Here is a 264,324-nt window from a genome sequence, read left to right as displayed (position 1 = left end):
GCAGGATGGGCATTTTATGAATGATATCCCTGTTATGAATCCAGGTCCACTGACGGAACCCACACTGGATGGAGAAATAGACTTGTTGAAGGAAGATCGCAGCTCTGGGAAGATTGAAGCCAATCTGGAGGTAAATTAATTTTCATACAACATCGTAACAAAGACGGGAATGGCTGTTGCCTAATAAACTGGTTGAGTTTATTTAATTACAGGCAATTCTCGCATTACAGGGTTTAGCTAGAAAGCAGTCCGTATCGCAATTTTCTATAATGCAAAGCAACAGCATTTGCTTCCCTTCAAACAATGCTATTTTGTAATCAAATTGAGTTTATTTATTTACCTTTTTCATATAAATTCTGTAAGAGTTAATTTTTATTCCATATCTCAGATATTTGGTAGTGATTTGTGTATTCCTTAAGAGCATATTTCCATTAGCTGAACTGGCATAATGCAAGGCTGCCTATATGTCTAAAATGTGACTTTTCATATCGTGTCAAGTTTTAAATTTCCATACAAGATAGCCTCTCAGCACTGGTGAATGAAATTCTGTTATCCTACAATAGAAGTACACATTCACGTGCAATTTAATATTAATTCAGATTCAGATTCAGATTCAATTTTAATTGTCATTGTCAGTGTACAGTACAGAGACAACGAAATGCATTTAGCATCTCCCTTGAAGAGCGACATAGCAAACGATTTGAATTTAAAAAAAAAAATAAGTGTCCGGGGGGGGGGGGGCGGTGATTGGCAGTCACCGAGGTACGTTGTTTAGTAGAGTGACAGCCGCCGGAAAGAAGCTGTTCCTCGACCTGCTGGTTCGGCAACGGAGAGACCTGTAGCGCCTCCCGGATGGTAGGAGGGTAAACAGTCCATGGTTGGGGTGAGAGCAGTCCTTGGCGATGCTGAGCGCCCTCCGCAGGCAGCGCTTGCTTTGGACAGACTCAATGGAGGGGAGCGTGGAACCGGTGGTGCGTTGGGCAATTTTCACCACCCTCTGCAATGCCTTCCGGTCGGAGACAGAGCAGTTGCCATACCATACTGTGATGCAGTTGGTAAGGATGCTCTCGATGGTGCAGCGGTAGAAGTTCACCAGGATCTGAGGAGACAGATGGACCTTCTTCAGTCTCCTCAGGAAGAAGAGACGCTGATGAGCCTTCTTGATCAGAGTAGAGGTATTGTGGGTCCAAGAGAGGTCATCGGAGATGTTGACTCCCAGGAACCTGAAGCTAGAAACACGTTCCACCTCCGTCCCGTTAATGTGGATGGGGGTGTGCGTGCCGCCTCTGGACTTCCTGAAGTCTACAATGAGCTCCTTGGTCTTCTTGGAGTTAAGGGCCAGGTTGTTGTCAGCGCACCTTGCTGCTAAGTGCTGGACCTCCTCCCTGTAGGCCAGCTCATCGTTGTTGCTGATGAGGCCAATCACCGTTGTATCATCTGCATACTTGATGATGGTGTTAGTACCATGTACAGGTGTGCAGTCATAGGTGAAGAGGGAGTAGAGGAGGGGGCTCAGCACACAGCCCTGAGGAACGCCGGTGTTCAGGGTGAGGGTTGAAGAGGTGTGCTTGTCTAACCTCACAGACTGGGGTCTGTTGGTTAGAAAGTCCAGTATCCAGTTGCAGAGGGAGGGGTCGATGCCCAGGTTACCGAGTTTGGTGATCAGTTTTGATGGAATAATGGTGTTGAATGCTGAGCTGTAATCGATGAACAGCATTCTTACATAAGTGTCTCTGTTGTCAAGGTGGGAGAGGGCGGAGTGAAGTGCCGTTGAGATGGCATCCTCCGTACTCCTGTTCTTGCGGTAGGCAAACTGATAGGGATCCAGTGTGGGGGGTAGGCAGCTTTTGAGGTGTGCCAGGACCAGCCTCTCGAAGCACTTGGTGATGATGGGGGTAAGTGCAACTGGGCGGAAGTCGTTGAGGCTTGCCGCAGTGGAGTGTTTTGGCACTGGCACGATGGAGGTGGCTTTAAGGCAAGTGGGGACAACTGCTTGGGCAAGTGACAGGTTGAAGATGTCAGTCCAGACGTCTGTCATCTGCGCAGCACAGGCACTGAGCACGCGCCCGGGGATGCCGTCAGGGCCAGCAGCCTTACGTGCATTAGTCCTACTCAGTGCCACGTACACGTCGTAGGGGGTGAGTGTGAGGGGTTGGTGATCGGCAGGTAGCACAGCCTTGGTGGCTGTCTCTAGATTGTCCCTGTCGAAGCGGCCATAGAAGTGATTAAGCTCCTCAAGGAAGGAGGCGTCGCTGGATGTGGGGGTGATGTTGGAGGGTCTGTAGTCCGTGATGGCCTGGATGCCTTGCCACATGCGTCGGGGGTCGGAGTTGTTGTTGAAGTGCTCCTCAATCCTGAGCTTATGGCAGTGCTTGGCCTTCCTGATGCCCCTCTTCAGGTTAGCCCTGGATGAACTGTAGGCTCGAGCATCGCCTGACCTGAAAGCGGTGTCCCGTGCTTTCAGCAGTAGCCTGACCTCGCTGTTCATCCATGGCTTCTGATTCGGGTATATGGTCACCTGTTTGAGGGAGGTGACACTATTGATGGTGGAGTTTATAAAGTCCAGAACAGAGGATGTATAGGAATCAATGTCCGTGTGAGAGTCAAGGGTGGCCTGGGCTGCAAACGCCTTCCAGTCAGTGTTTCCAAAACACTGCTGAAGTGTGAAGTCCGCTTCCTCTGACCAGACTTTAACTGTCCTTACAGTTGGTTTAACCCGTCTGATGAGTGGGGAGTACTTAGGGAGCAGGAACAATGAGACGTGATCAGACTGACCAAGGTGGGGGAGGGGGATGGCTTTGTAAGCTTCAGCCATGTTGGTGTAGACTTTGTCCAGTGTCTTGTCTACTCTAGTGGGGAAGGATACATGTTGGTGGAATTTGGGGAGTACAGTCTTCAGGTTGGAGTGATTGAAGTCACCCGCAACAATGAAGGCTGCCTCGGGGTTGTGCGTCTGTTGTTTGCTAATGGCAGTATGCAGCTCTTTCATTGCAAGCTTGGCATTAGCATCAGGAGGGATATAGGCTGCAGTCACAACAGTGGAGGTGAACTCTCTGGGCAGATAGAACGGTCTGCATCTAACCAAGAGGAATTCAAGGTTAGCTGAGCAGTGACTCTCGATGATGGTGGAGTCCGTGCACCATGCTTTGTTTACATAAATGCACAGACCCCCCCATCTGGTCTTACCATTAACATTTCTTTGATATAAATTGGTTATTGGCCTGTTGGCCTTCACTACAAGAGGAGTAACAAAATAGGAGCAAAGAGTTCTACAGTTCCACAGGGCCCTAGTGATACCACACCTGGAGTATTGTGTGCAGTTTTGGTCCCCAAACTTGAGGAAGGACATTCTTGCTATTGAGGGAGTGCAGCGTAGGTTCACAGGGTTAATTTCCGGGATGGCGGGACTGTCATACGTTGAAAGAATAGAGCAACTGGGATTTACACTGGAATTTGGAAGGATGAGAGGGTATCTTATTGAAACATATAAGATTATTAATGGATAGGGCACGCTAGAGGCAGGAAACATGTTCCCGATGTTGGGGGAGTCCAGAACCAGGGGCCAGAGTTTAAGAATAAGGGGTATGCCATTTAGAACGGAGATGAGGAAAAACTTTTTCACTCAGAGAGTTGTGAATCTGTGGAATTCTCTGCCTCAGAAGGCAGTGGAGGCCAATTCTCTGGATGCTTTCAAGAGAGATTTAGATAGAGCTCTTAAAGATAGCGGAGTCAAGGGATATGGGGAGAAGGTAGGAACGGGGTACTGATTGTGGATGATCAGCCATGATTACAGTGAGTGGCAGTGCTGGCTCGAAGGGCCGAATGGCCTACTCCTACACCTATTGTCTATTGTCTATCGTTTGTTTCAATACTTAAAATAAAGGAAAACTACAAATGTATTTTCGGGGGGGAGGGGGGGGGCTGCAAGAGAGGTAGGGGTAGGACAAGCTCTGCCAATTGATAGGTGGATAGAGGTGAGAATTTTAATTTTGGATTGGCAGGTGGTTGGACAAAGGCCAAAGATGAAGAGGATGATCAGTGGATGATTGTGGATGATCAGCCATGAACACATTGAATGGCGGTGCTGGCTTGAAAGGTTATCCCTGCACTTATTGTCTATTATCCACAGTCTAAAAGGCAACTAACCTACAAACAACCCCCTCCACCTTTCCCTCCTTTTTTTGCCCTTCCACCTGTGTTCCTTCCTCTGGCTGCACATTTTGCACCTCTTCTATCCTTATCTCACACAGTTTGTCTTTTCACCACTGGCCCAGCTTTCTCTCCCCCCCCTCTACAATCAGTCTGAAGAAAGGTCCCGACCAGGAACATCGCCCATCCATGTTGTCCAGAGATGCTGCCTGACCCCCTGAGTTACTCCAGCCCTTTGAGTTTTTTTGTAAGCCATTATTTGCAGTTCCTTGTTTCTACAATTATCAGGTCAGTTGCTTTTCTTTGCATTGTAAGTGTTTACACAAAGTGCTGTAAGAACTCAGTTGGTCAGGCAGCATCTGTGAAAGGATATAGACAGGTGGTCGAGGACGTTTCAGTTCGAGACCCTTTTTTTCAGACAGGAAGAAGCATTTGAAGAAATGTCCCAACCCAAAACGGCAATCTGTCTATTCCCTCCCCAGATGCTGTTTGACCTGATGAATTCGTCCAGCACTTTTTTTGCCGATAGTATACTACGTCCTTACAATTCTATGTAAGAACTCAGTTGGTCAGGCAGCATCTGTGGAGGGATATAGACACATGATGTTTTGGCACCCATTGCTACTCTCCAGTGATGCTGCCTGTCCCGCTGAGTTACTCCAGCATTAAATACAACTAGTTCTTCATATTGCAGTATTGGTGTATAATTAATGAATGGTATGTGACTGATTTCAATGTTTATTCTTGCAGCTGGTGCCTAACGCAGGGGAGACGGACAGATCAAAGCGAGCGCCCAGGAGATGTGTGCGTCACTTGGAGTCTTGCTTTGGCCATCCACTGCCTTGCTGCGACCCATGTGCCATTTGTTACTGCAGGTTTTTTAATGCAATTTGCTACTGTAGGAAAATTGGTCATGACTGTCATCTGGGCAAGAACTAGTTTTGTAGTTGCACTATCTGCTGATTTAAGTTCTGCTTAAGAAGCATGTATACGGATTGATAATGTAGTGCTTTCCATGTGTAACTTGTAATTTTGCTGTTGAAATAAACTTTTAGACCTACTTGTGAAAAACAAACATGGAATGGTGTTCCAGCTATTTATTTGTTGCAGGTTTCCCCAAAAGTTGAATTGACAATATAGAATATTGTCATTTATTCAGTTTAGTTTAGTTTAGTTTAGAGATACAGTGTGGCAACAAAGCCTTTGGCCCTCCGAGTCCGCGCCAAACAGCGATCCCAATACACATACACTCCTACACACCAGGGGCCATTTACAATCTTTACCAAAGCCAATTAACCTACAAACCTGTACATCTTTGGAGAGTGACAGGAAACCAGAACACCTGGAGAAAACCCACATGGTTACCGGGAAAATGTACCAAAAATACAAACAGCACCCGTGGTGGGGATCGAACCTAGGTCTCTGGCAACTCTGCCACTACGCCACCATGTCAAGCTTGTACTTTGTAATTTGTAATTAAGGAGTTACAAAATTCCTTTAGCTTGCTCCAAGTTATCATAGGCTTTATTATATTGTAGACTACAAATATATAATAAATAGAAATTGTCTTTCCTAGCTCTTTGAACAGTGACTTTAATCCACGTTTTCCTGAACAGATTCAATGAAAATAACGTAATATCAAGTCTGCAATTTTTAAATACTGTTTATCCTCCCTTATTAATTATCCTAGATGGCACATTGGTGCAGCAGTAGAGGTGTTACCTTACAGCACCGGAGACCAGTGTTCTATCCTGACTACGGGGGCTGTCTGTGTGTAATTTGTACATTTTCCCCGTGACCGCATGGGTTTTCTGCAGGTGCTCTGGTTTCCTCCCACATCCCAAAGATGTGCAAGTTTGTAGGTTAATTAGCTTCTGTAAATTGCCCCGTGTGTAGGATAACATACTAGTGAGATAACATAGAACTAGTGTACGGGTGATCAATGGTTGGTGTGGACTCGGTGGGCTGCAGTGCCTGTTTCTATGCTGTATCTCTAAGCTAAACTAAATTAATTGAAAGCAATTACTTGGAGGGCACTCATATTGTTGAATAATGCCTTTTTCCAAAGACACTAGTTAAATCTCAGTCTCTTCCCCATTTAGGACCTGTGGTTGTCTCATGAGTTTAGCATCATCAGTGTTCCCTTAACAAAACACCACGTAATTTATGTAGGAAGGAACTGCAGATGCTGGTTAAAACCAAAGATTGACACAAATGCTGGAGTAACTCAGCGGGACAAGCAGCATCTCTGCCGAGAAGGAATGGGTGACGTTTCAGGTTCAGATTCAGATTCAACTTTATTGTCATTGTGCAGTGTACAGTACAGAGACAACGAAATGCAGTTAGCATCTCCCTAGAAGAGTGACATAAATATGAGCAATAAATAAATCTATTTACGTGCATACAGTCATAGTATTTTTTTCCTGGTGGGAGGAGTGTCCGGGGGGGGGGGGGATTGGCAATCACCGTGAGGGCAATCACCGAGGTACAGTGTTGAGTAGTGTAACAGTCAGGGAAGAAGCTGTTCCTGGACCTGCTGGTCCGGCAACGGAGAGACCTGTAGCGCCTCCCGGATGGTAGGAGGGTAAACAGTCTGTGGTTGGGGTGAGAGCAGTCCTTGGCGATGCTGAACGCCCTCCGCAGACAACGCTTGCTTTGGACAGACTCAATGGAGGGGAGCGAGGAACCGGTGATGCGTTGGGCAATTTTCACCACCCTCTGCAGTGCTTTCCGGTCGGAGACAGAGCAGTTGCCATACCATACTGTGATACAGTTGGTAAGGATGCTCTCGATGGTACAGCGGTAGAAGTTCACCAGAATCTGAGGAGACAGATGGACCTTCTTTAGTGTCCTCAGGAAGAAGAGACGCTGGTGAGCCTTCTTGACCAGTGTTGAGGTATTGTGGGTCCAAGAGAGGTCATCGGAGATGTTGACCCCCAGGAACCTGAAACTGGAAACACATTCCACCTCCATCCCGTTAATGTGGATGGGGGTGTGCGTGCCACCCCTAGACTTCCTGAAGTCTACAATGAGCTCCTTGGTCTTCTTGGAGTTAAGGGCCAGGTTGTTGTCAGCGCACCATGCTGCTCGGAGCTGGACCTCCTCCCTATAGGCCGACTCATCGTTGTTGCTGATGAGGCCAATCACCGTTGTATCATCTGCATACTTGATGATGGTGTTAGTACCATGTACAGGTGTGCAGTCGTAGGTGAAGAGGGAGTAGAGGAGGGGGCTCAACACACAGCCCTGTGGAACGCCGGTGTTCAGGGTGAGGGTTGTAGAGGTGTGCTTGTCTAACCTCACAGACTGGGGTCTGTTGGTTAGAAAGTCCAGTATCCAGTTGCAGAGGGAGGGGTCGATGCCCAGGTCACCGAGTTTGGTGATCAGTTTAGAGGGTATAATGGTGTTGAATGCTGAGCTGTAATCGATGAACAGCATTCTTACGTAAGTGTCTCTGTTGTCGAGGTGGGAGAGGGCGGAGTGAAGTGCCATTGAGATGGCATCCTCCGTACTCCTGTTCTTGCGGTAGGCAAACTGATAGGGATCCAATGTGGGGGGTAGGCAGCCTTTGAGGTGTGCCAGGACCAGCCTCTCGAAGCACTTGGTGATGATGGGAGTAAGTGCAACTGGGCGGAAGTCGTTGAGGCTTGCCGCAGTGGAGTGTTTTGGCACCGGCACGATGGAGGTGGTTTTAAGGCACGTGGGGACAACTGCTTGGGCAAGTGACAGGTTGAAGATGTCAGTCCAGACGTCTGTCAGCTGCGCAGCACAGGCCCTGAGGACGCGCCCGGGGATGCCGTCAGGACCAGGCTTTACGTGCATTAGTCCTACTCAGTGCCACGTACACATCGTAGGGGGTGAGCGTGAGGGGCTGGTGATCGGCAGGGAGCACCGTCTTGATGGCTGTCTCTAGATTGTCCCTGTCAAAGCGGCCATAGAAGTGGTTAAGCTCCTCAAGGAAGGAGGCGTCGCTGGATGCGGGGGTGGTGTTGGTGGGTCTATGGCCTGGATGCCTTGCCACATGCGTCGGGGGTCGGAGTTGTTGTTGAAATGCTCCTCAATCCTGAGCTTATGGCAGTGCTTGGCCTTCTTGCTGCCCCTCTTCAGGTTAGCCCTTCTTCAGTTTATGATCAATTTTTAAGTTACAATTGTGTTGTGGGAACATGATGGTATTAGTAACTTTCAAATCTTTGTAAATCATCAAAAGCTTGAAGCATTATTTTCATATCTCCAAAGATAGACACCAAATGCTGGAGCAACCCAGCGGAACAGGTAGCATCTCTGGGTAGAAGGAATGGGTGACGTTTTGTGTCGTGACCTTTCTTCATATTGCCTTTGAAGGAGGTCATTTTGCCCATTGTCAAATGCAGCTCTCTCCCATCAGATTAATCCAATTAATGATTAAATGATTCAATCATACTTTATTGTCACATGGGCCTACAGTAGGTACCGTGAAAAGCTTTGAAAACCCAATAAAATCGTCCAGTAGACCTAGGCAGTTCACAGGGTCTAAAGCACTCTGAAATAAGATAAAAATTGCCGTCTTCTGGATTGATCTGATTTCCAACAGCATAAGATACAGCAGTTATGTGACTAAACTGTAGATCCCGACCAGGCACAGAAGTGTTTAAGAAAGAACTGCAGATGCTGGAAAAATCGAAGGTAGACATAAATGCTGGAGAAACTCAGCGGGTGAGGCAGCATCTATGGAGCGATGGAATTGGTGACGTTTCGGGTCGAGACCCTTCTTCAGACTTTGGCATGGAAGTAATTGGAGGTGGCATGTGGAGAGTGAGTACCGGTGTTGAGGAAGTTACTTAAAGGAAGATGATGGTATTGTCTGATGGTTCAGCCCAGAGTCACCAAGTCATTGTGTCACACAGCACAGAAACAGGCCCTTCGTCCCAACCCATCCATGGTGACGAAGATGCCCCATCTACACTAATCCCATTTGCCCACTCGGGCTGCCTTCTCTGGCAGCTCATTCCACATACCCACCACCCTCCTATTAAAATAGTTACCCCTCTGGATCCTATTAGATCTATCCCCTCTCTCCTTAAACCTATGTTCTCTGGTTCTTGAGTCCCCTACCTTGGGCAAAAGACTTGGTACATGCAGCTTATCCATTCCCCACACGATGAAACAATTTTTAACAAAGTTGGTCTTATCATTGGCACCCTCGCGGTCGGCTGCAGGAGGCACCACTGGAACACGAAGGCTGAATGGTGGCCGGGCATGGAAAGGGATGACGGTTCGCTGGACGACCTGGATCGGGCGCCGCTCCAGGAGACCAAGCGCATGGACCAGACGCGGCCTGCAGCGACACAGACCAGTGGAGCAGCGGTGGAGGATACCTACAGCTTTGTTTGGCCAGGCCGACCCTGCAACATCACCAAGACAAAGGGCCCTTATGGCCAGCTGCAGTTAAAGCAACTTGGACTTTGAAAATGTCACCAAAACCTAGCCGCTATTGTATATGGTCTCAGTGGACTATTTCTATACACTTTGTACTTAATCAAGAATTGTGCTTATGTATAGGAATAATTTATCAAACTGTATACAAAACTAGAAAGTCGCTGTACGTCTGAACATGCGTTAATAAAAAACTATTGAAACATTGAGCAACCAGTCTCAGTCATGCATGAGAATTTGTGTAAGTGATATTGTCATCAATAAACTTTCTTGCAGTTGTGAGAATGAACTTTAGCCTACGACCAGAGGCACAGAAGTAATTGGAGGTGGGATGTTTAGAGTGAGAACTAGTGTAGAGGAAGTTTAGACTTTAGACTTTAGAGATATAGTGCGGGCCACCGCCGACCAGCGATCACCCTGTACACCAGCACTATCCTACACACTAGGGACAAGTTTTAATTTTACCAAACTCTATTAACCTACCAACCTGTACGTGTTTGGAGCGTGAGAGGAAAGCGGAGCACCTGGAGAAAACCCAGGCGGTCACAAAGAGAACGTACAAACTTTGTACAGACAGCACCCGTAGTCAGGATCGAACCCGGGTCTCTGGCGCTACCGCTGCACCACCGTGCCATCCCAACTTAAGCAACTTAAAGGAAGGTTACTTAAACGGGAGACAATGTTATTGTCTGGCAGCTCAGCCCATGGTCATAGAGTCGTACAGCATGGAAACAGGCCCTTCGACCCAACACGGCCATGCTGACCAAGTGAGTGTTTGTGTGCCGTGCACGCAGAGGACCAGCGACAAATCTGCAGGAGAATGCAACCTGCTTTTGCTGAAATCTATTCGCACAGCACTCTAAACAATGGTGCTCTACAGTAGAATTTCTAGCCTGTTATAGTGAAAGCTTCCAGCAGATGGTGCAGGGAAACCTATTCACGGAAACTTACTGAAGACCCATTTCTCGTGGCAGAGTACAATAACTAGAACAATTAAAAGGGAGTTGAGCAACAAATGACTGAATGAGAGGTGGGTCTGGAATGTATTCCCCAAAGCCTCGCCACATTTTAACAAAAGCCTGAATGAGTACTTGAAATCCAAAACCAGTATGGTTATTGTACTGCGCATTAATAGAAGCTGATTACATTTCCAGGGCGGCTGCTTCCAGTTAACTGTGGTGCCTCTATCCTGCAGGTATCATGTGTAACACCGTGCTGCTGTGCTGCTGGGCTCTACAAATGGTTCTCACCTCCGGTATCTCCAGAGCTGAATTGGATTCCAACACTGTTAGCAAGGAGGCCACATACACCGACCTTGCCTTCCTGAGCAGGGGCAAAGCCCTGCTTTCTGCCACAGGTGTGTATGAACCATCTCTGTTTAACTCATCACTCTCTGCACTGTTCTTGGTGTGAAGCTCTCCGAATGAGTGATTATCTGCTGTTTAAACCACAACTGACTGTTGTAGACACAAAATGCTGGAGTAACTCTGTGGGACAGGCAGTATCTCTAGAGAGAAGGAATGGGTGACGTTTCAGGTCGAGACTGAAGAAGGGTCTCGACCTGAGACATTACCAACTGAGTTATTCCAGCTTTTTGTGTCTATCTTCGTTATAAACCAGCATCTGCAGTTGCTTCCTACCCTGACTGTTGTATTTTATCCATCCCAAGGACCCAGCATATGGAATATTGGGAGGTGAGCATGTACAAATCCAACAAATATATTTCTCGGCATCGACATTGTGGGCCGAAGCGCCTGTTTCCATTCTGTATCTCTAAACTAAACTAATCTAAAGCAATAGTGCTTCAGAATTCTTGAAGTCCAAAGCATTGATGTTCCTAAATGCAGAGTGTAAATAGTGTAGTCCTATCTGAAATTCTGCGGCTGATGCCAACTGGAGCGGAACCTAGTCCATGCCTTGTCCATTCCTTCACCTCTTATGCACCTTGGACACACCTGAACCCCAGCAGAGGGCAGCTTATTCCTGGTACGTGAATACGTTTACTATCTGATATTGACAGAACAGACTGAAGAAAGGTCCCGATCCGAAACACCACCTATCCATTTTCTCCAGAGATGCTGCCTGACCCATTGAGTTACTCCAGCATTTTGTGTCTATCTTTGGTATAAATCAGCATCTGTACTTCCTTTTTATTAGATTTATCCACTTCATGGGTGATAGGAAATGCTGGAAATAAGAACAATTGTAGGTTTGTAATATGAATAACCCAGGAACATACATACTGGGGAAGTGTAATGAGAAAAAGAGGCCAATATAGTGAAGGTAACATATATCATATCAGGAGAGACAATAGATAGATTTAGGAGGCGTTTAGACTATAAGGCATAGCTAGTTGAAGTAAAGGAAGTGCCTTTAAAAGATAGGAACCATCTAAACTAAAGAAGGATATGTGCTTTTTGCTAATGATAGGAGTGTGAAAGTAACAATTTAGATAATGAAAAACACATTTTGATATGCTATGAAAATGGGCCCCGCCCCTCTTGCTCCTCAGTAGTTGAGCACCTAGAAACATGAACTGAATACAAAGACACAAGTGACTGCAGAGGAGATCAGTGGATGTTGTCGGTGAGGTTGAAGGAGGTGAACTGAACACAGATGCCGGAATATCTTGGTTTCCGTCGGGGGGCCACTACTCCGTGTGTGTGGGGCATGAAGCAGGCTAGCTGAATCTTGAGCCAATGTAAAACATTGCAGGAAGCACAACACAAGCATTGTGGAAGAAAGAACTGCAGATGCTGGTTTAAATCGAAGATAAACGCAAAATGCTGGAGTAACTCAGCAGGACAGGCAGCATCTCTGCATGGGTGACGTCACCCATTCCTTCTCTCCAGAGATGCTGCCTGTCCCGCTGAGTTACTCCAGCATTTTGTGACAACACAAGTATTGTTGGGTATAAGCCACTTGCATTGAACATCCCCCGATCTTCATGGACGTTTAATTCATCCAGTGCAGATGGTAGTGATGGTATAAACATATAAAAAAACTTTACGCAATGTTTTTTTTAATGACGTTTCCAATGAAAATTTCAGTTGCCTGAGAATGTGCCATTCATGTGGGAAATTGTTACCTTAGCAAATAAAAAAGTTGAATTTTTATTCACCAGGACGTTCCGTGCAATGGTGCGGCTGGTAGAGCTGTTACATCACAGCGCCAGAGACCCAGGTTTGATCCTAACCGCTAGTGCTTTTTGTGTGGAATTTGTACGTTATCCCTGTGATTACATGGGTTTCCTCTGGGTGCTCCAGTTTCCACCCACATCCCAAAGCCATGCAGGGTTGTGGGTTGATTGGCATCTGAACTTTGTCACTACTGCGAAGGGAGTTGATATGGAAGTGGGAAAACATAGAACTTGTGAGAATGGATGTTCGATTGGTCAGTGTGGACTCAGGGCCCTATCCATGCTGTATTTCTAAACTAAAGTTTATTTTCTTCAAGGCCTGCTGAGGGCACATCTGTGCAAACACATCTCTGAAGCTAAAAAATGGCATTTTCCAAAGATCAAAACAGTGGCACAAGATATTATCTCCAAGAAACATCATGACCCTTTTCGGGCTTTGTGAAGAAAAACAATCATTATTATATGCAGGCACCTCTTATTTTACTTGAAAAGCAGTGTATAATACAAAAATGGATAAATTAAACTTACACGACTATGTTGCCAGGTGTAAATTGGAGCCCGTTATTCCAAAAATACAAGCGTGTAAATCAAGTTTTGGTATTAAATGAACAAGCGCGTTATTCCCAATATATTTGAAAACCTATTAAAGGAAAAGCAAAATTATCAAGAATTAATCTCTTATTTCCTGGATGAGAAAAGATATAATAAGCATCTCAAAGGGTCAACATGAATTTTAAGCAACACTTTGCAAGAAAAATGCTACTTGTTTTATGTATCATTCATTGTTATTCATGACATTCAGTTGCCCTGTCTCGGATGCAGAAGGGACTGGATAAGTGGGATAAGATGGAATCAAGGTATTTGGAGATGAGGCCTGTGGGAGATGTGGAATTCATTACCACAGATGGTCGTGGAGGCCAAGTCAATGGATATATTTAAGGCAGAGATTGACAGATTCTTGACTAGTACGGGAGTCAGGGGTTATGGGGGGGAAGGCAGGAGAATTGGGTTGAGAGCAAAAGATAGATCAGCCGTGAATGAATGGCGGAGTAGACAGTCCTGCTTACGGATTTTGGGAAGGAGATAGAAGAGGCAGTATGGGGCAGGGGAACGAGACGTTTGGAGGCTGTATCAGGAAGCAACTTGCATTAGCCATTCAGATGATCACAGAACACCAAAAATGCTAGAATCCTGAGTACTGAGAAATTATACACAAAATCAGCAGGCGTGCAAACAGCACTTGGCTAAATCACAGTGGTGCAGCGATTCGGCACAGTGGTGCAGTTGAGGCCAGTTCATTGGCTATATTTAAGCGGGAGTTAGATGTGGCCCTTGTAGCTAAAGGGATCAGGGGGTACGGAGAGAAGGCAGGTACAGGATACAGAGTTGGATGATCAGCCATGATCATATTGAATGGCGGTGCAGGCTCGAAGGGCCGAATGGCCTACTCCTGCACCTATTTTCTATGTTTCTATGATAGAATTGCTGCATTACAACGCCAGAGAGCCGGGTTCAATCCTGGTTACGGGTGCTGTCCATACGGAGTTTTTATGTTCTCTCTGTGACAGCGAAGGTTTCATTTTCCTCACACACTCCAAAGACGTGCAGATTTGTAGGGTAATTGACTTCAGTAAAATTATCCCTAGCATGTAGTATAGTGCCAGTATGCCAGGATCACTGGTCGGTGCGGACTCGGTGGGCCGAAGGTCCTGGTTCTGCACTGTATCTCTAAATTAAAATAAATTCAAGTTTTCAGGACATTTGCCAACTTTCATCGGATTTGTCATAACCTTGTATTTTTTGTATTTTATCTGTTTACTTTGGAAAGAAATAAGCAGCATGTGCACTCATTAATTTGCTTTGATGGTGATTTTTAACTTTATAAAGAACACACATTGTTATCTAGTTGTGACTTTGCAAGTGTAAGGTTCATGGCAACCAGACTATATAAAACCAATCACCAATCTCGTGAAACACATTGTAATTTAAGCCATGGCATTCATCTGGCTTCTCTCCTGCTTCGCATTTGTTGGAGTCGCTCACGGTAGTACTGTTTGAAATCAAGTCCTCGTCTTAATCATTGGAATGGAGTATGTTGTGTGGAAAAACAGACATTGTTCATAATATTTAATTGCTTCTTTCTATCGAGGCGCAGGTTGTGGAGCTCCAGTCATCGCCCCTGTTGTCACAGGCTATACTCGAATTGTCAATGGTGAAGAGGCCATTCCAGGATCCTGGCCCTGGCAGGTTTCCTTGCAGGTTAGCTAATGTGATGGAGCTGGTTAGAAAAAGTAAATGAATTTAGACCTGTTGAAATTGCTACAATTAACCCCATCTGCACAATGCTCGTCCCTTTTTCTACTGCATCTTGTAGATTAAATGTAGATTCAGTGTTAAATTATTCATAGCATCTTTTGAAATTCAAAGCATTTCTTTGAGGAATGCATAAGAATGTATTCATTTTCCACTCTTTATTTGGAAGTCCTCTGTTGGTGATCTAATGTCACCTTTGCTGATTTCCTTGCCTCATTAATTGAGTCCTGGTTCCTCTTGTCCATTTTGTAATAGGGCGTCATCGCTTCCATCTATTCCACTCAAAACTACTTCCAGTATGAGGACATTAGGGCGCTTCAATGGTAAAACTCAGTGACCATTTTTCTTTGTGTAACAGAGTGGCACTGGATGGCATTTCTGCGGTGGCTCCTTGATCAATGAAAACTGGGTCGTCACTGCCGCGCATTGTGGTGTGAGGTAAGTCATCTGCAGAAAGAGAGAGAAATGCGTTGGTGGATCATTGCTCTATTCCTGAGGAATGGCGCAGCTTTGGCTGATATTATTTTTCAAAATGAATTCCGAGGCAGGGAAAACTTTCTCGGGACTGCCCAGTGGTGCAGCTGGTAGAGCCACTGCCTCACAGCACCAGAGAATGGGGTTCAATCCTGATTTCAGATGCTATCTGTGTGGAGTTTGCACATTCATGCTGTGATTGCATAGGTTTCCTCTGGTGCTCCGGTTTCCTCCCCACATCCTAAGACGCGCAGGTTTGTAGATTAATTGGCCTCTGTAAAGTTGCCCTGTGTGTGTCAGGAGTGGATGTGAAAAGGGAATAACATAGAACTACTGTGAACGGATGATCGATGGTTGGCGTGGACTCAGTGGATTAAAGGTGTAGGAAGGACTGCAGATGCTTGTTCACACTGAAGACAGACATAAAATGCTGGAGTAACTCAGCGGGTCAGGCAGCAACTCTGGAGAAAAGGAATAGGTGACGTTATGGGTCAAGACCCCTTCTTCAATCTAGCTTCAGTGGGTTAAAGGGCCTGTTTCCATGCTGTAAACTCTAAATTAAAGCTTACAGTTGTAGGGAAGAACATTAATCTAATGAAGACAGGATCCTCACAGGGATAACCTTTGGGAAAAATACGACAGGAAAATGACTGACTGAAAAGTACTTGATTTTAATTCCTTTCAGAAAGTGAAGCTTGGAAATGCTGAGATTTTGCAACAAGCGAACTCACTGTCATTTTTGTTTTTGTTTTTGCCGTGTGCAGTACTGAAGATTTTGTTATTGTGGGTGCCCATAACAAAAGCACAAAGGCAGAAGTGAACCAGATGTCCATGTCCATTGCCAAGGTACGTATCCTTCTGTAAACCAGGGTTACGTTGGAGTGTAGCTCACATTTAGATTACAATGTTGTTAGGATTCAAACAATGCACAGAGTTGCACGCCACACAAATAGAACACAGCATTCCACGTATCAGGTGTCCAAAAGTGAAAGGTGTTCCAATCTCCAATACCAATATATATCTAAACATGATAACCATCACACAAATTAGTATTGGTATTGGTTTATCATTGTCACATGTACAGAGATACAGTTAAAAGCTTTGTTTGCATGCCACGTGGTCAAATCACACAATCTACGAGTAGAATCAAATCATACTACAAGTTGTGCAACGAGAATGGAGATTTATAAGAGAGCAACAATTGAGGTGAATGATAGTACATCCTCAGCTGGGACCCGCATGCAAAGAGTCACCATGCTCCACTACCCTGGATGCCTTGGATAAATGCATTGGTGGGGACTGCAGCTTTTGTAATAGTGTCACTACTTTAAAAAAATACCATTAGTAATAATACATCACAATAGCAATAGACATTGATAGCATGCAGAAGCAAAAAATATTTCATGTTTAGATGAAGATAATAAAAGTAAAAAGTAGAGGCAAGCACAGATATTTTACACATCACATCCATTAGTTCATGGGTTGTAGGAGAAGAATTAGCCATTTGACCCATCAAGTCTACTCTGCCATTGAATCATGGCAGATCTATCTTTCCCTCTCAACCCCATTTTACTGCCATAACCCCTGACACCCTTACTAATCATGAATCCATCAATCTCCACCTTAAAAATATCCATTGACTTGACCTCCACTGCCTTCTGTGGCAATGAATTCCACAGATTTACCACCCTCTGACTGAAGAAATCCCTCCTCGTCTTTCTAAAGATCTTTTATTCTGAGGCTAGGGCCTCTGGTCCTCGACTCTTCCACGAGTGGAAGTATCTTCTCCACGTCCACTGCATCCAGGCCTATCTATCGCTCAGCCATGAAGGTCCTGATTTCAATCCAGTCTGAAAAAGGGTCACAACCTAAAATGTCACCTATCCATGGTCTCCAGTGGATGTTGCTCTGACCCACTGAGTCACTTCAGCACTTTGTGTCCTTTTTTTTCAATCCAGCCCTGTTTAATTTGCATCTGTAATGTCCCCCCATCCTGGCACGCAGACTTTCCAGCAATAAGCATTACTTGCAGAGAATGAAAAGACAAGCTCAAGCACATATATAAATATGAACTAAACAGAATTCGACCTTTCACATTAAAATGTGTGACCTCTCTGGAAGTGTCAATGCTGACATACCATTTGGATCAACGCTCACAGCCAGGACAAAATAAAGTAAGTCTCAAGACTGTTAAATATTCAGAGCTGAGAAGCAACTAAATAAACAGCTAGAAGCAACTACATTTTTAAAAACCTTATCTCACTAACATCATGTGAGAAATAACTGGCTCATTTAAGCTTGGCCTCAAGGGCCATTTTAGTTCAAATTTACAGAGAAAATAAGAGAGAATACAATAACAATCCCGATTAATTATCTCAAAATATCATACAATTTATCAAATTCGGAAAGAAAAACTGAAGGTGATTTGTGGAACACTAGCACCAGTGCTGAACAGAATAGTACCATACTGAACTATGGTATGCATTGATCTGTTTCCAATTTTAGTTTACAAGTTTATTTATTTTCTACTCATTTATTTAAGAAAGACCTGTAGATGCTGGAAAAATCTAAGATAGGCAAAATTGCTGGAGAAACTCAGCAGGTGAGGCAGCATCTATAGAGCGAAGGAATAGGTGACATTTCGGGTCGAGACCCTTCTTCAGACTGAAGAAGGTCTCATAAGTCTGTAAACACAATGCATATAGATACAAGAACGTGCCAAGCTAAAGTGTGGGTAATGGGCACACCATCATCCTTGTTCCTTTTGTTGCAGGTCATTACGCATCCAAAGTGGAACAGATTCACCATTAATTATGACGTAGCTGTGGTAAAGCTGGCATCTCCTGCTCGTTTCAACAGTCAAGTATCCCCCGTCTGCCTCGCTGCGGCATCAGATAACTACCCCGATGGAATGATGTGCGTCACAACAGGATGGGGAAGAAGCAAAGCTTACCGTACGTTAGTTGAAACCTTCTGAAATTACAGTGATTTTTTAAAATTTGCTGAAGTTGTGCATGTCTCCGCACACTGACCTTGACGGGGAACAGTGCAGGGGGGTGGAAAGATTCCCTTGAAATTGTCAAGAATGTTTAATTGTCTTGTGTACCATGAACAGAACAATGACATTCCTACTTACAGCAGTATTTCAGACCTGTAAACACAAAAAAAAACATATAATTAATTCAAATTAATAATCCCAAAGTAGTGGCAAAAAAAGCCCAAAGTTGCAATGTATAAAACTTAAACATTTCTGGACTGATATTTTTGAAATAACTTCAGAAGTTATTAATACAAAACTGGACCCAGACACAAAATTAATAATACTTGGAATATCAGAACAAAGTTTAACACTCACAACAAACCAAAGAAATTTCCTCGACTACAGTATAATAATCGGGAAAAAATTAATATTAAAATTTTGGAAAGGCCCTACAACCCCCACAATTAAAATGTGGATTACGGAAATGTCGGAGACCCTATACTTACAAAGAATTAGACTTGTCTTAATGGACAAACAAGATCTTTTCGATAAAATCTGGGCTCCATTCATTAACTATCTGAAGGGATAGATTGGCACAGCACGAGGACCCAACTGAAACTTGAACTCAGGATCAGATGAAAAGCTATACTTTATAATCTATGAACCTATCTCCATTGACGTATTACAGGTAATCCATTCCACCTCCTTTGTTTTTCTGTGTTTTTTATTTTTTTATTTGTAACTTTCTACCCTCTCTTTCTCTCTATTTCTATATCAAAAAAGAAGAAAAAAAAAGCCCAAAGTCCTAAGTGCAAACAAAGACAGTTTATAATTTGGTTTAGTTTAGTTTAGTTTAGAGATACAGTGTGGAAACAAGCCCTTCGGCCCACCAATTCTACCCCGACCAGCGATCCCCGTACACTAGCACTATCCTACTAACTAGCAAACCTACACGTCTTTGGTGTGTGGGTGGAAACCAGAGTACGTGGGAAAAACCCACAAAGTCACAGGGAGAACATACGGACTCTGTGCAGACAGCACCCGTAGTCAGGATCGAACCCGTGTCTCAGGGCTGTGAGGCCGCAAAATTACCGCTGCGCCTCCGTGCCGCTCCTGAAATTAGTTGGTGTTAGTGTTTTGCAGTGTTCAAAAATCTGATGGTCGATGGGAAGCTGCTCTTTCTGAATCTGGTGTTCACAGTTTTCAAACTCCTTTCCCTTCTTTCAGATGGTAGGAGTGAAATGAGAGTGTAGCCAGAATGGTGTGGGGCTTTGGTCATGCTGGCTGCCTTTATGAGGCAGTGCCTCCTATAGATCCCTCTGATGGTGGGGAAGGCAGCGCCCGTAATGGACTGGGTAGTGTTCATTACTTTTTTGTAACCTCCTTTGTTCCTTGACGTTCGAGGTGCTGAACCAGACCGTGATGCAACTATATGCTTTCAACCGTACACCCGTGGAAGTGAGCAATGATATCAACGCTGTAACGATCATTGCCCTGGTCATGGAGGAAGGTGATCCTACACATCACAGCGATTGTGTGGGCTTTGACAAGTTAGAGGGGACACAAAATGCTGGAGTAACTCAGCAGTTCAGACAACCTTCTACAGAGATGCTGCGTGACCTATTGAGGTACTCCAGCACTTTGTGTCCTTTTTAGTAAACCAGCATCTGCAGTTCCTTGTTTCTAAAATAAATGAGGACGATCCATCTGCAATCCTGATACAATCAGCCGACTCAATTTCACTGGAATTTAGATGAGAGGGGATCTTATAGAAACTTATAAAAGGACTGGACAAGTTAGATGCAGGAAACATGTTTCCAATGTTGGGGGAGTCCAGAGCCAGGGGCCACAGTCTAAGAATAAAGGGGGAGGCTATTTAAAACTGAGATGAGAAAAAACGTTTTCACCGAGAGTTGTGAATTTGTGGAATTCTCTGCCACAGAACGCATTAGAGGGCAATTCACTGGATGAATTTAAAAGATAGTCAGATAGAGCTCTAGGGGCTAGCGGAATCAAGAGATATGGGGAGAAGGCAGGCACGGGTTACTGATTATGGATGATCAGCCATGATCACAATGAATGGCGGTGCAGGCTCAAAGGGCCAAATGGCCTCCTCCTGCACCTATTTTCTATGTTTCTATGTTTCAAGTGTAGTTGTAGTTTAATTGGCTTCTGTAAATTGTAAATTACACCTAGAGTGTAGGATAGTGCTAGTGTATGGGGTGATCGCTGGTCGGTGCAGACACTGTGGGCCGAAGGGTCTATTTCCATGCAGTGTCTCTAAAGTCTAAAGCCCAGAATCCTGCTGCCAGAAGTCTGTGGGACAGGGTTCAAATCTTACAACTCCACAACAGCACAAGGTAACTGCTGTTAAACCATCACTTTTGTCCAGTGACAAACTATCACTTTTATGATACTCTACTTGAACATTAGCAAAGCTGGATTTTCAAAAAAATGAACTTATAGAAATATGTTAATGAATCAATTTGTGTTGTAAAAACATTGTTTCTACTGGTTTGCAAAGAACAATTTTGTTTTCTTTATCTTTTGCATCACAGGAGACTTTAAACCTGACTGAACCATTTACAATGAGCGGACTTGAGTAACTGCAGATGCTGGTTTACAAAAAAAGACACAAAGTGCTGGAATAACTCAGCAGGACTGGCAGCTTCCTGGAGAACATGGATAGGTGATGTTTTAGGTTGGGACACGTCTTCAGGCTGATCAGTCTGAAGAAGGGTCCCAATCTGGAATGTCATCTGTCCATGTTCTCCAGGAATGCTGCCTGACCCACTGAGTTACTCCAGCACTTAATTCTTATAATGAGGAGACATTCTGGGTATGGAGATAAACAACAACTGCATTTTATTAGAAAAATTATCATATCTTGTTTTGTGAGATTTATTTAGTAAGGTTTATATTAGAGATAGGGCGTGGAAACAGACCCTTGTAACCACCGAGTCCACGCTAACCAGCGATCATCTGTACACCAGTTCCATCCTACACGCTTGGGACAATTTACAGAAACCAATTAACATACAAACCTTCACGTCTTTAGCATGTGGGAAGAAACCGGAGCACCTGGAGAAAACCCACGCAGTCACAGGGAGAATGTACAAACTCCGTATAGACAAAAACCGTAGTCAGGATCGAACCCATGTCTCTGGCGCTGTAAGGTAGCAGCTCTACTGCTGCACCACTGAGCCACCCCAGATGAAGTCTGAAGATGAAATATGTTATTTTATTTTCATTGTAACGTGACCGTTAAAGCATTTATTATGGTTTCAATATTGAAGTTATGAAGACAGTTGATACACGTGCCATCTAATGTTCCTGCAGCTATTGAACGGCCTGACAGACTGCAGCAAGCGGCACTTCCTCTGCTCAGCAATGCTAACTGCAAGCACTACTGGAATAATAAAATCACGGACCTGATGATCTGCGCTGGTGCAGCTGGTGCTTCTTCTTGCATGGTATGAGGTTCTTCCAAGGTCCCTAAACCTTCATAATTTTATAAGTTCTAAGAGTGGAATTAGGCCATTCGGACCTTCAAGTTTACTCTACCATCCAATCATGGCTGATCTATCCCTCTCAACCCCATTCTCCTGCCTTCTCCCCATAACCCTGATATCCGCTAATCAAGAATCTGTCAATCTCCACCTTTAAAATGTCCATTGATGGCTTCCACAGCCTTCTGTGGCAAAGAATTTCACAGATTCACCACCCGCTAGGGTTGTCTACTGTCCCGGATTTGCCAGGACATCCCGCATAATGATCTAAATTGGTTTGTCGTATACTGAAGATACATCCTTTTATTCTGAGACTATGGCTTCTGGTCTTAGACTCTCCCACTCATGAAAATATCCTAAACATCCACATTCACTTTATCCAGGCCTTTCCCTATTCGGTACGTTTCAAGAAGGACCCCCTCATCCTTCTTAACTCAAGCGAGTACAGGTCCAATCCCGTCAAACACTCATTATATGTTAACCCAATCATTCCTGGGATCATTCTCGTAAATCCCCTCTGGATCCTCTCTAATGCCAGCACATCCTTCTTCAGCTATGGGACCCAAAACTGCTCACAATACTGCTCAAATGCGGCCTGACCAGCACCTTATAAAGCCTCAGCATTATGTCCCTTCATTCAATTGTTAAAAAGGAATGAAACTAAGTCAGGGGTTGTGATCTGTGTACAGGGTGACTCTGGCGGTCCGCTCGTCTGTCAGAAGGACAATGTCTGGAACTTGGTCGGCATCGTTTCCTGGGGCAGCGGGTTCTGCTCTACCAAGAGTCCCGGGGTCTACGCCCGTGTGACGGAGCTCCGAAGCTGGATCGATGAGACCGTCGCTGCTAATTAAATGCAAATCCCGAATATGAACCACAAAGATAAATAAATGAATAAATTCAATCTGCATTTTAAACCTGTGTTATTCTTCGCTTTTTTAAAGGTCTCTCTTTCATAACTTGGGTACCTTTGACCAAGCCCAGCAGATTGCCTCCATTCCTCAATGCACATACCACAGCAGTCAGAGAAATAGCATGGAATTAGGCCCTTCGGCCAATAGAGTTCGTGCTGACCGCCTAGCTCTTTATTTCCCACTAATCCTATCCTAATCTATATTAGTTTCAGTTTAGTGTCAGTTTAGTTTATTGTCACATGTACCAAGGTACAGTAAAAAGCTTTTTTGTCGCGTGCCAACCAGTCAGTAGAAAGACAATACATGATTATTTAAAAAATATATATTATTATTGCTTTCTTATTCCCATCATCGTTATCCCCCACTACCAGATTCTGCCAGCCATCTTCACCTGCATCCACGGTGAGAACATACAGCTGAGGTAGACGTTCAAGAAGGAACTGCAGATGCTGGAAAATCGAAGGTACACAAAAATGCTGGAGAAACTCAGCGGGTGCAGCAGCATCTATGGAGTGAAGGAAATAGGCAACGTTTCGGGCCGAAAACCTTCTTCAGTCTAAAGAAGGGTTTCAGCCCAAAACGTTGCCTATTTCCTTTGCTCCATAGATGCTGCTGCACCCGCTGAGTTTCTCCAGCATTTTTGTGTACCAGCTGAGCAAGACATTTGGTTGGGCTGTTCTTGGACGATTTAGGTCACAGATTAAACTATTTAAACGGCCATTTATCTCACAGTGGTACGACATTGCTCACAATTCAGGTTCCCTGTATTAACGATCACATTGGCCACTCTTCATGGGCTGTAAACTGGGGTGGGAGATTGCAACCTTCACGTGGTCCACCCTGTTTCGACTAATGCAATCAACTTGACGTGCGCAAACAAATAGATCAAATAGAACAAGTTGTCCTACAACTTTAGGTTGACATGCCATACGCAAGAAGAAGATGGGCTGTAAACTAATTTAAGATGCCCAAAGGCTATGCAAGTTCCTCAGTGAATGCGAGTTCTTATTTTCTCTGAGATCTCAGTTTGAAATCAGTTCTAGTCTCAGGAGAAACATCTATTCTGACTGGGTGCATCCAAATAGAAAGATAACTTGGTTAAAACAAGGTTAATGATCTTACCAGAAACAAAAGTGCAGCTCAGCGGCGCAGCGGTAGAGTTGCTGCCATACAACACCCGTGCCCCGGGTTCGATTCTGACTACGGGTGCTGTCTGTACGGAGTTTGTACATTCTCCTGTGACTGCGTGGGTTTTCTCTGGGTGCTCCGGTTTCCGCCCACACTCCAAAAACACACAAGTTTTGTAGGTTAATTGTCATTGGTAACATTGCAAATTGTCCCTAGTGTATAGGATTGTGTTGGTGTTCAGTGTGGTCAGTGTCGGCGTGGACTCGGTGGGCTGAGGAGCTTGTTTTAATTTTGCATCTCTAAAGTCTAAAGTAAAGTCTAAAATGTAATTAGGTTGTACTTTGTATTGATATTGGCTTCACAAATAGTCAGTTCTTTGGAAACTCAGACCAATAAAGTTTTTAGAAGTAGTCTTATGCCTACACTCAGACCTGCATTGATACTGATTGTCAATGAAGTTTTGTACTTACAGAAAAAAAGTAATTCACGAAAAATATAAAATCTTTTCACACCTTAATAGCTTAATAAGTAATGAGCCTCATGTCATTTTCCATCATAGATAATTAGTTAATATTTCACTCAACAAAAGGGGAGATAACCTTGTGTCCAACTGTTTATCTCAGGATACTTCTCACCTATTCCATCGTGTGACTCAGTGCCATTGATTTACTGATATCTTCACACCAAAGGTGAACTTGTGCCAGTGAGCTCCATTACATATCATATTTGGAAATGATCAGTGAGTACATTTTATACTTCTGCCGTGCTATGGAAAGTTGTAGTGTGACCCTTCATGGGCACGTCACATTTTTGAGCATCTTTAATGTAGTACATGGAACATAGAACAATACAGAAGAGAGACACAAAGTGCTGGAGCAACTCAGTGGGTCAGGCAGCATCTCTGGAGAAAAAGAATAGGTGACCTTTCGGGTCGGAAGCCTACTTCAGGGATGCTGCCTGGCCCGCTGAGTTGCTCCAGCCGTTTGTGTCTATCTTCGGTATAAACCGAAGCATCTGCAGTTCCTTCCTACACATGGAACAGTACAGCACAAAAACAACCCTTCAGTCCCTTATGTCTCATTCTCTCATCAACTAGCCCACAAATCAAACAATAGTGCTGATCAAAAAATGTCTGGAAAATAGCACATTTTAACCTGATGATATTTTCATCGATCACCTTGTATTGTCTTGCTGAACTTGAAAATCTTTGCAAGGGCTGGGCTATAAGAGACTTAATTTATGCATTGAAGTTCTACACTCTACCACATTACACACAATAGTCTTCAGTACCACTGGCCACAGTAAGATCACCTTTCCTGATTCCTGGGATGGCAGGACTTTCATATGAAGAAAGACTGGATAGACTCGGCTTGTACTCGCTATAATTTAGAAGATTGAGGGGGCATCTTATAGAAACTAACAAAATTCTTAAGGGATTCTTAAGGGTCTGAAGAAGGGTTTCGGCCCGAAACGTTGCCTATTTCCTTCGCTCCATAGATGCTGCTGCACCCGCTGAGTTTCTGCAGCTTTTTTGTGTACCTTCGATTTTCCAGCATCTGCAGTTCCTTCTTGAACAAAATTCTTAAGGGGTTGGACAGGCTAGATGCAGGAAGATTATACCCGATGTTGGGGAAGTCCAGAACAAGGGGTCACAGTTTAAGGATAAGGGGGAAGTCTTTTAGGACTGAGATGAGAAAATCATTTTTTTACACAGAGAGTGGTGAATCTGTGGAATCTTTGCCACAGAAGGTAGCTGAGGCCAGTTCATTGGTTATATTTAAGAGGGAGTTAGATGTAGCCCTTGTGGCTAAAGGGATCAGGGGGTATGGAGAGAAGGCAGGTACAGGATACTGAGTTGGATGATCAGCCATGATCATATTGAATAACAACACACAAAAGTTAGTAATAAAGCAATAACGTCGTTATTTCAGGCTCTTTAATTCCCTCCTTTTATCAATACGTGATAACATTCACAGTCCTCAATAACAATACACAATGGTCGCAAGCATCTAACAATAAAAATCGGAGCGATGATTAATGAAAAGATAGAGCAATAATGTAACATAGTACCCCAGAGTCCACCAAACCAACTAAATGGCCACCAGCTCTCGCCCCCTTCATTGTACCCATGCATGTCACTGCCAACCTTATGGATCTTCTTGATTTCTTGGGAAATATGGGTAGCAAGGTCGGCGATAGTCGAGGTCTCATCGGGGATATAGGTGCACCACTCTTGTTTTTTTAAGGCACAGGTGCCTCCTTTTCCTGCCAATATAAAGTCTAATGCCATACGATTTTGTAAGGCCATAGGGATAGCAACCATCTCGCCTGCAAGAGATGTTATGGCCATATTTGCATCCGTTAGGGCATTGGCGGTTGCAATCGCGAATGTTTCCATGGCGGAGACCATATTGATCAATTCCCGAATGGCTCGAGCAGTCCCCAGTCCCCTGAAGGCAATCATCCAGAATCGTTCTGATTTGGATATGCCCCATTTCACACTCAAGGGAAGGGGTAACTCGGTTAGTTGTTGCACTATACGCGTGGGAAACGACATAAATCAGATAGCAGCATCCTTTCCCGTTGTCATTCTTCCCCATCATCCTATCCCAAATGCTGCCGTTTCCCGGCAGCATCCGTGGCAGCCAAAGGTAAGCCCATAACCCACATACAAAATGTGTTCCATTTACTGGTCGTGGTGGTCCCAGAGAAAAGATTGTGATGCAAGAGCTGTTTCCCAAATATACTCCTTTCCCAGGGTTGTTACAATGACAAGTGGCAATTACTGGTCATTGGGGATTGCTTACAAGTCTCAGCCGGGGAATTCTCCAAATTCTGGTCTCATCTATTTTCCAACCTAGTTTAAATGGGGGAGTGTACCATCCTTTAAAATGCTTATATATATATAGGTTAGTCCTTGAGTTTTATTAAATGGAATGGCAATCATAACTCATAGGCAAAAAGATATAGTCCATGTGTCAGACTTCGACATCCCCCGACACGTGAGCTTCGACCGCCCCAACGCAGGGGCTTTGACCGACGGCTGCAGGAGCTTCGATCGCCCCGATGGATGATTCGACTGCCCCGACCGCGGGAGAATAAAAAGGAAGAAGATTGGACTTTGTTTGCCTTCCATGTGGGGAATCCGCTGCGGTGGATGTTTATGTTAATTTTATGTAGTTGTGTGCCTTGTTGCTTTTTTTTTCGTATGGCTGTATGGTAATTCGCATATCACTGTACCTTAATTGGTACATGTGACAATAAAAGACCTTTGACCTTTTACCTCGAAGATAGACACAAAATGCTGGAGTAACTCAGTGGGACAGGCAGCATCTCTGGAGAGATGGAATGGGTGATGTTTTGGGTGAAGAAGAATCTCGCCATAAAACGTCACCCATTCCTTCTCTCCAAAGATAATAGACAGACAATAGACAATAGACAATAGGTGCAAGAGCAGGCCATTCGGCCCTTAGAGCCAGCACCGCCATTCAATGTGATCATGGCTAATCATCCCCAATCAGTGCCCCGTTCCTGTCTTCTCCCCATATCCCCTGACTCCGCTATCTTTAAGAGGCCTATCTAGCTCTCTCTTGAAAGTATCCAGAGAACCGGCATCCACCGCCCCCCTGAGGCAGAGAATCCCACAGACTGACCATAATGCCTGTCCCGCTAAATTACTCCAACATTTTGTGTCTATATTCAGTAACCTGAGATTAGATAAGAAGGGCGGAGAGGAGGAGAAAGAGGAAGGGACAGAGGGAGAAGTGGGTAACCTGAAATTTGAGAATCCAATGTTAATGCTATGGGGTTATAGACTACCCCAGGTGGAATATGATGAGCTGTTCCGCTAGTTTGTGTTTGGCCTCATCTTACCAATGGATTCGGCCAATCAGATAATATTACCTCTACTTCACCAAATCTTCCCTCGAGAGAGGTGAAGGTCCAGATTAGAGTTCCTTCATACAGATGCAAAATCCGATCCAAAATTTCCTTGAGAGTTTCCTTCAAATCCCACATGTCATCCATTGGTTTTATCAATCAGAATGTGAAAATTGGCAGCTGAAATAATACTGATGTGTTTGGCCTTCAGGGTAATTTATTCTCAATTGTTTCCTTTACATTGGCCAGTAAACATATAAACATAAAAAATAGGTGCAGGAGTAGGCCATTCGGCCCTTTTATTCAGCACTGCCATTCAATATGATCATGGCAGATCATCTAAAATCAGTACCCCCTACCTGCGTTTACCCCATATCCCGTGATTTGTTTAGCCCTAGGAGCTAAATCTAACTTTCGAATACATCCAGTGAACTGGCCTCCACTGCCTTCTGTGGCAGAGAATTCCACAGATTCACAACTCTCTGGGTGAAAAGGTTTTTCCTCATCGCAGTCCTAAATGGCCTACCCTTTATTCTTAAACTATGACCCCCTGGTTCTGCAATCCCCCAACATCAGGAACATTTTGTCTGCATCTAGCCTGTCCAATCCGTTATATTGTATATGTTTCTATAAGATTATCTCTCATCCTTCTAAATTCCAGTGAATACAAGCACAGTCGACCCATTCTTTCATCATATGTCAGTCCCATCATCCCGGGAATGAACCTGGTGAACCTGGTGAACCTACGCTGTACTCCCTCAATAGCAATAATATCCTTCCTCAAATTAGGAGACCACAATTGCACACACTACTCCAGGTGCGCTCTCACCGGGACCCAGTACAACTGCAGTAGGACCTCCTTGTTCCTAAACTCAAATCCTCTCACAATGAAGGCCAACATGCCATTAGCTTTCTTCACTGCCTGCTGTACCTGCATGCTTACTTTCAGTGACTGATGTACAAGCAAAGTCGACTGTTCCCAAAAATAAGAATTACAAACATCTTTTAAGCACAGATGCATCAGCATAGATGCATTGCTTTATGTCCTGTTAAATGCTTTGCAATACAGCAAGATTTTGGGACAGTATCCTAGCTTATGGGTGGGGGCAAGGTGGCCACTCTGACCCTAGGTGGGGCAAGTAGAGCTTAATGGAGCAAATCAGCTACGGAAATGGACACAGAAAAGGCAGATAGAGTTTAATCCGAGCAAGTGTTTCACTTTGGGAGGTCGAACGTAAAATAAAAATATACAATTAATGGCAAGACCCTCAACAACATTGATGTTCGGCGGGACCTTCTGCTCGAGGTCCGCAACTCCCTGAAAGTGACAACACAAGTAGAATGGTAAAGACTGTATGGTATGCTTGCCTTCATTGGTCAGGGCATTGAATCTAATAGTCAGGAAGTAATGATATAGCCTTATAAGACTTTGGTTAGACCACATTTGGAGTATTGTGTGCAGTTCTGGTCCCCCCCCCCCCCCCCCCCCCCCCCCCCATTACAGGAAGGATGTGGAAGCTTTGGAAAGAGTGCAGAGGAGGTTTACTAGAAATACGCCAGGATTAAGAGAAATTAACTACATGATAATCATCGAAACATATAAACATAGAAAATAGGTGCAGGAGTAGGCCATTCGGCCCTTCAAACCTGCACCGCCATTCAATATGATCATGGCTGATCATCCAACTCAGTATCCCATACCTGCCTTCTCTCCATACCCCCTGATCCCTTTAGCCACAAGGGCCACATCTAACTCCCTCCTAAATATAGCCAATGAACTGGTCTCAACTACCTTCTGTGGCAGAGAATTCCACAGATTCACCACTCTCTGTGTAAAAAAATGATTTTCTCATCTCGGTCCTAAAAGACTTCCCTCTTATCCTTAAACTGTGACCCCTTGTTCTGCACTTCCCCAACATCAGGAATAATCTTCCTGCATCTAGCCTGTCCAACCCCTTAAGAATTTTGTAAGTTTCTATAAGAACCCCCCTCAATCTTCTAAATTCTAGTGAGTGCAAGCCGAGTCTATCCAACCTTTCTTCATATGAAAGTCCTGCCATCCCAGGAATCAGTCTGGTGAACCTTCTCTGTACTCCCTCTATGGCAAGAATGTCTTTCCTCAGATTTGGAGACCAAAACTGTATACAATACTCCAGCTGTGGTCTCACCAAGACCCTGTACAACTGCAGTAGAACCTCCCTGCTCGTAAACTCAAATCCTTTTGCTATGAATGCTAACATACCATTCGCTTTCTTCACTGCCTGCTGCGCCTGCATGCCTACTTTCAATGACTGGTGTACCATGACACCCAGGTCTCGTTGCATCTCCCCTTTTCCTAATCGGCCACCATTCAGATAATAGTCTACTTTCCTGTTTTTGCCACCAAAGTGGATAACCTCACATTTATCCACATTATACTGCATCTGCCATGCATTTGCCCACTCACCCAACCTATCCAAGTCACCTTGCAGCCTCCTAGCACCAACATAAGAAATTAACTACATGGTATCCAGAGGATGGATAGATTTGGATTGTTTTCCCTGGAAAGCTAGAAGTTGTGGGGAGACCTGATGGAAGTGTATAAAATGATGAGACTCATAAATGGGGTAGACAGTCAGAACCCTTTTCCCAGGATGAAAATATCAAATACTAGAAGGCATATCTTTAAAGTGAAAGGTAGAAATATTTAAAGGAGGTGTTCGAGGCAACTTATTTTACACAGAGGGTGGTGAGCGCCTGGAATAGAATGCCAGTGGTGATGGAGGAGGCAGATACAAAAGTGCCATTTAGGAGACAGTTCGTTTGGCGCATGGATATGCAAAGAATGGAGAGATATGGATTATGTACAGGTGTAAAGAAATTGGTCTTGACATTATATTCAGCATAGATGTTGTGGCCCTAGGGTTCCTATGCTGTATTCTATCTTCTATAGGTACACAAAAATGCTGGAGAAACTCAGCGGGTGCAGCAGTATCTATGGAGCGAAGGAAATAGGCAACGTTTCGGGCCAAAGCCCTTCTTAAAATGTATCTCTTTATTCACGATTGAAAATACAGTCAAATTAGTGATTTGTCCCACAGGTGGGTGGTCGGTGGGTTCTAGCTGTTTGACATTTATTTTTCTTACTCAACATAAAATTGATTGTGAATTTATTGAATGGTGGATTAGACTCAAAGGGTCACATGGCATTATTTTTTCTAATGTCTCAAGCATTTTTCAGATCTAAATGAAAACCCCAGAAAAATGAAAGACATTTTATAAATATCTAACTTCTATCAACAATCTGAGTCAAACTCTTTTTAAAGGTTTTCTTGAGAAAAATATCCCGTCAGTCTTTCCTCCATCCTTTTCGCGACTATATGCAATCTGAAAACAATATTTATTTTCTCCTTCACTTAGCAAATTAAGATTTTCCTAAATTGAAATTTTTGAATGTCCTCAATTCATATTAAAAATGATCATTTGAAGTAAACCAGTTCTGAAGAACGGTTTCGGCCCGAAACGTTGCCTATTTCCTTCGCTCCATAGATGCTGCTGCACCCGCTGAGTTTCTCCAGCTTATTTGTGTACCTGATGAATTTATCTATTGGCCAGTTTGATGGAAACTTGTTAAGGCCATGAGATTACGAACACATTAAGATATCCGTTATCTTTCAAATACCCTTGACTTCAAATCAATCATCTATATTCCATACCTGAAACAGCATGAAAGTACCCACAGTTATTTTATTTAAAGATATTTATACTGATCTGTTTTTACACATTGTAATTAATTAGTTTATTTTGGTAATAAATCCTTCCACATGCAGATTGTGTGCAATGACAGACTTTTATCTGTGAGATATGTCACATCCCAGTTTGACTATATAAAGGCTCCAGTACAACTCTCAGACACCAGCAATAGCCATGACTTTCCTTTGGGTTCTCTCTTGCCTTGCCTTCATCGGCACCGCTTCTGTTCAGAGTAAGTGATGATAGGCATGACATTTTTTAAGCTTTGACTGTATTCATGTGAGTATGTGTGATACTAACGCTTCTTTGTTGGTTGCCAGGTTGTGGTGTCCCGGCCATCTCTCCTGTCATCTCAGGCTATGCGAGGATTGTGAATGGTGAGGATGCCGTTCCCGGATCATGGCCCTGGCAGGTTTCGATGCAGGTAGGTTGAAGCAAAGTCTCCATGTAATTCCAAGCACAGTAGTGCAGTGGTAGAGTTGCTGCCTTACAGCACCTGAGACGCGGGTGTGATCCTATCTACGGGTGCTGTCTGTACAGAGAGTGTATGTTTTCCCCGTGATCGCGTTGGTTTTCTCCAGCTGCACCACTCTGCAGCCCTCTATTATCTTTCATTTTCACATTAAAACCTACTGCTGTGCCATAATTTCTGCCTTTCTCTGTGCGAATGCAGGTATACAGAGATAAATGCGTTCATGCAGTATCATCTTGGTAATGTTAATGAAAAAGCTCACTATTTCTGTCTGCACCACAGGGTTGTTTCTGCTGTAGACCATCCAGCCTGTGATATGGGCTCTTTCTCACTCCATTGGCAGTGTCTGACCTGTTGACCATGTAACAAGGCTCCACTCTTTGCAGGTTTTTCTTTCCACTCTTAATATTCTTTCTCTCTAACCACTCTCTTTTCATAACTCTATGTTCCTGTGCTCAGGTTCCCATGGTCTAACTGCTTCCATTAAACTATTGACCAGATGATTTCATTCAAAGCTTATTCCTGACACGGCAGCACAACGGTTCAGCGGTAGAGTTGTTGCCTTACAGCGCCAGAGACCCAGGTTCGATCCTGACTACGGGTGCTGTCTGTTTGTAGTTTGTACGTTCTCTTCGTAACCGCGTGGGTTTTCTCTGGGTGTTCCAGTGTCCGCCCACACTCCAAAGGTATGCAGGTTGGGAGGTTAATTGGCTTCTGTATATTGGCTCGAGTGTGTCGGGTAGAACTAGTGTGCTGATGACCGCTGGTCGACATGGACTCGGTGGGCTGAAGGGCCTGTTTCCATGCTGCATCTCTAAACTAAACTCTGGCCACAGTCAATCAGAGACTTCCCTTTGCCCTATCCACCACACCCCACCCTCTGTTCAACTTAAAATTAACTTGTTTCCTCTCCTTCATAGTCTGAGGGGTGTGATCTGAAAGGTGAATGTACGTATAATTTATGCGTAATTTATGTGTATTTTCTGAGTCTTCTATGTAATTTATGGGGGGGTTTGTGTGTTGCCTGTGTTGCCCGTGTTGCTGCTGCAAGCAAGATTTTCATTCTACCTGTTCCTGTGCCTATGACAATATACTTGCTTTTGACTTGACTTAACTGTTATTTATCCACAATGCTGTCTGACCTGCTGAGTACTGCCAACACTTTCTGTTGTGATTTCAATAACAGCGATTTGAACGTTGTGTTTTGTGGACTTAATTATAGTTTCCCTTTCATTACTAGCAAAAAAATGGCTTTCACTTCTGTGGCGGCTCCCTGATCAACGAAAACTGGGTTATAACTGCAGCCCACTGCAGTGTGAGGTAAGGCAACTGAGTGAACATCTTAAAAGCACCTCATTACAGCACAAGCAGTCACCATGCTTATTGTATGCAGTTCTGGTCACCCCATTACAGGAAGGTTGTGAAGGTTTTTTGAAGGCTTTGGAATGGGTGCAGAGGTTTACCAGAAACCAGGCTTGTTTTGCCAAACCAGGGGTCACAGTTTAAGAATCCAGAACCAGGGGTCACAGTTTAAGAATAAGGGGTAAGCCATTTAGGACTGAGATGAGGAAAAACTTTTTCACTCAGAGAGTTGTGAATCTGTGGAATTCTGTGCGACTGAAGGCAGTGGAGGCCAATTCACTGGATGTTTTCAAGAGAGAGTTAGATTTAGCTCTTAGGGCTAAGGGAATCAAGGGAAATGGGGAAAAAGCCAGAACGGGTGCTGATTTTGAATGATCAGCCATAATCATATTGAATGGCGGTGCTGGCTTGAAGGGCCAAATGGCCTAGTCCTGCACCTATTTTCAATGTTTCTATGTTATTTGGGTATAGCTATAAGTAGGGCGGCGCAGCAGTAGAGTAGCTTCCTTACAGCGCCAAGGACCCAGGTTCAATCCTGACTACAGGTGCTGTCCATAGGGAGTTTGTATGTTTTTCCTGTGACCGCGTTGTTTTCTCCAGGTGCTCCGGTTTCCTCCCACACTCTAAAGACATGTAGGTTTGTAGGTTAATTGGCTTCGGTAAAATTATAACAATTAGTGTGTAGTATAGTGTTAGAGTTCAGGGTGATGACTGGTCCACGTGGACTCGGTGGTCCGAAGGGACACTTTCTGCGCATGATCTCTAAAGTCTAAAGTCTGGAGGTTAGACAAACTTGGATTGTTTTCTCTGATTATTGTGAGACTGAAGGGCAAGGAACTAATCGAGCCTGTATGCAGTATAACTATGTTATCTCAGTTCTAGACAGGGTGCACACACCAGTCAGGGCAATTGTCCCAGGGGGAATCTACAAAATATGCACCTCGGATGTGCACAAGCTTTCAGATGATTCCATGTTTAAAGCTAGGGTGCAAGAATCCTCTGATCTTTAAATTTCAGTGTGAATAGAGTTTAAACTCGATCACCAATAGGGGTCTAGAGGAGGCAGATATGATGAAAAAAAGTGCTCCAGAGTTTTGTTACATATCCACCCTGATATGGTGGGTATGCAATGTATATATGCATCACGTGACCTTGGCTGAAATAAAAGTTTTAATAATAACTGGGCCATGTTCGGACATGGACATTGTGGGCCGAAGGTGCCATTCATCCGAGACTGTATTGTTCTCTCAACCCCATCTCCTGCCTATCCCCGACTGTGCTTTCCCTTGCTGCATTGTTTGGTGATTGAAAGTCGTTGGAGACATACACCAAAGGTACCTGTTCAAATGCCGAAGTAGAGTTTCTTAGGAGAATGGGCCTAGGGTCAAGATACAGGGGGCATCTTTATTCAAGGTTTTACAAACATAGATATGATTTGGGAGACTCATTCGAACCAATAGAGCTTCTAGCCATTCAATATGATCTGATCATCCAACTTAGTATCCCCGTACCTGCCTTCTCTCCATACCCTCTGATCCCCTTGCCACAAGGCCACATTAACTCCCTCTTAAATATAGCCAATGAACTGGCCTCAACTACCCTCTGTGGCAGAGAGTTCCAGAGATTCACCACTCTCTGTGTGAAAAAAGTTCTCATCATCTCGGTTTTAAAGGATTTCCCCCTTATCCTTAAGCTGTGACTCCTTGTCCTGGACTTCCCCAACATCGGGAACAATCTTCCTGCATCTAGCCTGTCCAACCCCTTAAGAATTTTGTAAGTTTCTATAAGATCCCCTCTCGATCTCCTAAATTCTAGAGAGTATAAACCAAGTCTATCCAGTCTTTCTTCATAAGACAGTCCTGACATCCCAGGAATCAGTCTGGTGAACCTTCTCTGCACTCCCTCTATGCATTGTCTTCCTCAGATTTGGGGGGGAAAACTGGAGCACCCAGACGAAACCACACTTGGAACCAGAAAAGGATTAATGACTCTGAAAATGAAATTATCTTGGTCTTATCAAACATAAGGTTTAGCACTACATGCTACCAATCCCGTCTGTGGAGACATAGGTATAGTTGTCTCGTTGTAGGACAGTTTTTTAAAAATTCTGGATTTTAAACCATGCATTGTGTTTTTGTATATAATTTATGATGCTCACAAGTAATTTACTAAGCTTTTATATGTATTTATGGTGTTTTCATATGCAATGTATTCTATGTAATGTCGTCTTTTATCTGAACCTTGGGTCTGAAATAAAAGTTTAATAATAATAATAATAATAATATTATAAAGGACACAGGTTCATAGGAGTAGAATTAGGCCATTCAGCTCATTGAGTCTACCCCCTCATTCCATTATAGCTGATCTATCAACCCCATTCTCCTGCCTTCTCCCCGTAACCTTTGACACCCTTACTAATCAAGACATAGGGAAAGGAAGGCTCAAAATACACAAAACCTGGTAAAGTCTAAGAGTCAGGTGCAACGAATAGCTACGTAAGACGGGATATGATCAGGGAAAGGTCAAAAGCAGGAAAATAGAGCATCATTAGGAGAATGGGCCTAAGTCAAGATACAGGGCGTCAACAAAGGAAGGTCAAAGTTCATAATGCAGGAGGCCCCTGAATATAAAGCACTTCTTAAATTACAAACAGTGGCAAGGAGCAAAAATGGCAAGAGTTGTTCGGGAAACGTTCAAGCAGTCAGGTAATGTTGGAAAAGTCTGAAGGAAGAATTAATCATAACCTTGTGTCTCACAGGCTATTACTCATCCCAAGTGGAGCCCCAGCACCATCAATAACGACATCACCCTGGTCAAGCTATCTTCACCTGTTACATTCAGTGCCAAAGTCTCCCCCGTCTGCCTTGCTTCAGCTCAAAAGACCTTCGCTCCTGGCAAGATGTGCGTCACCACAGGATGGGGTCTGACTCGTCCCTCTGGTACGGTACCCACCCTGCTTTGGGGAGAGCGATAGTTGTGTGGACTGATGGAGCTCCATCTCCACTCAGACAATGAGCATACTTGTCCTTGCTTATGTGACATACGTGTCAATGTGCCTGTGATGCATGAAATTTAACTTCCTTCAACTTGGATGACACAGTGGAGCGACTGTTAGAGCCACTGCCTCACAGCGCCTGAGACCCGGGTTTGATCTGGACCTCAGGCACTGTCTGTATGGAGTTTCCTCTGGGTGCTCCAGCTTCCTCGCATGTCCCAAAGAATTGCGGGTTTGTAGATTAATTGGCCTCTGTAAATTGCTCCTAATGTATAAGGTGTAATGTAAAAGTTGGATAACATAGAACTGGTGTGAATGGGTAGACACAGATCGCTGGAGTAACTCAACGGGTCAGACAGCATTTCTGGAGAAAAATTATGGGTGACGTTTTTGGTCGGGACCTTCTTCAGACTGTTCAGATTAGTGTGAACGGGTGATAGATGGTCGGCATGGACAGTGGGCTGAAGGGTCTGTTTCCATGCTGTACCTCTAAACTGAACTAAAATAAGATCAATTTGGTATGCATTCAAATTGCAGCAAACCCCCCCATACTTTCCCAAGAATATGTACCCAAAATAATATTTTACTGGGACGGAAAAACTAACAGTACAATTTTTTTCTCCTTACACCCCACTGCAGCTTTTAGAACACCTTGCATCCTGCAACAGACATCTCTCCCTCTCCTGAGCAACGTCCAATGTCAAAATTTCTGGGGCAACCAGATCTCTGAAGTGATGGTTTGTGCTGGTGCTTCAGGTGCATCTTCCTGCATGGTAGGTCAACACTCCCTCTAGGAAAACCTCCTTCAACTCGGGCGGCACAATGGTCCAGCTGGTAGATTTTCTGCTTCACAGACTCAGAGACCCGGGTTTGATCCTGACCTCGGGTGCTGTCTGGGTGGAGTTTGCTCGTTCTGCCTGTGACCGTGGGTTTCCTCCCACATTCCAAAGACGCACAGGTTCATAGGTTAATTGTAAATTGCTCGTAGTATCATAGAGTCATACTTTGTGGAAGCAGGCCTTTCAGCCCATCTTGCCCATTTCGACCAAGATGCCCCATCTACACGTCCCACCTGCCTATGTTTTGCCCATATATCTCTCTAAAACTAGCCTATCTATGTACCTGTCCAAATGTTTTTAAAATGTAATAGTACCTGCCTCAACTATCTCCTCTGGCAGCTTGCTCCATATATCCACCACCCTTTAGGTGAAATAAGTTGCCACTCAAGTTCCTATTAAATATTTTCCTCCTCGCTTTAAACCTATGTCCTCCGGTTCTTGATTCCCTTACTTTGGGTAAAAGACTGTGCACTTAGCTTATGTATTCCTCTCATGATCTTATACATCTCCATAAAATCACCCCTCATCCTCCTGTACTCGAAGGAATAAAGTCCTAGCCTGCTCAACCTCTCCCTATAGTTCAGGCCTTTGAGTCCTGGCAACATGCTCATAAATCTTCCCTGCACCCTTTCCAGCTTGACATCTTTCCTACAACAGGGTGACCAAAACTGAATACAATTCTCTAAATGTGGCCTCACCAAATGTGTAAGGAACTGGGATAAGATTCAGGAACTTTTTCTTCCCAACTGCTGGTTCTCTCATCGGCTAGAGCTCGGTTCTGACCTCCCATCTACCTCAGTGGAGACCTTTGAACTATCTTTAATCAGATGTTATCGGACATTAGTGTTCTATCATTGCACTAAATGTTGTTACAAAATGTGGTGCCCTTTATCCATGCACTGTGGACCTTGATTGTACTGATGTATAGTCTTTTTTTTTTTTTTTTTTAACTTGATAGCACGCAAGGAAAAGCTTTTCACCGTACCGCAGTACACATGACAATAGTAAACAAAACTAGCGTTAACGAGCGATCGATGGTCGACGAAGGATCTGTTTCCTTGTTGTATCATTTAATCAATCTATAAAATGTCACCCAGCACAACCACTAAATCTGATTCTTTTTGTTTCAGGGTGACTCAGGTGGACCTCTTGTCTGCCAGGAGGGAGGATCCTGGTATCTGACAGGAATCGTGTCCTGGGGTAGTGGCAGATGCTCCACAAGCATTCCCGGAGTTTACGCCCGTGTGACTGAACTCCGCAGTTGGATCGATGAGACACTCGCCAGAAACTAACAAGGAATCTATGCTATTGTAAACTCTAAATAAAAATCAATGTTCTGCTACTCTTGGTTTGTCTGGCTTTGTCTTTGCGTTCTTCTCAGGTAGCGATTATTAAGAATAACTTTGAACAGAAAATGTACCAATATGAAGCATGAATGGTGCAGCTGTATTAGTGTCACTGAGGTACAGTGAAAAGCTGCGTTTTGCATGCAATTCAATCAAATTACATAATGCTCAATCAGGCACAATTCATGTACAATAGTTAGAGCAAAGTGGAACATGCAGAGTGCAGAATATAGTTCTCAGCATTGTAGCGTACCATTTCAATAGACAGATTCCAATGTCTGCAAAGGGGTAGAGGGGAATTGGACAGAGGGATTATAGATCAGCTACAGAAATGGATGGAGATAATTGCAGGGAGTTTGCCCAGTGGGAAGTACTGTGAATGCTCATTACTGAGTGTGTGTGTGTGTAGGATGTGTGGTGATTGCTGGTCAGCATGGGTATAGTGGGCCGAAGGGCCTGTTTCTCTAAGGGTCTGTATCTCTAAAATTAAACAAAGATAATTACTTGAAGTGCCTGGACACAGAAGGCTACAGATCAAGTGTGGGTGGTAAATGGGATTAATATAGGCAAGAACTCGATGGTCAGCATGGATATAGTGGGGCAAGGGGCCTGCTTCTGTGCTGGCCTTTCAGACAGTAACATATCCTAGTCATGCACAGCATTGCGCTGCCAGATTTTGCAGTGATGGTCACTGAATAGGTTATCGTGTGCCTCTCAGTAATGTGCATTCACAGTGCTTCCCACTGGGCATTGATTTAGTGAATTATCTACCTAACCGACGGCCTTCTGCCGACACACTTCCCAACAAGCAAACCCAGCCTAGCCACGAGTCCACCCATGGTTTAATGGAATAAAATATGTTTTATATCTCGATCTCAAACCTAACTGCAAGTGTTAAATAAGTGAAAAGCTGTTTTGATCTAGCAACACCAAACTAATGGTTGATTTCAAAAATGTATGCACTAGACCAGGTGCATAGAAAACATAGAAAATAGGTGCAGGAGTAGGCCATTCGGCCCTTCGAGCCTGTACCGCCATTCAATATGATCATGGCTGATCATCCAACTCAGTATCCTGTACCTGCCTTCTCTCCATACCCCCTGATCCCTTTAGGATCAGGGGGTGCTGAACCCCCTCCTCTACTCCCTCTTCACCTATGACTGCACACCTGTACATGGTACTAACACCATCATCAAGTATGCAGATGATACAACGGTGATTGGCCACATCAGCAACAACGATGAGTTGGCCTACAGGGAGCAGGTCCAGCACTTAGCAGCATGGTGCGCTGACAACAACCTGGCCCTTAACTCCAAGAAGACCAAGGAGCTCATTGTAGACTTCAGGAAGTCCAGAGGTGGCACGCACACCCCCATCCACATTAACGGGACGGAGGTGGAACGTGTTTAAAGGCTTCAGGTTCCTGGGAGTCAACATCTCCGATGACCTCTCTTGGACCCACAATACCTCTACTCTGATCAAGAAGGCTCATCAGCGTCTCTTCTTCCTGAGGAGACTGAAGAAGGTCCATCTGTCGTCAGATCCTGGTGAACTTCTACCGCTGCACCATCGAGAGCATCCTTACCAACTGTATCACAGTATGGTATGGCAACTGCTCTTTCTCCGACCGGAAGGCATTGCAGAGGGTGGTGAAAATTGCCCAACGCATCACCGCTTCCCCGCTCCCCTCCATTGAGTCTGTCACAAACGTATGAGGAGGGCGCTCAGCATCGCAAGGACTGCTCTCACCCCAACCATGGACTGTTTACCCTCCGACCCTCCTACCATACTTTTGCATGCCACACTTTTCAGTTTTTTATTTGTAAAAAAATTTGAAAACCATGTATCATTTTCCTTCCACTTCACAATTATGCGCCACTTTGTGTTGGTCTATCACATAAAATCCCAATAAAATGCATTTACGTTTGTGGTTGTAACGTGACAAAATGTGGAAAGGTTCAAGGGGTATGAATAATTTTGCAAGCCACTGTAACTCCCTCTTAAATGTAACTGGCCAATGACCTGATCTCAACTACCTTCTGTGGCAGAGAATTCCAGAGATTCACCACTCTGTGTGAAAAATGTTTTCCTCATCTCGGTCCTAAAAGATTTCCCCCTTATCCTTAAACTGTGACCCTTTGTTCTGGACTTCCCCAACATCGGGAACAATCTTCCTGCATCTAGTCTGTCCAACCCCTTAAGAATTTTTTAAGTCTCTATAAGATCCCCCCTCAATCTTCTAAATTCTAACAAGTACAAGCAGAGTCTATCCAGTCTTTCTTCATAAGGGTCTCATCAGTGACAATGATGAGTCGGCGTACAGGATGGAGGTGGAGCTGCTCACAGGATGGTGCAAATCCCACAACCTCATTCTCAACGTGGGAAAAACTAAGGAGATGGTGGTTGACTTCAGGAGGGCGGGAAAACAACACCATACACCTCTGCACATCGATGGAGCTGATGTGGAAAGGGTCAGCAGCGTGAAGTTCCTAGGACTCCACCTGTCAGATGACCTGATGTCCACAACCAACACCACAGCACTGGTCAAGAGAGCCCAGCAGCGACTACACCCTCTCCGAAGACTACGTAAAGCAGGTCTCCCCACTACACATCTACGAACTTTTTATAGGGGGACAGTCGAGAGCACATTAACCAACGGCATCACTTCCTGGTTCGGGAGCTGCAAGGCGTACGAACGGCACCAACTTGACAGGATTGTGAAGACCGCCAGCAGGATTATTGGTGCTCCACTCCCTTTCTTGCTGGACATATACAGGAAGAGATGTATCAACAGAGCCATCTCCATCATCAAAGACCCCTACCACCCATCGCATCACATATTCTCCATCCTGCCATCTGGGAAGAGGTACAGGAGCATTAGCTGCAAAACCAGCAGGATGCTCCTCAGCTTCTTCCCGCAGGCTATAAGACTGATAAACGGACTTAGCCCCCTGCCAAAGTATCGCGCACCAACCATCAACCTGGACACACTGCAGCAGCTGTCGATCGGAACGCATGTTGATGTTTAGTAGAGAGTAGTGTTTAATTTAATTTGTTCATGATATATGTATTTTTATTTCTATTTACTTGTTGTTATTTGTACTGCACACTGAATGGACACTGGTTGAGCAACGTTTTTTTGTTTCCTCTGGGTATGTGAGTACTCAGGAAATAACAATAAAGATATACTGATACTGATATGAAAGTCCTGACATCCCAGGAATCAGTCTGGTGAACCTCCTCTGTACTCCCTCTATGGCAAGAATGTCTTTCCTCAGATTGAAGACCAAAACTGTACACAATACTCCAGGTGCAACCCACACATGAAGCAGGGTTGTAAATGATTCAAACCCTTTAAGAAAGTTAAGAACTAGTTGTCATAAAAGTGTAGACTGTAGATACTTTAGGGCATTAGCAGGTAAATCTCCACATCCCTCGTCAGGTCATGATGTTCATTCAAATAATCACCATGCCAGGAGAAAGTACATAGTTAGAGCTGTGTTAATAATGATCAAATATTTACCACAGTTACTGCACATTGGGAAATTACCCAACAGTCTTGTATCCTCTGATCCCCGTATCCACTGCAAAAGAATTGTAAATATGCATTTTGTATTAAGGAAGAAAACAATATTCCAGTTACTTATTCATGGAAAAATAATGAGATCATTAAACAGAAATTCCATAACTGCAGTCAGCACCCAGCTGCAAATAATTACACTTACGATAGACACAAAATGCTGGAGTAACTCAGCGGGTCAGCCAGGAAGCATCTCTGAAGAAGAATAATAGGTGATGTTTTGAGTTGAGACCTTTCTTCAGACGAAAGAGAAAGGGAATCTAGAGGGATGAAAAGGTACAGAACAAATGAGAGCTAGTACCGATGGCCAAGGAGACCACAATGGTCCTTTCCTGGCTGTGGAAGATGTGATAACGAAGGGACATGAACAGTGAAACTAGTAGGATGACTAGGGTTGGAGAAGGACAGAAAGAGATGGAATGCCCAATTGAAATTAGAGAAATCAAAATTCATACCACAGTGTTAATCTGCCTAAGCGAAATATGAGGTGCTGTTCCTCCAATTCGCATGTGGCCTCACTCTGGCAGTGGAGGAAGCCGAGGTCAGAAAGGTCAATATGGGAATGTGAAGGGGAGCTAAATTTTTTGCCAACCAGGGGATAGTGTAGGCTGCTTGGTTTTAAAGGATAGTGATCAGTGTTATGCGGAGGTTGCAGGTAGTGGAAGGTAAGACCTTTTTTTCACCCAGTTTTATTCCACCAGGGAGGTCTTACCTTCCACTACCTACAACCTCCGGCAACCACCTTCAACTAGCATCGCAACCTATTTTTAGTCGCGGCCGGTTTTTAATTTTTTGAAATAATCGCCGGAACATAGAAGAAGTGGAAACCACTTTCGACCATTAGGGAGACTGACAAAAACCTCCGGGAACCGCACGGAAACCTTGGGTGGGGCGCAAAGTCTCCAGAGGTTTCCTAAGTTGGACAGGGGCATTAGGCACACATTCTCAGTGTAGGTTCCTTATTTTGCAACACTGAGCGGAAAATAATGCAGTAAAGTTGTGACCACTGCCCAGTCCACCATCGGCTCTGACCTCCCCACCATCGAAGGGATCTATCGCAGTCGCTGCCTCAAAAAGGCTACCAACATCATCAAAGACCCACGCCATCTTGGCCACACACGCATCTCTCCGTTGCCATCGGGAAGAAGGTACAGGAGCTTGAAATCTGGAACATCCAGGTTCAAGAACAGCTTCTTCCCCATAGCCATCAGGCTATTAAACAAACCATCAAACAAACTGAACAATAACAGCCTATTGCACTTTATCTGTTTATTTATTGTGTACATATATGGTCTATGGTATATAGACACACTGAACGTTTATCTCCTGTTCTGTATTATGTTTACATATTCTGTTGTGCTGCAGCAAGCAAGAATTCCATAGTCCTCTGGGACATATGACAATAAACTTTCTTGACTCTTGACAATTCATAAGAACGCTTCTGGTAATGAGACATTGAAGTACATCAGAGTCGCAAAAAGTATCATATAAATGCAGGTGGATCATTTCAGTTTAGTTTAGTTCATTGTCACATGCACCGAGGTACAGTGAAAAGCTTTTTTTGCGTGCTAACCAGTCAGCAGAAAGACAATACATGATTACAATTAATCCATTTACAGTGTATGGATACATGATAAGAGATCAGCTCCTGAGATATTTGTACAAATTCCATCAAGTTATCTCAGTAAGTTTTCCTGGAATGCCTCTTAATCTATGGGCAGGGAGTAAGAACTCAACCATTTCCCATCTAAATGTACATTCCGTGAACATATTCATTTGAATCAGGGCACAAAGTGCTGGAGTAACTCAGTGAATCAGGCAGCATCTCTGAAGAACATGAACTGATGACATTTCAGGTCATGACCCTTCTTCAGACCAGTCAGGCACCATCTCTGGAGGAGATGGATAGGTGATGTTTCGGGTTGGGACCGTTCTTCAGATCTACATGGATAGATGACGTTTCAGGTCAGGACCCTTCTTCACACCCTGATCCAAAACGTCAACTATCTTAGCATTGCCTCCACATTTGAAGGATCTCTACATTCATATAACAGGATTAAATAAAAATGAAAACTATGCTTTTATTTAAGGTCAGGCATAAAGAGCAGATTGCCAATTGGGGCAATTCCTTTTGCCTTCATGCTTTTCCGTTTTCAAATATATATGTCTAATTATTTGAAATTTAGCACCAAAAGTCTTCCCAATCCAGTATCAGGCATCATTTTTCAGCTAGCAACCTATGACCCAGCTAGCAACCTATGACCCACTACTTCCGTCTCCTGTTTCATTTGCCAATTATTTCAAGATTCCATCTTTTATTGATCAATCTGTCTTCCATTATTTTACGATAAAGCATCGATCACCTGTTCACACTAGTTCGACGTAATCCACTACCTCATCCACTCCCCACACACAAGACGCAACACCACTGTCAAATGTTGCCTCAATTCCCTACTTTCTCATCTTTCTTGGCCTCTTCCCATAACCCGTCACTTATCTCTGTTTTATTGATTTCACAAGAACTTCAGTTTGTTGTCTTGTGTTCTGCTGTTTTGATGGTACATGCAGCTGATAGTGTACAGCTGTGATTTCTCTTTGTCAACTCCAGAAGTGAGTTGATGGGTTTCCTCAATGGGAACACTACCTTTTCTAGGAAAGGGGAGAGTAGATGCATGTATGGCAGGGAGTGCAGCTGCATCAAAGGTGCTCTGTATTGGCCCCGACTGCACATTAATGAGTGCAAATTCCTCCAGCCATCACCAAGGACACAAGCGTGTCACGCTGATCGTTCAAGCCTGGAGTCCGGCACTCAACAAAGCTGCCTTTGGGAGACAACACTTAACTTTTATTTCATCATAAATACAAATGCTAAAGCCTCTTAACTCACAAACATTTCCAGTGTTTTATTTAACAGTCTTTTCATTCTATGTGCGTTGGTGATACAAAATGAAGTTTCCAAATGCAGTCTTTCTTTCCAATGATCTAATGCAATATATATTTTAACTGGGTCATATACTACAGGACAATTTACACTGACAAGAGTTATGTTAAAGGAAATGAAATGATGCTAGCTATATATAGCTTTCAGTACACTAGAAAATTATATACGCATTACGCCCAGACATTTGGAGTGTTTAAAGCTGCAAAATGTTTAGAGTTGTGGGTGACATGCAATGGGTGTAAGCATCAGGAGCACATGGTGAAAATCTGCCTGGAGTGTACAGAGCAGCTATACCAAACATTAGTCAGTGCACAGCACTGGTGTAATGTTGTATTGCGAGTTCAATGCTCGAGCTGATGTCTTCACCTCACAGATCGTGGTGAATTTCGAGAGGAATAGGAAATTATTGGGCGGCACTGTGTTGCAGTGTGGAAACAGGACCTTCGGCCCACCGTGTCCGCGTTGACCAGCGATCACCACATAATAACACTATCCGACACACACTAGAGACAATTTACGCATATACCAAGCCAATTAACTACAAACCTGTATACATTTGAAGGAAACCGAAGATCTCAGAGAAAACCCACACGGTCACAGGGAGAAGGCACACCCTGTACAGACAGTACCCACAGTCGGGATCGAATCTGGGTCTCTGGTTCTGCAAGGCAGCAACTCTACAGCTGCGCCACCTTCTGAAAAACATCAGCTCAACCTCTTAAATTAAACTTAATGTATAGAAGTTAGCTCCTTCTATACATTTTTTTATTTGTATAGTTCAATCATTTAGCATAAGAATAACAAAAATCACTAAGCCCATAACAGATCCCAACTCTCTCACTGTGGCATCCACTCATTAACATTTTATTCCATGTCTTCATCATATTCCAAATAAAAGTTGAATTTAATCGACTAATCTTCTGGAATTTTTTGAGGATGTAACTAGGAAAATGGACAAGAGAGAGTCAGTGGATGTAGTGTACTTGGACTTTCAGAAAGGATTTGATAAGGTCCCACATAGGGGATTAGTGGGCAAAATTAGGGCACATGGTATTGGGGATAGAGTGCTGACATGGATAGAAAATTGGTTGGCAGACTGAAAACAAAGAGTAGGGATTAACAGGTCCCTTTCAGAATGGCAGGCAGTGACTAGTGGGGTGCCGCAAGGCTCGGTGCTGGGACCGCAGCTATTTACAATATACATCAATGATTTGGATGAAGGGATTCAAAGTAACATTAGCAAATTTGCAGATAACACAAAGCTGGGTGGCAATGTGAACTATGAGGAGGATGCTATGAGAATGCAGGATGACTTGGACAGGCTGGGGGAGTGGGCAGATGCATGGCAGATTAAGTTTAATGTGGATAAATGTGAGGTTATCCACTTTGGTAGCAAAATCATGAAGGCAGATTACTATCTAAATGGCGTCAAGTTGGGAAAAGGGGAAGTACAACGGGATCTGGGGTCCTTGTTCATCAGTCTATGAAAGTAAGTATGCAGGTACAGCAGGCAGTGACAAAAGTGAATGGCATGTTGGCCTTTATAACATGAGTCGTCGAGTATAGGATCAAAGAGGTCCTTCTGCAGTTGTACAGAGCCCTAGTAAGACCACACCTGGAGTATTGTATGCAGTTTTGGTCCCCTAATTTGAGGAAGGACATTCTTGTTATTGAGGGAGTGCAGCGTAGGTTTACAAGGTTAATTCCTGGGATGGCGGGACTGTCATATGCTGAGAGAATGGAGCGACTGGGCTTGTATACTCTGGAAGGATGAGAGGGGATCTTATTGAAACATATAAGATTGTTAAAGGTTTGGACACGCTAGAGGCAGGAAACATGTTCCCGATGTTGGGGGAGTCCAGAACCAGGGGCCACAGTTTAAGAATAAGGGGTAAGCCATTTAGAACGGAGATGAGGAAACACTTTTTCTCACAGAGAGTTGTGAGTCTGTGGAATCTCTGCGTCAGAGGGCGGTAGAGGCCAGTTCTCCAGATACTTTCAAGAGAGAGCTAGATAGGGCTCTTAAAGATAGCATAGTCAGGGGATATGGGGAGAAGGCACGAATGGGATACTGATTGGGGATGATCAGCCATGATCACATTGAATGGCGGTGCTGGCTCAAAGGGCCGAATGGCCTACTCCTGCACCTATTGTCTATAATTGAGATTGAACGTAACAGAGGATCAGTAAAATGAAGAAGTTAAAAGTTACATGCAACTTTGATCTATTGCAACGATTATGATATGATGACATGATCTCAGAACAAATACTTTCAGGGTCTTGGTGATTATTTTAATGTAGAGGTGCATCTGGTAGAGCTTCCGTCTTACAGATCCAGTGATTCTGTGTGATTGTAATTCTGCAGCAAATGAAACAATCTACCTGCAAGCAGCAAGACCAAGTGAACAGATAAGTGGCAAGTAACATCCGTTCCAAACGTTACCTAGCAATGAGCATCTCCAACAACAGAGTCTAACCACCCATGTTTTACATTCAATCATATTACCGTTGCCCATTTTTCCATCATCAATATCCTGAGGGGGTGGAATCATCATAGAACAGAAACTTTAACTGTTGCAGTTACATAAGTAGCAATAGCTATAAGAGCAGGTTAGGAGGCTGGGTTTCTCAATACCCCATGGCTATTCCAATACCAAAGCGCAGATCATGAGCACAATGGAAGATATCACTTGCCTGTTTCTATATGGAGAGAAGGCAGGTACGGGATACTGAGTTGGATGATCAGCCATGATCATATTGAATGGCGGTGCAGGCTCGAAGGGCCGAATGGCCTACTCCTGCACCTAATTTCTATGTTTCTATGAATGTATACAAAAGAATCTCCCAGGAAGCTTCGCACCATCCAGGACAAAGCAGCCTACATTATTGGCACCCCAAATCATTCTCTTCAGCACCAGCTTTGAACGGCTGATATATACACACATTGCAAATTCAGTTCTCAAACCTGTGATCTCCATCTTCACAACAGTAGATGCCTGGGAATAACACCACTTGGATATGCCCATCTGAGGTACCCACCATCCAGACTTGGAAACATTTTGTTCATCCCTTAATCGCTGGATCTAAATCCTGGAACTCTGCCCAACATCACCGTGGGAGAACTTTTACCAGAAGATTACAACAATTTAAGGCAGTTCACTGTTACTTTTGAAGTCAATTAGTGATGGCCAATAGCGTGGGTGTTAGAAACATAGAAATTAGGTGCAGGAGTAGACCATTCGGCCCTTCGAGCCTGCACCGCCATTCAATATGATCATGGCTGATCATCCAACTCAGTATCCTGTACCTGCCTTCTCTCCATACCCCCTGATCCCTTTAGCCACAAGGGCCACATTTAACTCCCTCTTAAATATAGCCAATGAGCTGGCCTCAACTACCTTCTGTGGCAGAGAATTCCAGAGATTCACCACTCTCAGTGTGAAAAATGTTTTTCTCATCTCGGTCCTAAAAGATTTCCTCCTTATCCTTAAACTGTGACCCCTTGTTCTGGACTTCCCCAACATTGGGAACAATCTTCCTGCATCTAGCCTGTCCAACCCCTTAAGAATTTTGAAAGTTTCTATAAGATCCCCCCTCAATCTTCTAAATTCTAGCGAGAACAATCTTCTAAATTCTAGCAAGTGTTGCCAGCAATCTATAAAAATCAGGTAAGCTTTCGGCTGAACCTTCAATGTCATTGGCTTAAAACAATGACCTTTTTTTTCCTCTTCACTGTAGCTAACATGCAGAATATTTCTAGTATTTTCTTGTTTTAATTTAACGAAACTTTTCTAGAACCTATTGGCACATCTTTGTAAATGGAAAATATTAATAAGATATTTTTTCATTTCTCTGGACAACAGCCAAAACTGCAGTTAACAAATACATACAAAATGGTTGCAAATAGAATTTGTGTAATAGAAATTGTTAAAATCAATGTGTTGGGGTCTAATACCAGGAACTCAGCATGTTTGTCTAACTCTTGCTCTAGATGCTGAAATAAATATTTAAATGTTTCCAGACAGCCATGCTGAGACATAGCAAATTAATTAAATATGAAGATTTAAAGAACTAACACTCAAGAACAAGATAGGAAAGTGGATGAGTAGTATTATCTTTTTAATGGACAAATAAGAGGAGATACAAATTTTATTACACAGTAAATCCATGGATAAAAGGATAGAGTGGATGAAAACTATTGTAATACATTGGAGGTATTTACCAATACACAGAAATTGACTGAATACATAAAATAAATAATTTCTTCAAAATCTTTAACTTTGAGTTACATTATTAATGCTCAGCAATCTACAAATGAAAATAAACTGACATTTTATATATAAAAAATAACGGAGAAACCACAAAAAGGAATAAAACTGAACAGTGGTTTAAAAATATCAAATTTAAGAAAATTGAGAACCAGCACGAAATTGAATTTGGCAAAATGCAGGGGGAAGTCGGCCCAGAGTGTACTACATTGCTATGTCTTAACGTTTTGTTCCAATGGTTGGTTGAGCAGCCCTTTTTTATATATATAAACAGTAATTAAAAAAAGATGGATCACTCTAAATTATCATTTTGTACAGAGTATTCCACCCAAAGTAAAGTTCCTCAAGAGGCAGTAAGACTTATGCAACAACATTGCAACAATAATTGACACTTCAAGAGTGTTTCTGTGCCATTCATGTAAATTAACCTGTTACACTACCCTGTGTTAGTACAGCACTGAGCAGGTCTTGCAGAACTTTTAAACTGCTGACCTCCAACCCTCACTCCCGTTTGCGCAAAGAGAAAAATCTGTCTACAGTACTTACCTTACTTTTCACAAGCTTATTTAAGTAATATTTTAAGTTCTGGAACATTACAGAATACAAACAGCGCAAAGATTTCATTTTAATAACGATTTGGATTAACTAGTGCAAATACAATGCTCCAGTGCAGAATGTCCAAACCTTGAGCTTATGTCACTTTTGGGTCAGAAAGTTAGACCAATTTACAACAATTGCACATGCTGTTATGGTGCATTTCTGAAGCCAATTCTGAAGCCAAGTTCTATCACTCACAGCAGGTCCAAGGTTACCTCTCCTGGGCCTTTGCTAGAATCCATGTTGGTGTTGCATTTAACTTGCTAGTGTTACTGATTATTCATTCTTCCTTCTCTAGCTGTCAAGCTCCTTAGCTTTCCAAACTCACAGGTTATCCACCTAACCATATCTCCCAATTATGTTCAACCATCTCCCACACAATCAGGTACGCATCTACAACTCACCTCACCTAAAACATCTCCACTGTCCCCCCCCCAAAACAAAAATAAGGGTTCTGCCTATGTTCGATCTTCTACATGAATTCATATTTCTAACCATTTCACTTACAAACATAACCATGTAACCAGTTGTTGGTTTTCTCCTTCTGACTTTTTCCTCACAAATTCCCTGCGATGTCCCTTGCAATGCTACCAATATACCCGGCCACCACCCCCACTGATCCTCTCTGCAACACCTATGAAGCCCCCAACATGACAGCTCTTTTGTACGTAGGAAGGAACAGCAGGTGGTGGTTTTCACTGAGGATAGTCATAAAACCCTGAAGCGACTCAGCAGGTCAGTCAACATCTCTGGAGAAAAGGAATAGGAGACGTTTTGGGTCTCAACCCAATGACACCTATTTCTTTTTTCCAGTGATGCTGCTTGACCCGCTGAGTTACTCCAGCATTTTGTGTCTACGATAGCTGTTTCATGATTCCCTTTCCCCCTCACACAAATACCGTCTGGTGCTATGTTGTGATGGGAGATCACATATAGGCATTTTCTACTTCTTGTGCAAACAACTTGTGGTTCTTAAGTTGAAAAAAATGCCTCCTTTTAAATAAACCAAACCAGAATTTGCCATAGGCCAAAGGTTTGGATGCCCCTCCTCTAGTGTTCTTTCATATTAGGAGAATCGACAGCAATAAATTCTCAGAATTATTCATCTGCAAATATAATTGAAATTTACACAAAATTAACCAGATTTGGTGAAAGCCCAAACTTTCATTTCACATTAATTTTTAAAACAGTTCAAGTAAGCCACATTGTTGCATGCAAAGCATCACCAGGGTTTGAGGCACGAGAAATTTTCATCACATTCTACTTAACCCATACAATAATTATATTCTTCCAAATATGGACGTCTGAACAATGCATTCTCAGCCTTGCCGCATAGGAAATACTGATGTTGCAGGTTCAGACAACATTGTATTGTTTCATGAGATTCTCCTTACAGTGCACTAATTACCTATAGCTAAATAAGCCTTGAAGCATCAACTATATTACTATTCTGAGCATGAAAAATGTCTAAAAGTAAATAAAATAAAACATACATAGAATTAATGTATTGGTACCGGATCTCTTACCTCAATTGCACAATATACAATATTGATATGACATTATAATGAAATATAAATTTTGAATAGGTCCAGTTATGAATCAATTTGACAAATACTGGCTCTGTGCAGTTTGATTTGCATTTTAATTCTAAACATGTAGCTACTTGTTCTGAATTATCACTTAAATGAATCATTTTTGTATATTGTTAAAATTTCACATAGTTTTTCAGTTATTTTAAACCACAATTCCAGTTTAGGTTATTTAGCAGGTTTGTAAGATTAAAGATCAACAAGCCAAATTATGAGAAACATGATTCTATACAAACTTAACAGTAAATCAAAAGCTTAAAATAATTTGCAATTAATATGAGATATTAATTTAATCATGGGTATTTAATATATACTAGACGATCTTTAAAAAACATTCATGGAAATTCTGCAACTTTAAATTCTCTTTCATTTCAAGAAAATTTAACTTTTTTTTTTAAATGGCCTACAGGGCATAGAATCTTATATATATTTTATATAACAGAGACATTATACTAAATCACTAATATTCTAAACGTTTCAGATCTAGAACTACAAGATTTCAATAAAGAAAAAAGTAGCAATTTCAAGTTATTTATTCAACAATATAATAAACCCATAATCTTTTGGAATACAACCATGAAGTTTAATAAGTGATACAATGTACTATTGGCTCTTAAGTCACTGTCATATTACCTGTGGTTAATTAGACTGAATTAAGATTTTCTTTTTTCCATACATGAAATTAATATTTTCTTGTTATGTGAACCTAGAAATCCAGAGGCCAAATATCAAATAATTCCAGTCTGAGGGCTTTGTAATAAATTCAAGCATATCATGGAGCCAGGAGTTAATGTACATCTCCCCTCAAAATGTTAGGCACAACTTGCTTAGAGCTGTGTGAAAAGGTCATTAACAAAAAGGTCATCTCGGACTGCCTGGAAAACACGTCAGCTTTTCTCTCCTTAAAAATACAACTCCAGCAGGAAGAATTATACTTCTCCCAATAAATTTCATAACACATGACAGACAAAATTAATTCCTAGAAATAAATGTTCCAAAATTAATGTACTGCACTGAATATGCATTGGATGGCACAAGGTTATATCTTTCCTCTTAGACGTTGCTAAGCTTATACCACATCTCCTATTTTTTAAAATTTCTTTATCTCTTTTATTTCCAGAAAGTCACGTTTCATTATTTCCTCATTGGCTAAAATTTAGATTTCAATATACATCAATAGTAGCAATGAAACACCAAAGTTCATTTGAAAAAGTGACAAGAAACTGGTTTATCCTAATTAGCACAGTTTAGATAGCATAGTACAATTAATATAAAAAGTGTTCACAGCCATTCAATTTAGTATTGCCATTGTATAACCTGACTCCACATGTACGCAATTGTGTCTTCTGCCATTAGCCAAATTTATTTCAATTATCTTAAGCAGCATTTTTATTGTGATTTACTGGTCATTAAACTGAACTGAGAAACCGACTGTAAAATGACCCCGTCATAATCAGACCTGCATGTTCCTAATTGCACACCATATACTACTCATCCATATACAAAGCCATACTGTGTATTGTGCAGTCTAACCTCTTTGGTAACTGACCATTAAGAAATATTGAAGGTGAATCTGTTATAAAACTTGTTTTACTGCAGTGAATTCACTTTGGAAAACAGAGCAGGAAGCAAGATAATCAAATTTAAGCCTTGTGCTCTCTAGCAAGGAGCTGGGTTTTATATATGAAATCCTATCAAACTTATCTCAACTAATCCCAACAATTATTCAAGCAGTCAAACAAGATTGCTAACATCACAGATAATGCTAATTGCTAATTTCACAGATTTTTTTAGTATGTACTGAAAACTGGTTTCCCATGGTAAGAAAAAGCAAGTCAATAAATGTTAAGATGATACATGATATCCACACAGGTCCATTAATCTCCAAGATCAGCAATGCAAATGGATTTATTTCTGTCATGCTACTACTAATTTATTTAAAATTGTCAAGAACACATGGTAGTTGACAAGAATGAGTATTATTATTTATGAAAATATTTCAGTAGACACTAACAATGATGTACAGTGCTCTCCATAATGTTTGGGACAAAGACCCGTCATTTATTTATTTGTCTCTGTAATCCACAGAGATTAGTAATAGAAAAAAAAATGACATGTGGTTAAAGTGTACGTTGTCAGATTTTATTAAAGGGTATTTTTATACATTTAGTCCCCCCATTTCAGGACCACATTCACAGGGACACATGGCCTCACAGGTGTTTGTAATTGCTCAGGTGTGTTTAATTGCCTCCTTAATGCAGGTACAAGAGAGCTCTCAGCACTAAGTCTTTCCTCCAGTCTTTCCATCACTTTTGGAATTTTTATTGCTGTTTATCAACATGAGGACCAAAGTTATGCCAATGATAGTCAAATATGCCATTATGAGACTGAGAAACAAGAATAAAACTGTTAGAGACATCAGCCAAATCAACTGTTTGGAACATCATTAAGAAGAAAGAGAGCACTGGTGAACTTACTAATCACAAAGACTGGCAGGCCAAGGAACACCTCCACAACTGATGACAGAAGAATTCTCTCTATAATAAAGAACAATCCTCAAACACCTGTCCGACAGATCAAAAACACTCTTCAGGAATCAGGTGTGGATTTGTCAATGACCACTGTCCGCAGATGAGTTCATGAACAGAAATACAGAGGCTACACTGCAAGATGCAAACCACTGGTTAGCCGCAAAAATAGAATGGCCAGGTTACAGTTTGCCAAAAAGTACTTAAAAGAACAACCACAGTTCTGGAAAAAGGTCGTGAACAGATGAGATAAAGATTAACTTATATTAGAGTGATGGCAAGAACAAAGTATGGAGGAGCGAAGGAACTGCCCAAGATCCAAAGCATACCACCTCATCTGGTGGTGGAGGTGTTATGGCCTGGGCAGGTATGGCTGCTGAAGGTAATGGCTCACTTATCTTCATTGATGATACAACTGCTGATGGTACATATAGTAGCATAATGAATTCTGAAGTGTATAGACACATCTTATCTGCTCAAGTTCAAATGTCTCAAAACTCATTGGCCGGCGGTTCATTCTACAGCAAGACTATGATCCCAAACATACTGATGAAGCAAAAGGAGTTTTTCAAAGCAAAAAAAAAAAAAAAATTCTTGAGTGGCCAAGTCAATCACTCGATCTGAACCCAACTAGCCCCCAAAACAAGCATAAGCTAAAGATGGCTGCAATACAGGCCTCGCAGAGCATCACCAGAGAAGCCACACAGCAACTAATGATGTCCATGAATCACAGACTTTAAGCAGTCATTGCATGCAAAGGATATACAACAAAATTCTAAACATGACTAATTTCATTTACATTACATTGTTGTGTCCCAAACATTATGGTGCCCTGAAATGAGGGGACTATGTATAAACACTGCTGTAATTACTACATGGTGAAACCAAAATTAATAAAAATGGCCTTTATTAAAATCTGACAATATGCACTTTAGCCACATGTGATATTTTCTATTACAAATCTCAAATTGTGTAGTACAAAGACAAATAAATAAATGATGGGTCTTTGTCCCAAACATCATGGAGCTGTTAATGGTGGCAGATTATTTGGATATAATACCTGCTCTCACTTACCCCACTACATCAGGGATTAAGCAACCATCTACCTTGCCACAACTTACTTTACTAGAGTAACACGTCTTCTAGTAAAATCAATAAATGTCCCTTTAAAATGTTTTTTTTTTTAAAGTGTCTTGCTTTATAAAACCATTATAGCAGATTCATTAAATGCCAAAGGACACTAACAAACATAGATATAACCAAAAATATGAGCACACAATTTGCTTAACCAGAAAAATATCAAAAAGGACTCCATATGGCAAATTTACTACAAAGGGATTCAAGGTATTCAAACAGCATCAGCAACGAGTGCCATTTAGGGGGGAAAAATGCAAGCTGCAAGGTTTTAATGAAGAAAAACAAGCCTTTATGATTAGTTATTTTCAACAACATGCATTTGTATTGTGCCTCCAACATAAGAGCAATTACTCACAGCATTTCAGTGTGCTCAGACAAGAACAGATACTAAACAAAAAATGTGATTAAAATGTGGGTTGGAAAGAAGAGTAAAGCATAAAACTTATACTAGACCATTTGCCCAAACAAGCAATTCCAACACTTTGAAAGCTATCCAATCCTCCCACACTCCTGCTCTTTCCTCAAAAATTCACAAACATTTCCATTCAGTATGTATCCATTTTCCACCTGGAAGATACAATTTATTTTTAACACTGCATTCCACAACACACTGTGTAATCATCAGAAACAGTGTTAGAGGCAGACTCTACAGGTTTAGAGGGATTTGAGTATATGAAAATAGTCAATCGAAGACACTGCTGCCAATGAAAATTAGAGAAATTGTATACTGAAAATCCAAGGCAGCTCAATGGCGCAGCAGTTGAGCTCCTGCCTTACAGTGCCAGATACCCGGGATTGATCTTGGCCACAGGTGCTGTCTGTATGGAATTTGTGCATTCTCCCTTTAACCATATGGGTTTTCTCCAGGTGCAGCAGTTTCCTCCAACACTCCAAAAGGCGTACAGGTTTGTAGGTTAATTGGCTTTGGTAAAATTATGAATTGTTTCTAGTGTGTAGGATAGTGTTAGTGTGCACGGGGTGATCACTGGTCGTTGCGGACTCAGTGGGCCGAAGGGTCTTTTTCCGCAGTGTATCTCTAAAGTCAAGTCAAAATTAATCAGGAAATCCTAAAAATGCAGTCAGTCAGGCAGCACCTACACAAATAGAAACAATGTTTCAAGTCAAAGCCCCTTTATCTTTCCACAGATGTTGCCAGATCTTCCAGCATTTTTGTTTTATTTCACATAGCTGCTGATAGGGATGAATGAATGAGACTTGTTCATAATGTTCCAGAGTCAGAGGGGAAAAAAATCAAAAGGAACCAAGGGGGTCTGTAGGTCCAAAGAATGTAGAGATGTGATAAAGAGCTAAGGAAATTGTACAAACACATTTTTACTCTGGAGGCTTGAGGACCAAGAGCCAATGTGGTGAGCAAGCTCAGCAAAAAAAGACGATTAGCAATTGGAATAAATGGTCTCGACCCAAAACGTCACCTATTCCTTTTCTCCAGAGTTGCTGCCTGAACCGCTAAGTTACTCCAGCTTTGTCTGTCTTCAATTTAAACCAGCATCTGCAGTTCCTCCCTACACAAGATTATTAATTACAGGTTTACACTACTGAACTATAGCAGAGACAAGCACCTCAGCAAAAATTTGCACAGTGCAAACTAATATACCATGATACAGGACAACTTATCTTAAAATCAACCATTTTCTCATTAAAAAAAAGACACAATGTGCTGGACTAACTCAGCGGGTCAGGCAGCATCTCAGGGGAACATGGATAGGTAATGTTTTGGGTCAGGACCCTCATCCCTCACCTTAGTCAGTCTATGGACAAGAGCCCCAACCCAAAACTTCAGCCACGTTCTCCAGAGAAACGGCATGATCTGCACAGTTACTCCAGCACTTTGTGTCTTTTTTTTGTAAACCAGCATCTGCTGTTACTTGCATCTCCATTTTGCTCACACACTCAACTACATCTATAACTCCATCACAATGTTGGTATTACTGCCATTGGAGAGGCAAGAACTATTCCATTTCAGTAACGCTAGATTGAAAAAATACATTGGGCCGACTGTGTTCACAAACCATGGGTTGATTCACAGCAATTGCAGATTGACAACATGTGTTTACCCGTTTACCCATTCACCCAAACTGCAAACGGTGTGACGGTCCAGAGGAAGAAATTAATTTCAGTATTAAAGTCAGAACTGAAAATATAGAAGAAAGAACATGGGTTTGGTCCTCCTGTAATTAATGTTTGCATATATTTGCCACAAGAACATATCACCATAAAGTTCAGATGTGGCTTCTGTTCATTAACACAGCAATACTTTCCTCTTCCATTCTCAGCCATGTTCCTCTCACCATGTATTCTATTAACTAGATTGGGGTCCTTCAGTCATAGAATAATTTCACTTCTAATTCCCGCTGTTTCCAGCACACAAATTCCAGATTACTAAATAAATCTATAATTTAAAAACTGCTGTCCACATCTAGATTAACTGAAATGCTCATAAATTTAAAGTGTGCAGCAGCTGTGATTTTTGAATTCTGCACAATAATGACTCATTTAAATACTTTCTGAAATATACAGAGAAATAATAAGAAGGCTGCAAGCGCTTACCAAACAGAGGAAGATATTAAAAAACTTACAGGAGCAGACATAAACATGGAAACCTAGACATTACTATTATTGAATCCCTTCTCCAGTATAATCCATGAACTGATGAGTAATAAGTATTTCTCATGAAAACCCCCCACAAACGTTACACATTGTTTCCTCGAGGAAGAAGTGAATTTTAAATCACGTTGTGCTGAACCACTACTCTGGCCTCAAAATTGCTGTGTTAACATTTCCTCAAATATACATTTCAAAATTCCATACTGTTCAAAACAATGATCATTTAATTGTATCTTTTAAATCTTGTTATTTCAACTTCTACCTTGATCTCAAATACATGCAAAAACCTATGTGCTCTGTAAAAGATAAAATCTGAATTAAAAAAAACCTCATATTCACTGCCTTTGAGATTGCCTGCTCAGTCTGCCAGATGAACATCACTGTTGCAAGGTGCCAGAATACTCTGAACATTAACCAATTCTGAAAAATGAATTCATATCAGAGGTCACTAGACCTTTACTTGAGATCAGTGATGGACACTAGGCCCCAGCTTGTAATGGCAAAATCTGAGTGCATCGGAACAATGCTCAGCCCTAAAAAACAGAAGGGAAGTGGTATTTTCACTATTTATTGCAAATAAAGATGTTCAGTAGTATGAGAGTTGATACTGGGGGAAAGCACTTGTGAATACGACGTTTGTGCCTGTTTCTTGCGCACCTAATTCAAACATTTCAGCAAGAAACTAGGTTTCCATTTGCCGAATCATTATATTCACTTTACTACATTTCAATTCATTTAAGGTATAAAAGGCTTGCTATTGTAAATGAAACAATTTTACCAGATTACATTATTAAAAAATATTGTAAATATAATTTTAATTACAAAAGCGATATTAAAAATTGACTTAATTGGAAATTATGAAATATAACAAGAACAAAGAGGTTTGATATTTCCAGCACTTCAGACAAATTTGAGATATGCAATCTAATTTTACCCTGTAAAATGGCCAGTACATTTAATTACATACATGCTAATTTAGTTGGAAAATAGTCTTATTGGCTCAATTATCATTCACCACATTTGAACAACACTCAGCATATAACCATTTCTCATGAATTAGCAGTGAATTTTGGAAAAGAGATCTGACAGATCTTGTTAAATTGCAAAAGTGGTTTGTCCAATCTCTCCAAGTTAACAAGTCACTGAATCCAAAATAGTCAATGTGCTGCTGAAAGTTACATGAATAGAAAGTGCACAGTGAAAGGCAACATTATGTGAAAAAGCTCCAAGTCTCTTTTCATCCCTCACACTGCTGCTGGTACCGTAAATTTAGCTCTCGCAGTTCCCGCTCTCGTACTTTCCGCGACTTGTTAGATTTTGTGGACCTGCTAGACCTTGTGGACTGGGCGGACTTGGTGCTTTGGCATCGAGATGAAGCTCTCTTCAATAGGTTCTGAGAGATGGAGCGATGCAGATTTTTCATTGACGAGGAGGCTGCCATGCTTACTATCCAAGGATGTTTCAAGGCTTGGCCCACAATCAGTCTCTCATTCGGATCCACAGTGAGAAGTCGATCAATAAAATCCTTGGCTAGGTTCGAAACACTGGGCCATGGCTAAAAAAAGAAACAAAATGAATAAGCACCAAATATTTGTAAATGCACAATAAGTATTGAGATTGCCAACCATATTCCAAAATCTAAAAAAAATCTTTAAGTAGCAATAGCATTTTTATAAAATGAAAACAAACCGATCAAGATGAAAGCAAAATAAAGGGGTAAGGTGGGCAACGAAGAAACAAAATGAAGTGAAAAGTGAGGTGACTCCCAGGTTTCTACTTTTCCACATGGGACAGAACCTTCTAGGAAATGCAGCATTTCAAGGACATTCAGAAGCATTCAATACCTTTGACAAGTTTGAGAGTTGGCCATACCTCGAGACATGGGTGCAAGAGATGGTTTATTTTTAAACAAGCAGTCACCATTTTGGATTAGGATGGTTTCAGATAGCAAGTCAACAATGGCAGATTGAAAAATCCAATTATATAATTACCACATAGGTCAGTAGCTATTATGACCAGCTTGTTAAAATGCTTAACTTTTTCCACCCAAAGTATTTCAGTTTTTTCTCTTTTGCAATAAGATTGCTCAATTAAAAAGGGGGAGGGGATAAACAGCTCCTAACAAAGCAACATCAATAACTACAAAAATCTAATAGACTCTGCAGTCTCCTGCAAGAGACATCCACGTATGGATTTGCAGGAAGGACAATCCATGCACACATTTAAGGGGCAGAAAGTTGTTAGGCAGTAACTTGGTGATGCATTAATAACTCAGTCACACTTCGTTGGAGATGGTGAAACACTGCAGGGGAGCAAAGAATAACTGACAACAGCAATTTGTCTCTTTACAGTGCAAGCCGATCACCGCACTGTTGTTTGCACTTATGGACCTGGCTACCAATGCAAACCAGCCCAAATGTGTTAGGCTTTATGCATATTCTGATAAAATATTCAAATTTAGACTGGAATGGGCCCAACTCACCTAATTCATGTCAGGATTATTTGTTTAGTAAGAAAGTAAAAGTCAAGAAGAGTGTTTTGGGTATATTTACAGGTTGATTCATCCACAGATACATTAATAATATTAGAAACATATAAAAATAGGCGCAGGAGTAGACCATTCGGCCCTTTGAGCCAGCACCACCATTCAATATGATCATGGTTGATCATCGAAAATCAGTTCCCCGTTCCTGCTTTTTCCCCATATCCCTCAATTCCTTTAGCCCCAAGAGCTAAATCTAACTATTGATATTGAGATTGTTATATTTATAACAAATGTTGGGAATGTATTAAATTGAATACTTGGGACTCAGGCCGGATGCAGATTGGCTGCGCTGGTGTCAAGTGTACATCAAGGCTTACATTTTATCCCACGCAGAACTCCATCGCAAATGCCAGGCCAAAGGTTAAAACAAACAACATATCATTCATTTTGAAGTTCATACTCAAATTTCCACTCTCAATATTTAAAGCAGCTTAAATGTCAGATATCAATAAAGCATTTTGCTAGTTGTGGCAACAAGGACCCAGGTTAAAGTGAAGTCAGTGGCATCAAGAAAATATTTTTGGTTAACTGTTATTGCCTATTATTGATACTCAGAAGTTATCTGTAGCACATTAACATTGCTCAGCTAGTGTTAGATACTTTTAGCATAGATCAAGGATTGAATTTGGGAACCCATTTTATTTAGAGTACACAATACTCTTCCATGTTGAAGCAAATATATAAGAGGAACAGAAAAAAATACAAAAACTGATTTACAACTCCAACATAAAATTTTATTTTCATTAAACTCAACTTGACTTGTCCCAGACTGAAAGTTGCTTTTATCAAAATTAAAATTACTACACACCTAGAGATTACACACAATAATTTTGAATCCACCTTGCTCCTGTCAAACTAAACCAGAATATAAATGTTGAGCATATTTATAGGGAATCCTTCAGTTTGCAAACTGTGCCAGAGACACTCTAACATTTATGTGCGTTTAGTTACAAAACAATAGTATTTGCACTTAACTGTGTGCAAAACATTTTACAAAAGTCAGAGTTTACAACTCTGATTCTGCATCTACACCCCCACCCACCCCCACCACCCACCCCCACCCCCAATAGTGTTTGCACTTAACTGTGTGCAAAAACATTTTACAAAAGTCATTTTACAACTCTGATTCTGCATCTACAGCCCCCACCCGCAGCCACTCCGACTTTTGTAAAATGGTTTGCACACAGGAGAAAATGCTTCAGTGACGCAGAGGGGAAGTATAAAGATACTTAGCAGCTTAAATACGGCCAACTAATCATGAAAGATGAAGTAAAAAATGTTATAATGTTGAACAATTAAAAACCCTTTCTTAAAAAAAAAGTAAATGACAGTGCATGCCTGATCTGTTTGCTATTTAAATGTGAATCATCTAGTTGTGACGAGAGGTGCACATTTACAACATTAGTACCTATTCTGTGAACAAGAAATGAGCATTAAATAAGTCACATTTAGATACACAAAGTACACAAGCCAAACATTTGTGCTAGAAAAAAGTCAGCATTTGCATCATCACTACATACATAAGACAACAATTTCTGAGAAGTGCAAATGGGACTGTCAGTGATATCCATTTCCACCTGAAGAGCTATGAAAATCCTCAGATTCAAAGTTGAAGTCTAATTCTACGGACCACTCCTGCTGTTAACAAACAATCCTCCAAACTGTTAAGAGTTGTTGAATATCAATTTTTCTAACATAGTACTAGGTCTTAATGACTGATCATATCTCTGGCTCGAGAAACCAATTCTATATGTGAACTAATTATGAAAGAACAATTTTAAATTCCACATACATTAAAATAATCACAAAAATCAAATCAAGTTTAAAATTTCCTGCTCAAATCTTTGTTATTCACCTTATAAGATGTTTAAAAAGTTAATTTGATTTTTTTTTGCGTTTTGGCTGTGAATTTGAAAGTGTCATTGGCTGATCATTTTGTTTGTTAACAATACTAATTCTGGGTGCCAAACATTCCCAGCTGCTCGTACAATGAAAATAATTGCAAGCCAAAAAAGTCCTATAAAACAAAGAGCTGGAAGAACTAGCTGGTTAGACAGCATCTGTCAAGGGAATGGAAGGATGACATTTCGGGTCTAACTGAGAATCAGAATTCATAGCGAGTCTGAAGAAGGGTAAAGACCTAAAACATTACAACCCAAAACGTCATCTGCCAATTCCTTTCACAAACCCGCTGAGTTCCACTAGCACTGATTTTTTGCTCAAGATTATATTCTGTCTTCGTGAGTACCTTTGAGAGCTAGCAGTTCTAACTGCAAAACCAAGTCATTAGCTGTAAACAGCCATTTAGAAACCATGACGGCCAGCTAGCAAATTTCATCAGCTAGTCATTTAATGACCAGGCTTGAGAACAATAACCTCAGCCTACTCTCCAAGTAATTTGCCACACTACTTGGCAGGGAACTTGTAAGCAGTTAATGATATAATGGCAGCTGCTCTTTTCCCAAGTTTGCAGCATTTATAGGATCTTAACAATTGTTTTGCCTAGTTTTGAAATTTGAGATTGCTAAACATTTTTATGCTTAATTCGATTTAAGTGATTAAAGGTGCCATGTACACAGCTGATGTTTCACTTGCTTTACAAAATGCAAACAATTATCCCACAAATGTCCCATTAAAAAAAAAACTATTATACAACAAATGTTTCCAGCATTTCTCAATGTTTGTAGAAATGTTGGTTCTCAATATTTTAGAAAATATCATAGTAGCACATTGTGGATTTCAGCAGTAAAAAAAACAAGGCTAGATTAACCATGGATATTACTTTTTTTTAAATACAATGTTTGCTGAGTTTCAAATTTAACCACTTTTTGAATACTGTTAGTTTAAGTTTCAGAAGAGTGAAAGACATGTTCATCTTGGCTCATTCTACCTCAGAGTCAGGTTACGAGCTCAAGCCCCTTGATGAGAAAAATACTTCTAGTAATTACAATCAGTAGGGATGTGGTGACACTTGCTGCTGGTGTCAAATAAAGCATGTCTGTGGCATGAACATCTGTACTAACAGCTATTGTCAAGTAACTGCATATGTTATGCATGAAATAATAGCTGAAACATGCACACAGCAAAGTAGAAGCTTTTTATTAATCACATAATTGAAGAATCCATTGCATCTTAAAACATTGAATTACAATCAGCATACAATGAGGGGGAGATGCATGGGAGGGGCCGGGCAGGAGAACGCAAAGCAAAAGTCAACCCACTGCAAACAGAGGTCACTACCAAGGTTCTTCTCCTTACATGTTCAGCCTACAAACTGGTTAAAGTTTTTATTTAGCATCTGCTTAATTGTATATCCCGTACTAATTTATGATCCTTTCAACCCTACATTTTTTACGCTATTCCTTTATGCTGGTTTCTATGACAACCTTCAGTGTTCCAAATTTGTAAAATTTGCTTCAACCTCTATTAAACCATAAACAAAATTAACACTACAAAATGGATGTCAATTGGAAACTACTTTGGCATTAAATGGTATTCATCTGAAATTCTAGGATTATGCATTAAACAAATGAAAGAGCTTTTAAATAATCAAATTGAAAAACCCAAATTAGTCAAGAAGGTAGTGACATTAATCTCCGCTTGTACTAACCATATAATTATTTATTAACAGAATATTAAAGGATACTAAAACTACGGGAACAGGAGTTCCTAGGAATTCACCAGAGCATTTAAAGGATTTGTCAAAACAAAGTCATGCACGGGCAAACTCGTATCTTTTCCAAGTCAATAATAGAAATATTAAAAAGTAAATTGAATTGAAACAATTTCTTAATAAAGAAAATTACTTTCTTAGAAGCTTAGAGATTCAGCTTGTCAGCAAATATTCTACAAACTACCACATGTGCACAGTAGAAGGTATCCTGACTGGTTGCACCATTGACTGGTACGGCAATTCCCATGTACGGGAACGCAGAAAGCCCGCAGAGAGCAGTGGACTCAGCTTGATCGAACATGGGCACATCCACCCCACCATTGAAAGCATTTTCACAAGGCGCTGCCTCAAAAAGGCCATATCTATCATCAAGGATCCTCACCATCTGGATCACGTCCTCTTCTCACTACTGCCATTAGCCAAGAAGTACAGAAGCCTGAAGTCCCACACCTCCAAATATCAGATTTTTGTACCAACCTGCACAACCCTCATCCTACCTCTGCAACAACACTGCAGACCACCTCTTGAACTATCATAAACTTGTTTTCTAAATGTGTATTTTTAGCACACTTTATTTTCACTGACGTAGAATTGATGTGTAATTTATGTATAATTTGGTTTCTGGAAGATCTGTAGGTGGATTAAGTGTGAAAACTATCAAAACTCCATTCTGACAGCTCTCTGTTATGCAAAACAGTCTCCGTTTGGCTTGTCTGCCAAAACTGCAACTCCTAAAAATACACTGAATGAACCACATCTTCCTGTGGATCAGCTGTGAAATGACTGTCGTCTAAATGCTACAAGGATATATCTGAAAAAAAAATCCTTCTGATAAGGGAATAGGATGGTATTAGAGCAATTGAGTCTTACAACACTGAAACAGATCCCTCAGCCCAACATGCCGACAAGAGGTCGTTAGCCCCATTTACCTGTGTTTGGCTCATATCCCTCCAAACCTTTCCTATTCATGTACCTGTCCAAAAATTGTTTAAATATTACTGTACTTGCCTTAACTACCTACTCTGGCGGTTCATTCCATATATCCACCTGTGTAAAATGTTGCCCCTCAGGTTCCTTTTAAATCTTTCCTCTCCCCTTCTTTACACACTATCTACCTGTGACACCACTTTCAGGAAACTATGTACTTGTGTTCCTTTATCCCTCTCATCTACAACAATCCGCAGGCCCCTACTGTTTACTGTGAAGGTCCTGCCCTGATTTGACTACCCAAATGCTACACCTCACACTTATCTGAACTGAACTCCATTAACCATTCTTCGGTCCACTTGCCCCTGGTTATCAAGACCCCGATGTAATTCTTCATAACCATCTTCATCATCTACAAATCCACCTATTTTACCATTATCTGCAAACTTACATCTTACTTTGACCATTTTCATCCAAACCATTGATATGACAAACAGCAATGGACCAAGCATAGATCACTGAGAAACACCACTAGTCCCAGGCCTCCAATCTGAAAAAACAAACTTCTACTATTATCATCTGCTTCCCACCATGAAGCCTATTTGTACCTAGTTAGCTAACTCTCCCTGATTTCTATGTATTGTGGTAATATTAGGATAGATGGATATAAATTTGCTTTATCCTCTTGTAATGCTTAATTCCAACTAATTGATCTAGCTGCTGTTGCCTAGAACCCATCATTCCTCTACACAAAATCTCTATAATTACTGTCAACTTTGAGGAGGCTGGTGCCTAAGATTGTTTAGTGTTCAGTTTTTCCATGATCACATAGCATCCAAAGCAAAGGCCTCTCAATCTTTATAAATTGGCAAAAGATCATATTGTTCACATCTGAAACTCACGGGAACTAGAGGCTATCATCTCCATGACTCACTTGGCAGCAATCTGCATCTGATTACATTTCATTCAAGCATGGCAACAACATAATCCAGGATGGAATTTCAATACTTTACTTGAGAGAGTATTAAACACTGTGGCACTAATTAACAAAAATAAGTTTCACTCAGCCAATGTGGGGGGTTGTGGGGGAAGGGGGGTCGTCGTGGGGAAAGGGGGGGGGGGGGGGAGGTGGGGGGGGGAAGGGGGAAGGTGGTCGCAAGCAGACGCAGCTCGCACTCTGCTCACCCCGCACCTTCAGCTTTCGGCCTCACACAGCAACTCCCGGTCCCACTCCAACTTCACTCAGAGGCTTCCGGTTCAACTTAACAGCTCCCGGCCCGTCGTGCTGGTCGCTGCAGAAGCAACCCGCACACCGTTCACGGACTCAGCCCCGCCTCCATGTTTTTATTCTCCGCAGGTGCTGGAAGGGGCGTTACCTTCATGGTGACTGACAGGCGAGAAGAACCATCTGCTGATCTCACGATTTTTTAAACCTTCATAACTTTTCTAATATTTCACCAATTGGAACAAAACTTGGTGCGCTTGGAGCGGTAAGGTGGCGAAAAGATCCTAGCGCTATAGGGTACCATTTTTGCACAAATTTAAAAAAAAAACACAAATCAGAAGAGGACAAAATAGTTTTAGTAATAGTTTAGATACTCGAGAAGCTTTTCATGTATGAACTCTCAACATATTATATGGAAAGTTTAATTTTTATATAGATGATGTATATGGATGTAATACATTTATCAGCAGGTCAAGGCAAAGACATTATTTGCACAGGAAAAGTTCATATGATTTGACAACTTCAATACATTCTCTACAACTCCACAACCATGGAACTACATTTGAAACACAATCGCTTTTGCTGGTAAATACAGCACCAAGAACCCAGAAATAACAATGAGGAACTCTATGTTCACTCTGCCTTCATTTCATGAAAATGGAGATGGAAAATGAAAGGTTGAAAGCAAGTAGGAAAGGTAGACATAAAATGCTGGAGTAACTCAGTGGGCCAGACAGCATCTCTGGAGAGAAGGGATGGGTGACGTTTCAGGTCAAGACCCTTTTTCAGAATCGTCAAGTAAGTAACCGAGCAAGTAGGAAATGAAGGATCAGGTTTTCGCAAGAAAAGTTAGGGGATGAAGAATCAAGAAAAAACTACTTTAGTTCCCCAGAAATATAAAAAAGGTTACCCAAATACTCAACGTAGAAATATTTGGACCAGACCATTATATATAAACAATATTTACTTAGCATCTATTCCAAACAATGCAGTTTTCATTGGACCAATGCTATAAAAACTCGAGATCCTATGTCTGACTCACTGCAACAAATGTGATCACTCTAGCACCTGAAGAATGCTTCGTGCTCTGGTTGGCAGGGCTACTGAAAGAACCAGATGCCAAGGGAAGCATAATGCTGCATCATTCATCTTGGAGACAAATCTTGAAATGGTTATGAGGCAAAAGTAGGAAAATGGAGCCATGGCCCAGACTAGATGAGCCAAGATTTTAATGATGACTAGCATAGCAAAGATTTTACGGGAGAGTTAAATTAATAGATCAGCTGAAACATCAACAAAATGAACAAAAAGGTACTGGCATATTATGAAGTGTGATCATTGTATTAAGAAATAATTCACCCTCTTATTTACCCCTAAAGTGAGGCCAAGCTACCATTACAGTTCAGGAAGTTTTTCAACATTCAACACTTGAGATGAGAACATTTACATCGAAGGGGGTTAAACAAACAAAAATAAATCATGCAGTATTGGATATGCACACAACTACAGACTTTGTCCAAGTACGTACTAGTGGTTTAAAGGATTTTAAATATCCAACCATAACATTGGAGATATAGACAATAGACAATAGGTGCAGGAGTAGGCCATTCGGCCCTTCGAGCCAGCACCACCATTCAATGTGATCATGCCTGATCGTCCCCAATCAGTACCCCGTTCCAGCCTTCTCCCCATATCCCCTGACTGCTATTTTTAAGAGCCCTACCTAGCTCTCTCTTGAAAGCATCCAGAGAACCTGCCTCCACCACCCTCTGAGGCAGAGAATTCCACAGGCAGATATATTTGTGTTGAATCAATTCCATCCCCTTTGCAACACATAGTTCACTACTCCAAAAATAATTTGATGAAATCACAGATAAGTAAGTGAGTTAAAGGACATACTAATTATGACGTCAATAAACTTATTATTTCTATTGATCACTGATTCTTTTCTGTTATGTCCCAGACATTAAACGTGATCTCAGCCTTTCTCAATTTTATTTGAACTTGCAAAGCAATGCCTGAAATGGTAAAATGGCCCACGGAGCTCGACAAAAACGTCAACAAGGTCTGACATTGAGCCGCTCCTAAAGGTAGCGCGACAGTGAAACAGATGTTTAGAGAGGAAATTCCAAAGGTTAAAATCTGAGCAGTTAAAGGATAGTTGCCAATAGTGAAACAATTAAAATCAGGAACTGCAAGCAGCCATAATTGGTCCTGAACTATATAAGTAATCTGTTGCAAAACAATCAGGGACTTCAAAAGACAATTCCAGAGCAACCTATAATCCAAGAATAATCACACAGACACCTGTAAATTGTAGCATGGTGGACAGGATAGAAGCCATCCCCCAGCCCTCGGGCTCCTCCTCCTCCTTTTTCCTTCATTCTCCCCGCCACCCCCTATCAGTCTGAAGAAGGGTTTTGGCCTGAAACATTACCTATTTCATTTCACTCCATAGATGCTGCTGCACCCGCTGAGTTTCTCCAGCATTTTTGTGTACCTAGGATAGAAGCCAAGTTTGGCAGAATTGCTGGCAACAACACATCACTCCCAGCGAGCTCAATGCACTCTGTGCTTGTTTTCAACAGAAAGTCAGCTCACCATGGCAGCCTTGAGTGCACCTGCACCCACACTCACTGCAGATGTTAGATCTGCCGTCCTGAGAGTGAATGGAGTCCCTGGCCGTGCTGTCTGAACTACATGGACCAGTTGTCAGGATATTTACAGACATCTTTAACCTCTCTCTACTCCACTCTGATTCACAACTTCCTTAAAACAACCACAATCATTCTCACTGCCAAATAAAAACCAAGGTAGCATGCCTTAACGACTACATTCTCTGATATCCACCATCGTGAAGTATGTCGAGAGGGTGGTCATGGTGCCTTCCTCATTGCCATGATCCAGTGCAATTCACTTACCGCCGCAACAGGTCTACAGCAGACACCACTTCCAGGTTCCACATTCATCCCTGGAACATCTGAATAACAAGGATACCTCCAACACTCATATTTAATTATACCACCGCCTTCACCACCATAATTCCAATCAAAGTCTTAGAACTACGTCTCAAAACCCCTCTCAACTGGATTCTTGGTGTTTTGATCCGTAGACTGCAACGCCTCTACTTCCTTAGAAGGCAAAAGAGGAGTTTGGCATGTCCCCAACCAACTCACCCACTTGCACCATGGAAAGCATTTTATCGGGATGCATCACAGCCTGATTTGGGAACAGCTCCACCCAAAACCGCAAGACATTGCAGAGAGTTGTGGACATAGCCTAGATTATCACGTAAACCAACCCCCCTTCCATCGAAGGTAGACACCAAATGCTGGAGTAATTCAGCGGGACAGGCAGCATCTCTGCAGAGAAGCAATGGATGACATTTCGGGTTGAGACTCATCTTCAGACCCCCTTCCATCGACTCCATCTATACCAGGGCTCGAAATTAACGGTTGCCCGGTTGCCAATGGCCACCTAAAGTCCTGCCAGGCAACCTAAAAGCCATGTAATTTTGCCCGGCTTGGCCCCCCTCTCTATCTCTCTCGTGGTCACTCTCCGTCTCCGCCCGCCATCCGTGTCTGGGCCGCCGAGTCTCCGCTCTCTGGCCGCTCCTCATCCGTCGGCACGGCCGGCCGCCTTGCACATGCGCACCGCCACTGCCAGCACATCCTCGGCTGCCCTGCACATGCTCAGTGCCACATCCTCCCCCTGCACATGCGCACAACCACGGCCAGCACATCATCTGCTGCCCTGCACATGCGCAGTGCCACATCCTCCCCCTGCACATGCGCACTGCCAAGGCCAGCGCATCCTCCCCCTGGACATGCGCACAACCACGGCCAGCACATCATCGGCTGCCCTGCACATGCGCAGTGCCACAGCTACTGGTTGGTGCCGGGCACTTTCTTACCTCCCTTTGCATTGTAGGAGATCTGTCCGCCATTGCTGTCCGGTCGCCGCCCCCCCCCGCGACCGCTGAAACCCGACGCAGAATCACTCCGTGTAGCTGGAGTAACTCCCTGGAGTAATTCTTGCTTCTTGGTTTCCTGGTCCTCCAAAAATATTCCAAATGGAATTTAAACTGGAGGTGGCGGAGGGTGGACTTAAGCAAAAATGTGTTCTTGGGCAAAAAAGAGCTACCTTATATTTCCCACCACTGGCTTCCAAACCAGAGCATCGGCGGTGTCCTCATTCTTTAGGGAACGGGGGTTCCACTCTTCCACTACAGATGAGGCTCTCACCACGGTCTCTTCTATACCCCGTAACTCTGCTCACACTGCCCATCCCCCCACTCGTAACAAGGGCAGAGTCCCACTTGTCCTCACCTCCCACCCATCACACACAACAGATAATTCTCCGACATTTTCGCCACCTCCAACGGGATCCCACCACTGGCCACATCTTCCCATCTCCTCCCCTTTTGGCTTTCCGCAGAGACCGTTCCCTCCGTAACTCCCTGGTCAATTTGTCCCTTCCCACCCAAACCAACCCTCTCCTGGCACTTTCCCTTCCCTTGAAATGCTACACTTGTCGCTTTACCTCCCCCCTTGACTCCATCCAAGGACCCAAGCAGTCTTTCCAGGTGCGTCAGAGGTTCACCTGCACCTCCTCCAACCTCATCTATTGCATCCACTGCTCTAGGTATCAGCTCTACATCGGTGAGACCAAGCGTAGGCTTGGCGATCGCTTTGACCAACATCTCTGCTCAGTTCGCAATAACCAACGTGATCTCCCGGTGGCTCAGCACTTCAACTCCCCCTCCCATTCCGTATCCCACCTTGCTGCCCAGGACCCCTCCATGGTCAGAGCGAGGCTCACCGTAAATTGGAGGAGCAGCATCTCATATTTCGCTTGGGTAGTTTACACCCCAGCGGTATGAACATTGACTTCTCCAATTTCAGGTAGTTTCCCCTCCCCTTTCCAGCTCTCCCACAGCCCACTGTCTCCGCCTCTTCCTTTCTTCTTCCCACCCCCCCCCATCCCCACATCAGTCTGAAGAAGGGTCTTAACCCGAAACGTCGCATATTTCCTTCGCTCCATAGATGCTGCCTCACCCGCTGAGTCTCTCCAGCATTTTTGTCTACCTTAAATTTAGTTGCATCTGGTTGGGTAACTATGGTAGGGTGAAGACTATTCCATGCTTTAATTTTGTGGGGGAACTCCATGGAGCAGCCAGCATCTCTGAATAGAATAAATTGGGTGATGTTTCGGGTAGAGACCCTTCTTTAGACTCCCTCTGGTTTTAGTTTAATTTAAAGATACACCGCGGAAACAGGCCCTTCGGCCCACCGAGTCCTCGCCGACCACCGATCACCAGTACACTCGTTCTAAACCACACATTAGCGAAGTCAAGAGTGTTTTATTCTCATGTCCCAGTTAGAGCAATGAAATCCTTACTTGCAGCAGCACAACAGAATATGTAAATCAAAACAATGTATAATTATATATAACTGTGTGTGTGTGTGTGTGTGTGTGTGTGTGTGTGTATATTATATGCACACGCGCACACACTGGGCAAAGTAAAAATATTCCATTTTGGGTTGGGTCTGAAAAAGGTTCCTGCACACCTTTGGAATGTGGAAGGAAACAAGAGCACCCGGAGAAAACCCATGCAATCGAAGGGAAAAGGAGCAAACTCCATACTGACAGCACCCATATTCAGGATCAATTCCGGGTTTCTGGCACTTTTAGGCAGCAACTTTATGTCCAATGTACTGCCCCATAGTCTTGAACTGAATTAAAACATATAGTAGCTGTAAAGGGGGACATAGCGTGACTTAGATTTAAGACTGAAAATGGCTAGTTTATTTTTGTTAGTAACCAAAGTTATCAACGTATAATTTTTTGTGTGTTGGGAAACAAAATATAGTGGCACAGCTGGTAGACTTGCTGCCTCAAACGCCAGAGATCTGTTCGATCCTGTCCTCGGGCACTGTCTGTGTTGAATTTGCACATTCTCCCTGCAAGCGTGTGGGTTTCCTCACACATCCCAAAGACACATTGGCTTTGTAGGTTAACTTGTCTCTGTAAAATTGCCCCTAATGTGTAAGGAGTGGGTGAGGAAAGTGGGATAACAGAACTTGTGTGAATGGGTGGTAGACAAAAAAGCTGTAGAAAATCAGCGGGTGAGGTAGCATCCATGGAACGAAGGAATAGGCGACGTTTCAGGTCGAGACCCTTCTTCAGACTGATGTTGGGGGGGGGGGGGCCGGGAAGGGGTGCAAGGAAAAGGCGGAGACAGTGGGCTGTGGGAGAGCTGGGAATGGGAGGGTGAGGAGGGAGAAAGCTAGGACTGCCTGAACTTGGAGGATCCAATGTTCATACCGCTGGGGTGTAAACTATCCAAGTGAAATATGAGGTGCTGTTCCTCCAATTTGCGGTGGGCCTCACTCTGGCCATGGAGGAGGTCAGGACAGAAAGGTCGGATTTGGAATGGGAGGGGGAGTTGAAGTGTTGAGCCACCGGGAGATCAGGTTGGTTATTGCAAACTGAGTGGAGGTGTTGTGCAAAGCGATCGCCAAGCCTGCGCTTGGTCTCACTGAGGTTGATCATACATTGAATAATCCAACCACATTTCTGTTTGGAAGTGGAAAGAAATAATAGAAATTGCACTCATTGCAATGTGTAAAAAAGAGTTGAAATACTGTATTGTAATTTTGCTGCATGCCATTGTGGTATATATCATGTCTTGATTGGTGAATATGTTTAGTTTGTGACTTTATTTGAAGCAGAAATAATATGTGAATGTTTCATTCAGCATAATTCCAACTGGTAACTACTCACTTCGTCCGAGCACATTATCGAACGCATCATGCAAGCCGTCTTAAATGACCACCTAAACTGTCATTTGGCAACCAAAAAAGCTGCCTAGGTTGCCCGGCTGGCATCAGTGAAAAAAAGTTAATTGAGAGCCCTGTACACATTACGCTGCCTTAGCAAGGCCACCAGCATAATTAGATTAGATTAGATTCCTTTATTGTCATTCAGACCTTTCGGTCTGAACGAAATTATGTTGCCTGCAGTCATACACAGAACCAGTAAAAACAAAACATACAATAAACACAAATTAAACATCCACCACAGTGTGTTCTCCAAGCCCATCCTCACTGTGATGGAGGCAAAGTCTTAGTCTCCGTCTCTTCCCTCCTTGTTCTCCCTCTGCGCTGAGGCGATCGATCCAGGCCGGAGATGCCGCCCTCCAGCCCAGCGAACCTCCGTGGTGATGTCGCCGCCGCCGAAAGCCGGAACGCCGTCTCCGCTCCAAGACGGCCCGCCACAGCATCAGCTCCGGGCAGCCGCCCCAGCTCCAGGCCGCCGCATCAGCTCCAGGTCCCGCAGTCTCCGCTCCAGGCCGCCGCCCCAGCTCCAGCTCCAGGCCGCCGCCCCAGCTCCGGGTCCGGGTCCCGCAGTCTCAGCTTCCGAGCCCCGCTGCATCAGCTCTAGGCCGCCGCCGAAAACCAGAACGCCGCACCAGCAAATCGGGCCACCGCTGCCTCAGCCCCGAAGACGGCCAGCCTCTCGTTGGTGAGTCCTGGCTGGCTCTGCCTCCGGAGCCTCGGGGTCAGTCGCAGGCTGGAGGCCGCCAGCTCCGCCATTAGGCCTCAGCGCAGACGGAGGCAGAGAAGGGGGATACGACACGAAAAAGTCGCATTCCCCCAAAGGAAGAGACAGAGAAGATGTTTCACCCCTCTAACACAACCCAACAAACTAAAACTTAACCAAAACAAGACAAAAAAAACAACAGAAAAAAGTAAAGACAGACGGACTGCAGGCGAGCCGCAGCTGTTAACAGCGCCGCCACTTCCAGAGAAGATGAATTACGGACCAGTCTCACCCCGTACAATGACAAATGAATGTCAGCTTAAAAATTAAAAATAAATCAAGAAAATGCAAGATGCTTGATGAGATGAAGACTCTTCGTCAGAACTCAAGAAGAGAGAAAACAAGTCAGTTTTAATCCACAGAGAGGGTAGGGAATGAATGGACAGGACGAAGAATACATCTTTGATAGGGTGAAGGTAGACGAAAAATGCTGGAGAAACTCAGTGGGTGAGGCAACATCTATGGACAGAAGGAATTGGCGACGTTTCAGATCAAGACACTTCTTCAGACTGATAGGGTGAAGACAGGACTGCTGCCGAGATATACAAGACAATATACAGATTGATGGAAAAAAGAGGGGCAAGGGAGAGCAATAAGGAACATAAAAGCCGAGATTCGCTAGAGGAGATTTTGGGTGGTCAATTAATCCACCAGTCCACATGTTTTTTGAATATGCAAGGAAACCAAGCACTTGGGAGAAACCTATGCAGCCAGAGAAATATAAACACTACAAAGATAACACCAGAGGTCAGGTTTGAAGCCAGGACTACCTAAGCTATGTGGCATCAGCTTTACCCACGACACTACTGTGCTACCCAAATGCAATAACTTTAAATTATTTTTGAACCCCAAATTGAACTCCATCTTTCCAGGCACAAATGGCGGCGCTGTAACGGCCTTTTCCCTTTCAGGTCTCCGTTGTCGTTGGGGCCTGGCACCGACTGGGGCTCCAGTCGCAGAGCCTGCGGACTTACCAGGCTGGCCTCGGAGCATGGAGAGCTGTAGTGGCGCGCGGCTGCGACCAGATTTCGGAGCTTCGGAGGCTCCAGCTGCAGGCCCGGTGGACGGTAACATCGGGAGCTCGCGGTCCCTGGTCGGAGACCACTCTTCGGAGCTCCCGCGGCGGCAGCTTCTCCTGCCCGAGTGGCGGGGCTGAAAACGGCCTGGAGCGGGGCCTGACATCCACCGGTGCGGCTTTATCGGCCGCGGGACTTGCCATCGCCCGCCGGGGGCTCCAACGGTAAGACCCGGAACAGAGCCTTGCATCGCCGGCGCGGCCTTAACGGCCGCGGGACTTACCCTCGCCCGCCGGAGCTATGACATCGGGTGTGGATGGAGAGCACGGGAGAGACAAGACTTTGCCTTCCATCACAGTGAGGAGAAGATTCACTGTGATGGATGTCTGCGTGAATTGAGTTGCTCAAGAAGGAACTGCAGATGCTGGAAAATCAAAGGTAGACAAAATTGCTGGAGAAACTCAGTGGGTGCGGCAGCATCTATGGAGCGAAGGAAAAAGGCAACGTTTCGGGCCGAAACCCTTCTTCAGACTGCTTGTGTGTCTTGTGGAATTGTTTATTTTTGTTGTACGGCTGCAGAAACTGAATAAAATCACTGAATATGGTATATTACTTTTGTAGTACATGTAGTTCTGCTATACGCAATAGTTGTGTTCCGAAGAAACCTTGTGTTACAGAACATCACATTTTATCTAGTTTCAGACTTGCAAGATAAAGTTATTTTTCCAGCAGGATTTTTCAAAAATAAGCATTTTCCGTAGCAATAAGTTTACTTTTGTTTCTGCAAGCTATGGATACCTAAAGGCTGTGTGTTACATTGTTTAATAGAGTATTGTTGCACAAGTATCAATAGAAACCAAATGCTTGTCAATTATAATGACCACCCACAGTTCAACTAGCAGCTGCGTTCTGGAGACATTAGTATCTGATTACTGTAGGGAAACTGCCTTATACTGTTCAAATCCACTGCAGCTTTTTCTTTTCTGCTTGTCAATATTTTAACGTAACGTTTAAATAATTCTCTAGTTCGCAATCAAAATTGCATTGTAACCAATTTGGCCTAGGTAATGCAACGGCAGCCCCTAATTCATCAATCACATTATATTCAATTTGTTTTATGATAACATGGATCGATGATAGGTATGCACAATATAACATAGGGAAATAAAAATCAATAATTATTTCTACTCGCCTCTGAAAAATGATCTTGCATTAATATAATTACAACCAAAAAAATAGGTCAACGTGGAGAAATATAGATACCCACATATCTTGTTCATAATCCTTTAGTCAAAAAATCCATTAGTACCAATTTGAGATAAAGATTAGTTTAATGACTTTCACACAATTCATTCAACCAAATCCAAAATTAAATGAAAATTCTTCCTAATGTTATTTTCCCCTTTCATGCAGTATTAATTAGACAAAGAGAAGAAATCTGATTATATATCTCCCATAACGTAGGTTGTAGAAGACAAGATCTTTCTCAATGGGTTACAAACGTGTTATTTAACATGGCATGCTAAACTACTGAAAAATAGCCAGACATTAACAATACAATAATAGAAAACAAATCCATTCACTTTATCTAAAAGATAATTACCACACCAGTGTGAAAAAAATTGTTTAGAATTTACTGCGCGATGAAACTAATGAACCAAACTATTTTGTGACAGGGTTAACGTACATCAATGAACAAACATTAGTGGATATCAATAATTAGCCCGACAAACAGAATTATCTACCTTCTCTTCAAGGGACACAAAACTATTCTGATATTCAACCAAAGCAACACTCAATGAATGGTGAAAGATCCCAGTGATTCATGGCAAATATCAAAACAGGTTTACTAAAAAAAAACAGCTAATTACACCTTCTGCTTTTTCTACATTTGATGGCATTATTTTTCTGTAATACACGAGTTGAAGAGAACAAGATGTGTAAAGGAAATTCCTTTAAGAACTATTGCACTAATCTCCGAGGCATGCATTGTTCTAGGATACAAATAGTCTATTGGCGATAGTATTAAAAAGAGCTGAATGTGATACACCGTCCCAACCAAGTAGTGCACCCAACATTCTTGGCATTCTCATCAAAACAATGAAGTGATGGAAGTCATTGAAATATCAGTGGTTAGAATACCACATTCTACTAACAATGCCCAACACAGATTTAAGCAATTTTGTTTTGTCAGAACATGACCAAAAATTAAATAGCAGGTAATAGATTCAGTGTGGCAGTTGGTTGGGAGCTTGGATTTTAAACTCTTTCTCCTGGAGGACAAAAGAATATTAAAAGCTTTCACAGTTGAAAAATCTTAGAAATAAGAAATTATATCACATATAGTAATAACATAACTGGAGGTCTTGTTGCTATTAAAAAAGAAATGTTGAACACGTAGGCAAAACAACATCCACACTCGAATGTTGAGAGTAGAAGAAAATTTCTCCCACTGAATGAAGTATAGCCTTCAGTGGATGATGTGATTGATCACAGAGAAGTCTTCAAAGTGTAATTAATCACACACATAGTTTGGCACCAATGACAATAGGATGATCATGCTGCTTCATGGAAACGTAGTCAGATTTGGCCAATTGAGCAACTGGACATAACACTTGGAGGTGGAACATGAGAAGAAAATGGAGTTTGAAGATAAATCACATGGACAACATTCAGCCCTGGACCACATTAACAATACAAACACTAACAACATTTAAAATACATTTGGAGAGCTACATGGATAGCAAGGCCTTATAGGGATAAGGGGCTAAACAAAGACATGTGGGAACTAGTGTGAATGGAGCATCTTGGTTGGTATAGATAAGTTTCCATGCTGTATGACTCTATGATTATAGCTTAACCTTCAACACCATAATAACAAATAATCTCCTCCCAAAATACTACACTTTTGTCTTGGGGCCACCAAATGCAAATCGCTCCTGGATAACAGGCAGGCTGATCTTGGTTAATTAGAATTGGTCATAAAATTTCCTCCACACGAACCCTTCAACACTGGTGCTGCTCAGGTCATGTGCTCAGTTCACTGCTCCAACCCCTGTACACCCATGACTGCATGGCCCAATGCAGCAAGCTGGATCAACAATGAGAGGGAACATGGAATTACATTGGGAACTTTCTGTCATGGTGTCAGGATAACAATCTTGACCTTAACGCCAGCACAAAAAAAATGTCGATCTAATGATTCCAGGGATGGAGCTGAACACAACATTGCACTCATTGACAAAGCTGTTGTCAACGGCTTCAAGTTCCTTCACAAGGGTGCAGTGATCAAGAAAGCACATCAGAATGTTTACTTTCTTAGGCATCCAAGATGATTTGGCATATCCACTTGAACTTCTAAAGATGAGTTATGCAAAGTATTCTTACATGATGAACCACAGCCTGATATAGCAATTGTTCTGCTTGAGTGTCTGAACCTGCATTGCTTCCGATTGCACCACAATCTTTGCACCATTCTGCTGATTTTGCATTTCTCACTGTATTTATTATTGGACCCAAAATAATCATGTATATTGCATAAGAAAGAACAGCAGATGCTGGTTTAAATCGAAGAGACACAAAATGCTGGAGTAAGACAGGCAGCATCTCTGAAGAGAAGGAATGGGTGACTTTTCAGGCCGAGTCCCTTCGTCAGACTGATGTCAGGGGAGTTGGCAGTACAGAGATAAAATGTGGTCGGAGACAGTAAGACTGATAGGATAACTGGGAAGGGGGAGTGGATGGAGAGAGAGGGAAAGCAAGGGCTACTTGAAGTTAGAGAAGTTAATGTTCATACCGCTGAAGTGTAAGCTACCCAAGCAAAATATGAAGTGTTGTTCTTTCAATTTGCGCTGGGCGTCATTCTGGCAATGAAGGAGGCCCAGAACAGGAAGGTCAGTGTGGGAATGGGGGGGGGGGGGGGGGGGGGGGGGGGGGGGGGGGGGGAGGGCAGTTAACGTGTTGAGAGCAACCGGGAGATCAGGTACGTTTAGGTGGACTGAGCGGAGGTGTTCAGCGAAACGATCACCGAGTCTGCGCTTGGTCTCGCCGATATAAAGGAGACAACACCTGGAACAGTGGATACACCTCCTCCAACCTCATCTACTGTAAGTGAACCTCTGCCTCACCCGAAAAGACTGTCGGGGTCCTTGGACGGAGTCGAGGGGGTAGGTAATAGGGACAGGTGTTGCATCTCCAGCGGTTGCGGGGGAAAGTACCTGGGGAGGGGGTGGGAAGGGACAAGTTGATCAGGGAGTTGCAGAGGGAACGGTCTCTGCAAAAAGCAGAAAGGGATGGAGATGGGAAGATGTGGCTAGTCGTGGGATCCCGTTGGAGATGGCGAAAATGTTAGAGGATTATGTGCTGTACGCGACGGTTGTTGGGGTGGAAGGTGAGGACAAGGGGGACTATGTCCTTATTACGAATGAGGGGGGGAGGGGGAGCAAGAGCGGAGCTGCGGGATATCGAGGAGACACTAGTGAAAGCCTCATCTATAAAGGAAGAGGGGAACCCCCGTTCCCTAAAGAATGAGGACATCTCTGATGACCTGGTATGGAACACCTCATGGGCAAAACTACACCCAATGCCCACATGTCAACAGTATGGGCGCAGAAGCGGCGTAGACAGAGGAATTGGGGATAGAGTCTTTACAGGAAACCGGGTGGGAAAAGTGTAGTCTAGATAGCTATAGAAGTCAGTGGGCTGTAATAGATGTCAGTCAATAATCTGTCTCCTGTGATGGAGACAATCATGTATACTGTATACTTTATGACCTTCATGCAAACAAGGAATTTCACTGGACCTAGTAACAATAAACTAATTTGAATATGAAATGGGTTTGTCACATTGTTTTTTTATAAATACGTGGATTGGTGAGTGAGAGGACTATCAGTGAATGGTCAAGAAACTTATCTGAGTGTATCAGGGATTAAAGCTTGATCACACCGAGATGATATGTCAGGGAACAAGGGTGGAGCAGAAAGCAAAATGCTCTGACATGATGAGGAGCAGGTATGGAATTTGAGTACCAAAATGGTGGGAATGGGAAAGGGAAACAGCGACTAGCTTTTGGAAAAAACCCCAAATTGTTTTGAACTTATTGCCAAAAATAAACAAGTTCTTCCAATCTGTTACAGAAAAAGGTATACTGGTGTCCAGTGTTACGGAAAAATAATTTAAGATGAAATAGAAAACAGATTTCACAGAACACAGAAAATACAAGTGGAGCTATGCGAGGACAGGCTTCTTAGATATGGACTACTATGAATTACTTACCAGTTAAATTGATTTGTCTATCCAAGAGTGGGAAAAGATAGGTACAGTATAGCAGGAAAATTGGGAATAGAAGTGCAGGTTTTGATTTGGACAGGGTCAATGAAAACGTCAATCATTGAGCTTTTGAATATTTTTAAGTATTTGCCAATTATCAGAAAGGTTAGCTTTTTTCATTTTAAAACACAACTCAAGCCAACAAATAGAAAGTGACACAAAGATTTTATACGTGGAATTCACATTGCTGTAACTGCGTTTGCTCCCATGCACTGTAAATAATCAAAGAAACGCTCATGCAGTCGCACATCCAAATAATGTAATTATTTAATTCCAGAAATTGTTCATGCAAAATGACTTTAACTTTAATCACTCACCTCTCCCGAGTAACTATATTTTCCCTTCAGTATTTGCCTGTATAATCGAGCACGATTATCATCTTCAAAGGGCATGGTTCCACTTAATAAAATATAAGAAACTACACCCAATGCCCACATGTCAACAGAATTTGTGTAAGGCTTCCTCCCAAGGATTTCAGGAGCAATATATTCTGGGGTGCCACAGGTCGTCTTCATGAGACAGTCGTCACCTTTCTTTCGAGTGCTTGCTAATCCAAAATCTGTGATCATAATTTTAGAATCAGCACCTGGGTGATAATACAGCAAGTTTTCAGGTTTCAGGTCTCTATGTGTGATGCCTAGAATGTGCAAATATTTAACGCCATCAAGAACCATTTGCAACACTTTTGTGGCATCACGTTCAGTAAAGGAACCTTTGGCTATGATCCTGTCAAAGAGTTCACCTCCAGTAGCAAGCTCCATTACCATATACACTCGCTCTTGAGTCTCAAATACTTCAATAAGTTGTATAACATTTGTGTGCTTCACTCTCCGGAGGACATTGAGCTCAGACTCGCAGACTTCCCTGCCTTCCTTGTACTTTGTCTCAATTAGTTTTATTGCATAAGGTTGTTTGGTGCTTTTGTGCTCCACTCTGACAACCCGGCTGAAACTTCCTCTCCCAATCAAGGCCTTGATGTCATACTTTGCAGTCACTCTGGGGTCAAATTTGGCACGATATTTTGCCACTTTATTCCTACGAGGATCATTTTGCTGGTCCCAATGCCCACTCTGTTGGTGGGCATTAGTCTGATGAGGTGGAGGTGCATCATTCTTGTTCCGATTCTTGGCGGTATTGTCTTTAATAAAGTGCTTGTATTTATCTCCATTTTGGCCAGTGTATGGCTCCACAGTTTTGACGAGATCCAAATGGAAGTTCTTAGTTGGCTCGGGAAGCACTTTGCTTATCCCGCAGCCCATTGCTGTTACTGAGCCAGGAAATCATTTCATCTCTTCATTCTCATCCGGCTCCTTGTCTACTTGCACCTTGACCTTTCCTCTGTAACAAAACAGTACACATTTCACAACACTTCCAATAATGTACTTGCAAATGAATTATCTGAAGAATACAAACTTCTTCCAGGCGAACGTTACAAATAAATGGATTTCATAATATGACTGTCCTTAAAAATGTATCTACACAGCATAAAGAGCTTAGAAAAGTACAGCACAGAAACGGATACCACGGCTCACAATGCCTGTGCTGAACATGATGCCAAGATAAACTAACCTCATCTCTCTACACATAAACCTCGTCTGCTTCCATTCCCTGCATATCCATGTGTCTATCTAAAAGTCTAAATGCCACTATCATATCTGCCTTCACTCCCTTCCCTTTCCCTCCCTGCCACATTCCTGCACTCTATATAAAAAAATCTTGTTCCACACAACAGCTTTAAACTACACCCCTCTCACCTTAAAGCTATACCCTGTAGTCGTTGACATTTCCATCCTGGGAAAGTGGTTGTCTGTCTGTCTACCCTATCTACGCCTCTCATAATTTTATATACTCTTATTAGGTCTTCCCTTAGCCTCCATGCTCCAGAGAAAACAATTCCAAGCTTGCCGAACCCCATTTTATAGCTAATACCCTCTAATCCAGGCAGCATTCTGGTAAACCTCTACCACAACCTCAATACTAGAGGGCATAGTTTTAAGGTGAGAGGGGCAAAGTTAAAGGTGATATGCAGGGGCAGGTTTTTTTCTCCAGAGGGTGGAAGGTGACTGGAACACAGTGCCAGCGTGCTAGCAGAGACAGACACAATAATGGCATTTAAAAGACTTTTACATCGGCACATGGATATGCCGGGGATATGGGAATATATCACTTATGTGCAGGCCGGTGAGTGAACATCATGGCATCATGTTTGGACAGACATTGTGGGCCGAAGGGCCTGATCCTGTGTTGTACTATTCTATGCACCCTCTTCAAAAGCCTTCCTTCCTGGTCTTCTTCTTCTTCGAGTCCGTTGCAATCTCAGATGTCGTTCTGCCAGTGTTTGGCGCAGTATCTGGTAATGGTGCGACAGGACTGCACACAAAAAACTCCAAATTCTGCCTAACCAAGTCTTATAGAGGGGATAGACACAAAATTCTGGAGTAACTCAGCGGGGCAGGCAGCATCTCTGGAGAGAAGGACAACGACTCCTCTTCAGACTGAGAAGCTTAACTCAGTGAGACAGGCAGCATCTCTGCATATAAGAAATCGATCAAAAAGTTCTCATTCCCAGCCTACTGCAGAGGGTTCAGGAGCCGGACACCCGCCCTGTGAAGCCTCTCCCTGTACTAGCTGCCCGCTGCCAGCCCCGCACAGGCCGGGCCTCTCACAAACCGAGCCCGAGGCTGCACAGACCCCCGCCCAGCCCAGTCACAACTCCAGCCCAGGCCCCGGCCCCGGCCCCAGCCCACCTGACTCCGCCGAATAGCCTCCTCGCAACCGCGGCCAGCCGCTGTCCGTGCTGCGGTCACCGGCAACGCCGGGCGCGACATCCCAGACCCAGAGCTCCGGCCTCCGCCTCGACGACGGTCATCGCCCTCCCGCAGCGCGGCCGTCGCGAACTTTCCCTGAACTCGCCGCCACCGCCGCCGCCGCGCGCGCGCTCCCGCGTCACTTCCTGCCGCGCGCTCCCCGTGCGCTCCCGCTCGCCGCGCGCACTCTTTGCTCGCGCTCCTGGGCCGCCGGTCATCGAGTCCTTGTGCCCAATCCTCCAGGACATCATCGCCTGCAACAGAAGGTGACTACCTTGTCAGGGGGAAAAAAAGATCCTTTTACGTTGCTCCGCTTGCTTGGTTATCATATTGCTTGGTTATTATGAAGAAAATAGGCTCAAAATGCTGGAGTAACTCAGCGGTAAAAGGCAGCATCTCTGGAGAGAAGGAATGGGTGACGTTTCGGGTCAAGACCCTTCTTCAGACTGAGAAGTCAGGGCCATAAGGAAAAGGAGTATAATTGGGTCATTCGGCCCATCAAGTCTATTCCGTCATTCAATCATGGTTGATCTATTTCTCCCTCCTATCCCCATTCTCCTGCATTCTCCACATAACCTCTAACACCTGTACTAGTCAAGAATCGATCTCTGCCTTAAATATGTCCACTGTCATCCAAAATCAGCACCCCCGTTCCGACGTTTTCCCCATATCCCTTGATTCCCTTAGCCCTAAGAGCTAAATCTAACTCTCTCTTGAAAACATCCAGCGAATTGGCCTTTGCAGCCTTCTGTGGCAAATAATTCCACAGATTCATCACCCTCTGACTAAAGACTCCTCTAAGGGGAGAGGGAGACTGGAGATATGGATGGGTAAGGTGTGAAAATGACAGATCAAAGCAGGTGATGTTGAAGGAAAATGTAGAATGGTTCATTGTTGGCTGAGGGGAAGGAGACAGAAAGAGGTAATAAAATTAATCAGGAGGACTGAAACTAGTCAAAGGACTAGTCAAAGGACTAGGATGGAGGAGGGAAGGAGATATCTTACCCAAGCAAGATATGAGGGGCTATTCCTCCATTTTGCGTAAGGCTGTTATATTTTATTAGCAAATGAGAGATGAACATGTTTGATTGAGTGGTAACTCATACAGAGAAACTTCCAAGAATACCTACAAACAATGTAGTCAATCTATCCTTTTCTCCACCTTTTCCTTTTCTCGAAAGATACTGCCTGACCGAGTTACTTCAGCATTTTCGCCTTTGTCTATCTTTGGATTAAATCAGCATCTGTAGTTCCTTCCTACACAATGTGGTCTCTTGCACTAGCTTGCACAGTTACATGATTGCCCAGGATTACCTCAAGCCTGCATGGTTTCGTAGATCATAGAACATAGAGCATCAGGTGCTGGAGTAGGCCATCCGGCCTTTCGAGCCAGCATCGCCATTCAATATGATCATGGCTGATCATCCAAAATCAGTGCCCCCGTTCCAACTTTTTCCCCATATCCCTTGATTCCCTTAGCCCCAACAGCTAAATCTAACTCTCTCTTGAAAACATCCAGTGAGTTGGCCTCCACTGCTTTCTGTGGCAGAGAATTCCACAGATTCACAACTCCCTGGGTGAATTTTTTTTCCTCATCTCAGTCCTAAATGACCTGCCCCTTATTCTTAATCCCCTCTCATCGTTCTAAATTCCAGCCAATGCAAGCCCAGTCGACCCATTGTTTCATCACGCGTCAGTCCCGCCATCTCGGGAATTAACCTGGTGAAGCTACACTGCACTCCCTCAATAGCAATAATGTCCTTCCTCAAATTAGGAGACCAAAATTGCACACAATACTCCAGGTCCGGTCTCACCAGGGCCCTGTACAACTGCAGTAGGACCTCCTTGCTCCTAAACTCAAATCCTCTCGCAAAGAAGGTCAACATGCCATTGGCTTTCTTCACTGCCTGCTGCACCTGCATGCTTACTTTCAGTGACTGATGTACAAGCAAACCCATGGTCTCGCTGCACCTCCCCTTCAACTAATCTAACACCATTTTCAGAGTGAGGCCCAGCATGGAGGAACAGCACCTCATATTTTGTTTCGGTAGCTTACACCCCAGCGGTATGAACATTGACTTCTCTAACTTCAAATAACCATTGCTTTCCCTCTCTCTCCATCCTCTCCCCCTTCCTAGTTCTCCCACCAATCTTACTGTCTATGACTACATTCTATCTTTGTCCCACCCACTCCCCTGACAGTCTGAAGAAGGGTCTTGACCCGAAACGTCGCCCATTCCTTCTCTCCAGAGATGCTGCCTGTACTGCTGAGTTACTCCAGCATTTTTGTGTCTACCATTCAGATAATAATCTGCCTTCCTGTTCTTGCATTACATTTATCCACATTACATTTATCAACATCACATTTATCCACATTATACTGCATCTTGCCATGCATCTGCCCACTCACCCAACCTATCCATGCCACCCTGCAGCCTCATAGCATCCTCATCGCAAATCACACTGCCAACCAGCTTTGTGTCATCTGCAAACTTGGAGGTGTCACATTTAATTCCCTCGTCTAAGTCGCTAATATATATTGTAAATAACTGGGGTCCCAACACCGAGCCTTGCGGCACCCCACTAGTCACTGCCTGCCATTCTGAAAAGGACCCGATAATTCCTACTCTTTGCTTCCTGTCTGCCAATCAGTTCTCTATCCATGTCAATACCATACCCCCAATACCATGTGCTATAATTTTGTGTGGGACCTTGTCAAAGGCTTTTTGAAAGTCAACATGCCTGGTTATTCAATTGCAGGAATACAGAAGAGATATAGAAAAGTTAATGATTGTTTATCAAATATAGTGTAAACCCATACAGCTGTTCTCGTATAGATATAATTTATTATTTAACTATTTCTTATTCAGTACTCTAATACATTTTTTTAATGTCTTTTTGAGAATTTTACAATTTTTATTATTTAATGTGAAAGAGTTATACAGTATAGAAACAACTGTATAACTCTATAACTGTACTGTATAACTCTGTTCAGCCCAAATGTCCATACTGACCAAGATGTCTATCTGAGCTCATCCCATTTGGCCCATATCTCCATTTAATCCTATCCATGAAATGTCATTTAAACAGCCAGCCCCCGCCCGCGAACACAGCCAGCCCCCACCCGCCCGCGAACACAGCCCACACTCCGCTCCTTCAACTTTATTCTTGGTGCGGGTGATTGACAGCGGGTGCCGGAAGGGGCGTCGCCTTCCCGGCGAATAACAGACCAATACCTTTTGTAATATTTCACCGATCGGAACAAAGCTTGGTGTGCTTGGAGCAAAGGAGAACGGTGATTAAGGTGGCGAAAAAATCTTAGCGATATAGGGTACCCTTTTTGTGCAAATTTTAAAACAATGCAAACCGGAAGAGGACAAGATGAGAGTTATAGTAATAGTATAGATGTGAACTGGGCAATTAGCTTTCAGAATACGATTGTTGACACTGCTCAATAATTGGTAAACTGAGTGGTGTTTTCCCAAATTTACGTTGGCATTATCTGCTGCATAGACTGTGACGTGTCTAATATCCAGTTCATACTTTTCCACACAGCTCATCAGAGCTTGATGTATGCCATTTGCAGTTTCATCACTATCTTCATAAAAGTCAAGTAACTTACACTGCACTCCATCAGACACAGAGAAATATCTCACGCACACTGGAAACATTTTTCTATCTCCCATGTTTGAGAGATCGGTGGCAACTGAGAAATACGCGGGCTCACCTTCTTCGGTCGGGGACTGATCATTCATAATAACCCGCACAGTCTTTGGTCCTAAAACATTTGTTGTAATCATCACGACCTTTTAATTAAAAAAGGACTGATCTTTTCATAGGAGCACAATTAGGCCATTCAGCCCATACTCAATGACTTGGCCTCCACTGGCATCTGCGGCAATGAATTCCACAGATTCACCCCCTTCTGACTGAAGAAATTCCTCCTCATCTCCATTCTAAAGATACGTTCTGTGAGACTCTCCCACTAGTGGAACCATCTCCACATCCACTATCTAGGCCTTTCATTATTCGGTAGGTTTCAATGAGATTCCATCCTCATCCTTCTAAACTCCAGTGAGGTCAGACCCAGAGCCCTCAAACACTCTTCATACATTAAACCCAATCAACCCTGGGATAATTCTCATAAAACTCCTCTGGACCCTGTCCAACACCAACACATCCTACCTCAGATATGGGGCTTCAACTCAGCATCACTTTCCTGCTCTAAACCATACCCCTTGAAGCCCCTAATGTCTCCTCTTTCTCTATGCCTTATTATATTGTCCACCTCTTAAGGTTCCCCACTCAACCTCTCCGCAAAAGAAGACATACAACAGCCTATCCAGTCTTTCCGCGGATCTGAAACGTTCCATTACAGGCAACATCTAGACCAACAATGCGATGACTGCAACCAAAAGCAGTGCTCCAGCTATTACCTTAACCAGTAGTTTACATTAGTCATATCTACTGATGGATAATGGAGAAATTTTGGAGGTTACGGGTGAATCAGCTGGGGGTGGCACAGTAGTGCAGCGGTACAGTTGCTGCCTTACTGCCCCAGAGAACCGATTTCGATCCTGACCACAGGTGCTGTCTATTCGGATTTGCACATTCTCCCTGTGTCAGCGGTTTTCTCCGGTTTCTTCCCAAATTCGAAAGACGTGCTGGTTTGTAAGTAATTGGCCTCTGTAAATTGTCCCTAGTGTGTAGAATAGAACTCGTGTACATACGGGTGATCATTAGTCGGCATGGACTCGATGTGCTGAAGTGCATGTTTCAACGATGTATGTTTTAACTAAAGTTAAACTAAACTGAGTCAAACTGCCAAATTATGGGAAGTATAAGGAAACATACACAGTCTCTGTCACAATCACAAAGAAAGCAAGCCAAAAGTCTCAAATATACCAATTACTTGACTTACAAACATTCAAGTTACATATTTTCATTATAATGCCATTGATTCTTTCGATATCTGTATTTGACTTACAAAACTATTTTTTGATGTAGCAAATTGCATACCACTCTTGCATACACTGACTGTATGGAAATACTCAGAGTGCATTTCCACCATCAGAAAGCTGCGCGACTGTGCACAGGTAACACGGTGGTGCAGCGGTAGAACTACTGCCTCACAGCACCAAAGACCTGGGTTAAATCCTGACCACGGGTGTTGTCTGTGCATAACGTCCAGCACTTTGTGTTTTGCCCAAGATTCCAGCATCTGCATTTCGCTGTGTCTCTAGAGAGTTTCTTTGCCATGGTTTTCATCCCATTGACTACAGTGCCTGTTCTAGCCAGCAGGTGGCCCTACTTGTACACTAGTCCACAAACCCCTGAGCATTTCATTGAACTGAACCACAGATGGAAGTCAACTTTTGGAAAATGTTAACATATTTAAAGTTGGCAAGCAATCGGTGAGGAGCAGTGAGGAGATCACTGGAATAACCAAATCAAGGAATGACCAAGACACAGATGAGAGGAAGGATGTGCTGGATCTGGAGAGGGTCCAGAGGAGGTTTACAAGAATGATCCCAGTAATGAGTAGGTTAACTTATGATGAGCGTTTGTCAGCACTGGGCCTGTACTCCCTGGAGTTTAGAATGAAGAGGGACCGAATTGGAACATGCAGAAAAATGAAAGGCTTGTATAGAGTGGATGTGGAGAGGATGTTTTCACTAGTGGGTGAGTCTAGGACTAGAGATCATAGGCTCAGAATTAAAGGACGTTCTTATGGGAAGGAGTTGAGGAGAAATTTATTTAGTCAGAGGGTGACTAAATCTAGCACTACACCAAGGAAAATTTACAATTTACAATTTTACCAAAGCCAATTAACCTACAAACCTGCACATCTTTGGAGTTTAGAATGAAGAGGGACCTAATTGGAACATGCAGAAAAATGAAAGGCTTGTATAGAGTGGATGTGGAGAGGATGTTTTCACTAGTGGGTGAGTCTAGGACTAGAGATCATAGGCTCAGAATTAAAGGACGTTCTTATGGGAAGGAGTTGAGGAGAAATTTATTTAGTCAGAGGGTGACTAAATCTAGCACTACACCAAGGAAAATTTACAATTTACAATTTTACCAAAGCCAATTAACCTACAAACCTGCACATCTTTGGAGTTTGGGAGGAAACTGGAGCACCCAGAGAAACCCACGGTGTCACAGGGAGAATGTACAGACTCCGTACAGACAGCACCCGTAGTCAGGATCGAACCTGGGTCTGTGGCGCAGTAAGGCAGCAGCTCTACCCCTGCATCACCATGTAGTATTTGAGACTTTTTGAGTCTGCAGTTTTTCAATGAGAGAAATTCAAAAAGGTTGCTATAGCAGAGAGAGAGAGAGTCCTGGACTGACAAGTTAACCATATTCAATTCAATTCAATTCAATTCAACTTTATTGTCATTGCACAAATACGAGTATAGGTACAACGAAATGCAGTTTAGCGTCTGGTCATAGTCATAGTAATAGGCAAGATAGTAGAAGTAAAAATAAAAATACAAAATAAGCATACAATAAAAATAAAAAATACTAATTAACAATGTGTGGATTGTGGATGAATTAAAACTGGTACGTAGGCAAATAACTGTATACAAATGGGAGAGTCTAAAGATAGCTAGCGATAGGACTGAATTCAGCAGTGTAATGGTGTTGTTGAAAAAGCTGTTCCTGTCTCATGCTCATGGTGAAGAGCATCACAATGATCCTCAGAAAGGGAAAATAATGCACAAGAAGTGTCAAAATAAAAATGGAAAGTGCATAGTCAGCAGAGGTCAGAAAGTTTGTGTGTGCCATTGCTGTAAAATAATGAGGTGATGCCACACAGTTCAGATTTATGAGATCACATGGGGATCATTGTCGACTGCGCAGCAGAAGTGGGACATGGAATGGAGGAGGGGACTGCAGCATTCAAAACACTGCCTAAGGTAACAACGGGCACCTTGCAGAATCTACACAATAAAATGCAAAAAGGCATTCACAAATTATTATCATGAGCAAAGAAATGAATACATTTCAACAAAGAGGGATCACAGATGAAAGGTCAAGCAAAGAGACCTTTGTCCATAGACCTAAAAAAAAGTAGTTTTATGTACAGATCATTAGCATTTTACAGCAGCTGGGTATAGTGAATTATGTCACCACTTCATAATTCAAATTTTCCTTCATTAGTTTTTCTTCACTGCTCAGTTCTCCACCAATTGTTCACTGGGGGGAAGGGTGAAGAACAAATGACCACCTGCACCAAGAATTATTCTGATGATCTTCTTGAAGCTTCTACATAAAAGATGATGAGTAAAACCAAAACCAATGAACCTTTTGATACACAAAGTTAGACCCAACATTCTTAAATAACACAGCGGTTCAGGCAGCATCACCGGAGAAAAAGAATGGGTGAAGTTTCACGTTGGAACCCTTCTTTAGACGTTCCGACATGAACAATGGCAATCATTTTGCCAAAATTATCTTTAGGTCTAGGTTTAGATTGTTATTATCACGTGTAACGAGGTACAGTGAAAAGCTTTGTTTTACATGCTATCCAACCATATCCGATTTACCAGACCTGAATACAATCAAGTTAAACTCAAGTACAATAGATAGAGCAAAGGAAAGATACAGAATCCAGAATCTAGTTCTCTGCATTGCAGTACATCAGTTCCATGAACAAAGTCCAATGTCCTCAATGCAGTAGAGGTGAATCAGACAGTAATCCAGCTGATAGAAGGAAGTTTAGAAGCCTGATAGATAATAGAGGGGAAGAGGCTGTTCCTGAATCTGGTGGTGCGTGCTTTCATGCTTCTGTACTTTCTTTCGGGTGGGAGAAGGGAAAAGGAGGAATGATTGGGCTGAGACAAATCTTTGATTATGTTGGCTGCTTTGCCGAGCCATTGTGAAGTATAGATGGAGTCAATGGTGGGAAGTCTGGTGTAATGGACTGGGCTACATCTACATCTCTCTGCAAATCAATTTGTTTATCAGGCTATGTTAAGATATGGGAGGTAAGTCCAAATGTCTGATCAATTTTTGGCCGTGGTTTAACAGGTTTGGAAGCATCTGCTTTAGAAAGTGGTGGTGAATTGATTCCCTGTGAACAGCTACAACTGAAGGTATTAAAACACTGCAGGTGTCCAGGATTTAAATCCAAAAAATACAATGAGGGGAAGATGTATTTCAAAGATAGCACAGTGTGCAAGTTGGTGGAAAATCTATAGGATCTACAGGGGCAGCATATTGGTGCATTGGTAGAGTAGCTGCCTTACATCACTAGAGACCCCGGTTCGATCCTGACCACGGGTGCTGTCTGTACAGATTTTGCACGTTCTCCCTGTGACCATGTGGGTTTTCTCTGGGTACTCCAGTTTCCTTCCACATTCCAAAGAAGTGCAGGTTAGTAGGTTAATTTGCGTTGGTAAATTGTCCCTAGTGTGTATGGTATAGCTAGAATGAGGTGATCACTGGGCCGAAGGACCTGTTTTCACACTGTATCTCTAAACTAAACTAATCTCCCATCTGCCCTGTCTTTCTCAGAGGTAAAGGCGGGGAGCAGTTTTGACAGGTAGTTGCTATGCATTTTGTAGATGTTGCATACTGCAGCCATGTTCAAAATCTTTCAAACCTTGGCCTAATCTGTTGCTCTATTTTTCAATCCTAGGCATGAGGATAAACTCAAAACCCTGCAAAGGGCCCCATGAGATTATAAAGGTGTCCTACATATGTAAACATTTTCAAGAGCCGTATGTGTGTAAACATTTTTCAATGAGAATGGGCACCTTACCAGTTTGCATACAACACCTGGCATGAGGCACCTGAGACCACTTCAGGGAGATGAGGTTTAGATCAGGTGTGAAGGAAGTAACAGCCCCTGTAGCTTCTGCAACATGCCTCTGCTGCATCTTTCAGAGAGAAAAAAAAACGTCAGCTACAGGCCATTAAATTTAAAATGCATTAAATTCTATGATTTTCCTGACTTGAGTGGCATAAACAAATCCGGATTAATGTGTTCTGGGAAACTAAGATAATATGTTTTTAATCGGTTGTCATATTGTAAACCCACATCATGAACCGCATATCTCTGTGTATCTGAATGCAAGTTTATTATAAAATAGTTTTCACTGAGAAACTGCCCATTCCCATCCATCTATGATTCTCGGATGCACAGATTCCACTCACAACCACAAACACGTGCATCTGTTTTCAGTCAACATATTGTTTTGCCTGTTGCTGCAGAATAAGTATTGATGAAGATTTGATTCTGTACTACATCATGCACAAATTCACAGCAGGGCTCCAGCTCTTAAAGGACATCTGATGACTAAACATCACCAGAGCAGTCAATTGTTCCTGACGTTTGATGTCATGTTTATAAGAGACCAAGACTCTGGATATAGTGACAGTAACTTTGCATTCCTGCTTTGGAGATGGGGAGGCTGAAGGCACCAGGAGCTGAGCTCAAGTGGCAGGTGTTGGCCAGAGTAGTAAATGCCAGACATAAAGGAGTGAGAGTTGGGGCAAAGCAGGAACTGGCAGGCTGGATGTGGAACCAGGTGAGGAGGGGGCTGATGGGCAGATGCAGCCATTTGAGGGAGGGGGGAGGGCTGGATTGGGAAGACAATGATTGGTGCGTGATAAATGATGTTACAAAAGGCTGCAGATAGAACAGTACAGCACATAACGGACCCTTCGGCCCACAAAGTTGTGCCAAACATGATAGCAAGTTAAACTGATCTCATCTGCCGGTACCTGATTCATATCCCTCTATTCCCTGCCATTCTATGTGCCTATCTAAAAGCCTCTTAAACATCACTCGTATTTGCCTTCACCACCTCCCCTGATAGTGTGTTCCAGGTCCCCACCACCCTCTGTGTAAAAAAACCCCATTAAACTGGCCCGCTGTCAGCTTAGCGCTATGCCCTAAGTGTGTTGGACATTTTCACCATGGGAAAAATGTTCTAACCAAAGATTATAGAGGTCCTCTGGTATCTTTGGTTCTAACTGTCTACTCTATGTATCTCATAATTTCATACACTTCTATTAAGTCTTTCCTCAACTTCCAGTGATCCAGAGAAAACAATCAACCATCCTCTGCATGCACAGATGCTGCCTGACATGTTGCATTCCTCTAGAAATTAATCGTTTTGCTCCTATGTGTAAAATAGGTTAAGATAATTTAAGGAAGCATATTATCAGAGTGTTTTGCATCGTATCTGAAAATAATTCAAGTGCATGTTAGACGTAACCAAGATGCCTTACAGCGCCAGAGACCCGGGTTCAACCCTGACAACGGGTGCTGTCAGTGTGGAGCTTGAACGTTCTTCCTGTGACCGCATGGATTTTCTGCTAGTGCTCCGGTTTCCTTCCACATTCCGAAGCTGTGCAGGTTGATAGGTTAATTTGCTTCTGTAAATTGCCCCTAGTGTGTAGGATGTGAAAGTGGGATAATATATAATTAGCGTGAGAGTGATCGATGGCATGGATTCGGTGGGCCAAAGGGCCTGTACCTCTAAACTAAACTAATCTAAATAACATTGTTGTACCTGTATCTGACAACATTTCTAAGGCCTAGTTTATTAATCTAGAAAAGAGGACCATATCTCACCACAGCAGTTTGGGGATTTGAATTCAATTGTAAAGTGAGAGTGGGAAGCCAGATAACAAGTGACTTCTATGATTGAATTACTAAGATTCATATTTTTAGAAAAGAAAACTTCATTTTTTCTTGGCCAGTGTTACCTAATCATAGAACATTGAAGGAGGCCCTTCAGCCCAACTTGCCTACACCAACCATCTATACCTGCCTGCATTTGGTCCATATCCCTCTAACTCTGTATTACACATGTACCTGTTTAAATGTTTCTTAAACGTTGCGATAGTGCGTGCCACAACTACCTCCTTCGGCAGCTCATTCAAACACCCACCACCTTTTGTGTAAAAAAGTTACCCCTCAGTTTCCTATTAAATCATTCCCGCCTCACCTTAAACCAATGTCTTCTGGTTCTCGATTCCCCTACTCTGGGCAAAGAGACTCTGTACATTTACACGATTTATTTCTCCCATGATTTTGTACACTTTTATAAGATTATCCTTCATCCTCCTGCACTGCAAGTCCTAGCTTTCTCAACCTCTCTCTATAGATCAGGCCCTCATGTCCTGGCGACATTCTCGTAAAAATCCATATCTTCATCATTTACACTTTGCTGCCCTCTGAAGTGTTCTACCTGGCCCAGCAGTCCCATCAACGTGAAATAATAACTAGCACACTTCAGCAATGCAGTTAGAGACTCTTGTGATTTTCCAACATAGTCAATATCAGCCTTGACACCGAAATTCACATCCTCCAAAGATTTTTTTTTAAAACATCAATTTACCACAAATTGTGTCCAATTTCCTATTGTGGGTCTATTACTTTGTAAAATTGTTTATAGACCAAAAGCTCAATACACATTGGAAATAGATGCCAAAGAGAAGAGACTTTCAATTAATTAAAATTGGATGCAAGCTTCAGTTTCAGGATTTGAGAAGATGATATATTATTTCACTGCTGATTTCTTTCCCACATCAATGGACTCTGATCGATTTGAGTTTTGGATAGAAATCTACAAAATATATAAGAATAGTACAATTGTAGCTCAAACTTCATATAGGGTGAAACAAGGAATTCAGATGCTGGAATCTAAAGCAGAACATAAAGTTTTAGAATAACTCAGCGGATCAGACAGTATTAGTGGAGGGAATGGACTGATAATATTTCAGGTTGGAACCCTTTTCTAAACTGATTGGAATAAAGAGGAGAAAGCTGGAAAAGAGCAAAGGGAGCAGAACAAAACTTGGCAAGTTTAGTTTAGAGATGCGCAGTGGTGCAGCGATAGAGTTGCTGCCTTACAGCGCCAGGCTCCTGGGTTCCATCCTGAGGATGGTTGATGTCTGTATGGAGTTTGGACGTTCTCCCTGACACCAAGTGGGTTTTCTGCGGGTGCTCTGGTTTCCTCCCACGTTCCAAAGACATATGGGTTTGTGGATTAAATGACTTCTGTAAATTTTCCCTAGTTTGTGGGATAGAACTACCCAAAGGGCCCGTTTCCACACTGTATCTCTAAACTAAACTAAACTCAAGATTCAGCATGGAATCAGGCCCTTCAGCTCACTGATTCCACACCAAACTTCAATCACCCGTTCACACTAATGTATCCTACTTTCACACGCACTCCCTACACATTAAGTGCAATTTTCCAGAGGCCAATTAATCTACAAACCCGCATATATTTGCGATGTGGGAGGTCACAGGGAGAATATGCAAATTCCACCTGGACAGGTCAATATTGGACAGGTCTGAAGAAGGGTTCTGACCCAAAATGTCGCCGATTCCTTTTCTCCAGAGATGCTGCCTGACCCGATTAGTTGCCCCAGTATTTTGTATCTATCTTTAATATCAAACCCGGGTCTCTGGCACTATGAAGGAGCAGCTCTACCAGCTGCGCCATTGTAGGTGGGTGGAGAATAGAGATGTTGATGGTCATATTCACTGATTGAGCATTCTTCTTTGTACAGCCTAAGACAGGGTTAGAGCCTAATGTCAGACAGTAACAAACAACAGCCTGAAATTTTCAGAGGATAATCTTATTCAAATGACCAAGGTATTAATTTGCTGTGGACAGATTACTCATATTGTTATGCAATTAGTGACTTGCGTATATTGGTGGAAAGTCAACATTTAAAAAGGGAAAGTTAAATAGAGAGCAATAATTAAGGGGAATTATTTCAGGAACTGACAAAATTTCGAAGTTTTCAAGGTACAAAAGGCACACAGTCATTGGCCTAGAAAATCTCGTAAGCCTTAAGGTTGAGTTGGAATTACATTATTTATGGTAGACCAATTACCCTTTTGGCCATTGTCTCTTTTCATTGAACTCCAGTTGCTCCCGGGGCATCAAACACCTGTGTCACTGTGCCAATCGTGTCACTTGGCCCCCATCTAAAGGGCAGGGTCAGAGGGTTGAACAGTCCCAACCACACACTCACACACATACACTCACACACATACACTCACACACACACTCACATACACACTCACGCACACATACACACTCACATACATACACACACACACATACACACTCACACTCACACACACTGACTCACACACCATATATATGACAGTAAACCTTCTTGAATCTACTCACGCCTGCCCTCCAAGGAATAAAACCTGCCTAAAATCACTCTGTGGCTCAGGCCCTAACGGCTTGAGCTTTGTTCCTTCTGCCTGTTGTTACTTCTGCGTACAGGTGTCAAAATGCATCAGTCATGCAGCCTCCGCAGCCTGTCTCCATGAACAATTTGAAACAGTCATCGCAAACACACTTCCTTTGCATCTGTGGACAGAAATAGCAGCAATGACAACGCATGAGCAACAAATGAACACTTAAATGGCGGGTATATCAAATACCACCTTTTGTTAACACATCTCAAAATGGCAAGACTCAAAACCTCAGCACAAAAACGTTTAGATCCTGAAGAAGGGTTCTGACCCGACACATCACCTATCTATGTTCTCCAGAGATGCTGCACTGAGTTACTCCAGCACTTTATATATATACTGGACTAACTGGAACCCGTTGGGTCCCATGTTCACACGGGAGGGCTAGACCTTAACACAATACTCCACCAAATCCAATATTGGTGCCCGGGGTGGGGGGGCTTTCTGGAGCGCTAGTATGGGTGTTGTGGGCCGAAGTGGCTGGTTTCCAGAGGGCTAGTATGGACATTGTGGGCTGAATGGATTCTCGGGCTAGCAGCTCAGTCACTCAGGCCTGGTAGGCTGGCAGCTCAGTCACTCAGGCCTGGTAGGCTGGCAGCTCAGTCACTCAGGCCTGGTAGCCTGGCAGCTCAGTCACCCAGGCCTGGTGGGCTGGCATCTCAGTCACTCAGGGATGGTGGGCAGGCAGCTCAGTCACTCAGGGCAGGCGGGCTGGCAGCACAGTCACTCAGGGCTGGTGGGCTGGCAGCTCAGTCATTCAGGGCTGGTGGGCTGGCAGGTCAGTCACTCAGGGCTGGTGGGCTGGCAGTTCACTCACGGCTATTCCCTGAAATTCCATTTCAAGCAGAGTGCAGGCCACCAAACTCGATTTCATAGCATTTCAGGCGGAATGCAGGCCACCAAACTCTATTTCATAGCATTTCAAGCACAGTACAGGCCACCAAACTCGATATCATAGCATTTCAAGCAGGCGGAGTGCAGGCCACCAAACTCGATTTCATAGCATTTCAGGCACAGTGCAGGCCACCAAACTCGATTTCATAGCATTTCGGGCAGAGTGCAGGCCACCAAACTCAATTTCATAGCATTTCAAGCCGTGTGCAGTCCACCAAATTGCCAAACAGCTCATTGCATTGTCATTAAGGGCTAGCAAATCATTTATTGCGAGTACATTGCAGACTCACAGTTCAGTTGATTCACAGCTTAGAATCACAGAGTGGACTCTCCCTCGCGAACTTCCAGAGTGACTGACTCGCGTCCAGGCATCCGGGGTTTTATAGTCCTGCCTCCATCCCCTGGAAGGAGCGTTACTTTTGTCGTGGTGATTGACCAATCAGCTGATCTCAAGGTTTCTTTAAACACTCATAACTTTTTTACTTTTCATCGATCGGAAAAATCCTCGGGGCTGCCTCAGCAGAGGAGGCTGTGAGTAAGATGGCCGAAAATCATAGCAATATATTGTAGCGTTTTTTCTAAAATCAATATACAGCACAGACAGGAAGTAGTCAAGATGAGACTTTTAGTTATATCAATTTTTGTAAACCAGTACCTGCAGTTCCTTGTGTCTCAGTTTAGATTATGTTATTTACTTCATCTGACCTTGAGAATAATGAATTAGAACTTGACATTGATGTGATACCACGCCGTCACCGTGCACAGAAGTACTGTGCTAACCTGCAGGGAGGCCATTGCATGTATATTGGCTACATTTAACGAGGGAAATAGTTGCTTCACTTTGCAGGATCTCAGGAGAGCTAACCTCTAACAGAGTCTACTCGTTATTCCAGGGCAAGCATGCTGTGTTACTTTACTCACAGTCATTGCAACCTTTATGTCTTGCATTGACATGCAAAGTTTAAACTTAATTTTCAACACATGTCTTCTTGAGAAATTCACTTTGTAATTGAGATTTTATTTGGAAATGAGCTAGTGTACTGTCCCTGGGCAGATAGATCACCAAGTTTAAATAGTCTTCAAGCATTGACCAAGAATACATTATTGCCAGCATTAGTCACAACATAGAATTTGGAGTAAGACCAGATGAAATGTGAATAATCCTGACCAGAAACATCACCTATTAATTTTCTCCAGAGATGCTGAGTTACTTCAGCACTTTGCATCCATCTTTGGTATAAACTAGAATCTGCAGTTCTTTGTTTCCACATTAAACACAGTTTGTCCTGAAGGCCACTGGGAAAAGGCTAATGATAACCAAGGGAGATTTTCTCTCATTAGCAAACAATTGATGAAATGCAGATATCTTCATTTATACTTTACCTTAAGGATTTATTCCATCGGACTGGATGAAATCTTGAGAATAGTCACATTACAGATAAGTGATTCTCTTAGACCCTGACCTTAATACCATAGAATCCAATGAATAATCTCTGCTTATGGTACAACACCATTTAAATCACAAGCAAGCAGCAGTCCATTTTATCAAAGAATCATTCAAACGTTAACTGAAATGAGTTCCAATTATCTTGATTTCAAAACAGCTTTGAACTACAATTACTGTCAAGATACTGTGCATGCCCTTGTGACGTATGGTATAATATTGAGCTGTTGATGTGTAGGTGGATGTTGTCATTCTGATGAAAAATATAACATGTTATGGTTATATTATGATTTTTGTTCTATTTTGCCTACCAGCAATGGTACAAAATAGTTTTGAAGAAAAGTCCGTCAGAAGATACAGAAGCTTAAAAGTGCACTCCACCAGACTGAGGGACTGCTTCATCTCCTCTGCTATCAGGCTTCTGAATGGATCTTTCATAAGCAAGGGTAATGTCCTATTCACCTCACCCAATTATGGGCATTGGAAGTGATGTGCTACAATGCTGAGAACTATATTCTGCGCTCTTTATCTTCCCCTTTGCTCTATCTCTTGTACTTGAACTTGACTTGATTATAATGTGATGCATACAGATAAAATTATTTCTACAGTGCATCTGTAGAAGTTGGTGGGAGTTGTTGGGGACATGCCGAACTTCCTAAGGCTTCTAAGGAAGTAAGAGCATTGGGTGGATAAATCCCCTGGGCCTGATGGGATCTATCTCAGATTATTGAGGGAGGTATGAAAAGATATTGCAGGGGCCTTGACGAAGATGCTTGTATCTTTTCTAGCCACAGGCAAGGTCCCAGAGGACTGGAAAGTGGTCAATGTTGTTAACATGTGCAGACAGACGCGATTAGTTTAACTTGGCATCATATTTGACATGGACATTGTGGCTAAAGGGCCGGTTCCTGTGCTGTACTGTGAACCTTTGCAGCCAGAGTTGTGAATCTGTGGAATTATCTGCCACAGAAGGCAGTGGAGGCCAATTCCCTAGATATATTCAAGAGAGAGTCAGATATAGCTCCAAGGGCCAAAGGAATCAAGGGACACAGGGAGAAAGCAGCAACACGGTGCTGATTCTGGATGATCAGCCATGATCACATTGAATGGCAGTGCTGGCTCGAAGGGCCGAATGACCTACTCCTGCACCTATTTTATATGTTTCTATATTAAACCAATGCCCCACGAAAGCTAAAACGCTGTATAATGGTGAAGAAACTTATTAATAAAGTTTGTATCTTACCTGTTATTGAAAAACTGATATGCAATGGTTCTAGCACACTCATATATTACTGGATTCCAATGAACTTCAATGAGATGAGTAATCATGTGTTCAGCCAGCACTAAAATCCTTTATTGTGGACAGTAATGCTCAGCGGTCCATCAACAACTTTGCTGATGTCTTTGTTTATGTAACCAATGCTTGATTTTAAATGCTTCACGCTGCAGGACAATTCAACATCACTCACATTTTCTCATCAAATTAAACATTTAAAAGCTGAGGGGATGAATTTCTATGACTTGAGTAGTGGTTGGCAGCAGGATTACTTATCGTTTCAATGAAACTAAGATAACTGAGAAATTGTAAACGCCAAACTTTTTATAAAAATCACTTTATCCTTCCTTATTCATGGGCAGAAAAATAATCTTACTGATGATTGTGTTTCAAGGACTGGTGCGTCATTCTCCATGGCATTATTTATGGTGAGTTGTAAAATGTACTGGTTTGCAAGGCCAACAGCACTATATCATGTAATGCACAATATATTACTCAATTAGAGCTGCAATGGACTGATAGTATAAATAGGCACAGAAAACTGCTGAGGAACTCAGCGTGTCTAATTAAGTCATTTATTGTCACATGCACAAGTAGAGTGAGTTACAGATGATACAGTAAACTCATGTTATAACAGACCATAGTTTTGGGGAGGGTGGGGGGGGGGGGGGGGGGGGGGGGGGGGGGGGGGGGGGGTCGGGGGGGGGGGGGTCGTGTTGTTATTGCCAATTGTCCACTATAACCGAGTAAATTATTATCTTTGTATACAAACCAGTGAAGTTGCTGGTTAATGCACAAACGGACACAAAGTGCTGGAGTAACTCAGCAGGTCAGGCAGCATCTCTGGAGAACATGGATATGTAACGTTTCAGGTTAAGGCCCTTTTTCAGACTCTCGGTCTGGAACTGGGCCTGGAATCCAGGTGAGTTTGCGGCCCCAGCCTGCTAGTGGTTGGGGGAGAGGCAAGGATCGGCGCAGTCAATGGTCGCGGCCTGCGGGCGGCCACAGTGCAGGTAAGGATTGGTGGTGGCGGTAGCAGCGGCATGTGTAGCCTGGAAGCGACTGAGGAAGCTGTGCAGGCTGGCGGTGGCAGCAGTAGGTCCAGCCTGGAAGCAGCCAGGGAGGCAGAGCGTGCTGGGGGTGGGGTGTGAAGGGGGGCTGGAAGGTGGTGCTTTTAAGACAAAAAAACATAAATTCCACAAGAAAGTGAAAAGAAAAGGACATTAGTTCAAAACACAATCAGAAAACAAATCCATGTTAGCGTAAGAGGTGGTCAGCAGTGTTGTTTTGCAGAGGTAGGATTGAAGTTCAGCGGTCCGTTCAATAACTGTTGAAAAGTAGAGGTGTGGAACATCGGGCTACTGTATCTCCTGCCCAATGGTGGCAGCGAGTCCAACGTGGCCTGGATAGTAGGGATCATTGTGGGGATCATTAATAATAGGTGCTGCCTCCTTGTGACAGCACCTCATGTAGACATTGTTAATGGTAGTCAGGACTGTGCTTGTGATGGACTGGGTTTACTGTCGACAACTGTGTTGTTCCTCTTGTTTAACCCCCCCCCCCGGTGCTCCATTTCTTCCCTCCGAGCCTGGGGTTAAACGTTACCCCTCACTCTCAGTTAAAGCTAATTTAAAACTGAGGTAAATCAAATTCTCACAGGCCGAGGCAAACTAATCTGTTGCAGGGTAGAAGGTAAATCTATGCTTAGTTCTATCCGTTGACTGTCAAAGGAGTTTATAAATGTATTGGCAGAATCTGCTGTATTAATATAAATTTGTGCATGTCAATTCCAGATGTTTAAATGCAAAATATATTTCAAACAGATAAATTAATGGCAAACCCATCAACATACAAGTATGATGTAACATGACAATGTTACAGAACCAGAATCAACATATATTTCCTTAGCAATGCTGGAAATAACTGGCAGAATCATTCTGTGCAATAAATTGGTTTACTCATGTGTAAAATGTTGAGATATTACTCCAGTCTTAATGCAATAGCAACAGTATCACCAGCTACCACCGCTTCATTTGCTCATCTGCCATCTTCCTACACAACAAAAATCATATACATCTGTGTGAGGTAAATTGGTAATTTGGACAATGTTTGTCATGGGGAACAGGGGTGGTAGTGATTTATCATTTCGATTTGAATCTGGCTCAGTAGCTTTCTATTTACATTACATTTTTCAGGAAATCATCAAATGTTACAGCAGAGAAGGAACTCATTCTGTGCTGGGACTAATTAGGCGTATTCATGCCCCAGTAATTTGTTCTCCTTCTGCTTATTTTTTCCGTGTTTCTTTGAAAAGAGAAAATTGATGATAAATCTGCTTTAACTTCACCTTCAGGGAGTGCATTTCAGATCGTATCCTCCCTTCTTTTTTCCATGGAGTCACACAGTACAGAAATAGGCTCTTCAGCCCAACCTGTCTATGCCGATCAAATTTTATAACTGAGCCAGTACCATTTGCCTGCATTTAGACCATATCCATCCAAACCATGCCTGTCATTATACGTGTCTAAATGTATTTTAAATAACGTAATTGTACCAGCCTCTACAACTTCCTCTGGAAGCTTGTTCCATATATCCACCACCCACTGAATGAGAAAAATGGCCCCTCAGAGCTCTTTCCCTTCTCACCTTAAATAAATGCACTCTATTACCTCTACCATAGAAACAAGGCCATGGCCATTCACCATTAGCTTTGCCTTTCATTATTTTGTTTCCCTCGATAAGGTCACCCCTCAGCCTCTAACGATCTAGAGAAAAATATACTAGCCTATCCAATCTCTCCTTATAATTCAAGAACTCAAGTTCTGGTATCATCCTGGTGAATCCTTTCTACACACTTTCCAGCTTAGTGACATATAGCAGAATGACCAAAACTCTAAATGTAGTCTCACCAACGTCTTATACAGCTTCAACATGACATTCCAATGTCTGTACTCAATACCCTCACCGATGAAGGTGAGTGAGTTTTTAGTTTTAGAAATACAGCATGGAAACAGGCCCTTCCATTCACCGATCCCATGCCGACCAATGATGACCTGCACATTTGTTCTATGTTATCCCAGTTTCGCATCCTGCACACTAGGGGCGATTTACAGAAATCAATTAACCTACAAACCTACATGTCTTTGGAATGTGGGAGGAAACCAGAGTACCTGGAAAAAACCCACGTGGTCACAGGGAGAACGTACAAACTCCATACAGACAGGACCCGTAGGAAGGATCGAACCCTGGTCTCTGGCATGTCCCACCTTAGTGTACTCCTCCTACATTTCAAGACAAGAGACATGACAAGAGACATTTATTGTCTTATACTCCTCAAGGGATTTGTTTGGACCCAGTTGTCTATCCTTGACATATATGCCTTTTTTTCTCAGTCTAGAGCCTCAATGTTCCTCGTCAACCAGGGTTCTCTAAACCTGCCAGTTTTGCCCTTCACTCTAACAGGAACTTGTTGACCCTGAACTCTCAGTCTGCAGAAGGAACTCAACCCAAAACATCACCTATTCCTTTTCTCCAGGAATGCTGCCTCACCTGCTGTGTTATTCGAGCATTTTGTGTCTATCTCCAAACCTCACCTTTGAAAACGTCCCCCTTGCCAGACATCACTATCTGCAAGTTCCTGTCTAATACCTTCAAAATTAGATTTACCCAATTTTAGTTTAGTTTAGTTTATTGTCACGAGTACCGAGGTATTCCACCACTCTCCTTTAAAATTGGTTCTTCTCACCTTAAAGTTATGCCCATTAAGGGCCTGTCCGACTTACATGATTTTTTTTTTCGCAACTTGCCAGCACCCGTCATAGTCGCACATGTCTAAAATATTCAGCGACCTGCTGCGACTATGACGGGTGCTGGCAACTCCCTGAAAAAGTCGCGTAAGTGAGACAGGCCCTTTAGCCTTTGACATTTCCACCCTGGGAAAAAGGTTGTGACAATCTGTGTGGCACGGTGGTGCAGCGGTACAGTTGCTGCCAGAGACCCGGGTCAGATCCTGACTGCGGTTGCTGCCTGTACAGAGTTTGTAAATTCTTCCTGTGACCGTGTGGCTTTTCTCCGGGTGCTTCGGTTTCTTCCCACACTCTAAAGACGTACAGGCTTGCAGGTTAATTGGCTTCGGTAAAACAATTGTAAATTGTCCCGAGTGTGTAGGATAGGGCTAATGTATGGGGATCACTGGCCGGCAGGGACTTGGTGGGCCGAAGGGACTGTTTCCATGTTGTATCTCTAAACTAAAACTAAACTAAAATCTCCTCTATACATCTCATAATTTTGTAATTCTATCAAGTCAACAAATCAATGCAGAATATAATTTATTAATTCACAGTATTATACAGAACAAATAATAATAATAAAGGGTTTTGGCCAGAAACGTTGCCTATTTCCTTCGCTCCATAGATGCTGCCTCACCCGCTGAGTTTCCCGAGTAGCACTTTTGTCTACCTAATGATTAATTACATCTCTTGATTATTGTTTCTCAATATACCATCAAAACTGACATGTGATGGGCAGGTAAGATTGGATATTTTGGCCAAAGCTTCTACAATTTCCACCTCAGTAACTAATGATACATCTCCTCTGTACACACTTACATTTTAATTTGAATACAATCTATTAAGTGTATGATCTGTACCCATTTTTATCTGATCGGGGTCTCCACTTTTTCCCCACTTCTCTGACACTGGTACATCGTTAGATACTCCATTTGAGTTTAAACATTCCTCTCCATTGATTGGAAGTCCCTTTGTACTCCACACAGCTCCTCCCTCCTTAGACTATTCTTTGCAAGTATTGTATGATAGATTTTTCATCGTTGTACGATAGCTACTAATCTATTTTTATACTCTCATCCCCATGGTAAATATTTCTTTGCATAAAACCTACAAGGTTATTTGTCTCCTTTATCTCCTTTTTTAAATCTCTGCATCTTCTGAGACCTCTGCCTTTGTAGTAGCTTCTTTTCTTTCTGATCGGAATGTATCTGCACTGCACCAAAACTATGTCCTCTTGTTCAGAAACAATGTTATCTATCAACCCTTGACTTCAATCCGCACGCCACATGAGCCTGATATATATAAAAATAAAAAGTTAAATATTTTTTGTGCATGAAGGAACTGCAGATGCAGGTTTAAACGAAAGATAGACACAAAGTGCTGGAGTAACTCAGCGAGACAGGCAGCATCTCTGGAGAGAAGGAATGGGTGGCGTTTTGGGTCGAGACCCTTCGTCAATGTTTTTTTTTGTGTTTGCATGTTCCATGATTATTCTGAATCTGGTATCTTTTTATTATCACTGCTCCCAAAACTGTCTTCCTCTCAGACATGCTGCATTTACGCTCTTCAATGTGCAGGTAGATCTAAGTGCCTGGGATTGACACTGACCTCGGGTGCTGTCTGTGTGGACTTTGCACATTCTTCATATGATTGCGTGGGTTTCCTGGATGTTCTGGTATCCTCCCACATCCTGAAGAAGTGTGGGTTTATAGGTTAATTGGCCTCGGGAAAATTCCCCTAGTGTGAAAGGAGTGGATGAAAATCTAGATTAACATGGAACTACTGTGAACAGGTAATCAATGGCCAATGTGGACTCAATAGACAATAGACAATAGGTGCAGGAGTAGGCCATTCGGCCCTTCGAGCCAGCACCGCCATTTAATGCGATCAATGGCCCTGTTTCTGTGCCATATCTTTAAAATAAAAACTAAACTGGATCCAGCAGCATTTTCTTCCTCATCAAGAAAGTTTTCACGTTCAAATTGAAGAATTACCCTCTCTCTTTCTCATTAACAGCGCTTCCCTCTCTGTGTTAGTGAAATCCTTTGTTATCACTCTGTTCTTGAATCCATCTGTAATTGGCCCATAAAGTTACTAGTGTATTTCTTTCCCACATTCTAGCATCCAACAGTGTGATATCCATAGTTCTCTAATTCCGCCCAATTAGGCTCAGCTTTATACCCACCTCAACTGCACCAAACCTCTCTCTAGATGATTCAACAGTGCTTGATTAGTAAAGCTGTCCCTCACGCTTCTTCTTCCTTCAGTCTTTCCTGAATAGCATGTATAACCATATAACAATTACAGCACGGAAACAGGCCATCTTGGCCCTACAAGTCCGTGCTGAACAACTTTTTTTCCCCTTAGTCCCACCTGCCTGCACTCATACCATAACCCTCCATTCCCTTCTCATCCATATGCCTATCCAATTTATTTTTAAATGATACCAATGAACCTGCCTCCACCAATTCCACCGGAAGCTCATTCCACACCGCCACCACCACTCTCTGAGTAAAGAAGTTCCCCCTCATATTACCCCTAAACTTCTGTCCCTTAATTCTGAAGTCATGTCCTCTTGTTTGAATCTTCCCTATTCTCAAAGGGAAAAGCTTGTCCACATCAACTCTGTCTATCCCTCTCATCATTTTAAAGACCTCTATCAAGTCCCCCCTTAACCTTCTGCGCTCCAGAGAATAAAGACCTAACTTATTCAACCTATCTCTGTAACTTAGTTGTTGAAACCCAGGCAACATTCTAGTAAATCTCCTCTGTACTCTCTCTATTTTGTTGACATCCTTCCTATAATTGGGCGACCAAAATTGTACACCATACTCTAGATTTGGTCTCACCAATGCCTTGTACAATTTTAACATTACATCCCAGCTTCTATACTCAATGTAGTAGAGTAACTGGCTCCCTTTTTTTGAGTCAGGCATGTAGGTCTTGACCCAAAACGTCACCTATTCCTTTTCTCCAGAGATGCTGCCTGACCCACTGAGTTACTCCAGCACTTTGTGTCTATATGTAGTTTAGTTTAGTTCAGTTTGATTTAGTTTAGTTTATTGTCACATGTACCGAGGCACGGTGGAAAGCTGTTTGTTGTGTGCAATAAAGTTAGTGAAAAGACTATACATGACTAAAATTGAGCCGTCCACAGTATACAGGTACAGGATAAAGGGAATAACATTTAGTGCAAGATAAAGTCCGAATAAAGATAGTCTGAGTGTCGATAACAAAGTAGATGGTGGCTAAGGACTGCTCCCTAGTTGTTGACAGATGGGAAGAAACTGTCCCTGAATCTGGAGGTGTGCGTTTTCACACTTCAGTACCTTTTACTTGATGGGAGAAGGGAGAAGGGGGAGTGGTGAGGGTGCGACTCGCCCTTGATTATGCTGATGGCCTTGCCGAGGCAGCGTGAGGTGTAAATGAAGTCAATGGAAGGGAGTCGGTAAGAGTTGTCGGGGACATACCAAACTTTCTAAGCCTTCTAAGGAAGTAGAGGCATTAGTGTGCCTGGAATTTCTGGCAGGTCGGAAGTTGATGGCATCAGTTATGAATTATCAAGCCAGGTTACAGACTTCAATTGGACTCAGGCACAATATAAGAATTGAATTAAGTTTGTTTCATTGGAATTAAGCCAAACAAAAGGTTTCAGCTGTTAAGTAGATTGACTCCAACAACTCACAAGCTGAAATGTTACACAAATACTTTCTGCTCTTTCAGCACCAAATTCCCTTTCATGTTTTGAACAGTGATCTCTGTAACTGGAGTAGACATATGGATGATAGGAAATCCCAATGAGCCAAACTGGTTATGTATCTGGGGGTTTGTAATGATGAAGACTTGCCTCACTTAAAAGTAACCAGATTCTATTGAATATTTACCAGCCTGTGAGATGTGAGCAAGTAGCCAATGCTCAGAGACTGTTTGCATCCTAATTCCAGTCTGCAGTTAACAAATTGATTTTTTTTTAAATTATGAATGTAAAAATGAATAACAAACAACTAATGAATCAAAGTGGAAATTTGATGCCATTGTTACCCAATTTTCCCTACCTTAGAATTTGTACTTTATATTTAGAAATCCCCGTTGTGGTAGTTTGGCCTTGCATAGACCTTTGAATGCAAGAAAGCAGACCATTCAGCCTATCAGATTTAGTTTAGCTTAGTTTAGAGATACAGCATTGAAACAGGCCCATCGGCCCACCGAGTCCACACTGACCAACGATCACTCTCACACTAGTTCTATTTTTTCCCACTTTCATATTCTACACACTAGGGGCAATTTACAGAAGCCAATCAACCTATAAACCTTTACGTCTTTGGGATGTCGAAGAGCACCCGGGAGAAAACCAATGCGGTCACGGTGAGAACGTATAAACTCTGCGCAGACAACTCTACCGCTGCGCCACCGTGCCGTGTGATAGTACCTGCTACAATAAATAAAATCAACAGCCCTAATACCACAAAGCAAAATTCCTCACTACAACACATCTAACCTCCAGTCTACCTACAGAGGGAGGGACTGATAGTTGTTGGACTTTAGACCAAATTAATCCACTCGAATGGTATTTTTGTTTCTTATGTTCCAACAGAATTTGAATAAAGAAAAAATAGGTCAATAGCAGTCTCAGACGTTAAGCTGTTTGTAAACGTATCCTATATTAATGAGAAAAAAACCCCATCTGCTACAAAATATGCTTTGTGTAACCCAGTGTTGGTGTACTTACCTTAAGAGTTGGGGTATGCCATATTCATGTTGCCTCTCTCTTAGGGGAAATTTCAATTTTTGTGAAAACATCTTCCTTTGGTCCAAAGAAAGGTCCCGACCTGAAACGCATGGCCAAGAGGCCACCATTCATTCTTGAAATAAGGAAATCTTTTGTCAATCAAAGCACTTTGAATCTACATTTCTTTACTCCAGGGGACTGTGTTGTTGAAAAGTCAATAAACTTTTGGATATTATGAGAATTGATGATTATGGAAATAGTAGGAGAAGGTAGAATTGAGAAAGAGAAGCAGACATGATAATATTTATTAGCACAGAGGGCCTGAAAGACCAAAAAGCCCATTTATGCACTTATTTATTTTATGATTTTGTTAATAACATAGAGAAAATACTAAGTATATCTTATCTTGGAAAAGTCGCCCATTTTGTGTGTCTGTGATGGATATGACCATTTTTTGTGAATTTGTGTAAACTGTCAGGGACTCCAACATTACGTGACTAGATTATAATGGAGCATATTCACCATCTGATTCAAACCTATGGAGTAAATCAACTGTGCCTGACACATAAGCACAGTTTAGCATCACTATCATTTGGTACAAACATGCGCCAGAGTTCATAAAGGGTATGACTTGAAAATGAGTCAATGTTCAGAAACCCAGAATAGAATGAAAATGCATGTCTTTGGGCGCCTCTTGTTTCGGCCTCAGAGCTGAACTGGCTGAAGTTCCCTGTGTAAAATCATCCACGGAAATAAGACAGCTGGTGAATATGAAATATTAATGGGTTGTGGCTGCAGGAAGCAATTGAAGAATCCGAGAAAAAAATCAATTCAAATTTCCACAGCTATATGGAGAAGCAAACAGTTCAGGGAACAAATGACTGAATATTGCATCCAAGAGTCTCGTCAAACTACCTAAATAAAATTTGACGGCATTGACAGATGACAGAAGCAAAATGTAAGAAAGAGAATGATACTGCATCAAAAGTTAGAGCCCTGAGTTAAAATTTGTGGTACTAATGCTAAATAATATTCATGACCATGGAATGGTTTTGAATTCCGCATCAACTATTGATGAATAAAATAGCCTCACTGTGCTGAAACATGGATTGTGGTGTCATATGCAAAACATTATACATTTTCTGGTGAGCTTAATTTTCTGTGTATTTTTGTAAATGTTCTTTACGTCAACTGCAGGAAGTATTGACAGCATTGAGGAGAGTTTATAACCATGGTTTACTTAGGCCGTAAAGTAGTAAAGGAGGGAGAGTTGGGGTCTTAGACTAAGGCATCAATCCAGGCCCCATTTGGAACATGGCGCATCTTGGTGAAGGAGGTGAAGCGAGCACTGAATTAATGTGTAGGAAGGAACTGCAGATGCTAGTGTAAACGGACGATAGACACAAAATACTGGAGTAACTCAGCGGGACAGGCAGCATCTCGGAGAGAAGGAATGGGTGACTGAAGAAGGGTCACGACCCGAAACGTCACCCATTCCTTCTCTCCAGAGATGCTGCCTGTCTCACTAAGAATCAATGTTGGGCTTTGGTTAAGACAGAGGTCTCTATTTGAATATCTCGCTGATTGTCAGTCAAGAGGATGCATGGTATGGTCATGGTTTGGTAGATAAGAGATGGCTTTGGCATCATGTTCAGCATGGACATTGTGGGCAGAAGGGCCTGTTCTAGTGCTATACTGTTCTATGTCCTATGTTCTATGTTCCATTTTTGTGTTCTTGATGTCAAATCTGTCAACTTTAACAGCAACTGCTTGGGAGTCAAGGAATTTAAAACTTCATAAAACTAAATATGTTTGACAAACTATTTTTCCCTTTAAACAGTGGAACTGTGACTGCGACTCAAAATAGCATTTTCTTACTGGCATTTCCCACGGGACAACTATCTCAATGATTCAATATTGTCACATGTAGTTTAGATACAGCATGGATCTTCGGCTCTCCAAGTCCACGCCAACTATTGATCACCCATTTACACTAGTTCTACGTTATCCCACTTTCTCATCCACTCCCTACACAATAGGGGCAATTTCACAGAGGCCAATTAACCTACAAACCCTCAGGTCTTTGGGATGTGGGTGGAACCCAGAGGAAACCCACGCGATCACAGGGAGAACATGGAAGCACCACACAGACAGTGCCCGAGGTTAGGATCAAACCCAGGTCTCTGGCAATGTGAGGCAGCAGCTCTACCAGCTGTGCCACTGTGCCTGCCTGCATGGTACCAAGGGGCAGTGAAATTCCTTTTCTTGCATTTAGGTCAGTAAAAATCTCACTGTACATAAGCACAATCATACTTAAATACAAGAGTGTAAGATTAGTAGATTACACTGAGGCAGTACACAAAAGTCATCACGTTTCTGCCGTCATCTTGTACCCTTCGTTTTAAAGTGTTAAAAGTCTTAACTTGGTCATAAAGGCCTGTTGTCCTGGCGACAGCACTTGACTTGAGTACGTGGTTGAAACCTCTGAACACTGTGAGTCACCGTCGTGAATTGTAACTGTGTAAAGAAGCTAGATTCACATGATATTCGTTCAGTGTTTGGAATATACACAAAGTCCAAGGAGTAGCAAGCCCAAGGCCTGGAAAGTGGAAGAGGGGAAACAGGAATACTTTTTCAAAGTGTATGTCCCAAACTCATCTGGTTGAGTGCTGACATTGCTCTGTAGAATCCAATGTGTCTCCATTGAATAAAAGAACAATAATAGTTCAGTCAATGTAAAATGGTTTATTCAATAGTCTTTTTGATGACTGGATAGCACTCAACACAAAAGCTTTTCACTGTACCTCAGAATATGTGACACTAAGATATACTACAACTTAATCAGTTAAATAAAACATAATTAACTTAAAACTTAAATTAAAGCAGCACTGTGGCGCAGTGGTAGAGTTGCTGCCTTACAGCACCAGGGACCCGGCTTTGATCCAGACTATGGGTGCAGTCTGTAGAGTTTGTACGTTCTCCCCATGACCTACGTGGGTTTTCTTCGGTTTCCTCCCACATTTCAAAGCCGTGCAGATTTGTAGAATAATTGGGTTTGGTAAAATTGTAAATTGTCACTAGTGTGTGTAGAATAGTGTTTGTGTGCGGGGATCACTGGTCGGCGTGGGCTCGGTGGGCTGAGGGGCCTGTTTCCACGCTGTATCTCTAAACTAAAGCTAAACTAAATAAAGTTAGACAAGGTGTAAACTCTTACACAATCAGAATCTTTACCACAAAAGACAACACTCAAGAATAATTATACAACTAGATTTATTCTAAAAATGCAACTTGTTTTTTTTTACATTTACCAAGGTAATGCACCATAAATCTGAAAATACAATTAAAATGAGAATATAAACTAAAATTAATTTCACAACATGCTAATCAATAATACAGTGGTATTGTTTAAAGTGTTTCCCCGACAACACCAACATCCTTTTTCAGCAATTTTCACACTTGCAGAAAATTGGTTTTGACTTTATAATTTGTTCTGTGATTTATTAATATTGCGATGCAAATATGTTTAACCAGAAAATATTTATTGTTATCCAAATGTATCTGGGTGTCGTATTATGGTCTTTATACATTGTAAAATCTGCCTATTTATACAGAAAATGCTTGAATCTCAATAGAAAATCCTTAACTTGATAGTACTGCACTTCATCATTGTATTTTCCTACACAAACCATTAAGATTTTCTGTTTTATTGATCTTTGAATCTTCCTGAGTAAAATTTAAACACACACACATGGAAAGACATTATCAGAGACAGAAATCATAGTAGCGTTCACCTTTCACAGCTCTAGCTGATTCTTTCAATGTGATCACTGGCTTCAGTCCCCTGACAAAAGGACTATGAACCTCTGCAATGAATCAAGCCACTGCCATTAAGCACTGACCAGTGTCCATACTTCTCTTTACTTAGCCATCAGGGACCAGAAACTAGTTAAACACTACATCTTCCCTCAAATATATCTGTTATACAATGGTAGAGCCTGATTATATTGAATGCAGTGCCTATTTTTCTTATGATGCACGTATTTTAATAAATGGTCCCTTCTCTGAATTATTAGATTATTAGGTGAAATATTAGCCTTTTGAGGCAAGAGGTGTATAGGAACATAGATAGGGTAGACAATCAGAACCTTTTCTCCAGCATGGAAATATCAAATGCCCCAGGGCCTAGCTTTAAGGTGAGAGGAGCAAAGTTTAAAGGAAATGTGCGGGGCAATTTGTTTTTTGGAACAGCTGGAACAGCTGCGGGGAGTGGTGATGGGGGTTGTTACAATAGTGACATTAGATTCCTGAAATCCACTGCAGTACTCAGCATTAGCACATAACACTGCAAATGTATTTCTCAAGGTCACCGTTCCATGTCCCTGCAGTGATCAGCTCCCAGTGAAAAGAGAACTGCCAGCTTTGTTTAAGAAAGAACTGCAGATGGTGGAAAAATCGAAGGTAGACAAAAATACTGGAGAAACTCAGCGGGTGAGGCAGCATCTTTGGAGCGAAGGAATAGTTGACGTTTCGGGTCGAGACCCTTCTTCAGACTGAGGGGTCTCGACCCGAAAAGTCACCTATTCTTTCGCTCCATAGATGCTGCCTCACCCACTGATTTTCTCCAGCATTTTTGTCTGCCTGTTTTGTTACTCATTTTGTTGTTTGGTAAACCAAAACTGCACAATTATCAGGGGGCTCCAGCTCTTGATCTTTCTTGTACTGAAAAAATTAATGCATCTCTCTGTAAACTGTCAGAAACCAAAAGCGGCTAAAAAAAATCAAAAAATAGCTATGGTCCCATTCTGTTAATAAATAAATATTGTAATTTTTTACATTATTGTTCATCTGACATACTGAAAACCAACTGCAGCCCAATATTCACAAGTGGCTAGACACAAAAAAACTGCAGTAACTCTGCAGGTCAATTAGCATCTCTGGAGAGGAATAAGTTAAATTTCAGGTCAAATCTATTCTTCAGACTGAAACGTCACTTGTTCCTTTTCTCCAGAGATGCTGCCTGACCGACTGACATTTGTGTCTATCTTCGGTGTAAACCAGCATCTGCAGTTCCTTTCAAGTGGCCGTTGGACAGTGGACAATGGGTCTAAAGAAGGGTCACCTATCCATGTTCTCCAGAGATGCTGCTTGACCTGCCAAGTTGCTCCAGCACTTTGTATCCTCTTGCGAACCAAGTCAATGGTGGGCTGGGCTGTCAAATCCCAAACCAAATGAAGCAATGCTTTTCTGGTCTGCAGGAGAATCCAGATGGAATCTTGAATTAAGAGCTAAATATTTGAGGAACAATCAAGTTCCACTTCAGCTTCTTGTTCTTCACATTCACTTTGATGCTACAGATTTAATATCTCATTGAGAACAGAGACTTTAGAAATGGTTGAGAGCTTCCAGTTTCTAGGAGTAAATATCACCAGCAACTTGTCCTGGACTACCATAACAAACCAAGAAAGCACACCAATGCCTCTCCTCCCTCAGAATGCTGAAGATGTTCGGCATGGGGTATCCAACAACTCTCACCAACTTCCACAGATGTGCCAGAGAAAGCATTTTATCAGCAAGCATCAAAGTATGGATTGGGAACAGCTCCATCCAAGTCTGCAAAAAATTGCAGAGAATTGTAGATGCTGCCCAGACCATCACGCAAACCAACCTCCCATTGACTGCATCGGGTCCATGCTGCCTCGGCAAGGCCACTAGCACGAGTCACACCCCGTCACTCCCTCTGCTGCCCTTTCCCACCGGGCAAGTGGTACAGAAGTACCTCCAGTGTCAGAGACCGTTTTTTCCCAGCCGTTATCAGGCAACTGAAACATCCTACCAACAGCCAGAAAGTGGTTCAGAGCTACCATCTACCTCATTGGAGACCCTCAGACCACCTTTAATCGGAGTTTACTGGACTTTATATTGCACTAAACATTATTCCCGTTATCCTGTATCTGTACACTGTGGACGGCTCGATTAGAATCATGTACAATCTTTACACTGACTGGATAGCGTGCGACAAAAACAAATTTCACTAACTCGGTACACATGACAATAAACTAAACCAAGCTAAACTGATGTCTCAGATACAATGTCGTTTCTGCTGTGCCCGCGTAATACAGATACATGCAAAATGAGTTCCATTTAATGAAATCTCCCACATTTGCCCTCCAGCTTGCATGAAAGTATCAATAAAATTGTCCAAAGTGTAATTTCACAATGCCAATCTCTCTCTCTGGTTAATTACGAAGCATCAGTTAACTTGGACTTAATACTACCTCCTCCAGTCGCAACTTTAATGTAAACTTTAAGTGTTATCATGGATTCAGCTCGTCAAGCAATCAGTTGACAATCTCCTGCCGTTATACATAAGATCAGTGTCCCGGTTTAATTTTCTACAATCATATCATTTCCATGACATATTTTTGCAAGAAATTAAAAGCGGCTAAAAAAAAAATAACTGCTGTCTCATTCTGTTAATAAATAAATACGACTTGCAAGTAATTTTACAATTAAGAATGAGCAGCATGTGGGAAGATTGCTTATGCATAACCAGCAAATCTACTGTATATTGATACATTTCATATTTTAGATTTACACTTAAATAACCAACATCTATTATTTAAGATAGCAACCTAACACATGATATAAACAGTAAGTATGACGAGAGGCTGCAGGATACCAATTATATAAATCCCATTTGTACACAGTGCTTCTCACTTCAAGGTCAGGTCAATGTGTTTGCGAAATATGAATAATGCGCCTTTCTTTGTGATTTTTGTCATTTTTGTTCCCTGATCTGCTCAATCTCCTACCTTCTCCGCCCCTCTTCTGAAGGTCTTATCTCCGTACCTCACAATAGTTCCTTAGGAGCTTAGCTCTTGTGATCTTCATTCATGTACAGACATAGCCAGTGAAAATCTCCCCAGCACATTGGCCCTCACAGATAAGCCCTGACCCTGTAGAGTCATATAGGTGAAAAACAGACCCTTTCGCATCCTAAATCTGCGCCAACTATCAAGCAGTAATTTGCACTAATCCTACACTAGTCCCATTTTATTCTCTCCACAATCTCATCAATACTCCCTTCCCCCAGATTCTACCACTCATCTAGAGGTAACTTAAGCATAACACTAAGACTGAAGGTCTGAAGAAGGGTCTCGACCCGAAACGTCACCTATTCCCTTTCACCAGAGATGCTGCGAGAATTACTCCAGCTCTTTGTGTCTACCTTTGGTGTAAACCAGCATCTGCAGTTCCATCCTACACACTAAAACTATCTGTCTTTGGGAAGTGGGAGGAAACCAGAACTCACTGATGAAACCCATGCAATCATGGGAAGAACGCACAACTCCACAATATCCAAAGTCAGGATTAAACCTGGATCACTGGAATGGTGAGGCAGCAGCTCTACCAGATGCACCGCTGCACTGCCCTTTGCTAACCTAATCTCCTTTCATGCATGGAACATAAACACAGCTATACATCCCACCACACCTGAGGGAATGTCACTAGGGACAATTTGTGATTTTCAGAGTCCAATTAACCTACAAACCTGTTCATCTTTGGAATGTGGGAGGAAACCAGAGCACGCGGAGAAAACCCTCGCGGTCACAGGGAGAACGTACAAAAGCCATACAGCCAGCACATGTAGTCAGGATCGAACACAGGTCTCTTTCACTGTAAGGCAGCAACTCGACTGTTGCACCACTGTGCTGCCCTACTTTGGGTAGGGAACAGGATATGCATGACATCAGGACATCACCATAATTAAAGATAAACACAAAATGCTGAAGTAACTCGGCGGGACAAGCAACATCTCTGGAGAGAAGGAATCTCCAGAGATGCTGCTTTTCCCGCTGTTACTCCAGCATTTTGTGTCTACCTTCGATTTAAACCAGCATCCGCAGTTCTTTTCTACACATCACCATCATTAATTTCACTGTAGCAAAGGCCGAGGAAATAAACCACCTGGCCGATCTATCCAGATTCATGGCCCCAAGGTTCATGAGTGCAGCCGTGGTAATACTGGTGAAGCAAGTGAACCAAAGAATTGGGACATGAGAAGCCATCGTGGTGGTCAAGTGACCTGCCGTGGAAGATTACAGCAAAGGAGTGGTCAGTAAGATTCACAAGATAAAGGGGCCGGGTATTAGGTTGGTTGCCAATGATTCAATGATTCAATTATACTTTATTGTCACATGTACCTAGGTATAGTGAAAATCTTTGTTTTGCGTACAACCCGGTAAAATCGTAGAACAGACCTCACCTAAGCAGTACACAAAAAGTCGCCACATTTCTGGCGCCGACAAAGTCACAAAAAGTTAATTGAAGTGTTATCTTCTGCTCGCAGTGGTGAACCAGAATGTCATGGTTAGGAGACGGTGATGGGGTGGGGAGGGGGGGGGGGTTCTTTGGGTGCATTTCTCCTGGTAGGACTTCTCACTGACAAAGGAAGGAGCAGGCATCAAAGCTGACTGCCAAAGCAACCCACACTAATATGGTGTAGGAAGAGGCTTCATGACATTACCACATAAGAATGCCCTGCACTGAGAAATTTGGTGCTTAAAATGGCTGACTGCTTTAATTAGCATCCTAGAGTCATACTGCACAGAAACAGGCCCTTCAACCCAATTCGTCCTTGCAAACTAACATGCCTAAGCTAGTACCGCTTGCCCGCGTTTGGCCCATATCCCTCTAAATTTTTCCTATCCATTTAACTGTCCAAGTGTCTTTTAAATGTTGTTGTAGCATCTTAACAACCACCTTTGGCAGCTTGTTCCATATTCACACCACCAACCATATCCTACCATCAATGCCCATAAAGCAGTAAAGTAGGTTTAGAGATACTGTGTGAAAACAGACCCTTCAGCACTCTGAGTTTGCGCCAACCAGCAATCCCCATTACAATAGCACACAATACACACTAGGGGCAATTTACAATTTTGCCAATTAACCTACAAATCTGTACGTCTTTGCAGTGTGGGTGGAAACCAGAGCACCTGGAGTAAACCCATGCAGTCACGGGGAGAATGTGCAAACTCCGTACAGACAGCACCCCTAGTCAGGATCGAACCCAGATCGCTGGCGCTGTAAGGCAGCAGGTCTATCACTGTGCCACCGTGATGCCCCCCCCCCCCATCATTAGCTGCGTTTATTGCTGGCAAGGTCAACATTTTTTGGCCATCCCACATTGGTGCAACTACATGCCATGCCTTGCCATTTCAAAATGCATCATATTGGTGGGTCTGGTGTCAAACAGAATAAATCAGGGAAGGATGGCAGATCCTGTTCCCTCTGGACATCAGTGAACTAGGTGGAATGTTAGGACAATGCAATGCAATGGTTTTATGCCCATCATTGCAACTATTTTATTTTAAAATTCCAGATTAAGCGGTCACTCTGGGATTTGAACTCAGGACTCCAAAGTGATATTCCAGACTTCTGCTTTACTAGTACGGTAAGCTAACCATTGTACCATTCATCAGTATGACATTTTATAGGAACCATGAAATGTTCCTACACATGCATCCTACGTACATTACTTCACACTGGATTTAATCGGCACAGTGGTACAGCAGTAAAGTTGCTGACTTACAGCGCCAGAGACACGGGTTCAATTCTGACTACTGAATTGCTGTCTATACGGGGTTTGTACATTCTCCCCGTGACTGCGTGGGTTTTCTCTGGGTGCTCCAGTTTCCTCCCATACTCCGAAAGATGTAGGTTCATTTGGCTTCGGTAAAATTGTAAATTGTCCCTAGTGTGTAGGATAGTGCTCGTGTAACGGTGATCGCTGGTCGGCGCGGACTTGGTGGGCCGAAGGACCTGTTTCCACGTTGTTACTCTAAAATCTAAATCTAAAGCTTGCTGAGCCACGGGTGCACTCAGTAAGGAGTACATGCTGACATTTACCAGTCGCTACGTATTGTGCTGGAGAAAGGTCATTCTCACTTGTGACATTTTTATCCCAGGACGAAGCGGACCGCAACTCGTGAGGTTTGCAAACCTCCAGCTGTCACCCTTTAAGCTTTCCTAAACCCCTCTCTCCTTGTCTCTCTGACGCAGCCTCCTTCCTCGGTCCCTCCCACACCCCCTCTCCCATTCTTCACTTTATCCCCACGTCGCATCTATTCCTTTTATCATTCCTCAAAGCTCCTGTTACTGATCGTGCTTCCAAACGGCAGTGTACGAGGAACAAAAACACAGTAAATTCACATGTTAGGAATATGAACCCATTGCATTCACTGACACTGATGTGACGCCTGGGTTTCTGATGTTTATGTCAGGTGAAGTTGAGATACAAAATAAAATCTTCAGGGCAGTTCATTAAGGAAATTGATCGGATAATCCAAGATCCAATTACTGAATGAGACATCAGCCTTCATTGTTGAATAACATTGCTGCCGATTATTCATAACTCATCACACTTAAGTGGAGGTTAATATCGGGCTTGACTGTGGTAATGAGATTTAAATGCTTTAGAATACTTGCATGAAATGTTTTAATATTAACGTCCGTAGCACCGCACTCTAGGGATTTCAAACCCGGCAAAATATAAATTTGATTAGAGCAATCTTCATGGTTTTCATCACGTTTTTAAATATGTACAAGATTACCTGGTTTATCCTGTGGTTATGAAACAGAATCATGCCCCAGTATTTAATGATGAATCTGGGTCTCAAATATATTCAGGTTCATGATAAATTAATGCCTAAAGACCGCAGGAAACTGCGCTGATTTTTTTAACTATCCCAGCACGACTCAATATCATTGTGTCTGATTGTGTCATTGGCGTCAGGACCTAACATAATGTCTAGGTTCAGGAACAGCTTCTTCCCAACAACCATCAGGCTTTTGAACAGTACAAACTCTTGATTAGTACAGGCATCAGGTGTTATGGGGAGAAGTCAGGAAAATGGGGATGACAGGGAAAGATATATCAGTCATGATCGAATGGTGGAGTAGACTTGATGTGCCGAATGGCCTAATTCTTCTCCTATAACTTATGAAACTCCAACTGAACTACAAGCTACCTGAGTTGTACTGGGGACTTTGAGCTTTTAGTTTTTGCACTATATTGGGGTCTTTATTTATTGAACCACTTTTATTTGCCTGTTTATTGGATTTTCTATTGAGTACTGTGTTTTCAATCTGTTGCACTGCTGCTGCTAGCAAGAATTTCGTTGTTCTGTTTCGGGACATATGACAATAAAACACTCGACTCGTGACTCTTATCTCACATCAAAGCAAAGCATTCAAAGAGCTGCAGCCAGTTGCAGAACAAAAAGAAGACTTCCATGTTTATGCCACGTATCACTGCCTTAGACTGTCCCCTAAGACTTCATAACCAATGAAGTCATTTGAAGTGAGGACGTTTTGAAATATATGAAACATTGCAGCAAATTAGAATTGTACACTGAGTTCCCAGAAAGAGCAATGTAATGACGATAATCTCATAATCTGATTTAGTGGGGTTGACAGAGGCAAAACTATTGGCCAGACTACAAGGATAATTTAAGGCAGCAAAGTGGTGCAGCGGTAGAGCTGCTGCCTCACAGCTCCAGAAACACTGGTTCGATCCTGGGCTCGCATGCTGCCTGTGCGGAGTTTGCACATTTTTCCCGTTACCCCGTGGGTTTCCTCCGGGTGCCCCGGATTCCTCCTACATCTCAAAGACATGCAGGTTTGTAGGTTAGTTGGCTTCTGTAATTTGCCCCTGAGTTTGTAGGATGCGAAAGTAGGATGACATGAAACTAGTGTACTGCTGATCAATGGTCTGTGTGGACTCGGTAGGCCGAAGGGCCAGTTTCCATGCTGTATCTCTAAAATAAAACTCGTCCACTCCTCTATTTTTACCAACGTCAACCAAGCAGGCAGACTGCATTATGTTCAAGCTCTCTTGGAAGAGGGTACCTTTGACAATACATCGCTCCCTCCCTTGGACTTACAGAAGAGTCAACCCAGAATTTAGTCAGCCAGCTGGGCTACATTTGGTTTGGAAATGGCAATTAGCCATTGGGTAAATATAATGATGTGCAGAACAAAACGTTAAACCTCTGTTTTGGTGGAGGACCACACCAGGAATTTGTCAAACTAAATGCAATCAATAGAGCTTGAAAGGAAAGGTTCAAGACAGATGGATATAATCACTGGACAATGACAATCAGTACTGAAGAAAAGGCCAACATTGAGTATTTTAAACCTGCTCTACAAAATATAGCAAACGAAAGGTCAGACATTTAATTTAATGTGGGATGAGGCAAAATTGCCCAATCCCTGTAGAAAATAAACCTTACACCGCAAAGCTGGTGCTGCAGTCCAGAACTGTCTAAATAAACCTCCACTAGCTAGTTACTTTCAAAACAACTTTACATGGAATTACAGCAGCTCTTCCACCACCTGGTACATGCTAACATTTATGATTCATATAAGCATCAAAATATCCCTCTCTCATCCAACTCTATAAGCATCACCTACAATTCCTTTTGCCATCATAAATTTAGCTGGTTTCCCCTTAAAAGCATCGCGCTTACCTGAACTAATTTATTCAGTGAAGCAGTCAAACTTTATAGGGTTGTAACCAGAGTAAAACTCAATGACTCAAAGGTAAGCCAGCATCATCAGCTCCTACCTACGCAATGAGACCAAGGAGGTGGCCATAGAACTGGCCTTAGAATAGGGGTCATGCACACCTAATGCACTTATCATTCTAGTCACAAGATACTGCAGATGCTGGAGGAACTCAATGGGTCAGGCAGCATCTGTGGTTGGAAATGCCATTTGGATCAGTTAGATGCTGCCTAACCCGTTGAGTTCCTCCAGCAGTCTAGAAACAAGGAACTGCAGTTGCTGGCTCACAAAAAAAGACACACAAAGTGCTGGAGTAACTCAGCGGGACAGCCAAATTAATCCAGACATTATTATTTGTTTGCAGCTTGCATCCGGTTTCCCCAAAGTATTGATCATGCCCTATTTCTGGTCAATAGAGTCCATTTGTGGGCAGCATCAGAGCTTCACCCATGCATGTGCCAAGCACAAACACTTTTACATCACACATTACCATGTGTAAGGTATACAATCTCTGCTTCGACTGCCACACAAAATACTCATGTTTTATATCCATATGTTTAAGAAAAACAAACGTTCTCACTAACAGTTTACCCATCATTGCCTTAGCTTGTGAAGGAGGTAGTGGTCAGAGTCAAACTTAGGACCAAACAATCCTTCAACACTTTCTACCACTTTAGTTTAGTTTAGTATAGAGATACAGCGTGGAAAAAGTCCCTTTGGTCCACGGAGTCCATGCCGACCAGCGATCCCTGCACATTAACACTATCCTACACACACGAGGGACAATTTACAATTTTACCAAGCCAATTAACCTACAAACCTGTACGTCTTTGGAGTGTGGGAGGAAAGCAGAGCTCACGGTGAAAACCCACGCAGGTCACCAGGAGAAAGTACAAACTCCAAACAGCATCCATAGTCAAGATCGAACCCGGGTCTCTGGCACTGTAAGGCAGCAAATCTATCACAGCTCCACTGTGCCACCCTAATACTTTTTAAATTTACACTTACTTTCCCATAAAAAATGCGATCAGTTACTATTGTTAGATTTCTGTATATCTAATTATTCTATAGATCATTTTTGTCTTCATATTTCTATATGCTAATTAATAAAAAAAAAAATTGAAAGGTCTATATATACTCATTCTCCCTTTTGCAGTAATGTCATGATATCCTAATCTAACAAACCTTGAGCATTTTCACTCCATTAACTGCAGCAATCCATAAAGAAGGTTCACAACCACCTTCACAACTCATAATACCCTGTCAACATTTCATATCCCGAGAATGCATGAAAAAACATTTTCTATTACATTATGGACATGGAATTTGGAAGACATCGGAGCAGAATTAGACCATTCAGCCCATCAAGTCTACTCTGACATTCGATCATGGCGGATCTATTTTTTCCCTCTCTACCCATTATCCTGCTCCTCCCCGTAACCTTTGACACCCTTACTAATCAGGAATCTATCAATCTCAGCTTTAAAAATATCCAGACTTGGCCTTCACCTGTCTTTGGCAATCCACAGATTCACCACCCGCAGGTTGAAGAAATTCCTTCTCATCTCCATTCTGAATTGCGCCCTTTTATTCTGAGACTGTCCCCTCTGGTTCTAGACTCTCCCAATACTAGAAACATCCTTTTCACGTCTAGGCCTTTCATTATGCCTCCACTCCCTCTGTTACCATCTCATCACTTGATGTGAGATGTGTCTTAGGGAAACAATATGACCATTATAGTCATTTTACTGTCACATAATAACAATGCATGAGGAAATTAATTCCTAGCTTATCTGTTTAAAAAAAGTCAACAAATCTACACACAATTAAATAACAATATTACTATAACAATTATAATATTGTTTAATAAAATAGATATGGGTAGAAAGGCTACATTTATTGGCAAAACATAAAGTGCTGGAGTAACTTTGTGGGTCAGGAAGCATCTCTGGAAGGATTGGACTGGTTAATTTTTGGTTCGGGAACCTTCTTCAGACTGATTGTAGAAGTGGGGAGAGAGAAAACCAGAAAAGAGAGGTGAAGCCTGGAACAAGCCAAGCAAGTGATAATGTGTAGCAAGGAACCGTATAAGCTGGTTTACACCAAAGATAGGCACAAAATGCTGGAGTAACTCAGCGGGTCAGGAGACAAGGACTTTTTCCCCACAGAGATGCTGCCTAACCCGCTGAGTTACTCCAGCATTTTGTGTCTATCCTGGCAAGTGATAGGTAGATGCAGGTGAGGATGAAGTTGAACTGGCAGATAGTAGAAGTAAGTGACAAAGGCTGGAAATGTAAAGGAGACAACATTGCCTGTCTGCCTGCCAACAAGGAGATAATTAGGTAACACCCTTGTGAATCAACTTGGTGATCACATTAATGGAAGTGGCTAAATTTGACTTTATGCACATCATACATGCGTAGCCACCATCCATTCACTGTATTTTACTGGGGAAATGATCCTGCTATTCCGGGGAGAAATAGCCGCAGTTTGTTACTTCTGCACTTTAAACAGAATGCCACTGAGTACATTGGCTTTGTTTGCTGTACAATTGATTATTTCCAGTGAGTCACATTTGCTACCACAGTGGTAGCAATAAATACTCTGGGATAATCCCAGCGGCCAGATTCACATTACTGTGGTAGAAATACCTTGCTTGTACAGCTCAAATACTGCAACCCAGGGTGAACTTCTTTCAATTGCAGTTTGGGAAAGCAGGCTATGTTAAATGGGAGAAAGGCCCACTAGAGCCATGACTTTTACTATGCATTCAATTCTCCCCTCTTTCTATTACTGAATAATCAACAACAAACTGCTACCCTGTTCCCAGGCCTCTCATTGTGTTTCAGCCAGTTGCTTGGAAGCCACAGACATCTAAGGGTCAATCGTTAGAGTTGAGCTCCTATCATCTGCCACTCCCATTCTGCCCTGCACCAACTACAATACCAGTTATAGGAAGGCACCAAACAATGGTCTATATGAGGTCCAGAATACCACAGTGTGCACCTGATGCACCAAATGTCACTGACTATCTAATTATTAAAATGCTAACTTTTTCTTTTACATAGAGATTGGCATCTTCCAATACATTCCTATAGGGCACTACATAACCTATAGGATCAGGTAAGTATTGCAATCTAATCTTACAGTATCAAGTCTCTAAGAGCTTTAGACATTTAGACTTTAGAGATCCAGCGCGGAATCAGGCCCTTTGGCCCACCGAGTCTGCGCCGACCAGTGATCACCCTGTGCACTAACACTATCCTACACACACACGGGACAATTTACAATTTCACCAAAACCAATTAACCTACAAGCATGCACGTCTTTGGAGTGTGGGGGGGGAAATGGAGCATCCGGAGAAATAGCCCACGTGGTCACAAGGAGAATGTATAAGCTCCGTACAGACAGCATCCATTGTCAAGATCGATCTCCGTGAGCGCCACCGCGCCGGCCCAGCGTTTGAGTTTTTTTGGCTTGAGGTGTGATTCCTTGATCAGAGCCCATCAAGGAGATGATAAGTTGCAATAATCATTGATTTGTTTCCTGGTCTCACTGGCTGTTATTGGCCATCATGTCAGGAGACCTTCCTTCTCCTACTCAAGCAGTGACTTGAGATCCTCGGCATTAATCTAAACCATAGGATCAGGGAGAGGCCATTTATTTTCTCTGCCCCTCCACATTGAGATTTCAATCCAGATCATGATCTTGTGCCCGAGGGAAGGTTCCAACTGTGGCTGAAGGTGGAGAGCATGGCCAAGAAAGACCAAGGGTAGAAAACATGAATGAATGGCAAGTTCTTTTGCCGCTCCATATGATTGCATGTGGACCAATTGATACAACTCCCAATACAACTGCAATCTTCTTACTGCTATTACTTCCATTGATTAGGTGAGAAAATCATAATCTTGACGTCGCCTTGGTTTCATGCCAATCTTTGCTCCTGACCCCACCTTAGCATAATGCACTGAAAGTTCATAAGTTCATGAAGAGAAATTCAGGAGCAGAAATAGGCCATTCGGCCCACCAAGTCTACTCCGCCATTTAATCATGGCTCATCTTTCATTCCCACTCGACCCCATTCTTCTGACTTGACCCCACAACTCCCTTACTTATTAAAGTTATTGAAATGCTTATCGAGAATCTTTCCAAAGTTGAGCTTCTCAGATTGGGTGACACCAGGAATCTGACGTACCCCCCAAGCAACTGGATGGCAATGAGGAGTACCTTGGCTAATGGTTCCAAACCTAACGCAACAATCTCGAGATCCTCCAACACCCCTTGTCTGAGATGAGCTAATTCAATTCAAAGCTGGGATTGAACCTGGGACCCTCTGGGCTGCACATTTGCCCAATAGCTACTCTTATGTTGGTGTATCTAATCAACTAAAGGTTTGAGCCAATTGCCTTTGAATGAAACATGTAACTAAATGAGTGTAGTTCCAACACAATGTGAAATGTTTCCACAGAGAGATGCACCATCGAAAGACATCGGCCAATCTTTGCATCTGTGTCCATGGCTCATCAGGTCCTTGTCTCTCAGGTGAAGGGATCTGACCTGGAGATCCTGCCTGGATGACTTTGCTACAAGTTGGCCACCATGACAGCAATGGACAGGACAGGGCTTGTAAGTCCACACCACAGGGCAACAGCGGAGCCCCTCAGACTCTCTCTGTTCGATTCACTGCCGTCTGAGCTTTCCATGGTTCCCGACGGTCTGACCCTCGAACTGCACAGCTCGTGCAAGTTGCCCTGGAACTGCAGCTTCCTGGACTCCTTCCTCAGCGACTCCCAGATGGAAGCTGCATCTTCTGGGCAACCTTCCAGAACAGAGTCTGCGCAGGCATGAAAGTTGTCCCAGGACCTGCAGGTAGAAGCACAGAACAGACTAACTCGATCAGCTCATATAGTGTGGAAGGTGAAAGCACAAGATAAGATCGGGAGGTTTAATTTAGTTTAGTTTAGAGATACAGGGCGCAATGAAGGATAAAGTAAGTATTTGCAATCTAATCTCACCTTCTCAAGTCTCCAAGAGCTTTAGGCGATTAGACTTTAGAAATACAGCGCAGAAACAGTCCCTTCTGCCCACCGAGTCACTCACTACACTAGCACTATCCTACAAATTAGGGACAATTTACAATCTTTACCGAAGCCAATTAACCAACAAAACTGCATGTCTTTGAAGTGTGGGAGGAAACTGGAGCTCCTGGAGAAAACCCACGTGGTACGGGGAGAACGTACAAACTTTATACAGGCTGCACCCGTGGTCAGGATCGAACCTGGGTCCCTGTCGCTGTAAGGTAGCAATTCCACTGTTGCGCCACCGTGCCGCCCAACTGTCTTCTAATCCATTAACCATCGTGGAACATCAATGAGAAAATGTTGCACCTTCTCCCTGTGACTACATGGGTTTCCTCCAGGTGATCTGGTTTCCTCTCACATCCCAGACATGTACGGGTTTGTTAGATTAATTAGTCCTCTGTAAAATTGCCCCTAGTGTGTACGGAGTGGATGTAAAAGCAGGATAACATAGAACTAGTGTGATCGGGTGATCGGTGGTCGGCGTGGACTTGGTGGGTCGAAGGCCCTGTTTCCATGCTGTAGCTGTAAACTAAACTAATGTATCACTATTGGATGACACCACTGATCTGAAGATAGACACAAAATGTTGGAGTAACTCAGTGGGTCAGGCATCATCTCTGGAGAAAAGGAATAGGCCCATCCAAATGTCCCGTATGATTGCTTCGGCAAAACTGATCCCACCTGCAACCATGTGATCATTAGTTAATTTTCAAACAGAGAGTGGTGAATCTGTGGAATTCTCTGCCTCAGAAGGTAGTTGAGGCCAGTTCATTGGCTATATTTAAGAGGGAGTTGAATGTGGCCCTTGTGGCTAAAGGGATCAGGGGGTATGGAGAGAAGGCAGGTATGGGATACTGAGTTGAATGATCAGCCATGATCATATTGAATGGCAGTGCAGGCCCGAAGGGCCGAATTGCCTACTCCTGCACCTATTTTCTATGTTTCTATGTAAGTACCTCAATCAGACGAAGGTAACAGCAGAAAATCTCCCTCCAACCTCCTTAAGCGATTAAAAATGATCCGGGGATCAATAGGCCTTATTAATATTATCAGGTGCCTTTTTCCCTACTTTATACCTTTATACGTTCCTACTTTTTTTTCCACTAGTGGGAGGGTCTAGGACCAGAGGTCATAGCCTCAGAATAAGATGACATACTTTTAGAATGGAGTTGAGGAGAAATCTGGTAAACCTCTCCGTAGCTTCCACATCCTTCTTATAATGGTGACATTCGGAGCTCTCGGGTCCCTGGTAGGAGACCGCTTTTCAGAGCTCCCGCAACGGCAACTTCTCCCGCCCTTATTGCTGGGTTGAAAATGACCCGGAGCGGGGCCTTGCATCGCTCGGCGTGGCTTTAACGGCCGCGGGACTTACCATCGTTCGCCCGCCGGGGGCTCCAGCATCAAGACCGGGAGCAGGGCCTTTCATCGTCCGGTGCGGCCTTAGCGACCGCGGGACTTACCACCGCCTGCCGGGGGGGTTTAACATCGGGAGAAGAATAAAGATCAGGGGAGAGGCAAGACTTTGCCTTCCATCACAGTGAGGAGGTGTTTGCAGATTCACTGTGATGGATGTTTATGTAAATTGTGTTCATTGTGTGTCTTGGATTTTTTTTCTTGTTGGTTTGACTGCAGAAACGTAATTTTGTTTGAACTTAGGTTCAAATGACAATAAACGTTATTCTATTCTATTCTATTATTCTAATCTATTCTATACTCCAAATACGGCCTAACCAAAATCTTATAGAACTGCATTCCTGACTTTTATACTCAATGCCCCAACCTATGAAGGCACGCATACCATAAGCCTTCTTTACTATTTTATAGACTTTGTGAATTATAGGTCTTGGATAGTGAATTAAATTATAAAGCTAAAGTCCGAATTAGAGGAATGCAAACTATATACTTTGTGGGAAATTAATGTATTTTGAAAGTAACTTTAATTAGTGGTCTGGACAGATAACTAATTGGGTTGGCACATTAATTATGAAGCAAGAGGGCAACAGTTCACTGGATGTCAGTAGCCGCACCCAGTGAGAAATGTCTTGTAATTTAAGCCTCAGAATAATGGAGAGTAAATCCATAGCCGGGAAGCAGAAATCAATTGGAGTGAGAGGGGGAGATGTGGGAGTGGAAATCATAGCCCTGCTAATCGAGCAACAAGCAGTTCGCTGGTGATATGAACTGTCTTGGAAATTATCAATCCAAGAGCAACATTCTTGTTACTGTCAGATTGTAGCAATTTTCATGTTTGGCAAAACACATTAAAATGTATGAATGTTGTCACCTCTTCCATGCGGAGTGAAGAAGCTCAGTAATTTGCTCTGTAAAACTTGTCACGCTATGGATGGAAAAGGTTGATACATCTGAAGAAGGTTCAGAAAACATCCAAAACGTCACCTATCCATTTTCTCCAGAAATGCTGCCTGACCAGAATTTTGTGTCCATCTTTCGTATTAACCGGCCTCTGCAGTTCCTCTTTATTATATAATGTTTAGAGGGATATGGGCCAAACGCTAGCAGATGGAACTGGTGGGTGGCACGGTGGTGCCTCCATAGATTTGCGCCTCACAGCGCCAGACACACAGGTTCGATCCTGACTACGGGTGCTGTCTGTATGGAGTTTGCACGTTCCCCTGTGACTACGTGGGTTTTCTCCGGGTGCTTCGGTTTCGTTCCACAATCATAAAGCAGAAAGTGCCATGGTGCTCACTGGTTAAAGCCACATTGTGTGATATGCAGAGGGATAGAATGTCAGAAGGAAGTACAAACCTATCTACTCACCGGCACACTGTGTCCAATTCCTTCACCTCCTCACTTTCTCCTTCAATCGATTTGGCCAAACTGTCTCCCAGTTTCAGCAAACATTCGGCAAATCCTTTGTATATGTGGCTGCACCCCGTGCCAGTGGCACCAGCTTCATTGAAGAGAAGAACTGTAAATAATAAGAAAAACAATTTATTGCATGTACGCCTGAAAAATCAACAAACGTCGGTATTGTGAGAATTTCAGGTTACCACGTTTTGAATCGAGACCCTTCTTCAGTTTGAAGAAGGGTCTCGAAGCAAAATGTCACCTATTCCTTTTCTCCAGAGATACTATCTAACCCGCTTAGCTACTCTAGCTACAGTGCCCTCCGTAATGTTTGGGACAAAGACACATCATTTATTTATTTACCTCTGTCCTCCACAATTTGAGATTTGTAATAGAAAAAAATCACATGTGGTAAAAGGCATACTCAACTGGGTTCAGATCGGGTGATTGACTTGGGCATTCAAGAATTTACCTTTATTTAGCTTTGAAAAACTCCTTTGCTGCTTTAGCAGTATGTTTGGAATTTGTCTTGCTGTAGAATGAACTGCCGGCCAATGAGTTTTGAGGCATTTATGTGAACTTGAGCAAATAGGATGTGTCTGTACACTTCAGAATTCATTATGCTACTACCATCAGCAGTTGTATCATCAATGAAGATAAGTGAGCCAGTACCTTCAACAGCCACACGTGCCCACGCCATAACATCCCCACCATCGTGTTTCACAGATGAGGTGGTATGCTTTGGATCTTGGCCAAATAACCATTATTCATTGACATTCAAATACCTTGAACATCCAAGTGGCACAGCTGGTAGAGCTGCTGTCTCATAGCCTCACAGTGCCAGAGACCTGGGTTTGATCCCAACCTCGGCTGCTATCTATGTGGGGCTTGCGCGTTCTCCATGTAATCGCGTAGGTTCCAGTTTCCTCCCACATCCCAAACAGGTGTCGGTTTGTAGGTTGATTGGCCTGTGTAAAATTGTTCCTAGTGTGTAGGGAGTGGATGAGAAAGTGGGATAACATAGAACTAATGTGAATGGGTGATCAATGGAAACATTTAGACAGGTACATGGATAGGACAGTTTTAGAGGTATATGGACTAAAAGCAAGTAGGTGGGACTAGTGTAGTTGGGGCATGTTAATCGGTGTGGGCAAGTTGGGTTGAAGGAGCTGTTTCCACGCTGTATCTCTAAACTAATATAAAAGCAAACTCTTTGTAGTGGTCATCAAGTGTGAGAATGCAAGTTAATCCACTGTGCCCTTGAAGCCCAGGCCATTTCCTTACCCAGTAACCACAGAGTTGCCATGAGAGGTCTATGGATAATGATAGACTGGCCAGTCCCAATGCAGAGGAACATGTTGGTGTCCATTGGATCTAGTGGAAGCAATCTCAATACAGACAATAACTAAGCCTGGATCTATCATAAAGAGTCGTAGATTCAGGCAGCGTGGAAACAGGCCCTTTGGGCCACGCCGACCAACATTCTCCATCCACACACTGACCAATATGCCTCATCCACACATGTCCCACTAGCCCGCATTTGGCCCATATCCCTCCAAACCTGTCTAAATGTTTCTTAAAGGTTGCAAAAGTACTTGACTCAACTACCTCCTCCGGGTGTTCATTGCAAACACCCACCACCGTTTGTGCGAAAAAGTAACCCCTCAGGTTCCTATTAAATCTTTCCCTTCTGACTTTAAACCTACTGTATGTCCTCTGGTTCTCAGTTCCCCTCCACTTGGCCAAGGGACACAATTCCCCTATCCTGCGAGTTTTTAGAGCAGTTCCACATTGGTACAAAAAGCAACAAGCATCAAGGTGAGATCAGACAAGCTGCAAAGTGATATTGACTGAGAGGGGAGCATCAATATTTATTCAGTTGCTCATACGTCAATGGGTTATTTGCTTTCAAAACAGCGAACCAAACCAGTTTATCGTGTACAAAAACTCAAATTTATGTCATAACTCAGCGGGTCAGGCAGCATCTCTGGAGAAAATGGATAGGTGATGATTCGGGTCGGGACCCTTCTTAAGTCTGAAGAAGGGTCTAGGTGTGAAACGTCCAGTTGGTGTACGGGTAGAGCAAGGAATTAGGACAGTAAATAGTGTGGGGTCTTATTGCTGCGTGATTGCAGAGTAAGAATGGGGCAGTCCTGATTTATTTATTTATTTCATGTTCATAAAACATCGGAGCAAAAGCAGTCATTCAGCCGATCGGGTCTACTTCACCATTCAATCATGGCTGATCTATCTTTCCCTCTCAACCCCCTTCTCCTGCCTCCTCCCCATAACACCTGACACCCGTACCAATCAAGAATCTGTCAATTTTCACCTTCAAAATATCCATAGACTTGACCTCCACAGCTGTCTGTGGCAATGAATTCCACAGATTCACCACCCTCTGACTAAAGAAATTCCTCCTCATCTCTATTTCCTTTCATTCTGAGGCTATGCCCTCCTTTCCTAGACTCTCCCACAGGCGGAAACATCGTCTCCACATCCACTCTATCCAGGCCTTTCATTATTCTGTAAGTTTCAATGAGGTCTCCCCTCATCCTTCTAAACTCTAGCGAGTACAGGCCTAGTGGCATCAAACACTCATCATATGTCAGCCCAGTCATCCCTGGGATCATTCTCATAAACCTCTCTGGACCCGCTCCAATGTCAACGCATCCTGCCGCCGATATGGGGCCCAAAACTGCTCACAATACTGCAAATGTGGTCTTTCCAGCACCTTATAAGTCCATTTGCAGTGGACACATTGCAGAGAAGGTTTACTAGTTGGGATGAAGTGTGTGCACGTTGGTGTTTGAAAGAATGGGAGAGATCATAAGCACCAGCGGAGGCCAGGCAAGGTGGTTGCTGAGACAATGTTTCCCCCTCATGGTGTAACCGAGAGTGAAGGAGCTTTGTTTCCAAATAAGAGACTGTTCTTTTGGGACGGGGGTCAGGAAGAATTACTTCTTTTAGAAAGTCGTGAGTCTTCAGAATCGGCTGTCTCAGAGACCCATTGAGCCTGATTCACCGAGCTGGAGATAGCTCAATTGCTGGTGTGTAGGGGAGTCGAGAGTTATGGGCAGGGATGTGCAGTAGTGCCATTGATCAGAAGATCCATGATCTTATTGAACAGCAGATCAGACTCAAGGGACTGCTTAGCCTACTCGAGCTCTTATTTCTAATATCCTCAGAGATAATAATGTAGATTTAACTTTCCGCTGAATGTTTAAAAGTTTTCTGTCAACCCCAAATTATTGGTTTCCAGGAAAACCTAAGACTCACCAAGCATATCGGCATGCTATTTTAATTCTAACTCACAACATGTCTCTCATGCATGAACACAATCGGCCTGATCAACACGTTATTAAACTGAGTGCAAAAACACAGGGCTGGAGCAACTTAACGGGTCAGGCAGCATCTGTAGAAGGAATGGACAGGGAGCATTTAAGCTTGGGAACCTTCGACAATTCATTTCCTTCCACAGATGCCACCTGACCTGCTGAGTTCCTCTGGTGGTAGTTCTTGGCTCGAGATTCCAGCATCTGCAGTCTCTACTGAACTCATTAACCGCCAAAGAGTTCAGAGTGAAGGTACACAAAATTGCTGTGTCGCGAAGAAACGACGTTTCGGGCCGACACTTGCCTTCCTTCGTTTTCTAACATGGGTTCCTGACAGGTATCCCAGCAGAAATGTGTTCCCCGATCGTCCATTGAGATAAATGTGCAGACAGACACAAAATGCTTGAGTAACTCAGTGGGACAGGCAGGATCTCCGGAGAGGAGGAATGGTGGATGTTTCAGGTCAAGACCCTTCTTCTGACTAGAGGGAAGGGTTCCAACCCAAAATGTCACCCATTATTTCTCTCCAGAGATGCTGCCTTTCTCGCTGGGTTACTCGAGCATTTTGTGTCTATCTTTGGTTTAGACCAGCATCTCTAGTTCCTTCCTATAGCATAGCTCAGCACATCTGCTGGATGAACACACGCGAGCATCGCCTGAGACTGTCCTGACCTGTGCCCCCCGAGCACAATCCCCCACAGACCGATTACTTGTTGACCCAGCAGGACAATCATTTCCCTTCCCTTGAAGCCATTCCAGACCCAATGCAGGAGCTGGGTTCATTAATTATTGGCAAGCTCTTAGTTTTCTGCAGTTATTACATATAGTTATCACTCAAGGGTACAACTAGTGGCAGCACGGCAGCGTAGAGTTGCTGCCTTACAGCGCTAGAGACCCGGTTTTGATCCTGACTGTGGATGCTGTCTGTATGGAGTTTGTATGTTCTCCCCATGACCTGCTTGGATTTTCTCCGTGTGCTCTGGTTTCCTCCCACACTCCAAAGGCACACAGGTTTGCAGGTTAATTGGTTTTGGTAAAATTGTAAATTGTCCCTAGTGTGTGTAAGATAGTGTAAGTGTGTGGGGATCGCTGGTCGGCGCGGACTCGGGGGGCTGAAGGGCCTGTTCCCACCTTGTATATCTAAACCAAAGATCTTATAGCGAATATAAGATCCGCTATAAGATCTTTGAACTAAACTAAACTAAACTTTGCTTCCCACCACAAAGCCGATTCTGTATCCCGTTAGCTAACTCACCCTGAATCCCATGAGATCTAACCTTCCAGAGCAGCCTACGATGTGCAGCCTTATCAAAAGCCTTTCTGAAGTCCATATAGACAGAACGGCCTGTCCCTCTTGGGCGTCATTTGAGCGTCATTTATGCGACATCATTTATGCGTCATGATGCACAACGCGCACGTCGTGACGCACACGTGATGCGCACATGGCGTGCATTATGCGTGCATGGCGCGTGGTGAGGCGTGGTGACGTAGGTAGTGTCGCGCAATCGCACACGGCTCTCCAGGATTTTGGGATTCACAAAATCTTCGCTCATCACCTGCGTGACGTGCAAATGACGCACTAGTGGGACAAGCCCTTACGTCTACATTCCTGCCCTCATCAACCTTCTTGCTTACTTCCTCAAAAAAAATCAAAAATGTCCATCTGTTGTAATCTCTATTAACCTGCTTTTGCAGATAATTCCCATGTTAACTATTTTATGATACTCCAAAGGACAGAAATAATATAATGGCATATTGGTTAGTTCCGATTTTCCAGTTGCATTGTTATTGAAGGAGGGACAGAAGGGCTGAACATTGCGTGCAATGACTGCTGTTTACTTCAATTCCCTAATTACACAAATGAGTCCCTGGTGAACAAAGGCAATTAGGAAAAGTGCTTTTCACCACACACTCAATCGTACATTTAATAATCCGTTTTGTGTGTGAGGGAAAGATTTATTGAAATAAGTGTATTTTATCCTTGTTCCCAATGATTGTTGGGGACTAGCATGCCATCAGAATATTAACAACATAATCTTGAGTAAATGACAGAAATATTTCATTAATTCTGACCTCTGCAGGTGAGATTTCCCAGTGAAAGTGGACAAATGACTGATTATTTTTTAGCATACACACTTGACTTGAGCTGTTTTATATTTTAAGTTTCAGGCAATATGATCTAGATACTTGTATAATAATATATTTGTGAAATGGGAACACTTGCTTCATGTGGCGAGGTTGTGGCACTGATAGGCAATTACAGAGAGTAACAAGCAATTTATTTGCAATGAACACTACCAGTCTCTTCAACATTATTTCTTTAAGATTGGCTTCATGGAAATTTCTGTTCGTGACAATGAACTATTAATGGGACCCCATGTGGACAGAACGAGCCCAGGTCTCAGCCGCATGATCTCAATCAGTTACTTAAATTTAGATTTAACTTAATTTATCGTGTTCCTGATCTCATGCCAAAATAATCAGTTCCGCTCACGTCAATAAATTTAATCAGAGAGATGCCCACTAGAAATTAGGTTGCAATCAATCAACGTGAGCTTGTATACTCAATAACGTTCATACAAGGAGCTGCAGATGCTGGTTTAACAAAAAAGACACTGGAATAACTCAGTGGGTCAGGCAGCATCTCTAGAGAAGATCGTACATGACGTTTCAGGTTGGGACCCTTCATCCTGGGCTTCCTCAAGGGCTTTGATTTTAGTTTAGTTTAGAGATAGAGCATGGAAACAAGCCCTTCGCTCCACTGAGTTTATGCTGACCATCGATCACCCGTTCACACTAGTTCTATGTTATCCCACTTTCTCTTCCGTTCCATACACATTAAGGGCAATTTTAGAGAGGCCAATTAACCTACAAACCCTCAAGTCTTTGGGATGTGGGAGGAAACCGGAGCACCCAGAGGAAATTCAAAACGCTGTCACGGGAAGAACATGCAACCTCCACACAGACAGCACATGCAAACTCCACACAGACAGCACATGCAAACTCCACACAGACTGAACATGCAAACTCCACACAGACTGAACGTGCAAACTCCACACAGACAACGCCCAAGGTCAGGATCAAACCCAGGTCTCTGGCACCAGGAAGCAACAGTTCTATCATGCTGCCCTATTTTCAACACTATGGGAGGACTTACAAAGGAAAGTATTTGTTATGCCGACCAGTTTGATGCGCTTGATCATTAATTCCAGTGATACATTCCAGGCTCTCTCATCGTCAACCATTTAGTCCAAGTTCATAAGTTGTCGGAGCAGAATTAGGCCACTCAGCCCATCGTCTACTCTGCCATTCAATAATGACTGATCTATCTTTCCCTCTCAACCCCATTCGCCTGCCTTCTCCCCGACACCCCTGACACCTGTACCCAGCCCTGCCCACATGGGGAACAGCCGCAGCTAGCCACCTGTCTCTCCAGCACTCTGTGCACCACAGTGCCTTATTCCTGCAGTCAATGTCCTCTTTGGCCAAATCCATCCTCCTCCTGGTGCAATCTCCTCTGCCTATTACATGCCAATGAATTTTAAATCATGAAAGAGATTTGAACACATATTACATGCCACTGTGCAGAAGTTGAGGAGGATCAGAATTTGACATTTGAGACAATTATCCCTTGCATATCCGAATAAATTAATTTTAAATCCCCTCTTCACATTTGAGTGCCCCAACCAGCACAGCAGACAACTATCGACGCCTAGTCATTGGGTATTTTTTAAGCGTGGGTTTTCTCCGGGTGCTCAGAATTCCTCCAAAGACATACAGGTTTGTATGCTAATTGGCTTGGTAAACTTGTAAATTGTCCCAAGTCTGTAGGATAGTGTTAGTGTGTGGGGATCGCTGGTTGGGGCAGACCAGGTGGGTCGATGGGTCTGTTTCCGCACTGGATCTATAAACTAAACTAAACTAAATATAGAACAAGTACAAGTGTAGCACATAAGCAGGCACTTTGGCCCACAATGTCTGTGCCAAACATGATGCCAAGATAAACCAATTAGACTTTGGACATTACAGATACAGCGTGGAAAACAGGCCCTTTGGCCCACCGAGTCCACGCCGACCAACAATCACCCCGTACAATAGCACTATCCTCCTTCAGTCTGAAGGGTCTCAATGCGAAATGTCACCCATTCCTTCTCTCCAGAGATGCTGCCTGTCCCGCTGAGTTACTCCAGCATTTTGTGTCTATCTTCAATTTAAACCAGCATCTGCAGTTCCTTCCTACACCTCTCACCTTAAAGTCAGGCAGGAGCTCTGTTTACATTGGAAACCTGTCTTGTATAGTGCAGCACTCCGTCAGTATTACTGCTGAAAAAGGTCATAAGTGAACAGAGCAGAATTAGGTCATTCAGCCCATCCAGTCTACTCCGCCATCAATCATGGCTGATCTATCTCTCCCTCCTAACCCCATTCTCCTGCCTACTCCCCATAACCCCTGACACCCTCAACCCAACAAGTAGCCTAGATGCTCAAGACCTTGCTGTGTGGCTTGAGCTGATACTGTCAGCTTAACTCTAAGGCAAGAGCCCTCATATAATAAACATGATCAACTGTACCTTTCGTTTATTATCTCAAACATTTATTGCTTTATTTACTAGTCCCATTGTCCATTTAATTGTTGCTGGGGCATCATAGTATTTGTAGTGTGTACTTATAATTCATGTTTTATGCAATTGTGCATATTTTCATCTGTAGCATTTATACCAAACATGAAATTTGATTCTGTAAAGATTGCAGGAGGACAGGAGTTTGCCCTCTAGGTGGTGATCAATTCTGATTAGTACTACACTGAGAAACTGAAGGTCTAATGCAGGATCCGTTCTGATCCCTGTATTGGGCTTGGAAGCAGGCTCTGATTACCTCTCCCAAATTTTGCTTGTGTTTTTATTCTTGGCTTTGATTGTTCAGACAGACTCCAGGTTATCTCTGGAATACTGAATGCGTCTAAGGATTGACAAGTGCAATGTCAAAGACAGTCATTCCAGAGCTGACTGCCAGATGCCTCGGGCATAAGCTAGTTGCTGGTCAGGCTTATCGTCTTGCTTGTAATACGTTGGATTAGAAAATCTGATTATGTATTCAGGGCTGTTTCAGTCATGAGTCATGTTCCCATTCTCTTTTGCTTTTAGCAAGCTAAGCAGAGGTCACAATTCTTTGGTTTTGTTACATCCCAAACCAGAAAGCATTGAAGTCACTGTGTGACGTAAATAAGTTAATTTGCACACAATGATGCCTCTCAACTGTCACTCAAAGAAGTTGATTAAATCCTGGGTTAAAAATGATCAGGATGTGTCACAGCCTGGTTTGGGAACAATTCCAACCAAGACCGCAAGAAATTGCAGAGAATTGTGGATGTAGCCCAGACCATCACACAAACCAATCTTTCTTCCGTTGACTCTATTTACACCTCACGCTGCCTGGGCAAGGCCACCAGCAGAATCAAGGACGAGTCGCACCCGGCCCCTCCGTCTTCTCCCCTCTCACATCGGGCAAAAGGTATAGAAGTGCGAAAACGCACACCTACTCAGGGACAGTTTCTTCCCAGCTGTTATCAGGCAACTGAACCATCCTACCAACAACTAGAGAGCAGTCCTGAGCTACTATCTACCTCATTGGAGACCCATGGACTACCTTTGATTGAACTTTACTGGACTTTACCTTACACTAAACGTTATTCTCTTTATCATGTCTTTGTTCGGTGTGGAAGGCTCGATTGTAATTAGGTATAGTCTGTGCTAAACACATGATATGGTGCATTTAAACAATACATGTCCCATAGCTTCTCTGTGCATTAATTTCAGGCTGACAAGTGTGAACTTCTGATGTAGCAGGGGTCATAAATCAGCAGCATCTACTTCTTCAAGTTACAGCCTTCAATTAATGTCCTGAACTAGAAGCAGCAGATTGGAGACTTTGCCAATATGTAGCTGGACATATTCACATATTCTGTTGTGCTGCAGCAAGTAAGAATTTCATTGTCCCGTGCGGGACATATGATAATAACACTTGACTCTTGGACATTCGGGCAAATGTCCGGTCCCATTGGGCAACAAGGTGGCCTTATCTTGATCATGGAAATATGTGGCCCGTGTTGGTCACCAGTGACTGATTCGTCAACACTGTCCGAGGGAAGTGTGAATCGTTTCCCTCCTCTCGACCAGAACTTTGCGCCTTCGTCGGAGCCATTCCTTCAGCCAGCGTCCATGCAGCTTCCCCAGCGGCGGTCAAACATGCTTCCCATGTTGACTGGCATCACAGCTCCTAGACCAGTTGCCTCCAGGTGACTCTTGCGTGCAGACACCTGTAGTGCAGTCTCGCAACATGGGCCTACAGGCATCTGCCCATGCGCAGATTAGTTTAGTTTAGAGACAGAGCATGGAACCAGGCCCTTTGGCCCACCGAGTCTGCGCCAACCAGCAATCCCTGTACACTAACACTATCCTACACATACTAGGGACAATGTATAATTATACCAAGCCAATTCACCTACAACCATGCCGAAGGGCCGAATGGCCTACTCCTGCACCTATTGTCTATTGTCTTTGGAGTGTGGGAAGAAACCGGAGATCCTGGAGAAAACTCACACTGGTCATGGGGGAGAAAGTACAAACTCTGTACAGATAGCACCCGTGGTCAGGATCGAACCCGGGTCTCTGGTGCTGTAAGGCAGCAACTCTACCGCTGCGCCACTATGCCACCCTCGGGTCTATCATATTTCGGGATTAGTTTTTCGGTTTCAACTCAATCATACAACTTAAATAAAAAAACAGGCACTGCCAGCTTGCATTTCTAGATTCACTTCTTTAGAGAGATGGATGCTGGCAAGGAAACTGGGAGGAACACAGAGCATGCATGATGGGATCTTTAACGTGAGAAAATATCAGGAATTAAATCTTCGAAACTCACCTTAGATCTACTTGGCTCTATTATGGGTCCCAGACCTGTAATCTTTTGCTTCCGGAGTTAAGCTTCTTTTCATATTTCAGCCAAACTGTAAACATTTAACACTCTATGAGGTGATTGTGCCCATCTCCAGAGATGCTGCCTGTCCCGTTAAGTTACTCCAGCATTTTGTGTCTATCTGCAGTTTAATAAAACTGGTTAAGCCACATTTGGAGTATTGTGTGCAGTTCTGGTCGCCCTGTTGCAGGAAGGATGTGGAGGCTTTGGAGAGGTGCAAGAGAGATGTATCACATTACTGCCTGGATTTAAGAGTCTTAGCTATAAGGAGAGTTTGGACAAACTTGTATTGTGTTCTATGAATCGTTGGAGGCTGAGGAGAGACTTAATAGAAGTTATACAATTATGAGAGGCATAGATCTTCTTCTTCTTTCGTGTGGCGTGCACAGCCTAAAGTTGTTGGACAACTTGTTCTATTTGATCTTCCGTTTGTGCACGTCGAGTTAATTCCATTAGTCGAAACAGGGCGGACCACGTGAAGGTTGCAATCTTCCACCCCAGAGGCATAGATAGAGTAGACAGTCAGAATCTTTCCCCTGGGGTGGGAATTTTAAAGACAATAGGGCATAGCATTAAGATATGGGGGGCAAAATTTAAAGGGGATGTGCGAAGCAAGTTTTTTTTTACACAGAGAGTGGTATGTGCTTGGAACGCATTGTCAGATGTGGTGGTGGTAGCAGGTACAATAGTGGGATTTAAGATGATTTTAGACAGGCACATGAATATGCAGAGAATGGAGGAATTATGGATCACATGTAGGCAAAGGAGGTTAGTTTAACGGCATCATGTTTGACATGGGCATTTTGGGCTAAACGGCAGATTTCTGCGCTGCTCCAAGTATGTTGCAATGGAAAAATAAAGGTCTACTTTGGGGACTTTTCAAGCTGCTTAATGGGCCAGGACATTCACTGGGAAAGGACTGAGTACCCTTGATGTTGATGGTCTCCTGTGGAGTTAGGACCTGTATTTGAAAGGGATGGGGGAGCAAATGTCTTGCACATTATGCAAACCAACAAAGTTCCAGTGAGAGGTAACAGCAACAAACATCAATGCAGTTGCCTAGTGCTCTTTATGCATAAAACATATCCCAAGGTAATTCCTGGAGATACAAGTATAAATAGATGCTGACCCAAATTAAAAGATCTTAGATGAAGTAATGAAAATCCCCATGAAAGATGTATATTTTAAGGAGAGTTTGAGAAGAAGAGGAATTGATGCTGAGAGTTTGCAGAGTGAAATGAGGTTTAGAGACTGGAAATCTGGTGCCCAATTTTAGGGCACTGAGGTCAACAGTGAACCAATGGTCTGGGCGGGTGTTTTTGGTTTGGGTTAGAGACAAAGAGGAGGGAAACCATGAGCAATTTAAGCACAGGGATGATAATTTTGAATCTACAATGTTGAAGGTAGGATTTATTAACATCACTCTGGAATTTTTACCCAGAGTAGGGGAATCAAGAAGGAGGACATAGGTTTAAGTTGAGGGGGGAAAGATTTAATAGGAAGCTGAGGGGCGCAGAGGGTGGTGGGTATATGGAAAGGGATGCCAGAGGAGGTAGTTGTGGCAGGCACTATAACAACATTTAATAGACATTTGGACAGGTACATGGATAGGAAAAGTTTAGAGGAATTTTGGCCAAATGCAGGCAGGTGGGACGAGCGTGGATGGAGCATTTTGGTCGGCTAGGACAAATTGGGCAGAAAGTCCTGTTTCTGTGCTGTATAACACTATGACTCCAAACGGACTGGGGTTATAGTACCCCTATAGTAGGATGAGCTTGATGCGAGGTAAAATAAAGGCAACAGGGGAACATAGAAACAAAAAGCGATAGGAAGTGCTGATCCACATGAGATCGTTGGTGTAACTGCCTCTAGCAGTATGATTATTGATTTTTCTAACTTCAAGGAACCCTTGCATCCTCCCCCACCCTAGTCATCGCACTAGATTTCTGTTTTCCTGTTGAGTTCCTCTGCCTGTATACTCATTATCACTTAGCCCACAGCCAACAATGACCTATTGTGTGCCCCACATTTCCTTGATTATCATTTATTTTTACATATCTTTCATTCATTTTTCCTAAGTACTGTCTATATCTCTCGTTCCCCTTGCCCCCGGCTCTCAGTCTGAAGAAGGGTCTTGACCCGAAATGTCACCCATTCTTTTTCAACGGAGATGCTGCCTGACTTGCTGAGTTACTCCAGCATTTTGCGTTTGTGAGGGACTGAGGTGGTTAATGCTCTGGGACGTAAGAAACCGATCTCTATGATGGAGGGGGCGGTGGAGGATGGTGCTTGTCATTTACACCTCGTATCAAACAGGCCGCTGAGATTGCAATCGACCTGAAGTGGCTGGGGAGATAGACTAGGTTAAATGCGAGAGTGCAAATTTTCTAAAACCGATGAGCAGTCCTCCCAGGGATTAGTTGGACCAGTTTATGGTTCATCTAATAGACAGCACACACGGGACAACAGAAGCGGAGAACAGAAATGACAGCGATGTGGAATTGTCACTTGGGGCTAATTTGAGGTGATGAAGAATCTCTAAGATCCCAAGTTTAATCATTCTGTGGAAGAAGGAGCATTTACTAAAGAAACCATGCAGCTGCCCATTGAAGTTAAAGATGTGAACTCGCATTGTGATGAAACTTGGCGTGTGTGTGCTACAACATCCTTCTGCATTTATTTCTAATGAGGAACAAAGCTGTAGATTCAAACTAAACGATCAATATGAGAGGGTAACAGTAGCAAATTTGCAGCCCGTAATAGAGTAGAGGTCGAAAATGGAGGTGAAATCAAGATCAATGGACAGTTTAAAGATGAATGTGAAATCCTATAACAAAAACGTATTGTCCATCATACAGCTATAGATCTAGTTCTTTAAATGCCAATGTAGCACTCACATTTTTCTTGAAAGCAATGCTGAGGAGTCTGGCATCTTATCGATTCTCAGATATGATGCACAGTTGAAGTCTTTTGTTATCATTGTACTTGACATTAAGGATGGAATGAGGATGAGACACGTTTTTCAATGAATTCAGTTAGGGCAGGGATCCTTTATGTTCACCATGTTGATGAAATCAAATTTATATTAAATAACAACCTTTCAAACATGCCAACTTGCACTTGTTATTCCAGACCATCCAGTTCATCAACCATCACCAAACCATGGATGTTTCAAAAATTAAACATGATTTTTGTTTTCTTAAGCCGACTCCAGTATAGCAGAAGGTCCCGGGCAGGTTGTACTTGGACCATTTTGCCGGTTAAAACTGTCATGACAACTTCGGCCTTCTCAAGCAGCCATTTATTTTCCCCTTTGTGATTTTCCAACACAAGTCACTGTGATGGAACCAGTTAATAACTTTGAACTGTGTAAGAAGGAACTACACATGCTGGTTTACACCGAAAATAGACACAAAAAGCTGGAGTAACTCAGCGGGTCAAAACACCGACTTGCTGAGTTATTCCAGTTCTTTGTGTGTAACATTGAACTGTTTGCTTCATTTTCTCCAGCAATATTTTTAAATTTCTGTGAAATACGAACAGCATCCTTTTCTGTTCCCATCAAATGTAATCATAAAACCGATTGGAGATAGTGAAGCAATGGCAAATATTTATTATAGATAAATGATATTCTGGGCCTGATGAATATATCCACCATGTATAGTTGAGATTAGTCGACAAGAAGTTAGCCTTAGAGCAGCACAGTGGCACAACGGTAGAGTTGTTGCTTTACAATGTCGGAGACCCGGGTGCAAACCTGACAACGGGTGCTGTCTGTACAGAAAGTTGACATTCTCCCTGTGACCGCGCGAGTTTTCTGCCGGTGCTCCAATTTCCTCCCACATTCCAAAGACGTGTAGGTTTGCAGGTTAATTGGCTTCTGTCAATTGTAAATTGTTCCTTGTGTGTAGTATAGTTCTAGTGTGTGGGGTGATCAATGGTCGGTGCAGACTCGGTGGACCGAAAGGTCTGTATCCACCCTGTTTCTCTAAAGTCTAAAGTAACATCTAAAGAAAACAGCACAGTGGTTAAGCTGATGGACATGCTGCCTCACAGAACTAGAGTCCCCGGTCCAATCCTGATCTCTGGTGCTGTCTGTGTGGAGTTTGCATATTCTCGCCGTGACCATGTGGGTTTTCTCCAGGGGCTCTGGTTTCCTCCCACATCCCAAAGACGTGCAAGTTTGTAGGTTAATTGTCCTCTGTACATTGCCATTAGTGTGTAGCGAATGGATGAGAAAGTGGGATAACATAGGAATAGCGGGAATGGGTGATTGATGGTCGGCGTGGACTCAGTGGGCCACAGGGTCTGTTTCCATGCTGAATCTTTCAATTTTGATCAAAGTGGTGTACGGTTTATTTGGTGGAATGGGGGTGGGGGGGGGGGGGGGGGGGGGGTGGGGGGGGGGGGGGGGGGGGGGGGGGGGGGGGGGGGGGGGGGGGGGGGGGGGGGGGGGGGGGGGGGGGGGAGGAAAATTCTGACTAGTGGTCAGAGTCCTCAACACACTATGACGATTGACATAGCAAAACTGAATGGGGAAATTTGATATACCATTTCACAGTTCTGATACCCACAAAATGGTGGTCCCAGCATCATGTATACATGGATTTTTTTTTTTTTTTAATAGAGTTGCACATGCTTCATATAAGTAAGAAAAATAATACATTAACAGAAGGATTCCCTGCAGCCAGGCATGTCACTGGCTGAGTGGTTACCACAGGTCATAGGTCTTGGCAAACATTAGCTGTAATGTAGACTCAAGGAAAAACGGATGCTGGAATCTTGAGTAAAACACAAAGTGATGGAGTAACTCAGTGGGTCAGGCAGGGTCTCTATTTCAAACAGTTTTAATGTTATTGCTTCTCGTATTCTGGGCAAAAGTTAAAGTGGGAAAGCACAGATATTATCACAACTTTTTAGAAACATTTTGACAGGTACATAGATGGGAAAGGTTTAGAGAGAGATGGGCCAAATGCAGGCAGGTGGACTAGTGTGGATGGGACATGTTGGTCAGCATGGGGAAGTTGGGCTGAAGGGCCTGTTTCCACGCTGTACGACTATGACTTTATGCAGTGCAGGAGTTTGATAAGGATTGGATGTAACTATATGTGTGGAAAGGTCTGAGAGAACTCCCACTAAATTGCAAATGCCAAACTGCTGAACAAACTGATCAATACACGACAGAGGGCAATGTAACTGGAATAGAGTAACAGTAAATGCAGAAAAGCATTGCCAACTATGCCCTGTATATGAATCTGCTCAGCGATTGAGGCTGGTGGGCATATGGAACGAGCTGCCTGAGGAGCTAGTTGAGGCACTTGGACAGGTACATGGATAGGAAAGGTTTAGAGGAATATGGGCCAAACGTGGGCTGGTGTGAATAATGTAGATGGGGCATCTTGGTCGGAATGGACAGGTTGGGCCGAAGGGCCAGTTTCCGTGCTCTATACTCTATGACTATAGGTTTACTCCACCAACAAAGCACAAAGTTCTGGAGGAATGCAGCGGGTCAGGCAGCATCTGGGTTGGGAATGGGCAGGCGACGTTTCTGCTCTCGACTCCATTCCCTCTCCAGATGCTGCCTGACCCGCTGAGTCCCTCCAGCAGTTTGTATTTTGCTCGGTATTCCAGTACCTGCAGTTCCTGGTGTCTTTACTCCACGCTGTTTGGTCTGGTCGAGTGCACTGGAGTTCAGCATCATGGAGACATCCTGTGGGTCACCCATGGACCAGGGGAAGCGGGCACCAATGATGCGCCAACTCCAGACTCTGGGCACATTTGGAACGCACAGCGCAATTTATTTCCTGGCCAGGTCTCTCCTTCAGGCTTGAGGGAGGTTCCCCCCTACTCGCGGCCTCACCTAGGTCGCGGAAATGTTTTCAGCATATTGAAAAGTTTTCCGGGAGTAAAATTTGATCGGCATGGGTCTTTTTCACTCGTAGGGCAGTGGAGTGGGGTCGCGATTTACTTACAGGCAGTCGAGGGCAGCCGTAGGCAATCTCCTTCGCTGACCGGGCATTTAGAATGGCTCATTGGAGTTTCACGACCTAGGAAGACCTAAAATGCCCGCTAACTTTATTAAACTTCTTAAAAGTGTCTCCACTCTTTCTCCCCCCCCCACCCCCTTATCTCCCCTTCTCATCCCCTTCTCATCCCCTTATCTCCCCTTCTGTCTCCCTTCTCTTCCCCCTCCCCCTCTCTCTAAAGGACTGCCGTACTCTGTGGCAGCCGTTTACCTTCCTCTTCACCGCTCAGCCAGCGCTACTCCGCTGTCCCCGGCCCCCCACCTTCGCTATATGTGTGTGTGTGTGTGCGGTCGGTAGATGTAGCTCGCGGTTCGGTAGATCCAGCTCGAGGCTTTCCAGGCAAGTGCCCTCGAGCTTGAAGGTCGAAGGCACTCTTCTGGACTCGCGGATTAGGTCGCCCAAGTGGGACAGGCCATTTAGTCCTCTCTGCATCTTACTTATTCTAATTAGTGGAAAGAGAAAGAGCAACAACAATAAACCGCGTTAAAGTTTCAGATGCCGGCATCGCCGCTGGATACAGCGCTACACGTGAAAGCTTTTGTTTCATTCCGCGTGGTCCCGACCGGGAAATGAATCACACTGTGCGTAACGAACGTGTCCGCAGCCTGAGCTCTTTCTCATGAAGTCTAGATACCACGAACCTTTACAGACGTCAGTGAATGTGATGAAACAGGTGTTTCAAATGCAGAACAAATCCACAGAGGAACCCAGCCTGAATAGTCCAAACAAGGACCCTGGGACCAGCGAGAGAAGTGATCATCTCGTCAACATAAAACATACAACAGTACAGCAGAGTATCAGGCCCTTCGGCCCACATGGTCTATGTCGAACTAATCTCTGACTGAACATGATCCATATCCCTCTATTCCCTGCATGCCCACGTGCCTATCTAAAAGCCTCTGTTGTATCAGGCACTTTGTACAAAAACAAACTTCCCCACACATTTCCTTTAAACTTTTCTCCTCTCACCTTAAAGCTCTGTATATGCCCTCTAATCTTTGATATTTCCACTCTGGGGGGGGGAAGCTTTTTGATCCCGGCTAGTGTATCTCATGCGCAAAACAAGCACAGCGTTTTCGCTTCCGTGAATCGGACTATTACTTACAAGAGAATGCAAATCTCAAACCAGGTAATCGTCGATCCTGCCTTCACCGGCTGCAGGCTCAACAACAACAGCAATTTTAAAAAAAGCTCATGTCAATTCATAATATTTTTGCTAGCGGCGCTCTTCAGAAGTCCCGCCAGAGATGATCACAATTACCACCTTCTACAGAGAGCTTGGCTTGAGTTACTTACCCAGCTGAAAAAACATTGATAGGCAAATGTACAGGGATCCCGAGCGGCGACCCATGGCGGGAGTCAATGTCAGAGCTAACTTGTTGGAAGCCAAATGCCACGTTTAAAGCATGAACCCAGAAGGCTGCGAGGAGTTGGGATTAGATGGAGGGGATCAGGCAGAAACCACGCCCCCCTGACAGCAGGCTGCGACTTAATTCTGCGCGGAAGAGAAGCTTTCGCATAATATCGTTTTGCAGGAGGATTAAAAAAAAATCATTTCCGAATGACTGGCTAAAACATTATGAAATCTGCCCCGTTAAAGGATTTGACAGGTCGCGGTTAAGAACAGGTCTGAATATGCAGAACTCTGGAAGGGATTTGTGGGAGAGAGGGAGGGAGGGAGGGAGGGAGGGAGCTCGGTGTGACTGCGGCGCTGGCTCAGGTAGCAGATCCCAGCGGCGGCGCCGGGCAGTGGCGGCGGAGATACAGTCAACATTAACACCTATAGTTCCCGCATCTTTTTTTTATTGTTTTACTTCTTCTGATTCCCAGCACCAAATTCCGGGATTTAACCCCGGACAGGGATTGAGCTGCCCTGGGAGTTACAGCTGCCTGTCTTTATCTAAAGGCTGGGATCGAGCAGAACAGAGAGCTAAAATAGACACAAAAAGCTGGAGTAACTCAGCGGGCTGACGCTGACCTCAGGGTCGGGGTCTGAAGAAGGCTCTCGACCCGAAACGTCACCTATTCCTTTTCTCCAGATATGCTGCCTGTCCCGCTGAGTTACTCCAACTGTTTGTGTCTATCTTCGGTTTAAACCAGCATCTGCAGTTCCTTCCTACACAGAACTGAGAGGTAGTTTTCCCCGGGAGCGGAGCTGCCGCTGGGGCTGCTACTGGACCAAGCGCTCCTCTCTCTATCCGGGGTTTAGGTTGCATCGCAAACTTAAATGTCTCAGATGGATTGCAACATGGCTGGTTATCCACTTCATTCATACATTCTTGATCAACGTTTCCGGGAAGTTTTATTCGTGCGTGGACAGACCCGAACGTCGCTGGGTTGCGGAGAGCGACAGGCGGCGGATGGTGTCTTAAATAGACACAAAATGCTGGGGTAACTCAGCGGGTCAGAGCTTAGAAAGCTCCCGACCCTATCCATATTTTCCAGAGATGCTTCCTGACCCTCGCAGTTACTCCAGCACTTTCTCTCTTTTATTTGTGAACCAGCATCTACAGTTTCTTCCCATACAGGTCTTGAGCTCCTACTAACAACTAGAGAGCGGTCTTGAGCTCCAACGGGTTGGGACCTTTCTTCAAACTCAGATTATCCTCCGCTGGGTTGCGGTGGCCAGACACACACACACGTTTTATTGCAATGAGATCATGCGGCCGTTTCCCCAAGTTCAGTTGGTTCATGCTGTTTTGCTGCCGGTAAATTCGATGACAGGAGAAGTTGCTTTCATTCCGAGGTATCCTCCAAGCAAGTGTATAATTTGAGGAAGGACATCATTGTGATTGAGGCAGTGCAGCGTAGGTTCACGAGATTGGCCCCAGGGATGGCGGGATTGTCATATGCGGAAAGATTGAAAAGACCAGGCTTGTATTCACTGGAGTTTAGAAGGATGAGGGGGTTCTTATAGAAACATATAAAATCATAACAGGACTGGACAAGCTAGATGCAGGAAAAATGTTCCCAATATTGGGTGAGTCCAGAACCAGGGGCCACAGTCTTAGAATAAAGGGGAGGCCATTTAAGACTGAGATGAGAAAAAAACTTTTTCACACAGAGAGTTGTGAATTTGTGGAATTCCCTGCAACAGAGGGCAGTGGAGGTCAAGTCACTGGATGGATTTAAGAGAGAGTTAGATAGAGCTCTAGGGGCTAGTGGAGTCGAGGGATATGGGGAGAAGGCAGGCACGGGTTATTGATAGGGGATGATCAGCCATGATTACAAAGAATGGCGCTGCTGGCTCGAAGGGCCGAATGGCCTCCTCCTGCACCTATGTTCTATGTTTATGTATAAGCAACATCAACAGCAATTACAGCAACATGATGTCAAACGTTGTGGGGAGAAAGCAGGAGAATGGGGTTGAGAGGGAAAGATAGATCAGCCATGATTGAATGACAGAGTAGACTTGATGGGCCGATTGATCTTATTCTGCTCCTGGAACTTATCAAAATCATAATCATACTTTATTATCCACGTATGTGTTGCAACATACAAGGAATTTCGTTTGCCATACAGTCACACTAATAAAAAGCAACAGAACACACAAATACATTTTAACATAAACATCCACCAGTGACTCCTTCACATTCCTCACTGTGATGGAAGGCAAAAAAAAAGTTCAATCTCTTCCCTTCTCCAGCGGTCGAGGGCCTCGAGCCCTCCGTTGACTCGACGATCTTACTCCCGCAGCCGGCGGTCAGGCCCTCCACGTCAGGGCAATCGGACCCCGGGTTGGGGCTAGTCAAAACCTTCTGCATCGTTTGGAGCTCCCGACTCGGTCTCTACCCGAGACTGCAAGCTCCTCGATGTTGAAATCAGCAGGCAGCGCCGTTGAAGCATCGATCCCATGCAAGGAATCGGCTCTGATGGTAAGTTCACGCCTCGTGGTGAGGCTCAAAGTCAGTCCCAAGCACGGCCTCCAGCTCCATGATGTTAGGCCGCAGAGCGACCGGAGATATGACCCAGAAAACAATCGCATCTCCGGCAAGGTAAGAGATTGAAAAAGTTTCCCCCGACCCCCCACATAAAACAAAAGTTCCAATTGGTGAATTTACATTCTAGTAAAATAAATATAGACTAAGCAACCAATGACTGTGTTCAACACTTTGTTGGGGAGAACTTTTGTTTCATCAGATCTTCCCTGCTCTCCTCTGACTCTCAGTCTGAAGAAGGGTCTCGACTGTAATTTATGTGGCAAATCCTTCTCTTTAGAAAAGTTCAAAGCCAAACTATACTGATACAACCAACAACAATACAATCAGTTGTTAGCATTATTCTGATTTAATTTCACACGATCAAAATAAATTGAAATTTTGAAATTAATCAACAGCTAAAAATCAATAGGACTTTGAGGAACATGAAATAAAAGCCCTTTTAATAAAATATGCTCGTAAAAAATTAAATAAAACTAAGGGGCTAGTTATTTAGCAGCATGAAATACATCCAATGGCATCCAATGGATTCCTGGGATGTCAGGACTGTCTTATGAAGAAAGACTGGATAGACTTGGTTTATACTCTCTAGAATTTAGAAGATTGAGAGGGGATCTTATAGAAACTTACAAAATGCTTAAGGGGTTGGACAGGCTAGATGCAGGAAGATTGTTCCCGATGTTAGGGAAGTCCAGGACAAGGGGTCACAGCTTAAGAATAAAGGGGAAATCCTTTAAAACCGAGATGAGAAGAACTTTTTTCACGCAGAGAGTGGTGAATCTCTGGAACTCTCTGCCACAGAGGGTAGTTGAGGCCAGTTCATTGGCTATATTTAAGAGGGAGTTAGATGTGGCCCTTGTGGCTAAGGGGATCAGGGGGTATGGAGAGAAGGCAGGTACGGGATACTGAGTTGGATGATCAGCCATGATCATATTGAATGGCGGTGCAGGCTCGAAGGGCCGAATGGCCTACTCCTGCACCTAATTTCTATGTTTCTATTATTACAATGCCATTATTACATTATTATTATGGAGTTGACTATGCCAACTAACAGACTTACAACCATGAAGCATAAAAACACTTTAAAGTGCAAACTATTTCCACTGCAGTCCTTTATGTGAGTCCCATTATATAGGGGCAGAACAGTGACGCAGCGGTGGAGTTGCTGCCTTAAGGGCCCGTCCCACTGTACGAGGTAATTCAAGAGTTCTCCCGAGTTTTCCCGTTTCGAACTCGGAGAATGTTCGTAGCGGGTCCGTAGGAGTTCGTGGATGTCTCGTAGAGGCTCGTACAAGTAAACAATAACAATTTTTTTCATCACGATTATTTTTTTTTTACTTGTGGACATTTTTCAGTGTTGAAAAAACGTCACGAGTTTGCCGGATTTCCCGAGTACCTACCATTAGCATTATGAGCCGCTACGAGACATCCATGAACTCCTACGGACCCGCTACAGACATTCTCCAAGTTCGAATCAGGGGAAAACTAGGGAGAACTCTTGAATTACCTTGTACAGTGGGACAGGCCCTTTACAGTGCCAGAGACCTGGGTTTGATCCTGACTACGGGTGCTGTCTGTACATTTTGTACGTTCTCCCCGTGGCCTGCGTGGATTTTCTCTGGGAGTTCCGGTTTCCCCCCACAGAGTCATAGTACGGAGTGATAGTGTGGAAATAAGCCCTTCGGCCCAACTTGCCCATATCAGCCAACATGCCCCAGCTACTAATCCCACCTGCCAGCATTTGGTCCATATCCCTCCAAACTTGTCCTATCCATGTACCATCTGTTTCTTAAATATTGGGATAGACTCTGCCTCAACTACATCCTCTGGCATGTAGACACAAAAAGCTGGAGTAACTCAGCAGGCAGCATCTCTGGAGAGAAGGAATGGGTGATGTTTCAGATCAAGACCATTCCTCAGACTCGACCTATCCGGCTGAGTTACTCCAGCTTTTTGTGTCTATCTTTGGTTTAAACCAGCATCTGCAGTTCCTCCCTACATACATCCACCACCCTTTGTATGAAAATGTTACCCCCCAGATTCCTATTAATTTTTTTCCTCTTCATCTTAAACCTAGATCCTCTGGTCCTCGATTCACCTGCTCTGGGCAAGAGATTTTGTGCATCTACCCGATCTATTCATCTCATGATTGTATGCACCTCTATAAGATCACCCCTCATCCTCCTGTGCTCCAAAGAAGAGTCCCAGCCTACGCAACACTCTGCCTATAGCTCAGACTCTCTAGTCCTGGCAACATCCTCGTAAATCTTCTCTATACACTTTCCAGATTGACATCTTTCCTATAACAGTCCCCAGAATTGAACACAAAACTCTAAATGTGGCCTCACCTCACTTCAAAGATAGACAGGTTTGTAAGCTTTGGTATAATTGTAAATTGTCCCGTGTGTGTAGGATAATGTTAAGTGTGCAGGGATGTCGCAGACTCGGTGGGTTGAAGGGCATGCTGTATCTCCAAACTAAACAAAATATACCCACAAGCCAAAAATTTAACTTTCCCCAACAGGCATTGCAGGCTCTCTAACTTGACATGAAGAAGCTAATCAAGGGACAAAGTGCGTTTGGAACAAGCTGCTATACAACAGCACTGGTTGGTTTGGCCAGTCTACTGCAGAACACCATCTGGCATCTGGTCCCAAATGGCTGTGCTGCCATTTCTTTTGATCACGGTGGCAACATATGTAAACGAGAGAAGTGAAATACTGTAGCAATCCTCTGGAGGCCAGCTGATGCCTCCTTTTGATCATTCTGACATTATCTTCCTAGAAAGAACTAAATCACATCGTATTGTTGCTTTGTCACTCTCAGCGGTTCATTTTCTTCCTCCTAAACCAAGGGTTTGAGTCACTTATTTTAGCACATCTTCCCTATTCTATGCTTTCAAAGTGGCTTCTCTCATCTGGATTTTTCTTTAATTTAAGAAAACCTTCAGATTGCGGTTTATTTAGTCATAAAATGTACTTGAGTACAAATAGAGACACAAAGGACTGACTGGACTAACTCGGAAGATCAGGCAGCACCTGTACGTGACATGGATAGGCAAATGTCTCGGGTCAGAAGAATGTGCAGTGTGTTGCGTCTACAAGTACAGATGGATTCAGTGCGATTTACTTTAGACTTTAGAAATACAGTGCGGACACAGGCCCTTTGGCCGACCGAGTACCGCATTGATCACCCGTATACTAACACACTATCCTACACACTAGGGACAATTTTACCAAAGCCAAATAAATTACAAACCTGTATGTCTTTGGAGTGTGGGAGGAAACTGGAGCACCCAGAAAAAACCCCACGTGGTCACAGGGAGAACATACAAACTGTATAGCTAGCACCCATAGTCAGAATCAAACTTGGGTCTCTGGCACTGTAAAAGGCAGCAACTCTACCGCTACGCCACTATGCCACCCACGGTATATCATCTTCAAATGTTACTGTTCCAGTATGTTTATCTCTCCCCCTCTCCCGTGCGTTGAGGGGATGGGACCCAACGGGTCCCCCTTGGTCTAGTAAATCTTAAAAATGACATGTACCACTCTAAAAAATTATACTAATCAGGTTTTTTTTTTTTTTTTTAATTCCTTGAATTATATGAAGTTCTCCAAGATTTGAAGTCCACCACTGCAATTTAAAATAAAGATTTATAAGATGCATATAACCTGAAATTGCAACTCAATTGGCTAACCTATCTTCAGAAAATGGGAGAAGGGGAATTATCACCAGCACACTAACTGTACAAATATTGGCAATTATCAATAGAGCTCTTAAAGATATCAGAATCGGGGGATATGGGGAGAAGGCAGGAACGGGGTAACTGTCTTGTGGATAATCAGACATGATCACAGTGAATGGCAGTGCAGGCTCGGAGGGGCCGAATGGCCTACCTCTGCATCTATTGACTATTGTCTAATCAAGTGGATCTTGTGGAAATCTTCAGAGATTTCAGAAACAGATGAATGGAGCTCATTTAGTAGCAACTAAATGCAGTTGTGATTTCCTACAGTAGTGTATTATTTGTTTTCAATCTAAATCTTCAAGTTTAGTCTTTTGAGTGCTGAAATAAACCAACTATTCAGTACAATGCACAGATTTGTATGTAACTCTGCAAAGTGACAGGTTAATCAGAATATGTGATTATTAAGTAAGTGACATTTCAAATAACTAATCCAGAGATTTTACACATTTTTCAACATATATATCCAACAGTTTGTTTGAAATTTGTATTTATTTTCAATATTATGGTTCTAAAATAGTAACCACAGAAGTTTTCCCAAAGTTATAACATTTTTTGAAGTATCATAAAAACACAACCAAAAAGTTACAAAGAGTCATACAAAAGATAGCAGTTTACCCTGACAAATTGTTCAGTAAAACAAATATGCAACATTTTGCAAATGTTAAAAAGTATAAATCAGTGCTAATGATTTAAGGATAAACCAATCCAGATAATTTCCAAAAAGTCATTTTATTGTGAACATTTTTGAAACATTATCCAAAACAAGGAATTTCCATATTCAAGATAAAAAGGAAGCAATGTAAAATAACAACAAAATGGCAAATGCTGAAAAACATCATCAATAAACACAAACTTGTCCATTGTTTTTTTTTCTTTTTAAACTAACATGATGGAAACAAACTACTCGGGTAAAATTTCAAGTAGTAACAGACCAACACTAATTAGAAAGATTCTGAAAATATATTTTGGATGCACATTCAACATATGACAGTCATTTTAACTCATTGCCAGAGGTCAGGATTTCAAAGTGAGATGCTGTTTAATGCTGAAGGAATTTGGCAGAAGGGAAGCCTGATCTTTAATTATTATTTGTGTTCTATGCGCTTATGCTGACATGCAGATTATGCCTGGTGTTGATTATTTAGCCTTTGCTGTTTCACAAATGTAGCTATGGAGTAGGAAAAGAGGATGTGTATATATACATTTGGTTCTTAAACTGAGTAGCATATAAAACAGGCTATCCAAATTCAGGGATGGTCAAAAAATGAAACAAGGAGGAGCTAATGATGACCTGTGGCTCCAAACCAAATTTATTACCACAGATTAGGGAGACCCAACCCTACAATCTGCTTCTTTATATAAAAAAAAGTTATATTAATTAGTAACATACAGATGTAACTTGTATAGTTATAACACAATCTTTACAGATGGAGGAAGCACAATTAACCGGAGTCCAATTTAACTCAGTGGTGTCACCAGTCCCTGAAGCATCATCATAAGTCTTCGAGCTCTTTTGCTCACATTATTATGGGGGTCTGCCTGGTTGAACTGATAGAGTTTCTGTCTCACTTGATTTAATACAGAACCCATGTGATCTCGAGCAACAGGGTCTGTGTGATCCAGATTCATGACTGCATCTTCCAGATAACTGAAATGAAAGTAGAGATTAATGATTGCATAGGCGGCTTTTTCGCCACTCAAGCCTGTTTTGCCATTCAATACCATCATAAGTGACTTTATCTTAATATTATATTCCAGTTTCCTCCCCATGTCCCCTGAACTAAAACCATCACCTTCCATGCCAGAGAATTCTATAGATTTACCCACTGAGTGAAAAGATTTACTGCAGTCTTACAGCATGGAAACAGAAACTGAAAGTAGAGTCCCATTACACTGATCGCATATGCGGCTTTTTCGCCATCCAAACCTGCCTACCCATGCACCTGTTTAATTGCTTCTTATGTTGCGATAGTTCCATCATGACCTCCTCTGCTGACTTTATCTTAATATTATATTCCATTGTTGAAAAAGTTACCCCCCCCCCCCCCCCCCATCAGTCTGAAAAGGGTCCGATCAAACATCTCCTTTTCCCATGCCTGAGAGCATTTTTTTGTCTATAGATTCCTAAATATTTCCCCCTGAGTGAAAAAATGATGTCTCGATTCCCCTTCCCTGGACAAGAGATTCTGTGCATCAAACCAATCTATTCCTCTCATGATTTTATACACATCTATAAGATCACCCCCCATCCTCTTGCACTCCAGGGAATAGAGTCCCTTAATCTAATTTCTCTCAATTTTTCTTAATCTCAGTGCAAAATGATTTACCCCATACCTGACTGTGATCCCTCATTCTGAACCCTTCTCACCCCTCAGGCGAAACATCTCCATATCCACTGTTTCCATCCTTGTCAGAATGGTCAATACCTAATATTAATATGACTTTTTGCAATGGAAAAGTCAGTAAACCAAATCAGCAATTGATGGAAAAGATAGAGACAATGAAGACACATGGAACTGCTGATGCTAGTTTACAAAAAAGGACAAAAAATACTGGAGTGACCCTATTGTTCAGGCAGCATCCCTAGAGAATCCTCTATCCTTGTTCTCCAGAGACGCTGCCTGACCCGCTGACTTACTCCAGCACTTTGTGTCTTTTTTTAACAACCAATGAACGTATTTATTTATAAACTGCCTTTCCAGCTGTAAGAGTGTAGAAAATGTGATTGTTGGCATTAATTAAACCTGAAAGACTGTTGCTCTGAACATGGAACTATATGCACAGTGATTTAATACCTCATATGAAAAATGGCATTGTTCTGGAACGCTAACATAGATTGGTTATACAAATCCTGGGGTTGGTTATCACTATATAAGATGCCTTCTTCGAAGCACAAAAAATACTCTAAGAAAAGTCATTGTTTAAACTTATTTTATTCCAGCGTTAACTAACAGGTTACTAATTCTTTAGACACAAACAAAAAGCCGGAGTAACTCAGTGGGTCAGGCAATATTTTTCATTTATTTGTTCTATGTACCTTCCATTTCTCTCTCCCCGACTCTCAGTCTGAAGAAGGGTCTCGACCCGAAATGTCACCTTTCCTTTTCTCCAAAGATGCTGCCTGACCCGCTGAGTTACTCCAGCTTTGTGTGGCTATCTTTGGTGTAAACCAGCATCTGCAGTTCCTTCTAACTCATTCTTTAATTATTTCAGCTTTCCAGGACTCGTGATTTTTCCTTATTCTTTTTTGTCCTTTGCACCTTACCTGAGTTTTAATTCTGTGCGAGAGTTGAGATCAGTGGAGAGCTGTTGAATTAGTGACAGCAAAACCGGTTGAGTTAGGGGACAAGGATGCTGACCGAAGACCAGGTGCGAATCCACAGTTTCACAGACATAAAGTACCAGGTTGAGATCGGATGCAGTCAAGGCCTGAGTGACAGAAAAGAAAGAGTTAATGAAGATGGCTAATAGCTCAGGTTATTGCACAAACATAAGCTAATGTTTTCTGCACAAATATTGCATTTTCACTCAGCAGATCAGGCAGCATCTCTGAAGAAAATGAATGGATGACATGTCAACACCGTAGAAAAAAAGTTGCTGGAATAACTCAGCGGGACAGGCAACATTTCTGGAGAAAAGGAATGGATTTCGGGTCAAGACCTTTCATGAGAACCAGATGTTTGGGAAACTACCAACTCTATGGAGCTGGGCAGCGGTAGTGTTGCTGACTTACAGCATCAGAGACCCGAGTTTGATCCTGATATCGGGTGCTCAGGTTTCCTCCCACATTCCAAGACGTACAGGTTTGTAGGCTAAATGGCTTGGTAAATTGTAAATTGTCTAGTGTATGTAGGGTAATGTTAGCGAACGGGGATCGCAGGTTTGCCGAAGAGCCTGTTTTCACCCTGTACCTCTAAACTCAAGAGGAATGGCATTGGACCAAGTCAGAATAGACTCCGGTCACAGAGTAAACCAGAGGAAGCTGTGGCTAAGTTAGGAAAATTGCAAATCAACAGAATGCATTCTGCTTTTGATCCTCAAGTCAATGCACGTTCACATCTTTGGAATGTTATTATACGGCAGAGTGCAATGTTGCACTAATATACGGTGCCCTCCATAATGTTTGGGGCAGACCCATCATTTATTTATTTGACTCTGTACTCCACAATTTGAGATTTGTAATAGGAAAAAAAAATACATGTGGTTAAAGTGCACATTGTCAGATTTTAAAAACACCATCTTTATACCTACAGTAGTATTTATACATAGTCCGTCCCCCCCCCGATTTCAGGGCACCATAATTTTTGGGACACAGCAGTGTCATGTAAATGAAAGTAGTTTTGTTTAGTATTTTGTTGCACATCCTTTGCATGCAATGACTGCTTGAAGTCTGCGATTCATGGACATCACCAGTTGCTGGGTGCTTTCTCTGGTGATGCTCTGCCAGGCCTGTATTTCAGCCATCTTTAGCTTATCCTTGTTTTGGGGGCTAGTACCTTTCAGTTTTCTCTTCAGCATATAAAAGGCATGCTCAATTGGGTTCAGATTGGGTGATTGACTTGGCCACTCAAGAATTGGCCATTTTTTAATCATTGAAAAACTCCTTTGTTGCTTTAGCAGTACGTTTGGGATCATTGCCTTGCTTTAGAATGAACCGACGGCCAATGAGTTTTTAGGCATTTGTTTGAACTTGAGCAGATAGGATGTGTCCCTACACTTCAGAATTAATTATGCTACTACCATCAACAGTTGTATCATCAATGAAGATAAGTGAGCCAGTTGCTTCAGCAGCCATACATGCCCAGGCCATAATACCCCCACCATCGTGTTTCACAGATGAGGTGGTACGCTTTGGATCTTGGGCAGTTCCCTCTCCTCCATAGTTTGCTCTTGCCATCACTCTGATATAAGTTAAACTACTTCTCATCTGTCCGCAAGACCCTTTTCCAGAACTGTTATTGCTGTTTTAAGTACTTCTTGGCAAACTGTAACCTGGCCATCCTATTTTTACGGCTAACCAGTGATTTGCATGTTGCAGTGAAGCCTCTGTATTTCTGTTCATGAAGTCTTCTGCAGACAGTAGTCATTGACAAATCCACACCTGACTCCTGAAGAGTGTTTCTGATCTGCTGGACAGATGTTTGGGAATTGTTCTTTATTATAGAGAGAATTCTTCTGTCATCAGCTGTGGAGGACTTCCTTGGCCTGCCAGTCCCTTTGAGATTAGTAAGCTCACCAGTGCTCGCTTTCTTCTTAATGATGTTCCAAACAGTTGATTTTGGTAAGCCTAAGGTTTGGCTGATGTCTCTAACTGTTTTATTCTTGTTTCTCACTCTCATATTGGCTTCTTTGACTTTCATTGACACAACTTTGGTCCTCATGTTGATAAACAGCATTAACATTTTCTAAAGGTGATGGAAAGACTGGAGGAAAGACAGTGCTAAGACCTCTCTTATACCTGCATTAAGGAGGCATTTGAACACACCTGAGCAATTACAAACACCTGTGAAGCCATGTGCCCCAAACATTATGGTGCCCTGAAAAGGGGGGACTATGTATAAAAAGTTGTGATTTCCACATGGTGAAACCAAAATGTATTAAAAAAAAACCTTTAATAAAATCTGACAATGTGCACTTTAACCACATGTGATTTTTTTCTATTACAAATCTCAAATTGTGGAGGAGAGTCAAATAAATAAATGATGGTCTTTGTCCCAAACATTATGGAGGGCACTGTAACTAATAAAAACAGCATCCAATAAAAATACTATTTTCACCCTTGCTTGCAACTTCTCCCTCATTTGTGGTAACATTAAACTGTTTGAGAAATGCTGATGCTTAATTTTTGGTCCGATGAGAATGCTGAATTTATAGAAAATAATATCCTGTTTACTAATTTAGTAGTAAAGCCAGTTATTGCCAAGCAATCATATCAGTAAACTGTACTCGCAGTAATTCAGTTTTAATTAATCTGCCTTCAGCAGGCAGCATCTTTGCATTAGCTCCATCTGAAAACAATTTAATGTTCAGATTTTTTGATTGCCTCAATATTCCATTTGGGCAATTTATAACCATGTAAACTCACAACTGAATAACCTCAAAACACTGCAATGTTGTGATATTTCAAAGGAAACAATTTACCAAGTTGGATCATTTGCATTTCATAAGTTCATAGGAGCAGAATTTGGCCCATCAAGTCTACTCTGCCATTCAATCATGGCTGATCTATCTTTCCCTCTCAATCCCATTCCCTTGCCATCTCCTACAACCTTTGACGCCCTTACTACTTAAGAATCTGTCAATCTCCGCCTTAAAATATCCATTGACTTGGCCTCCACAGCAGTCTGTGGCAATGAATTCCACAGATACACCACCCTCTAACTAAAGAAATTCCTTCTCATATCCTTTCTAACGGTACATCCTTTTATTCCGAGGCTACGACCTCTGGTCCTACTCTCCCACTATGGAAACATCCTCCCCACATTCATTCTATCCAGGCCTTTCATTATTTGGAAAGTTTCAATGCGCTCCTCTTCATCTGTCTAAACTCCAGCGAGTACAGGCCCAGTGCCTTCAAACACTTATCATCTGTTAACCCAACCATTCCTGGGATCATTCTTATAAACCTCCAATGGATTCTCTCCAAAGCCAGCACATCCTCCCTCAGGTATGGGGCCCAAAACTGCTCACAATATTCTAAATGCAGTCAGTCCAGTGCCTTATAAAGCCTCAGCACGACATCCATATTTTTGTATTTTAGCCCTCTTGAAACAAATGCTAGCATTGCATTCGCCTTTACCAGTGTACGGGAATCGCTGGTCGGCGCGAACTCATGGAAACATAGAAAACAGGTGCAGTAATAGGCCATTCGGCCCTTCAAGCCTAAACTGCCATTCAATATGATCATGGCTGATCATCCAAAATCAGTACCCCGTTCCTGCTTTCTCCCCATATCGCTTGATTCCGTTTGCCCCAAGAGCTATATCTGACTCTCTCTCTCTCTCGAATACATACAGTGAACTGGCCTCCACTGCCTTCTGTGGCAGAGAATTGCACAGATTCACAACTCTCTGGGTGAATAGGTTTTTCCTCATCTCAATCCTAAAAGGCCTTCCCCTTATTCTTAAACTGTGACCCCTGGTTCTGGAATCCCCACAAGATCGGGAACATTTTTCCTGCATCTCACCTGTCCAATCACTTAAGAATTTTATGTTTCTATAATATTCCCTCTCATCCTTCTAATATCCAGCGAATATAAGCCCAGTCAATCCATTTGTTCATCATATGTCAGTTCTGCCAGTCCGGGAATTTACTTGGTGAACCTACGCTGCACTCCCTCAATAGCACAAATGTCCTTCCTCTAATTAACAGACCAAAACTGCACACAACATTCCAGGCGTGGTGTCACCTGGGCCCTGTACAACTGCAGTACGACCTCCATGCTCCTATACTAAAATTCTCTTGCTATGAAGGCCAACATACCATTAGCTTTCATTAGCTTTCTTCACTGCCTGCTGTACCTGCATGCTTACATTCAGTGACTGATTTCCAAGCACATCCACGTCCCCTTTTCGTAATGACACCATTCAGATAATAATCTGCCTTCTTCTTCTTGCCACCAGTGGATAACCTCGCATTTATCCACATTTTACTGCATTTGCCATGCATCTGCCCACTCACCTAATCTATCTATGTCGCCCTACAGCCTTAAAGCATCCTCCTCGCAGCTCACACTGCCACCCAGCTTTGTGTCATCCACAGCGGTGGGCTTGTTTCCACGCTGTATCTCTAACCTAAAGATAAAAATCTTTTTCACCTCATGGCAATAAATTCCTTTAATCTCCAGCATACATACCTGTTGAAAGGCTTGGTTAAGTTGGCCCTGTTGTAACAGCTGCAAAATGTGTGCCTGCTGGGACTGGAAATCCACGTGTGTTGATGGAATTGGGGTGCCGGCCGCTGATCGCATGGCCTGCATGATGCTGGAAGCAACAACAACCTGTTGTTCCTTCATTGCTAGGCCAACTTCTCCTTTCACAATTCTCTGCACTTGAGTTAGAATGGATTCCTGCAAACTGTTAGAAATCATCATTAATGCCATGAAGTCTTTTTTTATTAAGCTGTACATTTGGAAAAAGCTGCGGATACATTTATTTGGTAAACTGCCCTTATCCAATATTTGTAATGCAGAATTGTGCACACCAATTATGACAAAAGAGAAAAAAAAATCTACTTATCTACTTATAATCTGTAGTTAATACATTCTACTTTTTAGGTCGTGCTTTTCAACCTGCCTTAATGTTATGTACAGAATACCAAAACAATTAGTACATAATTGCAAATATTGTTTTTAAAATGTCACTATACACGCATTCAACTTGAGTTCTTCTCCCATGTGGGGCTTTTACCCGGAAGATCTTAAAATGCTACAGGGGGCGACTCATTGAAGAAATAGGCTGCCTAACATGCAGAGAAAAGCAGGCCACCACCTGCGTACATCTAAATTAAAAGACAATAATCTCATTGTGATGCTATCAAACATGGCATGACACACGCTATTTAAATTTAAAATACACGACACAACCCGTGGACCCATTATAATGCCAGTCAAGTACACAGAAGTATTAGATCAAAATGGTGATCTGAAAATGGCACAGAGCCCGGCAACCCTCCCCAAACTGTGCAGGCGTGGCTGATGGGCCCTGCAAGTGGGAGCGCATTGCTCAGGCGTGACAGCCACATTGAAACTTGTCCCATTCACAGTATAAAGTTCATTAGAGTTTATAAAACAAATTACTTTTTAAAATATAACAAAACTTGATACTGCGCCATAGACGAATGGTGAGCAAGGCGCCCCCAAAATTGACGCGCTATCATGTATCGTTTTAGATGTATTTCGGGAACATACACAGACAGACATACAGACATACATACAAGATGAGACTTTTAGTTATGTATGTATAGATAGATGGTATGAATTTGCACTTGTTCAATTAACGTTGATGATTTTAATATGTTTTATCTTGTTTAGATCCATACCAATTTACACTAATTGCAGGAAGAACTCAGCAGGTTCATAAATTATAGGAGCTGAATTAGGCCATTCGGCCCATCAAGTCTACTCTGCTATTTAATCATGACTGATCTACCTTTCCCTCTCAACCCCATTCTCCTGCCTTCTCCCTGTAAACCAACACCAGATGTTTCCTGACCTGTGCATTCCTCCAGCACTTTGTGTTTTGCTCAATGTTCCAGCATTAGTCTCACGTCTCTAGGTTTACACCACTGCTTGGCTATGATCTAGAGCAGCCCGATAGCGCAGCTGGTACAGCCACTGCCTCACAGTGCCAGAGACACAAGTTTAATTCAGAGTTTGGGTGCTGTCTGTGTGGAGTTTACCTGTTATCCCTGTGACCACGTGAGTTGCCGCCCATATCCCAAATACAAACAGGTTTGTTAGTCAATTGGCCTCTGTAAATTGCCACTAATGTGTAAGAAGTGGATGCAAAACTAGTGCAAATGGTCAGGCAGCTAAAAGCCAACTTCCATGCTGTGTCTAAACTAAAGGCTGGTAGGCGAAACTGGACCAACAAAATCCTACTGTGCCAATTCCCCCCCCCTTCCGAGTCGTAAATTCAGCTGTGAGAATTTTAGAAAATCTAACATGTTTCCAAAAATGGTTGTGGAACTTTCCCCAAGTTGAAAAATAAATTTACAGGCCCTCTCATCAAGGTACATTGTAACTTTCACTTTAAATCTATCCACTGGATTGTATCAAGCAATCTTTAGTTGGGCTTTCCAAAGTCATTTGTACTGTGAAAATTCCTCTTGCTTTGTACTGAAATACCATTTAACCAACCACAAAACATTCTCCACAATAGCACAAAATTATTTTCTACACTGTACCCTCAGTAATTTGGATGGTACATCTCACAATTATATTACAATAGAGGATCACTTACATCTTGGTTGGATTTAAGCCTTGCTCTTGGTGACACCATAACAGCACATTCCTAGCATCTACATTTTAGCAAACTCTAAAAAAACAAGATACATAACTGGCCTTTTGCTACTCACTTGCCAACAATGATGTGAAGCTGATGTTGCATTTCGGAACGCATACCATTTGTGATGGTAGCAGCAAGATGATCTGTGGCATTCTGGAAATGGTCAATCATTTGCTGTAGCTGAGTGACCATTGGATCTCTACTCTCTTGCTCTTGGGCCTTCTTTGATTGAAGGTGTATCTCAAGTTGCTGAATATCTGTGTGGGTAAAATTTAATTTTTTTATAAGTGTAAATGTCAACTGAAAATTACATTGTTGATGTAATTTAACAATAGCACAAAGTTCACAATTTGCTTTGGTTACTTGCTCCCACAATGAGGCTTCCAAAATAATCTTTTCATTGTTCAGACAGTGACTGTCACCAGGGCAGAGAAGCTAGTATAATGCTGAATCAATCAAATAGCATTCCCAAACACACCCTACACCGACTCATTTGTGCCATCATAAGCCACCGTGTTGCATCTTCAGACCTTCCATTATAGACAATTCCTAAGCATTCTGTTAAAAACATTTCTCCTTCTTGACATGTCTAGCCATCTCTCATCCCCCACCATATTCATTCCATTGTTATGAACCCCTGCCTCCCTCCCCTTCCTCTCTGTCCACCCAAACTCCTCTGTCACCTCTTCTCCACTCATCAGACTGCGACAATCCTTCAACTGGTTAGATGCAGTCCCTGGCTGAATCCTCAGGGCCTGTGCGGATGGATCAGCTGGGAGAGGTATTCACATTCGTCTACAGGCTCTCACTATTCTCCACCTGCATCGAAAAGACCACTGAAGTCACAATCCCAAAGAAAAGTAAGGTAGCGAGCTTTAATGATTTCTGTCCATTGGCTCTGACATCCACATTCATGAAGTGTTTCAAGAGATTGGTGATGGCGCACGTTAACTCCAGCCTTCCAGGCAGCCTGATCCACTGCAGTTTGCTTACCATCGCAACAGATTCACAGCAGCTGCCATCTCCCCGGCCCTTCCATCTCTCTGGAATACCTCTACATGACAAGGACTCCTACGTTAGACTGCTATTTATTGACTACAGCTCGGAATTCACCACCATAATTGCACTGGCCATAATATTACCAATGATCTGTCTTGGACCAACCACATTGATGTGACAGCTAGGATGGCACACCAATGCCTCTACTTCCTACAGAGACAGAGACAATTCGGCATGGCTTCAGTAACTCTTACAAACTTCCACAGATGCATCATAGAAAGTAGACTGAAAGCTGCATTAAAGCTTGGTATGGGAACAGCTCTGCCTAAGACTGCAAGACATTTGCAGAAAATTATGGATGTAACTCAGTCCTTCACACAAATCCCACCACCGACTCATTCTATGCTTCACAATGCCTCGGAAAACAGCTAGCATGACTTGTCCCACCCCGGTTATTCCTTCTCCCTGCTCCCATCCAGCAGAGGTACAGAATGTTGAAATCCTGCACCACCAGACTCGGGAACAGCTTCTTCTCCTTCGTTATCAGCTTTCGAAAGGTCGTTCTATAAGCTAGGGTGCTGTTTGATTCACCTCTACCCCATTGAGGACATTCAACTTTGTCTAAGGAACAGTTGTGCCTCGACACCGAGAATAGCATTGTGTACTCTGTAACTTCTCCTTTGCTCTATCTATTGTACTTGAGTTTGAAGTGATTGTATGCTATATCTGATCTGTATGGATAGCATGCAAAATAACACTTCAGTGCACCTCAGTACATATAAAAACTTTAATCTAGTTACCCGAGTATCAGAGGTTTTTCTTAAATATGTTAAGTTTTGACACTGTGAATATAAAGACTATTAAGGAATAAAGTATCACCTACATTCTTGAGTTCCCTGTTTGAAGCTGTCGTTTATTTGCTGGAACATTGACTGGCATGCTTTTTCAAACACTGGTACAACTATGCTCTGGAATGCTTCCCTGTAAGTAGTTTGTATTGGGCCTTGCAAGGCATCAGCTGCAGCTCTTCCAATGCTCTCTGTAGTGTTCTGCAAGCATAAGTTGGAAATGGAAACAGTTAACCAAAGTGGTCTTCCCTTTCAAACGGGGGAACAAAAAATCCAAGTAAAATTTGAAGTAAGGAAATTGTGTAGGCAGCTTTCTAAAGCTGTATGGATAGGCTCCAGCATATTGTTTCAACACATGAAAATATGGGTGTTCAATCCTACAATTCATTCTTCCATTGACGGAAGTCACCTGAGGTAATATTAACTTAATCAAGTCACTCTAGGCATCACGCACAACTATACATGTCCCACTACCTCTCGTGTTAAAGAGGGAACTGCAGATGCTGGAGAATCGAAGGTTACACAGAAAAGCTGGAGAAACTCAGCGGGTGCAGCAGCATCTATGGAGCGAAGGAAATAGGCAACGTTTCGGGCCGAAACCCTTCTTCAGACTGATCAGGGGTGGGGGTGGGTGGGGACAAGAAAGGGAAAAGGAGGAGTAGCCGGAAGGCTGGAGGGTGGGAGGAGACAGCAGGGGAGCTGAGGAAGGGGAGGAGACAGCAAGGACTAACAGAATTGGGAGAAGTCGATGTTCATGCCCCCGGGGTGCAGACTCCCCAAACGGAATATGAGGTGCTGTTCCTCCAATTTCCGGTGCTGCTCGCTGTGGCCATGGAGGAGACCCAGGACAGAGAGGTCGGAGACGGAGTGGGAGGGGGAGTTGAAGTGCTGAGCCACCGGGAGGTCAGCTAGGTTATTGCGGACCGAGCGGAGGTGTTCGGCGAAACGATCGCCCAACCTCCGCTTGGTCTCACCGATATAGATCTGCTGACATCTAGAGCAGCGGACGCAATAGATGAGGTTGGAAGAGATGCAGGTAAACCTCTGTCGCACCTGGAACGATTGCTTGGGTCCCTGAAAGGAGTTGAGGGGGGAGGTAAAGGGACAAGTGTTGCATCTGCTGCGGCCGCAAGGGAAAGTGCCCGGGGAGGGGGTGGACCGAGAGGGAAGGGAAGAATTGACAAGGGAGTTATGGAGGGAGCGGTCTTTGCGGAAGGCAGATATGGGGGGAGATGGGAAGATGTGGCCAGTAGTGGGGTCACGTTGGAGGTGGCGAAACTGACGGAGGATTATTTTTTGTATGTGATGGCTGGTGGGGTGAAAGGTGAGGACTAGGGGGACTCGGCCCTTGTTGCGAGTGCGGGGATGGGGAGAGAGAGCAGTGTTGCGGGGTATGGAAGAGACCCTGGTGCGAGCCTCATTTATGGTGGAGGAGGGGAACCCCCGTTCCCTGAATAGTGAGGACATTTCAGATGTCCTGGTGTGGAACGCCTCATCCGTGGAGCAGATACGGCGTAGACGGAGGAATTGGGAGTAGGGGATGGAGTCCTTACAGGAAGCAGGGTGGGAAGAAGTGTAGTCCAGATAGCCATGGGAGTCAGTGGGTTCCTTACAGGAAGCAGGGTGGGAAGAAGTGTAGTCCAGATAGCCATGGGAGTCAGTGGGTTTATAGTGTATGTCGGTTAGAAGTCTATCACCTGCAATGTCTCCTCCCCTTCCTCAGCTCCCCTGCTGTCTCCTCCCACCCTCCAGCCTTCCGGCTACTCCTCCTTTTCCCTTTCTTGTCCCCACCCACCCCCACCCCTGATCAGTCTGAAGAAGGGTTTCGGCCCGAAACGTTGCCTATTTCCTTCGCTCCATAGATGCTGCTGCACCCGCTGAGTTTCTCCAGCTTTTCTGTGTAACCTCCCACTACCTCTCTCCTCTTTCCCCCAAACACAAACGCAAGAACCAATGGCTAAGTTCCAGCTCACATTCATATTATACATTAAGGACTTTTAAAAAATCGGGATAGATATAATGTGAACTTCATTCAGATAATTAAAGTGAAGGTCTACCACTGGCATAACTTCTTACATCAATAATTTTGCATGGATGACATTTAATTTAGTTTATAGAGATACAGCGTGGAAAGGGGCCCATCAGCCCACCGAGTTTGCGCCGACCAACAATCATCCCATTCACCAGTTCTATCCTACACACTAGGGAAAATTTACAGAAGCTAATTAACCTACAAACCTGCACGTCTTTCCAACGTGCCGACATAAGTAACATAAAATTGAAACAATTTAGACTTTAAAACCAGTTTAAAAAATAAAAATAATAAAGGGAGACATTGGCCCCAAAAAAATGGTTTGGACCATACAATGTTTAACTAAGTCCATTAGGAATGTCTCAACATACAATATGAGCATCGAACTCCATGGATGTTTTATAATTCCGTTCATGTGCAGAAATGGTCATCTAAAATATTGTTGTAACTAGTATAGCTGGAGTTGCAAAACCAGAAAAGCTGCTACCAATGAAGATGGACTCAACCCCACAAATGTGGCATGAACTAGGTAGGGATAAACAAACAGTTCATGTAGTTGAACATAGGAATGTAGCTTCTGATTGGAAACCATTCAAATCCTAGAAACAAGGAACTGCAGGCATTGGCTTACAAAAGTAGACAAAGGGCTGGAGTTACTCAGTGGGGCAGCAGCATCTCTGGAGAACATGGATAGTTGATGTTTCGGGTAGGAGCCCTTCTTCAGACCTGAAGAAGGGTCCCAATCCAAAATGTCCACAATCCATGTGCTCCAGAAATGCTGTCTGACCGACAGTTACTCCAACACTTAGCCCCTTCTCATCCTAATCCTATACTGACTGAAGGTTTGAGCCTACCTGTTTTCATTGAAGAGCTCTGACCATTCAGAGGCAGGACAGATGCTCCCAGTGAAACAGTTGCTGCAGTGAAGATGAATCATCGCAATAGCAAGTAGTTTCCAGAGGGAAAAGAACACAATTGGTGTGTGCATTGTAAGAAGAGCCCTAATACTGGGTAACATTGACAACAAGCATGGAAAAGTCAATGATCTAGACAGCCTAATTAGAGGAGGTAACTCAACATTGGAAAGGAAATCCCAATGAAAAGTGAAGCAAATGTAATGGACACAACATGGAAAACGACATATGCAAAATATATAAAATTGCAGGAATAGATTATATTATTTAAAAAACTAGCTTAATTATTTAATATCTCTGTCATTTTATAAGGCTGTCGGATATTGAGAACATTTTACCGTTTAGATGTTTAAAATTCTTACCTTAGATTTTACCATTTTTGTTACATTTTCTTTTAATACTCCTTCAATTGCTGCAAGTTTGGTCGCAATCTGATTATTCAACTGACCAGATACAGGCTCCAAACATTTGGAAATAGCTTTAAAAAAAAAAAAGAAGAATTGTGAGTTAATGAATATGAAGAAATGAGCCAAAACCAAAGAGGCCAACGTCAGGCGACGCCGTGGTAGTTGGAGACTCCATTGTGAGAGGTACGAACAGGGTTTCTGCGGCAACAGACGGGGTTCGAGGATGGTGTGCTGCCTCCCTGGTGCCAGGATCCAGGATGTCACGGACAGAGTGTAGAAAATCCTCAAGGGCGAAGGTGAACAGCTGGAAGTGGTAGTGCATGTTGGCACAAATGATGTCGGAAAGAAGGAGATGAATATTCTGAAGCGTGACTTTAGAGAGCTCGGAAAAGTGCTGAAAAGCAGGACCTCCAGGGTGGTTATCTCCGGTTTGCTTCCAGTTCCTTGTGCTGGCGAGAGCAGGAACAGGGAGATACAGGACCTGAATGTGTGGCTGAGGAACTAATGCAGGGGGCAGGGATTTAGATTCTTAGACCACTGGGATCTGTTTTGGAGTAAGAGGGAACTGTACAAAAGGGACAGATTGCACCTTAACAGGTGGGGGACCAGCATTCTGGCAGGCAGGTTTGCCACTGCTACACAGGTGGTTTTAAACTAAATAGCTCACAAAGGGATAGGAGAGTATGGCCAAGTGTAATAGGGATCGATCTGAAAGGATAGATGCATAAGGAATTAAAAATATTGTATATGAATGTGCGAAGTATAAGAAGTAAAGTAGATGAGCTTGAGGCTCAGTTAGAGGTTGGTAGATATGACATTGTGGAGATTACTGAGACGTGGCTGCAGGAGGATCGGCATGGGAACAATATTCAGGGTTGTACATTCAATAGAAAGGGCAGGCAGGTGGGCAGAGGAGGGGGGGGGAGCTCTGCTGGTGAGGGATGGAATTCAGACCCTTGCGAGGGAAGACATACTGTTAATCTGGATTGAAAAGTCTACTTTGTATCATGAGCAGAAAATATACAAAATTAAGAGAATAAAATCAAGTAGTTTAAAATTAATTAAATTAAGTGATTCAGAAAAAGCCTCAGCAATAGCGGCCATTAAACTTTGACTAAATTATTCATCCAGTGACTGTATTTCTTATGTGTAGGAAGGAACTGCAGATGATGGTTAACACCACCAAGATAGACACAAGATGCTGTAGTAACCCAGCGGGTTGGATATACTTACACCAAGTGAAAACCCCAACTGTAACTGAAGTAATTAAATAACAGAAAATTAAGAAATACAGAGTTACTGGATAAAATAATTTAGTCAAAGTTTAAGTGAATTAAGACCATTGGCAGTGTCCTGATAAAATATTTTCAAATTCAATTGTACCTGCAAGAGCAGTGAGTGAGTGGCAAATGTATAAATCTACAATCAATAGGATGTCCCTATTGGAAGTAAAGTGGCAATTTGACCCTTGCTATTCAATTAGATCTTTTAACTGAAGAGTTATTTTCCTGCATTAACTCGGGTGTTATTCATATCTAAAGGAAGAACATTCATTCTTAAATACATTCAGCACTGAATCTCCATGGCTAGAGAATTCCAAAACTTCTGGATGAAAACATTTCTTCTCCTCTTTTTCCTGAATTGGTGACATTACAAACAAGATCCTTGATTCTAACAACTCCTGTTAGTTGAAGACCCACAAATTCTAATGGAAAACCAAAATCAATACGCTTTACATTACAAAAATAAATTTAAATTATTAATTTATCTCCCAAGAATACTAGACAATAGGAGCAGGAGAGGGCCACTTGTCCCTTCAAGACTCACTTGCCTTTCAATATAATCATGGATGAACTCAATTAGTTGTATTAAAAAAGTGATTATAAAAAAATTCTGAAGTACCTAGTGGAAAACCGCAGCAAAGTAATGCTCTAAAGCTGGGTTCTAAAGATCAATATTTGTGTGTAGGCAGCAAACTCCAGCACAAAGCTGTTTGAGACTAACATTTCGCCAGAAGATTCAGACATCAGGATATTTACTGGAATACATGCTAACAGTTTAACACACAATTGGCAGCATCTGCCAGCAGATTTTGTCCATTGACTCTTTCTCACTCTGTCCTTGCTGTGAACCATTTTCTGATTTCAGCATCTACTTTATTTTGCTCTTGTTGAATTACAAAATGCTTATTAAAAATGTGACTAAACTCTCTCCTACTTTAAGGTTCAGCAAAGCAGTTTTCACTGTGTACTTACATTGTGGTAGGCTTTTCTTCATCTCATCCCGAACAGTCTTTTCTATACGATTACTGATAGAATTTGCTAAAGTCTGAGATAGTTGATTAGACAACTGTTCCTGAAACTGCCCATTTCTTTCATGTCCTTCTGCCAAGACCCTGTCTGTTCGCCTCTCTAATGGTTAAAGTGTTAAGGCAAATTTTTAAAGATCACGTGGATTGTGAATGAAGAAAACCAGTAATTTTGCGTTTTTTTATCACTACATATATTTTACAGCTTATCAGGTACATGTCATTCAGCAAACAAGTATTTTTAATCAAACTGGAAAAAGGGATACAAATCTGTCGCTCAATGTACAAAATAGCAGCAATCAATACATAAAAAGCAGCACCTAAATGCCATCAGGGTATTAAAGATGCAAAGAAGGTGACATATGAGAAAAGGAAATTCACAAAAGATCTCAAATAATTAAGTAAGATCAAAGACATCAAACACAGCAATGCTCATAGGATTCATGACTATAGCTGAGGATGATATCAAAAGAGGCACCCGGCTGTGCTGCTCAAAAAACATATTAAAACAATCCAGAAAATGATCTAAGTAGTCCCCTTGGAATCTGTTATTTTTATTCTAGTTCCTGAACACTAATAATCCATTCACCAGACCATTTCTGAACTACCAAAATTGATCTCATGCACATCAATAATGTGATTTGCACATAATGTCTCCTCTTCTCATAGGCAGTCCCTTGAATTACAGATGATCCACTTGCACTCTGGTTTTGTGGGTTCTGAGATGGCTACTGAGTCCAATATGGGAACCGCAGCCTCCCTGCAGATGGTCAAGGAGATGGTACACAAAAATGCTGGAGAAACTCAGCGGGTGCAGCAGCATCTATGGAGCGAAGGAAATAGGCAATGTTTCGGGCCAAAACTCTTCTTCAGACTGATGGGGGGTGGCGGGGACTAAAGGAGATGCATGTTTTGTGGGGTGGCGCACTTCTACCACACTTACAAAGGCTACTGCGTTCCTGACACACTGATAAGGGACTCTCAATTCTATCCAAAAACACTCCTTCTCCATTATGAGCTGGCCATTTGGCAAAGGTTCCCAGTGGTCGGTGTGGATTTTACATTTCAAGGAAGTTTTGATTTTTTTTTTCCCCTGTGCACCTCGCATTCCCCTCCCATATGAAAGTTCAAAACAATATGCCTTGCATGTCCTTCTGTCAAGATCTTATCTGTTCACCTCTCCAAAGGTTCCCTGCAAACCGTGTGGCCAGCAAAATGTACCTACACATTGCTATGTATATGCACTTCTCCTTAGCACTGAAATCAAGACGTGCCTCTGGTTCTTCCAATCCCAGTCTAGAATAAAAATGTTGCCTCCTTTATTCCATCAAAACCATTCATCTTAAACATCATTACATCTAAATCTCTTGAATTTAAAAATAATAGTTACCGATAACTTCCTCAGCTTCAAGTAAAACACCTTGTTTTCCCCTTTTCTCTACATTACTAAAGTCCATCCTTGCTGGAAACAATTTAGGGAACTTGCTGTGCAACTACTACTTCAAGATCCAGCCATTATTTGGAAAATATGGTGCCAAAATTGAACAAAATCGACATCCAAAGTCCTGAAGTATTTTACTAACTATAGCTTTCATGTTTTGCGTTGTCTATACCTCTTATTATTAAACCTGAAGATCTTTTTGTCGAATAAAACTGTCCTACCATGTCCAAGGAATATGTATCCACTCCAGGCCTCACCTTCATATTTTTTCTATTCACTTTTGATTTCAACCAACTGATAAAGATTCCCGACCTGAAACGTCACCTATCCATATTCTCCAGAGGCGCTGCCTGACCTGCTGAGTTACTCCAGTACTTTGTGTCCTGCTTGTAAGTCTTCCTCTGATGCGCTACTGTTTAAGAGTGTCTAGCGATTATGAACCTTTAAACAGTTATAGGAGTCGTGCTGTTAAGATTAAATCCAGTTGAACTTCATAATGTAGTCAATCATATTGTGAGGTTCCAGTTTTCTACTACAACCAATATATTACATAATGGACAGAACCATTTAATCAGAGAAAGTATTTTTATAATACAGATGCACAACCTTTTATCCGGAGTTCCGGAAACCGAAAAACTCAGAAAACCGGCCATTTTTTCCAGGATGTCGTCTGCACACCAAAGCTCGCGTTTGGCGCCAAACTTGACCCGAAACGACCCACGGTCAACCCAGGTCTGTACTACTGTAGCGGCTGCCTCCTCCCCGGAGACTGGGGAGACACTTAAACATCTGTAAATCATTGCTTAAATGTTAGTCAGTTAGTTTGGAGGGCTTTTATGTGAAGGGGGGGTGAAGGGGTAAACTTTAATTCTTAGTCCCCTACCTGGTCGGAGAGGCGGGGAGCGGTCAATGCCTTACCGGGTCGCCGTGCAGTAAGCTCCGCAGCGCTGTGGCCGCCAACTCCCAGCTGGGGCTGCGGGCGTCCGGCCGCGGGCGGCGCTGGATTTGGAGCGCCTCGCAGCCAGGGGTAGAGTTGCCGGGGTCGGAGCTCCAACCGGCGCCGCCCGCGGCCGGACGGAGCCCCCAGCTCCGCGATGTTGGGAGTCGCCGACCAGGTAGGGGACTAAGAATCAAAGTTTCCCCCTTTACCCCCCACCACCACCACATAAAATCCCTCCAAACTAACTGACTAACATTTATGCAATGATTTACAATGATTCCCCGGTCTCCGGGGAGGAGGCAGCCACTCCAGACGTTTCAAGTCGCCCGCGCTACCTACCTAATCTACGCTAAAAATCTTCCATTCGGAAATCCGAAAATGTCCGAAATCCGACAAGTGTCTGGTCCCAAGGCTTTCGGATAAAAGGTTGTGCACCTGTAATAATAAATTTTATTGTCATTACACTTATGTGCAACGAGATTTGGTATGCAGCTTCCATCCAATGTCATAACTTAACCTAATAAAATTTAGATTTAGATACCCCGAGAAACACGATTTATAAAAAGAACAGTAAAACAGTCTAAAGTGCAAATGTGTCTGTGCGATGTGACCATCCGAGGGAGACAGTTCATGGGGGTGGGGGACACTCAGCAGGGCCGGTTCAGAGCAACTATTGCTCTGGGGATGAAGCTGTTCCTGAGTGGAGGTGCGGGTGTAGAAGGCCTTGTAATGTCTGCCGGAAGGGAGGAGTTCGAACATCTTAAAATAGATACTCACCTCATTGTACACATCAATACATAGAATACCAGTTATATTTCCTTTCCGTAGTTTCGTGCTTCTAAGCAGATAATATCCATCTCCATTAAGCTGAACATGGTATACGGTTACCACCCAATAGAATAAAAGGATACGCTCATGTTCTTGCTGTGTGACCATAATTCGCTCGACGTGACCCATGATCGAGCCCTGTACTGCATCCATGTGATCAGTGAGCCTCTGCACAAGTTCCAACTGATTCTGTCTCAATTCACAGAGCTCCCTCTGTTGACTGCGTATTAGACACAGCAACTCTTCATGTTGGTTTGTGTTGAACTGTTGCTAGGGGAATAAAATTCATCTTTTAAGGATGTTTTAATAAAGTTGAATTTAGACACGGATTAAATTACATGCAATGATCCGAGGTTCTCAACTTCTGACATGAATGCAATTATTTTGCACAGAGGGAACAACTGTTTTTCGGCTTTATGGGGCTTTTGGGGATGGTGGGGGAGGAAGGGACCAGACCAAGAATGATGGCTTTGCTCCTTCAATGCTCTATGAGAAACTAATCTTTGAAGACCAGCAATAGAGCAATCAGCGGGTCTCCGCTTACAAGAGTCATTTCAAAATTTCATTCAATTCATATTAAATTGGCCAGGTATTTAAAAGTAAATGTAAATCAATAAGAAGAAAGAAACACAACGCATGCCTATATTTTGCAGAAAGGTCAGAAGCCATTCTCCCCTGACCTTTACTGATTTTTACAAACCTTTGCAAATTAATCACAAGATCAACACAATCTTGAGACAATCATTAATAGACATTAGATCTTTGACATTACCATGTAATCCCTAATGGCCAATTTCTAATTCTGTGAGAGGAAAATCTGCATCTAATAATATAGATCAAAATTTGATTTCAAATTTCTGTTTGGTCAGATTCTTATGTACATATTTAGTAGTTTATGCTTATTTTCACTTTGGTCTCGTGGTACTCTTGAGAGTACGACAGAAACTATGCATTGTGGAAAATGGCAATATTAATGAAAGCATCAATTTGAGGCATAATCTCTTCAAAATAACTACATTTTTTTAAATTATTTTCCCCATGGATTTATTTAACTTCACAAATTCACTCACTCTGAAATCTTATAACTGAATATTCTGTAACACCCAGCCATGAGTGGAAATAAAAGAATAGCATTTAAACATTTCAGACCTTTATATATGACTAAAACGTAACAGGTGAATGGTCAAGCAGCACAAAATGGAATTTAGTTAACTTCTACATTCTCTGCTATCCTTGTGAAAATAGGTATGGACCAAACAGATGTAAAAGAAAATTGCCAGGTTTTTGCAAAATACAGACCAAACTGTTTACCTCTTTGTACAAATGCAGTTATTTTAATCACACAATTCCCCATTTACATTATTTTTAATTATTGGTTTATTTATTTTAAGTGAATTCCGGGGCTCATGTTGTCGAACTCCCCGTGGTGAGCCCTGTCAACTGAGTTTAGTCAGGCGAACTACAACAAACAGAGACAGCAGCAAAAATAGTGCAACCGCAGTCGCCGCAGCTTGCAGCCCTAATGCTCCCTTCAACTCCCCCTCCCAGTCCGAATCCGACCTTTCTGTCCAGGGCCTCCTCCATGGCCGGAGTGAGGCCCACCGCAGATTGGAGGAACAGCACCTCATATTTCATTTGGCTAGTTTACACCCCAGCGGTATGAACATTGGCTTCTCCAATTTCAGGTAGTCCTTGCTTTCTCCCTCCTTCCCCTCCTATTCCCAGCTCTCCCACAGCATACCGTCTCTGCCTCTTCCTTTCTTTTTCCCGCCCCCCCATCATTTAAAATGGTTGAAAATAATTTGCAAGTACCAACCTGTTGTTCTGACCGTGGGGATTGTGTGGTCTCCCTGAACAAAAGGGGGAAAAAAGAAATTTTAAAAATCACATTTAAAATTTAAAGCTGTAACTATACATTAAAAAATAGCAGTCTACTAAGGTAGGCAATCTGCACCAAACTGTAAGCAGTAGAGATGATCATATTAATCAACAGCTGCACAAGAGTGAGTTTTAGTGGATAGTTATCAGAAAAGGGAACAATGGCTGACTTTCTCTAATTTAGGGGCCTGTCCGACCTAGGTGATTTTTTAGGCGACTACAGGCGATAATTTGTTGAAAAATATCCGGCGACTGGTGGCGACACTTTGGGTTCGTCGTAAGTGCTGTCGTAGGTTGTCGCCCGGTTAACGTAGGTTGGTGCCAGGTGACGTAGGTTGGTGCCGGTGCTGACTTCAGTGAATTCCATTGTCCTAGTCGCTGGCAGTCTCCTAAAAATTCGCCTATGTGGGACAGGCCCATTAAGGACACTGAAATCAGTTCTGTATCTTATCCATATTTAAGATTAATTTAGTTCTCTAAACACAAGAGCTGTTACGCAATTCAACTGCATCATGAGAGTAATCAAATTTACTTTGTATCTCATTTCCAAATTTTGCTACATTAAATAAAAAAATGTTTTAAAAGTCCGCAGTACAATGAATCAATGTTGAACTTCAATACTTTTTTGAGAGGCTGTATTTTTTGGCTTAGTCATAGTTCACAATGAATTACGACCAGTTGAAGATTTAGCATTTAGAGTCAGTGAGTCATGCAGCACGAAACCAGGCTCTTTGGCCCAACTTGCCCATGACGACCAAGATGCCCCATCTACATGAGTTCCACCTACCTGTGTTTGATCCGTTTCCCTAAACCTTTCCTATCCATGTAACTGCCTGAATGTCTTTTAAAAGTTGTTATAGTATCTGCCTCTACCACCTCCTCTGGAAGTTGGTTCTATTTACCCACCATCGTGTGTGTGAAAAAATTGCCCCTGGGGTTCCTATTAAATCTTTACCCTCTCACCTGAAACCGATGTCCTCTGGTTCCTGATTCCTCTACTCTGGATAAAAGACTCAATGCATTCTATTCCCCTAATTATTGTATATACCTCTACAAGGTCACCCCTCTGTCTCCTGCACTCCAAAGAATAAACTCCTCGCCTGCCCAACCTCTCCCTATAACTCAGGCCCTCAAGTCCTGGCAACATCCTTGTATAATATCTCAACCCTCTTTCCAGTTTAATGGCATCCTTCCTATAGCAGGGTGACCAAAACAGAACACTATACTCCAAATGCAGCCTCGTACAATTGTAACATAACATCCCAACTTCTACACTCAATACCCTGACTGAAGGCGTCCAATGTACCAGAACCCTCTTTGACCACCCCATCCACCCCGTGACACCATTTTCAGGGAAATGTTTCCTCCAAAACACTATGGTAACTGTGCTTCATAATACTTCCATACTAATCTATATAATTCAATATCTAAAGTATGAAATTACAAAAACATCTTGATCAAATCTGAAGTAATTAACTTTGAATAATTTGTAGATAGGTGTAGACTTCCACTAACTAAACTAAATCAAATGTCAAACAAATTGTGTTTCCTCCACTAACTTGAATGCAAGATTATTTTTTTTTTATCAAGCATTAACATTAAATTGACATCATAGTTTTACAAGTAGATAAAGAGCTCTCCTGCACGAGATGAAAACATGCTCGGAATGTTAAAAACAGAGTTCAAACTTAAACAAAACAATTGCCAAGATATGACACAGAATTCATCCAAAAGCCCTCGCCCCCATCAGACAAGAACATCCGACATTCATAAAAGGAAAATCATCTTCCTTTGAAGAAACAATAAATTGTGGAAGGCAGAAAGCATAGCGTTTAACTTAAAAGCAAACTATCTTGCTTTCATTGATAAAAATTGCCAGACAATTGTCCACAAAATGAGTAGTTAAAAATGGCATCCTGTCTAAGTAATAGCCTTTATAATACTTTGATAGTTTTTAACTAGTTATTGTCCACTAAATTACTTGTATTTGGACGTGGAAAGTGTTTTAATTCAGACACCCTTCACCATTCAACAACGCACCGAGACTGACTATATTCTGATTTTGGATATAGTAATCCAAATTATTTTAAAAAAATTAAAAGATAAACCAGTTCAAACCAATATATAATCATATTACCTGCACCAACAAGTTGCAACATGTGTTCCTTACACTGGCATTGTAAATAAGTAAATAAAAGATTTATACCCATCTTCCTTTTTGCTTTTTCTCTTCAATTTGGGAGAGGATCGTGGAGATAGTTTTGATTTCCAGTCTTTAACTGGAAGTCGATGCGAAGCAGACTTTGAACCAAAGCTGCATGTTGTGGAAGCAAGACTTGCAACTTCTTCATCATGATCACTATATGAACAAAACAAAAGGAATATACTTTCAGAATATTTTATTCTCTTAAAAATGAGGGCAGTTCATTTTAATAGCTTATTTATTTCTGCCAATTTTATTCTGTAATGACAACCAGCAGACAGAAAGTTTCCATGAGACATCTTAGTACGCAGTTGATATAATTTGCAAGAGTTCCTATCGCAATTTCACCATTTTGGTAAACCTTAGCTAGAAAACCCATCTCACTATCACTCCTTTATACTTACCCGTTTGTTTTCCTAGTCAAGCATTTCTTTGCTCCAATTTTATCTTGCTAACACACATTTAAACTGAAATGACGAATGAGCAAAACTGGATTTGAGCCAATTCTTATTATGAAGTAGAGATTTTTACTCATCTAGTTCAACATATAATTGTAATCAGCTGCTTGGAACTCTGCATTACCTCTGTTCAGCACTGGCATCCTGACTGTCATGCTGGTGTAGTTGGTATGGATGCCGATGGAAGGTGGAATTCTTGTGTTTCTCTTGCATGTCCTCTCTGGAGCTTAAAAATAAAAGATTGATATAAAACGTTTGGAAAGATAGATATATGCATGAATGTCATCTAGAGGCATCAGTTTGAATCCACACAAACAATTCCTGGAAGATAGGCCTGCTAAAATCTTGGAAATAACATGTAGGTCGTTTCAGTTAAATAACATTAATCAGAACTGTATATTTGGATTATAAAGTCTAATTTATTTATTATACTAACTACAAAGGATATGAAATTGTTCTTGACATTGAAGAATTTAAAACATCTTTCCTTATATTGTAGATTGATAATCGGTCATATGATCTGGTCCAAAGTTAGATTAGTCTGCTGAAATGATTTGAATTAAGATTTGAAAACTTTCACTTGCCACTTGAGAAATAATGTTGAAACAAAAATAATTGCAGGAAGATACCAATGAATTTATAGTGAAAGAAGCCACCCCTTTATCCAGAAACGAATGACTTCCACATCCTATCACAGTATCTGTAGAGAACATTGACAGGCGATGTTTTGGGTTAGGACCAGTCTTCAGATTGATTGGGGGTGGGGGGGAGGGGGAGGGAAGAGAGAAAGCAGGAAGAGAGGAAGAAGCAGGACAAAGCTGCTTTACTTGCTTTCAATCCAGGATAAAATAAAATATTGCCAAGACTATTACATTTGAAGGAAACAGCAAAGCAAAAGTAGAATTTACTGAGGTAGATAAGATTTTACGCATCAACTACCATTAAAATAAAATGCATCTTCGGCTTTCAAAATTTCTATACTGGTCAATATTGCCCAAAAAAACCCACCCCACTGTAGAGTTGAGAGGCCAGGGGATTGAAGGCAAAAGTTTGTGGAGAAAACAAGTGGCGTACAAGAGATCACCCAGCTAATGAACTAAATCATAGCAAGACCAGGTTGGGGCCGTTCACCATCACAACCACCTGAGTGCCTACTGCTTTCAAAGCCTTTCTTCCAAGGAATGTTGTATATCACAGACAAATGAATGTGCAAGGAAGTATGCAAAAGGCAAGGAGCAAATATAATGACCTGAACACAGTAGGTGGAATTATCTTTTTAAACAAATAGCCAACATATGAAATGATTTACTGAGATATATTATAACATTTCTGACAGTACCTCTCGTTGATACTGTTACGAGTTTCGCGAGTAATGTCGGGTGCTGCCGGCCAAGGTTGGCTGGCGACATTGTCCCCTGCGGCGTTATCCTGAGACAAGACAGATTCCAATAATGATGGAGTGCTCAGCCGTTCCACTTCCTTCTGAGGCATATCTAATGAGTGATGACTATGTTCTGAGTTAGGCCTACTTCTTGGAGATAACAGATGCAGGGCTGAAGCTGCAGAGACCATGCTATCCATGTGATGGTTAGACTCCAAAACGTCACTGGGTAAAACAGAACCCGCAAATGCACGCTGAAGGGTCTCTGAGGCTATTTCTGGAATGTCCTGAGACATTGCTGTGGATGCAGAAGAGATCACATCAGGGGAACGTTCCCGTGTTGGTGAACTTTGAGGCACACAAAGGGGATCCACAGGCTGAAGCTCCAAAGGTAGTAACGAGTTAGCACCAGGAACCTAATAGAAAAGCAAACCAAGTTAGAATCATAATAGAGGGAGCAATTCAACTCATCATATCTAAATTCAGAATAATATTACACTTGAATATCAACTGAAAATTTGATCTGAATTAATTCTACTGTATGAAGTACATACAGACCAGTTCCACCAATACTGGAAAAACAAAATGTAAACTTGATATCACCATAAAGTAGATGTTCTATAGAATTTATATATATTCATAAAATAATTTAAAAAGGCACAAAAGTGCTAGAGTAAATCAGGTCATCAGTCACCTGCTGCCTGACCTGCTGAGTTACTCCAGCACTTTGTGAACTTTTTTTAAAAAGAGCATGTCTTGCTCATAAAATTAGTAACATGCACATTAAGCCTTTAACTTAGAAAGCACAAGAGGAGTAATGTAGTAAGGACATGAAAATTGGACGGGAAAATGCGGTTGATTTAAATTATTATATCCTTTCGTTGTTGTCTCAAGTTGTGTTTCACAAATATTCTGCCCATTATCCAAATGGCATGTTACCTTTATAATGGAAAATCAACACCAAGGTTTTAAAGATCGCTCCTTTTCTAATGTACATACCTGAAGAGGTTTTGAAGGAAGCTGGTCAGAAAGTCCTGGGATAAGCTGTACAGAATTGCTTCTGGGACTAGCTTGGACACTGTTGCCTGTGCTACCACTGAGAGACACATTCTCTAATGTCACCTTTGGACTTAGGCACAAATCTTCCGCAGGTCTAAAGAAAGAAATTGCACAAGGCAACAAAGCATTAGATTCGGAGAAGCAATTCCATCAATCTTTAAAATAATCCACAACCCTAAATTTCAAATTAATATCATGCACAACTAATGATGTTTCAACGATACTGATATGTAATAGATGCTGTATTTTTCTGATTTTCTCAGGTTTCACATTCATAAACAATCAGTACAAAAGCTATTCAAGCAAGTCATATAAATCATGCAGAAGCAAAAATATTATTAATAAGCACTCATTAGCTTATGAAAACATCTAGAAATATTGAGCATCTGCAAAGTCTAGCCATACAAAAATCAAAAGATAAATCATATTTCCCTATGATTTTAAATTCTTAAACCACCATATGCATTAACTTCATGAGCTTGTATGATCCATGAATACAAAAATTATTTTGTTTTTAAATTAACCATAACATTATTTTTGAAATGTCAAAGCTTTTGCATCAGCGGCCTGTATTGATTACTAGAGTATATGGTTTACACAAGTTCATGAAGCTGAACAAATATTAATCTGCAGTCCTCTGCATGAACCACCGCCTTCATTCTCTTCAAACAAGATTTTCAATTTACAAATTAAGTCAAAACAACACCTCCAAAACCCATGACCTCTGGTGAGGACAAGGATCCCCAAATGCAGGTTATCTAATTCACAGACTATTTGGACTTGAAAATATATCGCCATTCCTTGAACACTGCTGGATCTAAATGCACTATCCAACAACATTACGACAGTACCACCACCAGGACTCCAGCAATTCAAAATCGCAGTGGACTAACTACTTAAAGGGCAATTAGGAAAGCACAATAAAATAAAATATACGTTATACAGTAAAGGCCCTGGCACCAAACTGAGTAGGACGACCAAATACCTAAGCCTTGCAGCATCAGTTCAGAGTTAAGATAGCCCTTGAGACTCAATGTTTACTGTGCCTCCTTCAATTGATAAAATTGTACTATGTGTTAAGTATCACAGAGGCAGTACTTATTGAAGCAAGAGCACAGTAGGCAGCTGGGTGGGAATTTTAACGTACATTTGTTTTCTCAATAAAAAGGCAAAAACAGAAGCAGACCCTCATCTGTATGGTTTGTCAAAGGAACAATACTTTTGCCATCTACGGCAGGAGTCATAGAATATGGGTGTACAGTAGTTATCATAATCAAGCAGAAATCCAGAAGTCACAAGTTCAGATCTTAGTTAAAAGTCATTTCAATTAATTAATTTGTGGCAAGTGTAGAAATAAAGTTGCATTCTTCTGCAGCAATCAGAAACTACTCAAACATCCTCAGGGAAATGCTGGAACCACTGGTCAAGCTGCCATCTTTTGCTCTAGAATTTCCCAGCCAGGGATCCACAAACTTGGCTTCATTGATGGGACGACAGTGAAGATAGTCAATAGATTCCAGTTCCTGGACATATCTCTGAAGCATTTCGTTGTCTCTGTACTGTACACTGACAATGACAATTAAAATTGAATCTGAATCTGAAGATCTGTCGTGGGCCCAGCACATCAATGCAATCACAAAGAAAGCTCATAACGCTTCTAATTCTTTGGAAGATTGAGTAGATTCGGCATGTCAACGAATACTCTATTGAACTTGTACAAGTGCATACGAACTAGTTACATCATAACGTGGTTCGGAAATTCAAACTCCCAAGAAACTAGCGAGACTATGTATAGAGTGTGGTAGACATTGTCTGGTCCATCACAGGTACTGAGGCAATTTATCTGTGTTATTGCATTATGTGCCTGTTAAAGCAAAAATGTAATTGTTCTGCAGATGTAATTGTTCTGTTGTCAGGACACATAACAATTAAACACCCTTGTCTCTCTTGATTTTTTAAATTCCAGTCTTAAAATTCATGATTGACTCCTGAGACCTGCAATTATTCAGAAAGTTACTGAAAAGAACTACTATAATGAACATTTCCAAATAATTAAGATGAGAAAAAAATAAATTGCCACCATTAGCCATGCATAGATGGTCTTTCCAAAAATGTCATAACTGCTTAGAACAACTTTAATTTCTTCAAGCTGTTTTGCCTCGTTGGAAATACCGCAAACCAGAAACATAACTGAACCATCCTCTCAACAGTTAGAGTGTGGTCCTGAACCCCCCCCCCCCCCCCAATCTATCTCATTGGAGATCTTTGAACTATCTTTACTAGGACTTTATCTTGCACTAAATGTTACACTCTTTATCCTGCATGTACACAATGGACAGCTTGATTGCAATCACGCACAGTCTCTTCTATGACTGGATGGCACGCAAGAAAAAAGATTTAAACATGACAATAATAAACCAAACAATAAACTAAACAACATGTGCTATGGACTAGCCCTTCCGACTATAATAAATCATTTCCCAAAAGGCACTCTAAAATAAGGGCTAATTACGGTTTTATTTGCATATTCTTATCAGATATCTACTGTAATGGTTAAGGATAAAGTCTGTGCTGGTCCATGCAACTTAAAACATTGCCCAATTTACTTATTCACATAATCAAAAAGCGCTTCCTAAATTGCCACCACATCCAAAATAGTTTTTAGTATTTTCTGCCCACATTTTGGCATGATGTCAAGCATGGTCTATTTGTCCAATATGACTTTTATGACTTGTCCAACATAGCATTTAATGGTGAGCAAGAAATAGAAACGTGAGAAGCCAGAAAAGACCAGTTCAACCTTTAATCATGTTAACATTTTATAATTAAAATTGTTGAAATTAATATTTTTTATAATTAATTGTTGAAATCCTAGTGCTCAAATGATATTTGAAATTATACTGATATATTTGTGCCGCTAATGAAAATCGCCTACCTTGATGCTCCTGTCTCATTAGCAGAACTTGTACTCAAACCAGTCACTGCAGTCAAAGTGCTTACGCTACTTCCTGGTGACACAGAAATCTGTCAATATTAAAACATTTGGTATATCAGCAAGAAACGCCATGGGAAGTCACTAAATGAAAACATTTGTAATTAATTGGCTGGTATACCTTTGCCATTAAAACAATATTTACATTTTGCACGTTAAAGACAGAGTTCATGACAACAAAATCCAACACAGATCAATTAAAAGCACACTAGAAAGTCTGACTGGTAGCAGCTGACGCCTGAGGAATTATTTCAAATGAAAAATATTTCAGCACACAGGAATAACTTTATCCGCAGTAACTTGGTCATCAAAAGGAAGCATAAGAGCAGGGTTCGGCAACCTACGGCCCCCATGCCGAATGCGGCACGTAATCCAAAATCACCTGGCCCGCAGTTTTTTTCCCCCCAGTCATCCGGCCCGCCGCCTCCCTTCTCCTCTGGTACCTCCAGGGCCCGAGGCGCCCAGGTGTGGTGACTCAAGGAGGCTTGTGCTAGCGGCCGCAATTGCGGAGCCGGCGAGCGGCCGAGCTCTGGCTGTACCGCATCCTGCACAAAGCCGCCGCACAGCAGCGCACCTTCTGTGTCTGGGCTTCACTGTCTGGATCGGGGTTGTCAATTGGCCGGGAATGAGTGAGTGACTGAGTATTTGAGCCACCTCCTTCAGGACAGAGCCAAGGCAATGGACCATAGGTACACCATGTTCGTGAGCGCCCATAACTAGGGACCTGTGTTCCGGGTGGCGTCCTCGAAGGGGCAGGATCTATGTCAACACGTGATTTGATGCCTGCCATCCGGGGCGGGATCTATGTGAACACGTGGTAGATGTCGCCCGCCACCCGCTCACAGACATGCCATCGGCCCCTATGCAGAACAAGGTTGCCGACACCTGCACTAGAGGCTGAAGATGTTGGAATCTGCCAGCGGCTCTCAAAGTGAGGACTGGATTAACTTACAATTCTGTGTAGGAAGGAACTGCAGACACTGGTTTAAATTGAAAGTAGACACAAAATGCTGGAGTAACTCAGCGGGACAGGCAGCATCTCTGGAGAGAAGAAATGGATGATGTTTCGTTTCGAGACCCTTCTTCAGAATTACTCCAACATTTTGTGTCTACCTTAGCTTACAATTCTTCCAGCTCTGAGACCCAGTAAATCCAACTAAAATAAGAATTTGCTAAAGATCTAATTTAAAATCAGTTCTCCAGTTTGCTTGCCTCAACTCTATACTTGATACTTTCCAAGTTCACAAGTCTTGTTCAAAATTTATTTGGAATGAATGGTCCAGGAATTCATGAGTTTATACAAGAGCAACCATGTATATAGGCCTCTGGTATTGGAGGTCAAGATACATTGATTATTTTGACACCTTGTCTTCTGTCTTGTGCTTTGTTACTGACAGCCATGGATACAACATAAACCACTACTTGAGGGCCACTCACATAGTGGTGTAAGACCTCTATGTTGCATCCATGGTTGACAGTAGTACAGCACAAGGCAGAAGACAAGGTGTCAAATTCCTGAACAGATATACTTCATTAACAAAAAGCAAAATTTGACCATTAAAATTATAATCAAATTGTAGGAACAAACATTAATCTCACTTGTTGCAACGAAGCGCTCGGAGTCATGAAGGCATCTGGAGTCATTAACTTTGGTTTCACATCATTGGCAACAGAAAGAAAATCTGCAGGTGCTGGAAGATCAACTATACGTCGCAGATCATGTTGAGAACCTCGACCAGAGCCTTTATCAGACGATGCACCTTCAATGCTCACATCAGTTAGATGGTCTGGAAATGCTACAAAACAAGTAAAAAATAATGAAAAATTATTTTCATACTGAAAACAATAGGACTGCCCCGAGAGAGAAAATATTAACCACTTTATTGGACGGTTAAGTGCTAGGATTTGAATCCACAACTTTGATCCTTAATAATTAATGATTGAAATCATAGTACAGCATTTCATCACTGGTAATGAAAGGGATGCCTTGTATCTCACCAAATAAATTACATGATGATATGCTAAGTTTCAGCATATTATGTTCATTTTTACTGCACACAAGACATTGAACTCAACAGAGAACAAACCATGTAGATAAAGAATGAGTATGTTCAAGCACAAGGCTAAAATGAAAATTATACCTTTCATCAGATATTAAGAAACCAGCCCAATAATCTTAAATGAAGTGTCAATACTGCTGTATTACAAGTACCATATGCACAACAGCTTCCAATTTCATTTTTATTTTATCTGATTCAGTAAATTTTTAATCTTGACGTTCTGCACAAATAATTGAATATTTACATTTGTTTTTATCAAATAAAGATTATACTAAGAATTGTTAGCCCTAGTAACTTTTAGAACCAGGTGCCAAAAAAATACTAAGGAGCAGCTTAAAGGTGCACCTTATATTTTTCAACATTGAGAACAGAATACACAACAGACTTTAACTCAAATATTTTAAACAGTGCAATGTCAGTCATTTCATTCAGATGTTGGACATGCTTGCACTCCTCAGATTTCCAGACTTCAAATATTAAAATGAAGTGCAAAAGAAATATTTTGCTAGTGAATTTTTATAAATGTCCTGATGGAATGTCAAGTGACAGATCAACGTATAACTTACTGAAATCTTCATTGGAAATAGCAGAGGGCATTATCATAGATTCTTCTGCATTCTGATGTGGTTGGAAATAAATTTGCACATCTTGAAGTGTTCTGAAACCAAACAAATGGTCAGAACATGTGACAGGCAGTGAAACAATTTGTAAACCCGCCATCAGCATCTAATGTCTCTTAATGATATTTGTAACTAAATTATAATAATTAAAGTTGTCCTCTCGGCATACTTCACACCTTGTACAACAATGGAACTGACAAATGCGAGTCGAAGTAAAATCCAAAACTGCATCTCCAGCAAATGGAATATTCTGATATCGTCTTCAATCCAAACGTGTTTGTCTCTGCCCACCCTGACATGTCATAGAATGCTAGTGTGGAAACAGGCACTTCGGCCCAACTTGCCCACACCAGCCAACATGTCCCAGCTACACTAGTCCCACCTGCCTACGTTTGGTCCATATCCCTCCAAACCTGTCCTATCCATGTATATTAAGTATTTTGAAACATTACCACAAAGCTTCTAAAGCATTCAAAATACTACCTAAAACTAAAATATTAATTTTAAAAGGAACTGAGCATGCAAAACCACTCGATCACCTCATTTTTTGGTTAATTTCATTCAATGCAATTCATTACAGAAGTAAAAGATATTTAATACTGGCACAGTGACTAAAACAAGTCTAGAAACGATAATGGCAAATAGGAACCTCAATTTAAAAAAAAGATCAAGTAACGATCTTTCAAGAGTTCACATTTCCCTTTCGGCCAAATACTTTTCAACACGATCACTAATCAAACACATCTCATTGTCATCATATTTAAACCAGACATCCATTCCACTAAATTGTCAGAATGCCACTTCCCAATTATTTAGAATTGGGAATTCTTAATTGAAAGGTGATATGTTTATATTATAACAGTTAAAAAAAAAAAAAAAAAAAAAAAAAAAATGCCTTGATAGTGGAAATTATCTCTGGATTCAATCAGATCTAGATAAGTGAATCTACTTCTACTCTGAAACATGGCACCCGGCCATTATAAAAAGATAATGCACCTAATTTATATTCTTACGTACTAGGGGGAAAAAATCCCATGGCACGAAGAAAAACTGGCACTATTGAAAAAATTGATGCTACTTTCAAATGATTGTGGGGCAATTTGGATTACAAAGAACAGGGACAACGGTAAGTAGAAACGTACTTTCCTAGTCATGAGTGATCAACCACTACAGAACAGAAAAATAAAGAGACTTTGTACAGGGTTGCAAATCATTTTAAAAAGTGTATGCGACAATGGAATAGGCTGCCAGTTTTGTGATTATCTCCAAATCTCAGCGATACATTTAGAGAAACCTTGACTTTGTCACTTACTTGGTGTGTACACAGTACAATTTTATCTGTACGACTGAAGTTTCAACAGGGCCAGGATTTCCTTCTGCCAAGCCAAAAAAAAGGAACACATGAAGAACATGTCCTTTTCATACATTTTCCTCACATTAAGACCACCCGCTACATGCACTTTGTTCAAATGCTTTATCTTTAAACCCAGATTTTAAATTTGGAAAAAAACAATGCTCGAGGCATTATTTGCCCATATACCATAGTTATTGCTTTGGCAAATACATCAAACAGAAGTGAAGCAAAACTCAGATCAACTAATATTAAAAAAGCCAGGTCAGTAGAGTGAAAAAATCTGTAATGTATCAGACACGTAAAAGAAAATCACTGAAGTCCCAAACTATAATATCACAGATTTTATTTTTAATAGAAAAGGTCAATTTTATAAAATCTACAATGATGGGTGAATGGCAGCAGCTCGTAACAGCATAGCAGTGCTCGGAACTTGCAAACATTCAAAAATGGCCAAGGAAGATTTTGCTAAAGCGTTTCTGATCATGCATCCACTTTGACATAACAAAAACAAATACAAACAAATAGACTCTCTGAAACCTGCTTTGCCATTCAACACGACCCTTCATCTTCTTCAACTTGTCAGTCCCCACTATCTCTATATCTTTTGAGTGGCATTTACATGAATAAAATTATTTTTCATTCAGTAGATTTGAGTAATTTCACAACTTTGGTGAGAACCACTGATTGATTCATTAATACTGAGGTATGATTTTCTAAGCACATTCAAACATCAAGGTGGCAGCCTTTTCAGGAAAAGATTTGTACACATTGAAGAGTAAAATTTAGACTGATCAAAAATTTGAAGCTGAAATACATCCCAATCCAACCATCAGCTGTTTTTTTTTATATTACTGATAATACATTAGGGGGCAACATGGTGGTGCAGCGGTAGAGTTGCTGCCTTAAAGCGCCAGAGACCCGGGTTTGATCCTAACTATGGGTGCAGTCTGTACAGAGTTTGTACGTTCTCCCGGTGACCTGCGTGGGGTTTTTCTGGGAGCTCCTCCCACACTCCAAACATGTACAGGTTTGTAGGTTAATTGGCTTGGTAAAGTTGCAAAGTTGCACTGTCCCAAGCATATAGGATAGTGTTATTGTTCGGGGATCGCTAGTCGGCGCGGACTCGGTGGGCCGAAAGGCCTGTTACCACATTGTATCTCTAAACAAAACAGAACATGACTCAAAAAGAAAATGCATTGTACAATATGCCATTAATTGTTGGCTGACCTGTACTTAAAGTTTCACTGTCTTCCTCAGCGGGTAGAACCTCTGTGTGCCTGGGCCGACATCTGCTGACATCCTGAATGCCGAAACTGAGCACTGGGTGGGTAAGCAAAAACTCGGATATGGAGACAAAGTGGGCTTTGCCATCATCCTGGTTCTGATGTAGCTCCATCACGTACAACACCTACAGCAATTAAATAACAATTGAATACGAGTTGAACAGCATGGCATAAGGAACTTAGTATATCAAAAATATATTAAGGAAACCTATACTCATTAACACCCATTTGGATCCAAAATAGGCAAAAAACATTCAAGGAGCTCAAAAATAGAGGAGCAACAACAAATACGAATAGTTTAACTGGAAACAAAAAGCAAGTTTTTAAAAAGGCAAATAGTTTTATAGAGAGTGCCAAAGAAACAAATACAAAGGAGGGCTGCAGAGTGATTATAAAAACAGCAATTGTTGGAATCGTGACCATAACACAAAGTGCTGGAGGAACTCAACAGCATCTGTGGAGGAAAGAGACAATGTCTCAGATCAGGACATTATTCAGACAAAATGGAGGATTATATTGGAAGGACTGAGGGCTCATTCCAGCAAGCACAGTTGTTAAGGTTTTAGATGTTACAAGGGATCAAAGCTTCAAGGGGGTTTGTAAATAATTTAGATGTTGTTACTGTGGGAGACCAATTGATCTAACAGAAACCAACAATGGACAATGAGAGTTGGATTTGCTAATAAACAGTATATTGGTGAAATATATATCAAGACAAATCGAAACAGGAACTTCTTTGGAAATCAATGAGGAAAACATCATAGAACAGCAGTTCACTGACCTATAATTTCCTCAATTACATCTTTTAAATAAATGAACAAGAAAGACTGGATATTCCTGTATTTCAACAGAAGTGTAATAGAGGCAAGATAGAGAAAAACAAAATGTAGGTGGAAGATTTTTAGTGACATATAAAAGTATGGTTTGTGGCATAACTCGGGTTCATGAGGTTTATTCAGAATATGTACCACCAGATTCGATGCGGGCTGGCAACCCATGAGCAGGAGATTGGAATGAAAGAGAGGGATCAGCATTCCTCGTATGTGCCAAAAGGTAGTGTTAACCTACTAATGCAAGACATCTTGATGAATTTGCCAGACATCTCGATAAAATGGTCATTACCATAATCATAAATCTGGTCACAGATTCATCTTTTTTGGGGAATTTCAAGCAAAAAAGCTGAGTTTGCTTTCAGAAGCAGCTGGCTTTAGTTGGAGGTTTGGAGAGAAAACCACATTTCCTCTTTTAAACATCAAGGTAAGCAGAAAAATACCAGTGCGTCTGGGATTACTGTCCTCCAACCATGATCCATGGAGCATTATTTAGATATAGGAGGGAAGATTTAATAGGAACCCGTGGGGCAACTTTAAAAAAAAAACCACACAGGGTGGTAGAAAAATGGAACGAACTGCCGGAGGTGGTAGTTCAGGCAGGTACTATCACAAAGTTTAAAAGACATTTGGACAGGTACATGGATAGGATGGATTTAGAGGGTAATTAGCCAAATGCAGGCAGGTGGGAGTAGTGTGGTGTAGATGGGGACATGTCGGTCGGCTTGAGCAAGTTGGGCCTAAGGGTATGTTTCCACTCTGTATGACTCCATGACTCTGAACTGCAAGGTTCCAGGCTAACTGTTTTGAATGTCTGATAGTTTCCCTGACATCTCTAAACACTTGCACTCACATGGGACCTGTTAAAAATAGAACCATTAAAAAAAACCATTTAATGTTAAAAAAATAAAGCCGAGGCAATTCAAAAACATTTAAAATAGATTTTTATTTTTAAAAAAGCCTCGGGAATGCTGAGATAAATTTGTTCCTTTATTCAGCTGTGTAAGGCACCAAGGCAGTACATTATCCATGTAATTAATGTGCCAAGTCAGATGTGTTTATTTGCATCTTTTATCCAATACACGTTTGATTCCATGAAGACTGCCATCCTCTATTTTGGAGAACCAGTGAGAACAAGGTCAAATATGGTTTGACAATAAAACATGCACATTTGCTTGAACGTCCTATATCTTAAATTGAGCGTGAATAACTGTTATTAAAGTTTATTGCAATGGGATTCATGCAGTCATTACAAGAGGTCTGTAGAAACTCACTTTTCTCTGTACATCACTGAGGATTAAGTATTCTGCAGACAGATCCAAGCTGGCTTTCAGACTTGGCTGCACATTGGTATTGAAAGAGTCAGGCTTAAACCTAAAGCATAAAATAAAAAAATGAAGAAAATGTCAATGTGATCCAATTTTTCATCAATTATTACATAATTTGGTTGCATGTTTTCCCAAATTGTCATAAAAATATCAACTTAAAGAAAGGAAAAAAGAGTGAGGAAAATATACTTCAAGACTAATCTTAAACAGAAAGAGTGATAAAACTGTGCATTGTATTAACAACTAACCAGGGTTGGGGGGGGTCAAAAGATCAAGTGGAAATTTAGGAATGTGTGATATAACCTGGGACCATTAATGCCAAGGTGAGATTTGTTGATAACACATTGGACACTGTTCATAAAAGGGAGAAAGCCTGGCTTATTTATTGTTATATAGTTATATGTTATATTGTTATTAAATGTAAAATCTCTAAGTTTGCAGATGACACAAGACTGGGTGGCCGTGTGAGCTGCGAGAGGATGCTTTGAGGCTTGGATAGGTTTGGTGAGTGGGCAGATGCAGTATAATATGGATAAATGTGAGGTTATCCACTTTAACCATATAACCATATAACAATTACAGCACGGAAACAGGCCATCTCGGCTCTACAAGTCTGTGCTGACCAACTTTTTTCCCTTAGTCCCACCTGCCTGCACTCATACCATAACCCTCCATTCCCTTCTCATCCATATGCCTATCCAATTTATTTTTAAATGATACCAACGAACCTGCCTCCACCACTTCCACTGGAAGCTCATTCCACACCGCTACCACTCTCTGAGTAAAGAAGTTCCCCCTTGTGTTACCCCTAAACTTCTGTCCCTTAATTCTGAAGTCATGTCCTCTTTGGTGGCAAGAACAAGAAGGCGGATTATCTGAATGGTGTCAGATTAGCAAAAGGGGGGTGCTATGAGACCTGGGTGTCCTTGTACATCAGTCACTGAAAGTAAGCATGCAGGTACAGCAGGCAGTGAAGAAAGCAAATGGCATGTTGACCTTCATAGCGGCTGGGCTTACATTCACTGGAATTTAGAAGGATGAGAGGCAATCTTATAGAAACATATAAAATTCTTACGGGATTGGACATTAGAGGCAGGAAAAATGTTCCCGATGTTGGGAAATTCCAGAACCCGGGGTCACAGTTGAAGAATAAGGGGTATTTAATACTAAGATGAGGAAAAACTTTTTTCCCCCAGAGGGTTGTGAATCTGTGGAAATCTCTGCCACGGAAGGCAGTGGAGGTGAATTCACTGGATGTATTCAAAAGAGAGTTAGATATAGCTCTTAGAGCAAACTGAATCAAGGGATATGGGGAGAAAGCAGGAACGGGGTACTGATTTTGGGTGATCAGCCATGATCATATTGAAAGGTGGTGCTGGCTCGAAAGGCCTTTTTTTTTCTCTATGTTTCTATGTTATGAGTTAAATTTTTCCAAAACAAAAATTAAGAAACGCATCCAGGTATTATTGTTGACGTAGAATGCAGCAACATATTTTTTATTAAACAATCTGGTCCACAGAATTTCCCTTAGAACTATATAAAAAAAAATAAAAGGTCATTTGGCACATCACATCATTTAAGTTGAAAATATGTTACCCAGCCTGATCCCACTTTTCAGCATTTCAAACTCGCATTTCAGGGCTTCAGGATAACCTTATATTCCACATCTTTGCTAGTAGAGGAAAGCAACCCATATGCCTGACCATCTGTCCTAATTTCTAAACTGAAAAATTAAAAACTAGCAATTCAAAGATACTTTATTGTCACATGTGCCTACTATGTACAGTGAAATGATTTGTTTGTCATAAAACCCGGTAACATTATGTAGTCGATCTCACCTAGGCAATACTCGAGTGTCGCCACGTTTTGGCGCTGGCAAAGCTACAAAAGTTGACTGAATTCCTATCTACTGTGTATGAAGAAACTGCAGATGCTGGTTTAAACCAAAGGTAGACACAAATGCTGGAGTAACTCAGCGGGACGGGCAGCATCTCTGGTTTAAACCAGCAACTGCAGCACGTGGCAGCAGGCCTCCCCCCCCCCCCCCCCCCCCCCCCCCCTTGAAGCAGGATCAAAAAGTGCAATGAGAAACAATCCTGAATACAAAGCAAGTCTGATCATCAATGTTTCATGACACTGACAATTACAGCATTCCAGTGCTTTGACAATAACATCCTAGCTCAAACTGGAAACTTTCACCATTTTGGTTACAGCATCTTATTAAACTGCATCCAATAAATACTTTTATCAAATGAAATAAAAACTTCATGACATTTAAGATATGATGTATTCACAAATTTCTTAATTTAGCAATCGGGTCATGTCAGCATTAACAATTTGGACTGGACACTGATAATTAACATATTAGCAGCCTTTCAACTGTTCTATTTTAATTTGTACCTGATGGTTTGTAAACAAGTCCATGACACTGTACACCACATCTTCAGCTCCCTGTTCTGATCTGCTCCAGTGATCAAGAAACGCCAGAAAGGGACTCTGTAGAACAGATTAAGGGAAATAACAGTCATTTGCAGGAGACCAAACCAGAATTAGATGTCACCATCATAAATAAAGTGAAAAGTAGAGCTGGAAATACAGTGCCTTTTCCGACCCAAAAACAGACCAAAACACTTTGCAGCAACAAAGCAATTTGGAGCAAACCAATTTGTCTGTAATGTGACTTTTTTTTTTAAAGTTTTAATCAAGAGGTTAAGTAGTAATCTATTCTTAGTCTTTTCATTCCGTTTTACATCAAAACAAACTATCCCGCAGACTTCTTAATCTTAGTAGGAAAGTAGAAATGGTACAACAAAATGGTCCACCTCCAGTTTAAATTCCATTTGGAATATTTTGGAGGACTCAGCACCCAACTATTCATTTTTCAAATAACTTGATGTTCTGTTTTTATTTTTTTTAAATAAATACATTCTTAGGTTTGCTTTGGAGTAACCATGTAACAAAATAAATGTAATACTTTGAGGAGGGAGAAAGAAAATCCCAAAACTGCTTAAGGCACCAACTTAACATAGTTCTTCGGCCAAAGATTTTCACCTGTGAACATCAATGTTTATTGTATCAGTTCTGCTCTTTCTTTCTCACCTGCCAGTTATTCTCATAGTCAATAGACGCAGGAGTAGGCCATTCGGCCCTTCGAGCCTGCACCGCCTTTCAATATGATCATGGCTGATCATCCAACTCAGTATATATTTCTCAAATTATATATTGCCATTTCAGATAGCACCGGAGGAAAAAAAAATGGAACATGGCCTTCCAGAAGCAAATAGAGTACGGAAATTTTAAATAACACCCTCCATACAATCATACTGAAGATTTCAGCCTATCCCAACTTAATTCATAAGCCCTTACTAAATATCACATGAAAAAAAGAATCATGGAACCTGGATATTAGTCTAATTAGTACATTATCCAATACAGACCATTTCAGGGAAGCCCAAATGATTCCTTCACTTTTTACTACAAATCTGGGCTTACTTTAAAAAAAAACATTCTTCCTTCATCATTTCCCACAAACATTTCCTAATTTTTGTAGCTCAACCTTCATTATACAAGTGTTTAGTTGTAATATGTGCGGACAGTAGAATAACAAATTTCTTATTTGTTGCAGTTTTCATTGCAATTCTAAATTGCAAGCAATGTTTGTTCTTAAAAATCTTACAAATATTTAATTAGAAACTACTCCAAAGCAGAATATTTATTGTCCTCTTCTGTAGTTCTTGCTTAATCTTTTTTTTTTATGTAAAGAAATATAAACTGATTTGACATTTGTTTCAATAATAATTCAGTGGAGCTCCCACACTGAATGAAAGAACCCATGTCCATACCCTGGATTGCCCTCATTGCAACTCCCAATCTCATCCACATTTCCAAAGGAGTGAGCTGTGCAAATGCCACTCTTCTCCAGTGGAGGGTTGCAGGGAAGCGGGGTAATGCAGGAACACACTTCACCTGCTTTCTAACACTGCCTAAGGTAGCCACAAAAAGCTGGATTAATTCAGCGGGTCAGGCAGCATCTCTGGAGAAAAGGAATAGGTGATATTTTGGATAGAGACCCTTCTTCAGACTGAGACTCGGGAGAAAGGGAAACGAGAGATATAGACGGCACATAAAACAAACAAATTAAATATGTAAAAAGCAACGATGATCAGGGAAAGGTAGAGGATGGTCCATTGTTGGCTGTGGGGCAGATGATTACACAGTGAATGAAACTCACCAGGACAGTGAAACTAGAGCAACGACTAGGGAGGGGGATGGACAGCGAGAGGGGGGAATGCCAGGGTTACTTGAAGTTAGAAAAATCTGCCCAAGTGAAATATGAGACGTTTCCTCTAATTTGCATTTGGCCTCACTCTGACAGTGGAGGAGGCCCAAGACAGAAAGATCAGTATGGGAATAGGAAGGGGAGTTAAAGTGTTTGGCAACCAGGAGATCACTTAGGCCAAGACGAGGGTTTAACGGACTGTGTCAAAGAACTTCATGGTCCAAGATCTAGAAATGGGAAATGAGAAGAGAAAATAAAAGAATCCCAAAATAACTTTGCAATACTTTATCCAAAATCTTCCACAGACACTTAACTCGTCCTTTGATTCACAAAAATCATACCGCATTTCTATCTTGCAAAGTGCTGGGGCATGGGAGAATAGTTGAAATAGGCAGTCAAGAATATTTGACCCTCTGTCATTTCAAAGCAGGTCTGAGTACAAGCAAAAACAAAAGGAACTGCTTTGAAATTTGTCATTTGTCACCTCAAAGCACAGTGGGTTTGCAAGATTAATCTTTAAGCCCATCTTCTTCAAAGTAAAATTATAGGTTCATGCAGAATATTTCCATATACTCAAGCAAGTACACGGCATGGAAAAGTGCCCATCAAATAGACGCAAGCACCAATGGATACAATACTCAAGTACAAACTTACTCTGGATCCTGCTTTATGTGATTGTCACAAAAGAGAAGGCATGATAATGGCCTACCATCATGGGGCTGCCATTCATGAAGACACCTGAAAAGTCCCACAGAAAATAATTAGGAAGCGCATTAGAGAACAAACACATTTCAGATATCAAAGCTTTATTTGTTATCATATAATGGAATAATAAGTACAGAAGTAGTTCTGCTACAACTCAAGTCTCCATAGCACAAACTGGATATAATGCGATTGGGGAATTATGGAACACTAACGCTATACACGCTGAATTAGTTATAACACAATTACAATTGGGAACTGGAGAACAAATTAAAAGTTGCTATGGAAATTGCCAAGCAGAAAAAAAATACTTGTCTTGGGGGAAAAAAGTGTTGGAAGAAAAACCTGCATATTGTCATAATCAGATAACATTGCCTCTTAAGAACACAGCTGCTAGCTTCACGGTGGGAAGCCATTGTAATTGGCAAGCAACCGCTTGTGCAATGAACCTTTATTAAACTGCATAACATGCAGCATTTAGGTATTTTTAGTTTGAGCAACAAAATTAAACATATAGCGATTTAAAAGATATATATTTGAAAATCCTGCAATAAAAATAACATTGTCATAGTGAGCCTGAAACACTCTAGGCCCAACGCAACTTTTCCTATTGACACGATTGTTTTTGACGTCATTTTCTATGACGCAAGTTTCTTAGGAACAGACTATTGCTCTGTAGCAGAATTGCCTGAAATTAAAAGGACAATTCTTATTGATCTACGATTTCAAATATATACCAGAAATGAATTTCATCACACCAGTAAGTGGAAACGTAAGAAACACATTGGCAATAAATTACCCTGCCGTACCAGTTTAATCTGAAACTACCTGCCACATGACTTCACCCTATCAGAGAAATTCTGTGTTAGGACCCATGTCCTTCCCGTCCTTTCCGCCTTTTGCTGCCACCTAGACTAACCTTTTCTCTATTTCTCAAGCATGCCAAAGGATCAATTTGGTTATTTTTGTCTCTTATCCAACTCGCACAAGTCCTATCTGCTGAGCAGGTCTCAGAATTTTATCCTCACACAGATCAAGAAACTCGAACTGTTGGTAACAGCCACCGTTAAGCCATTTCAACCCTCACTCCCCACATCACGGATGTTCACTATAATCAGTAAATTTCCCACTGCATTCCACTGACCTCTTTTCCCACTGAAAACAGATTTAAATCTTTCTCTTGAACAAAACACAAAGTGCTGGAGTAACTTAGTGGGTCAGGTAGCTTGTCTGCCTTTTCTGGTTCTGACTAGACCCAAAACTTTCAATAGTTCTCTTTTTGCAGATTCAGTTTAGTTTATTGTCACGTGTACCGAATTACAGTGAAAAGATTGTTGTTGCATGCTAACCAGTCAGCAGAAAGTCAATGAAGAAGCGTCTTGATCCTAAACATCGCCTATTCCTTCTCTCCATAGATGCTGCCTCACCCGCTGAGTTTCTCCAGCATTTTTGTCTACCTTTGATTTTTCCAGCATCTGCAGTTCTTTCTTAAACATGATTACAATCAATCCATTTACAATGTATAGATAGACACATGATAAGGGAATGACAGTTAGTGCAAAGTCCAGTCAAGGATAGTTCGAGGGACATTATAGAGGTAGATAGCAGTTCAGCACTGCTCTGTTTGTGGTAGGATGATTCAGTTGCCTGCTAACAGCTGGAAAGAAACTGTCCCTAAATCTGCTGATGCTGCCTAATCGGCTGAGGTCCCCCCCCCCCTTTTCTATTTTTAAAATCATTTAATAAAGTTAATGTTTATAAAATGTTGTAAACTCAGAAACCACATTCTGAAACAGAACTTAATTACAAAGTATTGAAAGAGCCATGGGAACAAAAGTACTTTACACTGAAAAAAATTCCAAGAGAGGTGCGGGGATGAGCATATTTGCATTAACTAGCTGGTTCTTATTAAATCCTCACTCTCTCACCTTAAACCTCTGCCCTCCACTTCCTGATTCCCAAGGGAGGGGAGGAAATAGATGAGCTGATAGATGTTTATATGATTACCCACCAGTCACTTGTACTGCAAGGAGTAAAGATTTTGTCTGCCCTACATCTCCCTTTAACTCAATCCCTCAAGTCCTGGCAACATCTTCATAAATCCTTTCTGCACTCTTTCCAGCTTAATAGCATCATTTCTATAGCAGGGTGACCAAAACAGAACACAACACTCCGTGTATGGCTTCACCAACACCTTTTACAATTGCAATATAACAACCCAATTTCCAAACGCAATACCCTGACTGAAGTAGACCAGCCAACCAAAATTCTCCTCCTCCACCTGTGATGTCACTTTCTATGGTTGGACAACCTTTAGTACAACTTTATTTAGATTTTAAATTTTGCATTTGCCCTGGATTTCTATTAAGACAAGCACACAATCTGAATAAGCAATCTGATTGTCAGTTTTAAACAAGGTTATATACATATATATCTCTGTACCTTGGCTGATCTTGCCCCTCTATGTAGATCTGCCAAAACTTTACATATCCATCATGACTTGCAGTTGCAAGGACTGTTCCATCTGGCGATAATGCACCTTCACTGATCCTCTGGAAATAAATAGGCCAAGTAGAAAAAGTTGAACACCCAGATTACATTCACTTAAAATCTTTGTATACTCCGAAGCTTTTATATCCTTTTGAACAATTGACACACAATTAAACTGCATGATAAGCCAATCAACCTGATCTTTATTAAAATCACCATTCTGTCTGTAACCAATCCTGCTTAAGACATGTGCAATTTAAAAAAAGACAGCAACCATATAAAACTCAGGAGTTCATGAACAAACGGTGGTAATAAGGAGGGTGAAAAGATTTTTGAAGTACTGCAAGAAACAAAACTAGACAATTATCATCTTTAATTCTTGCTTTCCGGGCAAATATCAATAACAAAAAGCAAACATTATTATCTACCATATTATTATCTACCATATTAAATCAAAGACTTCAAATAGCACAATTAATCATTCATGCATAAGCCATAGTACCAGGTTATTTATGAAAACTGGGTCCTCAAAACCGCCCATTTTTCAATATAGATAATCAGAACACCAAAGCAATAGTTGTTTAAGAAACAAACTTGCTAATCAGAAAGCAGAAAAAAGTATATAATTCCAGGTCTGTATACTGTCCAGAAATTGCCATGCCTCAAAACCGGAGACCGGGAGAAAAAGCATGCCCAAATTGTAAATGTTTGGTCTTTGTTACTCAGTTAAAATAAAGGGCTTTTATCAGAAGAGTGCACGCTTGAAGGGGTAAACTTTAAGGAAATGGCACAAATAAAATGTGTTATTCAGCCATTAAAGCACGTTCCAAGTGTTGTCGCTGCAACTTGACAGCTGATTTTCCTCACAACACTTTCCCCTAACTTTTAATGCACCAATGGCAGTTTTTTAGTCGGGTGATAAATGTGACCAGTGCAAGTGTTCTTTAGCACCAGGGACGCAGATGGCAAACAAATCCCGTTTAATGTCTTGAAAGGCAGCAACCTCTTGCATTGAAAATGCGTCTCTTCCGGTGGAGGACAGAAGGAGTGCCATAGTGTTAGCAGTATGACTTTTAAGATGAGATGCAAAAATGTCATAAATGATTCTAGGGTATGGGCCTCAGGAAAAAATTGAAAATCATTCCTGGTGTCCCGCTCAAGCTGATGTGGTAGTTTTTGTGCAACAGCCACGCCACATGAAAGAAATTCATGCAGTAATCCTGTACTCCTCAGAGTTGAAGTGGAAGCAAGTTATCCTCGATCACAAGGAACTACGTAAGAAAAAGTCAACTCCCTCAGGAAAAAATATCAGAAATGATTGTCTCTTTTGGAATGGAATTCCCCACTTATGTTTGATTTGCCACCAAGTAACCCACTCGAGAAAGAACCAGGCAAGTTCTGAACCACGGGGATTTAATACGAAATGTCCACCAAGGGAATATTGCATGTTAGATCACAGAATTTTACTGGAGTTATTACTGGGTTCTCTTTCCAAACTTCATCCATTCTCTTAAAGTACTCTTTAAAAGTTTATTTTTACAAGCTTTTGTGTCTGAAGTGTCTTTGGAGTTTTAAACTGCTTGAATGTTTCTAAATTAATTGTATAAATGCAGTTTGATATCTATGCCAAATGTCTATCAAGCTAGACCTATTGTTGATCATATATCCAGTGATATCTATAAACAACATTCAGAGACATTTCCTGAAACTTTGCAGGGTAAGTTTTATCATCTTTCAAACAAAGGATTAACCCCAAAAGTAAAATCATTAATTAAAAGCACTAAAATAACATAATAAACATTTAAATTAGAATAACCAACTCTATACATTTAAAAATAAACAAACTCTCTGCACCCCATTTTCTCGTGCTCATGCGAATAGAAAAACATTAATAAGAAAATATGAGGCAGAGTTGATTTTTTAAAATATATAGAATTGATGTTTCTAATTAAAATACTTATGGTTTTATTTCAGTGCTTTTAATTAATGCTGATTTTACTTTTGCAGTTAATATTGTTTGAAACATTTGAATGCGGAATAAATAGTTGCACACAGGTTCAAATTATTGTTTGTTACTTTCATTTAATTTTCTACTTACCGCCGTGTGCCCCTTCACAATGATAAAGCCTTCCTTCATATCTGTGGCCTCAACAGGCCAGGTATTATTGCTGCTTCTTAGAATATCCAGATCCCAGACCTCAGCCTGCATCAAGTCATAAGTATAAAATATTTAAAACCTCAAAGAAACAAGAATGCATCTACTCATCAAGCAGCAATAATAATCTGTGTAGGAAAGAGCTGCAGATGCAGGTTTAAATCGAAGGTAGGCACAAAATGCTCAGTGGGACAGGCAGCATCTCTGGAGAGAAGGAATGGGTGACATTTTGGGTCGAGACCCTTCTTCACTGAAACGTCACCCATTCCTTCTCTCCAGCAATAATAAATGATTTCCTAGTGACTCATGGAATAAATGAATAAGATGCCAAACAAAGAGAAAGGCAGAACAATGAGAAATAGTGTATCCTATTTGTTATATTATCAGGAAGCCTCACGTTCTTCCTTGGTAAAAAGATAAAGTCTAAAATACCAAAGTTTAAATAAAACAGACAATCAAGAAAGCAAATCCGACATTTTAACAGGATTATTATTTACAATCCAAACTACACATTACCTGTGAGCATAAACAGGCATGTGTATTTTGATGAACTGTTACAGATTTTAAAATATTCCCATCCATCTTACCCTATCTTCATGTAAAACAGCAAGTGTTTGGCTTCCTTCATCATTTTCTTCATTTTCCTCTGGAATATAGGGGCACCAGATGATTCTCCTGTTTGCATTTAAAGGTGTTCCATTGGGTCTCTTTATGTGCACTACAATTTTTTCCCTGAACATTTAGTATAGGAATAATCTTAATCACAGGACTATTTAACAGAATAGTTCATAGTAATTAAATAAATTATTTCCTTAAATTCATGTCATAGGCGTTGAAAACGTGGGCCAGAATTTTATAAGTGCGCCTTGTCATTGGAAACTCATGACACATTTGTGTTCCATTGTGTAATGATTTATCGGCTCAATGAGCCAGCATCCATCCTTTGGTACATTTATCCTTCTGAAAATGTCACCAGGCTAAACATGAATTGTTAAAGGTTGAAGAATAATGTATTCAGTGTGTAGTATTACAGCCCTTTGGAGAAATTAGAAGCCGTAACTTTTTGCTAACGTTCCTTTATTTGTATCAGCCAATTTGTTTCACTCTCTCTCTCTCAAAAATTGTTATCTCACATTTCTAGCTGCAATGAAGGTCAATGATGTGATACCAAGTGTTTCTAATTCTATACTGCCAGATCAGTTCTGCATCACTAGCATTTTCTGTTTTACTATTATCTTGCCATGCTATCCCTCATGATTGTGGTGATTGACCTTAAAATATGCCAATTATCACCACTCATTCTCTTTGACTAGCCTATTATATTGTTGACAATTCTGACGCTATACAAAACCACTCATTGGTTGTTTAGCAGGGCAATACAGTTGGTTGATTCTCTTTTGTCAATTGTGCCAAAATTTGCATGTAATGGCTTTTCTTGCCACATGGGGAACGGGGAGGGGTGCAGCAAGGTAGATGATGTGGACAGAGTGGTTGCATGAAATTAGGGTATTCGATGTTCATGGGTTGGGTTGTGGGCTACTCAAGCAGAATATGAAGTGCTTTCTTCCAGTTTGTGTGGCCTCACTCTTACAGAGGAAGAGGCCAAGAAACATAGAAAAGAGGTACAGGAGTAAGCCATTCGGCCCATCGAGCCAGCACCGCCATTCAATATGATCATAGCTGATCGTCCAAAATCAGTATCCCGTTCCAGCTTTTTCCCCATAACCGCCGATTCAATAGTTACTAAGTTGGTTGATCAGCCAAAATCATATTGAATCCCGTTGCAGGCTTGAAGGGCCGAATGGCCTACTCCTGCACATATTTTCTATGTTTCTATGATTCCTTTAGCCCGAAAAGCTAAATCAAACTCTTTCTTGAAAACATCCAGTGAATTGGCAGAGAATTTCACAGATTCATAATTCCCTGGACGACATTTTTTTCCCTCATCTCAGTCCTAAATGGCCAACCCCTTATTCTTAAACTGTGACCCCTGGTTCTGGCCTCCCTCAACATCGGCAACATTTTTCCTGCATCTAGCTTGTCCAATAGAGTCGAGGGGGGAGGTAAAGGAACAGGTGTTGCATCTGCTGCAGGTGCTGGGGAAAGCACCTGGGAAAGGAGTAGTTTGGGTGGGAAGGGACGAGTTGATCAGGGAGTTGTGGAGGGAAAGGTCTCCGCAGAAAGCAGAAAGGCGTGGAGATGGAAAGATGTTGCCAGTAGTGGCATTCCATTGGAGGTGGCGAAAGAACAGACAAGTTAGTGTGAGAATGGAATGGGGAATTAGAATTGCTTGCAAATGGGAGCTCCAGCAGAAGTGTTTGGTGAAATGTGGTGAACCTTGACTACAATTGGTCTCGCCAAAGTCGAGGAAGACACATTGACAACACTGAATGCAATTAGATGAGGTTGGAGGAGGTGCAAGTAATCCTCTCTCCGTCTCACCTGGAAGGACTGCTGAAGTCCCTGGATGGAAGTTAGAGAGGTAGTATAGGGACAGGCGTTACATCTCGTCGTTTCTGGGGAAAGTGCCTGGGAATGGAGAAGGTAGGCAGGGAAGGATGAGCAAACCAAGCAATGGTAGAGATAAAGTTCACTGCGGAAAGCTACGGGGACGGGAAGACATGATTAGTAATGGGATCCCACTGAAAGTGCCAGAAATATCAGAGAATTAGGTTTTGGATGTGGGAGGCTGGTGCACTGAAAGGCAGGGCACAGAGGAAGTCTATTACTGTTCTGTCTCAACCCAAAATGTTGACTGACCATTTCCCTCCACAAAAACGCTGCCTGACCCTTGAGTTCCCCCTGCTGCTCTCCTTTTATTGCTACAAAATTCCAGCATCTTCAGTCTCTTGTATCACTGTGCTACACAACTTGACAGGTTTACATAGAGCAAGAGAAAAACAGGTTAATGCGTATCTAATATTAAGTTGATTGCCCCAAACTCAGATGGCTATAGTGGCATGGAAATATTTGTGCATCAAGAGGCTAGGAAAAATATAAGAGTTTTCCACTTCAGCTCATTGGTCTCAGTGGGAACTGTTCACATGGGATTTCCTTGGAGGTATAAAACCTTGCAAGTAATGACATCAATAATGTTCTTAAGAAAGCTTAAATCAAAAGGATACTGTATTTTCCCATTTTCATCATTCAGTTGCCAGACAAATAGGTTGCCTGCCTCATCAACACATGCTAGCTGGTTGGAGTTGAGGTGTGCAAAACCCAAATCGGCAACACCACCAGTAAATCCCTTGAGTAAAGTTCGCTCGGCCGTACCAATACTCAATACCCGTACCATGCCAACACTACTAACCCCTTTAAGGAGAAAAAGAAGAAAGGTATTAGATTCCATTTAAGTAAATATCCATCAAATATCTACGAATTTTAAAAGCTGTAGTTTGTAATAAAACTAAGAAAGGCATTGAGTTAAATTATTTAAAGCAAACATTTTAAATAACTACATGTATGTGCATAAATCCAACTAGAAGCTAATTTACCTAATTTTTGGATAAATCATAATGCCACTCCAATTCTCAATTGACAACATTTACCTCAATGCACATTTTTGCAAATTACAAAGAACATTAAAATTAACCCATCACCGACTTCTTTAAAAAATGAAGAGGTTGCCCAATGACGTGAACTTTAACCTACATTAATGATTTGCGGGTTATGATGCAGCGATATGCAATTTTCAAATAGATTTCTGAAACAAATTTCTTAGTGCATGTATTTGTTATTGCAGGAAACAGGTTTTAGTTAATAAACTCTTAAATGTTTCAGAAGGAATACAGTTCTTTAGGATTCTGTAGGATTCATGCAGTGCCCTCCATAATGTTTGGGACAAAGACCCATCATTTATTTATTTGCCTTTGTACTCCACAATTTGAGATTTGTAATAGAAAAAAAAATCACATGTGGTTAAAGTGCACATTGTCAGATTTTAATAAATGCCATTTTTATCCATTTTGGTTTCACCATGTAAAAAATACAGCAGTGTTTATACAGAGAACCCCCATTTCAGGGCACCATAAAGTTTGGGACACAGCTCTCAGCACCTAGCCTTTCCTCCAGTCTTTCCATCACCTTTGGAAACTTTTACTGCTCATGAGGACCGAAATTGTGCCAATGAAAGTCAAAGAAGCCATTATGAGACTGAGAAACAAGAATAAAACTGTTAAGAGACATCAGCCAAACCTTAGGCTTACCATAATCAACTGTTTGGAACATAATTAAGAAGAAAGAGAGCACTGGTGAGCTTACTAATCGCAAAGGGACTGGCAGACCAAGGAAGACCTCCACAGCTGACGACTGAAGAATTTTCTCTATAATAAAGAAAAATCCCCAAACACCTGTCCGACAGATCAGAGGTGATCAGGTGTGGATTTGTCAATGACCACTGCCCGCAAAAGACTAAATGAACAGAAATACAAAGACTACACTGCTAGATGCAAACCACTGGTTAAACGCTAAAATAGGATGGCCATGTTAGTTTGCCAAGAAACCTTAAAAGAACAACCAGAGTTCTGGAACAAGGTCTTGTGGACAGATGAGACGAAGATTAACTTATGTCAGTGTGATGGCAAGAGCAAAGTATGGAGGAGAGAAGGAACTGCCCAAGATCCAAAGCAATACCACCTCATCTGTGAAACACGGTGGTGGGGGTGTTATGGTCTGGGAATGTATGGCTTCTGAAGGTACTGGCTCACTTATCGTCATTGATGATACAAATGCTGATGGTAGTAGCATAATGAATTCTGAAGTGTATAGGCACATCCCATCTGCTTAAGTTCAAACAAATGCCTCAAAGCTCATTGGCCGGCAATTCATTCTACAGCAAGACAATGATCACAAACATACAGCTAAAGCAAAGCAGTTTTTCAAAGCTAAAAAAATGCTCAATTCTTGAGTGGCCAAGTCAATCAACTGATCTGAACCCAATTGAGCATGCCTTTTATATGCTAAAGAGAAAAACTGAATGGGGACTAGTCCCCAAAACAAGCATAAGATAAAGATGGCTGCAATACAGGCCTGGCAGAGCATCACCAAAGAAGACTCAGCAACTGGTCATGTCCATGAATCACAATTTTCAAGCAGACATTGCATGCAAACGATATGCAACAAAATACTAAACATGACTACTTTCATTTACATGACATTGCTGTGCCCCAAACATTATGATGCCCTGAAATGGGGGGATTATGTATAAACACTGCTGTAATTTCTACATGGTGAAACCAAAATGTATAAAAATGCCCTTTATTAAAATCTGACAATGTGCACTTTAACCACAAATCTCTATTACAAATCTCAAATTATGGAGTACAGAGACAAATAAATAAACGATGGGTCATTATCCCAAAAATTATGGAGGGCACTGTATGTAAGAAAGCTAATGTGTATGGCCGCTCCTCCTGCTGTCCTTTCTACATTTTTTATTTTTATTTTTAGTCCTGTTCGTAAAATGTTGTAAGGACTTCTTTTGTGGTGGGTGGGGGGAGGGGAAGGGGGAAACTATTTTAACCCCAGTTCCCTGGTCGGAGATGCGGTTTTTCTCCGAACCGCATCTTCGTCCTCTCTGTGCGGCCTAGTCAAACTGGAGTGCACTGGAGCGGCGTTTCCTGCGGGGACTGCACTTCGACGGCGGTGTAGATCTCTGGGATTACAAGGAGCAATGCCTTACCGGGTCGCCTTGCGGTAATCTATGGACCGTCGACAGCACCGCGGACCTGGGATCCGAGATCGCCAGTAAATGATGGGTGTGAACTTTGGTCGTTGCAGTCTTCGGGGGGGGAAGCGGCCGCTTCAGTCCTGGCCGCTGATGGACGTTCACCGACGCCGATGGTCCAGCTTCACGGCAGGAGGGCACTGGGCTGGCTGAGGAGGCCAGAATAGGCCCCGACCTCGGGTGGACTATGGGGGATGCTGGATATTTTTTTGGTGCCTTCCCTCACAGTGAATTCTGCTGTGGGGGGACGTTTCATGTTGATTTCTATAGTGTACTGTTTCTGTGTCTTTTTTCTTTTTCTCTTTTTTCTCTTTTTTTGATTTGTATGGATTTATTGCATTGATCTGTTCAATTAATTTAATCAATCTCTGTAAAGCACTTTGGTTCAAATACTGGTTTTGTTGAAAAGTGCTATATAAATAAATATTATTATTATTATTATTATAATGTGTAATTATAAAGGATGCTCACCTCGAATAGTATAAGCCAAATACTGATTAGACACAGCAATAAGGTTGCCATAGTAATATTTCTGCTCCCATTCATATTTTGCAACAGGTTGTATTTTTACCTGAGAGAATAATACACTGGTTAATTTTCTGGAATAAAAGCATGTCAACCTCTTATATCACTATCTTATCTTTCCAGCTCACTATTTTGACAGTCTTATTTTTCCTATCATTGACACTCAGACTGACAGGTTTACAACTGAGATAAACTAACACACTGTCCAGTCCTGCACAAAAACCCAAAAAGTGTACATATTTAGAGACATAAGTCATCCAGCGCAGATACAGGCCCTTCAGCCAAACTTGCCCTTTAAGCTGGTCCCATCTGCCCGCTTTACATGATACAACGTATCCTACCCTGTATCTGGCCAAGTGTATTTTAAATGCAGTTACAGTACCTGACTCCTCTAGCAGCTTGTTTCATGTACCCACCACCCTGAGTGAAAAAGTTGCCCCCCCCCACACACAGGCTCATGTTATATCTTGCCCTTATTACCTTAAACAGCTACCTTTTGTTTTTGATTCCCCTACCCTGGGTAAAAGACTCTGTGCATTTGCCTGATCTATTCCCCTCATACATATCTTGCTATTGTTACACCAAGGTACTAAGAATGTATGTCAATAATATTCCATTAAAAGAACACGAAGCTTTACATTTTTAAGTGATTAACACAAATCCTAATTTACATATTTTACTTTGGCCAAATAGTTGCCCTAAAAATAAAATCAAACCAGATTTAGAGAGATTGATCAGAGCCAAAGGAAAACACAGCAGATATTACGTAGATGATAATAAAGAACCAAAATGCAGTGAAGAGTAGATATGTAATACGTGCAAATAGTTTGATTTAATTGCATTTCCATTGTGACCAAGCATTTTAATTGGCCTGTTCAGCACCTGCTATATCTCATGTCAGAGAATCTAGTAATGGAAAATGGCTTATTTGTACTCAGTCAGATAATCACTATTAATGCGACAACTTTACCCAGTCCTAATGAAATGTTATCCACCTGAAATATTATGACTCATCCTTTTTCCATGAATGGCATCTGACTTCAAGGTAAATATTTAACTTTTTACCATAAATCTTTCTAGTCAGCAATTATTAGTTATTATATAGACGCCAGACTGTGTATAGTGCAAAAACAGCCATATGGTTTTAATTGACAAGATATATTATAGGAATCAATTTTAATTTCACATTGAAGATCATATCTACATGCTGGGTGGAAGCAAACTGTAATTGTTTACTGGATTTAAACCAATCAATAAGCAGCATAACCTTATTTATTCAAGGATTTTTGTTCCCAAACTCAAAAGAATAATGCCCATAATGTAATAATTCTTTAGAAATCTTGATTGTGTTTAAGATCCATGTGTAAATTGCATGCATAAAAATAACAGATAACATTCAATGTTCTTTCAGAAAAGTCAGCATTACCTTGTTGCTACCCCTAGCCTTATTGCTGACACTGGAATCATTGCTCGCTACAATTTCCACTTCTTTGGCAGATATAACACAATTTGAGCTGTCATCACCAGACAGGTATCTGGAAAAAGATAGACAATCACACCATTAGAGGAGGAGCCTGGTATTCTTAAGACTAGAGAACAGATTTTCATTTTTGTCCACAAACTCTTTCATTCTTCAACAGGAAATTGAAAAGTAACAAAACGCAAACCCACATAAGAAGATCATGGTAACCAAGAGGTTAATAACAGATGATGTGTTGAACATCCCTTCTATTTTTGATGAGAAGGCAAGGATAGTAATTATGAAAATATACCATATTTTCCAATAGGAAATTGCATTTTCGTGACATCAACCTAAAATGTATAAATAGTACAGCATCTTACATCTCTTGATTTTCTTGTAGCTTCAGCCTGTGAACATTTGCATGGTTTGACTCTCTGAGAACAGGTCCATCTCCAGCTGCAATGGGATCTGGTACCAACAACCCATTCAGTTCTCCATTGTAGGACGTTGTTTTCTTTTGGCCATCAACCTTCGACTCTGGTAACATAATTAAGAAATCTCAAAGCATGAAAAAGAGCAAATTAAAATAAATCTGATTTAATCAAGAAGGTTACTCATCTCATCCCACATATCACTTGTTTGCCCTTCTGCCCTCAGGAAAGCGTTACAGGTCCATCAAATCACACACAAGATTAACGAACAGTTTCTACCCCAAGGTCATCACCACTCTGAACTGAACACACAGCCCCTATAGCTAATATATTGTACTGCCACAACACTATACTGTGAAATATTGCACATTCTGACTTAACTTGTTATTTTCCTTTCCGTTTTTGTTGTTTCCATTGTCGTTATTATTTATCTGTTACGTTGGAGCTACGCTCGGGCAGTGTGCCTGAAATTTTGTTGTATGTATTTACAATGAAATTAAAGTGTATTAATATTATTGTTATTACATTTAACTCAAGGTAAGAGTAACAAAAAAATTAATTCAGTATTTTTTGGAATATGGAATCTTGCATCTTAGACAATCTATATATTATCAAATAAAAGATAATCTTAAGAAAAGTTAACAAAGGCATATTTAATCACAGATGTACTTTTACAGAGGGCTCAAAGGTAGGTAATTTGAAGGTATTTATGGTGATTATGAAATCAAGAATGAGGATGTCAGTAGCTATGGAAAAGGAAACAAGGAGAAAAATGAGCAATGAACAACCACCAAAAAAGTTCATGAGCAGGGAAATAAACGGAGAGAATGGACAAAGACAAAAGCTAAGCGGTGAGCGAGAGGGAAAACAAGCAAGATAGGCAGATGTTTCTGATTACTCCCGTATCTGCTATATTTTGCATTTGCTCTGTCTCCTAGTTTATTTGAATCTTTTTTCACCCTTTTTCAACATTCTTACTTGCAAGTCCTTATTAATATTCTCTAGAACCCACCATTGACTTCCTCTGGTAGGAAACACATTAAAACGTGTTACCAATAGGGCATCTCACATCAGATTTTCCAAAGCTGGCAGCATTTGAATTTGAAAGTGCAAATGTGAGCATTGTGACAAAAAATATTCTAATTCTAGGTATAGCGTGTAGCAAGATAGCCGAGATTCTATAATAATGTTTAATCAGAGAATTAAGATGAACATGGAAAGATTTGCCATTTGTTCATCGAATGTTTACCAGAAAGGGAGAAAGGAGCAGATTTGGTTGTTGTTCTGGGAGAGATGGCGGGTGTGCTATACTAGAACTTCTAATATTCTCAAGACATCTAAAGCAGACAGGAAAGCTACAGCAGTCAGTTGTCTTTTGGCCGTAAATACTAACAAAAGGGATTGGGGAAAAAATACAGATTTGATTAAGATGTGATCAAAGAACAGAGCAAAGCTTTCAAACTAAAGTGGTTGTTCATGTCGCTATTAAAACTATTTAAGATGTGATGATCAAAGGGTTTGACATTTATCATCTCGAACCGGAGATACCATTATATAAGTGAACAAAATAAAAAAATGAAACAACAAATATTCACCATTCAAAGCCTACCACATGCCATTCAGCAAAGGGCACAGTGAATCTGGATCAGGAATTTATTAGAAATACCTACACAATTCTAAGATTATAGGAAGGGAAGAGGTTGAAGAGCAAAGGTTTATCACTGGACTGTCCTCTGAAACGGAGATCCGGGAAGGAAATAGTCAATGTGAAAGGTGAAAGCAGTGTGAATTGGCTGCAAAAATAAAGAAAGTTTGAGTTCTGTTTGAGCGCAGGAAGAAACACCAATAATATCTTTGATAAATCAGAAAAGGAGATTGGTGAGGATGACGGAATAAAACTGAAACAAAAATAGATCCACGTATTCCACAAAAAAAACAAGCTAAGCTTGTGCCCACATAAGGGCTGCACTTCTAATCAGGCTTCAACAGTTTATTGGAGTTCTTTGAGGGTAATGTACTATGGATTAATGAGAAACGGTGGATTAACTGTACTTGGATCTCTAGAAGGCACCTGATAAGATGTGGCCTCAAGGTTATTGCAAAAAGTGAATCCCCCTGATGATTGGGTGGCTAGCAGGAATCTGAAGACATAAATTGATATTTTTCTAATGGACAAGTTGGATAGATGGTGGGGTCTTTTTCCTACACTTTAAATAATGGAATTGAATAAAGGCACTGAATATATTATTGCTACATTTGTTGATGGCACACAGGTGCAAGGTGAACTTTGAAGAGGACAGAAGGTGACAACAAAGAGATGTCAGTGCATAGTAAATGGAGCATAGAATTGGAAAATATGAAATTATCTGACATGATTTTGTTTTAAAAAGCTTATCATCCATATAGTGTTGAAATGTGGAGTTCTAAGGTACAGAGAGATCTGTTGTCTTAATGCATTATTCACAAAAGCTAGTATGCAAAAACAGCAAGTAATTGGAAAAGCTATCAGAATATGATTTATTGCTGGATGTTGAATACTAAACTTTGGAGCTCATTCTTCAGTTACATGGCTAGTCCATATCTGCAGTACTGCATATGGTGTTGGTTTCCTTATTTTTAAAAATGAGTTGAAAGAAATGAGTTGAAAGCCACTTGGAGAAGATTTACTGGATTAATGCCTAGAATGGGCTGGTTGCACAAGGTTCACGATGCATGTGCCTGGAAAATGGAGAGTAAATCTAACCTAATATCGCTCTCCTCCTGATGGCCACCTTCATGTGTGGCTGCATCGGGCTGTGCTTGGAGCCAAAGTACACAGGTGCCAAGAGTTACTAGCTGCTGGGGTTCAACCTGTCCCCAGTGTTGCAAAGGGTTGGCCTGGCCACTTTGCTAAGCAATATTCTAGTCATTTGGACATTGCTGCAGTATCTACACATCAAAGAAAAGTTCTTGCAGAAATAGTGATCAGCACAGAAAGCCCTGCAAACACTCTGGATCTTGTGGAGTGATTCTCTGTGCAGATTGTAAAAACATCTGACAAAATGCCTCATAGCCAGAACTCAATGACAAGCTCACACCATGCTTGACAAAACAATGCGAGGGGCCCTCCCGATCGGATCTTTCCTGTATGGTCAGGACTTTACTTGGGACGGCTGCAATGAGAAAGGAATGTTAACTCTTTCTCTATCCATAGATGCTGCCCGACTTGCTAAATATTTCAACACTTTTCAATCCACAAATAAATTGGTAACCAACAGTCTAAATTAACAATGGAAATGCAGAGTGCAAAACTTATTTTGCAGAAGATACAAAACAACCTGTTTGTTTTCTTCTTCCTCGTCCTCAGAATATGCTAATGTCGCTTATCTAACTCAGCATGAATACCGGCCCTATTTATAAAGTGACGGTGCTTTTTCATGATCTGAGTTTATGGAGCACGAGGTGAGATACATCCAACTACAATCAAGCATAAATTTCACCGTCACTTGTTTCTTTCTACAATTTATTTGGAAGTTGTGAATATTTTTTAATTTTTGTATTGCATGTCATGTATTTGCATTTTGAGCATTCGTAGGGTCGTAGCCAAAAATGCAGCATACCACAAAGTTGAAACGGATAAAAGATCAGAAGTATGAAATTCAAACCAAAGGGATATATTAGCACCATGTTGATGAAGTTACTGCTCGATTTTAATGCTCAGAATAAACAATAATGTGTGCACAGGTTTGTCATTCTGCTTGGTTAGTTGATTCATGATAAACAGTCTTTGAATGTCAGAATACTGGATCTGTTCCTGTTTGGTTATAAAATCTGAAATTATCTACTAAATGGTTTATCTGAGCAAAACCATTGTCCAAGCAAACCAAGCAAAATCAGAGTCAGCTACGTGATTGCATGGCTTATATGTGTAAAGTGGAAATTAGTCTAATACAAACAAGCTATGCATAATTACATCTGCAGTTTTCAATGTAATATTTTGTGAGGTCTCAATGTAACATCTGGATGTGTGCAGTTGTTCGATTTAAGATATCGGTTTAATATTTTATTTTGAGGCATCAATAAATGTAAACTAGAGCTCAAAATAGTTAAACACAAGGGAAAGAGACAATGGTGGGTTGACACAAAAGCACAACACGCCATGACACAGGTGGGCGGATTAATTTATAGTTCAATGGGATACATTGAACAGCACAAAAGCTAAACGACAGCTTGAGTAAAACATAAAGTTCTGGTCACATCTAAAAGAGTAGTTGCTAATGGAGCGAGTTTAAGTAGATTTGCACAGATATTGCTGGATCTGTACAATTTCCTCGATAGAAGGAAAAGTGAACTGGCTGGGATCGTTTGCTCTGGAAAAGAGGGGAGAACTAATCAGGGCATACAGGATTGAAAGGCAAAAAGATGAACAAATAGGATCATTTTCCTTTGTAAAGGAGTCAATAACTAGTGGGGTAGCGGGGTAGTCTGAAGAAGGGTTTCGGCCCGTAACGTTGCTCATTTCCTTCGCTCCATAGATGCTACTGCACCCGCTGAGTTTCTCCAGCACTTTTGTCTACCTTCAATAACTAGTGGGCACTGATTTAAAGTAACAAGTAGAAAAAATTAGAGTGGAATTGAGAATTTATTTCACCGTGGAATTTCTTTGTTTGTAATAGATACAAACAATTTGAATAAAAATGTATGTGGCCGATTTGTAAGTTTGCAGATGACACAAATACTAGCATAGTTGTGAAGAGTATCAAAGGCGCTGGTGCGATGAAACAGCATCTCTATCGTCTGGGCAACTGTATCAACCACAATAAGTAAAAATACAAAATTATCTACTTTGGTGCACAAAACAGAAAATCAAATAACCTTTAAAATCGGGTATTGTTGAAGTTCAGCGAGCAGGGTGTGCTTGTAATAAGTTACTGATGGCCAGCAGGTACAGCGGGTAAAGAGAAGGGCAAATGATTATGTGGATACAAGCAACAGCAGATGCTGGTTTACAAAAAAGGCTCAAAATGTTAGAGTAGTTCAGTGGGTCAGGACCAAGAAAGTCTTATTATAATTATATAGCACTTAGGTGGGTCCACATCTGCAGTATAGTGTATAATGGTCACCTTATCTAAAATAGGATTGATGGGGTATACAAAGATTTTCTCAAATGGTTCCAAGCATGCAGGTTGCCCTATCAGGGCCTGAGTAGGCGAGTACTGCATTCTCTGGAGTTTGGACATCTAGTCAACACAGCAAAAATGTTAAAAGATCTGACAGGCCAGTTGTAGGATGGCTATTTCCCCTGGCTGAGGAGCATGGGACCAGGGAATACGGTTTTAGAATTAGTAATGCGATTCAGGACTGAAATTAGGAAAAATGTTTTTTCATTCTGAGGATGGTGTAAGTTTGGAAATTCTCTAACCAAGAAGGCTATGGAGACTCAATCATCAGTTTCATTTTAAACAGATTTCCAGATAACATGAGAATCAAAAGATGTAATAAGGATGGAAAGTGAAACAAAATATTAAAAAATGATTTGTTTTCTTGATGAATGGTAAAGCAAATCTAATGAAAATCAATTGCTTATACAACTACTGTCTTGAGATGGGGTTTTTTCCAGTGTGAAACATGAAACACATTCAAAAATTGTAGATTTGTAACCCTTGGTTACAACCAACTTTAGGAAAATCAACTTCAGACAAACATGAGGGTACACAGTGAGAATACATAAACATAGAAAATAGGTGCAGGAGGAGGCCATTCGGCCCTTCGAGCCAGCACCACCATTCATTGTGATAATGGCTTATCGTCCCCTATCAATAACCCGTGCCTGCCTTCTCCCCATATCCCTTGACTCCACTAGCCCATAGAGCTCTATCTAACTATCTCTTAAATCCATCCAGTGACTTGGCCTCCACGGCAGGGAATTCCATAAATTCACAACTCTCTGGGTGAAAAAGTTTTTTCTCACCTCAGTCTTAAATAACCTCCCCTTTATTCTAAGACTGTGGCCCCTGGTTCTGGACTCACCCAACATTGGGAACGTTTTTCCTGCATCTAGCTTGTCCAGTCCTTTTAAAATTTTATGTGTTTCTATAAAATACCCCATCATCCTTCTAAACTCCAGTGAATACAAGCCTAGTCTTTTCAATCTTTCCTCTTATGACAGTCCCGCCATCCCAGGGATCAATCTCGTGAACCTATGCTGCACTGCCTCAATCACAAGGATATCCTTCCTCAAATTAGGAGACCAAAACTGTACGCAATACTCCAGATGTGGTCTCACCAGAGCCCTATACATACACACACACACATAAATAATACAACTGCAGAAGAACCTCTTTACTCTGATACTGAAAGCCTCAACCTCTTTACTCCTATACTGAAATCCACAATGGGCAATCAACTTACTTATTATTATTAACATTGCCATGTTATAACCAACATGCCCTGCAAAAGTACCATCTTTGAAAAGTTTGAACGGGCCAGGTTGATTCAAGATTGAGTGTAAAGAAAAATGTCACCCTCGTTCAAATAATTTATGATAATCTGGTCCAAACAACGTAACCAAACTAACGCGTCAGTAACAAACTTGCCAACATTACAATAAACAGGATTGACAACGTGTTGATTTGAATATGTTTTGAACATCAAATATCAATACACCTAATATTATAAATGTACTATGTCGATTGCTACAACACCGTAATACTATTCCAGGGAAGGATTGGTGATTTGAGCACAATCGCTTATTACCCAAAATCAGCAAAGTGGGACAGCAATCAGTAGCCCAAAGAGATAAATATTCCATTAAATTATATCGAAGGCTCAATCCACAATGAATGAGGAGAAGCCGGCTATCAGCCCGGACGCACTCGGAGCCGAGCATCAGTTGGCGCCCCGTTCCCGCCACAACAGCTAGAGCCCGTGACGGTGACTGGGTGTAGGGCGAGCCCGGGCGGGGCAGCTGCAGTTCCCGCAAGCCGAGGCCCGGGCTCCGGGTTAATGTCAGCGCTGCCCCCTCCCCTCCCCGTGGGACCCGGCACAACCACCGCTTCTCCTCCCCAACCGACGGCGACGGCACTGAACCCAAGCTTACCGGACACCCGGTCCAGCTTGAGCATGTCGCGAAGGTGCTGCGTGGCGTTCTGGATGTCCATCTTGGAAGCGGAGGTTGGTGGCGGCGGCGGGGAAGCCATGGCGGCGGCGGCGGCGGCGGCAACGGCTCGACAACCACAGCGTGTGTGCGCGCGTGCGCAGCAGCGGCAACCGCCCCCTCGGAACCAATCTTTGCTCGGAACCGCCGGCAGCGCCACCGGGAAAATCGTCCCTTCCGGTGCAACCCGCACCCTTCCTTCCTTCCCCCGCCCGGTAACCCAGCGCAACACGGCGGAGGCACCACTCAACAAGTCTTTGCTACTGCAAACACTCTACCCCAAATTCCTCCGCATCTTTTGCACTATTATTGGTTGTTTTTAAGTTTAATTTCGAGACACAGCACGGAACTATATATCAGTGAGACCAAGCACAGGCACGGCGATTGTTTTGCTGAACAAATCCGCTCAGTGTACCTGGCCTAAACGATCTCCCGTTTGCTAAACACTTTAACTCCCCTTCCCATATTGACCTTTCTGTCTTGGGCCTCCTCCACTGTCAGAATGAGGTCCAGCGCAAATTGGATGAACAGCACCTCACTGGGGTTTTTCCATTTATTGATTGTTTTGTTTATTATGTTATTTGAGTACTGTGGCTACAGGTCAGTTATGTTGCTGCCGGTAAGAATTTCATTGTTTCGTTGTCAGTACTACAACATGAAATACCCTTGACTTTGTCTTGACTCCAGTTCTCAGCCCCCTTCTTTACTCCTTGTACACCCACGACTGTGCAGCCTTGTACAAATCTAATTCAATATTCAAATTTGCAGATGACACCACCATCAAATAATGAGACAGAGTATAAGAAGGAGATCGAGAACATCGTGTCGTGGTGTCGAGACAACCTTTCAACGTCGCCTGTTCCTTCTCTCCATAGATGCTGCCTCACCCGCTGAGTTTCTCCAGCATTTTTACCTTAGAAACGTAATCAGTAGTTTGGAAAAGTTTAAGTAAACCTAACTGTTTTCACATTGTTATTTATAGTCACTACACTATAGTCATCTGCTGGTTTTATAGCAGTGAATACAATTATAAAGTATTTATTTGGCCGAGAGTTGATTTAGAATGCAAAGGTTTGCAATAGCCATTACATAAATTCAACAGGTTCTCTATCTTCTTTTATTCTCCACTTCTAACAATAAAGCCAAAGATGCTATGTGTCCTTTTAAAACAGCAAACCTATCAACTGGTGCATTAGTCTTGAAAACTTGGAATTGGAAGAATGAGAGTTGATTGTATTTAAAATCAACAACTGGCTAAATATGCAGCATTTCCACTCTTGGGGGCAGTCTCAACAAGAAGACATAGATACAAGTTGAGGGCCTGGTCATTTAAAATTGACAACTATTAAAATTGACTACAATTTTAGAATTTTACAAATTTAGAAGTTTCTCTTCAAGATACTTTCCACATTACATCTGTAGACATTTATTAAGAGCATTCAGAGATTTGCCAAATCTTATTACATTTCTAAGTAGAGATGTTGCCGTGCCTGCTTCATGATTTTGTCTGTGTTCTGGGCCCATGACACGTCATCTGAGGTGTTAACATCCAGGAATTCGAAGCTGCTCACTCCCTCGCTAAATGACCAATTAAAACTGGAGCAGTTACCGAACTTTCCTTTTCTGAAGTCAACAATTACTTCTATTGTTGTTGACGTTGAGCGAGATTGCGTTGTTGCAGCACCATCAATCCTCACCACCCATGATTCAGCCAACCATAATGGTGTCAGCGGTGAATTTATAGCTGCCATTGCAGCAGTGCTTAGCCACACAGTCAGGGTTCTAAAGAGAGTTGAGCAGAGGGCGAACACACAGCCCCTTAAGGTGCACCAGTGTTGATGGTCAGGAAGGAGGAGATGTTACCGATCCACACTGCCACCCGTTGATGAGCAAATTGTTTGTTCAAACTGAAATTCGATCAAAAATTAATCTCAGAAAAATGTTGAAAATAAAGTTGTTTGTGCTGGAATGGTGTGAGATATTAGTGGTGAGTATCCAGGCCTTTCTTAGTTATAAGAGCTGAATTGATCATTTTATATTAGCATGGTTAAAACCGCACCTGGTATAATTCATCAATGCCCTTTAGCATATTCAAATTGTTCATAAAACGAGTGTCTTTGATAATAGTTAAAATTTCAATTACCGAATACAAACTGACTACAAGTGGGACGAGTGTAGAAACAGGCCCTTCGGCCCAACTTGCCCACACCGGCCAACAATGTCCCAGCTTCACTCGTCCCACTTGCCTGCGATTGGTCCATATCCCTCCAAACCTGTCCTATCCATGTCTGAAGAAGGGTTTCGGCCCAAAACGTTACCTATCTCCTTCGCTCCATAGATGCTGCTGCACCCGCTGAGTTTCTCCAGCATTTTTGTGTACTATCCATGTACCTGTCCAACTGTTTCTTAAACGATGGGATAGTCCCAGCCTCAACTACCTCCTCTGGCAGCTTGTCCTATACTCACACCACCCTTTGTGTGAAAAAGTGACCCCTCGGATTCCTATTAAATCTTTTCCCCCTCACCCTGAATGTATGTCCTCTGGTCCACGATTCCCCTACTTAGGTAAGGGACCTACCCAATTTATTCCTCTCATGTTTTTGTATACCTCTATAAGATCACCCCTCATCCTCCTACGCTCTATGGAATAAAGACCCAGTTGAAATAACAAACAATTGTATCATAAATTAAGACTGCAGGTATTAAGACTAGATCATTCGTTAATTGGGAAGTTTAGATTCATTTTACTGTACATCACTGGTACAAACCAAAGACCTGCTTTTGACTAATCTAGGTCAGTTCTATTTGTGATTTGTAACATATCCAGTGTTTTGGTTTAATTTATCCCATCATGGTCTACTTTTTATTGCAATATGATCATTGTGAGAAAATTTAAAGAGATTTCAGGAGGAAGGAAAGAAGAAATATCATCCTCAGTCTGCCATCTAGTGAGAAAAGATAGGAGGAAAACAAAGTCCAGATGCTCTATATGAAATATTCAATTTCCCATTCCATCAACCAGATTAATATGGATTAGTAAGTAAGTTGGGCACTAATAAATCTGACAAAATGAGAACAAGATAGGCAGAACAAAATTGAAGAAACCACCGATTTATCCCTCTCCACTTTTTACTCACCTTCCTTCTGTGCAATTGAGGTTGGATCATGGCCATGGTATTCTAAAGAATATGCCACTTCTGGTCAACCTTGTTTAGTTAACAAACTTGCGCCCTGATTCAGGAAGCAATTCATAATCGATCATATAGACCAGCAGGATGCAGAGCTGGGTTGTAAATTCTATTTACTTGAACCAGAAGAAAACAACCTTGAATTTCCAGTTGGGACAGAGTTTAAAATCAGGATGTGAAAGATGATAGATGTAACTTATGGTGGACTACAGAACTGCCCTGGAGGTTTTGCACAGTCTGTGCCCAAACAGATACATCACATAATGTAATTGTATTTAGTTCACCCAGAGAACCCATTGAAATAAATGGTGTCACACCCATCTGCTTAGAATCTCTGGAATTTTTGTATCCAAAAATAATGTTTTACGCTCCCTAACCAATGAAACAATACTCAAGCAGTTTTTGAAAAGTGACCTGGTGAAGATCTCAAACTTGAAGAGAGCACAAACCATAAAGGTAGGCAGCGAGGCACTTTGACAGAATGTGGCAGATGGTAGCTCAGTTGGAGGAGTCCATTTACAAAATGTTTGAGAGAGTTCCATTCCAAATGCCTAAATGCCCCTTGAGCTAAATGGACACCCACATCACATAGCATAACCATTAAGCTAGTATTGGAGTGATGAGATTCCTGTATTTGGTAAAATACAAAATCATCAAGAAGTGATGCCATGGATCATCAAGAAATTTACGAGCATATTAGGTTTGCTAGTCAATAACATCTTGTCAATTTATTTGTCACTTGTTAGCATATTCACGACTCTCAAAAAGCTTTTGTTTTTTCAAAACTTCCTTTACACCCTCCTCCTTTTTAAACTTTGAGCCGTGCCAAGGTCCAGACTATGGACATTTACCAGCCAACAATACCTAATCTAATTAGTTGTTCGCCATGAATAAGCTTTGTTGGCAACCTCGTCAATGCACAAAGACTCATCTGCACTGCTATAGCTGCCACTCGTTTATTAAAGTGGATGACATCAACCACGAGGAACCTTAGCAGTCTTTTCTAATTCCATGCTTGTGAAAATTGCAAACACAGATTTGTGGACCACACTTTCAGTTGATCATTCAGTTCACGATGGGCTCAGGAAATAAAATCCTTAATTTTCCTGATCCATAAAGTCAATTGACCCATCAAAAAAAAAAAAAAAAATTTAAATGAATGCATATAATAGGGCTACCAGTAAAAGACGAAGCCCGACTTCTCACTTAAAATAACTATGAGAAAATAATTAGTCTGGAGTGTTCTGTCATATGTACCAGACCACAGCAATTAAAGTCTTCCTTTGCGACAGCACAGTACCCAATAGCTAAATAAACAGACAAAAAAAATACAAAAAACCAATATAGTGCAAAAGCAAAACAAAGCCCAAAGTCCATCGTGCAGGTCGTAGTCCCCTGGCAGGTCGTAGTTTAGTTGTGTGTTCGTAGTGTTCAAGAGCCTGCTGATTGTTGGGAAGAAAGAAGCTGTTCCTGAACCTGTATGTTAGTTTTCAGACTTCGATACCTTATTCCTGAAGGCAGGAGTGAATTGAAAGTATGGCCACAGTGGTGTGGGTCGATGATGTTGGCTGCCTTTTTGAGACAGTACCTCTTCGAGATGCCTTAGATGATGGGGAGGTCAGTAATTAGACATGAAATGCAAATCAATAAGAGAATCTCTTAATCAAAGATCAAAGTCAAGGTCAATGTTATTCATCACATGCACCCAAAGGCTGATCATAGAGCAGAGCAAGATAGACCACTCTTGCAAAATCTCATGCACTGTGGTAGGTAACAGAGCGGAACATCCGCCATTTTGCTCTTCTCTGCTCAATGATCTTTGGTGTTAATTGCATTACGTTAACATCCACTAGGCATTGTCCTGCAAATAGAAAAAAGACAAGTGGAAACTGGAATGAGGTAAAATGCATGCTCTCCCGTTATCGTATGGGTTTCCCCTTGCATCCCAAACATACAGATTGGTATGTAAATTGCTCCAAGTCTGCGAGTGAATGGTAAAAGTGGCGAGGAAGGGGAAAGGGTAGGTAGGAGTTTGTGGCAATATGGATTAACGTAAGAGTTGTGTAATTGGATTGTTGATGGTCAACGCAGATTCAGGAGGTCAAAGGTCCAGTTTTTCCATGCTATATGCTTTTATTACTATATTAGTAGAGGAATAGCAAGTTTTCTCATTAATTGAGGGTTATGGAATACAAGCTCTACTGTATATTATGAAAAAGCAATTCAACCGACTCAAATTACAAAGTGCTGGAGTAACTGGGTGGGTCAGGCAACATCTGTAGAGCGAATGGATAGGAGACGTTTCGAGTTGGCATCCCTCTTCAGACTATCAGTAAGTCTGAAAAGTCTCCCGTCCAATTTCTACACAGATGCTACCTGACCCGCTGAGTTACTCTAGCAGTTTGTGTTTTGAGCAGGATTCCAGCATCTGCAGTTCCCTGCATCTCCAATTTGGCTCACAGTAGTTCAGACATGACTTATATGGTGGAAACACTTTCCAGTTCAGAGTAAAATCCCAGGAATGTATTTACTAAATAAATCTGCAGTATTTTTATCTTGCTACACACCACAAATTGTTCCGCTGACAAAGATTACAAATGTAAACCCATAGTTTAGCAGTTGATTAGTTGAACATATAATTCAGCTGAGTCAATCTCCCAGAACTCAGTTATAATAATTCAATCTACCCCACTTCTGAAAAAAGCTCCAAATGTAATATTTGTTGAACAAGCTTGAAGGTGCCAATCCTTAATGCCAAACTTTTCACCATTTTCACAAGCATGTTTATGCAATTATGAATGCATATTTGCTGAGCAGTATGCTTATGGTGGGAGTGAAATCTGAATTACTTGTGAAAGTCAGATAGGGGTCACCTTAATTGTTATAATTAAATATAGAGCCATGTTTTCACTTTTACACAAGGAAGCATACCATTCCAATTCGGCATGTAGGGCCGAGATGGCCTGTTTCCGTGCTGTAATTGTTATATGGTTATATGGTTAATATGTAAGTAATGTAAACCCAGAACTTCACACTTGTCCAGCAATGATTCATATATCTCAGCCAGGACTCCTGTAATTAATTGTCTTGCTTCCAACAGATCTTGGATATTACCTACATATATTGTAGGATGTCCAGCACCTCTTCAACTATAATACCGACCATCATCAAGACATCAAGATCAATTATCCCACATTCCCTCATATTTGTTTCTTTCTTCACAGTTGAAACAGAGGAGGAATATTCAGAGTTGTTTAAGAAAGAGCAGCAGATGCTGGAAAAATCAAAGGTAGACAAAAATGCAGGGGAAACTCAGCGGGTGAGACAGCATCTATGGAGCGAAGAAATAGGTGACGTTTTGGGTCGAGACCTTTCTCCAGACTGATGTGGTGGGGGTGGGGGGGGGGCAGAAAGAAGGCCTTCTTCTTCCTCCTCTTCTTCTTCCCGCTCCCTCCCCCCCACATCAGTCTGAAGGGTCTCGACCCGAAACTTCACCTATTCCTTCGCTCCATAGATGCTGCCTCACCCGCAGTTTCTCCAGCATTTTTGTTTTACCTAGGAATATTCAGAGGATCTTGCCTATCTTCTGCAGCTCCACACATCGATGATGATGGCAACTCAAATTTCACTCGTTACCCTTTGCCCCCCTTATGTACAAACAAAGTCTCTCAGGGGCATGAGATAGATTTAGCAGATAAAATAAAGAAAAATGCAATCTGCCAGAGCTATCTCACGCCCCCTTTTTGCTCTCCTCATTTCCTTGGGTATGTTCCTAAATCTCTTATTCCCCTCCAGGGATACCCTTCATCCCAACTACCTATATGTGACTCATGGCTCAATTTCCCATGTTCACCAGGGTTCCTTACTTCTACCTGCCTTGCCCCTCACTCTAACAGGAACATGCATATTTGTCAGGCCTGGAGCAGTGAAACAAATGCAATTTAAATCAACCATCTTTCCTTGCTCTTTGTGCTCCTACTTATTCTGTCTATGGTCATTGTTTTTGTGTGCAGACTTCCAGCCTCACTACTGCATTGGAACCTGACCCGACCCAAAACGTCACCCATTCCTTCTCTCCAGAAATGCTGCCTCACCCGCTGAGTTACTCCAGCATTTTCTCTCTACCTGACCCATGCCAATCTAGCTTAAACCATCCTGATAAGCAAATCACCCTCCCCCCTTCCCCCAAGATATTGGTCCCCTCCATTTTTAGGAGGGGACCAAGCCAACCCACCCATCTTGTACGTCACATCTGCCCCAGAAGATGCTCAAGGTACAAAAATCTGAATCCTTGCCCCTTGCACCAACTCCTCAGCCAAGCATTCACTTGTCCTATCTTCCTATTCCTACCCTCATTATCACGTGGGACCAGGAATATTCTGATTAGTTTAGAGATACAGCGTGGAAACAGGGCCGAGTCCGCACCGACCAGCAATCCCCGCACATTAACTTTTCTACCCCCGAGGTCCTGCTTTTAAATTTAAAGATACAGATATGTAATCAGGCTGTTCAGCTCACCGAGTCCAGATCTAACTTAATCATCTGTTCACACTAGTTCCACCTTATCCCACTTTCGCATCCACTCCCTACAGACTAGGGACAATTTCCAGGGGCCAATTCACCTGCATCTTTGGGATTGGGTGGAAACCAGAGCACCCAGTTACAGGGAGAACATATAAACCCCACACAGACAGTACCAGATTTAAAAATGAAACCTAGGTCTCTGGTGCTGTGAGGCAGCAGCTGTACCAGCTATGCCACTCTGCTGACCAAATCTTTTTGCCTGACTCCCAATATTCACACTGCAGGTCCACATCCCATTTCCTACCCATGTCATTTGTACCAATGAGCACAACAACTTCTAACTGCTCACCTTTCCCCTTGAAAATGTTCTGTAGTCCGATTCATTCTGGGAGTCTGGCACCAGGGAAGCAACACACCCTCCTGGAGTCCTGTGTGCTGCTACAGAATCTCCATCTATCACACTAATTAAAAAATCTATCATTGTAGCCCTGTTCGACTTGACTTTACCCCGCTGTGCCTCGGAGCCAGGTCTACCTGGCTGTTGCTGCTGTTCTCCTCTGAAAGGTCGTTCTGCCCAAACTGTATCCAAAAGGGTACTTTCGAAGGTGATGGCCACAGGGGATTCCTGCACTCACCGCCTACTCCCTTACCTGATGATCACCCATCTACAGTGCATTCAGAAAGTATTCAGACCCCTTCACTTTTTCCACATTTTGTTACATTACAGCCTTATTCTAAAATTGATTAGTCATTTTTAAAATCATCAATCTACACACACATAATATAAAAGCGAAAACAGGTGTTTAGAAATTTTTGCAAAATAATTAAAAATAAATAACTGAAATATCACATTTACGTAAGTATTCAGACCCTTTACTGTGACTCTCAAAATTGAGCTTCAGTGCATCCTGTTTCCATTGATTATCCTTGAGATGTTTCTACAACTTGATTGGAGTCCACAAGTGGTAAATTAAATTGATTGTACATGATTTGGAAAGGCACACACCTGGCTATATAAGGTCCCACAGTTGACAGTGCATGTCAGAGCAAAAACCAAGCCATGAAGATGAAGGAATTGTCTGTAGACCTCCGAGCCAGGATTGTGTTGAGACACAGATCTGGGGAAGGGTATGAAACTATTTCTGCAGCATTGCAGGTCCCGAAGTGCACAGTGGCCTCCGTCATTCTTAAATAGATGAACGTTGAAACCACCAGGACTCTTCATAGAGCTGGCCACCCGGCCAAACTGAGCAATCAGGGGAGAAGTGCCTTGGTCAGGGAGGTGACCAAGAACCCGATGGTCACTGACAGAGCTCCAGAGTTCCTCTGTGGAGATGGGAGAAACTTCCAGAAGGACAACTATAACTGCAGCACTCCACCAATCAGGCATTTATTGTAGAGTGGCCATACGGAAGCCACTTAGGACAAAGGACACATAGGTAAAGCCACCACTTAGGTAAAGGACACATGACAGCCCGCTTGGAGTTTGGCAAAAGGCACATAAACAAGATTCCCTGGCCTGATGAAATCAAGATTGAACTCTTTGGCCTGAATGCCAAGTGTCACGTCTGGAGGAAACCAGGCACCGCTCAACACCTGGCCAATACCATACCTAGGGTGAAGCATGGTGGTGGCATCATACTGTGGGAATGTTTTTCAGTGGCAGGAACTGGGAGAGGGATCGAGGGAAAGATGAACGGAGCAAAGTACAGAAAGATTCTTGATGAAAACCTGCTCCAGAGCGTTCAGGACCTCAGACTGGGGCAGAGGTTCACCTTCCAACAGCACAACGACCCAAAGCTCACAGCCAAGACAACGCAGGAGTGGCTTTGTGACAAGTCTGTGAATGTCCTTAAGTGGCCCCGCCAGAGCCCAGACTTGAACCCGATCGAATATCTCTGGAGGGACCTGAAAATAGCTGTGCATCAATGCTTCCCATCCAACCTGACAGAGCTTGAGAGGATCTGCCGAGAAGAATGAGATAAATTACTCAATTACAGGTGCGCCAAACTTGTAGTGTCATACCCAAGACTTGAGGCTGCAATCACTGCCAAAGGTGCCTCAACAAAGTACTGAGTAAAGGGTATGAATACTTATGTAAATGTGATATTTCAGTTATTTATTTTTTATTATTTTGCAAACATTTCTAAACACCTGTTTCCTCTTTTTTATTATGGGCTATTGTGTGTAGATTGATGATAAAAAAAAAATGAATTTAATCAATTTTAAAATAAGGCTGTAATGTAATAAAATGTGAAAAAAAGTGAAGGGGTCTGAATACTTTCTGAATGCACTGTATTTTCTGCCTGTACCTTAGATGTGACCACTTCATAACTCCTATCTATGATGGACTAATTTTCCAGGACGATCCTGATCTTGTCCAGTTGAAGCTCCAGTTCCCTTACAGTCAGTCAGGAGCGATGGCTGCTCACACTTCTCACAGGCTTATATAACCCTCTGGGACATCAAGTCCTGCAGGAGGAGCATACCAGTGCCCAAACTGATGTCTGTCCTTCAGTATGTCTGAGGAGGAGTTATTAAAATAAAAACCCTTACCATATCTTACTTTTATCCTCCACTAAACCTCGTGGCTGAAGCCTCAGCACTTGGAGCACAACATCTTAAACACAGCACTTTGAGCACAACACACTCTCTCACTTCGCTTGTGCCTTCCTTCCTTTTATACACCACTAGGAGTAGTGACTCCAGAACACTAATAGCTGCTTTGTAAATTTCCTGCACTGCTTCTCCTTTCAGCTGCTTGCGTTCAAGTGAAAGTAACCGTCCTCGCACTAATGGCTGCTTTTTTTAAATCTCCCTTGCTGCTGCTCCTCCTCTCAGTTGCTCCCTCACAAGTGAAAATTTAAATACATAGTGAGCAGAGGCCATTTTAGGAACCTGGTGCATCACAAATGTATTTTGTTGACAGCAATAGACACCACTTTACAATTCAGATTGCAAAAAGGTTTCAGTCACCTAATTATTTTTTATAACATTAATTTTAAAAAGCCTTTCAATATTAAAATCCCCCAAAAGCTATTACCTTATTAAAATTATATTTATGGAATATCTTCATAATTCCCACATTTCTATTTATTCAAATGGAGCAAATTACTTATTATGACATCTAGTATGGATTGTTTTAACCTTTTCTTTGACAAATTGAATGAAAAATCAAATATTGTGCATATTGAGCTTGCCAAAATGTACTTTAAATTACTTGCTTTGTTCTTCTGGACTAATGTAATAACATTAAGTACAATAAGAAAGCAGTTTGATAAAGTTTATTGTAGAAATGAACAAAATAATGGTATTACACTGCAAAGAAATGAACGTGCATCAGTTATTATTGAAAGCAGAGTTTTCTTTCCGAAAATAGATCGAAAATCAGATTCTGCATACACAAGTCCAATAAAGCATCATAGCTTCCGGTGACCAAAGATTCTGTTATATCTGGGAGTGAAAGACCTTCAAGGCCTTGCATTTTTGTTGACAAAGGCAACCTAAAAAATAAATCACACAACTAAGGAATCAATGGGGATCTAGAATTTTTTTTGATCAAGAATGATATTTCCCAACAGCAAAATCTCTAAGGCAAACATAACATACTCTTAGTATGGCACAAAATAACATGTTTAAATAATTTCTGAACATACGTCCTTTTAACACAAATTCACAGTACAGTAGTGTAAGCTGCACAATAGTGCTTTACACAGTTGCCAAGTACTCTGAAGGCAGCTTTGAGTTACATCCATGTGAAAGGCAATGTCAACTAATTATCATATCCATTCTTTCATATGTCTGCTTTTAATGTACCTGTAAAGATATTTCTACTTTGTTTTCAGCAACTATAAAACAATCTGAAATACACACGCTCAATGTATATAAATGTTAAGATTCATCATTTGCATTTTGTTAAACTTTATACTATAGGCTATAATTACATAAATGTATCCTCAATTCATTATTTTGATTGGCAACTGGTTAGATCATATTTCACACTTGCACATCAACTTCCAGCTGTTTTTTTTTTTTGCATCACCAAAGTAACATTTTCCAAAAATTGGAAGTAATCAGAAGTTACTTGTTCCATCATGATAGAGCACTCATCTTAACGTACAATAGTACTTCAAATTCAAGGGCCATATTCTAAATACTGATAAAGAAGCACTGAGGGTTGAGCCACCTGCAATCGTCCTTGTAACAATGGCCTGTCGTGACAAAAGATTTGAGTGAGCAAGACTCAAATATCAGCTTCAATTGCGGAGAAATCCTCAGCCAAATTGTCATGCACAGTGTCATATTGCAACAAGGAACTTTTGGTCCTGCTATTTCAACAATAATGTGAATGAACGTTCCACCAGCGTATTATGGAGTCATTTGAGCTCTGTTCATAATGAAATAATGATCTTCATACCCTCTGGGTTGAAGTAGACCGAGTGAATGTGTAAAAGAGAATGCAAAGAAAGCTAAAGAATATCTTTCCTATTGAGAGAATAAATATCCTGCAAATTAACAAAGCTGTAATATAAACTCTTTCTGAGTCGATTATTGGATAAACTACATCATTACTACTTTCAATGGTGATGTAGTGGTATTGCTTTATAACAGAATTTATATCCACAGAATAAACTCCTGCTATTGTAAATATTAAAAAATAAACAGAATGCCATGTAACATTTGCAATGTGTAGTTCAACCACTGAAGGTTATGCATTGAAAATGCAAAAAGATACCAATTAATTTAATAAATAAAACAAATTTGCCCTTTGGTAAATTTGTAACTATTCTATAACTGCACCTGCCTTAAACACAATAGGCAACTTTTACAATACTGTTTGATAAAAATTTGAGTTTGTTGCCTTCCAAACTCCCCTCAACACGGGGATTTTATTATGCACATTCATTATCACAAGGTAGTCCTGAACTGATTCAATTTAAGGCAAGGTAGAGAGAGTTAAGTTTAAATTGCAACAGCCGTAATCCTTGATTGGAATAAAACATGTAGATGATATCAAATTGGAATTAATTTACTTTATTTTGTTATATTTTAGAAGCTTTACATGCAATTAGAAAAATCAAGAGACACTGAAGACAATAATTTGTCCATAAAATTTGATACGTTGGGAATTCTGAATTCCGAATTACATTTGGGACAATCCCTAGATAATACTTCATCATGTGACACATCAACCAAAATTAGGAAATTCTAACTTGTAGCACATTGCTCTACGTTACATATTTGGATAATCTAACAGCATTTTCCAATCTATTTTGTATTGTTTCAGACAAATGCCTGCAAGTTCAGAAACCACCCAAGTTTCACCGATTACTGCTACAAACAAGAGGCTTCATACTTTGCAATACAACTACCACCATCAAATGACATTAAGATTTAAATTGTGTGAAAATTGCGCACGTTTATTGTGCCTGTTACATTACAGTTCAAGACTCAAATTGATCTCTCTAATCACTTCTCAGCATTTAATTATTAAAATTACTTGTTCTTTCAAGTTTTGGATAATTACAGTGAAAAGAAATGGTGTTCACCTAACACCAAGTAATTAACTGTTGAAGTTAAGAGAAAAAGGAAATTGGGTCCAACATGAACCAGCATTCCTAAAAGGAATAAATTTGCAGAGAAATCCAATTCTACCATCAAGGAGAAATATTTTTCAAGTTGTTTAGATTACATATTTACGCAAGTGGCCCGACACTGATTAAGTTCTTGAAATATTTGGAATTCATACGAGAATAGTATTCGGCTGGGCTGCAATAACCCTCAATGCCTCTGTGTGCACAATGTATGACCACTTTTGTGAGACACTTGTGGTAATCATGGAACTGTATTCCCAACACGCATCACTATTACAAAAGAAAATCCCAAACCTACTTTATGCAGATTAAATACATTTGAAGAAAAAAAACATTCTTAAAGACAGCTGTATCAGCATCAATCATACTTCTTGATGATGTGTTAAATTTTCAATTTTGGTCACAAATGCTTTCTGCATTTCTGAAGCTCCAGTACCAAGAGATATGGGCAATTATGAATGGATTGACTCCATTTTCTTTACATTGTGTGAGATTACTAAATTTGCTTCGATCATCAATTTAAAAAGAATAGATGATGCAGCAGCCGATCAGAGACAGCACATTTTTTCCAGCTCTGTCATAAGGAGGTTAAATGGTAGGGTAGCATGGCATTTAAATTCACAACTGTGATGCATTCAGATGAGAAGCTGACATTCTTTATCCACTTCTAGCTCAACTGTCAAGTGATCACAATGTAACGAACGCCAGTTTACATGACGCAGATCTTCAAACTGAAGCAAGTCACACCATTTGGATGAATGGAGAAAGGATAATTAAAACATAACCCTATGAACATCCACTGCAAGTCCTGCTAATGTTCCAAGCATTGGCTTGCTTTACTGAAATCAAAATTTGAAAAGTTAAGCAATGTGGATTTCAAGTTTAAATACAAACATTAGATAAAAATTGTATGCTGAATCTTGTGCTTTGTAGCTTTAAAAACTCATAATTTAAAAGTTTTCTTATGGCCTCAATTTGTCAAGGTGGCAGCAACCATACCCTTCAATAGAACTGAAATAAAGTTTGATCATGATAAACATAGTTTGAATAACTATGTTTGAGTCGCCTTGAGTTAATTGTCTTCTTTATAGACATGTGGCCAAAACCTTTACTCCAGCACAAGCAATACCATTTTATTTTTCCAATTCAATTAAACCGTCAAATACATTTTATTATATATCAAATAAACATGTTAAACCTGCCAGAAACCAAATGAAACCATTTCCAACTTAAGAAAAATACATGGTTTATTGTAGCACAAGTCAACAAATGGTATGAACAAATCAAAAGATTGGTTAAGAAGTTGCTGTTACTTATTTTGGTTCTTTGGATTGCTATAGCAACTTACCAGTACATAGGAGAAAAATGATGTGTGGTATGACTTATCTTCTAAGGCATGTTGGTACAACACACACTGAGTACTGTCTTGTCCACGTCAGCTAAACTGACATTTTTTTCCAAATATCATGCACAAATTATTAAATTCAAGCAAACTGCGATTAGAGACCAGGTCAAGTTGCAAATTTTACTGTTGTGTAAAACATTTGTGCATGATATTTAGAATCCAGTTATTGCAATTAATAGCAGACTAGAAGAGTGGATAGAAGGACGTGCAGAAAGTAGAACTCTCAGCTAAAGTTATGCAGTGATAGCCTGAAGACATCATTGGTGCAGACCCAAGCGTCATTGATGTTTTTCAGTAGAAATATCTGGTGAAATCCCATGACAGGATCTTCGTCAGCCTGAAAGGAAACAAAACAAGTTTAGATTCTGAAAATGAAAGTATTTCGTTAAAAAAAAAATTGCATACAGATAACATGATCAACCAAAATGGTGAATGACAAAATCTCAGTGTGAAATTAAATATACATCTTACTATATTAGAGTTCATAGGATCTAATTATTACCAATTTTAGGTTTGTCATGAGAGTGCAAAGAAACAAGATATTTACTTCTGTCTGTGTGCTAATAGAGTCACTATGGTCTCAATGTGGGATAAAAGAGTCACTTAAGAAGTTCTTGATGGGAGCAACTGAAAAAATCTGTTTTAAGCCAAACTGTAAGATGGGGCCTGAGCAAGATGATTCTTTGCATGCTCTTCTCAGGTATATTGTCATTCAATACAATCACTCTACTCTTAAATCTCCTTTCAAACATGTAAATCTAGAGCAACTATATTCTGCACTCAGTCTCTTCCCTTTTGTACTCGACTTTGGATTGATTGCATTTATGTATAGCTTTATCTGATCTGATTAGATAGCATGCAAAAAAAAGCTTTTAACTGTACCTCAGTACATGTGCCAACAATAAACCTGCACTAATACTTCAGCTGCACTGTGAAAAGAACCATAATTACAATGATTAGAAAACCATAGCCTTCCATAAATGACAGGCCTATTTGTTTGTGCAGATAGGCCTGTCAATTGTGGATGGCAATGTTTTATCAGCAGACTTGAAGGCGATGGAAGAGTACTTCACCTTCTGGCGACTTTGCCCTAACCCACCTAAGACAGCTGTCACTGCCTTTCACCTCAGCAATCAGCTTGCCAATGCAAAGCTCCGAGTGTCCTTTTGTGGTAAGCCGGTGAAGGATGAAGAATTCCCCCAAGTACCTCGAAGTCACCTGGATCACACCCTCACCTATCGTGAACACCTGAAGAGGGTGGCTGATAAACTGAAAGCAAGGGCCAACATCATCGGGAAAAATTGCAGGCAACAGCTGGGGATCCAATGAACACACACCCTCCATACCACAAGCTTAGCCCTGGTGTACTCAACAGCCAAGGTTTGCTCAACAGCTTGGGCTAATAGCTGCCACACCAAACGAGTTGACACTTTCCTTAACACTGAAATGCGTTTCATCACAGGGACGCATAAGTCAACACCTTTGAAGTGGCTCCCTGTCCTCTCTCATATCGCCCCTCCCAGCATTCGTAGAAGGGAGAGAATGTTGAGAGATTGGTGCACCATCGAGGCCAACCCTGACCTTCCCATCCATGCTGACTTGAACAATCTGCCCAACATGCGCCTGAAGTCCTGCAAACCCTTCTGGTCTTCCGTTAAATCCCTGGAAGACTTTGACTCCAAGTTTGAGTGGCGTAGAGCCTGGAAAGATGCCAACACCAACAACGGAGAGGTCATCACAGACCCCACAGTGAAACCACCAGGTTTTGACCTCCATCGCAAGCAATGGCTAACCGTGAACAGAATCCGCACCCTCCGTGCAAGAACAGCCAGCCCATCACCTGCATAAGTGGGGGATGACAAACAGCACTGCTTGCGACTGCGGAAATCTAGACCAGACCATCCCACACATCGTGAATAAACCGCTCACTGAGGCTTTTCCCTGGTGGCATCAGCCATCCACCTAATAAATGATGCTGTCCTGGCCTGGATGTCTACCTTTGATCTTTAGGCTGTGCAGGCCACACGCAAGAAGATGATTGACGGGCCTTAGAAATATTATTCTATTGTGTATATACATATAAATCAATGGGGAACCCACCCGTCATTCCACAACAAACAAAACATTTAATTTAAGATTTTGTAGCCTATTTCATCAATGTAGTTTTAAAGTACAATTTAGCAAGCTGAATAAACAAAATATTTGAAAAATATCCATTCAACAGTTATGCTTTAAAGGGTTCAATAAACCATACTAAGTTTTATAACAAGTTATTTGTGGCCATGTTTGTGGATATTACAAGATGGGCGGAGGGGTAGGTAGTGCAGAGGAAGCTGGGAGGCTGCAGACAGACTTGGACAGGTTGGGAGAGTGGGCAAATAAGTGGCAGATGAAATACTGCAGACCATAGACTATTTTCTAAATGGTGAGGGGATTCAGAGATTGGAGGTGCAAAGAGACAAGAGAGTGCTGGTGCACAATTCTCAAAAGGTTAATTTGTAGGCTGAATCAGTAACAAGCAAGGCAAATGCAATTGTTGGCTTTCATTTAAAGAGAACTAAAATCTAAAAGGAAGGATGTAATGCAAAGGCTTTGTAAAGCACTGGCCAGACCGTATTTGGACTTTTGTGAGCAGTCTTGGGCCCCATATCCGAGGAGGGATGTGCTACCGTTGTAGACGGCCCAGAGGAGGTTTGCGAGAATAATCCTGGAGATGGCTGCGTTAATGTATGATGAGCATTTGACAATTCAGGTCTGGGCCTGTACTCGCTGTAGTTTAGAAGGACGGCTGGGACCTCATTGACACCCACCGAATAGTGAAAAGATACGATAAAAGTGGATGTGGAGAAGATGTTTTCACTAGTGGGAAAGTCGCACCAGAGGGCCCAGTCAGAGTCTACTCCGCCATTCAATCATGGCTGATCTATCTTTCTTTCTCAACCCCATTCTCCTGCCTTCTCTCCATAACCCCCCGACACCCATACTAATTAAGAATCTGTCAATCTATGTTGTAAAAATATCCATTGACTGGACTTCCACAATCGTCTGTGATTCTTTAATCGTCTTAAAGAATTCCACAGATTCACCGCCCTCTGGCTAAAGAAATTCCTCCTCATCTCTTTTCCAAAGGTGCATCATTTTATCCTGGGAATGTGCCCTCTGGACCAAGGCTGTCCCGCTGGTGGAACCATCCTCTCCACATCCACTCTATCAGGCCTTCCACCATTCAGTAAGTTTCATTGAGAACCCCCACCCTTCTAAACTCCAGCAAGTATAGGAGCAGTGCTGTCAAACACTCATCATAATTTTATTTGTCAACTTTACCAAAGCATTTGACAATCAATTTGAAGAGACTATACGTAGCATACACTTTTTAAATTCAGACACACACTGAAGTTAGTCTTCCTTTTATGTTTTCTTCATGATGGCATACAAGCCACAATGCCAACCAATAAGACTGCAACAGCCAGTCCCAGTTGAGACTGTGTCACGACCACATTACCACACTATCACATTTTACAAAACTTCACCCTTACTTTAGTTATATTCTTAATGTAAGCAAACATACTAGCTCGCATTTAATCCCTTCCTCATCAGTATATTTGCCTGCCTTGAATTTGCAATCCATGGTTTGGACCTAACAGTCTGTATACAGAGTCTGTGATCAGCAGAAATATAAACAACTAACCAGCAATACAAATCAAATTCCAGAATTGTTTGCTTCCACAGAACATAATGTGGTTGTTCATTCTTAAGATGGCTCAAAGCTCTCTACCTCCATTATATTGAAAGAGTACCACTATATGTAATAAATGTAACAGTTAAAATTTCCCCCAGCAATAGTCGAAACAAGACAAGTCAAGAGAGTTGATTGTCATGTGTCCCAGATAGGACAATGAAATTCTTGCTTGCTGCAGCACAACAGAATATTGTAAGCATAAATACAGAACAGTTCAGTTAAATATACACATAAATAAGCAGATACTGTCAGGACTTTCATATGAAGAAAGACTGGATAGACTCGGCTTGTACTCGCTAGAATTTAGAACATTGAGGGGGGATCTTATAGAAACGTTCAACATTCTTAAGGGGTTGGACAGGCTAGATGCAGGAAGATTGTTCCCGATGTTGGGGAAGTCCAGAACAAAGGGTCACAGTTTAAGGATAAGGGGGCAGTCTTTTAGGACCGAGATGAGAAAAACATTTTTCACACAGAGAGTGGTGAATCTGTGGAATTCTCTGCCACAGAAGGTAGTTGAGGCCAGTTCATTGGCTATAATTAAGAGGGAGTTAGATGTGGCCCTTGTGGCTAAAGGGATCAGGGGGTATGGAGAGAAGGCAGGTACAGGATACTGAGTTGGATGATCAGCCATGATCATATGGAATGGCGGTGCAGGCTCGAAGGGCCGAATGGCCTATTCCTGCACTTATTTTCTATGTTTCTATGATAAAGTGCAATAGACTTTTACAGTTCAGAGTCTGTTTGTTGGCAAGTTTAATAGCCAGATGGCTGTGGGGAAGAAGTTGTTCCTGAACCTGGATGTATCAGATTTCAGGCAACTGTACACTCTGCCCGATGGTAGCGGAGAGATGAGTGCGTAGCCAGGATGGTGTGGGTCCTTGATGATGTTGGCTGCCTTTGAGGCAGCGACTGCGATAGATCCCTTCGATGGTGGTGAGGTCAGAGCCGATGATCGACTGGGCAGTGGTCACAACTTTCTGCATCCTTTTCCGCTCCTGGAAGCTCAAGTTGCCGAACCAAGCCACGATGCAACCAGTCAGCATGCTCTCTACTGTGCACCTGTAGAAGTTCGAGAGAGTCCTCTTTGATATACCGACTCTCCGTAGTTTTCTCAATTAGTAGAGGCGCTGATGTGCTTTCTTTATAAATCGCATATGTGTGCCCGGACCAGGAAAGATCTTCAGAAATGTGCACACCCAGGAATTTGAAGTTCTTGACCCTTTCTATCATCGTCCTGTTGATATAAATGGGATTGTGGGTCCCTATCCTACCCCTTCCAAAGTCCACAATCAGTTCCTTGGTTTTGCTGGTGTTGAGAGCCAGGTTATTGTGCTGGCACCATTTGGTCAATCGGTCGATCTCACTTCTATATTCAGAATCGTCCCCATCAATGACCCAGATCTGAGAGCTTGGTAACTAGCTTGGAGGGGATGATTGTATTAAATGCCGAGCTGTAGCCAATGAATAACAGCCTGACATATGAGTTTTTGTTGTCCAAGTGGTCCAGAGCGGAGTGGGGAGCCAGTGAGATTGCATCCACCGTTGATCTGTCATGGTGGTAAGTGAACTGCAGTGGGTCGAGGTTCTTGTCGAGATAGGTGATATGCGCCATAATCAACCTCTCAAAGCACTTCATCACCACAGACGTTAGTGCCACTGGTCGATAGTCATTGAGGCATGTCACCTTGCTCTTCTTGGGCACCGGTATTATTGATGCCCTTTTAAAGCAGGTGGGAACCTCAGACCTCAAATGTGAGAGGTTGAAAATGTCCGTAAAAACTACAGCCAGTTAGTCCGCACAATTGTAATTTCTTCAACTGCAAGTGTAATATTTAAACTTTTTTGCATGAAGGAAGGGCAAGATGTAGGAAGAAATAATCTCTCCAGATATATTAACAATTTATTACTGGACTATTGAACTATTCTCTTGAGAATGCCAGTTTTGCTCTATTTACTTTAGACTTTGGAGATACAGTGTGGAAACAGGTCCATTGGCCCACTGAGTCCACAGCCACCAACGATCACCCTGTGCACTAGCACTATCCTACACACTAGGGATAATCGACAGAAGCCAATTAACCTACAATCCCGCACATCTTTGCAGTGTGGGAGGAAATCAGACACACGCAGAAAACCCACGCATTTACAGGCATTTTACACATACAAACTCTGTACAGTCAGCACTCGTAGCCAGCATCAAACCTGGGTCTCTGGAACTGTAAGGCAGCAACACCACGATTGCTGCACTGTGCTGCCCTAATTGCACTGCCCATTTACACTGTCTAAACCAGAATTACAAGAGGGGTGGTCGAGGGTGTGTGTGTGCGCGCGCCTAGGGCGAATGCTGCCAAATTGATCGCAATGCTCAGTTTTCAAATCTTTTGTCCATTGCATGCTAGTGAAGTCATCATACTGCATATCAATTCACCCAATTCCAGCTACACAAGAAATCCCAGCTTAACGTGAATGCAAAACATGATATATCTTACAATATATATTCAATTTGAAAATTAAGTGCAGCATCTGGCTTGGCATGTAGCTCTATCATCTGATTCGCCTGGTCCAGGATTGACAGCGCCAGAGACCTGGGTTTGATCCTGATGTCAGGTGCTGTCTATGTAGAGTTTGAACATTCTTCCTGTGACTGTGTGAGTTTCCTGCTCCAGTTTCCCCTCTCATCCCAAATACATGAGGGGTTTGTAGGCTAATTTGTCTCTTTAATATGTAGGGAGTGGATGAGAAAATGGGATAACATAGAAGTATGAGCGGGTGATCGATGGTCAGCATGGACTCGTTGGGCCGAAGAGCATGTGTCCAGGTTGCAACTATAAACTAAAATAGGTCAATTCCTAACAATATGGTCCTAAAATACATAACCATTTGATAATGAACAAAGGAACAAACAAGTACTCTCCCAAATAAACACAAAAGATCCCACAGCACTCTTCGGTATATTATTCCTTGTGTTCTGGCCTATATTTTCCCCAAATATAAAAAAAGATTAGCTGGACAATATCACACTGCTATTTATGGGTGCTTGGCCACAATGTTTTCTGCATTATAATTGTTACACTTCAAAAGCACTTCAGTGATGGCAAAGCAATCTGGGATGCATGGAAAGACATTATGTACAAAAATATCTTTTGCGTTTCAACAATTATAGAAAAGGTTTCATTACCATTTTCAAAGGCAACCACATGGATGGTGAGGAAAATCAAATCCAGTCAGTTTTTCCCTCAGTGAAGCAGAATGTTTTTATTTTCAAAATTCCCACCAAGCCCCCCCCCCCCCCCCACGTCAAAGCAAATGCATCAACAAAGCAAATGCATCAGGTTGCTGAGCAAAATTGCTAAACAGTTGTAAGAAGCTGCGTTGATTCCAGTCCGTTCATTTGAGACAGGAGTTCCACCAATGGCTTCTAATCACCTGATACCAATCACCTCTTATGTAGCCACTCCGACAGGCGGCCAAAATGATGCATTGTTCTCAAGGGCTCTTTCATAAAATAATCAAATGCAACCATTTTAAAGCCGTTAGCCTGAGGTGATTGTAAGAGAACATCTAATTAAATCAATTATGAATAATGGGTTAAGCCATTTTGTTATATCTGATAGATGTATATGCATCTCATGTATATTTTTAAAAACCAGTATCCATTCTCTCTAAATGGGTCTGTAATATTTCCCGTTCATATTTAATACTTCAGTAATGGTTCCTACAAATATACGAATCAAGTTTGTTGAGTCAGGTATACAAAGCTTTGCTGACAGATTTTTTAAATACTTTAAAAGGTCGATGAAAATTTTAGATACTTAAATACCATATGCTCAGGATTCCTTGGGGTTTCATGTGTCCTTCAGCCTTCCATACAAAAATATCTCCACATACACTAACCAATTATGCCACAGACTCAAATGCAAAATTCTCTTCTTACATTTAGAAACTATAAGTAAATATTTCAGCACAACAATAAAGCTGATCTAAGCAAAATATTTACTCGTCACAATTCTATAAATGTATTCTCACCAAGATTTATTCATTATTTTATTCGATTGCATATCATCGCAACTCCTAGCGAGTGAATGACATTTCAATATGGAAACTCCTAAAATTCAGAATAAGATTGACAATAACCATTTATGCCTATTTTAAATAGCACAATGTAAATGGCTAAATTCATGGATGCAACTTTAGCAAAATGTGCTCAATGGTTCCAGTTATATCCAAAGAGACTTGAAGTTGTTGTTAGTAATTGTTAATTGTAAATGTTTCACACTGGTTAGAAAGATTTAAAATTTATAAATGTTTCCAAAAGAAAACATAATTCAAAACTGAGCATGCCAGCAAAGTCTTCTCACATTCCATAACACCTCAATGAAGAACACCCACAAGAGTTTATTCAAAGTTTAGTCCTATTTAACATAATCCAATGCAGTTAGAAATAAACAGCTAACAGCCAGCAATCGCACAAGAATGCTCTACCATAAAAACAGAAAGTTTTCTTGTTGCTATGGTATTACCATGGGATAAGAATTACAAATGCAAAAATATTACAAATGCAAAAAAGTGCATTTTCTTTGGCTCTATTTACAATACTGGGACAAGCAAAACCATTCAAATTCAGTTCAACATTCAATGGCAAAACACACGTGTTTACAGCAAGAACATGCTGCAATGTCCTGCAAATGCCACAAACGTGCAAAACGGCAAAAATTAATGCTTACTGGGCGAGAGGAAAGACAGACCGAGGAAAAGTTGCTCATTTACTAAAAGTTGTGAAGTGCTAGCCTGAAGACCTCATTCGTACACACCCAGGTATTACTAATACATTTCAATAAAAATGTTTGTTGGAAGCCTATAACTGGGTCGTCATCTGCCTGAGCAAAAGATGAAATAATAAATGGTTACCAAGCTGAATTTCATGTTCCTATATGTTCAAGTTGCATTCAAATCTTTTCACCAATATTACTATTTGATTTCGCCTTCTGTAAGCAAATACCTTGAAAAATTATTAACAGGAATAACCGAGCAAGAGTGAAGCCTTCACAGCAGCCTTGCGAGATTACATATTATGGTTTACACGGTTTATAGCTCAATATGGTTTAAATCTGATCCAAGATTCGAAACACTTCAGGCAATGCATATACAATGAATAAATGAACAAAAGATAATGAAACCTCATAACTGGAAGTTAAGAATGAACACTGCACTCTCCAATACTCTCATTCTGCCAGGCCGTGTGCCAATTTTCCCATTTTCAGCTGCATCAATTAAAAATAATGACAATATTGTGTGCGAATACAAATATTTAGGAAAGAGTTACGATGAATCCGAATGTTAATTCTTATCATGGCAACTTAATTCAATGCAAGCACTTAACAGCGTCCAATTAGAGAATATATGCATTTAAATGCACAAATTATTAAAATGAGGTAATGCACACATAAAACTTTACTGGCATTTTGTGTTCTGCACTTATGTATGCAAATATGAAAATGGAGATAAAACATTTCTCCAAATCATATTAGGTTGCAACAGAACAGTGTATAGCATTTGGTAATTCAGTCAAGAGGGTATTATTGCAATGAAAAAGCAGCAATCATTCATTGTTATGATCATCCATGATCATATTGAACTGCGGTGCTGGCTCGAAAGGTCGAATGGCCTGCTCCTGCGCCTGTTTTCTATGTTTTTATAATAAGTGAGAATGTATGATTATGAAGAAAAGCTTGAAACTTTGTCAAAAAGAGATACAAAGTGCTGGAGTAACTCAGTGGGTCAAGCATGTTTTCCAAGCAACTGTTAAGAGATTGTAATCCCAAATGATTGGATGTTTGACAATGAACGGTTCTTTCTACTAACTAGGGAGTCAAACCACTGATTTGCAATTACTGCCACTGTTCAATAATCTGACGCAGTGGGGTTTTATGGAGGTTAAAATTTTCCCAGCTCAAGTTAATCCTTTAAAAAAAAAAGAAACTAATCGGTTGACCACTAATAAAAAAACAAAACTAAGTGGTCACAGTCACCTTTTTGCAGTTAGCACTTGCTCCAATCTAATTCTAAACTTTGGAACTATCCCTTCTCATAGTAACCGAATTAATTTGCATTTATTTCTCCCAATGAGCCCATTTAGACCCTTGCCTTCAATTACATGGCAAAGTTTGATCTACATTCCACAACGTCTCTCAGCGCTTTATTTCTAAGCCATCAAGGTTAATTTTTCAGCAGATTTTCATATTTTGAAAACAGTAAAACAAAACTTTTCATAGCCTCTTGCCATTGGTATAATACCAACAAACCTGAGAACATGAACCATAAAGCCGCAATGGCAATCCAAGTTGCAAACTTTAAACAAGCAACTTCAAAGCTCAGTCTAGCATGTTTTTTCCTACTATTCTAATTTTTTAAATACAACTATCAAACTGAATCTGGCAAAAGCTGATTTCACCACATTTCTGCTATAATAATTGTGTAGTTTTCTCTGTGTTACACAAACCCATTAGAGTTTATTTACCTTTCCAAAAAAATCATATATTCAATTATGAAGAACGTAATTTATGCACCACACTTCACTTAGTTCTACATAACATCTACACTGTTTGTCTGTCAGAGGTTTCACATGTGTAAGTGCTTTAACTTTTTTACGTTAGACATGATAACAGATTATTGAAACGTGGGAGCGTTTAAAGCTGGACCAGTGTCATTTTCTAGGATCATGTCTCCTTAAAGTAAAACAACAGCGAGTTCATAAAAAAAGCGGGGTTAGAAGCAGAAGATTGCTCACCAGATATAATTAACAAGGAAAGGGAAAAAAAACAAGAAAATTAAATCGCTTTAAGAACTTACTAACATTTAGCAGCAACAGCTTACCAATGTCTATTTATGGATTTAAGCAGATGATTTAGATACAAAATACTCCTACAAATTGCTTTTGTAACTCCCTGCTATTTTTGGACAGTTTCAGAAATACTATATGAAATACCAACTGTGCATGTATGCAAATATAATATTAATAAAACAGGAGTCCATTTCATTAATTGAGTCCAAACAGACTTCCAGCAGAATAATCCCACTAGTCCCATGTCTTATTCGCCCTTTGGCATTGCAACTTATTCTCACTTCCCTGCCCACCAACTTCCACTGTTGATTCTTAAGGCCCATTTACAGTAACTAATTAGCCGAACAGTTCATCTTTGGAAAACCACTGCATGAAAGCACCATTGTGATGAATACGATATTCACAGCAGAAACAATGTGTAATGTACAGAAATGCTCTTACCTGAAGTTGTCCGACTACCATACTCAAGATGCAACTATCAGGTGTGGGTTGGTGGTCTTGTGCTGTTATACTGTGCTGTATTTTTCTAAACGGAAGGCCCTGTGTTTAAAACCAGATTGATTTTATTAGCAGCAAAAAACATTATGGTTCAAAGTGCACCAAATGTAGATTCAGTCCGCCTATTATAGCCAGCATCCAACACATGAGAACTACTACTGACCATGATGAAAATTGCCCATATAGATGAAGCTGTGTGGGAAGGAACTGCAGATGCTGGTTTATACCAGATAAACACAAATACATTCATTTGTGTAGGAAGGAACTGCAGGTGCTAGTTTAAAGCGAAGATAGGCACAAAAAGCTGGAGTAACTCAGCAGGACAAGGCAGCATCTCTGGAGAGAAGGAATGGTTGATGTTTCGGTAATCAGTAACAGGTTCCTGCTTTTTCACCATATTCCATTAGCCCATAGAGCTATATCTAACTCTCTCTTGAAAACATCCAGTCAATTAGCCGCCACTTCTCCTGTGGCAGAGAATTCCACAGATTCACAACTCTCGGAGTGAAAATTTTCCTCATTTCAGTCCTAAATGGGCCACCCTATATTTTTAAACTGTGACCCCCGGTTCTGGACTCTCCCAAAATCGGAAATATTTTTCCTGTATCTAGCCTGTCCAGTCCCTTAAGAATGTTATATGTTTCTATAGATTCCCTCTCATCCTTCTAAATTCCAGTGAATACAATCCCAGTCGACCCATTCTTTCATATGTCCCGCTATCCCGAGAATTAACCTGGTGAACCTACGCTGCACTCCCTCAATAGCAAGAATATCCTTCCTCAAATTGGGAGACCAAACCTGCACACAAAACTCCAGATGTGGTCTCAGCAGAGCCCTGTACAACTGTCCTTGCTCCTATACTCAAATCCTCTCACTATGAAGGCCAACATGCCATTTGCTTTCTTCACTGCCTGCTGTGCCTGCATGCTTACTTTCAGTGACTGCTGTACAAGGACACCCAGGTCTCGTTGCACCTCTCCTTTTTCTAATCTGACACAGATCAGATAATAATCTGCCTTCTTATTCTTGCCACCAAAGTGGATAACCTCACATTTATCCACATTATACTCCATTTGTCATGCATCTGCCCACTCACCCAACCTATCCAAGTCACCCTGCAGCCTTCATAGCATCCTCCTCACAGCTCACACTGCCACCCAGCATTGTGTCATCCACAAACTAGAAGAACTATGATTTTTAACTGTTGTCAATTATTGGCAACATGGAATGAAAATCCATGCTAGATTATCCTGTCCCTGGCCCAGTGTATTGTGAAGAATACACCATTTTCTATGGAGGAACAAGGATCTAAGGTGCTTTTGCACAGATATAACTCAGCCGGATGAACTTTTTGAGAAGACTTCAATCCTTCAAAGTCTGTAGTAAGATGCTGCAGATGCTCTACCAATCGATGGTAGCTTGTGCCATCTCCTTCTTTGTCGTGTGCTGGGGCACCAGTGAAGGCCGCCGATGCCAACAGGATTAACAAACTCATCAGGAAGGCAAGCTCCGTCCTGGGGGCAGAGTAAGATCTATGGGGGGTGGTCTTGGAGAGGAAACTACAGAGCATCTTGGACAATACAGCCCATCCTTTCCATGACACACTAATCAACCTGAGGAGTACCTTCGGCAACAGACCAAGATGCAGTACAGATACTTCTTCCCTGTGGCTATCAAACTGTACAACTCCTCCCCCTTCTGTCGTGGGGTAGACTGACTCCCCTCCCAAATCTTTGCACATCCCCAATCCTTTGCACTTTAATTTCATGTTTCATGTATCTTGTGTTTTATGACTGCTGGCAAATCAATTTCCCTCCTGGGATAAATAAAGTTATATCGCATCGTATTGAAATAAGACAACAGGACATTACTGGGGAATTGTTTTGAATATTAAATTTATAAATTTACAAATCACTCAATTTATGGTAAAGAGCACTAGTTGGCCCTGTTCTCTTCCAGTTGCCAGTATGCAGGTAAGCAAATTTTCTAGGAGGAATCAAACCATAATCTACAGGCAAGAATTGTCTGTATCTGGTAATCGAATTGTTAAAATACATTCTCATTCAGTAAAACATTGATTTAAACCAACAGGAAATTAAATTGCCCACTTTTCTAAAAATTATATTGCACTTTACTACATTATCAATGAATTGTTCGGGTATCAAAGCAACCATTTATAATATAGGGTTAACATAAGTAAAAACTTAAATGTTTAGATAAATACTGATTAATCTGAAATTAAATGGAGCGCCAGGATGGTTCTTTCCATTTTTCTAAAAGCTATATTTCACCTTGGATGTCAATGAATCTGTTTTGATATCAAAGCAAACATTTAAAATCCAGGTGGACAAAAAATGCTGGAGAAACGCAACAGGTGAGGCAGCATCTATAGAGAGAAGGAATTGGCGACATTTTGGGTCGAGACCCTTCTTCAAACTGATGTCGGGGAGGGGGGAAAGGAAGTAGGCGGAGACAGTAGGATTTGTGGGAGAACTGGGAAGACGGAGGGGAAGGAGGGAGAAAGCAAGGGCTATCTAAAATTAGAGAAGTCAATGTTCATGCCGCTGGGGTGTAAACTACCCGAACAATACCCAAGCAAAACCTCATATTTCGCTTGGATAGTTTAAACCCCAGTGGTATGAACATTGACTTCTCTAATATTAGATAGCCCTTGCTTTCTCCCTCCTTCCCTTCCTTTTCTAAATTTTAAAAAATTTAAATGTTTGGTTACATTTTGATGAATCTGAAATAAATGGTGTCAAGATAGTTCATTTCGAACCTCCAGGTTCCTTGCCCAAATCTCTATGAAGTAAATTTAAAAATATACTTACCGTTATTTTCTCCACAATAGCAATTTTACCTTGGAACTGCTGTCCTTCCCAAGAAAGGCAAGATGTATCAATCTAAAACAAAATCATACTCACAAAAATCAATCAACCTGTCTCATTGTCAGGTCCAAAGAAATTAACAATTGCTCTTTCACATAAAGGCATATCCAGAGTCTACAAGTATGCAATCAGTGAGCCAGGTCTACTAATATAACATCAGCATTCACTTATGTTTCCCTGCAGAGGTCCCCATTTTCATTATGGTGCCACACAAATGGATCACTCAAGGAATGCAGCGGAACTGTGCAAACATCCAAAATCTTTCCAGCTAGGACACCAGTCTGCTGAGCTTGCACCAAATAAAAACCATCACGATTATTATTGCCCCATTCATTTGAATGGGGGGGGGGACATCACTGTCAGGAGGAGGAAGTTAATTGGAGCGTGTCCATAAATAGTTTCATTGTTACTTGGCTTAACTGTAAGCGTGTGGGGTTTATTTTAAGTCTCGTGTCTTTTATAAAAATGCTTACAAAAATTTACTCACCACGGTTACTCAAAAGATGGTAGAAAAATGTTTGAATCATGACTAATAAACCAGGAGGCAATCAAAGCTGTTTGAGAAGAAGAGCTATGTGACAATCCCCATGGTGCATCCTGCTGCATTGAAATACTGGATGCCAGTCTTCCGTTGGAGGATCACACCCATTATTACATTACAAAACCACCAACGTCAGAGATAAACATCCAGGGAAACTTTCCACTTATTTGGTAATCGGGCAGCAATTGTTTGAAGCACATTCAGTAATCAGCAATATAGAGAGCTGGGCTCAGAATCATCAGATGAAAATCACTGGATATGAAAGATCAAAACGTTTCAAACAATGTCACACCGATGCAAATAACAAAGAGTCAAAAGGTTTTAAAACTCTCCAACAACCATTACAATGAACCAATAATCCATTTTGCCAATCAGGTTATTCAAATATGGTTGCATGGTTCAATTGGAATGAAGTAATTCAGCCTCATTCCCAATGCAATGAAACCACAACTTTGAATTTTAGTCTTTGATGGCATCATCATCCAAGATATGCATGTTTAACAAACAGATCAACTTTCCATTTTTTGCAAGAACACACTATGCTTCAGATAAATAATACTAGTATTTCGAAAAATAAGTAATATCATTTATTGCAATCAGTTCTGGTGTTCAGTTTTGGTCGCTCTGTGATAGGAAGGATGTCATTAAGCTGGAAAGATTGCAAAGATTTACAAGGATGTTGCCAGGGCCTGAAGACCTGAGCTATAGGGAAAGGTTAGGCAGGATAGGGCTTTATTCCTTGGAACACAGGAGGCTGACAGTGATGTTTTTGAGTTGTATAAAATTGAGGAGAATAGAATATTTTACACAGAGTTGAGGAATCAATAATCAGAGGGCATAGGTTCAAGGTGAGAGGGGCAAGATTTAATAGGATCCTAACGGGGGTATCTTTTTCACCAATGGTGGTGGCTATATGCAACGAGCTGCCTGAGGAGGTAGTAGAGGCAGGCATATCACTGCATTTAAAAGACACTTGGACAGACAGGAAAGGTTCAGAGCGAAATGGGCCAAGGACAGGCAAATGGGACTAGCTTTTATGGGGCATCTTAGTTGGCATGCACAAGTTGGCCTGAAGGGCCTGTTTAAAAAGAGACGGGAGGGCCCTTAGAAACATAGAAAATAGGTGGAGGAGTAGGCCATTCGGCCCTTCGAGCCTGCACCGCCATTCAATATGATCATGACTGATCATCCAACTCAGTATCCTGTACCTGCCTTCTCTCCATACCCCCTGATCCCTTTAGCCACAAGGGCCACATCTAACTCCCTCTTAATTATAGCCAATGAACTGGCCTCAACTACCTTCTGTGGCAGAGAATTCCACAGATTCACCACTCTCTGTGTGAAAAATGTTTTTCTCATTTCGGTCCTAAAAGAGGGGCAAGATGCCCCACCAATGGTGGTGGCTATATCCTTAAACTGTGACCCTTTGTTTCTGGACTTCCCCAACATCGGGAACAATCTTCCTGCATCTAGCCTGTCCAACCCCTTAAGAATGTTCATGGCTGATCATCCAACTCATTTTCTATAAGATCCCCCCACATCAATCTTCTAAATTCTAGCGAGTACAAGCCGAGTCTATCCAGTCTTTCCTTCATATGAAAGTCTGGACTTCCCCAACATCGGGAACAATCTGTCCTGCATCTAGCCTGACACCCAGGAATCAGTTTTCTAAATTCTAGGCAAGAATGTCTTTCTTTCCCAGGAATCAGTCTTTCCTCAGATTAGGAGACCAAAACTGTACGCAATACTCCAGGTGTTGTCTCACCAAGACCCTGTACAACTGCTAACATACCATTCGCTTTCTTCAATGCCTGCTGCACCTGCATGCCTACTTTCAATGACTGGTGTACCATGACACCCAGGTCTTGTTGCATCTCCCCTTTTCCTAATCGGCCACCATTCAGATACTAGTCTACTTTCCTGTTTTTGCCACCAAAGTGGATAACCTCACATTTATCCACATTATAGTGCATCTGCCATGCATTTGCCCACTCACCCAACCTATCCAAGTCACCTTGCAGCCTCTTAGCATCCTCCTCACAGCTAACACTGCCCCCCAGCTTCGTGTCATCCGCAAACTTGGAGATGTTGCATTCAATTCCCCCGTCCAAATCATTAATACATATTGTAAATAGCTGGGGTCCCAGCACTGAGCCTTGCGGTACCCCACTAGTCACTGCCTGCTATTCTGAAAAGGACCCGTTTACTCCTACTCTTTGCTTCCTGTCTGCCAGCCAGTTCTCTATCCACATCAATACTGAACCCCCAATACCGTGTGCTTCAAGTTTGCATACTAATCTCTTAGTTCCTTGGTTCCAGAGCCTTTCTAGATTGTCCACTGAGCCGGACTAGGATTCGTCCTAGGCTGCTGGGGGGCGGTGGGCGATATATCGGCCCGCAAAATCGGCTACGGGAACGGATCTGCTGCCTCCAGAGTTCCAGAGGCCTGGCCGTGGGGAGCAAATTCCATCCACTGATTGGCACCCGAAAGTTTAGTTGCCAGCCTAAGCGACACATATTTAAGGGGGTCTCCAGGGAGGGTGGGAGGGGGGAGTGCACTCTCGTACTTTTGCCTGAAATAAAGAAGATGCCAGACAACCAGTTGCCAGAAAAATTGGTGGTGGACATGTACAGTAAACCATGAATAGCGAAGTCAAAAATGCAGTGAATGCACAACAAAATTTGATTTTAAAAATGATTTTTTTTAAAAATCAGAATACCATGGAATTATTTGAAAATGTGGAGATGTTTATTTTTTCTAATCATACCATGTCTGAGTATTGAGAACCAACTTCATACTTACATATAATGATGCTAGTTCACTCCTGTTTCCATCAAAAATGTTATAGTAATGTTGCACAAAGCCACTTCCAATCTGCTCCCAAATAGGCTTGTCAGCCATTCTGATCAGTTAGCTTCAGGCACTAAAGCAGATCAAAACAAAAATAAAGTAAAAAGTATTTAAAGTTACTCACTTTGTATTGTTTGTTTTAAGGACTTCTGAAACAGCTATTTCCTTGGTCCCATTTTTCTGGAAATCACCTGATGACTTTGACTAGGCGACCAATCCCAACTACTTTTCTTCTAAACATACGTAATTGTTCCGACCAATGAATAGGGGGGTTGCACACAAGATCATCGGGCGTGACGCACGGAGCAGCTCAATCCATGTGGAGGACATGGCAGCCTACCGCATACATTGTTAATACACAAAACGCATACTTTCTTACCTGTTAAAAAATGCCGAAATTGACAATTTTTGCGCTGTAAATAATTGTGCAAATCGGGGTAACTGTGAGAGACATTTATCCTACTTCAGAATTCCAAAAGTGTGAAGAAATGATGGTAGATAGAAGCGACAGCTGAAGGGACAACAACAGCTAAAGTGGTTGGCGAATATTGGCCGTGCAGATATCAAGATTGAAAATATTGGGAATTATCGCGTTTGCTCACTGCATTTCATCAACAGTAAGGCATTATTTGTGTTTTTTCTTAATTCCTTTGGTATCTAAAAAGTTTCAGAAGTGATAAATCTGGCTGTAAAAATTTTAAATTGCCCATGATACTCAAGTGGGTTTTTACATTTTTAGATACCAAAGGAAACTGAGCAACTACAAGTTTCAATGCTTGCTTTTATAAAGCACCTTTAACACACTGAAACATAACAAGCACTTTTATAAACACAAATTGTCAAAAGCTATGCAAGAATATCATTGGGGAGATGACCAAATGATTAGCCGTGGAGGAAGATTTTAAAGAACATATTAAACAGAGAGCAATAGAACGAGGTAAAGAAATGCTTAAGCTTGCAGTCTACATAATCAAAAGGTCAAATTGCAAATTGTAGGTCACTGAAATTGTAGACGTGCTAGTTGCCAGAATTGATGTACAGTGATCTCTGAGGATTTCGAGAGGTCACAGATGGGGAAGGGAGTGGTCATTAAGGCATTCGAATACAAGTAAGATTTTTGAACTTGTGGCAGACTCAGAATCCATTTAACTTAGAAGACACAGGAGCATCTGGCAAATCAGACTTTGTACGTTTAAAAGTGGGCAGTAGAATTCTCGATGAGAAAGAAAAAAACTTGCCTTAATAATATGAGGACATCTCAACCACCATGAAGTTAATAAATACTTTCAAAATGTATTTTTCTCATTAATCACTGTTGGCATGCACAACGCACAACAACCAATTCATGGACAAGAATCTGACACTGACTAGATGATCTGTTTTAGAGATGCTGAAATGGGTCATTGAAAAATAGAGAATAGGTTCAGGAGGAGGCCATTCGGACCGAGCCAGCACCGCCATTCATTGCGAACATGGATGATCATCCCCAGTCAATAACCCGAGCCTGCCTTCTCCCCATATCCCTTGATCCCACTAGCCTCCTAGAGCTCCGTCTAACTATCTCTTAAATCCATCCAGTGATTTGGCCTCCACTGCCCTCTGTGGCAGGGAATTCCACGAATTCACAACTCTCTGGGTGAAAAAGTTTTTTCTCACCTCAGTCTTAAATGGCCACCACTTACTTCATTCTAGGACCGTGGCCCCTGGTTCTGGACTAGCCCAACATTGGGAAAAAAATTCCTGCATCTAGCTTGTCCAGTCCTTTTATAATTTTATATATTTGTCATATACTTCAATGATCTGGATGATGGTGTGGTAAATTGGATTAGTAGGTATGCAGATGATACTAAGGTAGGTGGTGTTGTGGATAATGAAGTCGATTTTCAAAGTCTGCAGAGAGATTTAGGCCATTTGGAAGAGTGGGCTGAAAGATGGCAGACGGAGTTTAATGCTGATAAATGTGAGGTGCTACATCTTGGCAGGACAAATCAAAATGGGACGTACATGGTGATATATAAATGTGTATATATATAATATATGTGTGTGTCACCGGTGTTCTTGAAGTTCAACATGGCGGCGGCAGGCGTTATCGCAGCGCGGTCGCGGGGAAGGGCAGTTGTAAAGTCGCCGTCGCGTCCATAATATGGGGCGACCTCCTCTCCGTCTCCCCTGCCCGATCGTCTGTCACGCTGGTCAGTGTGCTGTTGACCCTCCGCTGTTTTTCACAGTACTCAGAGCTCAGCGTGCATCGTCCTGGTCAACGCCGACCCCCCCCCCCCCCCCCCCTACCTCTACCACCTCTCCTCCCCCCTCCTATTCTCTCCTCCCTTCCTCCCTCCTCCTCCTCCCTCCTCCCCCCCTCTCTCCCCACCCCCTGCCTTTCCCCCCTCTATCCCCCCCCTCCCCCCTCCTCTCCCTCTCCCCCCTCCCTCCTCCTCCTCCCCCCCTCCTCCACCCTCTCCACCTTCCTCCTCTCCCCCTCCCCCCCCTCTCTCACCCCCTCTCCCCCCCTCTCTCCCCTCCCCTTCCCCCTCTCTCCCTCCACCCTGTGCTTTTGGGGGGGTGGTTAGTGTGTGTGTGTGATGCCACAGGTCCCCTCCACCCCCGCAACTGTGCGTTGAGGGGACGGGACCCAATGGGTCCCCCTTGGTCTAGTATATATATATATATATATATATATATAGGTCCCAGCACCGAGTTTTGTGGCACCCCGCTAGTCATTGCCTGCCATTCTGAAAAGGACCCGTTAATTCCTACTCCTTGCTTCGTGTATGCTAACTAGTTCGCTATCCAGGTCAATACCCTACCTGCAATACCATGTGCTCTAATTTTGCAAACTAATCTCTTGTGTGGGAACTTGTCAAAGGCTTGTTGAAAGTCCAGATACACCTCATCCACTGGCTCTCCCTTATCCATTCAACTCGTTACATCCTCAAAAAATTCCAGAAGATTAGTCAAGAATGATTTCCCCTTCATAAATCGTTCGGTGGGGGCGCTGCGAGACGGCTGCCTGCCAGCAGCGTGTTAGTCATTTCTACTTTTTTTTTATAGTATGTTTTAGTGTTTCTCGGTGTGTCTTTTGTGGAGGGGGGGGGGGGGGGGGGGGGGGGGGGGGGACTGCTTTCGGTCGCCACCTCCATGGAGATTTTCCATGTAGCTTCCCTCGCGGCCTAACACCAAGGATTGGTGCGGCCTTTTCAGAAGTCGGGACCGGTGCTTCAGCAGCGGGCACAGAGTAAACTTTCTTCATTACGGAGCGGGATGAACCCATGCTGGGGTCGCCAGAAGGTAGTGATCCGATCGCTGGCCAGCGGAGCTGCTAGCAGAGGGCGCCTGGGAACCCTCGTTGCAGATCCCCGGAAAAGAGCTTCGACCCGCCACCTACATCTTGAAGTCGCGGACTGCGGAGCTTCTAGCCGCAGGCGCTGCGTCTGGAGCCTGGAACCCCCCTTTGGGGATCCCCGGAGGAAAAGAGCTCCGACCGCCAGCCCGCGTCCTACAACATCTTGAAGTCGCGGTCTACCAAGCTTCTAGCCGCAGACGCTGCGGGGACTTACCATCCGGAGCGGGATCCTACGCCAGGGATCCCTGGAGAAGAGCTCTGACTGCCGGCCTGCGGTCTACATCATCTTGAAGCCGCGGTCTCCCGTAGGGAAGCACCATTTCGGGACTTGCCTTCCTGACGAGAGGGGACCTGTATATCTGGCCGCCCGCAGCAGCGACTGCGGAGATTTATGGCCCCGACCACGGGGGAACAATGGAGGACTGACTGTACTTTGTGTCTTCCACCAGAGTGAAGAATGCTGTGGTGGATGTTTGTATTACATTTTTATTGTGTATTGTGTGTTCTTTTTTATTGTACCGCTGCTGGCAAGTTCATTTAACTGCACTTTATTGTGTATGTGAATAAATCTGATTGATTGATAAATCCATGCTGACTTTGACCAATCCCGTCACTGCTTTCCAAATGCACTGCTATAACATCTTTAACAATCGACAAGCATCTTCCTCACTACCGATTTAAGGCTAACTGGTCTATTATTCCTCATTTTCTCTCTCCCTCCTTTCTTAAAAAGTGGGGTTGCATTGGCCACCCTCCAGTCCACAGTAACTGATCCAGAGTCGAGAGAACATTGGAAAATGATCATCACTGCAGCCACGATTTTTAGGGCTATCTCCTTGAGCACTAAGGGATGAAGGCCATCAGGCCCTGGGGATTTATCTGCCTGCATTCCCAACAGTTTACCCAGCACCTCCCTCCCGCTAGATCCTCAGTCCCCTAGTATTTCTGGGAGATTGTTTGTGTCTTCCATATCCAAAGAAGCTTTTCGAGTAAGTTTTTATATTTCCCACAAGCTTTCTTTCATGCTCTCCCTCTCCCCCCCCCCTTCTTAATTAACCCCTTGGTCCTCCACTGTTGAGTTCTAAATTCCTCCCAGTCCTCCAGTTTGCTGCTTCCTGTGGCCACTTTATATGCTTTTTCCTTGGATTTAACACTGTCCTTGATTTCCCTCGTTTGGCACATTTGAGCTGCCTTCTCCGTTTTATTTTTTCGCCAGATGGGGATGAACAATTTTTGGAGTTCATCCATGCGGTCTTTAAATCTTTGCCATTGCATCTCCACCGGCAACCCTATAAGTATAATTTACCAGTCTATCCTAGCCAATTCCTATCTCATACCTTCAAAGTCTCCTTTCTTTAAATTCAGGAGCCTAGTCTCTGAATTAACCGTGTCACTTTCCATCCTAAGGCGGAATTCCACAAAATTATGGTCACTGTTGCCCAAGGGGCTTTGCACAACAAGATCGCTAACTAATCCATGCTCATTACATAATACTGAGTTTAGGATGGCCTGTCTACATATTGGTTTAAAAAAACATCCCGTATACATTCCAGAAAATCCTCTTCCTCCTCCGCCCTACTGGCAATTTGGTTGGCCCAATCTATATGTAGATTTGGATTCTGGAGTATTATGTACAGTTTTGTACAGTCTCCTAATTTGAGGAAGTACATCCTTGTAATTGAGGCAGTGCAGCATAGCTTCACGAGATTGACCCCAGGGATGGCGGGACTGTCATATGAGGAAAGATTGAAAAGACTAGGCTTGTATTCACTGGAGTTTAGTAGGATGAGGGGGATTACTGGACAAGCTAGATGCAGGAAAAATTTTCCCAAGGTACACAAAAATGCTGGAGAAACTCAGCGGGTGCAGCAGCATCTATGGAGCGAAGGAAATAGGCGACGTTTCGGGACGAAACCCTTCTTCAGACTCAATTGTTCCCAATGTTGGACGAGTCCAGAACCAGAGGAGTCATAGAATAAAGGGAAACGTTTTCACCCAGAGAGTTGTGAATTTGTGGAATTCCCTGCCACAGAGGGCTGTGGAGGCCAAATCACTAGATGGAGTTAAGAGAGAGTTAGATAGAGCTCTGGGGAATAGTGGAATCAAGGGATATGGGGATAAGGCAGGCACGGGTTATTGATTTGGACGATCAGTGGCGGCGCTGTTAACAGCTGCGACTCGCCTGCAGTCCGTCTGTCTTTACTTTTTTCTGTTGTTTTTTTGTCTTGTTTTGGTTAAGTTTTAGTTTGTTGGGTTGCGTTAGAGGGGGTGAAACATGTTCTCTGTCTCTTCCTTCGGGGGAATGCGACTTTTTCGTGTCGTATCCCCCTTCTCTGCCTCCGCCTGCGCTGAGGCCTAATGGCGGAGCTGGCGGCCTCCAACCTGAGACCGACCCCGAGGCTCCGGAGGCAGAGCCAGCCAGGACTTACCAACGAGAGGCTGGTCGTCTTCGTGGCTAAGTCAGCAGTGGCCCGACTTGCTGGTGCGGCTATCTGGCTTTCGGCGGCGGCCTGGAGCTGATGCAGCGGGGCTCGGAGCTGGGGCAGCAGCCCGGAGCCGATACTGTAGTGGGCCGTCTCGGAGCGGAGACGGCGTTCCGGCTTTCGGCGGCGGCATTACCACGGAGGTCCGCTGGACTGGAGGACTGCATCTTCGGCCTGGATCAATCGCCTCAGCGCAGGGGGAGAACAAGGAGGGAAGAGACAGAGACTAATACTTTGCCTCCATCACAGTGAGGATGTGCTTGGTGAACTCACTGTGGTGGATGTTTAATTTGTGTTTATTATATGTTTTGTTATTTGATTTTGTGTATGACTGCAGGCAACATAATTTCGTTCAGACCAAAAGGTCTGAATGACAATAAAGGAATCTAATCTAATCTAATCACAATGAATGGTGGTGCTGGCTCGAAGGGCCGAATGGCCTCCTCTTGCACCTATTTTCTATGTTTCTATGATGAAAGTCACCCATGATAACTGCTGTAACTTTGCTACACTCTTCCCTAATTTCCTGCTTGATGCTATCCCCAACCTCCCTACTGCTGCTTGGTGGTCTGTACACCAGTCCAATAAGCGTTTTCTACCCTTGGCTATTTCGTAGTTCTACTCATACCGATTCTATAGCATCCAAGCTAATGTCTCTCCTTGCTATTGCATAAATCTCCTTTTTAACCAGCAATGCCACCCCACTCCCTCTTCCTTTCTGTTTATCCTTTCCGGAATAAAGAATACCCTGCATGTTTAGCTCCCTGCCTTGTCACCCTGGAGCCAAGTCAAAAAGTCAAAGTAGCCTTTATTGTCATTCAGACCTTGCGGTCTGAACGGAATTTTGTTGCCTTGCAGTCCTACATATAGTAAAAATGACAAAAACACAATAAACACAAATTAACATCCACCACAGTGAGTTCACCAGGCACCTCCTCACTGTGATGGAAGGCAAAAGTTTTAAGTCTTTGTCTCTTCCCTCCTTGTTCTCCCTCTGCGCCGAGGCAATCCAGGCTTCAGATGTTGTGATCCCGCCGGGCGATGGTGAGTAATGTCAGTCCCGCGGCTGAATCCGAGTTCCGCGAACAGGCCGGTTCAACTCCGCGGCCCGGGGTGGTCGAAGCTGCGGCCCTCCAGTCCAGCGGACGCAGCTGTTGTTGCGGGTGCTCCGGAGAACAGGTCACCAACCTGTGACCTGCGAGCTCCCGACAATGTTGTCCACTATACCACTATTCCAGCTATACCACATTCCTTAACTACACATTCAATTCATCCACCGTATTACGAAAGCTCTTTGCATTAAGGCACAAAGCTTTCAGGTTTGTTTTTCTTATCTCCCTTCTACCTTTTGCTTCTGTCCTCCTTTTATGTCCCTTTGTCTCCTTGTATTGGTTCCCATCCCCCTGATGATTTGCTTGGATAGCATGCAGAGACAACGTTTTTCCATTGTCTCTAGCTGCACATGACGAAAATAAACCAATAACAATTTCAGAACTTTAAGTAGCATGAAAAAAGGTGCATCATGCAGTTTAATTTGAACAAACTTGGTTGGCCTATTATTTGCCAACCAGCCACCTACTACCCTCAAGAATCAACCACACAAACCTTCTCAAAGGCTGCACAATGCAAGAAGCAGAATTGTAAGGCAAAAAAGTGGATAAGATATTGCTTGTGGCAGAGCAACAAAGACAAGAGACAATCCTGTCTGTGTCAACGGTTACGGATTTTTCACTTTTATAACACCATAAACACACATTGAACTATAGGGTTTCATTAACAGTCTGTCTACAAATTCAACGTTACTTAAAAATTTCAATATGGAAATCTCAAGAAACAATGCTATTTCGATAACCATATTCAGGAAATTGGATAAGTCCAACCCAAAATACCTCAGATCCTATCAAACCTTTAAAATCACCAGGAACAAACTGACTAGTACTGACCTGGTTTGACTTTATGTGAAAGGTAAATGAACAGAGCAAATCACATCACTTCCAACTGCTCATGAAGCTGGAACCAATGGCAAATCTGTACTTTAAGGATTTGCAAGAATTAAAGAGTTTCAAAAAATTGCTCAGGCCACGGGGTGGGGAAGATTATGCATGGCACTGAGGTGGTGAGGATCACCAAAGATGCGAGTAAGCTACCTCAGAACCTTCCGCGATGTTGCAGCTCCCGACTCGGCCTCACCCGAGACTGCGAGCCCTTGATGTTGATTCTGCAGTGGAAGCTTCGCGGGGTCCGCGACAATCCGTGGAGGCTCCCAGCTCCATCGATGGTAGGCCGCAGAGCCCGGGGAATGTGATCCAAAAAATTGATCACACTTCCGTGAAGGTAAGAACCTGAAAAAAAGTTTCCCCCGATCCCCTCCCCCCAATAAAACAAACCGAAGAATATTAAAACAAAAACTTTTAACAAACTAAAAAAATAACAAAAAGAGTGAAAAGACAAACAGACTGCCAGCAGTGAGCCATCGCCCAGCACACCTGGTGGTTTGAGTAAGTGACGTTTTGGGTTGAGGCCCTTCTTCAGACCGATCGGGAGACTCAGTGTAGATGTCCGCCTTGGCCTACGGGATCTCCTGATTGTCAAATGTTTTAACTCCCCTTCCCTTACTGACCTTTCTGTCCTGGGCCTCCTCCACTGTCAAAGAGTGACGCCACATGCAAATTGGAGGAACAGCACCCCATATTTTGCTTGGGCAACTTACAACCTAGTGATATGAAGATTGATTTTTCTAAATTCAAGTAACCTTTGCATTCCATCTCCACCCTTCACCCCCCACCCATCATCTTGCTGGTTCCACGGTTTGTATCCATATATCCCTTCGTTGCCACCACTTACACAGCCAACAATGGGCCATGTGTGTACGAAAGAACTGCAGATGCTGATTTAATTCAAAGATAGACACAAAATGCTGGAGTAACTCAGTGGGACAGGCAGCATCATTGTAGAGAAGGAATGGGTGACGTTTCAGGTCGAGAAGGGTCTCAACTCAAAACTTCACCCATTCCTTCTCTCCAGAGATGCTGCCTGCACTGCTGTGTTACTCCAGCATTTTGTGTCCAGCAACAATGGACCATTGTGGGTTCCATCTTTCCTTGGTCAGCAGTGCCGGCTCCAAACTGGTCTGAACCATTTCATACCTCTAGTTTCCCTCTCCCCGTCTCAGTCTGAAGAAGGGTTTCAACCCGAAACGTCATCTATTCCTTTTCTCCACAGATTCTGCCTAACCGGATGAGTTACTCCAACTTTTTAATTCTATCTTCGATGTAAACCAGCTTCTGCAGGTCCTTCCCTCACTAATAATTTCTAATTTCATTTCTATCTTGTATCACCACAAACTCTGAGCAATCTAAAACACTGAAAGGTCCTCCCATAAGTCAGGCAAAGTACCAATCTTCCAACTTACCTCATCATGGATGTTGGACGTTTTCCGCAGTAAGGATAATGCTATAATGTTTTAACACGATATTCAACACTGGTAGTTTTCTCTTACTATCAACGGTACTATCTGCTGTGTACATTTATGACATGATTATACTCATGCAGCATATAATTTGTGTGAGAAAGAACTGCAGATGCTGGATAAATTCATACCGAGCACTTACCCAAAGCAACATTTCAATTAGATAATTTCTCATGCCCACCCTTTCTCATGAACAACCATCTAAACACACAGATCAATTTTTGAACAGCTATATTACCTCCAAAGTGTAATCTTCCTTAAATAAGACAAACATTCTATATAGTATTGCAATTGTATTCTAATCTGCAGTATGATAATAACAAGATTTATTTACTCTTGTTCCACCATCACCCTTGCAACTAAGGACCTCACATTTGCCTTAATTATTTGCTAAACTTTGTTATTTATAGAAAATACAGATTTCAACGTCATTCTGCTTGTCCATCCTACCAAAGTATAAATCTCACATATTCCTCTTGCATCTAAGTACAGGTGCACAACCTTTTATCCGAAAGCCTTGGGACCAGACACTTTTCGTAATTCAGAATTTTTCGGTTTTCGGAATGGAAGATTTTTAGCGTAGATTTTAACGGCTGGCGCAGTGGTAGAGTGCTCGGCTCATATCCACAAGGTCGCGAGTTTGCGCCTCGATCCCGGCAGTTACTCGATCGCGAGTTTGAGTCTTCAATGTAGTTTATTCTTGCAGAATAGGAGAGAATAGGGAGGGTTAGGCTGGGATCATTCTCTGCGAGAGAATCTTAGTGCGGGAGACAAGTGTAGGAGAGGTGTACTGACTGTGTTGGCAGAACTTTGGAAGCGATTGCCCACCATTCTCAAAAGCCGCTGTGTCTCCCTGTTCCTCCAACTCCAGAGGAATCCGCTGCCCGATGGGCCGCTACGGCGACAAGTGGCAGTTCGCCCACAGCCCGAGCTGCGCCCCCTCATCTGCAACCCGGGTTCCTCTGGAGTTGGAGCGGGGCTGGGCTAGAGTTGCTGCTGGCTGTGAGTCTCTGGGATCTCCGTGCTTGCAGTCGGTTTCCCGTTGGTCCCGACGTCTCCGGCAACCCCCCTGGAATGGAGCTGAGACTGGGAACTGTACCGCCCTTGCCCCCTCCCTCTGCAACTGCAAACAACCCCACAGTTCCCAGTCTCAGCTCCTGTACAGGGGGGTGGCCGGAGACTTCACAGCCCGAGCTGCGCCCCCTCATCCGCAACCCCAAGACCAAGACGTACCTTGCACACCATCAGCTTCTGTCCCTACGGGGAGCGTGTTCCTCTGGAATTGGAACGGGGCTAGGCTGCTGCTGGCCGTGGGTCTCTGGGATCTCCGTGCTTGCAGTGGGCCTGGGGGCCGGTGTCCCGTTGGTCCTGACGTCTCCAGTGACTGGCACTGGCTCCGACGTGAAGACAGTGCAAAGCCCCCGCGCCGGTGCAAATGGGCGGGGAGCTGGAGAGGGGAGGGAAGGGGTCACACACATGGCCGGGAAGCAGAGGGGTGTAGGTGGGGTGAAACTGAAGGGAGCGACAATTTGCTGCTGCCTGCCCGCTGAGTTAAAAAGTTCCCACGCAAGACTCACGATACACTGTGTATCGTGTCTACCGTGGGAACTTTTTAACTCAGCGGGCAGACAGCAGCAGATTGTCAATTATTAACCCTCCCGCGCAATATACCCTCACCTTCTCTTTTATGAATGGGGATTTAGTTCCCCTTTCTTCGAGGACCGACCGGAGGTTTCGCTGTCACCTCAGCCGGGCCGCCCTCGGTGAACGTCTTCAAGGACCTTTCTTCAAGGACCAAAAAAATGTCCGCTATTCGGAGCTTTTCGTTATTTGGATCTTCGGATAAAAGGTTGTGCACCTGTATTACACAATTTTAGTATCTACTTGACTAAGTGGACCTGTTGGGTCCCTGTCACACAGGAGGCTAGGTCCCCCAACGCAATATTACACCACTGACCCATAGCCCCCAGCTGCACAGGCACACCTCATTTCCCCTCATACCCTCGCACTACCTCCCCCTCTTCTTCACACTCCCTCTTCTTTCCCCAATCCCTCCCTCACCTCTCTCCTCCCAAACCCACCATCCCCCCCACTATCCCTCCTCACCTCCCCCACTGCCCTCGTCTCTCTATTCCCCACTCCCTACCTCCCCCAATCCCACCCTCACCTCTTTTCCCCTACCCTCAGCCACTCCCTCCCTCCATAACTCCTCTCCCTTCCCTACTCCCCTCCTTTCTATCAACTCTCCCTACCCAAGATCTCAAGATTGCCGCTCCTCTCCCTTCTTGTGTGCCTCGGAGCCTTCAGAGCCAGGCCTCGGATCGGACCGGAAGCACCAACAGCTACTGCCGTGCCGGTGTGTGGGGTGGGCGGAGAGCTCGGAGAAAAGACGGGGAAGAGCCACGGGGAGGGGGCAGGAGCAATCGAGAGGGACCAGAGGGGAAGGGGCTGGAGCTGTGAGGTGTTGCGATGGTGGTGTGTTGTTTGGGACTCACAGTGGGCCCTGAACGCTTTCCTCCGCCGGGATCAGATTCACTCTGAAGTTGGAGACCTCCGCTGGCCTCCCTCAGCTCCAGTAAAGACGCGATGGAGCAGGAAGGGGCGGACCGTCCCGGGGAATGACAGGGAAAGAGACTATTCTGCACGGCGGTGACAGGCAGGAGGCATCGATCTGCGCACGTGCGGTTTTTACGACTTTTAACCTCACTAACATTTACATTAGACCATCGATCAGAAAGAAACTTGGTGCACTCGCAGCACAGGAGAACGGAGAGTGAGCTGGCGAAAAACGTAGTGTTATCGCATACCGCTTTTGCGCAAATAGAAAAACTGCACAAACCGGAAGAGCACAAGATCAGAGCGTTAGTTATATATTATGTATATAGATGCTGTGCCTCTTTTACGGCAACCAGAAGTAAAATTCCTTCATTGATCCACAACACTTGGTATTTTTTATTCCCATAGCCATTTCTTAATATAACAGTTTATTCAATCAATGATGTATTGCCATCCCTTTTTCATCACCACCCAGTTTTTCAGAGTACATTTTAATCAACAATACACACCAATTCTTCGCCCGAGATGGGTCTTGTGCCTCCAAACTACCAACATGTAGCTTGCCCCCTGCTTAGATACAAAATGCTGGACTAACTCAGCGGGTGAGGCAGCATCTCTGGACAGAAGGAATGGGCGACGTTTCGGGTCGAGACCCTTCTTCCTTGCACCATGCTTATCTGCATATAGCTTTTGAACTAATTTTATCCTGCTTCATCTCTGCTTTGTCCAATCCATCTCAATTATTAAATATTTTTGACCTTATAAATCGCTTATTGTTTGCCTCGTCCCAGACTCTATGTGCCTCATTTTTTGAGATACAAACTTGGTCCCAACCAAATACCAGTATAAGGACATGCACAAGATTAAAATTAATGAAAGCTAAATATTCATTTGTTAAGAAAAAATACTAGATGCAGCATAATCAACGCTTGCGGCAACCTTTCAGCACAAGCCACAAATCCTTTAGGATATTCAGTTATTTCTACATGTATGAAAAATCAAGTGGCAATCAAGCCTGTATTAACATTGAATCCCAGAAAATTGCAACAGAGGAACAGGCCTCTTTCCCTTCATTCCCTGCTCCCTTCAATCTATCCAAAAATGTCTTGAATGTCACTATCGTATCCACTTCCACCAACAACTTTATTTTTAAACTTTCCCCCCTTTGACTTTAAATTTATGCCATCTGGTCCTTGACATTTCCACCCTGGGAAAAAAGGTTCCATCTACCCCTCTCATAGTTTTATAATTTTCTGTCAGGTCTCCCCTCAACCTCCGACACTCCAGAGAAAACAATCCTAGTTGGTTCAGCCTCTCAACAGCTCTAATCTAGACGACATTCTGGTAAACCTCTTCTACAACTCCCCCAAAGCCTCCATATCCTACCTGTAATGTAATGAACAGAAATGCATACAAAACTCCAAATGCAGCCCAACCAAAGTTTTATAAAGCTGCAACATGCCTTCCTGAATCTTATACTGAAGACAAGCCTTCTTTATTATTCTATCTACGTGCTGCACTTTAAGGGAACTATGGACTTTTTATTTCAAGATCGCTCTGTACATAAGTGCTATTAAGAGTCTTGACGTTAACTTTATGCTTTCCCCTTACATTCAACCTCATAAGGTGCAAAACCTCCCACTTGCTCAGGTTAAACTCCATCTGCCATTCCTCCACTCGTATATTTAATCTAAATCCAGCTATATCCTTGACAGTCTTCCTCACTGTACTCAACCACTAATTTTGGTGTTGACTGCAAACTTTTAACCAAGCCATCTACACTTATCTCTGAGAAACATTGCTGGTCACAGATGTCCAGCCAGAGAAACTACCACTACCCTCTGTCTTCCGTAGGTAAGCCAGTTCTGAATCCAAACTACCAAGTCACTGTACATCCAATGCATCTTAATCTTCTAGATCAGCACAAGGAGAGGGAATTGTGAAATGCCTTATTAAAATCCACGTAGACAAAATCCACTATCCTACCTTCATATCACCTGCTCAAAAAACTCAATCCAACAGTGGTAGAACTGCTGCCTCACAGCGCCAGATACTCTGGTTCGATCCTGATCTCAGGTACTGCCTGTGTGGATTTTGCACGTTCCCCTGTGACCATGTGGGTATCCTCCACATCTTCCGGTTTCCTCACAAACCCCAAAGATATGTAGGTTTGTTGGTTAATTGGCCTCTGTAAAATTGACCCTAGTATGTTGGGAGTGGATAAGAAAGAACTAGTGTGAATAGGTGATCGTAGGTCAGCATAGATTTGGTGGGCTGAAAGTCCAATTTCCATTCTGTATCTCTAAACCAAACTTAACTCGTAAAACATGACTTACCACAGTCCAAGTATTGCTGACAGTCCTTTCTCATTCCATTCTCTTCCAAATGTAAGTAAATCCTACCTCAAAGAATTTTCTCCGATAGTTTCCCTACCACAGTCCTATAATTTCAGGATTATCTCTACTTCCCTTCCTAAACAAAAGTAAACATTAGCTTCTCTCCAGTCCTCCAGGATCTTACCTGTTACTAGAGAGGATACAAAGATCTTCAGCAAAGGCCTTGCAATCTCCTTTCTCGCATTATTTTTAAAAAATTACCAAGAACAGGAATATCTTTAAATTTTTTAAAAAGCACAATGGCAACGTATCATTTTAGAGGGCAAAATTCAAGTACATTTCAATGGGCTGTGGCAGAGAAGGCGAGTGCAGAGGTTGTAAAGGATTAGGTAAAATAGTCATCATATATACATTAACATAATGAAGCCCTTCAGTAAGTTCAGAATCTGCACATTTTGGTAGTGATAAATAAAGCCCTCACTCCAATGAGTTACGTGTCTGAACAAAGTTTTTAATTTTAAAAAGGTCGCTACAGAAACTAATGCAACAATCACCTATCATTGAGCGAGCCTATTGTCGGCTCGGATGGGATGTCCTTATACACGATGACAGACATTGAAAACAACCTTAAAACTGTAACTCATGTATTTTACATTGAGTGACATAAATCTCCCAAATAAGATCAAGGGGGCGGTACAAATCCAGAAATTCAAAAACACCGTTCAATCCGACCACTACTGGCTGCCTATATGGAGCACAAAAGGAAATAACCGCCCGTAAAAACGAAAGAAAACAATGACTGCAGTAGCAGTGATTGATGATTTAAAAATCATACACTAGATTTGATACATCTTAGGGTTGGTCGTTTGGCGGCTCCCCTAGAATGAACGAAGCTGCTGGGAGTGGCGGCAATAGTCACAGACAGAAACACAAAACTTCTGCAAAGCCAGGCTGGCTGCAAAGGATGCGGTGCGTGCGTTAAATCAACTCAATGCGTTTGAACGCAGGGGCGCCAATTGCTCATCCGCTCGGTAGTGGACAGGCGGAGCACGGCGGCCCGTGAAAAGCAAAGATCATAGAGTAGGGGAAAAACAGCCTCTTGCACAAACAAGATTTGCAGGTTGTGCATGGAATGGGTGTGGGGAAATTTAAACCAGGGCCTAGTGCCCCGGGATTTCTCAGGGCCCAATGGCCCAGATTTTCGGCGGGTGAGCGAATCAGCCGGCGGGATTGGTTCTGCTGATCACTGGTTTATTTTCAAAAGAGTTGGAAGTCACCGTTTAAAAGCGCATCGTCATTCGCGCCAGCAAAGTGACGGCGAGACGACTGCCGGCATGTTGCTGCTGCCGCCGTTTTCTCGGGCGGAGGCCGCCAGCCCTCTTCAATGGGAACCAGAAGCCAGGTCAAAGGCAACCCTGCCTGCCCGATTTCTGCAGCGGCCGCCATCGTTCAGCCTAATTATACCCTCCCACCGCCCCTCCACTTGTCCAAAGCAGGCCGGGGCCCCCTCGGCTGAGGGGGCAGGTCGGCCGCCTCATCGCGCTCATCTAGCATCGCCCCCAAAAAGCGGCCGCTCAACTCTCACATGCACCCGGGCGAGTCAAGACCACACACACACTGCCGGCTGGCTAGTTACTGGGAGAAACGCTTACCCAATGCCCCCAACTCGGGTAGATCGCAGTATGGCGACGGTCGGCACCAGGCCCCTCCCAGCCCCTGCGCGGGGGAAAGAGTAGGCTCCCTCACCCTCTCTCGCACGGCGCATGCTCGCGATGGGGCTGAAGCGCCACGGTGCATCATGGGACATGTAGTTCCAGCTTAAACCGCAGGTTTAAAGTGGAAGCGATTGGGAACTACACTTCCCGCAATGCAAAGGCGCGGCTGTGAGGCCATGAGGTTGGGCTCGGTTGCTGGAAAGTTCCTTCAGATTGGTCCTTGAAAGAGTTGAAGTTTAAAAATATATCATGGTTTTACAGAAGATGCTAGATATTTCCAGTAAAGTACTACTAAACTCTTTCAATAGCGTCACCTCTAATCCTTTTAGCCCATTATTCTGAATTCAGTCTTTAAAATAGGGATAGTGTTTCATATTTATT

General features: G+C 42.2%; 6 protein-coding genes and 1 long non-coding RNA gene across 11 annotated transcripts; 3 read left to right on the top strand and 4 right to left on the bottom strand.

Moving 5' to 3' along the window:
- Positions 1 to 10,569: 10,569 nt before the first annotated feature.
- Positions 10,570 to 22,877, top strand: LOC129705098 (chymotrypsinogen 2-like). 2 transcript variants are annotated; one of them, XM_055648494.1, is made up of 8 exons: positions 10,570 to 10,591; positions 10,757 to 10,918; positions 14,856 to 14,959; positions 15,372 to 15,451; positions 16,252 to 16,333; positions 18,261 to 18,441; positions 21,807 to 21,940; positions 22,666 to 22,877. In XM_055648494.1, the coding sequence occupies exons 1-8, from the start codon at positions 10,585 to 10,587 to the stop codon at positions 22,825 to 22,827; spliced, it is 912 nt and encodes a 303-aa protein (XP_055504469.1). In that variant the 5' UTR covers positions 10,570 to 10,584; the 3' UTR covers positions 22,828 to 22,877. The 2 variants fall into 2 exon arrangements, with proteins under 2 accessions (XP_055504469.1, XP_055504470.1); XM_055648495.1 differs by lacking the exons at positions 10,570 to 10,591; positions 10,757 to 10,918 and adding an exon at positions 14,678 to 14,744.
- An 8,871-nt stretch (positions 22,878 to 31,748) lies between these two features.
- Positions 31,749 to 38,665, top strand: LOC129705097 (chymotrypsinogen A-like). Its single transcript, XM_055648493.1, is given in 8 exon segments — positions 31,749 to 31,858; positions 31,947 to 32,050; positions 33,339 to 33,468; positions 35,314 to 35,342; positions 35,976 to 35,981; positions 36,219 to 36,399; positions 37,095 to 37,228; positions 38,425 to 38,665. Coding segments are annotated over 8 exon segments (804 nt in total). The 5' UTR covers positions 31,749 to 31,800; the 3' UTR covers positions 38,587 to 38,665.
- Positions 38,666 to 49,256: 10,591 nt separating this feature from the next.
- On the bottom strand, positions 49,257 to 83,188 carry pskh1 (protein serine kinase H1). 2 transcript variants are annotated; one of them, XR_008724852.1, is made up of 4 exons: positions 82,972 to 83,188; positions 80,542 to 81,562; positions 50,866 to 59,460; positions 49,257 to 50,753 (listed from the first exon to the last, which is right to left on the bottom strand). XR_008724852.1 is itself a non-coding variant. In XM_055648492.1 (3 exons), exons 2-3 carry the CDS (start codon positions 81,481 to 81,483, stop codon positions 59,143 to 59,145), a joined length of 1,260 nt encoding a protein of 419 aa, XP_055504467.1. In that variant the 5' UTR covers positions 81,484 to 81,562; positions 82,972 to 83,188; the 3' UTR covers positions 49,257 to 59,142. The 2 variants fall into 2 exon arrangements, 1 of the variants encoding a protein (XP_055504467.1); XM_055648492.1 differs by having other exon boundaries at positions 49,257 to 59,460.
- Positions 83,189 to 121,014: 37,826 nt separating this feature from the next.
- nrn1la (neuritin 1-like a) lies at positions 121,015 to 146,765 on the bottom strand. Its single transcript, XM_055648491.1, has 3 exons — positions 146,503 to 146,765; positions 128,841 to 128,991; positions 121,015 to 125,841 (listed from the first exon to the last, which is right to left on the bottom strand). The coding sequence occupies exons 1-3, from the start codon at positions 146,555 to 146,557 to the stop codon at positions 125,562 to 125,564; spliced, it is 486 nt and encodes a 161-aa protein (XP_055504466.1). The 5' UTR covers positions 146,558 to 146,765; the 3' UTR covers positions 121,015 to 125,561.
- Positions 146,766 to 153,365: 6,600 nt separating this feature from the next.
- edc4 (enhancer of mRNA decapping 4) lies at positions 153,366 to 216,079 on the bottom strand. 2 transcript variants are annotated; one of them, XM_055648490.1, is made up of 29 exons: positions 215,913 to 216,079; positions 208,784 to 208,940; positions 208,368 to 208,476; positions 206,888 to 206,987; positions 203,817 to 204,003; positions 201,279 to 201,423; positions 200,635 to 200,739; positions 198,489 to 198,598; positions 195,999 to 196,082; positions 193,466 to 193,561; positions 191,012 to 191,111; positions 188,852 to 189,032; positions 187,583 to 187,646; positions 186,217 to 186,308; positions 185,190 to 185,386; positions 183,534 to 183,622; positions 180,539 to 180,692; positions 179,498 to 179,955; positions 178,283 to 178,378; positions 177,704 to 177,856; positions 175,436 to 175,469; positions 173,703 to 173,889; positions 170,358 to 170,513; positions 168,058 to 168,173; positions 164,785 to 164,950; positions 162,973 to 163,159; positions 160,751 to 160,970; positions 156,161 to 156,324; positions 153,366 to 154,543 (listed from the first exon to the last, which is right to left on the bottom strand). In XM_055648490.1, exons 1-29 carry the CDS (start codon positions 216,010 to 216,012, stop codon positions 154,354 to 154,356), a joined length of 4,197 nt encoding a protein of 1,398 aa, XP_055504465.1. In that variant the 5' UTR covers positions 216,013 to 216,079; the 3' UTR covers positions 153,366 to 154,353. The 2 variants fall into 2 exon arrangements, with proteins under 2 accessions (XP_055504465.1, XP_055504464.1); XM_055648489.1 differs by having other exon boundaries at positions 178,283 to 178,384; positions 215,913 to 216,078.
- A 138-nt stretch (positions 216,080 to 216,217) lies between these two features.
- LOC129705095 (uncharacterized) lies at positions 216,218 to 218,933 on the top strand. Its single transcript, XR_008724851.1, has 2 exons — positions 216,218 to 216,588; positions 216,738 to 218,933. It is a non-coding gene; the product is annotated as an uncharacterized LOC129705095 (long non-coding RNA).
- An 8,017-nt stretch (positions 218,934 to 226,950) lies between these two features.
- Positions 226,951 to 264,037, bottom strand: nutf2 (nuclear transport factor 2). 2 transcript variants are annotated; one of them, XM_055648487.1, is made up of 5 exons: positions 263,881 to 264,037; positions 247,994 to 248,114; positions 244,593 to 244,664; positions 241,705 to 241,803; positions 226,951 to 231,017 (listed from the first exon to the last, which is right to left on the bottom strand). In XM_055648487.1, exons 2-5 carry the CDS (start codon positions 248,090 to 248,092, stop codon positions 230,904 to 230,906), a joined length of 384 nt encoding a protein of 127 aa, XP_055504462.1. In that variant the 5' UTR covers positions 248,093 to 248,114; positions 263,881 to 264,037; the 3' UTR covers positions 226,951 to 230,903. The 2 variants fall into 2 exon arrangements, with proteins under 2 accessions (XP_055504462.1, XP_055504463.1); XM_055648488.1 differs by lacking the exon at positions 263,881 to 264,037 and adding an exon at positions 261,879 to 262,034.
- Positions 264,038 to 264,324: the final 287 nt, after the last annotated feature.

This window comes from Leucoraja erinacea, chromosome 17 (genome assembly GCF_028641065.1).
Source record: "Leucoraja erinacea ecotype New England chromosome 17, Leri_hhj_1, whole genome shotgun sequence".
Lineage (NCBI taxonomy): Eukaryota > Metazoa > Chordata > Chondrichthyes > Rajiformes > Rajidae > Leucoraja > Leucoraja erinaceus.
The sequence above is the reverse complement of the archived record's forward strand: the minus strand, read 5'-3'. Positions and strand labels throughout refer to the sequence as shown.

Bases quoted from the DNA above. Each gene is read 5' to 3' on its own strand.
- pskh1 (XM_055648492.1), bottom strand. From the start codon at position 81,483: ATGGGCTGCGGGATAAGCAAAGTGCTTCCCGAGCCAACTAAGAACTTC. The intron at 59,461-80,541 runs GTGAGTGATTAA...TTCTTTTTTTAG, and splicing joins AATATAGTTACTCGGGAGAG to CCATGGCCCAGTGTTTCGAA.
- nutf2 (XM_055648487.1), bottom strand. From the start codon at position 248,092: ATGGCTGACAAGCCTATTTGGGAGCAGATTGGAAGTGGCTTTGTGCAA. The intron at 241,804-244,592 runs GTAAGTATATTT...TTTTAAACACAG, and splicing joins CTATTGTGGAGAAAATAACG to GGCCTTCCGTTTAGAAAAAT. The intron at 231,018-241,704 runs GTAAGAGCATTT...GTTTCCTTTCAG, and splicing joins TGGTAGTCGGACAACTTCAG to GCTGACGAAGATCCTGTCAT.
- LOC129705098 (XM_055648494.1), top strand. The intron at 10,919-14,855 runs GTGTGTATGAAC...ATCGAGGCGCAG, and splicing joins AGCCCTGCTTTCTGCCACAG to GTTGTGGAGCTCCAGTCATC. The intron at 15,452-16,251 runs GTAAGTCATCTG...TGCCGTGTGCAG, and splicing joins GCCGCGCATTGTGGTGTGAG to TACTGAAGATTTTGTTATTG.
- nrn1la (XM_055648491.1), bottom strand. From the start codon at position 146,557: ATGGGTCGCCGCTCGGGATCCCTGTACATTTGCCTATCAATGTTTTTT. The intron at 128,992-146,502 runs GTAAGTAACTCA...TATTATTTACAG, and splicing joins ATCAATGTTTTTTCAGCTGG to TTCTTCTCTTCAATGAAGCT. The intron at 125,842-128,840 runs GTGAGTAGATAG...TTCTACCTGCAG, and splicing joins GAATTGGACACAGTGTGCCG to GTCCTGGGACAACTTTCATG.
- edc4 (XM_055648489.1), bottom strand. From the start codon at position 216,012: ATGGCTTCCCCGCCGCCGCCACCAACCTCCGCTTCCAAGATGGACATC. The intron at 208,941-215,912 runs GTAAGCTTGGGT...TTATGTTACCAG, and splicing joins CAAGCTGGACCGGGTGTCCG to AGTCGAAGGTTGATGGCCAA. The intron at 191,112-193,465 runs GTACAAATTAAA...TTTATGCTTTAG, and splicing joins ACTTGTTTACAAACCATCAG to GTTTAAGCCTGACTCTTTCA.